The 276,142-nt window shown below is 48.8% G+C and overlaps 19 protein-coding genes and 1 long non-coding RNA gene across 53 annotated transcripts; 12 read left to right on the forward strand and 8 right to left on the reverse strand.

Annotated features, from left to right (window-relative positions):
• Positions 1-1,485: 1,485 nt before the first annotated feature.
• LOC114136928 (leucine-rich repeat-containing protein 30-like) lies at positions 1,486-6,248 on the reverse strand. 8 transcript variants are annotated; one of them, XM_028005343.1, is made up of 10 exons: positions 6,126-6,247; positions 4,826-5,182; positions 4,588-4,719; positions 4,401-4,514; positions 4,187-4,321; positions 3,981-4,114; positions 3,842-3,890; positions 2,837-2,984; positions 2,699-2,749; positions 2,187-2,494 (listed from the first exon to the last, which is right to left on the reverse strand). In XM_028005343.1, the coding sequence occupies exons 2-10, from the start codon at positions 4,973-4,975 to the stop codon at positions 2,442-2,444; spliced, it is 966 nt and encodes a 321-aa protein (XP_027861144.1). In that variant the 5' UTR covers positions 4,976-5,182; positions 6,126-6,247; the 3' UTR covers positions 2,187-2,441. The 8 variants fall into 8 exon arrangements, with proteins under 8 accessions (XP_027861145.1, XP_027861144.1, XP_027861143.1 ...); XM_028005344.1 differs by lacking the exons at positions 2,699-2,749; positions 2,837-2,984 and adding an exon at positions 1,486-2,141 and having other exon boundaries at positions 6,126-6,246; XM_028005342.1 differs by having other exon boundaries at positions 2,699-2,972; positions 6,126-6,248.
• A 16,198-nt stretch (positions 6,249-22,446) lies between these two features.
• Positions 22,447-35,268, reverse strand: gcm2 (glial cells missing transcription factor 2). The gene is made up of 8 exons (XM_028005339.1): positions 34,793-35,268; positions 26,906-26,969; positions 26,487-26,675; positions 26,268-26,380; positions 25,990-26,115; positions 25,368-25,621; positions 24,847-25,087; positions 22,447-24,002 (listed from the first exon to the last, which is right to left on the reverse strand). Exons 1-8 carry the CDS (start codon positions 34,883-34,885, stop codon positions 23,697-23,699), a joined length of 1,386 nt encoding a protein of 461 aa, XP_027861140.1. The 5' UTR covers positions 34,886-35,268; the 3' UTR covers positions 22,447-23,696.
• Positions 35,269-36,408: 1,140 nt separating this feature from the next.
• sycp2l (synaptonemal complex protein 2-like) lies at positions 36,409-48,620 on the forward strand. 5 transcript variants are annotated; one of them, XM_028005846.1, is made up of 24 exons: positions 36,409-36,597; positions 37,322-37,441; positions 38,142-38,255; positions 38,320-38,424; positions 42,972-42,996; positions 43,064-43,143; positions 43,222-43,304; positions 43,413-43,526; positions 43,622-43,781; positions 43,854-43,906; positions 44,003-44,048; positions 44,122-44,214; positions 45,070-45,142; positions 45,495-45,622; positions 45,737-45,845; positions 46,046-46,095; positions 46,200-46,511; positions 46,586-46,619; positions 46,754-46,846; positions 46,905-47,044; positions 47,133-47,227; positions 47,313-47,412; positions 47,491-47,549; positions 48,065-48,620. In XM_028005846.1, exons 1-24 carry the CDS (start codon positions 36,595-36,597, stop codon positions 48,117-48,119), a joined length of 2,244 nt encoding a protein of 747 aa, XP_027861647.1. In that variant the 5' UTR covers positions 36,409-36,594; the 3' UTR covers positions 48,120-48,620. The 5 variants fall into 5 exon arrangements, with proteins under 5 accessions (XP_027861647.1, XP_027861651.1, XP_027861646.1 ...); XM_028005845.1 differs by having other exon boundaries at positions 36,410-36,597; positions 43,622-43,778; positions 45,731-45,845; positions 48,065-48,619; XM_028005847.1 differs by having other exon boundaries at positions 36,510-36,597; positions 43,413-43,447; positions 43,639-43,781; positions 45,731-45,845; positions 48,065-48,616.
• Positions 48,621-48,627: 7 nt separating this feature from the next.
• On the forward strand, positions 48,628-53,925 carry LOC114137224 (guanine nucleotide-binding protein G(olf) subunit alpha-like). The gene is made up of 13 exons (XM_028005851.1): positions 48,628-48,950; positions 49,180-49,329; positions 49,512-49,584; positions 49,653-49,707; positions 49,857-49,976; positions 52,248-52,345; positions 52,453-52,507; positions 52,574-52,647; positions 52,716-52,774; positions 52,842-52,962; positions 53,048-53,178; positions 53,256-53,323; positions 53,425-53,925. The coding sequence occupies exons 2-13, from the start codon at positions 49,194-49,196 to the stop codon at positions 53,569-53,571; spliced, it is 1,137 nt and encodes a 378-aa protein (XP_027861652.1). The 5' UTR covers positions 48,628-48,950; positions 49,180-49,193; the 3' UTR covers positions 53,572-53,925.
• Positions 53,926-55,178: 1,253 nt separating this feature from the next.
• zbtb14 (zinc finger and BTB domain containing 14) lies at positions 55,179-61,533 on the forward strand. The gene is made up of 10 exons (XM_028004686.1): positions 55,179-55,962; positions 57,367-57,555; positions 57,626-57,796; positions 57,882-57,977; positions 58,047-58,190; positions 58,270-58,514; positions 58,595-58,680; positions 58,757-58,896; positions 59,711-59,806; positions 61,187-61,533. Exons 2-10 carry the CDS (start codon positions 57,367-57,369, stop codon positions 61,325-61,327), a joined length of 1,308 nt encoding a protein of 435 aa, XP_027860487.1. The 5' UTR covers positions 55,179-55,962; the 3' UTR covers positions 61,328-61,533.
• Positions 61,534-61,620: 87 nt separating this feature from the next.
• arhgap28 (Rho GTPase activating protein 28) lies at positions 61,621-68,854 on the reverse strand. 2 transcript variants are annotated; one of them, XM_028004673.1, is made up of 15 exons: positions 68,701-68,854; positions 66,023-66,201; positions 65,737-65,954; positions 65,539-65,650; positions 64,641-64,861; positions 64,392-64,554; positions 64,230-64,321; positions 63,983-64,060; positions 63,752-63,905; positions 63,599-63,681; positions 63,305-63,520; positions 63,104-63,229; positions 61,940-62,067; positions 61,832-61,869; positions 61,621-61,752 (listed from the first exon to the last, which is right to left on the reverse strand). In XM_028004673.1, the coding sequence occupies exons 1-15, from the start codon at positions 68,721-68,723 to the stop codon at positions 61,670-61,672; spliced, it is 1,914 nt and encodes a 637-aa protein (XP_027860474.1). In that variant the 5' UTR covers positions 68,724-68,854; the 3' UTR covers positions 61,621-61,669. The 2 variants fall into 2 exon arrangements, with proteins under 2 accessions (XP_027860474.1, XP_027860475.1); XM_028004674.1 differs by having other exon boundaries at positions 61,749-61,869.
• A 647-nt stretch (positions 68,855-69,501) lies between these two features.
• Positions 69,502-75,542, forward strand: l3mbtl4 (L3MBTL histone methyl-lysine binding protein 4). 2 transcript variants are annotated; one of them, XM_028004671.1, is made up of 18 exons: positions 69,502-69,597; positions 70,160-70,228; positions 70,307-70,392; positions 70,461-70,565; positions 70,635-70,770; positions 70,875-70,966; positions 71,046-71,188; positions 71,915-71,991; positions 72,148-72,233; positions 72,324-72,434; positions 72,506-72,620; positions 72,707-72,806; positions 72,873-72,989; positions 73,134-73,211; positions 73,526-73,599; positions 74,188-74,348; positions 74,414-74,476; positions 74,685-75,542. In XM_028004671.1, exons 1-18 carry the CDS (start codon positions 69,522-69,524, stop codon positions 74,913-74,915), a joined length of 1,920 nt encoding a protein of 639 aa, XP_027860472.1. In that variant the 5' UTR covers positions 69,502-69,521; the 3' UTR covers positions 74,916-75,542. The 2 variants fall into 2 exon arrangements, with proteins under 2 accessions (XP_027860472.1, XP_027860473.1); XM_028004672.1 differs by having other exon boundaries at positions 73,137-73,211.
• A 659-nt stretch (positions 75,543-76,201) lies between these two features.
• tmem200ca (transmembrane protein 200C, genome duplicate a) lies at positions 76,202-79,694 on the forward strand. Its single transcript, XM_028004689.1, has 5 exons — positions 76,202-76,365; positions 76,865-76,958; positions 77,031-77,250; positions 77,325-77,455; positions 77,642-79,694. The coding sequence occupies exons 3-5, from the start codon at positions 77,116-77,118 to the stop codon at positions 78,486-78,488; spliced, it is 1,113 nt and encodes a 370-aa protein (XP_027860490.1). The 5' UTR covers positions 76,202-76,365; positions 76,865-76,958; positions 77,031-77,115; the 3' UTR covers positions 78,489-79,694.
• A 2,057-nt stretch (positions 79,695-81,751) lies between these two features.
• On the forward strand, positions 81,752-95,903 carry LOC114136600 (protein 4.1-like). 7 transcript variants are annotated; one of them, XM_028004667.1, is made up of 24 exons: positions 81,753-82,610; positions 83,840-83,930; positions 84,000-84,164; positions 84,801-84,905; positions 85,079-85,121; positions 85,203-85,278; positions 85,354-85,475; positions 85,577-85,673; positions 85,754-85,841; positions 86,880-87,032; positions 87,491-87,588; positions 87,663-87,838; positions 88,237-88,320; positions 89,583-89,681; positions 89,869-89,987; positions 90,053-90,100; positions 90,186-90,215; positions 90,285-90,461; positions 91,665-91,760; positions 92,127-92,894; positions 93,503-93,601; positions 93,868-93,948; positions 94,267-94,388; positions 94,842-95,903. In XM_028004667.1, the coding sequence occupies exons 2-23, from the start codon at positions 83,850-83,852 to the stop codon at positions 94,375-94,377; spliced, it is 2,916 nt and encodes a 971-aa protein (XP_027860468.1). In that variant the 5' UTR covers positions 81,753-82,610; positions 83,840-83,849; the 3' UTR covers positions 94,378-94,388; positions 94,842-95,903. The 7 variants fall into 7 exon arrangements, with proteins under 7 accessions (XP_027860465.1, XP_027860468.1, XP_027860469.1 ...); XM_028004666.1 differs by having other exon boundaries at positions 81,754-82,610; positions 94,267-94,392; XM_028004668.1 differs by lacking the exon at positions 94,267-94,388.
• On the reverse strand, positions 88,344-115,784 carry lama1 (laminin, alpha 1). 6 transcript variants are annotated; one of them, XM_028004658.1, is made up of 64 exons: positions 115,272-115,784; positions 113,393-113,563; positions 113,181-113,293; positions 112,758-112,809; positions 112,490-112,680; positions 111,707-111,886; positions 111,546-111,635; positions 111,344-111,461; positions 110,958-111,136; positions 110,778-110,871; positions 110,530-110,687; positions 110,315-110,455; positions 110,090-110,248; positions 109,923-110,024; positions 109,644-109,858; positions 109,415-109,526; positions 109,228-109,338; positions 109,038-109,156; positions 108,889-108,975; positions 108,598-108,809; positions 108,397-108,503; positions 108,138-108,318; positions 107,928-108,064; positions 107,627-107,860; positions 107,408-107,551; positions 107,103-107,273; positions 106,787-106,972; positions 106,539-106,666; positions 106,350-106,467; positions 105,455-105,595; positions 105,251-105,369; positions 105,098-105,181; positions 104,834-105,027; positions 104,610-104,752; positions 104,403-104,501; positions 104,141-104,252; positions 103,792-103,945; positions 103,511-103,721; positions 103,312-103,428; positions 103,074-103,234; positions 102,869-103,007; positions 102,698-102,800; positions 102,375-102,557; positions 102,109-102,282; positions 101,878-102,032; positions 101,150-101,293; positions 100,936-101,069; positions 100,711-100,864; positions 100,518-100,642; positions 100,287-100,437; positions 100,066-100,210; positions 99,851-99,992; positions 99,660-99,774; positions 99,439-99,591; positions 99,216-99,367; positions 98,946-99,140; positions 98,701-98,878; positions 98,507-98,613; positions 98,228-98,414; positions 97,996-98,145; positions 97,702-97,855; positions 97,425-97,558; positions 97,135-97,348; positions 95,912-96,163 (listed from the first exon to the last, which is right to left on the reverse strand). In XM_028004658.1, the coding sequence occupies exons 1-64, from the start codon at positions 115,330-115,332 to the stop codon at positions 96,009-96,011; spliced, it is 9,249 nt and encodes a 3,082-aa protein (XP_027860459.1). In that variant the 5' UTR covers positions 115,333-115,784; the 3' UTR covers positions 95,912-96,008. The 6 variants fall into 6 exon arrangements, with proteins under 6 accessions (XP_027860463.1, XP_027860459.1, XP_027860460.1 ...); XM_028004659.1 differs by having other exon boundaries at positions 102,375-102,491; positions 103,074-103,237; XM_028004657.1 differs by having other exon boundaries at positions 103,074-103,237.
• A 996-nt stretch (positions 115,785-116,780) lies between these two features.
• Positions 116,781-121,963, reverse strand: eci2 (enoyl-CoA delta isomerase 2). The gene is made up of 11 exons (XM_028004688.1): positions 121,803-121,963; positions 121,353-121,411; positions 121,161-121,264; positions 120,033-120,131; positions 119,634-119,825; positions 119,475-119,544; positions 119,073-119,175; positions 118,404-118,524; positions 118,059-118,148; positions 117,846-117,989; positions 116,781-117,302 (listed from the first exon to the last, which is right to left on the reverse strand). Exons 1-11 carry the CDS (start codon positions 121,856-121,858, stop codon positions 117,147-117,149), a joined length of 1,194 nt encoding a protein of 397 aa, XP_027860489.1. The 5' UTR covers positions 121,859-121,963; the 3' UTR covers positions 116,781-117,146.
• Positions 121,964-123,712: 1,749 nt separating this feature from the next.
• On the forward strand, positions 123,713-126,805 carry crygn2 (crystallin, gamma N2). Its single transcript, XM_028004692.1, has 5 exons — positions 123,713-124,088; positions 124,695-124,786; positions 124,862-125,018; positions 125,109-125,254; positions 126,598-126,805. The coding sequence occupies exons 1-5, from the start codon at positions 124,068-124,070 to the stop codon at positions 126,731-126,733; spliced, it is 552 nt and encodes a 183-aa protein (XP_027860493.1). The 5' UTR covers positions 123,713-124,067; the 3' UTR covers positions 126,734-126,805.
• A 1,726-nt stretch (positions 126,806-128,531) lies between these two features.
• nub1 (negative regulator of ubiquitin-like proteins 1) lies at positions 128,532-135,620 on the reverse strand. 2 transcript variants are annotated; one of them, XM_028004675.1, is made up of 15 exons: positions 135,458-135,620; positions 133,147-133,273; positions 132,072-132,239; positions 131,830-131,894; positions 131,694-131,758; positions 131,027-131,185; positions 130,865-130,953; positions 130,327-130,433; positions 130,074-130,260; positions 129,897-130,004; positions 129,638-129,790; positions 129,412-129,558; positions 129,272-129,334; positions 129,000-129,195; positions 128,532-128,923 (listed from the first exon to the last, which is right to left on the reverse strand). In XM_028004675.1, exons 2-15 carry the CDS (start codon positions 133,261-133,263, stop codon positions 128,781-128,783), a joined length of 1,767 nt encoding a protein of 588 aa, XP_027860476.1. In that variant the 5' UTR covers positions 133,264-133,273; positions 135,458-135,620; the 3' UTR covers positions 128,532-128,780. The 2 variants fall into 2 exon arrangements, with proteins under 2 accessions (XP_027860476.1, XP_027860477.1); XM_028004676.1 differs by having other exon boundaries at positions 133,147-133,268; positions 135,458-135,587.
• xylb (xylulokinase homolog (H. influenzae)) lies at positions 135,574-143,830 on the forward strand. 3 transcript variants are annotated; one of them, XM_028004678.1, is made up of 19 exons: positions 137,544-137,659; positions 137,867-137,955; positions 140,226-140,308; positions 140,380-140,449; positions 140,525-140,605; positions 140,676-140,762; positions 140,854-140,982; positions 141,070-141,135; positions 141,222-141,294; positions 141,368-141,486; positions 141,560-141,641; positions 142,017-142,057; positions 142,120-142,235; positions 142,306-142,421; positions 142,494-142,718; positions 142,807-142,865; positions 142,946-143,033; positions 143,314-143,408; positions 143,595-143,830. In XM_028004678.1, exons 2-19 carry the CDS (start codon positions 137,896-137,898, stop codon positions 143,661-143,663), a joined length of 1,659 nt encoding a protein of 552 aa, XP_027860479.1. In that variant the 5' UTR covers positions 137,544-137,659; positions 137,867-137,895; the 3' UTR covers positions 143,664-143,830. The 3 variants fall into 3 exon arrangements, with proteins under 3 accessions (XP_027860481.1, XP_027860479.1, XP_027860480.1); XM_028004679.1 differs by lacking the exon at positions 137,544-137,659 and having other exon boundaries at positions 137,873-137,955; positions 142,494-142,567; positions 142,622-142,718; XM_028004680.1 differs by lacking the exons at positions 137,544-137,659; positions 137,867-137,955 and adding an exon at positions 135,574-135,697.
• Positions 135,704-137,745, reverse strand: LOC114136613 (uncharacterized protein C9orf152). 3 transcript variants are annotated; one of them, XM_028004695.1, is made up of 3 exons: positions 137,635-137,743; positions 136,763-136,952; positions 135,704-136,686 (listed from the first exon to the last, which is right to left on the reverse strand). In XM_028004695.1, the coding sequence occupies exons 1-3, from the start codon at positions 137,723-137,725 to the stop codon at positions 136,440-136,442; spliced, it is 528 nt and encodes a 175-aa protein (XP_027860496.1). In that variant the 5' UTR covers positions 137,726-137,743; the 3' UTR covers positions 135,704-136,439. The 3 variants fall into 3 exon arrangements, with proteins under 3 accessions (XP_027860496.1, XP_027860495.1, XP_027860494.1); XM_028004694.1 differs by having other exon boundaries at positions 135,704-136,952; positions 137,647-137,745; XM_028004693.1 differs by having other exon boundaries at positions 135,704-136,952.
• Positions 143,831-152,013: 8,183 nt separating the features above from the next.
• Positions 152,014-156,171, forward strand: LOC114136607 (activin receptor type-2B-like). The gene is made up of 8 exons (XM_028004685.1): positions 152,014-153,013; positions 153,121-153,264; positions 153,339-153,470; positions 153,538-153,686; positions 153,779-153,893; positions 153,974-154,112; positions 154,440-154,570; positions 154,934-156,171. Exons 1-8 carry the CDS (start codon positions 152,693-152,695, stop codon positions 155,111-155,113), a joined length of 1,311 nt encoding a protein of 436 aa, XP_027860486.1. The 5' UTR covers positions 152,014-152,692; the 3' UTR covers positions 155,114-156,171.
• A 923-nt stretch (positions 156,172-157,094) lies between these two features.
• On the forward strand, positions 157,095-188,140 carry sugct (succinyl-CoA:glutarate-CoA transferase). Of its 4 annotated transcripts, none has more exons than XM_028004681.1 (14): positions 157,095-157,272; positions 157,815-157,860; positions 157,928-158,001; positions 158,086-158,171; positions 159,179-159,229; positions 159,414-159,534; positions 159,817-159,908; positions 159,981-160,124; positions 161,721-161,816; positions 164,924-164,995; positions 165,257-165,354; positions 165,434-165,536; positions 185,237-185,300; positions 187,259-188,140. In XM_028004681.1, exons 1-14 carry the CDS (start codon positions 157,140-157,142, stop codon positions 187,420-187,422), a joined length of 1,344 nt encoding a protein of 447 aa, XP_027860482.1. In that variant the 5' UTR covers positions 157,095-157,139; the 3' UTR covers positions 187,423-188,140. The 4 variants fall into 4 exon arrangements, with proteins under 4 accessions (XP_027860482.1, XP_027860483.1, XP_027860484.1 ...); XM_028004684.1 differs by lacking the exon at positions 157,095-157,272 and adding an exon at positions 157,280-157,547; XM_028004682.1 differs by lacking the exon at positions 161,721-161,816.
• Positions 162,500-182,256, forward strand: LOC114136611 (uncharacterized). Of its 2 annotated transcripts, none has more exons than XM_028004691.1 (3): positions 162,500-162,549; positions 174,631-178,968; positions 179,128-182,256. In XM_028004691.1, exons 2-3 carry the CDS (start codon positions 178,727-178,729, stop codon positions 179,579-179,581), a joined length of 696 nt encoding a protein of 231 aa, XP_027860492.1. In that variant the 5' UTR covers positions 162,500-162,549; positions 174,631-178,726; the 3' UTR covers positions 179,582-182,256. The 2 variants fall into 2 exon arrangements, with proteins under 2 accessions (XP_027860492.1, XP_027860491.1); XM_028004690.1 differs by lacking the exon at positions 162,500-162,549 and having other exon boundaries at positions 174,520-178,330; positions 178,468-178,968.
• A 37,654-nt stretch (positions 188,141-225,794) lies between the features above and the next one.
• Positions 225,795-241,207, reverse strand: inhbaa (inhibin subunit beta Aa). Its single transcript, XM_028005560.1, has 3 exons — positions 238,421-241,207; positions 237,472-238,130; positions 225,795-228,710 (listed from the first exon to the last, which is right to left on the reverse strand). The coding sequence occupies exons 2-3, from the start codon at positions 237,968-237,970 to the stop codon at positions 227,923-227,925; spliced, it is 1,287 nt and encodes a 428-aa protein (XP_027861361.1). The 5' UTR covers positions 237,971-238,130; positions 238,421-241,207; the 3' UTR covers positions 225,795-227,922.
• A 6,600-nt stretch (positions 241,208-247,807) lies between these two features.
• LOC114136516 (uncharacterized) lies at positions 247,808-251,667 on the forward strand. Its single transcript, XR_003593827.1, has 2 exons — positions 247,808-251,079; positions 251,154-251,667. It is a non-coding gene; the product is annotated as an uncharacterized LOC114136516 (long non-coding RNA).
• Positions 251,668-276,142: the final 24,475 nt, after the last annotated feature.

Consider the following 276,142-nt stretch of genomic DNA (forward strand, 5'->3'; position numbering starts at 1 on the left):
TGGCTGCTGCTGATTGCGAGACTTGCTTTGTGTTTAATGGGAGGAGCTAAACAGGTGTATCCTATTGGAGGTGATGAACAAGCCCAGGCAAGTAGGCTACGGACTTTGTTCGGTAGCCTACTTGCTACTTGCTAATCAGTAGGTGGGGTCAAAACACTTTGTTTCTCTCTCGCGCTTTTTTGTAACGAGTAACTAAACCACACACTGAAAATGTATCGGAGTAAAAGTACGCAATTAAGTTCGGAAATATAGTGAAGTAAATGTGAAAGTCATCAAAAATTTTCATACTCCAGGAAAGTATGAAGTACTCCAAAATATACTTAAGTAAAGTAGTGAAGTATTTTTACTTCGTTACTATACAACACTGTCTATTTCTATACAAGAACAGAATTTCAAACTTTTCTATAGATCCTACTATACCCCTGTTCGTCTTCAGAGAATGTTCCCCAACCGTTCCAATCTGTGCTGCAAATGTTTGAGGCACAGAGGTACTTTTCTCCATCTATTCTGGTCATGTGATTTATTAAAGGACCTTTTGGAGGGACGTACATTTGGTGATTGAAAAGGTTTTGGGTGTTCGCTTTTCTTTGTCTCCTGTGTTCTATCTTTTAAATGTTTCCCCCAATCATTTGGATGCACATTCTAAATCCTTGTTTACAATTTTTCCATTTCTTGCCAAGAAATGTATTTTGTTACAACGAACTTCTCCTTCTGCCCCCACAGTAAATATGTGGCTCACACAGAAATCTGTTATCCTTCCTTTGGAAAAGCTGACCATGATCTCAATCACAAATCAGATACATTTTTGACACTTTGGGGTCCCCTTGAGTCTTTTCTGCTTGGTCCCTAGGATTTTATTTTATTTTTTATTATTATTATTTTGTTTTATAGCTCTATTTATTCTTGCCTGCTTTTGTTTCTCCGCTCTTGATGGCTGAGGGATGACGTGGACTGGAGGAGAGGATGGACACCCTATTTCTCGTGCATGTGGGGTATTTTGTTGTAGATTTTGTGTTTGTTTTTGTTTTTGTTTGTTTGTTTGTTTGTATGTGTGGCGGCACAGGTTTCTTCCTTGTTCTTTATATTGTAACGAATCTAAAATTAATAAAAATAATATAAAAAAAACAAACAGAAAATGGTAAATCATGTGAATACATTAACAATGATATGTTCATATTAAAATTTGCAGATGACTCAGTGGTGGGGCGTGCTGTGGTGGCGCAGGGGGTTAGCACATTTGGAGGCCTTAGACCCGCGGACGTCGCGGGTTCGACTCCCGACGACCTTTGCCGCATGTCCTCCTTCAAAAATGGCGCCGGCTCAGCTGGCTGCCTGCAGACGCAGCTCCGTCCTGTGTGTGTTAATCTGTGTATAAAAAATTCTTGCTGTAACTGCGAAATAATTTCCCTGCTGGGATGAATGAAGTAATTCTTCTTCTTCTGATAGTTAGCTTTCTACACGACAAACATGTGGCCCATGAGTTTGTTGACTGGTGGGATAAACTTTTCTTTTATTACATGTACAGAAAACAAAGAACATGTGCTCTGATCTTAGACAGAAGCTTCATAACTCAACTCAAACAGTAATTAAAGGTCAGACAGTAGAAAACTATAAATATCTTGGATAATAAGTTCAAATTTACCTGCCATTCAGAGAACCTGCAAAAAAAGAGCCAGCAAAGATTGTTCTAAGAAAACTGGCAAAGTTTCAGGTTGATGAGTCAAAGATGATCATATATTGATGTTTTCTCTCCTCTGTTGGTTTGGAAATCTTAGTATTCGGCACAGTAATAAATACTAGTAATAAGATCTTAGGAGTTGAACAATGCTCACTTACAGAACTGATTAAAAACACACCATCAGGGAAACTAAAGCCAAGCTTGTTGACATGCTGACTTAATTTCCTGCCTTCTGGCCTCCAGCTCAGACTCTCCGTATGGACAGTGACAGTGAAAGACACTAACAGTAAGGATAACAGTAACAGTGAGAACAACACTGACACTAACAGTAAGGATAACACTAACAGTAACAGCCCAGAGGTCAAGAGGTTCTGAGACGGTTCTGTTTACGTTGTGGTCGTTCCAAAGTGAAGAACATCAGCAAGAGAACCAACAAGATGGCTTCTGTTTCCGTCTCTCCATCCCATAATGAAATGTAATGCCTCTGAAGAAGCTCCGCCCACTTCACCTGTCCCTCAGGTGGGTGAAAACTCTGCCTGGAAGATTGAAGTAGGTCTGAAGTTCTGGTTCTTCAAAATTCTTCATCATGATTTCAGAAAGCTTCGCTGCCATCCTCAAGAGGGAACTGGCTCCGCCCCCAGGTTTCAGAGGCCCCACCCCCTATTCACCACCTGATCTCAGGTAATTGAAGAGCGCCGCCAGTCCTCCCTCCATCACCTCCTTCAGGGGCTTGATCAGCGGGTTGTGGACGATGTGGAGACCTTTATCCAGAGGATGGCAGGCCAGCTTCTGCAGGCGGGACAGATGGTGCATCTCCTGGACACACAGCCAACAATATTGTTATTGTTATTATTATGATCACGATTGATAATAAATGATGATAATCACTTATTTTTATATTTAGTAGTAGTATCGCTGTTATTATTATTATTTGTCATGTTGGTTCTAATCTTTTAACCCACATGCAGAAACACAAGCAGAGAACAGATATCAGAAAAATAAAGTTTATTGAAACAATATTGAAGTTTGCAGCTGTGTGGTTCTGGTCCTGCCGATGGGAGCCGGGGTCGTCTGCACTCCGAGGATGGTGAGGGAAAGACGGTGAGTTCGAGGTGTGTAGGACAAAAGAGTTCTCAGAGGTAAATGGAGTGATCTTACTGGAAGATGATGAGGTTCTGTCAGGTTCTGGTACCGCGGTCTCCCGGGCTACGGACTCTTTGCAGGGGTCTTTGAAGCGGTCCAGGGTCCAGGTTCCGGGGTGAGGTTCAGACGGAGAGTTTGTGGAAGGTAGAGGCTGCAGTGGAGGGAAGACAGGTATGTTTCAGATGAGGAGATCTCTGACTGCCAGCTGAAAATCCAGGAACTGTCTGTAACCAGTGGGTAACAGTTCACGGCGTCAAGAGGGGAAAATCCAAAAGGCCAGGATCTCAGGCTCCACAGTGGATAAATCCAAGGCATCATGAGGAAACACCTGAAGGAGAATCGACAGGAGAATATTGCAAGAGGTAACCTCAGGAAACTAGAAAGAAAACTCAGAGGGACGCAGAGTACCATAACTGGCAAACACTCAAAGTGCTGGTATCCCGCTCCTCACGTACTCCTACATGATGAGATGGTAGAACACCATCTCATCATGTTATTAATATTACCATACAGCAGGCAGCTCCAGGTAGTGCAGCCTCTAGGCGCCATCTAGTGGATGGAGAGGAAAACTGCAAGCAGCAGAGAATTATTATTATTATTATTATATTATTATTATTATTATTATTATTCATCCATTTTCTAACCCCTGGTCCCCAGTAGGTCAGGAGGAGCTGCTGAGGTGGGGTCACCTGGACAGGTCGCCAGTCTGTTGCCAGGCAACACAGAGACAGACGGACAAACAACCATGAACACACACACACACACACACACACACACGCATGCACACGCACGCACGCACGCACGCACGCACACACACCTAGGGAGAATTTAGAGAGACCAGTTAACCTGACAGTCTTCTGGACTGGGAGGAAACCAGAGAACCAGAGAGAACCCACCATGCACAGGGAGAACAAGCCGGGAATCGAACCCAGGACCTTCTTGGCAACAGTGTTACCAACTGCACCACTGTGCAGCCCCTATTACCACCATCATCCTCGTCAGTGCGGGTCGGTTGCTCACCTCAGGAAGGTCTCTGATGTGGTTAAAGTCCAGGTTGAGCAGCTCCAGCCTGAAGGAAATCAGGAGAGCGCCATCAGGTGGAGAAATAATTTCTCCACAGCTGAATGTCCTGTGGCACCAGGCGTTCAGGTGGAGTTACCTGATGAGGAAGCAGAGGCCTCTGGGCAGACACTGGAGCTGGTTTCCCTCCATGATGAGGATCTTGAGCTCCAGCAGAGCCTGGATGTTCTCAGCCACGTTCTCCAGACGGTTGCAGGACAGATCCAGGAAGACCTGCAGGAGGACAGGGGGACAGCGGGTCACCTGCAGGCTGCCTGGGCCGCTCTCTGGCTGGTGGACACCTACCAGGGCCTTCATGCTGTAGATGCAGCCTGGCAGGTGAGCCATGAGGTTGTGGCTGAGGTTGAGCTTCCTGAGTCTGGTCAGGTTGGAGAGAGAAGCCGGCAGCGAGGAGAGCTGGTTGTTGGCCAGACTCAGGACCTGAAGTGGAGACAGAGGCGATCAGAGGATGAGCTCCGGAGGGGGCGCCGCACAGCTGCGGACCTGAGACGAGGCGTACCTCCAGCTGCGTGCAGGCCCCCAGCTCCTCAGGAACCTCCGTCAGTCTGTTTCTGTAGACAAACAGAACCCGGAGTCTCCTCAGCTGGCCGATCTCTGCCGGCAGGCTGCTGAGCTGCAGACGGCACAGCGTCAGGTCCGGTTCTGACCAAAGCATGCTGCAGGAGGAGGGCTGTGATGGGGCTCACCTGGTTCCCCCACAGGTTGAGGACCAGCAGGTTGGACAGCAGGCCCAGCTGAGGGGGCAGCGCCTTCAGGTTGTTGAGGGACAGGTTCAGCTTCTCCAGCTCCTGCAGCTCCCACAGCTCCCCCGGAGCATCCTGAAGGAGCAGCAACATGCACCACTTTTATTTCAATAACACCTGCTCCACCTTCGCCTCAGGTAGCACCGCCGCTGCCTCCCTCCAGCAGGGGGCACTGCTGTACCTTGAGTCCACGGCGGGCCAGGCTCAGGACGTTGTGTCCAGACTGCTTGGAGAATCTTTGGATTTTGTCGGCAGACGACAGGCTGTCCTCTCTGCCCGGACTCCTCCTTTTCTCCTCCTTCACCTTCTCCCTGCACACTCTTCCTCCCATCTCCTCCTCTTCCTCTCTAGACAGATGTCTACAGCTGGAGCCGGGCTGATCTCACTCTTGCACCATCGGCGATGTCGTTTTGCTGCCAGCGTCCAGCTGGTTCTTCTGTGTAGAAGGACGGATGTTCCTCAGCTCCGTTTGGTGTTAAATACTGATCTGGTCGCGATCGTGGGAGACTCCACGTTGACCCCGATGACCCCTGTGACCCTGAAAATTTCATTGTATCAGACAGTGCTGTTAAATATTTATGGGTTGTGGTGGGAAGGCGGCACAGAGCAGCCGTTCATCCTGAGGTTTCTCAGATCGGTGATGGTGTCCGTAGAGTTTCTTCCTCTGTTAGACTTCAGATAATACCTGCAGCAGTTTGGCTCCAGACTGCAGCGAACTGCTTCAGATCAATAGAGGAGCCGACATGACGCTGCTGAAAAAGACTTTCGCTAAACTAGAAAGATTTTTCATCAATAGAGGAGAATAAGAATAATCCAGGGTTTATTCTTATGGGATTCTTTTAAAATAAAACTGATTCCATTAAAAATCTAATTCAGTTTACTTGTTTGTTCTTCAGATTTCTGATACTTTAGACTCTGTACCTAAACCTGTTTGGATGTAGTTGGTGTTCGAAGTTTCTTCCTGATGAAAGCAAAGAACCAACAGAACCAACAGAACCAACAGAAGGAAACGATGACAGTTGATCATTTTACAGTTATGAATCAAAGACGACACCAAGTGGGATTTTAGCCTTGATTTAAAGGAACTCGGTATTTCAGCACTTTTCTGGAAGTTTTTTTTCCCAGATTATTAGTTTACATGATTCTGTAATAACTTGTAGTTCTGCTAACCGCCTTTCAACACTTAGAAAACTTATAACCAGTTAAAATAATAACCAGAACCTGTGTGTGTTGTTTGATAACTGCTACTGGATCGGATTAATGTAATCTGTGTGGATCACAGCAGCAGGTGGACCTGTCATCATGAACAGAACCGGTTCTAACAGCCAGTGGGAGTTTGTCTCCCCCTGGTGGTGAACTGATGTTCTTCAGGCCTTCAGCTCTGAGACGAACCAGAAGAACTCAATCAGAACCTAAACCCGCCTGGTACCCAAAGGCTCTTCCTGGCGCTTTAAGACAAAACATTCATGAACGTTTCCTACCTGACGACCCGAAACGCCTCGATGGCACCAGGAGAAACCCAGCAATCGCTGAGAGCCGACCCTCAGGAGACCGGGCCGCCTGTGAGTGTTTACCAGGACAAGGAGTTCTATTTCAGGAGCACACACACACACACACACACACACACACACACACACACACACACACACACACACAGCTGCTGCTGTCTGTCAGCCAACTGCTTAGAGCCTCAGTTTCACTGACACCACACTGCATCCGTCCGTCCGGTTCGGCGGTACCAGGTCCGGTGGTGACCCGTTACAGGTCTGCTCATCTCTGTCCTGGTACCACATTTCAGCTCATTCTGTGTTTTCCAGGCCATCACCTCCCCAGAACCAGAAGCAGGTGGATCTGGACCTGGTTCTGGTTCTCTTCCTGATCAGAGGAACCAGCAGCACCACCTGGGTGCTCCAGGTTCTGGATGAAGCGGACCGAGCCGGAGCTCAGAATCTGTCTTCTGTCGCAGAACTTTCTGGAACGTTTCCCTTCATTTATGGGACAAACGGATCCAGTTAATCAGGTTCTGATGCAGCTCAATTGGGTCCATAGTCTGAGGGTCTGGTTCTGGTTTCTTTCAGCGCCTCTAGTGGCACCAGGAGGGTACTGCATGACCAACTCAAACATCAGCCTCAGTTTTCCAGAGAGATCTTTGAGGCCGGAACCAAACAGGAGAATGGATCAGAACCAGACAGAACTGGGGAAGGACTGCAGGAAACCCAGACGGTTCCTTCAGGGCGTCTGCCACTCCGACACATTCAGAACTTCTCTGTGTTCAAATAGAAATGGGTGGAGGAACCCCGCAATGGGAGCCAGGCAGAGGGCGGAGACTTCCTGTGACGGGTTGGTGACTTCCTGTGACGGGTTGGCGACTTCCTGTGACGGGTTGGCGACTTCCTGTGACGGGTTGGCGACTTCCTGTGACAGGTTGGTGACTTCCTGTGACAGATTGGCGACTTCCTGTGACGGGTTGGCGACTTCCTGTGACGGGTTGGTGACTTCCTGTGACGGGTTGGTCCACCAGCTTTTCCTGTGACGGGTTGGTGACTTCCTGTGACGGGTTGGTCCACCAGCTTTTCCTGTGACGGGTTGGTGACTTCCTGTGACGGGTTGGTGACTTCCTGTGACGGGTTGGTGACTTCCTGTGACAGGTTGGTGACTTCCTGTGACGGGTTGGTGACTTCCTGTGTCGGGTTGGTGACTTCCTGTGTCGGGTTGGTGACTTCCTGTGACGGGTTGGTGACTTCCTGTGACAGGTTGGCGACTTCCTGTGACGGGTTGGTGACTTCCTGTGACGGGTTGGTGACTTCTTGTGACAGGTTGGTGACTTCCTGTGACGGGTTGGTGACTTCCTGTGACAGGTTGGTGACTTCCTGTGACGGGTTGGTGACTTCCTGTGACGGGTTGGTGACTTCCTGTGACGGGTTGGTCCACCAGCTTTTCCTGTGACGGGTTGGTGACTTCCGGTGACGGGTTGGTGACTTCCTGTGACGGGTTGGTGACTTCCTGTGACGGGTTGGTCCACCAGCTTTTTCTGTGACGGGTTGGTGACTTCCTGTGACGGGTTGGTGACTTCCTGTGACGGGTTGGCGACTTCCTGTGACGGGTTGGTGACTTCCTGTGACGGGTTGGTGACTTCCTGTGACGGGTTGGTCCACCAGCTTTTCCTGTGACGGGTTGGTGACTTCCTGTGACGGGTTGGTGACTTCCTGTGACGGGTTGGTGACTTCCTGTGACAGGTTGGTGACTTCCTGTGACGGGTTGGTGACTTCCTGTGACAGGTTGGCGACTTCCTGTGACGGGTTGGTGACTTCCTGTGACAGGTTGGTGACTTCCTGTGTCGGGTTGGTGACTTCCTGTGACGGGTTGGTGACTTCCTGTGACAGGTTGGTGACTTCCTGTGACGGGTTGGTGACTTCCTGTGACAGGTTGGCGACTTCCTGTGACGGGTTGGTGACTTCCTGTGACGGGTTGGTGACTTCCTGTGACGGGTTGGCGACTTCCTGTGACGGGTTGGTGACTTCCTGTGACGGGTTGGTGACTTCCTGTGACAGATTGGTGACTTCCTGTGACGGGTTGGTCCACCAGCTTTTCCTGTGACGGGTTGGTGACTTCCTGTGATGGGTTGGTGACTTCCTGTGACGGGTTGGTGACTTCCTGTGACAGGTTGGTGACTTCCTGTGTCGGGTTGGTGACTTCCTGTGTCGGGTTGGTGACTTCCTGTGACGGGTTGGCGACTTCCTGTGACGGGTTGGTGACTTCCTGTGACAGGTTGGTGACTTCCTGTGACGGGTTGGTGACTTCCTGTGACGGGTTGGTGACTTCCTGTGACGGGTTGGTGACTTCCTGTGACGGGTTGGTGACTTCCTGTGACGGGTTGGTCCACCAGCTTTTCCTGTGACGGGTTGGTGACTTCCTGTGACGGGTTGGTGACTTCCTGTGACGGGTTGGTGACTTCCTGTGACAGGTTGGGGACTTCCTGTGACGGGTTGGTGACTTCCTGTGACAGGTTGGCGACTTCCTGTGACGGGTTGGTGACTTCCTGTGACGGGTTGGTGACTTCCTGTGACGGGTTGGCGACTTCCTGTGACGGGTTGGTGACTTCCTGTGACGGGTTGGTGACTTCCTGTGACAGATTGGTGACTTCCTGTGACGGGTTGGTCCACCAGCTTTTCCTGTGACGGGTTGGTGACTTCCTGTGATGGGTTGGTGACTTCCTGTGACGGGTTGGTGACTTCCTGTGACAGGTTGGCGACTTCCTGTGACGGGTTGGTGACTTCCTGTGACAGGTTGGCGACTTCCTGTGTCGGGTTGGTGACTTCCTGTGACGGGTTGGTGACTTCCTGTGACGGGTTGGTGACTTCCTGTGACGGGTTGGTGACTTCCTGTGACGGGTTGGTGACTTCCTGTGACGGGTTGGTCCACCAGCTTTTCCTGTGACGGGTTGGTGACTTCCTGTGACGGGTTGGTGACTTCCTGTGACAGGTTGGCAACTTCCTGTGACGGGTTGGTGACTTCCTGTGACGGGTTGGTGACTTCCTGTGACGGGTTGGTGACTTCCTGTGACGGGTTGGTGACTTCCTGTGACGGGTTGGTCCACCAGCTTTTCCTGTGACGGGTTGGTGACTTCCTGTGATGGGTTGGTGACTTCCTGTGACGGGTTGGTGACTTCCTGTGACAGGTTGGTGACTTCCTGTGTCGGGTTGGTGACTTCCTGTGTCGGGTTGGTGACTTCCTGTGACGGGTTGGCGACTTCCTGTGTCGGGTTGGTGACTTCCTGTGACGGGTTGGCGACTTCCTGTGACGGGTTGGTGACTTCCTGTGACGGGTTGGTGACTTCTTGTGACAGGTTGGTGACTTCCTGTGACGGGTTGGTGACTTCCTGTGACGGGTTGGTGACTTCCTGTGACGGGTTGGTGACTTCCTGTGACGGGTTGGTGACTTCCTGTGACGGGTTGGTGACTTCCTGTGACAGGTTGGCGACTTCCTGTGACGGGTTGGTGACTTCTTGTGACGGGTTGGTGACTTCCTGTGACGGGTTGGTGACTTCCTGTGATGGGTTGGTGACTTCCTGTGACGGGTTGGTCCACCAGCTTTTCCTGTGACGGGTTGGTGACTTCCTGTGATGGGTTGGTGACTTCCTGTGACGGGTTGGTGACTTCCTGTGACAGGTTGGTGACTTCCTGTGTCGGGTTGGTGACTTCCTGTGTCGGGTTGGTGACTTCCTGTGACGGGTTGGCGACTTCCTGTGACGGGTTGGTGACTTCCTGTGACAGGTTGGTGACTTCCTGTGACGGGTTGGTGACTTCCTGTGACGGGTTGGTGACTTCCTGTGACGGGTTGGTGACTTCCTGTGACGGGTTGGTGACTTCCTGTGACGGGTTGGTCCACCAGCTTTTCCTGTGACGGGTTGGTGACTTCCTGTGACGGGTTGGTGACTTCCTGTGACGGGTTGGTGACTTCCTGTGACAGGTTGGGGACTTCCTGTGACGGGTTGGTGACTTCCTGTGACAGGTTGGCGACTTCCTGTGACGGGTTGGTGACTTCCTGTGACGGGTTGGTGACTTCCTGTGACGGGTTGGCGACTTCCTGTGACGGGTTGGTGACTTCCTGTGACGGGTTGGTGACTTCCTGTGACAGATTGGTGACTTCCTGTGACGGGTTGGTCCACCAGCTTTTCCTGTGACGGGTTGGTGACTTCCTGTGATGGGTTGGTGACTTCCTGTGACGGGTTGGTGACTTCCTGTGACAGGTTGGCGACTTCCTGTGACGGGTTGGTGACTTCCTGTGACAGGTTGGCGACTTCCTGTGTCGGGTTGGTGACTTCCTGTGACGGGTTGGTGACTTCCTGTGACGGGTTGGTGACTTCCTGTGACGGGTTGGTGACTTCCTGTGACGGGTTGGTGACTTCCTGTGACGGGTTGGTCCACCAGCTTTTCCTGTGACGGGTTGGTGACTTCCTGTGACGGGTTGGTGACTTCCTGTGACAGGTTGGCAACTTCCTGTGACGGGTTGGTGACTTCCTGTGACGGGTTGGTGACTTCCTGTGACGGGTTGGTGACTTCCTGTGACGGGTTGGTGACTTCCTGTGACGGGTTGGTCCACCAGCTTTTCCTGTGACGGGTTGGTGACTTCCTGTGATGGGTTGGTGACTTCCTGTGACGGGTTGGTGACTTCCTGTGACAGGTTGGTGACTTCCTGTGTCGGGTTGGTGACTTCCTGTGTCGGGTTGGTGACTTCCTGTGACGGGTTGGCGACTTCCTGTGTCGGGTTGGTGACTTCCTGTGACGGGTTGGCGACTTCCTGTGACGGGTTGGTGACTTCCTGTGACGGGTTGGTGACTTCTTGTGACAGGTTGGTGACTTCCTGTGACGGGTTGGTGACTTCCTGTGACGGGTTGGTGACTTCCTGTGACGGGTTGGTGACTTCCTGTGACGGGTTGGTGACTTCCTGTGACGGGTTGGTGACTTCCTGTGACAGGTTGGCGACTTCCTGTGACGGGTTGGTGACTTCTTGTGACGGGTTGGTGACTTCCTGTGACAGGTTGGTGACTTCCTGTGACGGGTTGGTGACTTCCTGTGACAGGTTGGTGACTTCCTGTGACGGGTTGGTGACTTCCTGTGACGGGTTGGTGACTTCCTGTGACAGGTTGGCGACTTCCTGTGACGGGTTGGTGACTTCTTGTGACGGGTTGGTGACTTCCTGTGACAGGTTGGCGACTTCCTGTGACGGGTTGGTGACTTCCTGTGACGGGTTGGTCCACCAGCTTTTCCTGTGACGGGTTGGTGACTTCCTGTGATGGGTTGGTGACTTCCTGTGACGGGTTGGTGACTTCCTGTGACAGGTTGGTGACTTCCTGTGTCGGGTTGGTGACTTCCTGTGTCGGGTTGGTGACTTCCTGTGACGGGTTGGCGACTTCCTGTGACGGGTTGGTGACTTCCTGTGACAGGTTGGTGACTTCCTGTGACGGGTTGGTGACTTCCTGTGACGGGTTGGTGACTTCCTGTGACGGGTTGGTGACTTCCTGTGACGGGTTGGTGACTTCCTGTGACGGGTTGGTCCACCAGCTTTTCCTGTGACGGGTTGGTGACTTCCTGTGACGGGTTGGTGACTTCCTGTGACGGGTTGGTGACTTCCTGTGACAGGTTGGGGACTTCCTGTGACGGGTTGGTGACTTCCTGTGACAGGTTGGCGACTTCCTGTGACGGGTTGGTGACTTCCTGTGACGGGTTGGTGACTTCCTGTGACGGGTTGGCGACTTCCTGTGACGGGTTGGTGACTTCCTGTGACGGGTTGGTGACTTCCTGTGACAGATTGGTGACTTCCTGTGACGGGTTGGTCCACCAGCTTTTCCTGTGACGGGTTGGTGACTTCCTGTGATGGGTTGGTGACTTCCTGTGACGGGTTGGTGACTTCCTGTGACAGGTTGGCGACTTCCTGTGACGGGTTGGTGACTTCCTGTGACAGGTTGGCGACTTCCTGTGTCGGGTTGGTGACTTCCTGTGACGGGTTGGTGACTTCCTGTGACGGGTTGGTGACTTCCTGTGACGGGTTGGTGACTTCCTGTGACGGGTTGGTGACTTCCTGTGACGGGTTGGTCCACCAGCTTTTCCTGTGACGGGTTGGTGACTTCCTGTGACGGGTTGGTGACTTCCTGTGACAGGTTGGCAACTTCCTGTGACGGGTTGGTGACTTCCTGTGACGGGTTGGTGACTTCCTGTGACGGGTTGGTGACTTCCTGTGACGGGTTGGTGACTTCCTGTGACGGGTTGGTCCACCAGCTTTTCCTGTGACGGGTTGGTGACTTCCTGTGATGGGTTGGTGACTTCCTGTGACGGGTTGGTGACTTCCTGTGACAGGTTGGTGACTTCCTGTGTCGGGTTGGTGACTTCCTGTGTCGGGTTGGTGACTTCCTGTGACGGGTTGGCGACTTCCTGTGTCGGGTTGGTGACTTCCTGTGACGGGTTGGCGACTTCCTGTGACGGGTTGGTGACTTCCTGTGACGGGTTGGTGACTTCTTGTGACAGGTTGGTGACTTCCTGTGACGGGTTGGTGACTTCCTGTGATGGGTTGGTGACTTCCTGTGACGGGTTGGTGACTTCCTGTGACGGGTTGGTGACTTCCTGTGACGGGTTGGTGACTTCCTGTGACAGGTTGGCGACTTCCTGTGACGGGTTGGTGACTTCTTGTGACGGGTTGGTGACTTCCTGTGACAGGTTGGTGACTTCCTGTGACGGGTTGGTGACTTCCTGTGACAGGTTGGTGACTTCCTGTGACGGGTTGGTGACTTCCTGTGACGGGTTGGTGACTTCCTGTGACAGGTTGGCGACTTCCTGTGACGGGTTGGTGACTTCTTGTGACGGGTTGGTGACTTCCTGTGACAGGTTGGCGACTTCCTGTGACGGGTTGGTGACTTCCTGTGACGGATTGGTCCACCAGCTCTTCCTGTCACTGGCTGACGGAGTGAAGATAAATGGAAAGAGCTAAATTGCAGGTTGTTTCGATTGTTTCTGGTCTGTTGAAAATTGAAAATGTCTCTTTCCACTGGGTGTTTGCAGGGCTTGTCCAAGGTAACACTTGTTGAGACGCTTATCAAGGACGCACACACAGTTTGTTACACACATTGAATTCTTCACTTCCACAAGAAGGAAACAAACGCACCCAGTATAACACTTGCATTCAATTGACTGAGAGGTTGCGAGGCAACAGTACTTTTCTGTTCCAAGCATGAGCAGAAAATGTTTCTTAAGAGAGCAGAGAGACGAGTTTTGAGTATGAGGAGAAAGGTTTGAGAAAGCAGAGTGAATAGTTGAAGGGAGCAGAAGCCTGGAGTTCAAGTGAAGTCCTGCTTTCAGACTGGAACTGTGTGCTGTGGAATTATGGCAGTAAAATTCCTCCATAAGTCTGGGCCATTGTCTGTGCTGGACCAACAGTTCCTACACATCGCCACTGGGGGGCAGCAAACTCGCAGCAGATGGAAACTGCAGATCAGCAGAAACTAGATGCTGATGCCTCGTTTGACCTCCTTCATGTTTTCATTAATATTATCGAGTGGTAATCTGAGCTGCTGACATTCTGCTGGAAACAATTATGACAATAATAATTTTCTACTCACAAAGCAAAAGTACAGAAAACCTAAAACAGATTCAGAAATAAAATTACATTTAAAACAATCCAACATTATAAATAATCACAATTACAATAAAAACCCTGAAAGTTTTTAATTAAAACAGGAAAAACCCAAAATGTCCAAATTACAGCTGTGCAAAAGTTTTCATATCCCTTAAACTTTTCCACATTTTGCTACATTATAACCAAATACATATTTCAATGTGAAAGAACAAAAGTGTTTTATAACCAGGAAGCAAAAAATGAAACATGGTTCAAAACATTTTCACAGATAAAAAGTTCAGTTTATTTCTGATCTGGCCTGTTTGAGTCCAACATGGCTTCTGGCTACCGGCTAACCGCTAACTGCTAACCGCTAACCGGACGGTGACGTGTCCAATCAGCTTGCTGTAAACTCACTGAACTCCTCCATGATGCCGTTTAGATAATCTCTGAAGCTCTGAGGCGTCACAGAGCAGCTGGACCAACACTGAGATTAGATTAGATTAGATTAGATTAGATTAGATTAGATTAGATTAGATTAGATTAGATTAGATTAGATTACACACAGCTGGACTCTAATTAGCAACCATCAGGTGACTTCTGAAGGCATCTGGATGACCTCAGAGAAAATGGGGTTGAATACTTTTGCACACCGCACTTTTCAGTTTTTTATTCGTAAATGTTTGGATGATTTTCTCTACAACCAGTTCCTCCTTTCAGACAGCAGGGGGAGCTACAGACCTGTTATTATAGTGATCAATAACCAGCCAATCAGCTTCATGACGAGACAAATGTTGGAAATAAAAATGTTTCGTAAAAAAAGGCCTGAAGACGGAGAAACTCTGAGATCTGATGAAAAACAGGCGCTGATACAGCAACGCGTGTGTGTGTGCGTGTGTGTGTGTGTGCGTGTGTGTGTGTGTGCGTGTGTGTGCGTGTGTGTGTGTGTGTGTGTGTGTGTGTGTGTGTGTGAGGAGGATGAAGATGAAGAGGCGGAGTGTTCCTGAGTGTCTGAGTGATTTTTCTTGATGTTAAGTCAGGGAGCAGCTGCTGTTCTCCTCTCTGCTCCTCCATTATTGCCCCGCTTTCATCTCCACCCGGGGGGGGGGGGTTGGTTGGTATCAGACCCGGTTCTGGACCAAACGAGGAAAAATCAGGTTCTGAAGCCGAAGGCCGAGACTTAATGATGGAATGAAAACAGCAGGTGAGAGGAGGAAGAGGAGGATGAGGAGGATGAAGGTGATGAAAGGACCCCCCCTCCCCGCTTCGGGCCACCTGCTCTCCTCCTCCTTTTCCTCCTCCTCTTCCTCCTCTTCTTCCTCCTCTTCCTCTTCCCTACAAACTGAAGCTGAAAATAAAATATTCAGTTTTATTCTGAATTTAATTTTATCAGAACTTGTAAAAAATAAAACCAGAACCGGACCGCTCTGGTTGTATGGACCAGAACTCTGTCCTCCAGCTCAGGTCCAAACATGGCGGACAGCAGCTGTGTTTGTGTTGGTGCCCCAGAGCATGATGGGAAGAGGAGAAAGTGGCGCTCCGTGTGTTTACAGCCAACAGGTGAGGACAGGTGAGCCCCGCCCCCAGGCTACTGTTTGGACCGGACTCTGGTTCTGTTCAGCTTCTGATGCCTCATTAATTCCAGGAACGACCAGAACCAGGCCGAAACGGACCGACATCTGATGCTGGGCAGAACCAGAACCAGCAGTAGGCTCTGGCTAGTTAGTTTGGATCACAAACAGAAAATTAATATTTAATACAATTATTAAAATGTTCTGGTTCTGGTCCAAGTTCTGGTTCTGGTTCTGGTCCAAGTTCTGGTTCTGGTTCTGGTCCAGGTTCTGGTTCTGGTCCTGGTCCTGGTTCTGGTTCTGGTCCAGGTTCTGGTTCTGACTCTCTGACCCAGTTCTGAAGGTAAGTTCTGCTGGTCTTCATGGATCGTACTGAGCATGCTCAGAAGCCTGTCAGGTCCAGCCGTCTTCAATCAGTTCTGATCCGGTGTCAGAACTTCCCACTCCGGTTCTGATCATGTGACCCGGCATAGCTGACATTCCTGCTCCGGATCAGCGCCGGCCGGGAAACAGATCCATCATTCTGACGGGTCCAACACCTGGAGAGGAGCAGCTGGGCCGGAACCAGAACCACAACCTGCTCCAGCAGAACACAGAGACCCACAGACTGGTTCTGATGGGAACCATCCAGCCAGAGGCCGGGTAGGACTTTATTCTGACCCGTCAGGTTCTGACCCGGTTTCTGACTGTGACCCGGCTGTAACCCCGGCTCAGTGTGACTCAGGTTCTGGTCCAGTGACCCGGCTGGCAGATTATCTGTGTCGGGTCTGGACTTGTTCTGTCAGTCCGGTTCTGACGCTTCAAAGATAAAAGTCAACGTAAACCGACTTCATTCTTCAGCGCTCAACCAGAACCAGAACCAGAACCGCAGCGGAGGAGCTGCCGCCGGCCCGGCCCGGTTCCGAAACACAGGGACGGACCGGGCCGGGACACATGCGGGTTCTGGTTCTGGTCCTGTTTCCCTGCGGCTCTGCGGGTCGGCTGTAGTTTACGTTAGCGTCGGCAGCGTAGCGGCGCGGCTCCTCCATTTGGCCGGATTGTTTTGAAGACACTTCAAAGCTACCAGCAGCAGCGCCGCGGTTGCTGCGGCGCTGCGGTTGCTGCAGCTGGCGGGCGGCCAGGACGCGCTCAGCCTACGTGACGATCCTGCGAGTTCTGACAGTGTGACGATGTGAAGATAAGAGGAGATAAAAACAGACGCTGAGGATGGACGGATGAAGAGAAGAGATAGAGGCTGAACAAAGATCTGAAGGCGGCAGGTACGGCTGGTTTCAATAAACAGCAGAGGTCAGAGGTCAGGAGACGCTTCCCAGCATGCATTGTGTTTCCTCTGGAGGAACTGAAAATATCTGAGATGCAGCAGGTTCTTGATAAAACTTCAATATCTGACCTCATTCTGACTTCCCGTTTCTCGGCCCGTGTGTCGCGGCGCCTCCTGCAGGAATGTTGCTCAAATGACAACAACCCAAAATAGTTGCCTGCTGCGGTTGCCCTGGTCTGTGTTGATCCTCACGCATCGCTGGGATTAGAACCACAGAACGTTTTGTGTTGCTCTAAATGTGGATCCCACAGGATCCACCCTCAGGCCTCTAATATTTTGTTGCTGTACAGAAGCAACTCAGGTTGCTGTGAACAGCAGGTTGACTCGTCTACGCAATAATGGTTGAAAACCAGGAGGGTTCCATGGAAACAATGTTTTCAGTTCTGGTTTTCTAGCGAGTCTCCCAGTGAATGTCCAACACGTCGGGTTTGTGTCACTCAGTCAACCTTGTTGCTCCTCCAGTTGCCTTTGGTAACCTAAGCAAGGGCAACTACCCTGTTGTCTGTCACAATAAGAGCTCAAACATCAGAGCGGTGAGAGGTGAGTCAGATCCGCCCGGGCTTCAGATGAACCTTTACGGAGTTCCTCCTCGGTGACGCGTCGTCGTCTCCAGCTGCCGACTTCTTATCAGAGTTTGAGTCACAAAAAGATGCTGATTTTCCAGAGAGCTGCAAACTTCATCCGGCCCGATGCTATCGGCGCCGATAGCGATCAGAGAGGCTGTCATGCTTCTTTAAGAAGACAGTACATTTCTGCCAGTCGGCCTGCTGTGATAAGAACTTCTCACGATACCAAGAGGATCCCTGTTGGCAGCGCGAGGAACGAAGAGAGGAACGCCGTGAGGAACACCGCGAGGAACGAAGTGAGGAACGAAGTGAGGAACAAAATGAGGAACGCTGTGAGGAACGCCGTGAGGAACGCCGTGAGGAATGAAGTGAGGAACGCCGTGAGGAACGCCGCGAGGAACGAAGTGAGGAACGAAATGAGGAACGCCTTGAGGAACGCCGTGAGGAACGAAATGAGGAACGCCGCGAGGAACGAAGGGAGGAACGAAGTGAGGAACAAAATGAGGAACGCTGTGAGGAACGCCGTGAGGAACGCCGTGAGGAACGAAGTGAGGAACGCCGTGAGGAACGAAGGGAGGAACAAAGGGAGGAACGCCGCGAGGAACGAAGTGAGGAACGCCGTGAGGAACGAAATGAGGAACGCCGTGAGGAACGAAGTGAGGAACGCCGTGAGGAACGAAGTGAGGAACGCCGTGAGGAACGCCGTGAGGAACGCCGCGAGGAACGAAGTGAGGAACGCCGTGAGGAACGAAGTGAGGAACGCCGTGAGGAACGAAATGAGGAACGCCGTGAGGAACGAAGTGAGGAACGCCGTGAGGAACGCCGTGAGGAACGCCGCGAGGAACGAAGGGAGGAACAAAGGGAGGAACGCCGTGAGGAACGAAGTGAGGAACGCCGTGAGGAACGAAATGAGGAACGCCGTGAGGAACGAAGTGAGGAACGCCGTGAGGAACGAAATGAGGAACGCCGCGAGGAACGAAGGGAGGAACGAAGGGAGGAACGCCGTGAGGAACGAAATGAGGAACGCTGTGAGGAACGAAGTGAGGAACGCCGTGAGGAACGCCGTGAGGAACGCCGTGAGGAACGAAATGAGGAACGCCGTGAGGAACGCCATGAGGAACGAAGGGAGGAACGAAGTGAGGAACAAAATGAGGAACGCTGTGAGGAACGAAGGGAGGAACGAAGTGAGGAACAAAATGAGGAACGCTGTGAGGAACGCCGTGAGGAACGAAGTGAGGAACGAAATGAGGAACGCCGTGAGGAACGCCGTGAGGAACGCCGTGAGGAACGAAATGAGGAACGCCGTGAGGAACGCCTTGAGGAACGCCGTGAGGAACGCCATGAGGAACGAAATGAGGAACGAAGTGAGGAACGCCGTGAGGAACGCCGTGAGGAACGCCGTGAGGAACGAAATGAGGAACGAAGTGAGGAACGCCGTGAGGAACGAAGTGAGGAACGAAATGAGGAACGCCGTGAGGAACGCCGTGAGGAACGAAATGAGGAACGCCGTGAGGAACGCCGTGAGGAACGAAGGGAGGAACGAAGTGAGGAACAAAATGAGGAACGCTGTGAGGAACGAAGGGAGGAACGAAGTGAGGAACAAAATGAGGAACGCCGTGAGGAAAGAAATGAGGAACGCCGCGAGGAACGAAGGGAGGAACGAAGTGAGGAACAAAATGAGGAACGCTGTGAGGAACGCCGTGAGGAACGAAGTGAGGAACGAAATGAGGAACGCCGTGAGGAACGCCGTGAGGAACGCCGTGAGGAACGAAATGAGGAACGCCGTGAGGAACGCCTTGAGGAACGCCGTGAGGAACGCCATGAGGAACGAAATGAGGAACGAAGTGAGGAACGCCGTGAGGAACGCCGCGAGGAACGAAGGGAGGAACGAAATGAGGAACGAAGGGAGGAACGAAATGAGGAACGAAATGAGGAACGAAGTGAGGAACGAAGTGAGGAACGCCGCGAGGAACGAAGGGAGGAACGAAATGAGGAACGCCGTGAGGAACGCCTTGAGGAACGCCGTGAGGAACGCCATGAGGAACGAAATGAGGAACGAAGTGAGGAACGCCGTGAGGAACGCCGCGAGGAACGAAATGAGGAACGAAGGGAGGAACGAAATGAGGAACGAAATGAGGAACGAAGTGAGGAACGAAGTGAGGAACGCCGCGAGGAACGAAGGGAGGAACGAAATGAGGAACGAAGGGAGGAACGAAATGAGGAACGCCGCGAGGAACGAAATGAGGAACGAAATGAGGAACGAAATGAGGAACGAAGTGAGGAACGCCGTGAGGAACGAAATGAGGAACGAAATGAGGAACGCCTTGAGGAACGCCTTGAGGAACGAAATGAGGAACGAAATGAGGAACGCTGTGAGGAACGCCTTGAGGAACGCCGTGAGGAACGCCGTGAGGAACGCCGTGAGGAACGCCGTGAGGAACGAAATGAGGAACGAAGTGAGGAACGCCGTGAGGAACGAAGTGAGGAACGCTGTGAGGAACGGCAGATCATTGCCTTCTGGTTCCTGCTTATTGACGCACTTTGATGGATTCCATCAGCTGCTTTATCTGGTTTCCTTTCTTGCTTTGAAGTTGATATGATTCCACTTCTGTTAGCAGCAGCAGCTTGTTGATAGGGGCCAGCCTCCACCCTCCACCCTCCACCTGCTGCTTCACTCAGAGGGAATCCGTCCATCCAGGTACAAACCTGGATTCTCTGTTCAACAGCAGAAACACCCAGACTGCTGTTGCCATGCCAACCGGACCTCCAGCTGACCGAACTGTTTATGTCCCGGTTTGTTTCTCTTCAGTTCAGTTGCTGTAAACATGAAGATGTTTTCCTGAAACGTTTCAGATTCCATCATATCAAGATCTGACTTTCATCTCTGAGTCTCCAGCAGGAAGTGTTTGCTGCAGCACAACTTCCTGCTGCAGCAGCAACCTTTGTGCTGCAGCCGCGACCTTTGTGCTGCAGCAGTTGCCGTCAGCAGCTCTGAGGTCATAAATGGCGTTTTGTTTGCTTTATTCCTCCTGAAGTCGTTCAGAAACCTGCTCAGTCAGAACGCCGCGCCGTTGCTGCTGCTCTGCTTCCAGGACAACATGGGCCTGGTTCAACACGTGGGACCCAAACACAAACCCCCAAAAGCCCCAACGGCTCAAACCCCCGAGCCCCATCAACATCTCTGACCCCAAGCTAACATTAGCTTCCTGAGCCCATGCTGCTAACTGCCAGAGCTTCACCCTGCATCCGGTCACTCACCCTCCGATGGTGGAGAGCTACTGGACAGTGGCCACGGTGTTACTAAGTGGAGCGGGAATCAAACCAGCAACCTTCAGATTGAGGGACGAAGTTGCTTCAGGGCTGGCAGCTGAAGATGGAGAGACAGGAAGGATGAAGAAGCTTCCCAAAGCGACAGGAAGTGGGTAAATGTTCAGGGGAGCTACTAAAATGGCGGCTCACTGTTGTGCTGCAGATTTGTGCTGCATTTATATATTAATAAGAGAAACAGAAAAACTTGTTTGTGTTTATTGTGTTCAGTAGATGATGTATCATAAATCAGCTGAACTAAAGCTGAAGATCAACAGGAGAAAGACCACATGTAATAATAATATTATAATAATATCTAATATCATAATCATAATAATAATAATGAGAATAATTATTATAATAATATCCTAATAATAATGATGATATAATAATAACAATAGTAATAATAATAATAATAATAATAGTAATAATAATAATAATAATAATAATAATAATAATAATAATAATAATAATAGTAATAATAATAAAAGTAATAATAATAATAATAGTAATAATAATAATAATAATAGTAATAATAATAATAATAATAATAATAATAGTAATAATAAAAGTAATAATAATAATAATAGTAATAATAATAATAATAGTAATAATAAAGTAATAATACTAGTAATAATAAGTATAGTAATAATAATAAACGTAATAACTAATAATAATAGTAATCATAATAATCAATAATAATACTAGTAATAATAATAATAGTAATAGTAATAATAATCATAATAATCATAATAATAATAATTAATAGTCATAATAGTAATAAATTAATCGTAATAATAATAATAATAATAATAGTAATAATAATAATTAATACGGTAATACTAATAATAATTAATAATAGTAATAATAATAATAATAATAATAATAACAATATAGTAATCAATATAGCTATACTCCTAATACTAATAAGGTAATAATCGTAATCATACATACTAATAATAATAATAATAACAATAATAGTAATAAGTAATAATAATAATAATACTACTTAATAATAATAATAATAAAAATAACTAGTAATAATAGTATAATAATATATTAATAATAATAAAAATAATAGTAGTAATAATAGTAATAATAATAATAACTATAATAACCCCGTCCCGGCTGCTGAGGAAACACAGCAGCCAATCAGGTGACAGGATTCCCTCTGCAGTAGATCTGATTCCAGATCAGCCGGATCATCCGACATCCATCCGTCTTTATCACTAATAAAAACTAGAACTTTCCTGTGTTGGTTCTGTTATGACCCGGCTGATCCAGATCTCAACCTGGTTCTGGTTCTGGTCTGAGCCTGGTGATTTTTCTTCAGAACCTTTCTGATGTTTTCACTCATCTTAGTTTTTAGCAAAACTCCAAACTTCAGATTCTGCTGCTAAACCAGAAAGTGGGTCAGAACCAAAAGTAATAGCTTGGTTCTGAACGAATCCAGAAGGATCCAGGAGAACTAGACCTGAAGATGTTACAGAACCAGAACCAGAACTGTTCTGCTTTACCTGTGATAGAAACCCAAAGAACTGTTGGGTCCCTATCCGCTCCGGTTCCTGAACTTTGGGCCCAGCTGGTTCTGTAGAACCGCATGAGGTGAGCTGAGGAAGAGGAGGAGGAGGAAGAGCGGGCAGGTTTAGAGGTTCAGTCTGAGGACAGAGCCGGTTCTGTTCCCACACGTTTCTGTCAAAACAACATTTATTACTCACCCCGACCGGAACCGGCCCGTGTCCAAACACCACCGCTTTGATCACTGCTGCAGGCTGCTCAACCTGAGGCGCCGGGCCCAGACGGGTCCGGCAGAGCCGGCCGGGCCAACCAGAACAGAAAGCAGGAAACATTTCAGAACAGAACCCTTAATGTTCCTGTGAGGTTGGTAGAACCCGGCCGGTTCTGCTGAAGGAAAGTAAGTCCAACTCAGAAATGTCAGAACCTTTTTATTCTTCATCAGCTGAAATGTGGGACAGACCATCAGAACCAAAACCAGTCCTCATAAATTCAACTGGGTCACCTGGTTCTGGGTTGGTTTTATGCTCAGCAGAACAAAACTTCTGGATCTGTAGAACTCTGAGTCCAATTTCACCAACCAGAACCAAACCAGAACCTGGCCAGAACCAGGCAGGCCAACAGATGGTTCCCTGCTGGTTCTGTGGACCGGCAGCCCGACCAGAACATTTCCACAGTTTCACATCACACAATTTGAAGCTAAAAATCTGTTAGCAGACTAAATATTTAGAGTTAAAACTTATTAATAGTTTGGAGTTTAGCTAAAAACTAAATGTTTAGTTGCAAACTTGTAGCTTGAGGCTAACTATTTAGCTTGAGGCTAACTATTTAGCTTGAGGCTAACTATTTAGCTAGCATGTCTAACTCCAAACTACACATTTAGCCTGGAGCTAAATATTGATTTTACAAGTTACCTATTTGCTGTGAGGCTAAATATATGCAGTTTAGCTTAATGTTTGTTTAGCTAAGATGCAAATTTAGCTGAATATTAGATTTATGTTTAGCTTGGAGATAAAAGTTCAGTTGTCCAAAACTAAACATTTAGCTTCAATCTTTATAAATGGATGACAGGGTGAAAATGTGACTGGATGATGACGATCCGGTTGGCTGAATAAAACCGGTTCAGACATCTGACTGGGTAATGGCTGCAACACGCAGGCGGAACCAGAACCTTCCGGGTTCTTCCAGAACAACAAAACGTTCTCTGTCATTGTTCAGGAACCCCGCAGGCGTAGCAGCGCCACCCAGAGGACAGCAGCTGATGGGTGGAGCTGCCTCAGACCAAGGGGTCAGAATTCAGTCGGGGTCCGGTCAGAATCTGGTCAGGACCAGGTCAGAACCCGGTTCAGGTCCGTGTTAGACATCTTGTTTGGATCGGTGACAGAATCAGGACGGTAAGCAGATCATTCATAAAAAACAACAGTTACTGCACATTTAATAAGATCTGACACCTTCAGAACCGACCCGAGCAGAACTACAGAACCATCTAGAGGTCCTGTGGACGGATTGGGCCGGTCTGGACAGAACCTCCAGAACAAGATTCATCTGATGGCTCTGATTCGTCCTCTGAAGGTTTGGTGATTCGGGTCAGAACCTGAACCCTTCCTCCGTCTGGAAGTCTGGTTCATCAGTTTCAGTTGCCATGGCGGCAGAGTCGTTGCTGAGTCAGTAGTCGTCATAGCGATAGGCGTTGGGGTAGGCGTAGTGGTAGTCGTAGGGGTCCAGCCGCTCCGTCTTGGTCTGCAGAGGTTCTGGAGGAAACGACAGAGACTTGATGACTCCGCCGGACTCCTCGGTCACCTTGACCTCAGTAGAGTACGAAGACGGAGACGCGTCTTCCAGCAGGGACGAGCAGCCGGGCAGACCGGCGGCTTTGGCAGGCTGGTAGGACGGCAGGCCGACCGACGGTTTGGGACAGGACTGGTAGGGAGGCAGCGCCCCCGGAGGCTTGGGACAGGGCTGGTAGGACACCTGGAGAGGACAAGGAGAAAAGCACCCTCATCGTCACTGCCACCACAAACACCACGCTTTCTCTGTCACACACACTCAGTGTACACTGATAACAGACATCCATTTACTGCTAACACTGAGGCTGGGTTAGGACACGTCCAACCGGCTCCAGGGCACCCTGGGTTAGGACTTTAATGTGACCCTGAGAGAACTGAGCAAGCAAGCTTCAAAGAACCAGAACTATCTGAACCAAAGAAGTCCAGCGGCGGTTAGGAGACCCTGCTGGAAGGTCCTCTACCTGTAGGACGAGGTTTCAGCCATCCTTCATGGCACAGCTGGACTGACAGAGTCCTGAAGTCCTCGACTCCATGGTGGACCGAGCCACCACAGGAGCCACGTCAGAACCACTGCAGCCTTCTACCCTGAGGAGGACTTTGCATGAAAGTACCTCCAGTCTGTTGTGCGCTTACTGAGCCTGGTTTTGGTTCTGGTTCTCCTGGACTGTTTCCTTTCTCTGGAGGAAGGACTGCTCCAAAACCTAGGACCGGATCCAAACAGCAGGACCTGCTTACCTTAAAAAACTGATAAGCATCAAAGGAGATGATGCTGCATTTCAGGTCAGACTGGACCGGACCGTATCAAGGGTTACACCGGACTGGACCAGATCAGTCTGTTCAAACTGGATCGGACCGGACCGGACCATGTGCCATTGATCTGTGTGGTTTTGTCTTCTTGTCTGACTGGGTTTGTTCTGTATTTCTGTCTAACTGGGTCGGACCTGCTGAGTCTCTGGTGTTCTGAAAAGGACGGTGTAAACAAAATGGAGGACCGTTCTTTTTCTGACCCCCAACTGACCCCGGCTTACCTTGGTTGTCGTGGTGATAATGGTCTGCAGACCAGCGGGTGACCCTGGGGCGTTGCTAGAGTAACGGCAGGGGTACTCTGCGCTGTAGTAGTGGTGGTTATCAGCGTAGGGGGCAGAGCTCTTCAGGAGATCCTTCCAGGCCGGCGGCGCCTTCGTCTGCGGGTCGAAGGAGGATGAGGAGGATGAGAGCGGAGCCGAGGAAGATGGAGGCGCTGAAGAGGAGCCCAGGACGGGCGTTACCCTGGAAACAAACCCGGATCTGGGTCACACATACAAACCCAGCAAAGACCCTATCTCTCTGGTTCTGGTTCTGGTTCTGGTTCTGAACTAAACCTGTGAGTTACAGAGTTCTGGTCAAACCGGAGCGCATCAGAAGAACCCGATTCTGGTTCTGGATCTGAATTAAATCTCCAGTCTTCTGCTTGATCCTGTTTCCATGGTGAAACTCAGGAGTAAAGTGGTTCTGAGTGAAGTCTGAACCAGAAACAGAACTTGGTCTGGGCTGGATGTGTGAGCCTGACCTGGGGTCGCAGAGGTCAGAGGTCACAGGATACGAAGGTGAGGCCAGGTATCCCTGGAAGTCGTAGCCGGGTCGGCCCATGTACAGTCTTGGGTTGGCTGGTTTCTGGAGGGCGGGCGGGGCCTCTCCCAGTGCATTGTGGGGGTTGTAGTAAGGCTCACTGCTCTGGAATTGTGGGTAATGCTGCGGAAAGTTCGGCTCAATGAAGGAAATCCTTTCTGCTGGTTCCACACAGAGGAGGGCGGGGCCTAAAGCCTGAGAGGGTAAACAACAACAAACAGCCACCTTCATCATCATTATCATCATCGTCATCGTCATCATATTCATCATCATCATCATCACCATCATCATCCTCCTCATCATCATCCTCCTCCTCATCATCATCATCATCATCACCATCGCAATCGTCATCATCATCATCCTCATCATCATCATCCTCCTCATCATCATCATCACCATCATCACCATCATCATCATCGTCACCATCATCATCATCATCATCACCATCATCATCCTCCTCATCATCCTCCTCCTCCTCCTCCTCCTCCTCATCATCATCATCATCACCACCACCATCATCATCATCATCATCACCATTATCGTCATCATCATCATCATCAGACCTGGCTCTCCATCAGGCGTCTCTTCGGGGTAAACGGAGGGGAATTGACTCGTCTCTTCACTGAACTCCTTCTGGCTTCGGTCTCAGACTTGGACTCTGGTCTGGGATGGTCATGGACACCTTTAGCCTGAAGAACCAGAACCAGAACATCATCAGACAGAAAGCACAACATTTCCTCAAGAAACAAAGACTGGGCTGGAGGTCAGCATGTGATGGAAGGTAAGTGGATGGGTGGTTAGTTAATTGGTTGGTCAGAGAGCAAAGGTCAGAGGTGTTCACCTGGAAGAAGATGGCCTTGCCGTCGACTCTCCAGAAGTTGGTGACCGGGTATCCGCTGTGGCCGCGGCAGGGCAGCAGCTCCAGAGCAGCGCTGCAGTTTGGACACATCTTCTCTGAAACACAGAGTCTGATCAGCCGGGCGACGCCTCTGTACCCCAGTACCTCAGTACTCCGGTATCCCAGTACCCCAGTACTCTGGTCTTAGCGGGTTAGCCTTACTCTGCTGTTTCTGCCTGGCCTTGTCGCAGATGGCGGGGCGCAGCTGTAGGCGGGCGCCGTCTGGCAGGGCGCAGCCCCGGGAACACACCACCACCCCCAGGCACGACTTCTTCAGGATCTGGCAGTTGTGGTTGTTGGTGTTCCTCATGGCCCAGCCCGACAGGTGTCTCTGGGCGTTCTTATCGTCGCCTGCAACGAACCACAACACCGAGGACCAATCAGCCGCAAGTCTGCAGGGCCGCCTCCGTGATGCCATCAGGAGGGCAGAGCCCTAACCCTAACCCTAACCCCTCGCTCCTGTGGTCAGATCAACTCCACAAAGAAAAGCTCAACTCATCAAGGTTTGTTTTCTGTTGCCATGGTAACAGCCTCCTGTCTGTTGATTGGTCAAATAAGACAGAAGAACAAATGTTTCTCACCGCTGTAGATGTAGCGGACATAGCCGTCTGTCCACTCCTGGAATGGGTCCAACTGCTTCAGGTCCTTGTGACAGACAGGGGACACAGGGACAGACAATGTTAACAAGATGGCCGCTGGCTAGGAGGGAGTGTGCGGATCTGGCCTGCAATTAAGTGAAATCTATTGAATATCTGAAATACAACTCAACATCCAAGCAAATGTTGAAGTTCTGCACTTTGATATTCAACTAATGTTTGGACTTGTAGGACCATTTCTGCCATTTTTTCAATGTTAAGCACTTTTACTAAATGTGCTTGAACAGCCAGCAAAGGCCTCGTTAACTATCAAGATTCTCAGCAGTTGACAAGTAGCAAAATATCTTCAAGTTTAACAAAAGATACGAAAGAACTCAAGCTGTCATTGAATGTTATGTCAGAAGAACTGAGTCAGGTGGTGAAGCAACAAACATGTCTGATGCGTTTGATTGGAGAAATTCAACAACTGAAAGCAATTATCAAATAAAAGGATGAGAAGACAGAAGAGTTGGAAAAAGAGTGGAGGACCTGGAACAGTTTGGAGGATGTGGTGAAATCTGGACTCAAGACGACGCACCGCACAAACGCAGGACAACAGCAGAAGACAAGAAAGGGGAAGATGCACCACAAGATGAACTAGTTTCTCTTGAGCAGCAAGTTATCAAGTTCTTCAGCAGCAAAGAGATTCTGCTGGACAGTAAAACGTTTGCTGCTTGTTATACAATGCCACAAAAACCAAACACAAATCTGGATAAAAGGAAAAAAGACCAAATATCATCCTTCAATTTGTGAGTACAAAACACAAAACTGAACTGCTAAAAGTTGCAGAAAAACTAAAGGGAACAGATGTGAATGAAAACCTCACAAAGAAGGATGCAGAGATTGTTTACCAAACCAGGATATTGAAAAAAGAGAAGAAAATACAGGCAACATGGACCAGGAATTGTAAGACACTGATAAAACTTAATGGTTTTCCTGAGCAAACTGAGCTTCTAACCATGAGAAATGTTGCTGAGCTGGAGAAATATAGACGAACATTGACTAGATACTGCTGGAGTTACAGTTTCTATGCTTTGATTTTTTGCATTTCTGTTTTTTTGGTTCTGAACTAATGGAAGTGAAAATATATCATTTAGTCACGAGTCAAAGAATTGAAGTGTTTTGATCTTACAGATCATAAATTTTATGATATAGAAACTGATATAGACCCAGAGACCAATTCCAGTTATAATACTGAATATTATTCTGCAGACATTATTAATGTCAGGTCATTAATTCACTTTAATAGTAGGAGTATGCACAGCAGCTTTTCTCAGATAAAATATGATGATAAATGTAGAGTGGTAATAATCTGAGGGAAACGTTCTGGATACCAAATGTTCCGTCTTTATAAACCAAAGGAGAGGTGGTGATGATGATGATGATGATGATGATGATGATGATGATGATGTTTGGTCTGGATTGAGATTTATGATTGTTGCTAAAATGACATTTTCAGTTGATAACTTGATGGAATGTTTGTTAAAACTCAGGGAGCAAATATTCACTAGTCGTGTTTATCGAACTCCTGAACTTCCATAGACGAGTTTAGTAAGAAAATATTACAGATGTATGAAAGGCACAATGAAGAGTTTAATTTTATTTGTGGAGATTTTAATATTGATTTGTTGAAATATAATGAGCATACTAAAATGACAGAATTTATAAATACAATGTTTGTTTCAGGTTTCTATCCGTTAATCCTAAAACCTACATGAATAATTAAAGACAGTGAGTCATTAATCAATAATGTTTTTATAAATATGTTCAATGTGAAAACAAAAAGCGGATTGTTGGTCACTGATATAACTGATCATTTTCCATGTTTACTATGTTGGATATTAGTAATCAGTTAAACTTAAATATGATAAAGCAAATGACTAATTTAGTTAGAAAAAAATTACCTGCAAGAAATGAAAGTAGAATTATTAAATTATAATTAGCCAAATGTTTATGTTGATGATGTTAATAAGTCATATAATATGTTTTTGGAAATATTTCTAAGAATTTATAATCATTATTGTCCCCTTAAAGAATATAAACAAACATCCAAAAATAGATGAACTTCCTGAATGACAGAAAGTTTGGAGAAGGCATTTAAAAAGAAAAACAAGTTATGTAAGGATTTTATTAAGAAGAAACATATAAAATATATAAAAATAAGTCAAAGTTAGTGCTGAGAAAGGAAAGCAGGATTATTATGATAGGTTGCTGCAAAAATACTGCAATAATATTAAGGAAACTTGGAATATAATTAATAGTATTATTAAAAACAATAAAGATAGAAATTTCCCAATATGTATTAAACACAACACTATAATGGAAAAAAGAGGATATTGTTGAAGTTTTTAATAAATACTTTGTTAATATCGGTCCTAATTTAGTAAACAAATTGACAAAAGTTAGAGATGGAAAACATAATTATAAATGTAATAATATTAATACAACGTTCCTGGGAATAGAGAGTGACATATTCAAAAAATTAAAAAATAAGAAATCCAAAGATTGTAATGATATTGATAAGATATTGGTGTGAAACTGTGGAAAGAATTGAATGATTGGGGTTATGATGATGATGATGATGATGATGATTAGTTCTGTCCTTTCTTAGTGAACGTTAACAGAGCTTTAAAATGTAAAATGATCTGATCTCAGGCTGTTATATGATATTTATATGTATTGTGAAAATATGCTGGTAGTTTGTTGGACATAAAAACAGGAAAAACCTTCAGCCTGTTTCTGTTCGGTGAATTATGGCTTTATTTATTCTCCTTTTTCTTTCTTTTGTTGTTTCCTGTGTTTAATGTGGACAATTTACCAAAATAAAGTGATAAACTAAAACTAAACAATTATTATCTGTTCTGGTTTCCTCTCATGTCTTTGTCTCGTCCTAATTTATCATGTTTTCTATAGTCATAGATTATTAGGATTATTTCCATCTCCCCGTTTCTCCTCCCGTTTCTCCTCCTGTCTCTCCTCCTGTCTCTCCTCCTGTCTCTCCTCCCGTTTCTCCTCCCGTCTCTCCTCCTGTTTCTCCTCCTGTCTCTCCTCCTGTCTCTCCTCCCGTCTCTCCTCCCGTTTCTCCTCCTGTCTCTCCTCCTGTCTCTCCTCCCGTCTCTCCTCCTGTCTCTCCTCCTGTCTCTCCTCCTGTCTCTCCTCCTGTCTCTCCTCCCGTTTCTCCTCCTGTCTCTCCTCCTGTCTCTCCTCCCGTTTCTCCTCCTGTCTCTCCTCCTGTCTCTCCTCCTGTCTCTCCTCCCGTTTCTCCTCCTGTCTCTCCTCCCGTTTCTCCTCCTGTCTCTCCTCCTGTCTCTCCTCCCGTTTCTCCTCCTGTCTCTCCTCCTGTTTCTCCTCCTGTTTCTCCTCCCGTCTCTCCTCCCGTTTCTCCTCCTGTCTCTCCTCCCGTTTCTCCTCCTGTCTCTCCTCCTGTCTCTCCTCCTGTCTCTCCTCCTGTCTCTCCTCCCGTTTCTCCTCCTGTCTCTCCTCCTGTCTCTCCTCCTGTCTCTCCTCCTGTCTCTCCTCCTGTTTCTCCTCCTGTCTCTCCTCCCGTCTCTCCTCCCGTTTCTCCTCCTGTCTCTCCTCCCGTCTCTCCTCCCGTTTCTCCTCCTGTCTCTCCTCCCGTCTCTCCTCCCGTCTCTCCTCCCGTTTCTCCTCCCGTCTCTCCTCCCGTTTCTCCTCCTGTCTCTCCTCCCGTTTCTCCTCCCGTTTCTCCTCCCGTCTCTCCTCCCGTCTCTCCTCCTGTTTCTCCTCCCGTTTCTCCTCCCGTCTCTCCTCCCGTTTCTCCTCCCGTCTCTCCTCCTGTTTCTCCTCCCGTTTCTCCTCCTGTCTCTCCTCCTGTTTCTCCTCCTGTCTCTCCTCCCGTTTCTCCTCCCGTCTCTCCTCCCGTCTCTCCTCCCGTCTCTCCTCCCGTTTCTCCTCCCGTCTCTCCTCCCGTTTCTCCTCTCGTCTCTCCTCCCGTCTCTCCTCCCGTTTCTCCTCCTGTTTCTCCTCTCGTTTCTCCTCCCGTTTCTCCTCCCGTCTCTCCTCCTGTTTCTCCTCCCGTCTCTCCTCCCGTTTCTCCTCCCGTCTCTCCTCCTGTTTCTCCTCCCGTTTCTCCTCCTGTCTCTCCTCCCGTTTCTCCTCCCGTCTCTCCTCCTGTTTCTCCTCCCGTCTCTCCTCCCGTTTCTCCTCCCGTCTCTCCTCCTGTTTCTCCTCCCGTTTCTCCTCCTGTCTCTCCTCCCGTTTCTCCTACCGTTTCTCCTCCCGTTTCTCCTCCTGTCTCTCCTCCTGTTTCTCCTCCCGTTTCTCCTCCCGTCTCTCCTCCCGTTTCTCCTCCCGTCTCTCCTCCTGTCTCTCCTCCCGTTTCTCCTCCTGTCTCTCCTCCCGTTTCTCCTCCCGTTTCTCCTCCTGTCTCTCCTCCTGTTTCTCCTCCCGTTTCTCCTCCTGTCTCTCCTCCTGTTTCTCCTCCCGTTTCTCCTCCCGTCTCTCCTCCCGTCTCTCCTCTCGTTTCTCCTCCTGTCTCTCCTCCTGTTTCTCCTCCTGTTTCTCCTCTCGTTTCTCCTCCCGTTTCTCCTCCCGTCTCTCCTCCTGTTTCTCCTCCCGTCTCTCCTCCCGTTTCTCCTCCCGTCTCTCCTCCTGTTTCTCCTCCCGTTTCTCCTCCTGTCTCTCCTCCCGTTTCTCCTACCGTTTCTCCTCCCGTTTCTCCTCCTGTCTCTCCTCCTGTTTCTCCTCCCGTTTCTCCTCCCGTCTCTCCTCCCGTTTCTCCTCCTGTCTCTCCTCCCGTTTCTCCTCCTGTCTCTCCTCTCGTTTCTCCTCCCGTTTCTCCTCCCGTCTCTCCTCCTGTCTCTCCTCCCGTTTCTCCTCCTGTTTCTCCTCCCGTTTCTCCTCCCGTCTCTCCTCCCGTTTCTCCTCCCGTCTCTCCTCCTGTCTCTCCTCCCGTTTCTCCTCTGGTTCCTGGGTGTGAATTCTTTGTGCTGCTGCATTTTTACAGTCAGTCATGTTTATGGAAACTTTAACTGGGTCCAATTGGTTCTGCTCTGCCTTCAAACCTCCAACTGGTGCTGAACCTGGTTCTGGTTCTGGTTCTGCTGGAGGTTTCTTCCTGTTAAAGCAGAGATTTTCTCTCCACATGCTGGTCCAGTGAAGCAGCAGTTTTCATCTTGGACCTGATGTACTGGTTACTGCAGGGTGGGCAGTCCTGGTTCTGGAGGTCCGGTGTTCTGTGATTCTTGTCTCTCTGGTCCAACACACTTTAGTCCAACAGCCGAATCTCCTCCTAAGAAAACTCAGGTTCTGCAGGTTCTGCTAACGACCTCATTATTTCAGGTGTGTTGAAGCAGAGACACATCTAAAAGTTGCAGGAGACTTTTAGGCTCTCCAGGTCCTCCAGGTCCTCCAGGTCCTCCAGGTCCTCCAGGTCCTCCAGGCTCTCTAGGTCCTCCAGGCTCTCTAGGTCCTCCAGGTCCTCCAGGTCCTCCAGGTCCTCCAGGTCCTCCAGGTCCTCCAGGTCCTCCAGGCTCTCTAGGTCCTCCAGGTCCTCCAGGTCCTCCAGGTCCTCCAGGTCCTCCAGGTCCTCCAGGCTCTCTAGGTCCTCCAGGCTCTCTAGGTCCTCCAGGCTCTCTAGGTCCTCCAGGTCCTCCAGGTCCTCCAGGCTCTCCAGGTCCTCCAGGTCCTCCAGGTCCTCCAGGCCTGTAGTTACCCACCCCTGGGCTACTGGGATCCAACTGGGTTGAACAGAACCAAGTTGGTCTGACTGGATCCAATGTTCCAGAACTTCAGCTGCAGCTTTTGGACCTTCATAGCTGACATCTGAGCCGACCCAGAGAGCTGGTTCTGATGTCACCACTACAGCTAAGCTGCAGGAGACCAGAACCAGAACCAGAACCAGAGTTCAGGGACATGAGTTCAAGACAAAGTCACATTTAAACTAAAAAAGAACCGAGTTCTTAATAGAAATATAATAATAATAATAATATTTTTTTGTTTTGTCTTGGTTTTATTATTATTATTATTATTATTATTATTATTGTTATTATTATTATTATTATTATTCATCCATTTTCTAAGCCCTGGTCCCCAGTAGGTCAGGAGGAGCTGCTGAGGTGGGGTCACCTGGACAGGTCGCCAGTCTGTTGCCAGGCAACACAGAGACAGACGGACAAACAACCATGAACACACACACACACACCCACACACACACACACCCACACACACACACACACACACACACACACACACACACCTAGGGAGAATTTAGAGAGACCAGTTAACCTGACAGTCTTCTGGACTGGGAGGAAACCAGAGAACCAGAGAGAACCCACCATGCACAGGGAGAACAAGCCGGGAATCGAACCCAGGACCTTCTTGGCAACAGTGTTACCAACTGCACCACTGTGCAGTGATTATTATTATTATTATTATTATTATTATTTACAATTTTCCAAAAATCCGAAACCAGAAATAAACATTTTAATCTTTATTGTAATTTCGGTTTCTTGTGTTTTTCTGTCTTTTCTTTAAGCGATTGGTTCTGGTTCTGGTTCTGGTTCTAAGCATAAATCCGTATCTGCTCTCTTTCTGTTTAATTCTACTGTTAAACTTTTAATTTAAATATAAGTTTATTTACTATCATAATTATTATTTATTTATATTTTTTCGGTTCTTGTCGGATTTTTATCAGAGGTTCGGAACCGGAGCAGTATTTATTGGACCGGTTCTGGTTGTGAGTGGATGAGAACCAGTAGAATGTGTCCCGGAACCGCCGCGGACAGTAACTGGACCGAACCTCATTTTATCCGCATTCAGTGATTAAAGAAGAATTTATAAATAATTCAATAATTCAGGACTAAAGAAAAAATGAAATGAAACTAAATGAAAATGTTTTGCTGTTTTTATTTCTAGAACTGATCTCTGATCCGTTTGGAACCGAACCTTGCAGAGTTCGGTCTCTGGCCCAAACTGAACCCGATAAATAAAACATTTCATTCTCAGAATTTATTCTTCAATTTTGAAATAAATTCTGATTCATTTATATTTTTGTTTTAATAAAATCTTTTCCTCTGCGGTCCTTCGCGGTCGGTTCGGGTTCTGTTCAGGCGCTCTGAGCGGTTCTGGTTCTGACTCGTTTTGGTTTTAATTTTTATCCTGAATGTAGTTTCATTCTCTGTCGTCAGAACCGAACCCAACCGAACCAAAGCGGGTTTTAGCAGCAGAAAGGTTTTCAGTTCAATCCGAAGCGGTTCCGCTTTTGACTCGGTTCTGATTCGGACCCAAAACATTCCGTTCTTACGGTTTTATATCAGAACATTTGGATCCGATCAAGAATGAATCATTTTGGAGACACGTCACTATTTATGATGTTCATAATTCATTTCGTTCAGAGCGAAGAATCATTTATTATTATTATTATTATTATTATTATTATTACTAATAATAATAATAATAAATACAAAATAATGATTTAATAATAAAAAATTATCAAACATAAAATAACGTCTGTAAATTTCCATTTAAATTTCTTTCAATTTGTTAAAACAGTTAATTTATTTGATTGGGTTAATTAATTAATTATTATTATTATTATTATTATTATTATTATTATTATTATTATTATTATTATTATTATTATTATTATTATTATTATTTCTCAAGGCGTTTTACAAAATTATTTTCAGTTCCATCAAACATTCATTCATATTTATCCCACTTATTAATCAGTTCTGGGCCGGTCTTTGGGTCGGTTCCGCGCCGGTCTTTGGATCGGTTCCGCGCCGGTCTTTGGGTCGGTTCTGGGCCGGTCTTTGGGTCGGTTCTGGGCCGGTCTTTGGGTCGGTTCCGGGCCGGTCTTTGGGTCGGTACCTGCGGTAGTTTGGGGTCGTTGATGTCCCAGGTCAGCTTCATCCCGACCGAACACACGCAGTCCGCCTCGTCGCGCTGCTCCCCCCGGGACATGCTGCCGGTACCGGTACCGGCTCTGCTGCTGCCTCTGGGTTAAGTCCTCCTCCTGGTCCCGGTTCTGGTTCTGGTCCCGGCTCTAAGATAAGCCTCTCAGAACCGAACCGAAGAGAGATGAAGAAGAAAGAAGCGGCTGGTTCGGACGGCGGCGCAGGTAGAAGTGAGAACAGGTGAGACCCGCGAGCTGCACAGGGAGGAGGGGGCAGGGGGGAGGAGGCGGGTCAGAACCAGAACCTCACCTGATCAGGTGGCACAGCGACTGGGTCCGACCCGGTTCAGCCGGACTTCTACCTGCTGGCTCTGCAGGTGAGTGTGGAGGTTCAGGTGAGGGTTTGTTGTGTAAACTCGTGACTGTTTTTACCAAAACAAACAAACTCATTAGTCAACAATTACAGAACCAGAACCAGAGGAGCTGGTCCACCTGTGGGTCCCGCCTGGTTCCGAACTCATGGACTCGGTTCTGTCCGGAACTGACTGAAGGTTCCGTTCCTTCTGCTCTGGTTCTGGAATAGAACCGGTTCGGATGGCAGAACCGGTTCTAGAGCGCAGCACAAACTGGAGACCGAACCGGGTCAGGTCCGAACCGCAGCAACTATGAAATCTGTTCATTAATAAAGAATCAAATAATAATAATAATAATAATAATAATAATAATAATAATAGTTGTTGTTGTTGTTATTTTTATTATTGTTATTATTATTATTATATAAAAAATAATAATAATTTTTATTATTATTATTATTATTATTGTTGTTGTTGTTGTTGTTTAGCTCATCTGAACTTATTTTAAATGTTGTGACTCAAATTTGGATCAAATTTTTCTACAATAATAAAAATATTTCTGTTTTCGGTCATCATGTGAATATGAACCAATTTTCTCTGATATGAATTCATATCAATGAATGTTAATTGATATTTATTGATATTAATGATTAATTAATCAAAGTAACTAGTTACTTTTACTACAGTTTGAACTTTTGTTACTTTTTAAAATCAAATCAAAACTTTTGGTTTGGATGAAAGAATTTTAATTATTTACATTTGAAATAATATCTGATAAAAAAACAAACTGAGAACCGAAGGAGCAGCGAGGAAGACTCCTGAGGAAGACTCCTGAGGAAGACTCACATCTTCATCAAACAGAAAAAACTCAGTTCTGAAATATTCTGAAGAATATTTAACAGATTTGATTTGCCTGTTATTATAACGAGCACTGAGAGGAGGCGGACATGATGAAGAGGATGAAGAGGATGAAGAGGATGGAAGCTGCACAGAACCTGAAGGTTTCGCTTAAAATATGACAAATATTCATCCCACATGTTTTAACTTGTTTCTTTATTTAGTTTCATGTCAAATAAAATTAATGAGAAAATTTTTACTTTAATCAGAAAATCTGAAAGTCGGAACTTTATTAGAATTTAAATCAAACTGAGTCGAAATGATTCTATTTTTATTTCACTACATTATTTTTCCTAAATATGAAAGAATATTTATTAAACAGGTGGGGGAGGGGCACAGGTCATCATGTCCTGAAGCTGGTCTGATTGATTATCACTTATTGATCACAGAACTCTGGCCAATTTACTCAGCTGTCCAGATATTCCTCCGCTCTGCGCGGCCCCGAGGCTGATGAGCTCATTAGGCGCAGCTGTGTGCGCGCTCCCGACACCCTGAGTGCACGGAGAGGAGACGGCTGGACGCGCGCGATGGTGAGCCAGCAGTTTTCTTTTATTGATCTTTGCGCTCATTGATTATTGAAGATGAAGATGATGAGGGGAAAAGATCCGCAAACACAGAGCCGACGGTGCAAAGAACGTTCTCTGAAGCTTCATGAACGTTCCCAGAACATCCAGCATGAGACACGGAAGGATCCGGACAAATGTCTCGTGTCCAGGCGGCCTTCACTGTTCCGCCCCATTCATTCATTCATTCATTCATTCATTCATTCATTCATTCATTCATTCATGGATCAGCGGCCCGTTCTGACCTTCCTGGTCAGTTGTCGTTATCTCAGCTCTCTGCCGCCCCCTGCTGTCTCCAGCCCGTCATCACAGCTGAACTCCCCAGAGCTCTGGGGTTCCTCGGTTCGGCCACCAGGTTCCCCGGTTCGGTTCCTCAAAGTTTGCGTCTTTTATGGTATCAGAGAATCGGAACCTCGAAGGAACTAACATCCAGAATCTGATCAATAACTGACCAATAATTGGTGGATCAGAAAAGTCTGATCAACGGCAGATTTCAGTGAAACTGCAGACGGCGCCCCCTGCTGGTGGCGGTAGATCCGTGCTTTACATGTTAGTGATTTTCAGGCTTTGGGTTTTCTGTGTGTGAAATCAACTGAATGAGTTAATCTAGTCTGTTCAGGATTAAACCAGATTAAAATGAGTCTAAATGAGCGAATCTGGATTAAATCTGAATAATCTGTTTCTGTCCCAGTTTGAGCTTCAGGTGGACGACTGTCTGCTCCATGGAGACTCGTCTCTACTCGTTTCTCTGCTTCACTATGAAGGACTGACCAGCTCCACCCTCACCAGGCTGCACCTCCTGGTTACCAAGGTAACGGCAGGAGGAACTGCAGGGGGCCGTGATGGGGGCGGGGCCTGCGGCAGTGTTGTTGGGGCTTTTGTCAAGGCATCAACACAGAGTCCATCGTCTGTTTGTGCAGAACCTTTAGTCCGGTCCAGAGTTCTGTTCAGAGAACTCATCCATACCGGATCGTTCTGAAGCTCTGGGAGTTTCGTCCTATAATGACCTCCTCTTCATCTTCATCTTCCTCCTTCTCTTCTTCCTCCTCCTCCTCTTTCTCTTCATCTTCCTCCTCCTCATCACCACAGACCATCCCAGGACTGTGAGTTGGACTGAGGAACCGCTCCTGGTCTCCTAGCAGTGGGTTTGGGTCGACCTGCAGCAGTGACCCTGTAACGTCCTCAGGCCTCCTGCCCTGCATGTTTTAGGTGTTTCCTTTCTGCCACACCTGGACTGAATCTGTGGTGATGAACATCCTGCAGGTCCTGCAGTCATTTGGATCAGCTGTTCTAATAGAGGCTCGTCTAAAACATGCAGAGCAGAACCGAGGACTGGAAGTGAGAAGCTCTGGCCTGCAGTGAACCAGGTAGCGCTAAGTAGAGCTAGGTGCCACGAGGTGGCGCTCGGTGGCACCGTGGTTAGCTCCAGGGTCCAGCAGTGTGCTGCGTTGCTGCGTTGCTCCATTGCTGCGTTGCTCCGTTGCTGCTCAGCGATGCCGGTTGTGTTTCAGGAGCTGCGCAGCAGGGCGTTCTGCAGGGTTCTGGTCGTGTTGAAATCTGTATCGATTCTGTCGGAGAACAAGGAAGACCTGGAGACTCTGGTCAACCTCGGCCTGACTGCTAAGGTAATCAGCGATCTGATTGGTTGGTCGTCTTCTGTGCTGCTCTCACCTTTCTGTTGTTGCTCAGGTGATGCTATGGTTCGAAGCTGTTCACAACTTGCTGACCTCCGACCTCCAAGAAGGCTCCACCACCCTGATGGCCCTCACAGAGGAGTTCTTTGACTACTTCCTGGTGAGCAGCATGCTGGGAAGTGATGTTTGGAGTTGTTTGTCTGTCATGGTGGTCTCAGGTGAGCTCAGTGACCCAGCAGCCAATCAGCCGTCAGGTTTTGCTACGTAATCTGCTGGATCACCTGACAGACGGACCATCATCGGGTCTCTAACGGTTCTTAATGCCGTGACCGGTCAGCAGCCGTTGGTCCAGCTGCAAACTGGCCCTGTGATACAGAGAGGAAGATATTTGTGTCGGCTTCGGTAGCTGCCTCCCTCCTGAATCCCTCCTGAATCTCCCATGAGTTCCCCTGCGTGGCAGCAGGTCTCAGATGAACATCTGGACTGAGTTCCAGATGTTCTCCGATTCCAGAACTCCTCCCTGCATTCAGTGAGTCTCTGACCAGTGAGACCAGCGCTGAGGGAGAACCAGCGCTGGTCTCACTGGTCTGGAACCACCGCCGAGTTTTATCTCAGGAACATGCCTGGTCATCCAGAACTGGGAGGATTTAAAACCAGTTCTTCTTCATCATCATCATCAAACAGCCAAAACCTTTTTATGATGATAAATGATTTTATTTCCTGATTGTAGCAACAATCATTCAGTGGTTACATGATGATCAATAGCATGAGGATGGGGGTTCCGAATACTTCATGTGTTGATTTAATGTTTCCATTAGTTCACTCTGTCACCAACACACCAGGTAAAACCACGATCCCCCCAGACCCACTCTGGACCCTGCTAGACCCTGTCAGAGGCCATCAGCCTGATGGTCTCTGACAGGGTCATCTATCAGGGTCACTGATAGATGACCAACACCCGAGACCTACACCAGACATCCAGAGTCCGTCTGAGTCTTGTTAAAAGCAAATTGTTGGGCTTTGCCTACAGTAGCTGAAGTAACTCAGCAGATCCAGACCCAACACAGATTCCAGCGTGTAGCGGTTGGGTGAAAACAGCCTGGACTTGGTGCAGGAGAGCCATGGTTGAAGAGATGCTGTAGAAGGACAGAACTCCTGCTTCATGATCCAGATACACGCCTATCCTAGAACACGGAGGTCCTGGGAGGTCAAGGCTTCTACCATCGTGGATGTATTTATTATTGTGACAATATAAGGCCCACAACATCTTATTATCTCCAAATCCACTGGTTCCTCCTGCTCTGACGATGTGTTTGTATGCCACTGCCACAGAGACGATCCCGCTCCACTCCACCTCCCAGTAACAGCGTCCAGTCAGACCTTCTCTGCTCAGAACCTGAAACCGGTCTGTGAATCTCTCTGGATGATTCGGGTACGACTGCTTTTTCTTTCCTCGTGTCACTCTCATGTTCTGTCCAGACAGAACCAACATTTTATTAGCCGTGTTGGGATCCAAGTGGAGCCGACATCCATACGGTAAAAACTCTGTTCTCGTCTTGGGCTCTCCTGGTGTGTGATTCGGTGCTGCTGGTGGTAAAACCTTGAACTTATCTAGTGATGGGTAACCTAGCGGTGATGTAAATGTGTTCTCGCCCTCTGTCAGGTCTGATAACGGACCTTTAGATTGATCTGGTGTTGGGTACGTTGGTGAGGAAACCTTGGGGCCCTTCTGCAGGTGAGCTCCTGGTGTTGGATGTGTTGGGTATGTTGGTTTTAACATCTTGAACTCCATAGACAATGTGTGAAATTGTGCTGTTGCTATAATGTTGGAGTAAGCTGAAGGTATGAGGACCTTGTCATCAAATGATTTCAGGCGTCTTGGTGGCGTTGGTGCAGTCTTAGACTTGGTGAGGGGTGGAGGAGCTGCTGGTGCTGAATCCTTGGGCCTCTTTGGTTTTGGGTGAATTTTTGGTGGTAACTCCAAGGAACCGACTTTGGAGAGTATGGCTTGTGGTGATGGTGGGATCCCATAGTGAGCTGGTGTCTGTGGAAGGGCTGCTGTGGTCATGGCGATCCTGGTCCATTCCTGCCTCAGGGTGTCCTGCAGTTTCTGAATTAGCTCAGTGACGGCATACGTTATCTGATTAAAGTAGTTTGGAGACTGAATATTGATGGCTGAGTTTGTAGATGGGCCCAGTGATATCAGAGAGGGGTACCTTCGTAGGAACTGGACGTGGTCCTCGGTATGTGCCAGCTTCTCCAGCTCCTGGTCTCTCCTGGTCAGCTCAGAGATTTCCTGCTGGACTCTCTGCTGAAGCTCTTCAACCTGCCTCATTTCGGCTCCCTGCTGGGATCCGATCAGCTGTTGGATGTCGTAGCTTCTCTGGGCCAGGAGCTGCAGCAGCTGTTTGAACATAGCCTGGATGTTCTCCACCGTGTCGCTGGCAGAGCCGGTGATGATGTCGCCCTCCTTCTGAAGCAGCTTCAGGGCCTCCTCTCGGTCCTGGACTCTCTGCCAGATGTCCTGCCGTCTCGCTCCGAGCTCTTGCTGCCACTCGGTCCTCTCTGCTGCAGCGGAGACGGTGTCATGACCTTTGTGCTCGTCCATAGAGCACAGGAAGCAGATGGTGCGCTGGTCGCTGCGGCAGAAGATCTCCTTCATTTTATTGTGCAGGAGTCACAGCTCACATCTCCAGGTCCAACGTACTGATGAAGACAAGGAGCATCTCGGAGTGCGACCTTCTTTATTTCCTCCACCAGCTCTGCTAACATTTTTCCCACAACTGGCCTGGGTGTGAAGACTTCCCTGCACTGAGGGCAGCTGTAGATGGCCTTCTGGTCCTGCTGTTTCCAGTGGTTTTTGATGCACTCGGAGCAGTAGTTGTGTCCACAGGGAATGGTCACTGGATCCTTTAGTAGATCCAGACAGATAGAACACCTCAGCATGTCTTCGTCCAGTGAAATCCCCCGCTGAGCCATTCTTCCTGCTTCACAGCAGAACAGAACCTGAAGAAGTCTGAGCTGCTGCTGTCGACTCAACTGCGTCAGTGAACACGGAGCGGCAGGCGGAGCTAGCTGGTCCGCCTGCCACTGCATTCCATGTAGAGGACTGACCAGAGACCAGAGCTGGACTGGTCTCAGGTCTTCAATCCAGTTCAGTCAGGCAGCAATGAAGTAAACATTTGCTCTTCTTCTAAGCAGAAAACAAGGATGTGGAGCCAGAAACACGGAGAGTGGACCTCCGAACTCTAAGCAGCTGCACTGAAATGATTTGACTCTGAACAGGTTGAGCTTCATTCCAGGAGGATGACGGCTGTTGGTTCAGACTTCAGCAGCCTAAAATCACCTGAGAGCCGCAGGAACCAGATGGAACCAGATGGGTTGGGTCGGTCTCACTGCACGCCTTATTTCCATAAACCAATCCGAACCAGAACCAACGGGTTTTCTATCAGAACTGTTTCCTCTGGCAACCGAACCGCTGCAGCCCAGACTCTCCACCGGGCCGGCGCCACCTGTTGGTGTGGCCTCTGCAGCAGCGCTGTGGGTCTCCGGGTCCTGGTGGTGACCCCGTCTGATGATGGGTCCAGCAGGATGAGGACGTGACGGGACCTGGTGTCCAACTGATGAGTTCCCACTGATGTTCCCATAAACTGTTTCCTCTGGATGATCCATCTTCAAACACACCATCCACCTGCTAACAAATCAAAAAAATCTAATCAAATTTTATTTATACATCACCTTTCAGCAACAAGGCAGTTCAAAGGCTTTACATCATAAAAATACAAAGTCATGATTGAAACATTACATTTAGCCGTCGCTAAACATCACATTGTTTCATTAATTATGTCTCAAAAGCAACTAACCAGCTTGTTTTAGTGTAGATTTAAAGGCACTCAATGTTTCGGCTGTTTTGCAGTTTAGGGAAGTTTATTCCAGATTTGTAAAGCATAGAAGCTGAATGCTGCAGCAGCGTCTCGCCCTCTGACCTGAACTGCAGTGTCTCGTGTTCAGCAATTAGCCAGAGCCTGCAAGGACAATAACACGGTTTTAATCTGGCTGTTGGATGCAGCTAATGTTAGCTAAATGCTAACTAGCTGGTTATCATGTTTAGCTTAGAATACTAATGTTGTTGTTGCCTAGGTTACATTGTTTATTGGTTAATTAATGTGAGGGATAAATCTGATCCGCTTTCATTTCTCTGCATTAGTGGATTTTCCACAAATATTAACAGTAAATATTTAGATAATAATATATATAATAGAAATATTCATATTGTGTTCAGAAACTGGAGTGGATCTGCAGCAGGTCAGAAGGAAAACCTGCTGACCTGAAAGGAGGAGAATCATCATCATTATTGATTTATCTTCATTATTTTATTATTATTATTATTATTATTTTGTATTAACTTATAAATCTTCTTGGCTTTACCCTGTCTTCCATTTGGATCGTACCGATCTGGGTTCTGACCGAGTATTTGTGTCAGTTCAACCTGTTTCTCAGGTGAAACTGCAGATTTAGTGGTTGAGCTGCAGTTTCACCTGAAGCTGGTCGGAATGATCCGTGTTGGACTGCTGCCCCCTGCTGGGGAACCAGGACGGCGCTTTCTGCTCCTGTTGGCGCTAGCGGACTCTCGGATCTGATCCTGGAACTGGAAACCTTTTTCTTGGTGGGTTCTGATTATGACCTGTGGTCTGTTTTGTCTCTCAGCTCCTGGCCCAGGCGTCTCCTCCAGGTCCGGTTGGTTCTGGTTCGTATGTTGGTTCTGCTGCTCAGGTGTCTAACGCTGCTGCCTCCTCCAGCTGCCCAGCTGTCCGTGCTGCTGCTTCACCTGGCTCACCTGGCTCTGGAGGCCGGAGTTCACTTCCCTCTGCGACTGGAGGTAACCATGGTAACCACTAAACCGCTGCACACGCTGCTGCCCCCTGCTGGGAACCATGAAGCCCCTCTATGGTTTCAGGCCATCAGAACCTTCAACAGCATCCTGGAGTCCCTGAGCAGGCAGCAGAGGAGGCTGATCCAGAACGACCAGAACCAGAACCTGTGAGGCTTGTGTTGGGACGCTGTCACTGCAGTTCTCAACCTTAAAGTTCGGTCAGTGAATGGATGCTAAGCTCACCTGTTGGCTCACCTGTCTCTGTTTACCTGCAGGACTCAGCTGGCAGCTGCTGTTGTGACGGTTGGAGGTGAGCTTGATCCGTTAAATGTTCTGGACGGTTCTCAGGTAGAGATGAGGACCACTGACCCGTGGTCCTCCGAGTCTGGGTGTGTGATCAAGAACTTTCCTGCAGCTTTCTGGGTCCCTGGGGAACTTTGGATCAGGATTTAGAAATGTGTAGAAACAGTTTCCATGTTTGTAGCTTCCTTCTTGTTTCAGACTACGAGTTTCAGGTCAGCCTCTTGGAGGCGCTGTGTCGCCTTACGCCGCGCAGAGAGCGTGAGCAGAGAGCCAATCAGTGGTTCGACAGCAGTGACATCAGATCCACCTTCTGTGACATCAGAGATGCCGACTTTGAGGTGGTGAGTGACTCACCTGCTCTGTATGGACACCTGCTCTACCTGGTTCTGACCTACGCCCGTCTTCAACTGTAGGACTGCAGACGCTTCCTGAACTTCGTTAACTGTTGCCATGGAGACCAGAGGAGGTGACATCCCATAATGCAGTCTGAACCATCTAGAACTCTGAGTGAGTTCTAGATGGTTCAGACTAATTCCTGGCGATGTTTGGTTCTGTCCGTCAGAGTGTACAGCTTCCCCTGCCTGAGGGCCTTCCTCAGCTCCACGCAGGTACCAACGTCAACGGACCCAGAACCAGAACTTTGAGCCTGGCACACAGCACCTCATCATGCTGTCTCTGCAGTTGTTCCGACCCAAAGATGAAAAATTGGACAAGTTCTGGATCGATTTCAACGTGGGTTCGGGATGTGTGAGCTTTTTCATCGATGACTGTCAGGTTGGTTCCTGTTGACCTTCACAGGTTGGGTTCTGCTGCGGCAGAACCTGTGGAGGGTTCTAACGACCCTGTCCTGTGTGGACATGTCCCCACCAATGTCTCCTGCTCCTCTTTTCCTTTTTGTACCTGTACCTCTGTGTGGACAGTAGGTGGCAGCAGCTGCAGGCTGAAGTCACAGCAGTAACAACCAGTTGATGCTTTTTAAAATTCCTTTGTGAAACGTAAACAGGAAGTCGCTCAGTGACCCGGTGGACCGGACGTCACCTGACTGACCGGTGACTCAGCGCCACATGCGCTGTTGCTCTGCATTAAGTCAGGAACATGGATGGTGACTCTACTCACCAACTGGCCCAACCAGACCCAGAAAAGGTTTTGGGTCTTTAATATTTGCTACATTAAAGACGCATCATATCTCATCTGCTGTGTAAGTCAGCAGGACAAAGTTTAGCCAACCAAAAGCTAATATTAATCTGACAAGCCTGATCAGGACGTATGTCCTAATTTATTGAGTCAGACTGTCTGGAGTTCCCGTGGAAGTTTTGGCTTTATTCTTATCTCTAGAAAAGAAAAGAAATGAAAGGTCTTCCAGCTCTGGCTGCATCAGCTCCTCCTCATCCCACCAACTTGCAACACAAAGTTTCCTCCTTCTGTGGAACTAAAGAAAAGTCAGCCCAAATCTTACTGCAGCTGAAACCATCCAGAGGGATTTCTTTGGTTCTGGTTCTGTGCTGGCCCTACAGGAACCACGGTTCCTCTGAATGGGAACATTAATGAAACATGGAAGGTCTTTAGGGTTCTCCTTGGTGGTAGTTGGAACAATCTGATGTTCTGGTTCGGGTTCTGTTTGTTCTCCAGGGTTTTCTCTGGGGGTCCATCCACCTGCAGATGGAGGACGTGGATTATTACAGTCTGAAGTTCAAACAAAACGGTAAGAAGATGGAAGACCTCCAGAACATCTGGACAATGTGACCGAACCTCGGGTTCCTGAAGTTCTTTATAAAGCATTTAAGGTCGATAGGAGTAGCGACAGTGTTGTTGTAGCACAGAACGGCCTGGTGGGGGCAGTATTGTGTCTGCAGTAACACCGTGGAGGTGAAGTCAGCTTCCAGCTCCTGGTTTCCATCAGTGACATCAGCTCAGATGATGATGATGTTTCTGTGGCCTTCCTCACTCATTAAGATCCCAGAACTAGAACCGGTAGATCAGCCACCAGGTGTTTTACATCCGGTTGTTTTAATGACACTCAGTTTGTGATTTTTTCCCATCATGCTCCTGGGCAGAGACGGTCCTCTGTGTCAGGCTGACCAATCCCATCATGCACCTGAACACCAGAAGTTACGTGGTGGAGCTGACCTTTGACCCTGAACACCAGCAAGAGCTGGAGGAGGCCGCAGGGAGAGTCTTCAATGTACTGTTGCAGCACCTGCATGTTGGAACAGCACCTCCTGCTGGTCACTGCTGCCGGTGTCTGAGCAGTGAGGCGGAGCTTCATCTGAGTAACTGTTGGTGTTTTCAGAAACAGGCGAGTCCATCCGGCGCCGGAGGAGCGGTCCAGACCTCGCCCTCTGCAGACACGCACATGGCTCGGTCCTACAGCCGCAAGAAGCCGCCAAGCAAGAGTCAGCTGAAGAGTGAGTCGAGTTCGGCTCAGAACCTCCACCCTGATGACCGCCTGACCACCAGACTTCCACAACACCACCGTGTTTACTGCCGGTCCTGGACCTGAACCATCCACAGCTTTATGAACTCGTTGTTTAGATCAGGACGAACCGTCACATGACCTGGAATGAACCAATCAGAAGGATCCCAACAGCTCTGTCTCTCTCCTCAGTTCTACCGCTGTCGTCTCCAAGCAGCGAGGACGAGTCCACCTCACTGAAGGTAACCCCGGCACCGAGCCAACAACGGACCCAACAACCGACCAAGCTAACAACCAACTGAATGACTTGTTTATCTGGTTCCAACTCTGAGGTTTTGTTTTTCAGCCTATGGCTTCAAACCAAGCCGAAGTTCTGTTTGACCAGATCGTTCACTCCACTCCTAAGTTCAGCAGTCGGTCAGAGCAACCCGGCGCTGAGCGGGGCTGGTCTTCTGGTCCATCAGAGAGAATCTCTCCAGTTTCTGGTTCAGCTGCTTTCCAGCCACCGTTGGATCCGCCTGATGGAGCCGACGATTCAGAAGTTCACCTGTCGAACCTGGAAGAGCCCCCATCAGGTGACCTGCAGGGGGCGGAGCTTCAGACGACGCAGCACCTGACAGAGGGACTTGAAGAAGGAAGCAGCTCTCCCTCTAACAAGGTTCATTTCCTGTTTCTGACTGGAGTCAAATCTGATAAGTTTTTCATGTTTACCTGTTTTTTGTTCTTCTGCAGGAAAACCTGAGGAAAAGAGAAGCTGCAGATTCAGGTGTCACCTGTTCATTTACCTGGATGATTGCTGCACTAATAAAACATGTTACAATGAATGACGGTCTCTCTGTTAGATGCTAGGCTCCAGTTTGTCCTGGCTTTGTCCAGAATAACCAACACTCTGAACCGCAGGCTACCTGTCAGACCAGGCCGAGGGCGTCACCCCCTCCAAGAGGAAGGCGGAGCCTCTGCAGGACTGGGCGGAGTCTGAGTTGCCAATGAAAGGTAGTTTAATGCCAAGTTCAGTTTCTTGAATGTTTCTGATGCTCACCTGGCTGCCCAGCAGAGGGGGCGGAGCTAGCAGTGGAGGAGGATCTTCAGAGTGAGGGGGCGAAGCAGAAGGCGGAGCCAGAGTCACACCTGACATCTGACATCACTGCTGCGTTCAAGTCCTTCAAAGCCCAGCTGGAGCAGCGCTTCACCGTCTGTTGCCACACTTGCTCTCCTTCAGTGGCTCTGCTGCTCATCAATAATCAATAATTAACGAGGCTGATTGACTCCATGATCTCAGGGCTGCTGGCAGGAGGTCCAAGCTGAGGTTCTCAGGTCCCTGAGGGACTGTCAGCAGCACGTGTCCTCACTGCTCACGGCTGTCCACCAGCACAGGTAAGTCTGACGCCACACCTGCCTCCGCCCACCTCCACAAACCTGCCCATCATCCCGGGCGTGTTGTTGATGTGTGTGTGTTCAGGTTGTCGTTGCTGCAGCGGTTTGAAAGCAGTGTAACGGATCATCTGAAGCAGCTGGAGGAGAACTCCATCAGTCTGAACTCCATGGACTCTGAGATTCTGGTATGAGGCGGGTTGCAGGTTCTGAACTGGTGTGACTGGTTCCGTCCCACTGATGACCGCTTCCTGTTTGTCCTGCAGACGTTCTTCCAATCTGAGATGGAGCAGCTCAGTTCGTTCTGTCAAGAACATCTAAAGAAGTGAGTCTGATGGGTTCTGGTCCGGTTCTCCCTGCTGAAACTGGAATAGAACCGGGTCCAGATGATCTGCTGGGCCGAAGTAGAACCGGGGGAACAATAAACAACGGTTCAGTTGTGATGTTTGGAGTGGACCCCATGTCCTACAGTGCTGGCGCTACGGTGGAAACCAACAGAAATGAACCGGGTTCTAGATGCAAACCGGGTTCTGACTACATCTGTTTGGACGAAGAGGTTCCACAGCGGGTCCAGGAGGTCCGGAATCCTGCAGGTTTCAGTTCCTCCCTGCTGGAGGGAACTTCCTCCTCAGCAGGTCGCGGTTCTTCTAGTGAGCCGTCATTGGATCCAGGTGAGTAAAACATGCAGGATGCCGGGCCTCCAGAACTCGCTTTGGGCCCCACTGGGTTAGAGGTTCTCCCCAGTGGTCCAGAACACATTGGGTGGATATGAGCTGTGGGTTCTGGTGGGTCGAGGTTTCGGGTTACCTGTGTTCAGATCTTCAGTCTCTTTCTCCTCAGGTTGAAGAATCTCGACTCCGACCAGCTGAGGACGAAACATTCAACCAACCGCTGAAGAAGCCGCCATCGACGGGAGGAGGAGGAGGAGGAGGAGGAGGAGGAGGAGGAGGAGGAGGAGGAGGAGAACCTCCTGGATCTTTTTGTATCTGATAAATTTTCTCTTCTGATAAAAACGATTAAAGGCTGAAACTAAATACTGCGTGATGTTGATGCTGGTGCCAGTTTCCATGGTGATGTTGGTTGCTGGTGCTGATGCTGGTTGCCGTGGTGATGCGTGGCGTAGTGGCTACAGCCGACCACCAGAGGGAGAGCTGGTCTCTGCAGCGGAGGGGAGCCTCCATCAGGCCGTACCAACACCCTGACAGCAGGGGGCAGCAGCACTGCAGGCTGACCCGGCAGAACCAAACCGGACTGGTCTTCATCAGAACCCACAGGACACGCTGTGGACAGCGGGGATGTCCACAGCGTGTCCTGCAAGTCTCCGTGGCTCAGGAACCTGCTGGTGACCTGTGCAGGACACGAGGACGCAGCGGGACGCCCCGCCCCCTGCAGCCCCGCCCCCTGCAGCCCCGCCCCCTGTAGAAGGTCCAAAGCTGTTTGTGATTCTGTTGCTGGTTGTCAAGCAGCTCAGAGCCAAACAGAGAAATCCCTAAAGAGCAGCAGAAGAAGAAGACGACTAATGAGGCGCCGTCGGGGCGAGGCAGAGCTGCTCAGGTGTTTCACTCAGCAAACATCACACAACCTGCAGCAGCTCCTCTCTGAACCGGACCGGACCGCAGATCGGACCATGCTGCCACCACTTCTGTGATCCGTCTCTGTGGACTTGGATGGACGAGCAGAACCGGACTTGAAGGCTAGACGGGTCGCTGATTCCCAGGAGCTACAGGTCAGTCCACTGGGACCACAGCTGCCGCCATACTGGGTCCATTTAGATTCTGCTGCGACCCGTTTGTAGCTGGAAGGTTCTGATGTCCCAAACGGGCCAGAACCAGAGCATAGTCCAGATGGTTCTACTGGGTCTCTAACTGCTTTAATGTGCTGAACTGGTAGCCTGTTCTGGTCCTACTGGACTCCCATCCTGACCAGTCTCATCTCTGACCCGGTTCTGGTTCCAGTGGTTCCAGTAGAGATGGGTTGTTTAGGCGGGAAGACGGACGAAGAGCGACTTGACGAAAAGGCCAAAAGAGAAGCGAACAAGAAGATCGAGAAGCAGCTGCAGAAGGAGAGACAAGCGTACAAAGCAACACACCGCCTGCTGCTGCTGGGTGACACACCTGTCCACCTGTCTGTCTGTCTGTCTGTCTACCTGTCTCTGTCCACCTGTCCCTCTACCTGTTGGGATCTCGACGGTCCAGGCTTCATTTGTTCTCCTCTGTCCTCTCTGCCCCCTGTTGGTCCCCCTGTCTGTCCTCCTCTCTGTCCACCTGTCCTCTCTGTGGTTGTGCAGGTGCAGGAGAATCAGGTAAAAGCACCATCGTGAAGCAGATGAGGATTCTCCATGTGGACGGTTTCAACGCTGAGTGAGTCTGGGTTTGTGGAAACCGGGTCTAAACCAAACCCGTTGTCATGAACTCTGGTTTGTTCCCAGAGAGAAGCAGCAGAAGATCCAGGACATCAGGAAGAACGTGAAGGACGCCATCGTGGTAAGTCTGACTGGAGCACAGGGTCATGAAGGTCATCAGGGTCATGACTGTGTCCTGGCTTCACCGGGACCTGGTCCTCAAGGTGGACATGTCTCCGCCCTCGTCCTGACCATCGGCTCCATCGGCCAATCAGCTTCTCTTTGTTTCAGACCATCGTGTCGGCCATGAGCGCGCTGACTCCGCCCGTCCCTCTGGGTAACCCTGGCAACCAGTTCAGAGTGGACTACATAAAGAGCATCTCTCCGCTTTCAGACTTCGATTACACGGAGGTAAAACCACACCTACACAGGTGAGTCATGTGAGCTGTGATGTCACTCAGGTGTGTCTGCAGCAGAGGCGGCAGGTCGGAGGGTCTGAGTGGGTTATTGATCTCTGATCAGCGGAACCTCTACTTCCCCTCAGAACCAGGTCTAATCATTCTCCTCACTACTTGGTTTGGGTCAGATTGTTTGGTTCTGATGGTTTGGGTTCACGGTGTTTGAGTTGTTTCCTGCTCCAGTGGAAACGTTGAAAGTTTCCGTTAATATTTCCTGCAGCAACAAAGGAGACCTAAAAGGAAACACACACACAGGTGACACCCCGTCCTGAACAGGTAGACGGGTTGAAGTGCTTCAGGCTGCACCAGGAGACCTGCTTGTTTGTTGTAATGACAGTAATGACATGATGTAACCAGTTCACCGGAGACGCACACAGCTGAGAGTCGCCTGAGGCCTCATTATCTAAACAGCTCGTCTCTCAGGACCTCACACACCAAAGAAGTGTTCACTCTTCCTCTATGGTCTGCTGATTGGTTCATGAGACACTATGCTGCTCACACTGTTGTTGCTGCCATCCAATCAGGAGCCTTCACACAGACCCAGCCGTTATAGGAAAACACATTCACCTCTAGAACCTCTGGGCCGTTTATATCTACGTACACGTGGACTTGTCGTACCACTGACCTGTCGTACCGCTGACCCTTCGTACCCCTGACCCGTCGTACCGCTAACCCTTCGTACCCCTGACCCGTCGTACCCCTGACCCGTCGTACCGCTGACCCTTCGTACCCCTGACCCGTCGTACCGCTGACCCTTCGTACCCCTGACCCGTCGTACCGCTGACCCTTCGTACCCCTGACCCATCGTACCGCTAACCCGTCGTACCGCTGACCCTTCGTACCGCTAACCCATCGTACCGCTGACCCTTCGTACCCCTGACCCGTCGTACCTCTGACCCGTCGTACCTCTGACCCGTCGTACCTCTGACCCTTCATACCGCTGACCCGTCGTACCGCTAACCCGTCGTAACGTTAACCCGTCGTACCGCTGACCCGTCGTACCGCTAACCCGTCGTACCCCTGACCCGTCGTACCCCTGACCCGTCGTACCGCTGACCCGTCGTACCCCTGACCCGTCGTACCGCTGACCCGTCGTACCGCTGACCCGTCGTACCGCTGACCCTTCGTACCGCTGACCCTTCGTACCCCTGACCCATCGTACCGCTAACCCGTCGTACCGCTGACCCTTCGTACCGCTAACCCATCGTACCGCTGACCCTTCGTACCCCTGACCCGTCGTACCTCTGACCCGTCGTACCTCTGACCCGTCGTACCTCTGACCCTTCATACCGCTGACCCGTCGTACCGCTAACCCGTCGTAACGTTAACCCGTCGTACCGCTGACCCGTCGTACCGCTGACCCGTCGTACCGCTAACCCGTCGTACCCCTGACCCGTCGTACCCCTGACCCGTCGTACCGCTGACCCGTCGTACCCCTGACCCGTCGTACCGCTGACCCGTCGTACCGCTGACCCGTCGTACCGCTGACCCGTCGTACCCCTGACCCGTCGTACCGCTGACCCGTCGTACCGCTGACCCGTCGTACCGCTGACCCGTCGTACCGCTGACCCTTCGTACCCACGGACCTGGTGACACTTGTCATTTAGAGGCAGCCCAGTTTGACAAAGCTGGTCTTCAGGCTCTTCCAGACAGAGGCCTTCATTCTCTGTCTGTTTTCTTCGTTCTCTATCGATCTCTCCTGCGGTCGGGTCACAACTGTAAACAGGCCACTCCCATTGATGCTCCGTTTTCTTGTCACTGTTTCTTCTGACCAACATCTGGAGACGGGCCAGGCTGGGCTGAGAACCGTCCTTGTGGAGAATTGTCTGGCACTCAAGCATGAACCAGTGTGGTTGAGACAGAACGGACCAAGTTTAACTGGGATCTTTGGTACCAACAGAATAAAGACAGACTGGTCCTACTTGGTTCCACCAAAGGCAAGCCGGTTAGACCTAAGGTCCTGGTAGAAAATGAGATTCAAAGGTCCAATAAGGAAGGCTCTGGTTTGGAAGGTTGAAGGGATGAATGGATCAGAACTACAAGAAGTTTGTCGTTCCCAGAATGGAGTAAGCAGGCAGTCACCAGAGCATCTGATGGTCAGTAAGACCAGGGTGACTCATCAGGACCACCTCTGATGTGGTCCGATCCCCCTCTGAACCAGGTGCTGCTGTGTCCCTCTGCAGCATGCAGGGGGCGCTCACAGCTCTCTCTCGGGTTCTGGCAGGACTTCTTTGAGCACACCCAGAAGCTGTGGGAGGACGACGGCATCAAGGCATGCTTTGAACGCTCCAATGAATACCAGCTGATCGACTGCGCCAAGTAGTAAGGACCTTGAGCATTAAGCCCCTCCCACCTTTACTGTGATGTCACAGGTGTTTAGGAGACATCTTTAAAGCTTTTTACTGATCCTCATGTGTTCTGGGTTTCAGCTTCCTGGACCGGTTGGACTCTGTCAGAAAGACAGACTACACGCCTACTGACCAGGTCAGAGACCAGCCAATCAGGCTGTAGCTTCCACTGTGGCTCCGCCTCACTCTTCTTCTTCTGCAGGACTTGCTGCGCTGCAGGGTGCTGACATCTGGGATTTTTGAGACCAGGTTTCAGGTGGACAAAGTCAACTTCCAGTAAGTTCTGGATCTGAGGTCAGAACCACCGTGTTCTGAGCAGGAAATGAAATGTGTGTGTGTGTCAGTATGTTTGATGTAGGAGGTCAGAGGGATGAGCGCAGGAAGTGGATCCAGTGCTTCAACGGTAAGAGCAGCAGCATTAATCAGTGACCTGAGTGCCAGCAGAACTCAGCCCGGTTTGGTTCCCTCAGATGTGACGGCTATCATCTTCGTAGCGGCCAGCAGCAGCTACAACATGGTCATCAGGGAGGACAACTCCACCAACCGCCTCAGAGAGTCCCTGGACCTGTTCAGGTCCATCTGGACCAACAGGTGCTGGTGGTTCTGAACAGCTGCCTCAGCTATCTGACCTGTGGTTGGCCGGGTTAACCTTCATGTGCTCTGTGATTGGCTGCAGGTTCCTGAAGACCATCTCTGTGATTCTGTTCCTCAACAAGCAGGACGTCCTGGCTGACAAGATCCTGGCCGGGAAGTCCAAGCTGGAAGATTATTTCCCAGAATATACCAACTACCAGGTTCCTCCTGAGTGTAAGAGCGGACACACATGTGCTGATGGACATGTGAGGAACATGGAGCGCTTCCTAACGTCCATGTCTGTTTTCCAGCTGTTCCAGATGTCGGCGAAGACCCCACAGTGACCCGAGCAAAGTTCTTCATCAGAGACGAGTTCCTGGTAAAAAACCCTTCGATGGTGGTCAGGGAACTGACGAGTTCCCTCCAACGTGTTCCCTCTTAATGTGTTCACTCTAACGTGTTCCCTCCTATATGTTCCAGAGGATCAGCACGGCCAGCGCTGACGGGAAACATTACTGCTACCCTCACTTCACCTGCGCCATCGACACGGAGAACATCCGCCGCGTCTTCAACGACTGTCGTGACATCATCCAGCGCATGCACCTGCGTCAGTACGAGCTGCTGTGATTGGCTGCTGGTCCCTGCCATGACTCCGCCACTTCCTGTTAACCCTTCAATGCAGACTTCTTCATGTTTAGAGTAGAAAGGAGAAAATCAGAGAGTATGTAGTGGTTATGATTCAAAGGTTCAGGGTTATGCAGAGCATTATGGGTAGTGTAGTGTACAGGCTGACAGAGTACAACCATTTTATTAAAATATTTTTCCATGTTAAGATTTTGAGTTCAGTTATAGCCTGTTGCTGATTGGCTGTTTTCAGATGATGTCACTTTTTAACCAATCAGGTCTTAGAGCTCATTTATCCAAACAGGAAGTTGATCTGCTGAGTTTGTTTATTAGCATTAAAGAGGATTTATCAGTGCATTGATGTCTGTTCTTCCTCAGCATCTGAGGTCCGAAAAGACCCGGTTCTACTTGGACAGTACAAGACCAGACAGAGTACTCAAACTAGAAGTGTGATGATGAATATAATTTCTCTGCAGACAACAAGGGCCACCGTTCAGAACCAAACCGGACCGTTTGACAGGTTTAGCTTGAGAACGAAAGCTGCAGAACTCAGAACTTCAGCTCAGCTTTGGACCTGGTGCCACCTGCTACATCTGGAAGAACAGCACTCAGAACCAGGAGGTTCTTTCAAAATTAAAGCTCTTCTCTAAAATCAAAACAGTGCTTTATGGGTCCGACTGATGCAGAGGTTCTGGAGTCGATGTGAGCCACGGTTTCTCTGTGGTTCTGATCTAGAACCAAACAGAGTCAGAGGTTCCTCAGATTCTGAAGGTTCTGGTTCTGTCTGAGCGGGTCGGACCATCACTTGGTCTCCCACTTTATTTGAATGGATCGGTTCCAAAAATATCAGAGATGGAAGGAGATAAATGCTGGTGCTGCTCAGTTCACACGGATCAAAACAAATGGTAGCCTAAAAGCAGTAACTTTGGCTATTTAATCTGTCATAAGAGAAAAGAATGGGGGTTAATTCTTCAAAGTCATATTTTAAACATGTTATCCTGTCAGTTTCAAACTATTTAGTTAGCAAGCTAAACATTTAGCTTGCTAGCAACATATTTAGGTAAAAAGATAAATCCTTAGTTTGAAGATATGCCTTAGTAACTTAACATTTATCTCCAACCTCAATATTTAATTTGTAAGCTAAATATTGCAAGATATGCGGCACCTGATTACAAGGTTTTAATTCTTCACTGTTTCTATAGTTCCATTAGTAATCTGAGTAAAATATTAATGTAAGAGAACTGAAACGACAGGTGACTTTATAACTAGATACATGCAGTAGAGATGCATCTATACATCAGATCTAGATTCAAATGGAGAGAGGAACTGGGAAAATCCGTCGTTATAGATCTAGAAGATCTAGAATCGTCAGAGCAAAACTATAAATTTAACTGTAGGTGATGAAATCACTGATCATAACATGGTTTCAGGTTTTACTCCACTTTGTATTCATCTGAATATAACCGTGAGATCTCCAACATGTTCTAGGAAAAACTAGAAGAAAACTGACATGGAGGCATGAAGGTTCACACAGATAAAAATATATTAAAAACAAAATGAAGACTAATACACACAGTAAAGACAAGATAACATTTAATACTGCAGTTATCAAAAAGCACACTGAGCAGGATCATTTAAAACATTTTTAAAATATATATGTGTATTAGTAGTGCATTAAATGTTTGTGTATTTTGTTTTTCTGGGAAGATCTGAAGCTGATTTTATTTAAAACATATTTTATTAATCAGCTGAAGAGCCAGCAGAGAGAGGAGTAGAGCTGCAGCAGCAGCTGATGGTTCCTGTCTGGATGTCATGAACACCATGAGACTGTCATAGCAACAACCTTCAGTCAGAGGCCTCTGAAAGATGCTGGACGGACTGCTACTGGAGAACCCACAGCTCTGAGATTCTCTTTGGAATAAACAGAATTTTTTTCAAATGAACTGAATAATTTATGTCAGATTAAAAGTGATACAAAATCTGGAGATTAATTCCTAATAATCTGGTTCTGGTTCTGATTCTGCTGGAGGATTGTTGTGGAGCGAGTTTATGTTGGAGCGGCTCTTTAGTTGGACTATTTTGGTTTATTGAAATGATCAGTTCGGTATGTTCACCCTCTGGTTCTGACCCGGTTCTGAGGGTCTTCCAGAGCCGACCTAGACCGTCCAGCTCGGACTCGGAGCTGCAGCGCATGCGCCGTGTGGGTCAGGCTGTGGGCAGTTTGGCGCGCTGCCTGCGTGCCTCCGCAGAGTGTGCGTGCTGGCGCAAAGCGCGGCCTCCTGCGCTCGTCCTCAGCCGCCGCAACACAAACAACAACAATAAACAACAACAGGCGTCCTGCCGACCGGACGGCCCGGCACGCGGCCGCGGACACACCCACAGGACTCGGCCACGGTAAGAGCTCGCTCCGGCCGCCGCGCTCTCTCCCGCTTCAGGACCGGGCCGCCTGCGCGCTCTCGAGCCGCTCCCGGCCGCTGAAGCTCCGCTCCGAGGCCGCGGCCCCGCCGCTCGCGTGCCTGCGTGTCGGGGCCGCAGCTCGCGAGGCCCGGGGACCGGAGCGCGCGCCTCGGGCACGGAGCGGAGCGGCAGACGGAGCCGCCATCTTGTTTCAACGGCAGATACGCCACCGCTGAACCGAACCGAGCCGGAACCAGTGGCTGGGCCGGAGCCAGGCTTCAGGCCCGGATCAGAGTGGTTAGCATGTTAGCTACATAAAGCTAACCAGTTCGAGCTCCGAGCCCTGCTCTGGTTCCGAGACACAGTCCGCGCGTTCGGTTCCTCCTCAGACCTGTACTCTAGTCCTCATCGGGTCCGATCCAGTTCTGACAGTCCCGAACCCTGCCTTATTTCTGGTACCCAAGTGTGTCCGGTTCGGTTAATGTAAACACAGAAGGCCTCGGTGCTGGTTAGCGGACCAGGTCCACATCAGAACCCGGTTCCGAATGAGACACGGACTCAGCTGGTCCAATAAGTTCTGATGACCGTCTGCTGCCGCTGCAGGGGACGCGCACACGCTTCGAGCGCGTGCCCGTCCCAGTAGTAGTGCGCGAGAACAGCAGGAAGCAGACGACGCGCGAGCAGCACAGGACATGATCCTCACAGAGGTTCTGAACGGTTCTGACCCGGTTCTAACAGGAACTGACACTGTCTGTAGCAGTCAGAGATCCAACTGTCGGGTTGGACTGTCCTGGTGGGTCAGGGTGGTTCTGATGATGTTCCAGGCTAGGAAAAGAAGGTTCGAAAGAACCAACTTGGCAGGTTCTGCTTCATCAACTGAATAATTTTCGGTTCTACGTGACTCAGATCAACCTCTGGGATCCTGAACAGATTTCCCCTCCCTGTCACCATCCAGAAATGCTGGATCAGAACCGGAACATTCCTCTGGTTCTGATGAATGTTCCACCTGCAGGTGTTCAGTCAGAGACAATAACTGGGCCGCTCTGCAGAGATGGTTCCATCAGAACCTGATCGGCAGGTCTCCTCTTCCTCATCTTCATCATCAATGTCCGACAGAACCACGTCTGTCTTTAGAACCCGGTTCTATTCCTGGACCTGAGACGGTGATGAAGAAGCTGCGACATGGCTGGGTTGAGTCTGGACCTGGGAGATGTGGTTCTGGTCCAGGAAAAGAACCTGGTTCTCTTTGACTTTGGCAGATACATGAGAGTTAATTAAAGTCCACCTCTAGTGTCCCTGGTTCCCAAAGGTTCTGGTTCCGGTACTGACCACCTCTAGTGTCCCTGGTTCCCAAAGGTTCTGGTTCCGGTACTGACCACCTCTAGTGTCCCTGGTTGTCAGATGACGGAGACGGTGAAGTACGTGGACGATGAACACAAGAGCATCTTCCTGAAGCTGCTGAACGAGCAGCGGCTGGAGGGCGAGCACTGCGACATCGCCGTGGTGGTCGAAGACGTCAAGTTCCGCGCTCACCGCTGCGTCCTGGCCGCCTGCTCCAACTACTTCAAGAAGCTCTTCAAGAAGCACGAGGTAGCGCACTCCGACTGCGCCCGTCGGTGGGCCGGTAGGCTCCGGTTCTCACCTGACCCCGTGTCCTCAGGTGGACAACTCGTCCGTCATCGAGATCGACTTCATCCGCTCCGACATCTTTGAGGAGGTCCTGAACTACATGTACACGGCCAAGATCTCCGTCAAGAAGAAGGACGTCAACCTGATGATGTCATCGGGACAGATCCTCGGCATCCGCTTCCTGGACAAGCTCTGCTCCCAGGTAACGCCCGACCCACCAGGGGGAAACACTCAGGTGGTTCTGTCAGACATCAAAGAATGATGATGATGATGATGTGCTTCATCAGAAGCGTGACGTGTCGTCAGACGACAAGGAGAAGTTCCCGTATGACATCGTAAAGATGGCGCTGCCCCCTGAAGCCCAGCTGGCTGCAGACTCTGAGGTAAATCCATCAGCAGCCAATCAGCAGCCGGGAGCTGCCGTCCTCCGATCTGATTGGTCGCTTCCACAGGAGCTGGGCGAGCACGATGACGCGCCGGGCGCAGACGACCTGGTGGAGGCATCCACCAATCAGGAGCTGGACAAGTCTCCCAACGCTGCGCTGCACGTGCAGGAAGCCATCTTGAAGGAGCTGACCAATGAGGATGTTCACAAGGTGCCCCACCCCACCTGTTTCTGTCGGAACCCCTCCCTGTCAGAAACCGTCCATGGTAACCTGTGTCGTCTCCCTTCAGGTGTCCTGCTACGACCAGGACGTGGTGACGGAGATGGAGGCGGAGCCTAAGGAGCTTGGGGCGGAGCATCACGCCACCCAGACGCTGACCTTCACGGACAGCATAGGCGAGGTGAAGGACGAGGCGGCGCCCGGCTGGTCGGCCGCCGCCGCCGACATGAAGTTCGAGTACCTGCTGTACGGACACCGCGAGCAGCTGGCCTGCCAGGTGTGTGGGAAGACCTTCCTGGACGAGAGCAGACTCAGGTACGGTGGCACCTGGTCCACACGGTGCGGCCCGGTGAGCGCGGTGCGGACTCACCTGATCCCACGTGTTCTTTCCACAGGAAACACGAGAAGCTGCACTCGGCAGAGCGGCCGTTCGCCTGTGAGATCTGCTCCAAGGCCTTCACCACACACGCTCACCTGAAAGGTAACACCGGCACACCTGCTTCCTTGCCGCCGCTAACTGGCTGTCTGACTCCGCCCCCACCTGCTGTCTGCTCCAGAACACCTGAAGATCCACACGGGCTTCAAGCCCTACAGGTGTGACGTTTGTGGGAAGTCGTTCATTCGAGCTCCGGACCTGAAGAAACATGAGCGAGTCCACAGCAACGAGAGGCCCTTCGCCTGCCAGATGTGTGACAAGGTGAGCTCACCTGAGATTGATGATGATGATGGTGTCACCATCCAGAGGAGTTGAATCATGGGAAAGCTCTGGTTTGGTTTCGGCGTTCTGAAGCATGAAGTTGAACCGTCTGCAGACAGAAGTAGTAGATCCCAGATTGATTTATTTAGAGGAGAAACAGCAGGGACCCTAAACAGACCCTAAGGGACTCCTTGGGAGGAGAGGTGGGGTCCGTTAGGAACCAGTAGAGGGCAGTAGGGACCAGTAGGAACCAGTAAGGACCAGTAGAGCTCAGTAGGGACCAATAGAGGGTAGTAGGGACCAGTAGGAATCAGTAGGAACCAGTAGAGGGCAGTAGGAACCAGTAGAGGGCAGTAGGGACCAGTAGGAACCAGTAGAGGGCAGTAGGAACCAGTAGAGGGCAGTAGGGACCAGTAGAGGGCAGTAGGAACCAGTAGAGGGCAGTAGGGACCAGTAGGAACCAGTAGAGGGCAGTAGGAACCAGTAGGAACCAGTAGAGGGTAGTAGGAACCAGTAGAGGGTAGTAGGGACCAGTAGGAATCAGTAGGAACCAGTAGAGGGCAGTAGGAACCAGTAGAGGGCAGTAGGGACCAGTAGGAACCAGTAGAGGGTAGTAGGGACCAGTAGGAATCAGTAGGAACCAGTAGAGGGCAGTAGGAACCAGTAGAGGGCAGTAGGAACCAGTAGAGGGCAGTAGGGACCAGTAGGAACCAGTAGAGGGTAGTAGGGACCAGTAGGAATCAGTAGGAACCAGTAGAGGGCAGTAAATATTGAACCTGCAGCTCAGTCGTTTCTGACTCGTCTCTCTCTGCAGGCCTTTAAACACAAGTCTCACCTGAAGGACCACGAGAGGAGACACCGAGGAGAGAAACCTTTTGTCTGTCCGTCCTGCACCAAGGCCTTCGCCAAGGTACCAGACCCAGTAGAACACAGTGAAGGTTCTGGTTCTGGAGGTTAAAGCAGGTTGACCTCCATCAGGACCTTAATGATAGTTGGAGAGAAGGATGAACTTTGATCTCATTTTGAGCAGAACCAGCAGGATTCATGTGTTCATATTAGAATTTGACCCAGTGCTGATGGTTCTGGTTCCCTTCAAAGAACCTAGAACTCATTGATCATCCTCAGCTGACAGATCCAGAAATAATCCAGAAAACCACACTGGATTCATTTTTCATTCATTTTTAACCATTTTATTACAGAAAATCAGGATCTGGTCCAGTAGGAAACTAGAACCCAGAACCTTTGAAGTCCGACGGTTCCTGTGGTTCTGGTCCACTCCTCCATGCTGATCCGTGCCACACTGTTCAGGTTTCAGCTCTGTTGCTAGGCAACTGGACCTTCTGCCCCCCTCCAGAGCTCTCTGGACTTTGTACCAGAAGGTTCTGTTCTGGTCTTGCTGGACCTCCTCTGGGTCGTCCAGGAGCGCGGCCCTTCAGACAGGCCTGGTCCGGGCCTGGACCGGTACTGGCTGGCCCGGCATGACGGCAACATGACTGGCTGCTAAGGGATCAAATACTTATTTTCCGTCTGTTCTGCAGCGGCGGGTACCGCTAACTAAAAGTTAGCTGTGCTAACCCTAAAGCGCTAACCATGAATGTTAGCTCTGCTAACACCAAACCGCTAATTATACACAGTTCCATTACCTTAAGGAGCTAACCTTAAATATTAACTCTGCTAACGCTAAAGAGCTAATCAAAAATGTTAGCTCTGCTATATGAACACAGTATTTAGTAGGAGCTAAGCGCTAGCTTCTAATATGTTGATACCCACCGAGGGCCAATAACACATTAGCTACAACTTAGCATAGCGCCCCCAGCAGGGCTCTATCTGTCATTCCACGCCTTCCTGTACAGTTTGCGCCTCAGAAGGGATTTTGGGTCAAACGTTTCACTAGTTTCAGTTTTATAGTTGTTGACTTTCGCTAACTCTGTTGCTAATTTAGCCTAATTAACAACAGCAGTCATTTGCTGCGCTGCATTACAGGTGGAAACGGTGATGATGAGAGGAAGTGGATCTGGTAAACTTCAAAATAAGAGCATGAATAGAAACGTCTCAAAACCAGCTAATGATAAAAACTTCAACGATGTTGAATTTCAACTGACAGCTAACAAAACAGCCGAGTAAATTAGCACTGCAGCGTTTATCTACAGGTGAGGCCAGAAGTATTCATACGCCTGGCAGGGTTTCCATGGAGACCACCCGAGAGCCCCACCCAGTTTCTGCCGTTCACCGCTGTCGCTGTTCGGACCGGTTCTGAGCGGTTCTGACCCACGTCTCTCTGCTGTTCCAGGCGTCGGACCTGAAGCGCCATGAGAACAACATGCACAGCGAGAGGAAGCAGCTGAACCCGCTACAGAGCGACACGGAGACGCTGCAGGCCGCCGCCATGGCTGCCGAGGAGCAGCACCTGGAGAACATCAGCTGCTCCTAACACCTGGAGGACAGCTCCCACTCTGACCTGACCTCCCTGCCCTGAGGTGACCCCCGACCTCAGCCCACTGGAACTCTGACCCTGTGGATTTTATGAAGCGGTTCTGCTCAGTTTCATGAGCGGAGCTGCCATGTTGTGCAGAACTCGTGTGATGATGTCATCAGATAGACGATGGGATGAAATCATGAAATAAAATGTTTTTCTAACCCAGTGTGAACGTTTGCTGCCCTTGGCAGCGTCTGGCAGGCGCCGCAGCCTGCAGTACCGGCAGTGACCAGCAAGAGGAGACAGTGCCAGGTTCAGGCTTTTATTACAACATGAGCAGGTAACAGACAGGTGAGCTCAGGGCTTGATCAGCCAATCACAGCGGGGGTTGACCCTGTAGACGTCCAGCAGGCAGCAGTCCGGCTGCAGGCGGCGCTCATCTGACAGGGAGACGGAGACAGACAGGTGTCCAGGTGTTCCTCAGACAACTGAAGGTGATGATGTCATCAGGATACTTACAGATGTTTCCTCCGACCTCGTACAGGTGTTGGGTGGGGCTGGGGACAGACACACAGACGGTCAGGTGACCTGAGTGGGCAGTGCTCACCTGGACGGACTCGTCCTCACCTGGACTCGGACTGGAAGCGGGTTGTCACGTCTCTGGCGGTCGTCTGTTCGTCGAGTTGGATCGCCATGGAAACCTTGGTGTGCAGCGGCGCGTGAACCCGGATGACCCCTTCAGACAGCTCGCCGACCTGGAAGCAGAACCCACAGTCGGTCGGTTCTGGTTCTGGATGGAGCTCAGCTTCCTGTCAGGAAGGTTCTGACCCAAAAGAACCTCCAAGCATGAAGCGGTTCTGGACCATTGCTCCAGCCCAGAACACGGTTCTGCCGATGAATCGGGTTCTGCTCGTGAACAAATCCCGACCTGAACGGGGGCGCAGTGCCTGCGGCGTCCCCCAGGGGTCAGTGTTGGACCCTGAACTGTTCCTGGTGTTTCCGTCGGGTTAATCTAATCCAGAATAAACCAGCAGGAAGCAGTTTGTTTCCAGGCTGGAGGAACAGGAAACAGCAGATTATTGATGATGATGTTTTAATATTTTATCTATAAATCTAATTAGTTTATGAAGCACATTTAAATAAAGAGGTGCTTTGTCCTGCTCAGGTTTATCATCAGCTCTGCTGTGTTCCAGATCCATCCAAACCTCCATGTCTTCAAGGTAAGCTACAACGGTTGGATTACGAGGGGTTAAAGGTCAACCAGCAGTGGAAGGAGACCCTATGTTATTGAACATGGTTCTATAGGATCCAAACATCTGCTCCACCTCCAGCTGCTGTGGTTCTGAGTCAAACCAGCCTGTTCCCCTCCTGGCCTGTGGGGGCGCTGCACCAAGAACCACTGAAGGAAACGGCACAAGGCGTCAGAATGGGGGATTTCTCTTTAGTCTTTGGCTAAAGCAAAGACCAGGAGCCATTTCTCCTGCTAGTGTTAGGCTAGCATGTTAGCTTTGGTTGTATTTACCCTGTGCTGTAGTCCACTTCCTGTTTTAGAGCGGTCTCTGGTCCGTTTGGCGTTCACATTCAAACTGAACCCAGACCAAGGTTTGCAGGACCAGAGGTCGATTAGCGTTCACACCTGAGCAACTGAACCAGACTTTGACTAGACAGACAGACTAGGAACTGGACTGAAGCGGCCTGAACTGGGCTGGTGGGAATTCAGCCTAAAGCAGACACAGTACCTGCTCCCTGAGCTGGTTCTGGTTCTGGTTCTCGATCTGGGTCTGAACTCACCAGGTTCCTTTCGTTCTTGTCATTCTTCCTCCTCAGCAGTCGGGACGTTGTCCTGCTCAGGTTGAACTGTCTCTGACTGGACGCCTGGTTCATCTGTCTCACCTGGGCCAGGAGAAACCTCGGGAGCTGTTGGAGACGGCAGGAAGTGATGTCAGAGTGGGTGGGACGCTGACGTCACGGAGGACAGCGCGGGAGACTCACGGTCCACAGCAGGTCCTGGTGCCGGATCATGAGTCCGATCAGCCGTGCTCCGCCCATCGCCTCCTCCATCTCCTCCTTCTGCTTGGTGATGGAGCGCTTGTTTCTATGGTTATGGTGAGTGAACAAGTTGGGAGCCATCACCATGGAGATGTTCCACAGAGACATCCGGTTGTGGTCCTGATGAGAGACCACCTTCCGGAGGAAGAGCAGTAGGGCCTGTAACCATGGAAACACTGTTCAGCGTGCAGAAATTTAAGGTGGACAGAAGAAGATCCAGGATAAGGTGGAGTTTACCCTCAGCGTGTTTCTGTGAGCTTCAGGAAGGAGCAGGAGGAGGAGCTGCAGAGCCTGGACCTGGTGGGCCTCAGAGGACACGCCTGCAGGGACACGTCAGCTGAGAGGACCTGTCGGCCGCCACAGTGTGTGTGTGTGGGTGTGTGGACGAACCCAGGACAGAGCAGAAGGTGGACAGGTGTGTGTGTGTCAGCAACGGCGTCGGCAGCTCTCTGATGAAGAGCTTCAGCAGTCCGCCGGCGTCCACCGGCCGCATGTCGGTCCAGTCAAAGGTACTCCAGCACCGATCCAGCTCCCTTCTCAAGAACTGCAGAGGGACAGATGGACAGAGACAGACTGAAGTTCTGGTTTGAGACGAAGCGGAGACAAACCGACGGGTCGTACCTTCAGTCTGGCAGCTGATCCTGGAACTCGAAGGATTCCTTCAGTCTGCAGACCGCTCTGCTCCAAGACGCCCAACAACTAGAGAGGCAGAGAGACGGACAGCTGCTCTGAGGACACACTCCCCCTCGCTGCAAACCACAGACTGTCACAATGCATGCTGGGAATGTTCAGCTGTTGTACTGCAGGATCTGACCCTAAAATAACGCTGGAGTGTAAAGAAGGGAGCGTTAGACTGACGGTTCTTCACCTTCTGGAAGAAGACAGGCACTTTGACTCCAGGAAACCTCTTCCTGTCGTTGTCCAGCAGAGAGTTCAGCGAGACGCCGAACACGCCGCTGTCTGGTAGACAGAAGACCGAGTCACGTCTCCTGAAGACAGACATTCCTCAAACTGTCAAAAAGAAACACACCCCGAGTCCTGCGGTGCGGCGGCCGGCTGCGTTTGCTTTGGACTCCCAGAGCCAGCAGGAAGGTGGAGAGTTCGATGTGAGCGATGAAGCCTAGGCGTGTGAGGTCGCGTGACGACAGGTCGTCTGTACAGGTGAGACCGTGTGACGGAGAGGCGGGGGCAAACTGCACAGACGTACCAAGAGAGACCGGTCGGCAGCCTGCGGGTTCCTGAGCAGTCGGTCCTGATGCTGGGCGCCGTGCACACTCACCTGCAGATCACTGCTCTCATCTCCATGGAAACGGACGCAATCCCTGCATGTCTCTCCCCGTTTGTGCTCCGCCACGCCCTCTGAGTACGGAGTGTCGCGCAGCAGCCAATCGGCACATCTCAGTCGACTCACCGCCGAGGAGGGGGAGGGAGTGGGCGCGGGGGAGGACGGGTCTTCAGGGAGCTGGTCCTCAAAAACAAACACGGGAAGAGTGGACCGCCCTGGAGACAGCACAGTAACACCTGGATCAGTCTGGAACAGTCCAAAACCAGAACTGGCTCCACAACAGAGAAGAACCTGAAGGTCACCGTCAGCTAGTCAGAACAACCGCTTTAGGTCCAAATAACAGGTAGGATGTAACCAGGACTTAACCTCATACCGAGACAGAACCAGAACCAGCTGGGGCCATGGGGGAGGAGAGACCCTCATAGTCCTGGTTCAGACTTCAGTTGGTTGCAGCCAGATTGGACCGTCACCAACACGCCACTGGTCCAAATGAACTGGTAATGAGCTGACCAACATACAGTTAGCTTAGCATCAGCTGCTGGCAGGATGGGTGGAGGACTCTGCATGGTGGACACTAGTTTCTCACTAGGTAGCAGTAAATAAAGGTCCTGACACGACCAGCAGGTCAGTCACTGAAACCTCCCTACAGGTTCAGTAACAGCTCAGAAACTGAAACATCTGCAGAACCAGTGAGCCAATACAACCACTTCAGGAAACATCTGGATGCTAAAGGTCAAAGCTGGAGAAAGACTGAAACAACAAATAAAACTTCATGAGTCACCTGTTAAAGACTTTCATTTGTTGGTTTAATAAAATGTTGGAACTGACCACCATCTTCTTTGTGGCTCCTGAAGTAAGACCATAAGGACCTGGTCCGGTGGGCTGGCAGTACCTCTGTTTGTGCTGCGGCGGATGGTCTTGGTTGTGGTGTGGTACCGCCGTGGAGGCGGCTCTGGGTGCTGTTGGGTCGGGAACGGGCTGTGGTCTGTAGAGTCAGCCTCAGGCTGAAACAGAAAACTTGTTCAGGTTCTGATTGAACACCTGAACAAGGTGTTGATTGAACACCTGACTGATGTCCTTCTTGTCCCACCTCAGTGAAGACGTCACGCACGTCTCTGATTGGCTGCCGGTTCCTTTTCCTCAGCGTCTCATTGTAGTTGTCCAGCCTCTTCCTCACTGTAGCGGCTTGTTGCCGTGTCAATGTGGACAGCACTGCCTCCACCACAGGTGGCGTCTCTGTTGATGAAGAGCCCACGACCAGGGAGGAAAGCCCCGCCTCCGTCAGCCATGCCTCCTCCAGCTCCGCCTCTGCAGGAGGAAAAAACATGAAGGACACATGCAGACACAACGTCTCACTGTGGGTCAATGCCACTCACCATCCATGCTCTTCCTCTCCTCTTCTACCTCTTCCTCTTCTTCCCCCTCCTGCTCCTCTTCGATGCTCTGTACCTCTCTCCAGTAGGTCTCCATGGCAACATGTCTGGAGTCAGAGGTCACTGTGCTAGGGGAGCTTGAGGAGGTGGGGGGTGAGGTAGCAGAATGAGGTGACAACATCCTGTGGAGGAGGAAGAGAGTCTTCTCAATGAACATCTACGGGAAGGTCCTTCTGAGGAAGAACGGCTCCTCCTCTTCCTTCAGCATGTGCTCCGCCCACTGAGGCAGGCTCAACTCTGATTGGCTGAAGGTGTGAGGTCTGGAGTCCAGTTCTAGGACTAGAGGTCTGAACCTGGAGGTGTGAGGTCTGGAGTCCAGGCTGTGGCTGCAGATCTGTGTTCAGAGTTTGCGGTTTCTGCAGGCCCAGAGTTAAGCTTTGCTTAAATATTCATGAGGCATTTGACAGGAAGTCAGTTTCTTCCAGCCATCGATGAGTGTGTTCCATTGTGTGTGTGTGTGTGGCGAGAACCTCAGGCTAATGGTTTTGGTTCCCCAGGGAGGAGAGACTGAGAGTCTCAGCCTGTTGTGTCCATTAGGAGGAAATGGACGCTGTTGGTCAATCAGAGATAAGTGTTTTCACTCAGGTCCTCAGATAGTAAGCGAACCTGGTTATGGTACAGCAGACACACGTTAAATCAGCTGACAGTGTCTCCGGTAGGAACTTCCTCGGATCTGAACCGGTCCGGACCGGTCTGTGGGCCTGGTGCAGAACCAGAACGTCATGCTGATGTTGGAGTCCAGCAGTGTTTCAGTGACACAAGACCATTTTCAGAACCCAAAACCCATTTAGACTCATTTCTGCTTGGTACGATTCTCTAGAACTACATCAGTATCTCTAGAACCACCTGGAAGCTGTCTAGTACCAACACTAAGGGTTCCAAGAAATGATCTAGAAGATCTTGGAGCTCAGGTGTCCAGGCCTGTCCTGCCACCTTCACATACATCTCTGATGCCACACAGCTGGATCAGATAAGGAAGTCATTAGCAGGACTGGAGAACCTGACTGCACTGAGAAGATAATTCAATGATTCAGGCGTTTAGGAGAGTGGAACATCTACAGGTTGCAGGACAGTGGCCCCCGAGACATGGAGCTTGACATCCCGGTCTTAGAGGGTCTCCAGAACAACATTAAACTCTAGAACAATCTAAAAGCTTGCTGGAGTTCTTTCTCCAGATTTCCCTTTAGGTGTCTGGACAGTAAGAACTCCCAAAGACTCCTTAGAGATGCCGAAACAGCCGAAAGTGTTTCTAGAAGCACCTGAAAGCTCTCTAAGACCAACACAAAGACTACTGAGAAACCCTCAAGAACATCTTGGAGGGTATCCAGAACAACATCAAGATTTTCTAGAACTACTTAAAAGGATTTTCTGAACCTCATAAGACGGCCTTTCTACCACAAAATGTTAGCATAAAAGCTCACCAGATCCCTGAAAACGTTCTCTATAACAGTGGTCCCCAACCACCGGACTGCGGACTGGTACCGGTCCACGGACCAATTGGTACCGGGCCGCGCAAGAAATAATAAACTACTTCCGGATCTTTTATTTGAAAATCCTAAACCGGATTTTTACCAGAATGAGTAACAAAACAACATCGGAGTACTGCCTCTAGGAGTCCTTACAGATACTTAAACTGTCTGAAGAAGCACCAAAAAACCTCAAGAACCACTCAAAGCAATTCTAGAACCACCTGAAAGTTCTCAAGTATCAACAGAAAGGGTTCCCAGAAACCCTCTAGAACATGTTAGAGGGTCTCCAGAACAACATTTGGACTCTACAACCATCTAAAGTTCTCAGGGCACTTTCTCTAGAACTGGCCAAAGGATTGCTAAAACCACCGTACGAGTCAAAATGCTAAGAAGTCCAGAAGACTTTTGCCTAGAATGTCTGAAGAAGCATCAAGCGACCCGAGAACAACTCAGAGTTTCCATCTGATATCTCTAAGAAACTCTAGAACTTCCTGAAATACTTTCTCTAGAACCGCCCTAAAGAATCTCAAAATCACTTCTAGGATCACCACAAAAATTCTGCATGAACACACAAAGTGTCGGCAGAACAACCGTTGAGTCTCCGTAGAGTCGCTCAATCTGTCTGGAGAACAGCTCAAAGTGTTTCTAGAACTTTTCTGGAACCACGAAGAGCAGTGCCCAAACAGAACCAGCAGTTGTTGACCGGCCCACTCTGGACTTCCTAAGTGGTTCTGATAGTTCAGAAACTGGGAAGCCTTTGGTTGTTCTGCTGATTGGACCAGCTGTTTGGACCAGGTGGGTCAGAACCAGAAGTCCAATAGGTTCTCCTCCTCTTCAGACAGTTCAGAGATGTTCAGGAGGATCTCTGTTCCATCTCTGACGTATCCAGAACCATGAGAATCTGGACCGGACCGGTTGTGTGGGTTATATTTCTGCTGGGTCAAAGCTCAGGTCCAGTTAGAAGGATCGGAACCAGAACCAAAAACCACCAAGTCACACCTGAATACCGGGCTGGTTCTGGTCCTGATTTATGAGTCAGTCTTACTAAAACCAGGAGCAGGTCCAATCCTTCAGTCCATCAGAACCACAGAGAAACGATGCAGAACTGCTGGATCATCAGCAGGACACAGAAACAGGACGGGCAGAACTCACCTCCGCTCGGTCCGGCTGCTCATCGGGTCTGAGGAGGAAGAGGAGGAGGAGGAGGGAGAGGAAGAGCAGGAGGAGCTCCCAGCTCAGACTGGGCGGGTCCGACAGCTGGACCAGGGATCGGACCGGGCTGGACAGCTGGACCGGCTGAGGCACGGCTCAGCGTTTTAGAAATAGTTTGCTGATGAAGAACCGAACCGGGTCTAAATCCATCTGCTGCATCAGAACCATTCTGCTCTGCAGAACCAGTTTGGGTCAGAACAAAGTTCTAGAGTTCAGTTCCTACCAGGTCCTGAAGCTGCAGTCCAAACAGAACCACCCAACAGGTTCTGCACTGAGATGGGTTCTGCAGGGTTCCAGAGGAACTGGACTGGTTCCGGACAGGAAGACATCAGCGAAGCCAGAGATACTGCTGGTCCACAGGTCAGAGGTCAGCGGTTCTGGACCAATCCTGGTAGAGTTCTGCCAGAACCGAGTCCATGATTCTTCGGACCAGAACCCAGAAGAACCGCTGCAGCCAGAGTCCGGACCAACACCAAGTACTGGTGCCAGCAGAACATCAAGTCCTGCCCTGGTTCCGGTCCATTAGGACCTGAAGGGTTTTGGTTCTGAACCCCAGGTCATCAGAGACCAGAACTCCTCGGCTCGGTTCTGGTACCAGTGGGATCCACCAGAACCACATGCAGTTATTGGACTGGGTCAGAACCTGCTGCAGATGAATGTTCCTGTTAGGCTGACACAGAACCGCCTCGGTTCTGGTTCTGCTCTCTCTCTCTCTCTCTCTCTCTCTCTCCCTCTCTCCCCGCCCACTCTCCGTTCTGCGCATGCGTGCTGCCCTCCCAGCCTCCAGTTTCCGTGTTGTTCTGTGTGTCAGCGCAGTGACGCGGATCATCACAGTCGGTAAGTTTCGCTCCAGAACCCGGTTCCGGTACCGGTTCCTCTGAGCTCCGTGTGTCCGCCGCCGCGGCTCCTCGGGCCGGATGGAGCCGGCGGCCCGGCCCGGACCCAGAGGCCCCGCTGCCGGCCTCCGAGCCGCGGATCTCCACCTGATCCGTTTCCTCTGTCAAGGCGCCGCTCCGACGGACGCGACGCACTTCCGGTCTGCCTTCAGAATAAGAGCCGCTCGTGTCGGAGCTTCTTCTCAGACTGGTCCGGTTCTTAATAGTTGTCTGGGCTGGTCTCGTTCTGTGGCGGTTCTGAAAGCTTTCTGGAGTGTCGGAACCGGACTGGGCCCGTTTGGGTCTCTAGTTGGTTCTGGTGCATCAGACCTTTACTCTGAACGTGTGTGCTGACTTCCGGTCTGAGTGTTTCATTGCGTGACTTCCGGTTGAGGACAGACTGGAGCGGGTCGGATCAGTACTGGTTCGGTATCACCATGATAACAGGGACGGTCACACATACCTGTCAGGGGCAGATGTTTTTTGACCTTTGACCTGAAGCTGTGATGTCGTTCTGATGTCAGAGAGAAGAAGCGAGGGAACCACAGAGGAAGACGAGGAGGAGATGAAGAACAAAGTCAGCAGCACTCAAGGTACCGTCTTCGTCCTCCTGGTGCGGCGCTGTGATTGGCTCAGGTGAGTCCAGGTGTGACTCTCTCTCTGCTCCACAGTCAGCGTGAAGAGGCGCTCCTGGTCCTGGCAGCAGTACCTGAACGAGCAGAAGGCCGAGGCAGCTCCACCCTCTCTCTTCACCCAGGTGAGCCCCGCTCCACCCTGAGCCGGGTGAGCTTCACCTGTCCTGATGGACGCATGTCTGTCCCTCAGGACCAGTCCTGTCCCAGCAGGAGGACGGCCTTCAAGGTGGGCATGAAGCTGGAGGGCATCGACCCGCTGCATCCCTCCATGTTCTGTGTGCTGACCGTTGCCGAGGTAACCGCTCAGCCCCGCCCCCACCGCACCTGAGTGGGAGTGGCCACCTGAGCCTTGTGTCTCTCTCAGGTGATTGGCTGCCGGCTGCGTCTCCACATCGACGGATACTCTGAGTGCTATGACTTCTGGGTAAACGCCGACTCACCTGACATCAGACCCGCCGGATGGTGCAGAGAGCACCGCCACAAGCTCCACCCACCCAAAGGTGAGAACAACTCCACCCCCACAGGGTGAGAACATGCAGCCAGACAGCTGAGTCCTGCTCCACCTGTCCACCTGCTCCACCTGTCCACCTGTCTCTGTCTGCAGGTCACAGTGAGACGGAGTTCGATTGGCAGGACTACCTGCAATCCTCAGGGTCCCTCGCAGCTCCGCCCACCATGTTCACCTGTCGCTCCACCGTGAGTCCACACCTGTCTGTCTGTGTGTCTTCCTGTCTCTGCCGTCCCCTAACCGTCTGTCCACTTGTCTGTCTCTCAGCTGTGTGAGTTCCAGGTGGGGATGAAGCTGGAGGCAGTGGACAAGAAGAACCCGGGACTGGTGTGTGTGGCGTCTGTCGCTGATGTCATCAACGACCGCTTCCTGGTTCACTTCGACAACTGGGACGACACCTATGACTACTGGTGAGACTGGGGGCAGACTGGGGGTGGACTGGGGGCGGGCAGCCAGAGACTCTGGGTTCTGTAAAGTCCAGGTGAACGAAGCCGTTGTCCTTCTGATCTTCTGTGGCTGAAAGTTGCAGGAGGTCCAGTACGACCTTCCCCAGAACCGCGGCTGGTTCTTATGGTCGACATGGTAACCTAGGACTGCTGCACTCGTTGAGTTCAGTCCCTCGTGTTTGCATTGCAAACCAAACTGTGAATGACTTTGGTTCCAGTTAAACGAGCGCCAGGAATAGATCCTCAGAGTGAAGATAGATCTACGTTTCCAGATGCTGCCAGGTTAGGGGCTTCAACAGGAGGAAAACATCTAGACATCATTCCGGTAGCCATTTTAGCCTCATTAGGCCTTTATGCTACAGAAACCGGGCAGGAAGTGACAGAGAGTAGGGGAAGCAGGAATCGATCTCCGGTTGGTTATTAGCCTCTCTGACCACACCCAAAGCCACACCCCCATCCTGCTAGCCTTTGCTAGCTCGTAGCATCTCTTTGGTAAATTACTCTGAACATTTCAAACTACCTGACTAACTCAGCCGGTTCATCAGTTTGGTCACCGATTGGACTAGAAAACCAGTCGCAGCAAAGAATGGACCAGTGGACGAGGACAGGCGTCTCCTCAGGTGTTCAGTCTGTGGTAGTTCCAGTGCTGGCAGCAGGGGGCGCCGCTGACCTGTCCTCTCTGTCCTCCAGGTGTGACAGCAGCAGTCCCTACATCCATCCGGTGGGCTGGTGTGAGGTGCAGGGCCGACCGCTGACCGCGCCGCAGGGTATGTACCGGAACCAGAACCTGGATCTGGACCTGAACCAGCTACATGTAGAGAACAGCTTCTAGCCTCCAGTACTAGTACCACTGGTAGTAGTACTGCAGTAGTACTGGTAGTACTTCTGGTGCTGGTTGTACTGGTAACAGTGGTGTGCTCCAGGTCATCCCAGGCCAGAGGACTTTGTGTGGGACGACTACCTGCAGGAAACTGGTTCCACAGCTGCTCCCAGTTCAGCGTTCACACTGGTGAGAGGGGGCGGGGCCAGGCAGACCGGAAACCAATCAGAGAGCTCCATGCGTTGCCCGACAGCTCACTCTGTGCCTTTGTCCAATCAGAGAGCTCCGCACGGTTTCCAGGTGAACCACAGGCTGGAGGCGGTGGACAGGAGGAACCCCATGCTGATCCGCGTCGCCACGGTGACGGACACCGAGGACTACAGGGTGAAGGTACGGTGCGCTTCCTGTCACCTCTGTGATGTCATCAGAGGGGGACGATGACAGACAGCATGTCCCCGTAGGTCCACTACGACGGCTGGTCCACCCAGCTGGACGTCTGGATGGACAGCGACCACGCAGACCTCCACCCGACGGGGTGGAGCCAGCGCACCGGGCACCCGCTGGAGCCCCCCCCAGGTCAGGGGGCCGTGGGACAGAGACAGGTGGGACAGGGACGACTGTAGGTATTGGGTCCTGAAGCCTGTCTGTCTCCTGTTGGACAGGGTTGTCCCCACTGCCGTCCCCGTCTCAGGGAGTGTGTCCCACTGCCGGCTGCAGAGGCGTCGGACACATCAAAGGAGCCAAATATACGGGACACCACAGGTACCTGTCCCTCCGCCTGTCCCTCCACCTGTCCACAGTGTCTCAGGGTGTCTCCTCCGTCCCCAGTGCCTTCGGCTGTCCGTACTCAGACATCAACCTGAGGAAGGAGGTGGTTCTGCCCGACCGGCTGGGTGGGGAGAGGTCCATCACCTTGGTGCCCGTGTCCCTGTCTCACCTTCACAGGTAGCGCACAGTTCAGGCTCTTATTCTGAAAGGACAGCAGGATGATCCTTAATGCTGACAGCAGGGGGAGCTCTGCTCTGGACAGCAGGGACGCAGAAGAAGTTTATTCTCATCGTCCATCTTCCTGTCTGTCCTCCTGTCCAGCAGAGGCGTCCAGGTGAAGCAGGAGTCCAGTGATGTCCCTCTGCTGCCTCTGGGGAAGAGGAAAAGATTACCTGACAGGTGAGAGCAGCTGCTCTCTGATTGGCTCTTCTCACAGTGTTCTGTCCAATCACAAGCAGCAGAATTTAAGAATAAAAGTCAAGAAGTGGAGCAGTGAAACGATTGGTCTGTGAGGACCGTCTGGATGCTGCAGAACTTTAACAGAACCTCAGCAGAACCTCAAGTTCTACTAACATGATGGCTGAGATCATACTGATCAACCTCAGTATGATCTCAGCCCAGATCACCTATTTGGTTCCAAGCTGCCATCATTAATAAAACCACAGAAGAAGAATGTTTGACTTCACTGATGTCCTCTCTGGCTCCGCCCACAGACTGACCCAACCAACCAAATGCCTGCGTGTGAAACAGGAAGAGGAGGAGCTTCCCCTCAGAACCATCAGTCCAGGTAAATTTCCTCTGGTTCTGGTTCTGCATGGGTTCAGAACCGGGCCTGTGGTGTCATCCAGCAGGGGGTTCCGATCGCTCCACTTCTGCTCCATGGCTGCAGAGAAAGAGTCTGTTTCCATGGAGACCAGGGTGTGATGTCACAGAGGCGTCTGAAGGACCAGTAAGGAAACAAAGAAACTGCAGCGCCTGGTTCTGGTTCTGGTTCTAACTGTCTGCACAGCAGCACCAGAACCTCCATCAGAACCTGAGGTCCGGTTCAGTCCAAACCTGGCTCTCAGAACCGATCCTGTCCAGTTGAGGCCCGCCAGATTCTGGAAGGTTCTGGAGGCCCGACCCACCTGCTCCGGTCACTCTGGGTGTCAGAGCTTCCTCTCTGTTGTCATGGAAACAGTAAGATGGTTGGAGGAGAGCTGTGTTGCGTTGCCATGGAAACAGAGGTTGTTTCCATGGTTACAGCAGTGTTGGTGCCGCTGAGTATAATGAGACCCGAATCTGACTCAGCAGCACCAGGATGGTTCTGACCTGATCCGGTTCTGGTGGTTCTGGTACTGACCCCATCTCACTGGTACTGGTTCTGACCCGTCAGAGTCCAGTCTGCAGGCCGTCCTCCATCAGTCCGTCTTCCTGTCGGCCATGTCGGCCCAACCGGGTCGCGACCTCTCTCTCTGCTGGGAGCAGCACAGGAAGCTGTTGCCGGGCGTGGCCCGTCTCCACGCCGACGCCGTCCGCCGCTGGACCGTCCAGCAGGTGAGCACCGCCACCTGGTCTCCATAGTGACCCGGCTGACCCGCTGACCTGCGCTGTCTCCTCAGGTGTCGGACTTCGTGGAATCTCTTCCTGGATGTGAAGATCAGGCCCAGCTGTTCAGAGACGAGGTGAGACGGCCAATCACAGGCCTCGGCTTTAATGACATCACAGATTAGGACGTCCCACTCAACAAGCACAGGGCCACCATGGAGAGAAAACCTCCATCAGAACCACTCTGCTGCCCCTGCTTGACCCGATCGGGACATCAGTGTTACACAGAATCTAAACTTTGATTTATGTCCTGATTGGTTCTGATTGGTTCCTGTTTGTTTGTAGCAAATAGATGGGCGGGCCTTCCTGCTGCTCACCCAACGGGACATTGTCAGGATCATGTCCATCAAGCTCGGCCCCGCCCTCAAGATCTACAACTCCATCCTGATGTTCAAACACGCCGAGGACAAGAGCCAATCACAGGCCGAGGACAAGAGCCAATCACAGGCCGAGGACAAGAGCCAATCACAGGCCGAGGACAAGAGCCAATCAGATGTCCAGGATCCCAGCACCTGACTGCTGCACGTTGTGACTGACCAGGTTCAGTCGCCTGATGGTGGCCCCTCCCCCTCAGCCAGGTATTAACCAATCAGGTGCTGCTGTCACTTTATCTCCTTTAGGCTCCGCCTCTTTGGGATGGGTGGGGCTTCGCTGGATGAGTGCAGAAAGGGATTCTGGGATATGTTGTCTGTGACTGAAGTACAGCTGGGAGGAGGCGAGACCGGAAGTGGCTTCGTTTCCATGGTAACGCTGAGACAACTGGAAACATGCAGCTGATGAAGATGACGATGATGAAGATGAGGTCTCATCAGCATCCTGGTGTGATGTCATCACTTCCTGTCAGCAGGACTCTAACAGGAAGCAGGTGATGATGTCACACTGACGCCCTGCCTCCTCTCCTGATGATGTCATCCCGCGGTGGGCGGAGCTCCAGACTTTCTACTGTTCCTCCATAGAGTTCTATTTTCAGCTTTCTATTCTAGATTTATATTCTAAAGCTGACTCCGCCCCTCTGTGACGTCACATCGGGGGCGGGGCCAACAGCCAGCTTCTGCAGGTTTCCTCAGGTTCCTTGGCAACACTTCCTGCCTGCTGTCTGTGTCAGTGTTTGACGGATCAATAAAGTTTCTGACCTGAACGTGATCATTGATTGGTTCCTCAGGTGGCCGGGGGCGGGGCTTCAGCTGATCAATATGCTTCAGCCAGGGCTTCCCAAAGCCGGCGTATGGAGGGCCGAGAGGGACAAAATTAAATGTATGGATTAGAATAAAATACATTTGAAGTATTTTTTCCAATAAATTCACTTAAAAATAAAATGTGTATAATTATTTCTCTTTTTTATAATTAGAGGAAATACTTAAAAGTATTTTTTAGTCCTACAGTGAACACTGAGCTGCAGGGGTTGAATATTTATGTTTTATCTCATGATACACATTATTTAGGGAACAGCTGCATTAAATAGTTTTCCTGTTTTTCCCACAAAAATTAAATAATTTTGTTTCTAAAAAACAAAACGTCTAAAACAAAAAGTGGGAGGAGCTCCAGGTTGCCACGGAGACCCTGCTTCCTCTCCCACTGAGCTGCTGGTGATTAACTGGGAATACTGGGAGGGAGTTGAGCAGGGAGCACCCCCTGCTGGTCACACCACACACTGCCGCTCCGGTCGGTGAGGATTCACATGGAGACTCTGAGTGTGAAAGATGATGCTGCAGCCATGAGAGCGGAGGAGGAAGAGGAGGAGGAGCAGAGCTGAGGTTATTTTCACCGAGTCAGGAGAGGAGAGGAGAGATATTCAGCTGAGGATCAGTGGGAGGATCCAGCCTGTCCCTCTGCTGGAGGAGCAGAGGAGGAGGTGTGAGTCTCTGCAGCAGCAGCAGGAGGAGCAGACGGAGGAGGTGGAGGAGGTGGAGGCATTCCAGAGACGCAGCAGCAGGAGCAGAGCCATGCAGCAGCCGCAGCTCCAGCAGTAGGAACCAACGCTCCGTCTGTCTGCCATTGATCCGTATCGGCTCTGCAGCGATTGATTATCTGGGCTCACCAGAAACCAATCAGCTGGTTCCGATCCGTTCTGTGTGTGTGTGTGTATGTGTGTATGTGTGTGTGTGTGTCCTGATCAGTGAGAATTAGCTGGTACCGATCATCACAGACGGAATGGATCTCAACTTGTGATGGTTCTGATCCATCACTGATCTCCAGCAGTACCAGATAGTTCTGATCAGTTCTGATTGGTTCGATTTCCTCACAGATAATGAGCCTGCTGATACAATAAATGCATGCTGGGAGATGTAGTTCCCATCTATCAGAGTCCGGGGTCCATCACTGGTTCCAGTCCTGGGTTCAGTAAGGGTTCTCTGGGTACCTGGTACTGGCTCTCAGATGTGTCTCTGTTCCAGGTGAGGTGGCAGTGGGCGGGGCCTGACCCGCTCAGCCACCGTCTGATTGGTGGCCTGTGATGATTGCGACAGGCGGTCTGCTGAGGATCAACGCGCGGCGACAGGACTCTCTGAGGTCCAAACCACACAGATCCCACCCGCACAAGAAGAAGAGCAAGAACAAAAGGTAACACACACCCACACACACCGCCAGAGGGGGCAGTCCCGGCCTCATGACATTATGTCACTTCCTGTCCAGACGCAGCGAGGTGGTGGTGGTCAAGGGGAAGCTGAAGCTGTGCTCCATCTCGGGTCTGGTGGCCGTTCTGGGGATCCTGGTTCTGATGGTCGGGGTTCTGATGGCGGCTCTGGGCTACTGGCCTCGGGACGGACTGTTCTTCAGCTCCCAGCCACAGGAGGGCGCCACTATGGCCTTGATGTCCTTCAGTAGTCCAGCACCAGCACTTGTTGAAGACCAGGTGACAGTTTACCTGAGCAGGACCAGCAGAGTCCGTTATGTGTCCGTTCTGATGTGTCACTCTGCCGCATGCAGGAACCCGGGTGGGCGGAGTCAGACGGAGGAGACGGAACCAATGGCAGAGGAAATGGCTTCAACCAATCAGAGGCCGTCAACGGGACCTCTCAAGATGTTCCAAAAGGATTTCTGGAAGACTTCCTGGACAGGTGAGCCAACATCAGTTACCTCAATGTGACGACCGGCCAGCAGGGCAGCTGCAGGTCAGCTACTGGACCTGTGGGCTGACCCTCCATCCAGGGTCTGGACAGGCTGGGGGACGTCAGTGGGCTGGTAGTTCAGGTGGAACGGTCTTTGACCTGCTTCTGAAGTGTCCTGATTGGCTGTCTCTGCAGGTATCTGTACTCTGATAGGCTGAAGGTCTTCGGCCCGCTCATCATGGGGATTGGCATCTTCCTCTTCATCTGTGCCAACGCCGTCCTGCATGAGAACCGGGACAAGAAGACGAAGGTCATCAACCTGCGGGACATCTACTCCACCGTCATCGACCTCCACAGCGTCCGGAAGCCCCACCCTTCTTCCTCTGGCTCCGCCCACCAGCCGTTAGCCAATCCGCTCAATGGACTCATCAACTATGTCCAGGCCAAGAGTCTGGACTCAAAGTCCCAGATGTGTCCCGCCGCCCTGTTGTCAAGGCAACCAGCCAGTAGCAGGAGCTGCAGTGACGGAGGAGGAGGAGGAGTCTTCAGTGTCTGCCAGGAGCATCCGCCTGCACCTCCTCCCTCCTCCTCCAACAGACACTCCCTGCCCCTGACCTCTGACCCCTGCTGGACCTCCCACCACAAAGACACGCGGAGCTCCTTCACGTTGCCCCGGCCCCGCCAGCGCTCCCCCGGCGCCCGCAGGAGACACTCCTTCTGGGCCAGGAGCAGCGGCCAGGAGGAGGAGCAGAAGGAGGAGGAGATGCAGCCGCCACCTCTGTGTGCCTCCACTCCTCCGCCTCACCAATTCTCCGAGGCTCTGCTCCTCCTCTCCTCTTCCTCGCTCTCCTCCCTGTCCCACCTCCTCTCCTCCTCCTCCACTCCAGCCCCACCCTGCAGGAGGCGGAGCCTTCCGACCGCCGCCTTTAACGCGGCCTACTGCAAGCTGACGCAAGGAGAGGAAGAGTCCTTCGAGTGGTCTTCATCACACAAGGTGACCCCAGAGGAGGCGGCTCGGCCCTCACAACCAGAGACACCCTGAGGTCCCGCCGGCCCACATGGGGGGAGAAAGAGGAGGAGGAGGAGCCTGACTGATGAAGCCGGTGATGACAGCAGCAGCAATAAAGAGTCTCTGATCGGAGAGATGAGCCAACTTCCTGTTCATCAGTTATCTGGTGGGACCCAGTCTCACCCAGCCAACAGAACTGGACCCACTTGACCTAAACGGATCCATTCAGGAGACCACAGATTGTCTTCATGTCCCTCTTTACACTAACTAAACCAGATTAACCCAAACAGATCCAACTAATCCAAGATGACTCCATTAATTACCAGCCTGTCCCGTTTCCCTTCCAGACTGACCATAACTAACTAATCCAGCTAATCCCAAGTCTTCTAACTAATCCCATTGGATTTGGATGGACACCAGGCCCAGTCCAGCAGCAGGTCCTTCTTCTTCTTCTTCTTCTTCTTCTCTCTAAGTGGAAAGGGTCAGAGGTCAGAGGTTGGTCTTGCTCCACGCCTGCAGTGCATGCTCTTTAAGCAGCTTCAGTATTTTGCACTTTTTGATCTTCAATGCTTCATTCTTCTGGGACTACTTTCTTTGGCGGAGGTGTCCCTCCCTCCTGTGTTGGACCTGGAGAAACGGACGGGTTGGACAGCATGTCGTTGTTTTTACTGCATGTTCTAGAAGCCGGCCACATGATGAAGACATCAAACATCTTCACCCTTTGCTGCTCTGCAGGCTCCGCCCACCTGCTGAGGAACCGCCCCCTCCACGTTAAAGATGGCCGCCTCTGGAGGACTGAACTCGACCTGTCAGAATCCCAATCTGCTCTACCGGACCTTTAAACTCAAAACAATCGAACTGTGATTATGAAGCAGAGAAAACGGGTCAGAGTTCAGAGTTCACAGGTAGCTTCAACAGGAAGAACTCTAAAACCAGTCCTACTGGCTGACTGGGTGAACTGGTGATGGTCTGGAGAAACCCATCCAGAACCTGAGCTGGTTCTCCTATCATGATGTCTGAACTGATTCCTCACACACTGAACTGGTTCTGTTGAGTCTTTACCTGTCCCGTGTCTTCTAACTTGTTGGTACGGGACGTTTCAGCCCTGGTTCTGACCTTGGTTCTGTTGCAGCTGATTGGACCCAGATCAGCAGAACTTCAGAGCTACAGCGTCCTCCACTGAGCGAAGCTTCACTGAAGCACAAAGTGAAACAAATAAAGCACAAAATGTCCAGCTGACGTCTCTGACTCCTCCCTCTTCCGGGGCTCCGCCCACATTCACAGGTATTGGGTCGGCTCCAGGGTCACACCTTCACCTGGGGCTCAGGTCGGGTTTTCAGACTGTTCAGAACCATTGAGGTTCTGTTGTAAACACAGAACCGGGCCAACAGAGAGGAAGAAGTTGGGATCACTTCCTGTCTGTTCAGGCTGCTGACAGGAAGTGATGTCACTGCCTGTCCAGAGTTTCCTCAGAAATGTTGGTACTTCCTGTCATCACCAGGGTCCAACATGATGGCCGGGTCATGACCAGAACCACCTCAGAACAACACGGTTCTGGCAGCAGGACTGGTACCGAGGGTTCTGTTGGAGCTCCAGAACATTCCAGTCTGAGAGGCCATCCGACCCGGTTGGTTCCACTCTGGCTTGACCTGGCCTGGCCGCTCTGAACCAATCTGAACTGGACCTTTTAGACACCAGTCTCAACCCGGTTCTGATGTTCTGTTCATTGGAGAGTCACTGATGACATCACAGAAAGAGGAAGTAGCTGGTTCTGGTTCTGGTTCTGCATGATCTCAGGTCTTGAAGTCTGATGGAGGAGTTCAAGACCTGGGGACATGAGGACGTCCTCTGGACGAGGACAGTACCTCCTTCTGTCCCTCTGTCTGTCCTTTCATTGACAGCAGGAGGACAGACAGAGGGACAGACAGGAGGACAGAGAGACAGACAGACCAGAAAGACAGAGAGAGAGACAGACAGAAAGACAGACAGACAGACAGACAGACAGAGAGAGAGACAGACAGACAGACAGACAGACAGACAGACAGGAGGACACTCTGAACTCGTCCTCGTGTTTCTCAGACTTTCAGCCATCAGGGAATCTGATCTCGGATCAGTTTGGCTCCACCAATCAGAGCGCTGCAGGAGTCTGACAAGCCCCGCCCCCAGCCGCCTGGACCAATCAGAGTGCAGGGGTTTTCTGTCCTCCAGAACTAGAATGGACCTGAGGTTCTGAGAGGTTCTGATCCCTGCAGGACGACAGCATCAGCAGAACAAGAACCAGAAACACAACCGGGACCAGAACCGGGACCAGAACCAGGCTCACTGTCTCCATCAGTCTCCCCTCCGCTCCCCCCTCCTGCAGCTGGCAGTCTGGGAGGGGGGGGATAATCTGGGGGCGGAGCCTGAGCAGAAACCAATAATCCGTCAAACAGCTGCAGACAGACTGACTGGGAGAACCGGACCGCCTGAACCAGAACCAGAACCAGCACCAGCATCTTCTTCCTCACTGCTGCAGAACCTGCTCAGGTAATCCTCTTCCTCCTCGCCCTCCTCTTCCTCCCTGCTGCTCCCCAGCCGGGTTCTGCCGGTCTGGACCTGGACCAAGGCCTCCTGACCCGGTTGGACTCGGATGTTTTGGTTCGGGTCTTAAAGGAGCAGCAGGAAGTATTCACTGATTTATTATTATTATTATTATTATTATTATTATTATTATTATTATTATTATTATTTCTGTTAAATAAAACATGACATTAAGTTTATCCAGTCAGTGTTCGGTACTGGACGGGTTTCAGTCCAGCTGCTCATCTTCCTCCTGCTTTGACTAGGCCACATGGGTCCTCCATGTTTGTGTCTCCTTCCCCTGACTGATACTTTATCAAAAATCAGTTTTCATTTTAAATCCTGATCTGTTCGTTAAACATCCAGAGAACTTCTTGAAGCTTCAACCAGAACTCCCAGTACAGCTGCTGCTGGGCGCTGTGTGTGTGTGTGTGTGTGGGTGTGTGTGTGTGTGTGTGTGTGTGTGTGTGCGTGGGTGGGTGTGTGTGGGTGTGTGTGTGTGTGGGTGGGTGTGTGTGTGTGTGTTCAGGAGGTTCACAGAGGGTGATGATGGTGATGATGTCACCAACCCACTACAATAACAGCAGCAGAAGAAGAAGAGCTGTGATGTCATCATTTACTTCTTTCATCTCAGTTCTTTTTTCTTCTTTTGTTTGAACGGATCACTTCCTGTCTGCACCGGTGAGTAACACACACACACACACACACACACACACACACACACACACACACACTGGTCATCTGCTCATTAATAACCTGATTATTCAAATCATAATTGTAATCATAATGAAATATTAAAATAAAAGTATGCAGTTTGTTTTAATACACAGATTTTTACAGTCACATTCCTCATAGATCTATGCGCTTAGATCTGTCTGACTGAACCCAACCAGAGGAACAGGACGGGAGAGGGGGGGGGGGGATTATTTTACTGTATCTGTTAGCGCAGCAGTTAGCACAGCGGTTAGAATATCAGTTAGCACAGCAGTTAGCATATCGGTTAGCATATATGTTAGCATATCTGTTAGCACAACAGTTAGCATATCGTTTAGCATATCTGTTAGCATGGCTCCAGGTCCAGTTGGTAGGTAAACGAGCCTCTGAAGCTTCACTGCTGATGGTTTCGGCCATTTTGAGTGAAGTCAAAGTAAGAAGTGATGGATGATGAGTGAAAATGTTCAAACTGGGAAACATTGACTGGAAAATGAGACAGAAATCCAACCAGTTCAACGTTTCTGTCTGTAATGATTCAGTGAAACCAGGGAATAAAAATCAGCAGATGCTTTATGATATGATTTACAGGCTGTTAGCATCACATTTTAACTTGATCCTCCTGAATGTTCCTGAGGAGAACCGAACCGACCCGATTCTGTGGTTCTGGTTCCGCTGATCAAACTCACCAGCAAGAGAAAACAGATTTACTGCGACAGCAGAGAGGAACACTCAGCCTGGGGCCCCTGGACCCCGGGTCTCCTGAACCCCTCGGGCCCCTGTGTGCGTCATGACGTCACAGCGCGTCGTAGTAGGTGATGACGTAGAGAGCAGAGCGGCGTCGCTGACCGGCGGAAAGAGGGCGAGCGTCCTGCACGAGGACAGGTAAAGATGTGCTTTGATGTGAGAGCAGCTGGTCCGGTTCGGTTCGGTTCGGGTCGGTTCGGTCACTACACAGAACCTCCAGCTGCTGCCGCTCGGTTCCGGTCCCGCTGCAGCCCGATGCGCGTGACCGTGTCCTGCTGCAGGACCTCAGGCTCGCGCGCGCCCCGGGACACTCCCGACCCGCAGAGGAAGAGCTGCGGTCCGGTCCGGTCCGGTCGGTCTGGACCCGGTCTCATGCGTTCGGTTCGGGTTCGTGCTGCGGCTGATGAGTCAGCTGGTTCCGGTGATGAAGAGCATCCTCATCTTCATCAGGTGCACCTGAACAAAGCAGCGCGTGCTGCTGCTGAGGAAGATGAGGATGAGGATGATGGGAGGGTCCTGCTGCTTCAACCCGTCCGGGACCCGAACCGGTTCTGAGTCCTGGCTGCTTCCAGAACCTGACAGCTCCGGTTCTGCAGGTCCAGTTCTCCTGTACGAATAATTCTGACCCTGCGTGGAGAAAAACGTCATTAATACAAGCTGGAGAACAGAACCGGTCCAATTCATCAGAACCACAACAGAACCGGTCCAATTCACCAGATTCACCAGAACCGGTCCAATTCACCAGAACCACAACAGAACCGGTCCAATTCACCAGAACCAAGACAGGCTTCAAGATCAGAAACATCAGAACCAGAACCATCTTAACCAGAATCAACAAAACCAGAACCATCTGTACCAGAACCAACAGAATCAGAACCAACAGAACCAGAACCATCTGGACCTAACGTCACAGATCTTCAGGAGGTTCTTAAGGTTCTAAAATGGTTAATCCTTTAAAATGATGATTGGGTCATAAACTCTGGTTCTGGTTCTGTCCGCGCTCTGGACCGTCCAGGTCCAGTTTGTCAGAACCCAACCAGAACCAGCTGTTTTTCCGCTCTGGTTCCAGAACCTTCCTCTCAGAATCTCCTCATCATCCTCACCAAATCAGATTACATCAGATTGTCTCCGGCTGTAATTCGTCTGTCTGCCGTTGCCGTGGTAACCGTTCACCTGACAGCTGGACGGGGTCAGCGGCTGGTTACCATGGCAGTCAGCGTCCGGAGGTCCAGTTGGGTTCTGGGTGGCCCGGTGTCACATCAGCATTAATTAATGAACCAAACATCACTTCCTGAACAGTGTCCTGCTCTGACATCACTGGTCTCCGTGGTAACCATTGCAGTGAACTGTTACATCACTGTCTCCAGGTGAATCACCATGACAACAGAGCCCAGTGAAGCCCAGCCCCCAGAGGCGGAGCCTTTCCCTGAAGCCGCCGCCCACTCCACACCTAAACAGGTAACTGGCCTCAGACCCCGGATGACCTCTGACCTCAGGCCTGCTGTGAATCACTTCCTGTTTCCTCAGGGAGCAGAGGGCCCAGCTCAGAGCTCATTGGCCGAGGACTCCAGCAGTCTGCTGTCGTCGGGCGGACGCGTCGCTCGCTCTCCGGCCAGAACCGCGCTGGGCTTCAGAACCATGCAGACCCGGGTGGCGCTACTGGACGGGTCGCAGTTCACCTGCATCGTGGAGGTGAGACATGATGGACAAACTGGACAGGGACAGACTGATAATGAGACAGCAGAACCGTTACAGCTCACCTGGTCCAATGTTATCCAAGTTTAAATGTCATCAAATGTAACTTAGCAAACTGCTATCATGTAAGACCAGCGGGGGGCGCACTCCCGCTAATCCGCTAACAGTGGAGCTAACTGTAGCGTACTTAGCTTAAATTCTGAAGCGCTAGCTTGCTAAACTTTCACTTGAATAAACTTCAACGTCTGTGTTGAAGTTATCATCATTATTAAAGTAGCTGGATGTTTGTACTCAGGCTCTTATTTTGAAGACGTTTTTGTTCCATTTCTGGTAGTGGAAATGTCACCGGTGGTTCAACATGGTTGAGATCAGAGCTTTAGCATTTGTTTCCACTAAACCCCAGGACTGACCTGTGATCAGCTAGGCAGCTAGCTGTTTAGCTCCTCACCTTTAATTGATTTTATTCAGAAATAAAAAATACTTTATTTTAATCTGTTTCTCTTTCTGTCCTTACCTGCCTGACGTTTAGCCATTGTGCTAATTAACGTTGCTGTAAACCACAGCAATGTTGACTGATGTGGACTGTCCTAGTCAAATCATGAAGTAAACCGCCTGTTCTCTCTCTGGTTCCAGAAACGATCTCGAGGTTTGCAGCTGTTTGAGAAAGTTTGTGATCACCTCAACCTGCTGGAGAGAGATTACTTCAGCCTGTCCTTCAGAGACGCAGACAGCAACAAGGTACCTGTCTCACCTGTCTCTGTCTGTCTCTCTACCTGTCCAGTTAACCAGTAATGTTGACAGATTTCATGTCTGAATAGACGCTAGTGAAAGAACGAAGCAGTCAGGTTTCCTATCTAAAGGATGCTTCTGTCCACCTGTCTAACTGTCCACTGTCTGTCTGTCTGTTGCAGAACTGGTTGGATCCTGCGAAGGAGATCAAGAAGCAGGTCAGAGGTCAGTTTGGAGCTGATTGGTTGGTTGTAGCGTCTGCGCTGTACCTTTCCGTTAGCGCTGACTCTGCTCTTCTCTCCTCAGGCGTTCCCTGGAACTTCTCCTTTAACGTAAAGTTTTACCCTCCGAACCCGGCCCAGCTGTCCGAGGACATCACCAGGTACGGCGCCACCAGTTGACCAGCTCCCAGCTCGGCCTCGTCTTCGTGTCTCACCTGGTTTCTGTCTCTCGGCAGGTACTTCCTGTGTCTGCAGCTCAGACAGGATGTCGTTTCCGGACGTCTTCCATGTTCCTTTGCAACTCACGCCGTTCTTGGTTCCTACACGGTTCAGTCGGAGCTCGGAGACTACGACTCTGGTACAGAAAACACTTGAGAGACTGAACTCTGACCCTGACTGACCCCCAGGGGTCAGAGCAGGTCAGTGTTTCTGGTTGACCTTTGTCCGTCTGGTTTCCAGATGAATGTGCTCCAGACTACGTCAGTGAGTTGTGTTTCGCTCCAAACCAAACCAAAGAGATGGAGGCCAAGATCATGGATCTGCACCGGACCCTCAGGTCGGTGGGCCGCGGTGCCGGTCGGATGTTTCCGGGTTCAGGTGAGGTTCTGGAGTTCTGACCGGTCTCTCTGTGTTCAGAGGAATGAGTCCAGCGGAAGCCGAGATGCATTTCCTGGAGAATGTGAAGAAACTCTCCATGTACGGAGTGGACCTGCATCACGCCAAGGTGAGGCCGACCGGGTTCTGGTTCCTCCAGTCAGAGCCGACCGGGTTCTGGTTCCTCCAGTCAGAGCCGACCGGGTTCTGGGTCACCGTGTTGGTTTTTTTCTGAACCAGCAGTGAAGCAGTTTGAGCCGTGGTTCTGTTGGACCACGGCTCCGGCCCGTCCTCATTGGGTTCAGTCCGCTGCCGCTCTGCTTTCAGAGCGTCCAATAAATCAGCAGCGACACACTTCCTGTTCCATCGATAGCAGCGGCTGCTGCTGATGGGACAGAAACGATTTTTCCACCATCAGGTTCAGTTCATCAGAATCTCTGATCAGGACCGACGGCGAAACGGGTCCAACTGATCCCATCGTCAGCCAGAACACAAACCTGCATTCACCTCACCTGTACATCCTCCAGGCGACACCGCCCTGACCTCAGTGACCCTGACCTCAGCCTGACCCTCAGCTTGGCTGAACTTTCTGTTTCCTGTTAGACTCCAGATTTATTTTCTAACTGGCTTCTGATTGGTTCCTCTCTGAGCCAATCGGAGCTTCCCTTGGTGTCCAACGGAGTCCATTTGTCCTTCAGGAGGGACCCTGCTAGCAAACCTTCAGTTTAAAGATGTGAGTGTCTCTGTTGGACGGTCTACATGCAGACCAGTCCTTCTGTCTGAATGACTGTCTGTCCCTCTGTCTCTCTGTCTCTGTCTCCGTCTCTCTCTCTGTCTGTCTGTCTCTGTCTGTCTGCCTGCTTGGACTAGATGGCAGGAAGCCGTTTTGACTGCCTGTCTGCTCAATCAGAGATAAGACGGCGTCCTCATTGTGATCCTGATTGTCCTGAGGTCATCCAAATTGTGGACAGACGGCGGTTCTGTTGAGGAACCGCCTCTCATGGATCATACAATTAGATCAGAACCTGATACCTGGCCCAGTCTCACCTGTTGCTGCTGTCGCCGGTTGTTGAGCCCAGATGTTCCCCCGATGTCCCCCGATGTCCGTCCTCCTGCGGTTGTGCCTGAAGTGGCCGTGTTGCCTTCACTGACGTCTGTGTGCCTGCAGGACTCGGAGGGCGTGGCCATCATGCTGGGCGTGTGTAACAGCGGGCTGCTGGTGTACAGAGACCGGCTGAGAATCAACCGATTCTCCTGGCCGAAGATCCTGAAGATTTCCTACAAACGGAACAACTTTTACATCAAGATCCGACCTGGAGAGGTGAGACGAACCAAGACACCCACTGTCCTCTGACCCAGCAATGTTTTAATCAAGTTAGCTTACTGACAACCAGCTGTTAGCATGTTGAAGAGGTGGGCGCAGTTCTGCTAATCTGCTAAGGCGCTAATAACAGAGCTAATTGTTTTGTTTACCTCTTTAGCGCTTTGTTAACCTTTAGCACACTTAGCTACTACGTTAGTGTCACTGACACATGATTGTTTGAAGTTAGCCCTTTAGCATTAGCTTCTGCTAAATACTATGTTAGTATAGGACTTTAGCATTAGCATAACTAATGTTTATGATCAGCCCTTTACCAAAGAGCTAGTGTTTTAGCTCATTTGTTAGCTAGCAGTGCTCACCACTACCAAGTTCTTATGGAGTGCTAATGAGCTAACGTGTAGCTGCGTTGCTAGCAGCTGATGCCTGCTGCGTTTACTGCAAAGTCTGTTTGTCTCCAGTTTGACCAGTTTGAGTCCATCATTGGCTTCAAGCTGCTGAACCACAGAGCAGCCAAGCGGCTGTGGAAGGTGTGTGTGGAGCATCACTCCTTCTTCAGGTCGGCAGCTCTCTGGTGTCCACACGTCTCCGTCCATGTGTCCATGAGACGTCTCACGGCCGTCTGTCTCACAGGCTGCTGTCTCCTGAGGAACCGCCAAAGAAGTTTCTCTCTCTGGGGTCAAAGTTTCGCTACAGCGGTCGGACCCAGATTCAGAGCCGCAGAGCCAGCGCTCAGATATCCAGACCCGCTCCCAACTTCCCACGATGCATCAGCAAGAGGAACATGCTGAGCCGGAGCCTGGACGGAGGTACCAGTCACACCAGTTACCAGTAGGGTCATTGGTTTCTGTAGAGCTCTACGTGTTGGTTCTGTTGTTCTGGTCTCAGAAGGAGTACGGACCCCTGTAGTTAGTCCTGATTCTGGTGCAGGCATCTGTTCCCAGACCCGGTCCTCAGGGCCCGCTTCTCTGCTCCGGCACACCTCATTCAAATGATGGTGCTGCCCTCTGCAGAAACCAGCTGGGAGCCCATTCAGGTCTGAAACATGGAGGACGGGGCCCTGAGCACTGGGGCCTCTGGTAGGAGCTCCAAGCACCCTGACAGAGTCTCTAGGTCCACTTTCTATGGCTGGTTCCAGTGGGAGGGGAGTACTGATGGGTCACTAGAGTGTTTACATGTTCTTTACCCATTTCTGATTGGTCTTTAGCTTCCAGGACCACAGCAACGTCTTCTCTGATTGGCTCTCCTGCCATCACTGTGTCGCTCAAAGCCAACGGTCGAGCTTACTCAGGTAGTCCTGGACTCTGCAGCTCTGAGTTCTGTTGATTGGCTGGAATGCTGCTGCTCTCTGATTGGTTGGAGAGGTGCTGCTCTCTGATTGGTTCCAGCTCTTGCTTCTCTCAGCTTTTTTTGGGTTGTTGCATCCTGACTGGCTGCGCTTGTTTCAGACCCGCCATGATCATCTGTTTGCGTTGATGCAGTCACATGTCAGACATGTGCTGCCATCATCATGTGTGCAGGGGGCGCTGCGGGGCTCAGGGGTAGAGACAGTGCACCATACATGGAAACTGTTTGCTTCATTCTCAGCGGCCAACCACTGCTAAAGATCAACCTTTGCACACAGAACAGAAGGAACCGGACAGGATTACCTCTACAGACTGATTCTTGACAAGTCCTCTCAAAAACTCATGAACCAAACAGCCAAACTACTGGAGCCGTTATGCTCCACCAGGCGCTCTGCTCTTCCTGAGTCTGAGGCTTGATGATGTTTGGAGCCTCCAGTTTCTGGTTGACCCTGGAGAAAACCTTCATCAACCAGAGCAGTGTCCTCTTCTCTTTCTAACACATCTAATCCAGAACTTCTTTGTAGATTTCCTCTCTACCCAGAGTTCGGTTCATCAATGGTTTCTCTTGGTACCTCTGAACTCTGATACCAGCTCACTGCTGGCTGTTTGACCAAAGCAAGCAGTCGGATCCTAACGAGACAAAGCAGAGACCCTGTGGACGACCACTGAGACGTCCAACAGGGACCAGAGTAATCTCTGGAGTCTTCAGGTTCAGGTGTTCAAGGTGTGTTAGATCTACACTTTTCTTGTTGGTTCAGCTGTTTTGTTCCATGACCGACCGAAGGTCAGGCTTCATAAACCCTCACCGTCTGTCCGTGTCCTGCTGCGTCCTCCATCACCCAGACACCTGGAGCAGCAGGTTCTGACCCTAACCGGGTTCAAACCGGGTCCCACCTCCACCTGGAGGAGGGAACCTGGTCCCCGCTCCACCACCAGGTGGGGTCCCTGGTCTCTGACCTCGGTGTCGGCCATATTGTTCAGAAGAACCTCAGTCACCATGTGACACCAACGCTGTGCTCTGATTGGTCCGCCAGAGATGCCGTGCATGTGCCCTTAGCTCTGATTGGCTGATTGTGCTGTTGCCTTGGCAATGGCCTGTTAATGAACAGACTGGCTGAGCATCACAATGGTTGCTATGGCAACGGTGACTGTGCTGATGTAATGGTGATGACATCACAGCAGTGGGTGTGTGTGTGTGTGTGTGCAGACATGGGCTCAGGATTGTATGCAGCATCAAAAGCCATCGCTGTCAGCGACCACATCGCCACGGTAACCAGGACGCTGGACGACAGGAGGGAGGAGCCAGGTAAGAATCTGGCCAATCAGAGGAGCCGAAGAAGCAGCTGATCGATGGGTAATGATCGATCAGTTGGTACCGTTGGCTTAATAAACTCGGGGAGGACTTTCTCTGGAAGAACTGGACGGGTCACAATGTCTCATAAAGGGGACGAGGACACCTGTCCAACCCATGAAGGTTCTGGTTCTGGTTCCAGTTGAGGAGGTTCTGCTGCTGCTGGTGCAGGAGGAGCAGAAAGAGGAGCAGAAAGAGGAGAGGAAGACCGCAGAGGTTTCTCCAGAAAGTCCTCCGTCTCCACAGAAACACGACACCAAGGTAACCAAACCTGTCCCTCCTCTCCCTCCTGTCCATGTCCCTGTAATTAACTCTTTGTTTTCCAGACGGAGCTGACGGACACCGTCGTCGATGGCGACCTGACCGTGACCGAGGTACACACCTGTCCCTCCCGTACAGGTCACCCGTCCCCTGGGGACACGCTGTAACGTGTCTGTGTGTCCTCTGTCTGTCCAACAGTCTGATCAGGACGAAGACTTGAAGACTCAGGTAAACATGAGGCTCGTTCAATCACAGGCGGGGAATCGAACCGGCAACCCTCTGTCCCGTCCGCCACAGGAGACGCTGGGCAGCCCAGAGGACATCGTCCAGACGTCCATCAGCGCACTGCGGCGCTCCTTCCTGGAGGGAGAGCAGGGGGGCGGCGGCATGACGGAGTGGGACAAACGCCTGGCCGCGTCTCCGCTGCGCCGCGCCGACGACGCGCCCATGATCGAACCGCTGGAGCCGGAGGAGGTGAGTGGGTCGACCGGGGTCAACGTGGGGTCAACCGGGGGTCCAGGTGCGTCCAGACCTTCAGCAGAACTTTTAGGTCTGTAGAACCTCTGAGGAACCAGAACCGGACCCTTCAGTTCAGGTCACTTTAATATTCCATGTTTTACCAGATATTACAGATAATAACTACTTGAAGCTTATTTACCTTACTTGTGTCCTGTCACCTGATTGGCTGATGTCGCTCACCTGTCCCGTCCAGGAGGCGGGGGAGCAGGGTGGGGGGCTGTTCATGATGAGCCGAGCGGCTCAACAGCCAATCAGAGAGAGGCAGAGGCGGAGCTACGACACCACCACTGGCAGAGTCCTCTGGGTGCGGGCCAAGGACGATGTCACCATGGCAACGGACAGAACCGTCCTGGTGTCTCCCACTGATGATGTCATCAGTAGAGGACGGCCTGTCACCGTCCGGGAGCCGAAGACGCCGCCGACGCCAGCAGGGAGGAGGGAGGAGTCCTGATGATGTCAGAGCTAAGACCCGCCCCCACAGCCACAGTGGTATGCTGGTTGACAGGGAAACAAGCATGATGAGTGACATCACTGACCTGCTGTGGCGCTGAAGCAGGAAGTGAGGTGTGAAACTGAACGGCTGAGAGCGCTGGTTCTGATCCGGAACAGGTTCTTATGGCTTCCTGTCTCGTAAAGCGTCCGGCCGGGTCACTTCCTGTTCCTGCTGGCCAGCCCGCAGGCCCAGAACCAGAACCAGCCTGGAGGCCTCGGGTCCTTCATGTCCGGTTCTGGTGGTTTTTGTCCAGCAGGGGGCAGTGAGGAGCTCCAAGCTTCAGCTCCACTTCCTCCCAGAGGCCATTTTGTTCCTGTTCCTGACCAAGATGGAGCTCAGGAAGCTGCTGGCTTTTCTTCCTCTTCCGACCCGGGAAGGACATTTCCTGCTTCGCTCCCCCACTTTCACCTCCTTCAGCTGAAGCTTCTGCTTTTCAGGTTTGGTTCAGTTGTTGGGCTGCGATGGAGGTCAGGGTTCATCCAGAGGTCAGGGTTCAGGGCAGGGTTCAATGAGCCTCTCTGGTCGTTTGACTGTTGGGAAGTTTGAAACTGAAGATGACTGAAGTTTCAGTAGAACCCAGAACCCACTGGGCTCGGTTCTGGTCCAGAGCTGCCAGGTCCATGTCCATGTCCATGTCCTCACCTCAGTCTGTCTCTCCTGTCCAGCCCAAACCGTCCTTTGATGAAATATCTCCAGAACTGACGGCTCTGCTAAAGTCCACCAGAGAGCAAGAGACCTTCAGGAAACACAACCTGCTGAAGGTGCTGTCCCCATGTCCTCATGTCTACCTGTCCTCCTGTCTCCCTGTCCCCATGTCCTTCTGTCCCCATGTCCTCCGGTCCCCGTGTCCTCCTGTCCCCATGTCCTCATGTCTACCTGTCCTCCTGTCTCCCTGTCCCCATGTCCTTCTGTCCCCATGTCCTCATGTCTACCTGTCCCCATGTCCTCCGGTCCCCGTGTCCTCCGGTCCCCATGTCCTCATGTCTACCTGTCCTCCTGTCTCCCTGTCCCCATGTCCAGGTCCATCTCTGTCATGTCTTCATTGTCTCCAAAGGATTGTCCTTTAATTCAGAAGTTGAAGACGTTTTCATATCGTGTCTCCTGAATGTCTCTGTTTTCTGTTTCAGACGTCGGAGAAGGTGGAGACGGTCTTTGTCCTCCCAGAGTCCAGGGACCAGGATCAGGACCAGGACCGGGACCGGGACGTCGCAGATCGCTTTAAGGTAGCCCCGCCCCCCGCTCATCCCCTGTCCCCCCCTGACGATGATGTCACAGCCCAGCAGCCCGGCCGTGGCGACGGGGGCGGAGCTAGCGAAGGCAGCGGTAAACGTGAGGCTAGTGATGAAGATGAGGATGAGGATGGCAGTGATGAGGGTAGCAGTGATGATGATGTCATCAGCGTGCTCGCTCAGGCAGCCGTCGACGAATTGACGGAGGCTGCGGTCAGACAAGCCGGCGAGCGGGACGCCTGTGGTTACCATGACAACGGAGAGTCAGACGACTCCCAGGAGGAAGGAGAGCGGACCCCGCCTTCACCCCGCCCCGAGTCCCGGGGCTCCACCAGCCCCACCCAACAGTCCCCACATGAGGACGAGGAGGTAACCATGGAGACGCAGAGACCCGTCCCACTGAGACATGTCCCAGTCGGTCCTGTCCCACCAAGTCCCTTAGAGTCCCTCTGTCCCCAGCGGACCCCGTTACTCCGCGTGACCTTTTGGACCCGTCCTCCTGAAAGTCTCTGTCCCAGTGTTACCTGCCTGGTTCTGGTACCGGTAGAACATTTCCCGATGAATGTGGAGGACCGGTTGTCTCCGGTTGTCAACAGTCGGTGTGTTTCCTGTGTGTTTCAGGAAGTCCCGGTGATGAGGAAGACTCTGACCTACGAAGCTCCCGGGGTGAGGACGCCTTTCATTGGTCCATATTTGCATCTGTCCAGAGGTGATCGGGTCAGTCAGAGCGGTTCTGGTACTGATCCAAAGCTACCAGGCAGGTCTCCAGCTTAAAGGAACCGGCAGGTTTTGTTCCAGGTCTGAGGAGCAGAGAAGCTAAACGCTGCCTCATCTGGTTCTGGTTCTGGTTCTGGACACACAGAGTCAGCAGAACTCTGAAGACCAGAAACCCAAACTCCAACAGCAGAACCTACTCCTGTATTCTTTGATTTAAGACCTGGTTCTGATCCATTTCAGCTGGAAGTGACTTGTAAACATTCAGACCCGGCCCATTTCCTGGTACCGCCTCGCCCTGGTCCTGCTTGTACTGCCACGGGTCCCTGGGTGGAGCCAGGGGCCGGACCTCAGAGGAGGTTTAGGGTTGGTTTCAGAGGACAGTCCGACCCGGTCCGGCTCTGACCTTAAGCTCTGACTGACCGTCTCCACCTGCAGGGTTAGAGTCACGTTGAGTGTTCCTGTAGACATGACTGGTACCGATCCAGTCGGTACCAGTTGGACTCACAGCATCCCTTTGTGGCCCCTGATGGTTCTGGTTTTGTTCTGATGTGTTTCAGAGCCACGGCGGCGCTGATCCCCCCGCCGGCCTCCTGCTGAGCTCCCAGACCTTCACCGCAGAGACGTCCAACACCACCACCACCACCCACATCACCAAGGTATCACCATGACAACACCACCACCCACATCACCATGGCAACCCCATACAGTCGTGTTCACACGGCGACACATAAATGTACCTCAGCAGTTTGCAGGATCTCTGATCCTCTGATTCTTCTGTCCAGAACTTTTGACCTTAGGTAACATTTCATCCCGCCACAGCCTGCCTACTGAACAGGTCAAAGGTCACATTGGGTCAGCGGTCTCTGACCTTCAGGACGGTTCAAATGTTGAGTCTGGTTTCTTCTTCTGTTTTCATCCTTAGATGGTGAAAGGAGGAGTTTCAGAAACCAGAGTGGAGAAAAGAATCGTCATATCAGGAGACACCGAGGAAGACCATGAGCAGGTACCATCAGAACCCATCAGAACCTGCAGGACTCACCTTGTTGCACAACCTCTGAGCGGCTCTCTTCACCAACACGCCCGACCCAAAGGCCCGACCAGAACCTGCTGGTCCGAGTCCTACAGGTCCACCAGCTGGCAGAACCAGGGAAACTCCTGGAGATGCAGGGATCTGAGGACCGGGACCCGGGGCCGAGTCCAATCCAGTCCCGGTTTGATCCGGTCCTGAGATTGTTCCCGGTCCAGTCCCAGTCTGGTCTGGTTCTGGTCTTGGTCTTGGTCCCAGTTCCGGTCCGGTTCTGACCGTCCCGTCTCTCTAAAGGCCCTGGCGGCGGCGCTGTGCGAGGCGCGGCGGCAGCATCCTGAACTGTCCGTCACCAGAGTCGTCGTCCACAAAGAAACGGAGGTTCCTCCTGATCACATGATCAATTAGTGATGTCACAGGCAGGTGGGACTCCAGCTGAATGCTCATTGGTCGGTTGCATGGCCTCCGCCTGGCTGGCTCTGATTGGTTTAAACCGGAACAGGTTTAACCAATCAGGTAGCCTGTTAAATTCTGTGGCTCCTGAACTCGTTTAGTTTCTGAGTAGAAACTGAACTCAGATTCTACTGGTTCAGCTTCAGTATGGAGCGCTCTGATTGGCTCAGCCAGCTGAAAAGCCTGCAGGAGGCGCTGTACCTGCTGCTGTACCTGCTGCATGTCTGCATGATGGTCAGTGGTTCAGTCACCCCCCACTTCCTGCTGCAGTTCCCTTGATTAACACTAGATGTCCCTGCTGAGAAAGAGAGAGAGAGAGACTGAGGAACTAAACAGCAGAAGAAGAGAAACTAGGATGATTTAAGAAAACAATCTGTTGATCTGCTTGGTCTCTCTTTTCTCCTGTCTGTCTCTTTCAGGACTGAATGTTGATCCCCTGTTGCATTATGGGAGTTGTAGTCCCTAGCCAATCGCACCAAGCGGATTCTGACCCCGACTGGAGCGAAGAACTCACCACATGAATGCATGCACAAACACACACACACAAACACACACACACCCTGGCGCTGTACGCTGCAGGTGGACGTTGGTCTCCAGGTGAAGCTGTCATGTATTTAAGAAGCCCCGCCCCCTCACACACCTCAAGCCACGCCCCCTGGCTGCTTCAGGAAGCCTTCTGATTGGCCGACTGACTCAGGTGTGCTCCTGACTGACAGTTCGAGAACCTACCGAGAAGCTTTTATTATGAAAATCTGCTTCCTGCCTCCATCGCTTGCGCAGCCAAAGCTCAGCCAGTATTTACCCATGATGCAACAGGAAGTGCCATAGAGCTCGGAGGAAGCAGGTCTGATCCTGATGGTCAGCTCTGTTGGAGTGAACTTTGACCTCAGTCTGCTGTGGTAGACGCTCTACAGGAGAGCCCTTCAAAATAAAAGCCCTGGTCGGAGTAGGAAGCTGTTGGGATGGACTCTTATTTTGAAAGGAAGTCTTCAGTGGTAGACACTAGTTTCACCTGTTTGTTATATTTTCTTCCACTTCCCGTCACATTTTTGGACTGGGTCGGTTCTGCTTGGCAGGTTCAGAATCTCGGCGATCCATTTCGACCATCAGAACATCAGCCTGTCTCACCTGGGCCCGTCACCATGGCAACTGATCCTGATGCATGTTATCTGGATCTGCGGTAAGAGAGCCAGATTCTCACCTGGATCTGTTGCCATGGTAACTGGCAGTAACTGATGGTACCGGGTCAACTGAACAGGAAGTGGTTCCTGTTGGGTCAGTTGATTCAGGTGAACCCGCCTGCTGGAACCGATCCTTCCTGTTCTTTATTCTGGAAAAACTGTTTTTATTTAAGGAACTTTGTTGACCTTTGACCTCTGACCTCATTTCTGTATTTATGGCCTCAGACTGAACCAGCACGCCCCCTGGTGTCCGGTTTTATTTTCTCACCTTCATCACTGAACTTTATTAAAATGAAGAAACAAACAACTTTCTTCTTCTCTGGTTTATTTGTTTGTCTGATTACATCACGATGACATCAGCTTTAATAAAATCAACCTGAGATGACGTCACCACGGCAACGATCGCTACGAGGCAGGGCAGGAGTCCGGCGTGACACCCGACAGGAAGTGGGCAGAGCTGAGGTGGAGAGGGAGGTTCAGGTGAGAGCGGGCGAGCCGCAGGTTCCTCAGGCAACCTCTGAACCCGGAGCGGACGCTCAGGCAGTTCTGCTTCACGCCGGCTGGAGGAGGGAGACAAACGGGTCAGAACCAGTGATGGCATAGTTAATTTAAAAAAGTAACGTTAATCGGATTCCTGATTACTTCTTGGAAAAGTTACTTAGTTAGATTACTGATTACTTGATTTGGAAAGTAACTAAGTTGCATTAACAGTAACTTTTTTAGTTACTTTCAGCAGCTGCTAATAACAACACCTGTGAATATAACATTGATCTTTGCCAAAACTTAATTGTAAGTTATTTTATAAAGTAAACATTTTGTCTCCACTGATAAGGAAGAACTGAAGGGAAGATTGTTTACTGGTTACTGCAGTACAAAAAACTTTAGTAATGTTTGTTTTTGTGTTTCTATTATCTGGAAAACTATAAATAGGATTTTACGGTTTAGTTGCACAACTTTACGGACTGTTTTCACGTTTATTGCACTGTTCATATCAGTCTCCATGTATTATTAATACATGGAGACTGTATTAATATTAATATTTTCAACTTAACATTAATAAAGACTGTCTTTATTACCTGTTTAATTTAGTCTTTACCTGATTAATAAAGACACAGCGGGGCGGATCATCCGGGTCGGATCTCAGGGAGAGTCCGACTAAAACTACCTGGATGTCAGAGACGTTCTGGGGTTTATTATGTGTCTCTGCAGAACAACTTCATGTTCAGAAACGAGCCCAAAGCCGCTTATAATAATCAGACTTGGCCACAGAAACTCAAAATAGTTCCTGTTGATCCAGCAGCAAAATGCATCTCGTCTCCATTGTTTGTTTTTGTGGCATAGAAACGGCGCTGACCACCAGGAAAAACATTACCAAAGAAAATTGCAACACAGCTATTTGGATAAGTAACTTTAATCTGATTACTGGATTTGAAATAGCAACGCGTTAGATTACTCATAATACTGACATCACTGGTCAGAACCAGAACCAACAGAAACGGGTCAGAACCTGGTGCTCAGCAGCTGCTCTCACCTGGAACCCCGCCCAGATAGACGGGGTTGTTGGTCTCGGCAGAGGTGGATTGTGGGTAGGGGTTAGCGGCGCTGTACTGTGTTCCGTCCACGCGCAGCGTCAGGCCGTGCTTCGTCTTTCTGGCCACCAGGTGGTGCCAGAGTCCATCGCAGAGCACGGGGCCCGTGGAGCGCAGCGCCACGCGGCCCGCCCCGTTGTTCACATTGAACACCACCTGAGGAGAGAGAGGGCCTCGTCTGAGTGCCGTTACCATGGCTACACCTGTCTTTACCTTAGCCGCTCGGGCTCACCTGTCCGTCCACCATCTCCAGGCCGACGGCGTCCACCTTGGCGCTGCTGATGCCCAGGACGACGCCTTCTGATTGGCTGGTCCGGAACTCCAGAGACACCGCCATGTCAGCGCCGACCTTATACCCATCATGCACTGCAGGGACAAACAGAGGCTCACCTGGGTGTCTGCTCAGGACCGAACCCACCCCGCCACCCCTCACCAGCGTCCAACCAGAGACACCCTGGACTGTCCTCTACTGCTCAACCCAGCAGGAGAAGAAGAGCTGGAGGACTCACTGAGCTCAGCGTGTCCACTGCCGTTGAAATAACTTCCTGTCTGATCCTTGGTGAAGCAGGAAGTGACATCATGCTGTGAGAACGGCTTGGACAAATCCAATATGGTACCGTTGAGACTGACAGACCGAAGACAACCTTGGAGACTGCTGCTGACCTGAAGGACAGACATGGGGACAGCTTCAGTCAGGTCCAGCTCACTTGAACTCGGTAGACGTTTGCATGTCTCCGGGCAGATCTCCACTCTGCTGGCTCTTGATTGGTGTAAAATGTGTGTGATGTCATGAGGGGACGTACGCCGATCCTCCGGCCGTTCACACCAGCAGGTAGCCCTCCGAGGAACAGCATCCTGTCCACGTCCATGTGGTTCCCTTTGATTGAGGCGGTGGCGGGACGGGAGCCGTCCACCGTCAGGGACACAGACCTCCGGCTCACCTCGGCGCTCACCTGAGAGACGGACGAACAGGGCAGGGTTCAGATCCCGGTCCGGCTCTGGACCCTGAATTCGTCCTTCTGGAGATTGACTCACAGAGTGCCAGTGTCCATCGTTGACGGCGGTGGACAGGACGGAGGCGGGGCCTTTCCCCAGGTCGGCGGACAGCCTGACCCGTCCCCCTCTCAGACCGAGGACGACAAAGTCCATCTGCTTGGCGTCGGACAGGAGGAGCATGAGGCCGTCCAGAGCCCGGCTTCGAACCGACAACCTCACCGACACACTGACAACCAAGAGACACGACACAGCAGAGCGGCATCAGAGAATCTGGGGACGCAACTCAAACACCCCCACCCTGTCGTCATGGAGACCAACCTCTTCCTGAAGGCGCCGGGGTTGATGAGGAAGGTCATGTGACTGTGGCTGGACGAACCAAACTGCGCCGCCGACAGCAGGAAGGATGCTTCCTGCTCCGCTGCACACTTCAACACAAACCAATCACCAGCCTTAGATAACCGACCAATCAGCACGCAGCTCACATCTGCATCGCTAGGAAACACCGTGCTTACTGTTAGCGCTGCAGCTGTCAGGGCGCTCAGGTGTGTGGGGGGAGTTAAAGACAGGAGTGCAGGTGTCGACTCAACGTCCGGGTCATCAGGTAGCACAGCCCCCGCCGTGCTCCGCTCCAACAGGCAGCTGTTAAGCTCCGCCCCCTTGTACCTGACTGCAACCGATAGGTCCACAAGCCTGCAGACCACAACCATTAGCCAATCAGAGACAGCGGGCGGCGGCTCGGTGAGAGACAAGGACTTACGCTCCGCCCACCACCAGGTGATGGATGCAGCCTCTGAAGCTCTGGGATGAAACTCGCAATCTGATTGGCAGACGGGACTCCTTCTCTGGCGGGAGCCCACCAATGAAGAGAGAGGATGGGGTCAGCCGAGAAAAGCCTCCAAGCATCAGAGATGCCGATTTCAGGTGCTCGTCGTCCACCTGGAGGGACAGAGACCTGGCGACGGGGACAAGGCTTGTTCAGGTGCGACCGTCGGCAAGTGCAGGGGATTGTTTCCATGGCAACACATACTTCCTGTTGACAGTCATAATAACTGAGTGTTCGCTTCCATCACCGAATGATCCTCCACCAGACTTCAATACTTTAACCTTCAGAGTGGCTCCGCCCACATCCCCAAGCTCCGCCTCCACACCACCTGAGACCAGGTGAAGGGACAGGAAGTACTGTGGACAGAGAGGACAGCAGGTGACCACTCTGCATCATTGGTGCATCACATGACCTGAGTAGGTCTCACCTGTCTGACAGCTCGGTCGTCACTGAAGGCCGCCAACAACACTCCTGATTGGTTGTTGGAGGAGAAGGTAAAGAGAAGCTCCGCCTCCTGAGCGAATGATGGAGGAGCGATTTGGACGAAACCTCCAGACAACAGAGAGACGCTCCGCACCGCCTGGTGATAAACAACAGATCAAGTTATTGACTCCTGTAAGGAACCGAATCTAACTCCAGGTAACGGACCTTCAGAACGCAACCCTTCCGGACTCCGAATGCGTCCCTCAGCAGGTCAAAGTTCGAACGAGCAATCTCCACATTCTTTATACAGCCAACGTATGCCCGGGACACCACCTGTCGCCTAGCAACCACAGAGACGGTCAGGTGAGGACAGAATAGATGTCCACATCGTCTCATGTGATCTTCTGCTAACCCACCTGATCGCTCTGGATGAAGGAAACCCTCCGATGTAGATGGGGTCCAGGTCATAGCGGTTCAGGTCCGAAGCGGTTCCTGGAGACTCGGCCTCCAAAACCTCCTTCTCCGATGATTGGCCTGCCGCCATGACGGACAGGTAACCTGGACAGAGCCGGAGTCCCCAGTCAGCAGGACGTCCACCTGAAGCAGTCGGCCGCTGGGTTCCTGGATCTACCTTTGCGCTTGTTCCTCTGCAGGGTGACCTTGAACCAAACTCCAGTGTTGTACTTCCTGTTGGAGGTCTGGACCAGAGCCCCCGAGCCCAGGTCAAACGCCAGACGGACATGACCCTCAACCAGTTCTAGAGACAGGAAGTCCCTCTGAAGGAGACAGGAAGTGAAGTCTTTGTGTGTGTCCCTCCAGAGTAAAAGCCTTGGATGTTTGTGTGTGTGGTACCGAGTTGTTGGAGGCCAGGTAGAGCAGCAGTCCACCTGGAGACAGAGTCTTAAACAGCAGGACAACGGAGGTGGATGTGGCTTTCAGAGACTTCTGGACCACAGAGAACCCTGAGCCATCAAAGTAGAAAGATGTCTCCTCTGCTTGGGGACTGGGACACATGCACGTGGACGGAGACAGGTGAGAAGGAGCTCGGTGCCGTTAAGCGCGTTGTGTTGATCTGAAATTTACCTGCTGAAGCAGCCTCCACACCGGCCCTCCCGACTGACGTAGCTCCACAGGCCGATGTTCCGCTCGTTCAGCGAAGCTTCCCCCAGGCATCCCTGGAAGGAGGACGAGTGCAGCCCTGCAGGACGCTGCCGTAACACACGCAGTTATCACCTGACAGTCCTGACACACACCTGTCCACCTGACAGAGGGCTACCTGAGTGAGAGCTCCCATTCCTCCGATGTGAATCACCGTGTTTCTGTCAATGTCCAAAACTCGCGATGATCCTGGAGAAGAGGACGTCACTGCTGGCAGAGGAGCCGACCCAGAGTCCAGCTGTCGGACGGACAGAGCGGCGTGCGCCCCGAACCTGATGACATCACAGATGACATCAGTCAGACGGAAGGAGTCAGAATCCAGATCTGTTCAGAGGTTTCCTACCGCGTAGCGTTGATTTTGGTCCATCGGTTGTTGGCGATGTCTGTTTCAGGAAACTGCAGTCGGGTTGTTCCAGAACCCAGGTTCCACAGCAAGGAAACCTTCCCATGATGCATCTCTACTGCCAGGAAGTCCACCTGAACCAAGAACACAGCAGGCTTAGGTCGCAGAATGAATCCTGATGGGTGTGTGTGTGTGTGTGTGTGTGTGGCTGTACTGTGGTGTTGCTGCCCAGGTAGAACAGCAGGTTGGTTGGACGGGAAGTCTTCAGAACCAGACTCATAGTGTTGACGTTGCTGGACTGAACCGGCGGTTTGTAGGATCGGACGCAGTTTCTGTCTGCCTGGACCGCTACCTTTATCTGATGACATCACAAACACATCAACTTCCTCACAACAACGCAGCGACACCTAGTGGTGAAGTTGCAGATGAACATGTTCCTCTTGCATGATGAGGATGGTTAGCATTGAACCGGATGGATCAGGACCAAATGGAGAACCTCAAGGATCCATTTCAGGAACAACAAGGTTCAGAACTGAAACGTTTGTTCGTCTCTATGCTGATGAGACTGTTGTTTACTATTGTGATAAATCTGAACATATTCTATATTTAATGTTGTCAAATCCAACTGCTTTTTATTTGGACAAAACAGCAGGAAGTGGTTTTCTAACAGACAGGAAGTGCCATGAAGTTTACTGTCCTTTTAGCCAATCAGAGGTCAGTTTTAGTCATACAGAGTGTACCCTTCTTGATTTTTATAACTGATAGGAACAATTCTGGATTTTTTGTTTTGTTGCTGCCAGTTCAGACCAGCTCTCTGAACTGGTCTGAACTGGTCTGAACCTTAACCAGTCTACCAGGGTCTGGGTGTGAAGCTGTCTAAACCAGTTTAAACCACCATAACCCAGTATAGACCAGTATAGACCAGTATAGACCAGTCCGTACCGACGCCGCCTGTCTTCTGGCCTGATCGATCAGTTCTCTGATGTCCGACAGATTCCTGCTCAGGGTTTCTCCCAGCATGCTCAGCGGCTTCAGTCTCTCCAACAGCTGCTGTGTGCGATGCTCCGCCTCCTCCAGCCTGCGCTGCACCTCATTGGCTGAGCAAACAGGAAGCAGGAAGTGTTATCTCCCTGCTCAGTTTTGTCGTTTTGAACCGGGTCGGCGAAGTCTCACCTGTAGCCTGGGCCCGACCCATCAAGCCGTTGGTCTCCCTCACTGTGATGTGGGTCTTTCCCACCACAGAAGAAGAGTTCTGCAGCTGCAGCCGGAGTCCCTGCAGCCTCAGCAGCGCCCCCTGCAGCCCGGAGCGAGCCTGTTCAGCCTGGAGCTGAGCCAGCCTGGAGGAACCTGCAGCAGACGGTCGTTCTCCATGACGCCACCATCACCATCACCATCATCATCATCCAATCACCACGCAGAACCATCATCAGGTGACTCACCTGGAGGAAGCTGCTGCAGCTCTCTGATTGGCTGATGGAGCAGACGGCTGCAGTTCTCCACGCCGTCTCTGGCCAGTTGCAGTTTGGTGGTTGCCATGGAAACACTGGCCTGCGTCTCTGAGGACAGGAAGACATTTTGATGAGCTGCTGATGTTTTCTGGCTGTTTCTAGAAGGGATGGGTTCTGTTTGACCAATGACAAGAACCAGTCAGAACCAGAGAAGAACCCAGTCAGAACCCAGTCAGAACCAGGTGTACCATGTAGCTTCTGGTAGGGGCATCAGAACTTCTTGACCTCTGACCCAGGTCCAGTTCCCAACACACCTTCAGCCATGGCGTTGACCTGCCGACTCTCCTCTAGGACCCTGGAGGAAACCTTCAGCCTGACTCCGCCCTCCGCTGCCAGCGTCCGCTCCGATTGGCCGGTCTGAAACACAGAGCGGTCAGGTCAAGCGGCTCCTCCAAGGCCCGGAGCTCTGCTGCTGGGACCAGTACCAGGTGGAGGGCGAGCGAGGCAGCGATCAGGCCTGATCCAGCTTCCTTGTGGGCGGAGCCAACCCGATGGATGACGTCATCATCCAGGAGCGCCGAGGGAGCGAGGCTTTGGGACCCGTTGACCACTGACATCATGGAGCTGAAGGACGAAAGGTTTTAATAAAGAACCCCCCCACACACACACACACACACACACTCTCATCACCTATGCAGCGAGTGGGCGTGGCTCTGCAGCTGGTGGGCGTGGCCTTCGGCTCGGTGAACGCTTTCCAGAGCGCTGTTGGTTTTCAGGCCGATCAGCAAAACTTCCACGTGTTTCCTGAGCGCCGGACGCAGCTGGTCCAGCTGGCTGGCCAGCAGCTCCACCTGCTGGACAGGTAGAGGCAGCGCATCAGTCACCGCCGCCGCCGGCTGCAGGTCATCTGGTGGGCGGGGCGTCTCACCGCGCTGCGGTTGGTCAGTTGGGCGCTCAGACTGACGGCATCCTCCTGCAACGTCTGACCGTCCTCCATCAGCTTGTGAACCGACACCAGTGCAGAACTCAGGTTCTGCCGGGCCGCCTGGCTCACACAGAACCAGAACCGGATCACATGACTGCCGGACGAAGGTCACATGACCCACCTGTCTGCTGCTGGGCCTCACCTGAAGGTGGCGCTGCAGGGCGCCTGCAGCATCAAGGAGCTTCTCTGTCTCTGAGTTTCGCTCTGCCGCCTCGCCAAGAGGAACTCGCGCATGCTGCAGCGTTGTCATGGCAACGCCCAGGGAGTCGCTGAGTGGGCGGAGCCTGTCTTCACCTGCAGGCGACCTGGACAGAAAGTCCATCTGCAGCGAGCGGAGCAGAGCCTGGGAGAGGCTGCAGACACAGAGAAACTCACACAGCCTCTGATTGGTTTAAACCCGGGGGGCAGAGCCACGACACCCACCTGAGCTCCTGATTGGCTGCCGACCTGGCGGCTGTCAGGTTGATCCCTCTGAGACGCTGTAGTCTAGACTCCGCCTCCTCCAGACGGCCGGCGGCGTCCTCAGTCAGCTCATCGTCATTGGTCAGGTTCAGAAGCCCCGCCTCCTTCTGCAGCACTGAACCAATCAGATCACTGGTATTAGAGTGCTGAGGAGTGAATACTTCCTGACTCGGACCGCTGCACCCAGGTGAGGATGACGAGGTAAAGATTTCTAGTGATTATTATTATTACTAATAATAATAATAACTATTATTATTGTTATTTATTCATGTTTTTTATTATTATTCCTGGCCCTGCGGTCGTTCTTTACCCTGAATCTCGTCTTGCAGGCTGCTGACTCTCTGCAGCAGCAGCTCACTGAGGGACCAGCTGTTGTTGGTGGAGGTGAGAAAATCCCTGAGGCTCCCAGACAGACGTGTCACCTGACCAATCAGAACAGAGACCACCATCATCACCTGACCCCTGACCTTTCATGTCTAGAAGTTAACCTGATCTGCCTGACATGGAGCTTCCTCCTGCTGGTGGTCATAATGTTCTGGCTGGTTGTCTCCAGGGTGGTGAGGTGTGTCTACCTGCTGCTGCAAAGCGCTGAGGTCAAAGGTCAGGTGATGCAAGTCCTCATCCAGTCTGGACAGGTGAGACGCTCCAGTTCTGTTTGGAGAAATGCTCACCTGGACACAGCAGGACACGCTTCAGTCCAGCAGAGACTCGGGTCGACTCGGAACCACTGGGCTTCCTGGAACCCGAGTCTTAAACACTCGGACCCGGTCGCCGTTTACCTTGAAGTCTTTGGTCCGGTTCTCCAGCAGCACCAGCTGGCGGTACGGCGCCATGGCGACAGCGCTCAGGTTGACAGACAGGAAGTGGTCGTTAAGGCGGTCCAGGTCGTCAAGGAGAACGGCGCTGCAGCCATCTTCACACGCTGGTGAGAAGAGACGCAGCTGGTACCTCACGGCGCTGACACCTGTGTGTGAGGGTGTGTGTGTTGGGGGCAGTTACTCACACACACACTGCTCTTGCTGCAGGGCGTGGCGCTCCTCACACTGGTCACATGACCGACCTCTGACCCCAGGCTTGCACTGGCAGCGTCCTGTGAGGTCATCACACACCTGATGGAGGGAGCCCCACCCACTGCAGCCGCACGGCAGACAGAGCCCGCCTGGCGTGGTGGGGTTACCATGGTAACCAGGAGAGCACCTGCAGGAAGCAGAGCCCCATGACATCACAGCGGGTGAGTCATGTGACATCAGCAGGCGTAAAGACTCACCTCTCACAGCGTCTGCCTTCATATCCTGTCAGACAGGAAGTGCAGCGGAAACCTCCGGCGGCTGAAACGCAGGAGGAACTGAAACTGGAGAGGAGACTCGTTAGGACTTGAGGTAAAGGACTCGGGTAAGCGCCAGTGAATGGTGCAGTTTACCTGTTCTCCACCAGGGGGCAGGCACACGGAGAGCAGTCACTGATGGAGCCGCTGACGTTTCCATAGTAACCCGGGGAGCAGACGTCACATCGCCGCCCGCTGGTGTGATGCTGGCAGTCCTGAAAGTTTAAAGATTCATCACCAGGAGGCGCTCTTTCTGAAAGACTCGCGTTCACCCCAAGTCAACCTGAACTCGGACGTTACCTGACAGTCTCCTGTCTCCGGGTCACAAGTCACACTGTGGTTGTTGCAGCGACATGGAAGACATGGACGCACCGTCATGGTCTTCAGACTCTGAGCAGGAAGTTCTGACTGAGGCTGGCGGAAGAAACCCGCCGAACAGACCTGCAGAAAAACGAGTCAGAGAGACGGGTCAGGAAAAAGAACTGATCTGATCCAGATGAGTTCTCTCTGTTGGCTTCATCGAAACCTTCATGTTGGACTTTGGACCCACCAGGAACCAGATCCTTTAAAGAACCGTCTCCTTTAGTTTTTGACATAATGACTCTACTTGGCAAACGGACCAGGACCAACAGAGACGCCTTTCAAAATAAAACACTTCATATAAACTAGAATGCTGTCATATTGGATGTTCTGAAGATGGATCAGGATTACCATCAGGGATTTCTGGCACTAGGCTTGTTTCTCTTGATCCAGTTCTTTTTGGAAGTTCTGATGGTTCTTCATGATGTCATAACAGGAACCTCATTGAAAAGGTTTGATTTAACCAATCAGATTTCTGACATTATCGTCAAATGTTTGATGGTCTGGTGTATGTAAACTTCTGAGTTGTGATGAACCCAGGAACCAATCAGCCTCATTGACGGCAGGGAGGAAAAAGGTTCAGTCTTTATGTAAAGATCTGCCTGAACTGTTTGTGGTGATTCCTGCAGCTCAGTGTTGGATAAATCACTCTTTACGCTGATGACATCCTGCTGTTTTTATCCAAATTCAGTTGTTGTAAGCTTGATTTTTCTCTAGTTTTTGTCTGGAATCATTATTTCTGGTCTGAAAACATTTCCCTAGGGTATCCTTCTGAAGCTGTGACCGGACTTGGTCGGGTTCTGATGAAGTTCTGAGGGGTATCAATAATGATTACCTGACAGGACAGGCCGCTGTATCCTGGTGGACAGAGACACGACTCGATAAGTCTGGCCTTTTCCTGGGAAGAGTCTGACTCCGCCCTCACAGCCGTCTCCATGGTGACGTTAGAAATCCTTCATGAAAGAAGAGGAAAGTGATGTCACAGTGAGTGTGTGTGTGTGTGTGTGTGTGTGTGTTGGTTTACCTGCTCTGCTGGAGCTCAGTTCCATACGAGGCCTTTATGAGGACGTCCTGGACATTACTGAGGACGGACATAAAGTCCGCCCGGGTCACTGCCCTCTGAGATACCGAGTTGAAATATTTCCACGTATGCTGTGAAATAGAACCAATAAGAACCAGAACCAGTCAGAACCAGAACCGGTCAGAGCCGGAACCAGTCACCTCTTGAGTTGTTTTGAAACTGATATTACACAGGATGCCTTGCTGCCCTACCTCCGTCAGCCTGATGTTGTGCTGAGTGACGATGCCGTTGCTAGGGGCAACCACATCAGTGAATATGGTGTGTTTCCTCAGGGTCCCGCCCCTCATGAGCACCTGAGGCTCCTGATTGGACAGTCCTGAGCCGTCCTCAGCGTAGAAAGTGATGATGTAAGAGAGCAGGCCGCCGTACGACATCAACTGCACAGAAAAGGGCGGGTACTTCAGCCGGTACACATAACCGGGCGGGTACTTCAGTTGATACACATAACCGGGCGGGTACTTCAGTCGGTTCAAAGTAACCTGATCAGAAGCAAACAGGTTACTGTACCTGGTTGCCTTCAGTCTGGGGGGGAAGCCTCCAGTAGAGGGGGCCAGCGAACCCACTACTGTTTAACTGGCGCGTGTCGAGCAGCATGTCGCCGCCCTGCTGGTAGACTCCAGATACTACACTCTGCTGACTGGACAGGCTGACCAATGACAGAACAGGACCCAGACCGACCTGCAGGGAGGAGACATGGTGGTTGTAGTCCATCTGTGAACTGCAGAAATAAAAGCTAATAATAATATGTATTATTATTATAGCATTGGTGTTGTACTGATCCATTATTGGTCCGGTATTGGTGCAGTACTCACAGGGACTCGGGTCAGCCCTCCCTGCTCCTCACAGTCTTTGCTGAGTCCAGAACAGAAACAGTCAGAACATCCGTTGGGGTTCTGGTCGGACAGAGCGAACCAGCCAGAAACACACTCCTCACAGCGCCGACCCGACACGCCGGCCTGGACGGACATCAAACAGGAAGTAAAGGTCTGACTGGCTGCATCAATTGACCTGGAGCCGGTTCTGGTTCTTACCTTGCACACACACTCTCCAGACCTTCTGCACTCACACACGCTGAGCGTTTTATTGCAGAACGTCTCGTTGGTTCCTGCCAAGTCGCAGTCGCACGCTGAGCATGCTGGGTAACCATAGTAACCAGGTGCACAGCGGTCACATGATCTGCCAGAGAAACCGTCCCTGCAGCGACACTCTCCACTGAGCAGGTGGCACCGGGGGGCGGAGCTTCCTGCTGCGCTGCAGCTGCAAGGCTGCAGGGACACAGGGGGTTACGGCTGCTCACCTGTCACAGGTGTGTGTGTGTGTGTTTGAGTTTACCTTGCACCCTGTGCTGAGGTCGTGACCCCAGTAGCCTGTCTCACACCTGTGGCAGGTGTCTCCCTCTGTGTTAGGGGGGCAGGTGCACTCTCCGCTGTCGGGGTCACAGTTTCCCCCCGTGTGATCACAGATGCATGCTAGGAGATCAGAAAGCAACCAATGAGACAGCAGAATGGCAACCGCTCGCTGACACGCCTTCACACCTCTCACCTGTGCAGTTTCTGCCATGGTAACCGTAGTAACCATGACTGCAACGATCACACTTGTCTCCAGCTACGCCCTCGGTGCAGCGGCACCGCCCATCCTGGTCACATGACTCAGAGACAGATCCTGATTGGCTGCAGCCGCAGGGCAGACAGCCACGCCCACTCTGCAGTCCGAAGAACCCCGACTGAGAAAGGAGCATTTAGCTGAGTGAGGGTGTGGGTTGGGGTGTGTGTGTGTGTGTGTGTGTGTGTGTGTGTGTTACCTGGCAGCGGTCACAGGTGCGTCCCGTCACATTCTCTCGGCACACACACTGACCTGTTGTGATGTCACAAACACTGGAGGAAGAGCCGTTGACATCACAGCCGCAGTCTGCAAGAACAAGCCCCGCCCACTGTCAGTGATGTCACACATAGCCCCTCCCCCCTCCAGCCTGTCAGACAGAACTGAGGGAATAGGCACTCACCTTTGCAGTCCTTGGCGATGACTGCGTCGCCATAGTAACCAGGACGGCATGCCTCGCAGTGTTTTCCTGCTGTGTTGTCAAGGCAACGCAGACACTCCCCGGTCACAGCGTCGCAGTAACCAGCCTCGCTCACGTTAACGTTACCGTTACATTCACAGCTAACACAGGCCCCGCCCACCACCTGCGGGTTACCGTAGAAACCACTGGCACACCTGGACAGGAGCAAAAGGACAAACAGGAAGTCTTTCTGAGGGATCAGCGGCTGCACCTGGGAACACCTGAGACCCTCACCTCTCACAGTTTGACCCCGCGTAGCCGGGCTGGCACCGGTCACATGACACCTGACCCGACGACTCCACCACACAGGTAGGACTGAAACTGGAGAGCACAGGTGAGACCGGAGGAGACAGGTGAGACGGTCTGCTTCAGGTGGGACTCACCTGTTGGACGGCTCCGTTAGAGGACACGGACAGAGCCGGCAGTCACCGTTGGTCGGGTTGCCATAGAAACCAGGAAGGCAGAGTTCACAGTGGGGGCCGGTGGTGTTGTGGCTGCAGCCCTGAGGCGGACAGGTCAAAGGTCAGCTGGCTGCAGGTGAGGCTCGGCTGCTGCTGATTGGTCCAGACTCACCTGACAGACTCCAGTGATGTCACAGTGGGCGGAGCGGCCGCCGCACTCACACTGCATGCAATTCCCTCCGAACAGAACCGCCCCGACCCGGTAGAACCCAGGGAGGCACGACTGGAACACACAAGCCAGGTTAGTCCGGTCCGGACCGGTACCAGGACCAGAACCGGACGATCAGATACCTGCTGACCTCACAGGAGGTTCCGCTGTAACCGGCTGGACATTCACACGTCTCCACGGCGACCGCCCGAACTCCAGAACCTGAGCCAGAACTGGCAACATACAAAGAGACCGAACCGAGCCTGGAGAGCAGAACCAGACGAGACGGACAGCGTTTGTCCTGAGGGGTCCAGCAGAACCTCCTCCAGACCCGTCAGAACCATCAGAAAAAAATCAGAACCATCAGAACGTGTCCTCACCGTATCGGTCCTTCAGTGGAAGTGTTCAGATGGACCCGGACCGACAGGCGGGTCAGGTCTGTCAGAACCAGCAGCAGGTCGTGTCGTGTTACCGGGCCTCCGGTTCGGTCGTCTACGAACCGGTCCGGGTAAATCTCCATAGCGACGGGTTGCTCTGCCAGCGGCGAGAGGAAGAGGAGCAGAGGAGGCGAGAGACGAAGAGTCTGGCCGTTACCCTGGAAACAAGGCACCCAATCGTTACTGGTTAGTCTCCAGGTGCGGAGGCGGGCTCTAGCTCACCTGCATGATGACATCAGTGAGGACAGGTAGGGTCTGGTCCCGGTTGTCCGGGGCGACGTCGTAAACCACAGAGGAGACGAGCCGTCCCCCGAAGGACAGCAGCTGCAGACAGCAGAGATTCAGAGGACAAGACCACCAGAACCAGCGGCGGGTCAGACCTAGCTCACCTTGTTGCCAAGGAAACGGTGGGGCGCCGCCCATACCAGCCTGTGTTTGTGTGCGACGGTGGAGGACGCATTGCTGGGGACGCCAAGGTCGTTTCCATGGACATCCAGAGCAGCTTGGATGGGGTCAGAAGGTCGGAGGACAGCGTCTGAAAGAACCACCTGGACAGAGAAACCTCCATGTCAAGGTGAGACGGGTCAGATCCAGGCTCAGGTGAGGTGTGTTACCTGCGTGACGGACCAATCAGAACTCTGACAGACATCAGAAACACCAAAGCAGAAACAGTCGGTGCAGCCCAGAGGGTTCTGCTGCTGCAGGTTGTAAAAGCCCGGTTTGCACTGATCACAGTGAACCCCCATCACGTTCACCTGAGGAGCAACCGCAGGTCACAAGGTCACAAGGTTACCGGAGTCCTCGGACCACTGCTGGTGTCAGGGCTTACCTTGCAGGTGCAGGAGCTGCACGGGTCGCTGTTGGTGCTTCCTGCCAGGTTGCACTCACAGCGAGTGCAGGCGGGAAAATCCCTGAACCCGAACGCACAGCGGTCACAGCGCCGACCCGAGAACCCGTTCTTACACTGGCACTGACCCGCGGACACACCTGGACACACGGACCGCCGCCATCAGAGCCCCTGCAGGGCTCCGCTGCTGGAAGTCGGGTCAAGCATCAGGACCGGTTGGAGGAACCTACCTGGTTCTGTGTCGTCTCTGCGGCAAACCGATGATCTGGATCCTCTCAGGTCGCAGCTGCACTCCACACAGGGAAAGTCAGAGTACGGAGACGCCTGCACACATTATGACCAGCAAACCATTAACAGAACCATCGGAACCACTGGAAGCTCCGACCCAACGGCCTCAGCACCGCCGGTACCTCGGCCGGTCTGTAGTATCCGTCCCTGCAGTTCTCACAGTTGGTCCCAGTTGTGTTTTGCTGGCAGTCGACACAGACTCCGCCCCCCTGACGGACGCCATGACGGTTTAGGCTGAGGCCGAGGTCAGAGACGGTCTGGTTGTAGAAACAGTCGCTGGCTTTGTTGTGACAGTTACACTCTGAGAGGGACAGGTAGAGACAGGTAGAGACAGGTAGGGACAGTTAGAGACAGGTAGGGACAGGTAAGGACAGGTAGGGACAGGTAAGGACAGGTAGGGACATGTAAGGACAGGTAGGGACAGGTAGAGACAGGTAGGGACAAATGAAGACCAAGACTGTAATCGTCCTTAATGGGGAATCTTCTGCTGTCTTTTAAGGTGTCTCACTTTCACAGGTGTTTCCTTCAGAGAGGGTTCCTGGTTGCCATGGCAGCTGATGGTAACCACGGCAACACTCGTTACAGTTTTCCCCACAGGTGTTGTGCTCACACACACACTTCAGTTTCTGTGAAAAGACAGACAGAGGAGTTGAGCTCACCTGTCTGACAGTGTCCAGGTGCGATCTGAGCAGTTGTAGGTGTGCTGTTACCTTGGTAACCGGGTCCAGCGGGCAGCTCTGGGCATGTCCGTAGCAGATGCACATCCCGCCTACAGAGATGTCCTTGATGGAGTAAAAATACTGGGAAGAGAGCAGACAGGTGAGACCAGAGACGCTTCCTGTGCCGCCGGTCGGACCGCCGCCCGTCTTACCCTCCGGGTCACGATGGGGTCGACGTCCCGCGGGTCGTGGACGCTCAGCGTCATCAGATCGGCATTCAGCGTTCTGATTCTCTGAAGCCTCACTCTGATGTAACGAGCCGATGTAAAGTTCAAGAGGTCAGGGGTCAAATCATCTGCTCCAGGACGACCGTTGATCAGAGAGGTGTGGATCTGTGAGACAGGTAGAGACAGACGGTTACAGACAGACGGTTACAGACAGACGGTTACAGACAGACGGGTCACAGACAGACGGTTACAGACAGACGGGTTACAGACAGACGGGTCACAGACAGACGGTTACAAACAGACGGTTACAGACAGACGGGTTGCAGACAGACGGTTGCGGACAGACGGTTGCGGACAGACGGGTTACGGACAGACGGGTTACAGACAGACGGTTGCAGACAGATGGGTTACAGACAGACGGTTACAAACAGACGGTTACAGACAGACGGGTTACAGACAGACGGTTACAAACAGACGGTTACAGACAGACGGGTTGCAGACAGACGGTTGCGGACAGACGGTTGCGGACAGACGGGTTACAGACAGACGGTTGCAGACAGACGGGTTACAGACAGACGGGTTGCAGACAGACGGTTGCGGACAGACGGTTGCGGACAGACGGTTACGGACAGACGGTTGCGGACAGACGGTTGCGGACAGACGGTTGCGGACAGACGGTTACGGACAGACGGTTGCGGACAGACGGGTCACAGACAGACGGGTTACAAACAGACGGTTACAAACAGACGGGTAGACAGCCTGTCTCACCTCTCCGTGCTCCAGTGGGTTCAGTCTGGAGTAGTAGGACGTACAGATGACCTCGGTGTCGGTCTTGTAGGTCGGCGGTCCAAATCTTGGTGTGATGTTGTAGCGATGCAAACACTCCGAGTCACTGATAGCGTAGTACTGCCAGGGGTCAAAGGTCACACCATCCAGAGAGTGTTCAAGGATCCAGTTACCTGACAGGTGTTCAGAGATGAGCAGGTAAACGGACAGGAGGACAGACAGGTGAACAGTCGCCAGGTGCTGCTCTCACCTGGTCGTGGAGAATTGGCTGCTTTGATGATGATGTAAGCAACCTGAAATATCTGAACAGGTAAACAAAGTCACATGACCTGGAGGAATCAGGTTACCTTGGCACCAGAGCTCTGGAGCACTCAGCAGGCTAATATTTCAATGCTAAAGTTTTGATGCTAATCTATTAATGCTAACATGATAATATTTAAATGCTAACACCTTTCAGGCTTACTTTTTGATGCTAATATCAATGCTGATGTTTCGATGCTAACCTTTCAATAATTACATTTCCATGCTAAAGTCTCAATGCTAACATTTCCATGCTAAGCTCACGTAATCTCAGTGCATTTCAGAAAGCAGCATTAGAGGAAGGCTAACAGAGGCTCAGGTTACCATGGTGACTGGATACCTAGTGTGGAGGTTTTGTGGTTCTTGTTCTGACCTGGTTCAGGTCCAGGGTGATGGTGACCCAGTGAAACTGACGGCCGTTCTTGATGCTCGGACTCTGCCACCACTGATTGGTTCCATCAATAGCGTTGGTGATTGGATGACGCTCTGCAAACAGAGGAGGGGGTGTTACTTCCTGTCAGCTTAGGCCCCACCCACTGGGTCCAGCCCAGTAGAACCAGACCTAGAGGTTCTGGTGGTTCTTACCTTTAGTGAGGACAGAGTTGGCATCACATCTGGGGCAGTGTGGGTTCTTGATTCTACGACCCGGAACGTGTTCCACCAGCTTGCAGTAAACCTCTGGTTCTGGGTCCCCACAGGTGGCGTTGCTGCTGATCTCTGCGTTACTGGCCAGGTTGAAGATGGCCGGGAACAGGCCTGGACCACAGAACCAGAACTGTTAGGAGCTGTTAGGAGGGACGGACCTCAGAGGATCATGTGACCCCAGAGGACCATGTGACCCCAGGGGACCATGTGACCCCAGAGGAACATGTGACCCCAGGGGACCATGTGACCCCAGAGGACCATGTGACCCCAGAGGAACATGTGACCCCGGGGGACCATGTGACCCCAGAGGAACATGTGACCCCAGAGGACCATTTGACCCCAGAGGACCATGTGACCCCAGAGGAACATGTGACCCCAGAGGACCATTTGACCCCAGAGGACCATGTGACCCCAGGGGACCATTTGACCCCAGAGGACCATGTGACCCCAGGGGACCATTTGACTCTGTGTTGAATCAGCAGCTTCTTTTTTCTCTTTCCTTTTTAAAGTTTTCCTGGTTGAACTTTTTTAATGTGAAAGTGACCCGATGTTAGGATGTCCGTCAGACCCGGTATGCGAACCAGAACCAGAACCGCTTTGCAGTAAAGCCAGTTAGAACAGAGAGATTAGCAGCTGCAGAGGAACCTTGAGCAGAGAGCAGGTTCTGTTTGGACTGACTGAGAGCAGACTGTTGTGTCTGGTTCCTGAGGCTCACCTTGAACTAACCAACCAGAACCAGAACCAGAACAGAGCAGCAGCAAGGGGGAAGGGGGAACTATTCACACCCTGGGAGGCTGAAATGATTTTTCTGGCAGAGCTGAGGCTTGAGAACGGATTCAACTTTATTAATGAATCAAATTCAAAACTGCATTACGGATTCCAGAGGGAGACGAAATTCAGTCAAATCATATCAAATCATATCAACTCATATCGTATCATATCATATCATATCATGTCATATATCATATCATATCATATCAACTCATATCGTATCATATCATATCATATCATGTCATGTCATGTCATATCATATCATATCATATCATATCATGTCATATCATATCATATCATATCATATCATATCATGTCATATCATATCTTCTGTCTCCTGATGAAGTTTCACAGCAATATGTCCTGGAAGACTCAGCAGCTCTGCTGACCCTCCTCCTTTGCTTTTGCTCCATCTGGTCGTAAATGTTGAAAACATTTTATTTTCAGGTGTTTGAGGCTGGAAGCCTCTTGACCATCATCTTGTTGACCATCATCATCCTCCTGACCATCATCATCCTCCAGCCTGGAGTGAAACATCTGCAGGGTATGAATACTTCTGAGTTCTGCTGGACTTGTTAGCCGCCTTCAGCAGAACAGAACGAAGGTCACATGACTGGAAGGAGAACCAATCAGCAGCAAGCAAGGTCATCGACTCAGCTCCTGTCCACTCTTAGTTCTGATTGGACCTGGATGTGTTTGGTACCGATCCGGTTCGATTCGGACCTGCTGCCCCTAGCAGACAAAGCGGGTTCCAACCAATCAGAGAGGACCTCAGTCCACGTCCACCCTGACCTCTGACCCCCTCCCCCATAGAGGCCCACTCAAAGCTCTGTGGGGGAGGGGCGGGGTGAGCGGGGGAGGGCGGCCGATCGATCAGAGCTGATCACCAATCAAAGCTAAATTTAGCCATATTTGGTCCTACTTCCTGCTTCACCTCAAAAAGAAACACATAGTTCAGCAAGACCCAAGAATAAAACCCAACAGAACCAAATAAAATGCAGTAAAACCCGGCAGAACCCAGTAAAACTTCTGAAAGGAAAAGTCTGACCTCTGTGCTGAGCTGCAGCCCGCTCCATCAGAACCACCATCAGCAGCAGCAGAACCTTCATCTTCACCAGAACCCGGCGGTCCAGCAGCGAGAATGAAGCTCAACTGCAGCTGAACCAGAACCGAAACAGAACTGGACCAGAACTGGACTTTCAGAGACACAAGTGGAGCTGAACTGTTAACTGGGAGAGAGGAAGCAGCTCAGAGGAATGTGTTTCTGCAGAGACTGCCCCCAACACACACACTCACACACACACACCCCCACACACACACACACACACTGCCTGCCTCCATTCATTCAGCACCATGTGGGGCCGGGCTGTACCATCTGACCCGATGGAGGGGGGTTTGGTTCTGAGCCTCTGTCCTCCTGCAGGGGGCGCCGCCCAAGAGGTTCTGCAGAACCTAAACCAGGAGGTCAAAGTCCAGTCCTGGAGGCCCGGTGTTCTGAAACGCTTAGATGAGCCTCTGCTGCTTCACCTGAACAGAATAATGAGGTCATGAAGGTTCTGGAGAACCTTAAGGTTCTGCAGAACCTAAACCAGGAGGTCAAAGTCCAGTCCTGGAGGCCCGGTGTTCTGAAACGCTTAGATGAGCCTCTGCTGCTTCACCTGAACAGAATAATGAGGTCATGAAGGTTCTGGAGAACCTTAAGGTTCTGGAGAACCGATCCACACCAGGAGGAGGAAATGAAACCGTTTGATTCCAGGTTTGTACCTGAGGCTCATCTAAACAGCGACTGGATTTGACGGCTGCGATCCAAGCGGTCCGGTCCAGGTTTGACACAGAACCAGTGGCCTCTGCTCTTTATTGATCTCTGACTGGTTATCCAGATGGACTCATCAGAACCAACCAGTCCAAACGGATCAATGCAGAGGAACTGCCCAGGAAGACGGTCAGAACCGGGTCAGAGCTGGACCAGAACCAGAGGAACAGAATTCTACAGAGACAGGAAAGGGTTAAAGGTCATGAAAGCTGCTCTCACAACTGTCCTCTATTATCTCCTCTGGACCGGAACCGGCAGCTCAGAACCAGACCAGAACCTCTGACCTTGGCCACCAGGAGGAGCTGTGGGTCCAGCCAGGAGTCTGACCAAACTGAACCGGACTCAGGTTGTGGTCCAACAGCAGCAAGTCCGACCAGAACCGGGAAACAGAGTCGTTCCTCCTTTAGCTCTGACCTTTAGCTCTAGCCTTTAGCGCTGACCTTTAGCTCTAGCCTTTAGCGCTGACCTTTAGCGCTGGCCTTTAGCGCTGACCTTTAGCTCTAGCCTTTAGCGCTGATCTTTAGCTCTAGCCTTTAGCGCTGACCTTTAGCTCTAGCCTTTAGCGCTGATCTTTAGCTCTAGCCTTTAGCGCTGATCTTTAGCTCTAGCCTTTAGCGCTGACCTTTAGCTCTAGCCTTTAGCGCTGACCTTTAGCGCTGGCCTTTAGCGCTGACCTCCAGCAGGAATAGAAAGCGTCTGATTATTTAATCAGATTACTGAGGAATATCAAAACAGAGATGTGACTCATTTATTTATTAATCATTTATTGATCTGTTATCAGAGGTAAACTTGAGGTTAAACTCAGAGGTGATCAACTCTGAAAAAGTTTAAAATCATCAAAGTGTTTTAACTCCAGTCCAGACTTTAGATGTTTCCAGAACCGGTTAATTTCCATCCGACCCAACCTGTGGTTGGGTCGGATGGAAGCAGCAGCTGGAGCAGCAGCTGGTCTCTGAGTTCAGAGGAGAATCCAGAGGAACCAATCAGAGTCTCTGAGGTTAAATCCAAACTGTTAGTAAATGAAGTCAGAAGGAAAAATCTACAGGATGAAGATGAGTCATCATCAGCTCTTCCTCTTCCTCCCAGAACCGGCCGGGTTCTGCCGGTCCCTCACAGTTTGGCTTTGGCCTGGAAGAAGCTCATGACGGCGTTGAAGCATTCCTCTGAGGTCCAGCGCTCCGTCAGCCGCTCCACCTCAGCGTCGTTGACAGCGTAGAGACGTTCCTTGTCCACGGACCGGACCAGCTGTTTGGACAGCGCCAGGGACTGGTGGACACAGAGACGCTGCTGTTAGAACCCGGACATCCTCCAGAACCTCAGTTCAGCTGCTGGTGTGAGCAGAGCTCGTCCTTCCACTTAATTTTATCCACTTTGTGGAATGAAACCAAAAGTATGAAGCCCTCAGCATGATGCTGCCGCCGCCATGCCTGGCAGTTCTGGTAGCAGTGAGACCGGATCCAGTCAATGGTTCTGGAGAACCACCAGGTATCATCATTGTTATTATTAATATTATCATCATTGTTATTATTCATATTATTATTAATATGATCTGAAGCTGATCTAACTTCAGAGTTTGTTTTTAATGGGAACCAAAATTAAGAAGACATTTTTATCTTCCTGATTGTTGATGAATCTCTATCGGTACCAGAACCAAACGGATCCAACATTCATGGAACCTGATTAGCAGAACCAGCAGAATGTTCTGATCCAGATGCAGATGACCCGTAGTTCTCTGAAGAACCCGTTTCACCTGGCGCCCTCTGCTGGCCGTCCCAGGCAGGTCACCGGTCCCGGTCCGGCGGCGCTCACCTGGGGAGGCAGCCGGGCGTAGGCCTTGAGCCGGGTCTGGACCTCGGACTGGAAGCTGCTGTCGGGGAAGACCTCTGTGATCAGACCCAGTTCACAGGCCCGGCTGGCCGTCAGCTTCTTGTTGAACAGCAGCATCTCACTGGCCTGCAGAGACAGTCGGAGTCAGTCGGAACCCGGCAGCAGCTTCAGGTTCTGGTGGTACCACTCCGGTACCTTGGTGGGGCCCATTATCCTGGGGAAGGTGTAGGAGGAGCAGCCCTCGGCGCTCTGACCCAGCTGGGTGAAGGGCGTGTGGAAGGTGGCCTGAGAAACATCAACACGGTTCCCATGGAAACGGGTCAGAACCAGAAACTCAACTGGACTTCCTCTCCATCACGTCCTCATCTCTATTCCAGAAAATCTGGAGAACTAGGACTAACTTGACCAAAATAAAATGTCTGTACTGTCATTAGAGCACAGCGCCATCATCTGGTGACTAGAAGTAACTACAAAACTAACATATTATTCATACAGGATACCAGAACCAGACTTGACCCGACCCGAGGTGTGTTTCTGTACCCGCTCTGTGGCGTAGATCAGGTCAAAGAGTCCCAACACGGTGACAGAGATCCCTACGGCCGGGCCGTTCACCACGGCAACCAGAGGCTTGGGGAAGTCGATGTACGCCCTGACGTACCTCCTGAGGAAACACAAGCAGACGGCCTCAGGTGGAGCAGGAGAATCCGTAAAGTCGTCACTGAGCTGAGGATCGACCCGGAATGTCTGGGTACCGGACTGAACAGAACCCTCGGATTATTCTGGTTCTGCTCTGTTAGTGGTGAAAAACACGATGATGTAGATCAGTGAAGGTTCTTATTGGAAATAGATTATAGATTAAGAACATCGACTTGTGAGAAGGTAGAAAACAGGAGGCTGCTGCCCCCTGCTGGGCTGTTCTGTGATGCTGAGGGAAATAAAGAGTTTTATCGTTTCTGATACAAACCAAGCTGCAGAAACATTTTCTGATATATTACAGTAGAAAGTTTTCATTTAATGTCTAAACTGCAGATAAAATCCTCTTTGTCCTGATTCAGTTCCGCTGCATGAGAACTAAAAACAGTGAAACAGTCGACATTTAAAAGGTCGAACTGACAGAAATCAAGCGTCTGGTTGAGTGTCCGCCAGTGAAACCTAACGGAGCAGCAGGTTCTCCGCCTGCAGCTCAGAGGAACCTCAGGTGTTGCCCACCTGAGCAGCTCTGCTCCCTGCCTGGCCATCTCCTGGACGCCTCCCTCTGAGATCTTGGTGAAGTTGGACAGGTCGTTCCCGCTGCAGTAAAAGTCTCCAGCTCCTGCAGGGAGGAAACGACAAACTGTGAGAGGAACCCATCAGAACAACGTTCTCCTGTTCTGGTTGTTTTGTCAGGGAACCTGGAACCCAGTGAGATGTTTAATGGGAACCTCCTTTGTTCAAACTGGTTTGGGTCCTTTGACCTGCTAATGGTGAGGTCCACATGTTCATTTTACTGTTCATCCCAGCAGGATGGTCTTCCTCTGATTTGGTTCCTTCAGATGGTTTTGAGCTCTTGGATCAGGAACGTTTCGGTTCTGCAGGGAGAGCAGAACCCGGTCGGGTTCAGGTGGGTTTTACCTGTGAACACAGCGAACTTTGACTCGTCTTTAGCTGCCTGCTCCAGAGCCGCTATGATCTCGTTGTACATCTGAAAGAAGAAATCAGGGTAACAGGAAGTGAACCAGCAGGAAATGACGTCACATGACATCATAAGGGCTACCTGGTTTCACCTCTGACCTCAGGTGTGATGGCGTTCTTCTTGGCCGGTCGGTTCAGTTTGATGGTGGTGATGTCGTCCTCCGTAGAGACCAACAGTGTCTCGTATGTGGCTCCGCCCCCAGCCGGCGTTGCAGCGACCTGGGCAGAGCTTCCTCCCTCTGCCTCCACCAGGGAGCCAATCAGGTTGCAGTACTGCTCCCTGGCTTCATCCTGATAGGTAGAAACCTTAACACTGTCAGTCGCTGGAGGAAAGTTCTGATCCACCGGTTGTTTTTACAAACGGTCCAGAACCAAAGGGACATTCTGACCTTACAGAAAGGAAACAATCCTAACAAAACAGAAAGTTTATGATTTGAAGCTTCAGCAGCAGAACCATGGATCCGATCAGAACCAGAGGATATGATGGACAGTCAGTACCTGAGAGATGGAGCCCAGAGATTTCCACGCATCCCATTTGACCTTGTTCACAAAGTCCAGCATTCCTGGTTTAGGAGTGTTGCAGGGACCCTGAGTGGCCTGGAGGAGGAGGAAGAGCGGTTACCATGGTAACACACAGACGGTGAACTATCGACCTCTAAAAGTGTTTCTGTACAGATGTATGTACGGCGCCCCCTGCTGGTTCTGTCTGAACCAAACTCAAGTTTCCTTTCAGGCCTGGAGTGAAAAGGAACCATCAGAACGCTGAGGAACAGAACCAGAGAACGCTACGCTAGGCTAGGCTACACCAAGCTAGGCTTCGCTAGGCTAGGCTGCATTCCAGTTTTCCTCAGTTTCCCTGCGCCAGGGGGTTAGCACGCCCCACATTTGGAGGCCTTAGGCCTGCGGACGTCGCGGGTTCCACTCCCGGTCCCGACGACCTTTGCCGCATGTCCTCCTTCAAAAATGGCGCCGGCTCAGCTGGCTGCCTGCAGACGCAGCTCCTGTCATGTGTGTGTTAATCTGTGTATAAAAAATTCTTGCTGTAACTGCAAAATAATTTCCCTGCTGGGATGAATGAAGTAATTCTTCTTCTTCATCTAAACACCGTTTGGACCCTTCAACTTAAGACGACATTCAGGGGTCCAATTGTGGTCCAGAGACCAGAACCAGTCTGCAGTTCTTTGACCGGAACCAGAACCGACTTCCAGCATGCCTCAGTAACACATCCTGGAGCTTTCTGTCACCAGGCCGACGTCCTCCATCCTCCAAGCTGAGACATTGGGTCAGAACCACACAGCTGCAAAGATCCAGCCGGCTCCATGACTTGGATCCGGACCAAAGTAAGGTTCTTCCTGTGGCGCTGGTTCTGGTGCTGAACGCTGAAGGTCAAAGCTGGTTCTGACCCATCATTCGTCCAGCCAGAATAACGGACCCGGTTGGTTCTGGATCACTGATGACCGATTAGCGACCAGAACATCAGATGAACTGAAGATGCTGCTGACCTTTAAATGTTTAATGCTCTTTGGTTCTGAAAAGGTTCTGATACTGAGAGCCTTCAGGAACCTCCAGAACCTTCATGACCCGGGAACAGGCTGGAGAAGATCTTCACCTCCAGAACCTCCTCACCTGCTTGAACAGAGCGTAGATCTTCAGCTTGAGCTCGTTTCCCGGATCCTTCTTCAGCGCCGACAGTTTGCTCTTCGCCTGTTCGAACTGCTCCACCGTCGCACCTGAGGACAGGCAGCCAATCAGGGAACAGAGAACACCTTCCGCTCGTCACACCTGAGTGGAATCAACCTGGATCCGCTGCAGACTCACCCATCATAGGAGACGCCGTGGTCTGGAATGTCAGACTGGGAACACTGGACCTGAGCAAACTGGGGACACAGAGACATCCAGAGCTTTAAATTATGACACTATATATATATATATATACTTTCACGCCCTGCCCGTAATACCTCTGCGTTCTGCCTTAGGGCCGCGGCCCCCATGTTGAAGACCTGAATCCAGACTGTCAGGTTGTTTTGGTTAGGGTTTACTATCTGGGGCAAAGGTCACTGGTCTCCTGTAAGTTTCAGGTCATAAACTTTGACTGTAACTAATCTATGAGGACAAATCATTTTAATCCACCTTCAGCTCTCAGAGACCTGGTTCTGGTTCTGGTTCTGGTTAAATTAACTCTCTGACTCTTGGATCATTCCGGTTAAAGTTCAAACATCGCGATAACTGACTTGACGGACACAGACATGGTCATCATTTTAATGTTACCTGTTTAGTTTAGCAAAGCGCCACGCAGAGCAGCTCTTCAGGACGGCAGCGGCCATCTAAACCCGGTTCCGGTCCAAAGTTCGGGAGGACAGGCAGAGAAACAGAGCAGAGAGCTAGCCCAACAGAAGCTAGTAGCGGTTAATGAGAAGTCCCGCCCACTCCACCGCATTCTGCGCTGCTATTGGTTAAAGGGAAGCGTAGAAACTCCGGTTTGTCCAATGGTCAGAGGGCTTTCCCGCAGCACCAAACAGAACCCGGGATGCTGCTTAGAGCCCGCCCTCTTGGTTCCGACCGACCAATGGCTGCAGCAGTCTCATTAATTATCCAGAACTGGTCCAGAACAGACGGAACCAGTCCAGAGCCGATCCAAAATTTGTCCAGAACCTTCAGAACCTCCTGTGTGTCTCTGTCTGCAGGGAAGTCTTCGCTCACCATCCAGTTGCACATGGACAGGTATCAGAACCAGAACCCAAAGCAGAGGGTTCAGAACCTTCTGCTCGACTCGGAGCCAACAGCTTTCATCTGCTGTGGACTTTCTCAGAGTTCTGTCTGGGCCCAGTTCAGGTTCGGTTGTTTGCTGTGGTTCTGTCTGGGCCCAGTTCAGGTTCTGTTTTAAGGATACAGTCTGGAATAGAACCTGGAGGAAGTCCACCAGCAGGAGGAACATGACTCCAACGGTTTCTGTTTCTCAACTTTTGTTCTTCTAACAGAACCTTTTCTGGTTCTGGTTGTGGTTCTGCAGGGTCATCAGGTACAAGAAGTTCAAAGCTCTGGCCGAGTCGTGGAGCGCCGCCTTCCTGGAGGTTCTGCTGTCTGAGCAGAACCTTCATCTTTGTTCTGATCGATGTTCTGGTAATAAAGTTCGGTTCTGTTTGGATAAAACCAGAATCAGCTCAGATGTTGGGCTGGATTTGAGTTCAGTCAGCTGTGAATGTTGCTCCTCGTTTCAGCAGCGGAGCTACAAACATCATCAAGTCTCAGCATCAATATTTCCACAGAATAAGAGACGAAAATAAATCTGATGTTTGATGGAGGAAAATCCTCTGAGCTCCGAAACCGCGAGGTTCAAAACGTAACATTCAGTCCGTTACGATATTGGGTTTCAGGCTTGGTGGTTATTTAGTGATTATTAATGAGTGATTATTAATAATCACTGATTTAAACTCCTGCTCTGATGGTCAGTCGGTCTCTGAGTCGGTTTTTATGGAGCAGAACCAAAACGCTCAGGACTGAGGAACACCTTGTTGAAACTATAATTACTGAGATTATTAGTTTTGTTAGTTAGTTTTCATTAATTTGAACATGTTTTGTTGATTTTTTAATAAGGTTCTGGAGGATTTGGACCTTAGTGACCAGAGGACGGGCTGCTCTCGGCCTGTTGACTCCTGCTAGCAAAACATCAACAGTTCAGAAACTGCATGAATGAGAAAAAGTTTTTTATGAACTGATTAAGTTTTATACAGTTCTAGAAAAACTAATCAGTCATGGCTGATCAGCGGTACCAGGCCCGCCTGGATAAAACTGATCCTGGGTTTTTATTGTCCGACCTGGACGGGTCGTTTCCCCAAGAGAACCGAGCGGTTTTGGTTCTGGTGTTCAGCACCACAAGGGTCCAGTAATAAGGTTCTGACCTGGTTCTGGACCAGACTCAAAGTAGAGGATGGACTGGCCAGCAGGGGGCAGCAGCGACCCAGATGCTCTTCAGCCAGAACCTGCCAGTTCTGACCCAAACACAGGTTCTGATCGGGTCCACAGTAGAAACTATCCATCCAGAACCAGACAACCACTTGATGGACTGGAGACATAGTGGACACTGTCCCCCAACGGACACATGATGGATGGATGGATGGATGTTTTTGGTGAATAATAAACATATTTTGGATTTTCTGACCTCTGACCTCCAGCTCAGTGACATCATCAATCATCTGCTCTGTTGGTTCTTCAGACAGAACGTCTCTCTTCCTGATGTCTGTCTGTCTCGGTTCTGTGTCCCTGCTGTCCCCATCCAGTCTGTCTCTGGTGTCCCCCCTGGTCCCCTGCAGCCCATTGACCAGTAAAGCTTCCCAGTAAAGCTTCCCAGTAAAGCTGCCCCTCCCAGCAGTTTCCATTGAGTCGGTGAGCAGCAGAATCAGCAGCTCCTGAAGGGAACCGCTGACTCGGCAGAACCCTTTGGCGCCACGCCGAGCCCCGCCGTATAAATTGGGCCGTCCAACTTTTTCTCTGTTACACTGTGTGTGTGGTTGAGGGACAGGTTGGACCAGAAACATGTCGCAGTACTCTGGAAAGGTGAGTAACTGGTACCGGTACCGACTGATCCGGCCCTGGGTCGGTCGGAGGGATCAACAGCTCAGGAAAGTTCATGTAATACAAGCAAAATAGCTCATTGAGTCAGAACCAGAACCGTTTAGTGGATCAGAACCAGAACCATCCGGTCGGTTCCAGAACCATTTAATGGATCAGAACCAGAACCGCTCACTGGCTCCCTGCCAGCAGGCGGCGCTCTCCTCTTTAGCTCTGACTGATCCATGATGCTGAATCTATTCTTCATGTCTGAGGAAGAAGGGGCGGGGCCAGGCTGCACGTCCAATTAAAAGCTTCGGTTAGAGGTGGGCGGAGCTTGGTTCTCCCAGTTTTGGTGTTTTCCTGCCGGGTTCTGGAAAGTTCTGACCCATAATGTGTTCTGATGTGACGTCACAGTGAAGGGTGGGGTGACATCATGCGTGGGCGTGGCCATAGCTGGCGTTTGTCAGGCAGAAGCAACAGATGAAAGAGTTTTAACAGAACTGAATTCTGGTTCTGACCCGGTTTGCCTGGACAGAAGCACAGAGAGGTTTGGTGTTCGATAAAGTTTATTAAGAGAGGTTGGCTAACGGCTAACGTCTCCTCCTGCAGATCACCTTCTACGAGGGGCGGTGCTTCACCGGCAGGAAGCTGGAGGTCAGAGGTGACTGTGATAACTTCCAGGACCGCGGCTTCATGAACAGGTGATGAAGGTTCTACCGTCTACAGCTCATTTCTCTCCTGATTTTCACAATAAAAGCCTTCCTCCCTGTGCTCAGAGTGAACTCCATCCGGGTGGAGAGCGGAGCCTGGATCTGCTACGACCATCCAGACTTCAGGGGGCAGCAGTACATCCTGGAGCACGGAGAATACCCAGAATTCCAGAGGTGGAACTCCCACAACGACCACATGGGGTCCTGCAAGCCCATCCGCATGGTGAGCGGCCAGAGGAGCTCGGACCTGAAACCCCTCTGGGCAGAGGAGTTTCCTGAGGCGTGTAACTAACCCGTCTGCTCTGGTTCCCAGCATGGAGAGCACTACCGCATCGAGCTGTTCGAGGCCTGCAACTTCTCCGGTCAGTGCATGGACATCTGTGACGACTGTCCCTTCCTGCAGAGCCGCGGCTTCTCCAAGAGCTGCATCAACTCCGTCAGGGTTTACGGAGACGGAGCGTGAGTCCCGCACCACCCACACCGTCAGAACACAACCGGTACCGGCTCGGCTCGGCCCCTCAGGGTCTAGATCCGCTATGAGAGGCGACAGAGTTCTGGTTCCGGTCAGTCCCACTGATCCCAGTTATCAGCCGGGTCTCCTGGACAAGTACGTAGTGACAGTGGAGAGGAAAAACTCCAGTTTAACAGGAAGAAACCTCCAACAGAACCAGAACCTGGATCGGCTTGTTTCCACAGAACTCGTTCGGTTGCTTGTCTTTAAATGTCGGTGTTTTGTTGGGACCCAGCGCCGTTTCCCTTCATTTTGCTAGCCTAGCGTAGCCTAGCATGCAGCATCAACAAGATGCTAGGTTAGCAAAACAGAAGAAGAGCGTAGCAGCATGAAGCTTGTCCTTTCTTCACCTTCGGTCTGACGGACCCACGGGCCCGACTGGTACCGGATCTACCAGGTGAACCTTCTATGGAGCCTCTTCACTGGACCTTCTGGACCTTCATCAGGTCCAGTTGGTCCAGAACCTCCTCAGTCCATCATCCAGCAGCGGTTTGGATCAAGCTCCTTCTCTTCACCTTTCTGCACCGCCGTCCTCTCACCACCAGGGGGAGTAGCTCCTCCCACTAACAGAACCATGAACATTTCCAGTCACTTCTGGTTCCTGAGTGTAAAATCAGGTTCATCTTCTTACTGAGACGTTTTCTGTTTAATGTTGTGAAACGTCTTTGACTGTCATTAAGGAATATTTATTTTAATATTAATTTTAATTAAAAAGCAGCAAATAATGCAACATTGGGAGAAACATGTAGGAGAAACAGTTCGGTTGGTTTGTCCTCCAGTAGCAGTCGGGGTTCTAATCCTGGTCCAGAACCGGCTCGGTGGACTGGGAGGAGCTGATGAAGGATCTGCCTCCCAGTTTACTGCTGGAACCAGAAATAATGTATCCAGGTCGACCAGAACACCGAGGCCAAATCAACGTCGGTCGGATCAAACGGGTTTTTCAGAGGTTCTGGTCCAAAATCAGATTCTGTTTAAGCAGAAAATTTAGATTCATCCAGGTTTAAATCTACCAAACTGGATTAATCAGGGATTAGGAATATAACCCAGTATCATCAGCATCACTGTCCCTGCTGTCTGATTTTACCGACCCAAAGCAGAAGGAGAAGCGGGCCGAACCAGAACCCTGCATCAGTAATCCTGGAGTGTTTTACTCACATGATCAACTGGAACCTGAAGGGTCCATTTTGAAGTTCTGACCCAGAATCATCACAATGTTCTGATTTCTACTGGTTCCTGTGAAGGTCCGGTTGCGGTTCCGAGTGTCTAACCTCTGCTCCTCCCTCTGCCTCAGCTGGGTGATGTACGAGGAGCCCAACTTCCGGGGCCGGATGTACATCGTGGAGCGCGGGAACTACTGCAGCCCGACGGAGTGGCAGGCCCAGAACCCAAACATCCAGTCCATCCGCAGAATCGTCAACTACTTCTGAGCCTTCATCCTCCTCCTCCTCTTCCTCAGCAGGCAGATCAATAAACTGAGAGGAATCCAGTTTTTTATCAAACCGAGTCTCTGGGCTGATTCATCATCAATGTTCTGGTTCTGGTTCTGCTTCCTGTACAAACTAACCTCACTGTTACTGTTGTTCTTCTCTGGAGATCCATGAGGTTCTGGCAGCAGCAGAACCGGAAGCAGAACCGGAACCAGAACCGTCAAAGTTTACAGAAACAGATTCGATGTGTTGTTCATTTAAGTTACTGGATTCTGGTTCTGACCCAACGGTCCAACAGGAAGAACTTTACATTAAAAAATCATTAAAAAAATTTCTTTTAAAAACTAAATATTCAAAAAATGTAAACAAAATGTTTAAATAAAAACTGGACCTGCAGGCGGGTTTTACGGGCTCCAGGCTCGACCCAACAAGCGGCGCCGGCGGTTCTGTTCGATCAGAACAAACCGTTTCTTCAGATCCAATATTTTAATCTTTAAAAGTAAATCATGATTTCAAGGTTTTTCCACTAATATCCAAAATTCAAATGATAAAATCCATTATTGATCATAATTAATAAATAGTTTTATATGTGATTAAACTGAAAATGATTTTCTGCCATTTCAACCTGAAATGTGATTAAAACTCACATTTAATCCTCATAAACAGCATCTGGACATTTAAAGCTTTTTCAATAAAATCTAAACTATTTTCACCAAAATCAGAAAAATTCATCCATGAAGGACGAAAATATTCAGATGATCTCCAAAAATAAATGCATCTGGAAACCTGAACAACTTGGATATTAAAATGATGGGTTCGTCTGAGGCCGAGCGTTTGTCCTGAAATATCACAAAACTTCAGAATATTAACATATTAACTGCAGCCACAGATTAATATAAATTATCTAAACTAATCAGCAACAACAGAGACGAGAAAAGATCTGAGATATTTACAGAAAATCAGATGTTAAAAAGCTAAAACATGAATCCATAAACTACGAGGCATTTCATCATCATCATCATTATTATTATTATAATTATTGTGATTATTATCATAATAATAATTATTATTATTATTATTGTGATTATTAATGTTATTACTATTATTATTGTTATAATAATAATTATTGTGATTATTATTACTGTTATTATAATAATAATAATAATTATTATTATTATTATAATTATTAGCCCATGCAGTCTCGCTCATCCCGGCTGTAGAAAAGCTGTTTGCTGTTTTTTCTTTTTTAAATTTGTGTTTTTAAAAATCTAATAATTTTCCGTGATCAGATTAATTGGAGTAAAAACCAAACAGACGCTTTAAATCAGATCAAATCTGATCAATAATTCAGTTTGTTCTGCTTTGGAGAAAAAAAGAAGTTACTTTTTCATCATTTTAACAAAAACCATCTGGAACCAGAACCAGAACCAGAACCAAGACCCGACTCCAGCCCTTCAACTCGGATATTAATAATTATTTTTCAGTAAATTAAAAAAATCCAAAAATGGATTCTAAATTAAATGAATTACAAATTTTATTAAAATAAAATCTATAAAAGTATTTAGAATAAAAACGATCAAATGTAATAAATTAAAATGTTTCCTGTTTAAAGCTTCAGTCCAGAACCTTCTGACCCGTTTGTGTAGAAGCTGTGATACAGTCATCTGGAGGTCCAACAGAACCAGTCCAGAACCTCAGAGGTTCTCCCAGCTCAGGTTCTGATCCGGTTCCGGCCTACCTGGGTCTGTTACCATGGTAACTGATGAAGGCTCCTGTAATCCGACTCAGAACCGGCTTCTTACTTTCAGGCAGAACTTTTTATTACGGGTCCATCAGAACCAAACAAACAGGAACATCAAACAGAACGGATCCGACCTCCATCAGGACGACCTCCGTCAGGACGACCTCCAAACTGATTCATCAGAAAAACTAAACCATCGCCCTCAACCCGCCTGAAAAGAAACAAACTGAAACGTCTCTGATCCGATTTGGCTCCACAGCTGGATCCATCCGTGTCCTTCTGGCCCCGTTTGGGCCCCATGCGGTCTCAGACGGAGCGGGTTGGGCCCCGGTCCAGGTACGTCTTCAGGGTGGAGATCAGCTGGCTCTCCTCCTCCAGGGTCAGGTCCAGGTAGTCCTCCTCGTGGCGGGAAATGTCCTCCAAGACCTCGTTGACCAGCTGGCTGTCCTCTGGAGACACGGGACAGGAGGACAATCAGGACGGGTCCACGGCGCCGCCTGCCGGACCCTCAGAGCGCCGCCTTACCTGGGGAGGTGGACGAGGTGCCAGCCTCCTCAGAGGACGGCGAGGAAGACGAAGAGGACGTGGACGGCGGGGACAGCAGGTCTGGGGACAGGACTCCCTGGTTGTCCAACAGCAGCTGAGTTGCAGACTGGACGTCTCCTCCAGACAACCTGAGGGCCGTTTCAGCCGGGGCCCTCTGGAACCCCAGGTACAGCAGCTGGAGGACGGGGACAGACGGGTTAGGGGACAGACAGAGGACAGACGGGGACATCAGTTGGACAGAGAGACGGTACCTGCTCCACCTTCTCCGGACTGACTGCGTCCTGTGGGGATGTCTGGGACGAGTCCAGCAGGATCTGGGAACAGACAGAGAGCGGTCAGGCGTCCGACGGGTCCGGGTTCTGTCCCGAGGCCCGGCGGGTCGGGGACGGACCGCGGACGCCTTGTCCACGTCCCCCAGGGCGCGGTGCAGCGCTCTGGCCGCGTCCGTCCTGGAGAAGCCCAGCTCCACCAGCCGGGAGACGTCCTCCATCCTCGTCCTCCGCCGCTGGCGCTCCTTCTGCTGCTGGTCCTCGCGCTCCTGGACCACAGAGGACCGGGTCAGAACCGGGTCAGAACCACAGAGGACCCGTTCTCCCGGTACCGCATCGGAACCCTACCTGGTGCCGGTTGCTGATGAGGACGGCGGCAGCCTGCAGGTCTCCTCCACAGGCCCGCAGGCCCAACCGGGCCTCCTGCTCAGAGAAACCCAGAACCAGCAGCTGGGCCATCTTCTCTGAGTCCGGAACCAGACGGCCGTACAGGTCCTCCACCTGAGACGAGAGGTCGGGTCAGAACCAGCACAGGCACTGGAACCACAGAGAGCTGCAGAGGCCATCTGGACCTTTAGAGGAACCACTAGGACCCATCTGGACCCACCTTGGCCAGCAGAACTCGGGCCTGGCGGTCGTTTCCTTCCAGGAAGGACAGCAGGCTCTGCAGCAGGTACAGACGCAGGAACAGGACTTCCTCTCGTCCCGTGTTGCCCTGGAAACAGACACTCGTTCAGCGGCGGCTCCCCCCAGTGGCGGTGGCCGGTGCATGCGGCGGCCGGACCTTGATCATCAGCAGGCGCTGCTGCTGCTCGCCGTAGCAGCGCAGGAAGCAGTCCTCGGCGCGCTGCAGCCGGCTGCGCCCGTCCTCCAGGCAGGACAGCGCCTCCAGGGCCCGGTAGCACCACACGATGTCCAGCTGCAGGACGGCGTAGTTGTCGACGGAGCTCAGCATCGCCGAGCCGCACCGACTGCAGGACCGCGCGGCGTCAACAGAGCTTTTATTGTGAAAGGTGCAGGGGGGCGGGGCTTCCTACCTGAAGTGCTGGTCGGCCTGCAGCAGGTGGCAGAGGGCGGAGTCAAACTGCTTCCTCTTCATCAGAGAGCGGCCCTTCTCATGGAACCCCATGGCCAGGATCAGAGCCTGGAGACAGGGGCCGTTATGGACCGGGCCCAACACCAGATCCGGGCCGCTGCAGAACCTGACCAGGTAACAGGGCCAGGCAGGGACTCGGCCCTAACTTGGACTAGACCGTCTGATTCCAGAGAGCTGAACCAAAAAGGTGTTAGCTTAGCACAGCTAACATCTATGATTAGCGCTTTAGCATTAGCTTTCACTAGTACCATGTTGGTATTAGCAGGAGTAATGTTTATCATTAGTGCATTAGCATTAGTGCAGCTAGCTCTTCGGTTAGCGGAGAGACTCCCAGTGAAACCAGTACAGACCCAGATCTTCATCCTGCCGTGGTTCTGGTATCAAACCTCCAGCCAGAATGCAGAGAACCTGTGAACGGTTCTGACTGGTTCTGAGCGGTTCTGGTTCTGAGCGGTTCTGATGTCTGAATCGAGCCTCACCTTCTTCTCGTCTTGCGGGATCTTCAGCGGGTTTCCTTTCTGGTCGGCGATCTCCAGGAAGGGCGTGGTCTCTGGATCCTCGCTGCCGTCTGACACACAGAACATCCATGAAGGTCAGGAGCCGGCCGACCTTTGACCCGGCCCGGCCCGACCCGGACCCACCTCTCTCCGACAGGATCTGGAAGCCTTTCTGGGTTCGCTGCAGGCTCTGGCTCTGGTTCTTCTTCTCCTCCTCCTCCCTGCTGACCTGCTCGGCGTCGCTGACCTTCAGCACCATGACCTTGCTGTGGTTCTTCACGCCCTGCTCGTCCAGTCGCCGATCTGCGGCGCCGAGACAGAGGAGCCGGGTCAGAACCGGCCGCCGTGCCGACGGCTGGACACCATTTATTACAGACATTATTAATAATGACACATATTTTAATCAAAAGGAAATGAACTGGGAATGAACTGGGAATGAACTGGGTCAATCAGACTTGTAAGTCAGGAAGAACTTTGGATTTGGAAAGCTGTGGATGTGGATAATTCCTGGAAGCTCTCATATGAGATCAGCACCAACCAACCAACCAACAGACTGGACTGGTAGGGAAGTCTACAGACCGATCCCAGTATAGATGAACATGAACTGGTTTAAACTGCAGGTGCATTAAGAACCATCAACAGTCCACCTAAACAGAAACACATTCTGATCTGTTTCTGTTACTTTTCCCAACATAATTGGTGCCTGACGTTGCCATGGTAACCAATAATCTAATTCCGATCTGAAGCGTTATTCTCAGTAAATTAATAATTTGCAGGATGATTTCAGCATTCCACAGGCAGCGGTACCGACCGGGCCGCAGGGTTCTGCCGTTCAGGATCAGCTTGATGTGCTTCAGGCTGAAATCCTCCGCGATCCTGCAGGAGCACAAACAGCCTCAGAGCTGTGGGCGGGGCTATGACATCACCACCAGGTGAGGTGACCGTACCTGTCCACCAGCTGCTGCACTGGGACGTCCAGCCGGGTCTCCAGGTGGGACTTCGTCTTCAAGTCCTAGAAGCAGAAGCAGAACCTCAGTCCAAACCACCAGCTCAGCCCAGAGTCCACCCACAAACTCTGACTCCTCCCACCAGCCCTGATTCCTCCCACCAGCCCTGACTCCTCCCACCAGCCCTGACTCCTCCCACCAACTCTGACTCCTCCCACCAACTCTGACTCCACCCTCCTGACCTTCTTGGCCTCTCTGGGCAGCAGCAGCTCCAGCGTCGCCACGCTGGTCTCCCTGAAGGTCTGGTTGCCTTTCCCTCTGGCCACCGCCTGAGCCCGGATGGACTCCAGAGCGCCCCCTACCTCCTCCACAGACAGGCCGAGGAGCGGGGCGTAGCGCTGCGCCAGCTCCTGGAGGACAGAACATCAGAACGAGACGCTGCTGTAAGCCACCAGGAGCCGCATTTACTTCACCTGTTTCACTTCATCTACGGGAGACTTTCACTGCCACAACCTGGAAATAAACTGAGGAACAGAATCAGGTTTAAATGAGAAAACCTGTCAAAACAAGAGGAAACTTGTAAGATCGAAATAGAAAATCTCTCTAAAATGAGAAGATTTTTTTGTTAAACTGAGATATAAAATTCATTAACAAGAAGGTTTTCTGCTAAAATGAGACATAAAATGAGAATGTTTTCATAAAATGAGATAAAACTTGTTAAAATAAAACCGTTTTTTGTTAAGAAGAGATATAAAACTCAACCTTGAGGAAATTAACATTAAAGCAAGATATCCAATGATATCAACATTATAAGTTGAATTTTAAATTGTCACCTTAAAATCGTGGCCCAAGTCAAGTTTGAAAAAGAAAAATGACTTAGGCCGTCGATTTTATTTTATAAAACAAGAGTTTCTCATTATATTAAAACAAAAACTCATTAAAATGCGACTAATTTTAACGATCTTTGCTACTGAATGTATTTCCGATCTTTGGCAGTTTATTGTTTCTCCAGATAAACTGTTCTCTGATCTGCAGTTAATCCTCCTCATGCTGTAAACGTTTCAGCTGCTTCCTCAGGCTGACCCAGCTCCGTGTTTCCCTGCTCCAGACGCTCTGCCTGCAGGTTTCAGGTGTTTCCTGCTTCAGCCCAGATGATTTCAACCGGCAGCTGAATAATCAGGTGTCTTAAAGCAGGAGAACCTCTAAAACACGCAGGGCGGTGAGGACTGGAGGACCAGGGTTGGGAAACACTGACCTATAGACTCTGTGGAGGCGTCCTCCTTCGGCCAATCAGAGCGCAGTTTCACTCCGACCCACCTGCAGGTGCGTGGCGCCCGGCTGGTCGTCCTCCTGGGTGAACGGGGGATTCCACAGCTGGACCTTCTCCTGCTTCAGCAGGTTCTTCAGTTTGGCCTGCAGGTTCTGCTCCGCCATGTTGTCTGTACTGACCGAGGACAGGAAGTCAGCCACAAGACAGGAAGTCAACAACAAGACAGAAAGTCAGCCACAGGACAGGAAGTAGACCAGAGGACAGGAAGTCAACAGGACAGGAAGTCAGCCACAAGACAGGAAGTAGACCAGAGGACCGGAAGTCAACAGGACAGGAAGTCAGCCACAAGACAGGAAGTAGACCAGAGGACAGGAAGTCAACAGGACAGGAAGTCAGCCACAAGACAGGAAGTACACCAGAGGACCGGAAGTCAACAGGACAGGAAGTAGACCAGAGTACAGGAAGTCAACAGGACAGGAAGTCAGCCACAGGACAGGAAGTAGACCAGCGGACAGGAAGTCAACAGGACAGGAAGTCAACAACAAGACAGGAAGTCAGCCACAGGACAGGAAGTCAATAACAAGACAGGAAGTCAGCCACAGGACCGGATGTCAGCCACAGGACAGGAAGTCAACAACAAGACAGGAAGTCAGCCACAGGACAGAAAGTCAATAACAAGACAGGAAGTCAGCCACAGGACAGGATGTCAGCCACAGGACAGGAAGTCAATAACAAGACAGGAAGTCAGCCACAGGACCGGATGTCAGCCACAGGACAGGAAGTCAATAACAAGACAGGACAGGAAGTCAACAACAAGACAGAAAGTCAGCCACAGGACAGGAAGTAGACCAGAGGACCGGAAGTCAACAGGACAGGAAGTCAGCCACAAGACAGGAAGTAGACCAGAGTACAGGAAGTCAACAGGACAGGAAGTCAACAACAAGACAGGAAGTCAGCCACAGGACAGGAAGTAGACCAAAGGACAGGAAGTCAACAGGACAGGAAGTCAACAACAAGACAGGAAGTCAGCCACAGGACAGGAAGTAGACCAGAGGACAGGAAGTCAACAGGACAGGAAGTCAACAACAGGACAGGATGTCAGCCACAGGACAGGAAGTCAATAACAAGACAGGAAGTCAGCCACAGGACCGGATGTCAGCCACAGGACAGGAAGTCAATAACAATACAGGACAGGAAGTCAACCACAGGACAGGAAGTCAATAACAAGACAGGAAGTCAGCCACAGGACAGGAAGTCAATAACAAGACAGGAAGTCAGCCACAGGACAGGAAGTCAATAACAAGACAGGAAGTCAGCCACAGGACCGGATGTCAGCCACAGGACAGGAAGTCAATAACAAGACAGGACAGGAAGTCAATAACAAGACAGGAAGTCAGCCACAGGACAGGAAGTCAATAACAAGACAGGAAGTCAGCCACAGGACCGGAAGTCGACCAGCGGACAGGGATTCCCGTCTTGTCTGGAAACCAGTTCACTTTCAACAGGTCAGAGAAGTGAGAAGGTCCAGAATCATTCACAGTAAAAAGCAGACGTTTTCCCTGATGTCTGAGGGTCGTAATCATCAGGTCAGAGGTCAGAAAGGTGGGAATATTTTAGAATAAAAGCTGAAGGAAGTAAAAACTTAAAAGAAATAAAAAACTTACAATGAAAATTGAAGCTTTCTAACCAGCCTGATAGTAAACTAACCTTTAAATCTTGACAGTAATCATCAATAAAACTAATAAATGTTATCTAATATTTCTGATCTGAGACAGATGGTTCTATAAAATCATTATTTTTATGATTCAAAGCTGCTAAAAGGTATTTCATCACGTATTATCATAATTCATTATCAGATCTGATGTAATCTTAAATCATCTGAATAAAGTTTTATTCAAAAACCAACAAAGGTGATAAAAGAAAGCTTTTATTTTGAAAGCTACAGCTAGTATCGACAGTTTCCATTTGCATTGTGGGAAACGTAGTTCTCCACTTTCAGAATCGCCAAACCGTATCAGAACCCGAACCCAAGAACGAAAAGTTTTACTGAGTCTGACTTAAAGATTGAACTTTGACATTTTAACAGGAAATGACGTCATTTCCATCACGTGAACACAAACTTTACTCCGAGAGCTCTCGTGTTAATTTAGCAACACATTCTTCACTTTCAGCGTTAAACTTGAGGATTTACTTAAACTCATAGCAACGTGAGAGTTCTCTCCGAACCGGAACCGGATACAAGTGAAGATATTTCATAAAAACAGCCGAATATTTGTCTCCAGAGACGCTTCTACTCAGCAGCTAGCAGGTTGTTAATAATTTGTGGGTCAGGAGGCTGACCTCTGACCTCAGAGTTACCTCGCAGATAACGACGAGTCGCTGACTCCGAGCAAAGGGACCCGAAACAAATGGAAGATCCCCAAACCTGACGCTCCACGACGGAGATGTTTTCATGGAGCTGCTCCTGCAGAGAGGAACAAACTGCGAGAGGTCTCACTCTGAGCGGCTTTACATAACCCGCTGCTCAGAAAGGACCGGAGGAGCTGCGGCACAGAAAGACCAAGGCATCTCAATAAGCAGAGACGATCTCTGTATAAAGTGAGTAGTGGCCTACGAGGGTCAAAAAGCGCGATGAGTTTAAAAAAGCGGATTGAAAACGCAGCAAAGCTATTATTAAAAAAAATCAATCAATCAAAATAAAACAGTGAGAATAAATTTAGTGGGACAAAACCAAAATCTATAAATGTCAGCATATCAAAAAGCAACTTAAATCAATAAATAAATGGAAAAAAGACCCAGAATAAGAATTACACAAAAATAAAATAAATGGAAACCAAAATGAAACAAAATCCTGAAATATGATTGTAAAAACTAATAGGAACACGCAGAACCTCAGAGGGATGAGGAAATACTGAAATATGATTTTTAAAAGCAGTAAACATAAAAATAACAGAAAAAAGTGAAAAATGTTTTAAAAGCTTAAAATTCAGCAGCGATAAAAACCCTGAAAAATAAAATGAATGAATCCAAAGTTTAAAAAAGTAAATATCTGCATTTATGAATAAGCTACGAATGATTTTGACTAAAGGGTTCTGGAAACATTACATCATCAGAACCGGTCTGGTCCTGGAAATATTTCATTATGTCTCCAGAACCGGTCCAGTTCTGGTTCTGGAGACATTTCTTTACATCATGTTTGAAACAGAAACATGAGACCAATCAGCAGCTTTTATCTGGGCTCGGTTCTGTTCAGGTCCAGAGGAGAATGGACAGGAAACAGGAACTAGCAGGTTCTGTTAGCTCTGGTGGGTTCCAGTCGGGTTCTGGACCCGTCAGAACCTCAGGAGGACGGGTACAGGCCCAGCCTCCTGGCAGCCTCAGAGATCCTCAGGGTTCTACTGCTGGGGAATGGGTAGCAGTTCAGAAAGGCCCCGGATCCACCTCTTGGGTTCTGGTTCTGGTCCTGGTTCTGGTCCTGGTTCTGGTTCTGGTCCAGGCTGGCGCAGCGTCTGGTGAAGCGTCCTCTGGAAGGGGCGGAACCAGAACCAGCCGTGTGTGTGTCTGTGGGCGGGGCCTGTGAGGATGATCTGGGGATGAAGAGCAGAGGTCCAGATCAGAGGTGGATCGGGTCGGAACCAGAACCAGCTGGAGGCGGTTCTGGACCTGGAGCGGCTCCGCTCCGTCTCCATGGCGACTGCAGGGCAGCGCCGGTGCAGGTCCAGGTGGACGCGCCACGGGTCCGACGTCTTCGGGTCGGGAGGGAAGGGGCGGGCTGGTTGCCATGACGACGTCCAACCCTGAGCAACGGGTACGATGCTGACGACACCCAGGAGGTCAGAGGAGCCTGGAGACACTAGAACTCCAAGATTAGATAATCTGATCGATAATCTGCTGGTTCCTGGTCAGCTGCAGCGTATCCGTTAGTTTAGCTAGGGTTAGCTAGAGGTTCGCTCAGGGCACCAAACAAGCTAGGACCGCTAAGCTAGGCTAGGACCACTATGCTAGGCTAGACCGCTAAGCTAGGCTAGGACTGCTAAAATAGGCTAGGCTAGGACCGCTAAGCTAGGACCACTAAGCTAGGCTAGGACCGCTAAGCAAGGCTAGGACTGCTAAGATATGCTAGGCTAGGACCGCTAAGCTAGGACCACTAAGCTAGGCTAGGACCGCTAAGATAAGCTAGGCTAGGACCGCTAGGCTAGGCTAGGACCACTAAGCTAGGCTAGGACCGCTAGGCTAGGCTAGGACGGCTGGTAGAACCTTTTCTGTTTCCTGTTCAGATCCCAGATCAGACTGGCTGCAGTGGAGCTGCTGTGATCTTTGATAGTTTGATTTGTTATTTAGCCTGTTTTTATGTTTATGTGGATCTGCAGCCTGTTGGATAAATCATCAGAAACATTAAAGATTATAATCTGGACCAGAAGGACGATCAGCTGTTGGAACTTGTGGAAGAGACACAGAGAGGACAGAGGACACATGTCCATCAGCTGGAGACGTCACTGAACAGAAGCTATTAAAGAACCAAACCCAGAATTTACCTGTCCCCTCACCTGTCCTCAGCAGGTGAAACTCTGTCCTCTGCTTATCTCTGCACATCCTGTACTGCTGTCTCAGCGCAGACACATCCATCTTCCTCTTCCTCCTCCCGGTTCCGGCTCCCTGCAGGAACACCTGGCCCCGCCCCCTCAGACTCACCTCTCTCTCTCTCTCTCTCTCTCTCTCTCTCTTTCCCCCCGCCTGTCTCTTTAAATCTCTCCGCCCCGCCCATAGCGCTCAGTGCGCATGCGCCTGTCCTCAGCATGGCAGCAGCAGAATCGGACTCTCCTCTCTACCTGGGCCTGGACTTCAGCACCCAGCAGGTAAAAGCAGAACCTCACCGGATTCGGTCCACCTGCAGGTTCCGGGAGACTCGTGTGTTTAAGTAGGCGCGTGCAGGCGCGTGGACGGAAGCTTACTGCGCAGACGCAGAACTAAAATGCAGAGAGTCGGTGCCACAGATGTTTGTTTATGAAAAGCACGCGGAGGTTTGTTTATACCGGAAGTGATGAGATTCACTTTGAGTCTCGTGCAGAGAGTCCAGCTCAGATTGGAGAACCGGTATCGTGAAGAACGACTGGGTCTGACCCGAGTGGACATTAACTATACAGTATCTATTAACTAAAGAACAAGCAGAACCAGAACGTGTGGGAGGTCAAAGTTCACCCAGCAGAGTTCTGTCTGGTTTGATCAGGTTTACCCTTTGAACCTGCTACGGTTCTGACCGGGTCTGACCCAGCAGAACTCACTGACCCAAAGAGGACTCTGAACTTTGACCTGCAGCAGTCAGTGATCAGGGTCCAGTCGGGTCGGACCGCCCTGATGGGACACCAACACCAGACTCATAATCCAACATGGCGGCCGCAATCCAGTCACAATCAGACGTTTATTTTTGTAGCTGATAGAAAATTTTGAATCTGCTTTAAACCTTTTTACATTGTTACTCTATGATAAAACTGAGGCTTATTTTAGTCTGTTTATATTTATATTAGTAACCTGGGAGTAGAGATGACCTCTGACCTCCAGAGCCACATAAAGCCGGTTCCACAGTGGTTCTTCTCCCAGCTGCAGAACATTTCCAGAACCAGAGACTAAAGTCTCGGATCAGAGAAACTCATCCAGGCTTTAGTTTCTCTTTAGTGGCTTTGATTCCTGCAGCAGCGTCTTCACAGGTCTGATTGACAACCCAACGGTCCAGAACGCTGCTGCTGGAGTTCTGACTAGAACCAGGAGGATAGAGACACCACCCGGTTCTACACCACCCGGTTCTACACCAGCCGGTTCTACACCACCCGGTTCTACACCAGCCGGTTCTACACCAGCCGGTTCTAAAGTCCTTAAAGTGGCTCCCTGTGGCTCAGAGAATAGAAGACTATCGTTAGTTTATAAATCACTGAACGGTTTTTGCGCCACCATGTGTTAAAGATCTGCAGCTGCTGGACCGACCTGCTGGTTCTGCTTCTGCTCTGTATCAGAACCAGAACCAAACATGGAGAAGCACCACAGATCTGGAACAAACTCCCAGGAAACTGAACAACAGCTGAAACCCTGAGCTCCTCTAAATCCAGACTAAACCAGCTGTTAGAGCTGCTTTAGAAACCTAATCAATAATCAATAATCTGATGTGTGATGTTGTTCACCGTGTTTCTATGATTGTTTTTCTAATGTAACGCTTTTTGAAATGTCTTGTTGCTGCAATGTGCTGGAAGTTTTGAGTTTTTAGCTTCTGACATGTTGGAATGAAAATATTCTGTTTTTTCATTTGACCCTGATAATTATGAAAACCAAATCATGCAGAAATAATAAATCCTGAGACGTTTGTTTAGTTTGTATCTTCCAGCCCAGGTTAAACACCCAAAAAACAAACGTTTCCATGGAAACAGGTTGTTGATTAGTCAGCAGTTTTTGATTGATGATTGATTAATGTTTCTGTTTCTGGATCATTTTATTGCTGATGTAAAGCTAATTATTATGAATTTATTCATTGATCGCATTAGCTGAAGTCGGTTGCTAATTAGTCACTAGCCTGCTGTAACATTGCCAGGATGCTAATATCATGAAGAATCATTTCTGTTTTATTAAATGTTAGCATTGTTATGCTCTATGCTAATGTTTACATTATTAATTATAGCTCATGGCTCTGCTGACATTTATCTCAAATATACATGCAAACAATAAAGACCAAAGATTGTTGTTGTATTATGTTAGCATGCTAGCTCTGAAGTTGTGTCGTTATTAAATATTAGCAATGCTATGCCATTAATGTTAACGTTCTGAAAGCTAATTGTTGTGAATTCATTTGGCATTTGGATTTTAAAATTAGCATTAACTTGATTACATTCACTGCCTACATCAGGTTTAGTTAGCCATAGCATGCTAATTTTAGCTGTACTGTTAGCATACTAACTTTAACTGCTTTGGATATTAACTCTAAAGTCCGATGCAGTTCTTTACCCTCTGAACGAGTCAGCAGTTCATGAACTGTTTAAAGCTCTGGGTTAGTGGAGGGACGCAGCTGAAAGTCAGTCCTGTAAGCCCCGCCCCCAACGCCTCCTGGTGGGCTGGGCCAGTAACGGGTGTGTTGGTTGTGCAGCTGAAGGCGGTGGCCATCGATGGAGCCCTGGGCCCGGTCCATCAGGACAGCGTGCAGTTCGACTCTGAGCTACCTGAGTTCAGGTAACATCCAGCAGCTTTTATTCTGAAAGGGTGTGGGCCAGGCTTTTATTCTGAAAAGTGTCTTTGTTCAGGACTCAGGGAGGAGTTCACATCCATCCTGACAGACTGACGGTCACCTCACCTGTGCTCATGTGGGTCAAGGTGAGATGGTTCACCTGGAGCTGAGCTCAGCTGACCCGGATCATTCTGCCTCCTGATTGGCTGTCTGTCCCTCAGGCTCTGGACCTGCTGCTGGACAGGATGAAGGCGGCGGGATTCGGGTTCTCCCGGGTCCGGGCGCTGTCTGGTTCTGGCCAGGTGAGGCTCTGGGTTCTGTTGGGAGTGGGTTCTCCAGTACCGGCCCAAAACCCTTCCTCTTCCTCCTCAGCAACATGGCGCCGTGTTCTGGAGGACTGGAGCGGCTCGGACTCTGGCCCAGCTGGACCCGGGTCAGAACCTGCACCAGCAGCTGAAGGTGTGTGTGTGTGTGTGTCCTGACAGTGTATGTGTGTCCTGACAGTGTATGTGTGTCCTGACTGTGTGTGTGTGTGTGTGTGTGTCCTCAGGACAGCTTTTCGGTGCAGGACAGTCCGGTGTGGATGGACTCCAGCAGCGGGCCGCAGTGTGACGCCCTGCAGGAGGCAGCAGGGGGCGCCACGAGGCTGGCAGACATCACTGGATCCCGAGCCTACGAGGTTCACTTGTCCACCTGTCTGTCCACCTGTCTGTCTTTCTGCTTGTCCGTCTCTCTGTCTGAAGGACGTGTCCATGTCCTCCTGCAGCGCTTCACAGGAAACCAGATCTCCAAAGTGCGGCAGACCCGACCGGACCAGTTCCAGGACACTGAGGTCAGAGCTACAGCAGTAGGCTCTGCCCCTTTAGGCCCCGCCCCCAGGTGTTGTCTTCCTGTCTCAGGTACCTTTGTGTCTTTCAGAGGATCTCATTGGTCAGCAGCTTTGGGGCGTCTCTCTTCTTGGGTCGCTACGCTGCCATCGACTACAGCGATGGTACTATCTGACTCCTGACCTCTGACCTCTGGTCGCTCACATGACCAGGAAGCTTCTCTGATTGGTCCATCAGGTTCTGGGATGAATCTGTTGGACATCCGGGACAGGAAGTGGTCTCAGGTCTGCCTGGACGCCACGGCAACCAACCTGGAGCGCCTGCTGGGAGAGCCGTGTCTGTCCACCGCCGTCCTGGTAACTGGGTTAACTGGTTTACTGCTCTTTACTGGTTGCTTCCTGTCCCTACTGGTCCTTCTTGGCGTTGCAGGGCCCGGTCTCGTCCTTCCTGCAGCGTCGCTACGGTTTCTCTGGGAGCTGCAGCGTAGTGGCGTTCACTGGAGACAACCCAGGTGGGACAGAGCGGGACGGCCTGGACAGCAGGGGGCGGGGTCAGCAGGGTCAGCGGGGGGCGGGGTCAGCAGGGTCAGCGGGGGGCAGGGTCAGCGGGGGGCGGGGTCAGCGGGGTCAGCTGCACTAGTCTCCTTTAATGCAGAGAAATGATGAAATTTAATGATTTAATTTAAAATATTTTGATGGAAATTAAAAAATCTCAAATTAAATCTGAACAAAAATCATTGCAGATTAATTTAAAATATAAAAAGTAAACAGAACTAAACCTGAACAATGTTTGAGGGTTCTGGTTCTGCTGGAGACCCGGAGAACTCAGCAGAACCTCCAGATCTGAACCTCCTGCTGACGTCTTCGTCTCTCCTCCTCTTCCTCAGCGTCTCTGGCAGGAATGTGTCTCCATCAGGGGGACATCGCGGTGAGTCCAGGTTGTCCTCCGTGTCTCTGTCCTCCGTGTCTCTGAGTCCTCTCTCTCTCCAGGTCAGTCTGGGGACGAGCGACACGCTCTTCCTGTCCCTCGCTGAGCCGCGTCCGTCCCTGGAGGGACACGTCTTCTGCAGCCCGGTGGAGCCGGACGGCTTCATGGCTCTGCTCTGGTAGGACGGGTCCTCAGGCCGATGCTGCCGCCGCTGGCCCTTCACAATAAAAGCCTGTGTCTGTCCCCAGCTTTAAGAACGGTTCTCTGACCCGGGAACGAGTCCGGGACCGCTGCTGCTCCGGGTCTTGGGACGTTTTCTCCCAGGCGCTGGATGGGACGCCGCTGGGGAACCACGGCAACATCGGTGGACACGCCGCCCTCTGTCCTCCCCTGCTGTCCCCCTGCTGTCCTCTCTAATGTCTCTCTGTCCCTCCAGGCTTTTATTTTGACACCATGGAGATCACGCCTCCCGCCGTCGGTCTGCATCACTTCGATGCCAACGACCGCCAGGTCAGGCAGGAAGCCCCGCCCCCTGCTGTCCCTCACCTGTCCCCCTGTCGCCAGGTGTCCTCCTGGAGTCCAGAACTGGAGGTCCGGGCTCTGGTGGAGGGACAGTTTCTGTCCCGCCGGCTCCATGCTGAGAGACTCGGATACTCCATCGGTAGGACGAGTCTCTGTTTCTGTCTCGTGTCTCCTGATGTCCCGGCCCGATCAGAACCAGGACCGGTACTGTTCTGTCTGTGTTTCAGGGTCTGCCAGTCGGGTTCTGGCCACCGGCGGCGCTTCGGCCAACAGGCAGATCCTGCAGGTGGGTTCTCCAGGTTCTGCTAGAGGTTCTGGTGTCCAGATGGACCCGGTTCTGACCGCTGAGGTTCTGGTTCTGTTCAGGTTCTGTCCGACGTCTTCAACGCTCCGGTTTACACCATTGACCTGTCGGACTCCGCCTGCTTAGGCTCCGCCTACCGAGCCCTCCATGGTAACCATAGTAACGGCACTACAGCCGATCCAACTTCCTGATTGGTCAATAACATGACCCCTAACAGGAAATGATGTCATCGACCTGCAGCGGCCACCAGGCGCAGCAGGAGCTTCAGATTATTTAGAAAATAAATTCACAATTTAGAGAAAAAAGATTTTTGATCAAAAGTTTTTAACTTCACAGGATTTTATTTAATGGAAACTTTGATCATAAAATCGTGTTTTATTGTGACTCCAGTCATGTGACTGAAACTCTGCCGTCTGATTGGCTGTTCCAGGTTTAGTGGCCGATTCTGGAGTTTCCTTCCTGGACCTGCTGAGCAACGCTCCAGAACCTCAGCAGGTGTGCCGCCCGCACCGCACCGCTCCGCAGGTCAGCCGCCAGGCCACCGTGGAAAACCAGTAAACAGACCAGTTATCACCTGTCCTTCACCCCAGCTAGGAGCGCAGTGTGTTTTACCTGAAGCCCCGCCCCCTGAAGCTGTGGGGGCGGGGCTGATTGGCAGCTGATTGGCTCTGACCTCACAGGTAAACAGGAAGTGGCGTTCTTCTTCTCCAGGTTTACGACCCGATGTTGAGGCGCTACGCTGAGCTGGAGCAGAAGGTTCTGGACAAGAGCCGCACCTGAGACCGGCCGGCCAATCAGGAGGCTGCGTTTTACCTCCTGGTTACCATGGTGACTGGTTCTGCTCTCTGATTGGACGGATCCGATGGTTCTGGATCCTCTGGAGGGAAACGGGTCAAACTGATTTCTGTCATTTCTACTTTCTAATAATAAAATCAGATTGAAAACAACTCAGGTTCTGACCCGGTTCTGTTCATCTGACCCGGTTCTGTTGTTTATTATGGATTATAATCTATAATCATCATTCAGTTTTAAACCCAGAGACTGACCTGGACCCGGTTCAGGCCCGGTTCTGGTCCATTTGGAGCAAACAGGACCTTTGTCCTCGGCGGGTTTCTTCAGAACCAGCTGGTTCGGTCCATTCTGGTCCGGTTGGCGGGTTAAAGCAGCTCAGTGAGTGGTGGAGGTTCTGATGGCGACCCGGGTCACAGCAGGTCCAGATGAACAGAATCAGCTTCCTAGTCTGGTTCTGTTGGGTTCTGCTCAGGTTGGTCCATTCTGCCTTCCAGAACCAGAACCAGAACCAATCCCCTCACACAACTTCCAGCTGGGACTGTCAGAATAAAAGCCTACTGTTGAACAGAAGAACCGGGTCCAGTCCGGAGTCCGACCGGGTTTATTCAGAGACTGGGGGCTGCTCTACCTGAGGGGGCGGGTCTACCACTTGGCTCCTCCCCCTTTAGCATGACCCCAGGAGTCAGAGAGAGAAGAGAGAGGAGCGGACCGACCCGCCTGGGAGCTGCAGGGAGGCTTGGATCTGCTGCAGTCCGGGAGATCCGGGTCCAGTTGGGGGTCCGGTTGTTGGATGTTGGAGGAGGACCAAGGAGAGAGGAGCAGCAGGACCTCCTGCTGAGCCGGAGGCATGATGATGCTGCTGCTGGCGGCTCTGAGCTCAGGTAAGTCTGGAGGTTCTGGAGGTTCTGCTGCAGGGAACTGGACCCATTAAACTGTCACACACTCTTTAAACACACTCCTGATGCTCCACACACACAGATGGCAAACCCTCTCTGGTTCTGGTTTAAGGTGGACTGATGAGTTCCTGCTTTGTTCCAACCGGATCAGAACCTCTGCTGGTCAGCTGGCTGATAGAGGAGATGATTCTCCTCATGCAGTGAAAGTTCAGGAAAAACCAGTTTTGATTTTTAATAATCAGATTTTCTTCAATGTAGAAATAAAAGAATCGATCATAGAGTTTCAGTCTAGATGCTGAAAACAGAAGAAATATCTACATTTTTAAGTTTATATCTGTAGTGATATATAAACCACTTTGCTGCAGAAAGATTTGATGTCTTTTAAACATTAAATCCCTGATAAAGTTCAGTTCATATTTTTATTATCCTGAAGGACATTCAGATCATCAAGGATCGTCAAAGTGTTGTAGCAGTCAGTATCGCAGTGATCTGAGGAGGCCTCTGACTGAAGACCTGCTAATATATCCCATATTCCACAGTAACATGTCCCAACAGCAGCTAGCTTTGCTAACCCGCCGCCTTTGCTTTTGCTGCTCCTCTTGGTAAAAGATGTTGGAGTAGGGGATATGAGCCTGATGACGGCATATTAAAGCCGCTGCAGATCGGAGAAAAAGGAAGAGGAAGTTCAAATTAATCTGCTGGAAACTCAGAAATTTTCTTGTTGTAGAAAATTTGAGTTTCTGGCAGAATAAATTTTTTTCTGACGCTGCCGATCCAGCAGCCATGTTGCTGTGATCAGCTGGTCTGGTTTGAAGTTCATCCAGCTTGTTCTCCTGTTGATCTTGGTGATGGATGGAGGAGACGCTCCTCTGGGATGTGGGGTCAAAGGTCAGGGATTACTGTAGCTATTGAGATGCTAATCTGAAAATGCTTGCTGAGCAGCTGAAGCTCTGCTGATTTAGAGTCGTGACCTTCAGGGTCGATTCTCCTCTGCGGCTCAGAGATGGAGGAGCTGAGTGAATCGGGGGAATTGATCGGGTTGCTCTGCGGCAGCCGCAGGACCAGAACCGCTCTCCTGCACATTCAACATGTTTACTAATCGTTCCTGTAAATCTGAACCAGAAACCAGATCAGATCCCAAACGTTTTGACTCAGGAGTCGCTGCTCCGACTCCTCTGCTCTGCAGCCGGAGGGAGCAGCTTCTGGTTCTGCAGGCTGAAGGAAGGTTCTGGACGGCAGGAAGTAGAAAACAGGAAGTGGTCACCGGCAGTCTGGATCTGTGATGAGCTTCTAGAGAACGACCAGAGCTCCACTGGAGCCGGCCGGATCTCTGACAAAGTTTCCTTGTTTTCATCTGAAATTGGTGGAACAATCTGAAAGTTTTCACGCCTCAGAAGCTTCAGATGCTTTTGTTGCTGCAGAGGTCAGAGGTCACGTCTCAGTGGCCTCAGCTTTAGTGGGAGCCGTCGGGGAGGAGCGGACGCTGATGGACGTTCTGTTTGTTCACACGAAGCTGTTTAGTCCATCTGCTGGGGGGAGGGTGTGTGTGTGTGTGTGTGTGTGTGTGTGTGTGACAGAGCGGGACAGGACACCCAGTTAGGACATTGTTGTGGAAAAACCCTGTTCAGGTGAAATCACTCAGTCAGGTTTATTCATATATTGAGCAGAATACAGAGAAACACATGAGTTTTATACAAAGGGATCCTAAGCCTGGAAACAGACTGGTTCCCATGCAGGCTGGTTCCCATGCAGACTGGTTCCCATGCAGACTGGTTCTCATGCAGACTGGTTCTCATGCAGACTGGTTCCCATGCAGACTGGTTCTCATGCAGACTGGTTCTCATGCAGGCTGGTTCCCATGCAGACTGGTTCCCATGCAGACTGGTTCCCATGCAGACTGGTTCCCATGCAGACTGGTTCTCATGCAGGCTGGTTCCCATGCAGGCTGGTTCCCATGCAGACTGGTTCCCATGCAGACTGGTTCTCATGCAGGCTGGTTCCCATGCAGACTGGTTCCCATGCAGACTGGTTCCCATGCAGACTGGTTCTCATGCAGGCTGGTTCCCATGCAGACTGGTTCCCATGCAGACTGGTTCCCATGCAGACTGGTTCTCATGCAGACTGGTTCCCATGCAGACTGGTTCCCATGCAGACTGGTTCCCATGCAGGCTGGTTCTCATGCAGGCTGGTTCCCATGCAGGCTGGTTCCCATGCAGACTGGTTCTCATGCAGACTGGTTCCCATGCAGACTGGTTCCCATGCAGGCTGGTTCCCATGCAGGCTGGTTCCCATGCAGGCTGGTTCTCATGCAGACTGGTTCCCATGCAGACTGGTTCCCATGCAGACTGGTTCTCATGCAGACTGGTTCCCATGCAGGCTGGTTCCCATGCAGACTGGTTCCCATGCAATTCACAGAAATGTCTGTTTCACAAAAACAAATGCTTATCCTTTCTGCATGTTCAACATATGCATTTTATATTTAGATTTTATTTTTCATTTGATCTGGAAATGATTTTTATTTCCTTTTTAGTTTTTTTTTCTCTTTTTAAGTTTAGTTGGAGTAAAGTATGTCATGATTATGGATTGTTGTTGTGATGTGGTTTAGGTTGAGTTATGTGATTAGATATAAATTTTCTATTAAGCTTGTTTTTTTGTTTGTTTTTCTTTTTAAATGTTTTTTTATTGTTCATTTTTTTTCTCCTCCTTAATTAGCTTTTGTGTTACATTTTTATTTTCTTTTTTATTGTTTCTTGGTTTGTTCTGTCTTCCATCATTGGTCTGATGCCTCCACAGTTTTCCAGAACATAAACAGAACCGCCTCCCTGGCAGGGAGGGGCTGCAGGGTAACTTTCCTACCAACACAGTCATGTTATTATAGGGTTGAATAGGGAAATGCTGGTGGGTTTTTCATATCTTGCTATATGTTCCTTTTGTTACGTCTTCCAGGATGGTGTTGTGTTGTGTCTTGTCTTTTGAGTGAGTGAGGAGGGAAAATGTACGGAAGAGGATTAGGGCCACTGAAAAAAAAAAAATTATGGCCCAGAAAAAAAAAAAATCTCTGAATTCTCATGTAAAACAAACAAAAAAAAATTTCAGTGTCCCGAAAAAAAAAAAAAAATTTCAGTGTCCCAAAAAAAGAAAAAAAAAAATTCAGGGAGCTCCGTAACTTTCAGTGTGCATAAAGATAATTTAAAAAGTGTTGCTGTTTATCTCGATCATACGGAGCCATTTGATAGTTTTTGCAATGTCTGATAGGTGCCCTCTAAACAGGACTTCCTGCACTGCATTTAATTAGACATATTGTGTGCAAGCAAACATAACATTTTCGACATCATTCTGCCAGAACATGAAAGTTTATTGCTGTCATAATTTTATTGTAGAGTTCTGATTTGACCTGACATTAGTCTTCAAGCTGTTACTGTGCTGATAAAAGTAAAACATACAGTTTTGTTGACATGTTTTCATTTCCCAATCCATAGTTTGTTTTGCTTTCACACTGTCATTTGAAGAAACAACGCTGATGCAAAGTTAATTATTGTTCTATGATAATCAGTTATGTACCAAATATCAATCCTTTTAAATGGGTATGCATTATGATTAATGAAAAATATAATTTTTTTTCAAACACAATGCTGTTCTGTTAAACTAAAGATATTGACAATGTATGGTTGAGATGTGAACAAAATGGCAGTACAGCAAGAATTACGTCATAAATTGAACACATGAAAACCAGTTCTTTGTGAAATACAAATGAACTTCATTGTTTTGTTTACCAAGAGTTTGCATAGTAGAGTTGATACCAGATATTTATGAGCAGTTGATTAATGTAAAAAAATATATATAATGAAAAAATAAATAATAATAAAAAAAGTCATGTGCAATTTTTTTCTCACCGTCTGACGTTATAAGACAAAACTTTTCCTACTTTTTAAGGGTTTTTTTGCTCTTCCTTTGAGAGTGATCAGACAGGAAAGCCAGTAATGAAGCTACACAGCACAGGTCATCAGTCCGGGGCTTGAACCTGTGATGTCCACATTCAGGACTGAGGCCTCCATACATGGGTTGTGCTTTTCCACCGCACCACCCCAACGTTTCTTGTTCTAAGTTAGTTAGAATTAGCAAAATTGTATTTTCTAAATTCCAAAAAACATGAGAACATTTTTAGAGCGTTTTTGTGACTTCCTTCAAATGCAACAGTTTATATATTTTTAGTAATTATCAGGGATAACTGTATTTTAATGCATTTAGACTATAGCTTTTAGACCTGCTCAAATGGAAAATGAGCTTAATCAACATATTGAAAACCATACCAGGAAAGTATTGGGTAAAGTAGCATTTTATTAGCAAAAAGTCAGAATTGTGGTTTCTGAATTTTTTTTTTTTTTTTTTTCGGGACACTGAAAATTTTTTTTTTTTTTTTTTCGGGACTGAATTTTTTTTTTTTTTTTTTCGGGACACTGAATTTTTTTGTTTTTTTTTTTTACATGAAAATTTAGAGATTTTTTTTTTTTTTCTGGGCCATAATTTTTTTTTTTTCAGTGGCCCTAATCCTCTTCCGTAGAAAATGTGTGTTGATTAATATTAAATATTATCATATTTATTTATAATCAAAAGGGGGGAAATGTGATGGAAAAATTATAATAAGTTAACATCTGCTAGTCATGTTATATGAATGATTGTGAACTCTCACCAAAAGAACTATTTGGTTCCATGTAGAAGGTTGGAAGTTGTTTTCTGCAGCTGCATCAGAACCAGACTGTCTCCTCTTGTTTATTAGTTATTATCTTTGGTATAAAACTCATGTGTTTCTCTGCCTGGCAGCATCAGACCTGCTTCATCACTGATTGTCCTACAAGCTTCTCTGTATTGTGAACAATATATGAATAAACCTGACTGAGTGATTTTACCTGAACAGTGACTGGAAATAGTATTTTTTTCCACGACAACATGGACCAGGACCAAACCTTCAGGGAGATGTTAGAAACTTTCTGTCACACACAGATTAGGATTAGAAAGATCCTAAACACTACATTGCCCAGAAGGCTTTGCAGTCGCAGCTGTAACCAGGTTTAATTAATCTGGATGAACTGATGAGACTTAAAGCTTCAGCTGCTGCAGGTGGAGACGCGTTTCACCCAATCAGAATCTCAGGAGGATTTCAGCTTCTGGTTCAGATTTTCTGTTCTTAGAAATTAAACTTTATTTTATCATCTAGAAATCATAAACATCTAAAATCAGGAAATGAAACAAACTTCAGGATTAAAGTTGGAAAACATTAAAACGTGTTTAATTCTGAGATCTTTAATCTATTTTAATATTTCTGCTCTTCCAGGACATTATGGATTAAATCTTCTGATGTTTAAACTGTTTTTAAGTATTAAAACATTTTATTCTATATTTTACACCCTGAAACTTTGTCCTCTGAAGGTTTCATTCCTCCTGAAAAACGTTTATATTGATGACATCACTGTGACATCACTTCCTGCTGCTGCAGGTTAAAACCGATTTATCCTCAGAAACATGAAGACGTAACGCAGCAGGAGAAATCAGACCGGGGTGAAGCAGCGTGTGTGTGTGTGTTCCCAGGGTTTCCTCCTCCACAGGAACAATCGGCAGCAGATGCCTCTGACTCTGAGTGACCTCTGACCCCTGACTCACAGCCTCCTGATGATTGGTGATTAGCATCAGAAACACGGGGGTCAAAGGTCGCGCTCAGACATGCTAATGTGTCTGAGTTTAAAGCCGTTCTCACACTCTGCCGTCGGCCAGCAGCTGTCTCAGGTCGTCATGCCGACCCAACCGGGCCGACCAGGAGGTCCAACAGAACCTCCACATCTCAATCCTACATCAGCAGGCCTCCATCACCGAGCCACTGGTTCCTGTCCAGAACCTTTTTGGTTCTGAAGCTGGGAATGAAGCTTCTCCTCTTCCTCTGTTCAGTTGAGAAGAACCTGGCTGCAGCAAACAGGAAGGGCGGGACGGACCTCTGTCAGTCTCAGACCTTATTTGGAAATGGGACCATTGCACTCCAGAAGTAAAGCGGGCGCTATTTACTATATTATCAGTTTCTCCTGTTTTTATTTTCTTTTGAAATCTGTGATATATCTTCACCTTTAGGAAGGATTTTCACTCTCAGCATGTATTTGAACTTCTCTCTTTTATTTACTTCAGTGCAGCTCACAGTTTTTAACAGATTCTGTAGTTTTCTGTGAACTTCTAAATCTGCTCCTTTTCGGGCCTGATACTGCCTCTAGTGGCGTGGGGTGGTAACACAGCTAATATAATTACATTACTAAATCTGAATGCCACAAAGTCTTTATTATTTATTATTAATTCTGGCATTACTGGAACCATAAATCACTTGGTTCAGTTTGAGCCTCCAGGTCTTCCTCTGCTCTTACTTTGAGAAAATCCCGTTTCTGTCATCCTGCTGCCCCCTGTGGCCGCCTGTGGTACTGCAGCACCTGCTAACTGTCCAGAACAAACATTTACCAGGAAGCAGCTGATGCTTCCTCTTTATCAGAGGCAAACGGGCCGGTTATACTCTGACCCTTTGACCCCGTGCTGCAGGTTTGGGCCCCAGCAAGGGCCCCACCAGGGAGTGCCAGTACTACAACGTGAACTACGAGGCGGAGAAAACCAACCGGAGCGGCGTGGAGGTGTGTGAGGGCGAGGAGGACAAACGCTCACATTGCTACGCCTCCTGGAGGAACCAATCAGGATCCATGGAGCTACTGAAGAAAGGATGCTGGTTGGACGACTTCAACTGCTACGACCGGTACACACACTGTGACACACTAACACACACATTAACACACCCCAACACACACACTGACACACATTAACACACACACTCACTGTATCTCTGCAGTGACTTCCTGTCATTTCTGCAGCCTGACCTGTGTGTGATAAAAATAGCAGCAGGAATGTTGTTCCATATAACACAGTAGGAGTGCAACAGGTAAACCTTTATGGATGAAACTCCACTAAAAACCCACCTGTTTATTTGAAACGTAATCAATTACAAATTTATTGATGGAACCTGAATTAATGTCATGTTTTGATTATTGATTCCATGTTTCATTGTGTTTCTGTTGGTTATGATGTAAAGCTCTTTGAATGCCTGCTGCTGAAATGTGCTGTACTAATAAAATTTGATTGATTGATTGACCTTGGCCCAGGTGAAGGTCACCTGTTGCTGGGTAGATTTTAGCCAAATGCTGCTGGTCTGGAGGATTTGTTCAGATGAGACCCGACTTCTCTGGTTCTGATTGTTGGGTGAAACATCAGAACCGTTTTCATTCATTCCTCCTGTTTGCCTCCAGGCTGGACTGCGTGGCGACGGAGGAAACTCCCCAGGTTTTCTTCTGCTGCTGTGAAGGAAACTTCTGCAATCAGAACTTCACCCACCTGCCTGACCTCAGCAGCCCAGGTGAGTCCGTTTACTGGTGGTACCGCCGGTACCAGGACCTTAACCCCGTCATCACTGCCGGGGAAGACCTGGGGTCAAATTTGGGTCAAATCATTTTGCATCGGTCCCAACCGGGCCGGTCCAATGGGCCGAACTCAGCTGTTGGTTGGTCCATTGAAGAGGAGAGTCGTCTTCCAGATCTCAGAGGTTTGAAATAGGACATCTGACTGAGCGACCTCAGAAGATGTCGGCCATTTTGACAGACAGAGTTATAACATCCCATAATAATTTATTCTGACCTGTAAGTTTTTAAATCACAATAATGATGAAACATTCAGTAGCTTTTTATTTTCATTTGGTTTAAATAATATTCAACAAGCTGAACGGAGGATCCACAAGGTTTCATCAGCTCCACACTTTTAACTTCCTGCTTAACAGTTTGATGTTTATGTGGAGGATGAATCTGCTGACTGGGGCAACAAGCACCGGATAAAGTTTTTAAATCAGGGAGCATTTCTCTGGCTGAAGGTCAGGGGTCAGCAGGACTGAACGAGGGGATCAGCGGCGGGTTGCCAGTTTGATTCCCGCTCTGCCTGTCTTTGGGCAGCCCGGTCCCCCGTCTTAATACCTAAGACTGAACAGGAAGTGATGCATGAGGCGCTTTACCTGATCCTCACTGTGAGTGGCTGCTTCTTGATGAAATGAACTGAATGCTAGAAAAGTTCCTGGAAGTGCACAGTTGTTCCCCTGTTTACCTGTTCTCCTGTTTACCTGTGCCTCCTGTTTACCTGTTCCCCTGTTTACCTGTTCTCCTGTTTACCTGTGCCTCCTGTTTACCTGTTCCCCTGTTTACCTGTGCCTCCTGTTTACCTGTTCTCCTGTTTACCTGTGTCTCAGTGATGGAGGCTCCGCCCATCAAGGCGCTGGACGTCCTGATCTACTGCCTGGCGTCGGCCGCCATGCTGTCCGTGGTTCTGCTCCTCGCCGTCTGGACGTACCGACGCCGGAAGCCTCCGTATGGAAACGTGGAGGTCAGGGAGGAGCTGCGCGTCAGAGCTCCACCGAGTGGCGCTCTGCCGGTACTGCATCAGCCAGGTCCAGTTTGATCCACGGTGAATAAATCCTTCTGGTCCTCCAGGATTCCGGTCCTGTTCTCGCCTCCCCCCTGCTGGGGCTGAAGCCGCTGCAGCTGCTGGAGCTGAAAGCTAGGGGGCGCTTTGGCTGCGTGTGGAAGGGCCAGATCCTGAATGAATACGTGGCTGTGAAGATCTTCGCCAGCCAGGTGCCGAGCCGGAAGGATGGTCCGTGGATCCTGCTGGGCCGTCTCTGTCTAACTCCTCTTCCTCCTCTGAACAGAACCAGGAGTCGTGGCAGAGCGAGAGAGACGTGTTCCTGACGCCGGGGATGAGGAACCACAACATCCTGAGGTTCATCGCGGCCGAGAGACGAGGGAGCGAACTGTGGCTCATCAGCGAGTTCCACGAGAGGGTGAGGAAGGACGGCCTGCCCGCCCTGGGGGTCCAGTGAAACCAGTGAAACCAGAGTGTGTGTGCAGGGCTCCCTGTCGGACTTCCTGAAGGCAAACGCGGTCAGCTGGACCGAGCTGTGCCACATCGCCGAGTCCATGGCCCGCGGCCTGGCCTACCTCCATGAGGACATCCCCCACCTGAGAGGAGACCGCCACAAACCGGCCGTGGCTCACAGGTCCGGGACACAATCCAGGCAGAACCGGTTCTGGTACCGGACCTCAGAATGTACCTCAGGGTTCTGTTCTGACGGGTTCTGTTCCTTCTCAGGGACTTTAAGAGCAAGAACGTCCTCCTGCGCTCAGACCTCACCGCCGTCATCGCCGACTTTGGCCTGGCCGTCCTCTTCAGGCCGGGGCAGCCGCCTGGAGAGACGCACGGACAGGTGAGGCGGCGTGCGGAGCTGCAGCTGAGCCGCCGCAGGTGATCCGCCGCCGCCGCGCCTCATCTGGGCTCTCTGTGCAGGTGGGCACCAGGCGCTACATGGCTCCGGAGGTCCTGGAGGGAGCCATCAACTTCCAGAGAGACGCCTTCCTCCGGATCGACATGTACGCCGTGGGGCTGGTGCTGTGGGAGGCGGTGAGCCGCTGCAGCGCCGCCGACGGTAACGCATCAACACGCTGCTGCAGTTCACCACAGACACCACAGGAGGCGCCAGACTGCACTTATGCTAGGATGGTCTGAATGATCAGTTTAGTTATCATTAATATTTACATGAAAACAAACCTGAGTCTGTTAGTAATATGGAAATGAGGGCAAAAGTGGGCGTGGCTTAGACACCGAGTGAGCGTGGCCTATGCACAAAGTGGGCGTGGTTTAAGGGTCCACTGAGGCAGAACCTTTGGGTCCTGCTGCGGTCCAGACCCGTTTGGAACCCAGATTAGTTCTGATTGGTTCTGGCCGCTCAGCTGTGAGTTCTGGATGTGTTCAGGTCCGCTGGGTCAGTACCTGCTGCCGTTTGAGGAGGAAGTGGGTCAGCACCCGACCCTGGAGGACCTGCAGGACGTCGTGGTCCACAAGAAGACGAGGCCGGCCATCAAGGAGTTCTGGCTCAAGCACAGCGTGAGTGATCCAGAACCGCTTCCCTCCCAACCGGACCGGTACCACTGAGTTACCCTCAGGGTGGATAAAGTTCTGATCCAGATAGGAAAACATCCAGAACCATTTGATTACTGCTTAATACCAGACGGTTCTGCAGGAGAGACCCGGTTCCTCCGCAGATCTGGTTCTGGTTCTGATGTTTGGACCGTCTGGTTCTGGTTCTGGTCCTGATGTTTGGACTGTCTGGTTCTGGTTCTGATGTTTGGACCGTCTGGTTCCGGTTCTGATGTTTGGACCGTTTGGTTCTGGTTCTGATGTTTGGACCATCTTTTTCTGGTTCTGGTCTGGTCCTGATGTTTGGACCGTCTGGTTCTGGTTCTGCAGGGTCTGGCCCAGGTCTGTGCGACGGCAGAGGAATGCTGGGATCAGGACGCCGAGGCTCGTCTGTCTGCCGGCTGCGTTGAGGAGAGAATCTCCCAGATCCGCTGCCACGCCGCCGGCCTGGCTCCCCCCACCTCTGGCACCGTCCCCGCCGTTACCGTGGTAACCAACCATGCTGCCTGAACAGTCTGGTACCTGAGGAGAACCTGCGGTCCCTCAGCTCTGCTGCCCCCTGCTGGACGCCGGAAACGCAGAGACCTTCCCACCAGATGGAGGCGCTGTCGCTCGCTGCCACATGACCTCTTCCTGACCTTCGGATCTGACTAGTTGAATCCTGAAAATTCAGAAACAGGAAGTGAGGTCAGGAGAAAAGCAAAGATTGTGATTGGCTGACTGAGCTCAGCCAATCAGAGCGCAGAGATAAAACTCCTCAGGTAACCTGGACGACAGGTTACCTGGAAGGGGCGGGGCTTAAGTCAGCCATGGCAGGTGAAAAGCTTAAGTGGGCGGGGCTTAGAAACACGTGTGTGTGTGTGTGTGTGTGAGGACATTTTAGCTTCTCCACACAAGATAAAAACATAATTTTAGGGTCAGGGGTTACGGTTAGGTATGTACTGCAGATGGTTAGGGATAGTGCAAAGGTCAGGGGTCAGCCTATAGAAACTAATGAGGTATAGTGGTACAGCAATGTGTAACATCACATTTTATTCTGAACATGCTGATTGGCTCATTTATAATCTTTACCTTAGTGATATGCCTGTGACCTTTGACCTCCAGCAGCGCCACCCTGTGGTTGGTGGTTCCAGCAGAAATCAGCAGCAGTTTGAGGTAATTACCGAACCGACGCTCCAACATGAAGGAGTTATCCCGGTTCCTTTGACTAGGACAGAGGCTGCTGCTGTTTCAGGCTGCTAATCAGAGGCTGCAGCGCCACCTGCTGGTCTCCCTGTTTAACTGGGACCAAACCTGACCTGTGTCCCTTCTGGGACGCCGTCCAGGAAGCTCCAGGCTCCAGATTCCTTCCAGCTGCTGGACGCCATGTTTGGACCTTCCTGGTTCTTGCGGAGCTTGAAGCAAACGCAGCAGCCGGTTCAGGAGATCCTGGTTCTGTTCAGTTTCTGTGGATTCCTTCAGGTCCGGGATGGTTCTGCTCACAGAACCAGCAGCTGGTAGAAACAAGGAAAACATCCGTTCACATTACTCTGGTTTTGTATGGAAATAATAAATCATGTCTCATCATTTTCTACAGTCCGTTTTATTCTGATCACTTTTCATCCAATCGTTTCTAAAAGGAGGAAAGAAAATCCCTGATTTCTCCAGGACGAACTTTTTACTCTTTGTCGTGTAAACACACCCGTTGCCGTGGCAACCGCAAGCCCAGCAGAGACGAGGTTCAAAACGTAACATTCAGTCCGTTACGATATTGGGTTTCAGGCTTGGTGGTTATTTAGTGATTATTAATGAGTGATTATTAATAATCACTGATTTAAACTCCTGCTCTGATGGTCAGTCGGTCTCTGAGTCGGTTTTTATGGAGCAGAACCAAAACGCTCAGGACTGAGGAACACCTTGTTGAAACTATAATTACTGAGATTATTAGTTTTTAACAATAAATAATCTGAATTAAAAACTCACATTATGTTGGTATTTTTGACTAAAACTAATATTTTCTCTAGTTAAATAAAATTCTTTTAGATGCATTTAATCTGGAGAGGCCAGGTGAGCGTTATTCATGGTTTTGCGTGTTTTTTAAAATTTTTATTATCAAATATCCTTTTTTGTCTCAATGATCATAAACATCAGCAGGACAGAAATAAATTTTTATCGTTTACAAAATCATTTTGTCACATTTAGCTGGGGTTGTTCTTAGTCTACGTTCAGTGAGACGCAGAGGGAAATGTGACTCACAGATCAGATCAGATATATTTCTAATAACATGCAGGTTAAAATGCGGCTTCATCTAAAACTCAACAAGTGAGATGATTTTATTCTGTAAATGTAACTTTGAGTGTTAGGAAATGTTGAACTTTGATCATGAATCATTAAGCTTTATCCGTGAAATAGACTTTGAAGCGGTTCTGATAGAAGTTAAACTAAACTATTTATTAGTTAAAGATTCAAAACAATCCCACTTCATCTGATTTTACTTTGAAAGTCGGTTACCGGAAGTAATAGCGTGGTTTAAGGCTGATGCTAGCAGGTTTAGAAGATGTCTGAAAGCTTCAGGGCTTTACGCAGCGTCCTCAGGGCTCGGTACCGTTCGGGCTTCAGAGCGCTCCTCCAGCGGAACCAGGCTCCAAAGTATCCGGGCAGCAGGCGGTGGAGCTCGGACACAAACTCAGGTACTGCTCCGGAGCTGCTGCTAGCAGGCTAATGGTAGCATCTCTGGTCGGGGGTCAGTCAGCTCATCGAAATTTGGATCGGAACCTGCAGGAATCCGGACAGGATGAGGACCAGAACACGTTTATGACTTTATTAAATAAATGCGTCCCTTTAAACTGCTGCTGGTTAAAGATTGTGGCCTGTTCAAAGTTAGCTTTAATGCGACTGAAACAATACGTCAGCCCGGTCCGCCATGTTGTGAGAGGCAAGTTCTCCTGCTGTTAAGAGGATTATGGTAATTGATGACTTAATTTATAATGATTTATGATGAAATTAAGTTATAAACAATAAAATGTTAATTCTGTACTTTAAGGTCCTTCGGACAAAAAGTGCGGGGGATTTTATTTAACCGAGAAAATATAAATTTCAGTTAAAATAACAATATAACTTTAGTTTTTAAATCAGGTTAATTTTTGTTAATATTAATATTTAACTTTGAATGTAAAACTTTTTCTGTTTTTTTCTAAAGCAACAACTTGGTGGTGTTTTTAATGTGCTGTAGGAGCTGTTCGGCCACTAGAGGGTGTCAGAGTGCTGGATCTGACTAGGTGAGCTCCGCAGGCCGCTGCTGGTTCTGATCCACCCGGAGGCTGACATGTGTCTGGGTGTGTGCAGGGTTCTGGCCGGTCCGTTTGCCACCATGATCCTGGGAGACCTGGGAGCTGAGGTGATCAAGGTGGAGAGGCCAGGTGAGCGCCCAGGTGTGTTCTGGGTAGTGGCTGAAGGATTGTGGGAAACCTGACTGTTGTAGATGTGGTGGTTCTGTTGGACAGGTGGAGGAGACGACACCAGAACCTGGGGCCCGCCGTTTGTTGCCTCAGAGAGCGTCTACTTCCTGAGCGTCAACCGGAACAAGAAGGTGAAATCGCCCCGCGATAACACAACATATGATGCAACCTGAAATGAAAATATTAGCTTCTTAAATCACGTATTGTTGTTTTCTTTGTTCATCCTAGTGAAGAGTGGAGCCGTTTGGTCAGAGCATGAACACGTTTACTTGGGCACTTTGAGTTATTTACAGATTCTGAAAGAGTTTAAGTTTTCTAATGATGTCAAACACAGAAATAAAAAAAGAAGTTGTTCTTTACTACCAAGTGTTATGCATTAATAACATTTAGGGCTATTTGTGATTTAGAAGCACAATTAAAAAAAATAGACTAGAGTTGCTTTAGCAGAAGCAAAAAATATTATTCTGCACCATTAAATATAAAAAAATTAACAAATTTCTATAATTGTATTTAATAGTATTTAATTAATTTAATCATTTTTAATTAAATAAAAATTGATATAGCTGTTGACGTGAAAGCAGAGGATCATTCATTACCAAGCAAAGTCATAAAAACAAAGAGCCGTTCTGACTAACAGAGTCGATTCCTACCGCATGGAGCCGTTCAAAGGAATCGATTCGCTAGTGAACGACAGCAGCTTCAGCTTCTTCTGCTCAGATCTTATTCCTGGACTTTTTCTTCCCACCGGTATCTGCAGCTTTTTGTTGAGAACCCGGTTTTAAGCCGTCATTCTTTTTAATTCAACCCTTTGCTAAGCTAGCACTTAGCACTCTGAGCTGACGTCACGGCAAATAAACGGTCACTTACATGCAGTACCTCGCGGACCACCAGAGGGCGCCCGCGGATCACCAGTTTGAAAAAGACTGATCTAGTCTGACCTTTGACCTCCGACCAGTTCAGATCCATCTGAGTTCATTTATTTTGGTAAATTTAAAACAAAAACATAAAGAAAATGAAACGATTGTAATAAATAAATGAAAGCTGAGGATTTAGAGAACAGCAGGTTTCTGCTGTCCATGTTTCTATTTCATAACAACTGAAAGCCTGAATGGATCTGATCCACATTCCTCTGTTCCAGAGCATCGCAGTGGACCTGAAGCACCGGAGAGGAGCAGAGGTCATCCAGCAGGTACCGACCCGAGAGGTCACCGGGCAGGGAGGGGGTTCACGGTGTGTGTTCACGGTGTGTGTGTGTGTGTTCACGGTGTGTGTGTGTGTGTTCACGGTGTGTGTGTGTTCACGGTGTGTGTGTGTTCACGGTGTGTGTGTGTGTGTTCACGGTGTGTGTGTGTTCACGGTGTGTGTGTGCTCAGCTTGCAGGTGTGTGTGACGTCCTGATGGAGAACTTCCTGCCAGGGAATCTTCCTCCGTTGGGTTTAGGATACGCTGAGCTCAGCAGAATCAACCCGCGCCTCGTCTACTGCTCCGTATCAGGTACAGTACCCGACCTGGACTAGGATCTGGATCTGGACCAGGACTCTGTCTGTGTCTCAGTTCCAACGGTTCTGATGTTCCAGATCCATGGATCCGTCTCCAGGTCCTGATCCAGTTCCATGTATTTTCCAGAACTTTTTGTAACTTCCTGTTGGAGGCCGACCTTCATCAGCAGATTCCTGAAGCCTCTAACTGAATGGACCCAGCTGGGTTCTGGTTCTGATGTCTCTGTGGTTCTGAACGATTCTGACCCGGTCGGTGACCCGGTTCTCTGTGTCCCAGGTTACGGCCAGACGGGCCCTCAGGCCCGGAGTCCAGGCTACGACTCCATCGCCTCCGCCGTGTCGGGGATGATGCACATCACCGGGCCGGAGGTCAGAGCTCCTTCTGGATCAAACCGGGTCCAAACCGGCGCCAGCTGATCCCATGATGCTTTGCTCCGGCAGGACGGGGAGCCGGTGCGTCCCGGCGTCGCCATGACGGACCTGGCCACGGGGCTGTACGCGCACGGAGCCGTCATGGCCGCCCTGCTGCACAGACAGAAGACAGGAAGAGGAAGTCACATCGACTGCAACCTGCTGTCTGCTCAGGTATCACTCCCTGTCTGTGAGATCACTTCCTGTTTCCCAGGGAACATGAGACTGAGCTGGGGTTTTCCTCCTAAACTCCAGTGAGTGAAGCTGACAGGAAATATGAAGTAGGAAGTAGGAAGTCCAGTGAGTGAAGCAGGAAGTGGAAAGCAGGAAGTCCGGTGAGTGAAGCAGGAAGTGGAAAGCAGGAAGTCCGGTGAGTGAAGCAGGAAGCAGGAAGTGGAAAGCAGGAAGTCCGGTGAGTGAAGCAGGAAGCAGGAAGTGGAAAGCAGAAAGTCCAGTGAGTGAAGCAGGAAGTGGAAAGCAGGAAGTCCGGTGAGTGAAGCAGGAAGTGGAAAGCAGGAAGTCCGGTGAGTGAAGCAGGAAGCAGGAAGTGGAAAGCAGAAAGTCCAGTGAGTGAAGCAGGAAGTCAGGCCCCATGTATTGGCTGTGGATCTGTAGCCGCCTGCTGCAGATGTCTGCCTCTCATGTCTCCTGACTGCAGCTGTTTTTTTTCCCTAACGACGTCTCGGTTCCGGCCTCCACATGTGCAGCGGTGCTGCCGCCTCTCTGTGGCTTCCTGCAGTTTAAACAGAACCGGGTTCTGATGGACAGAACCACCCGGGAAGCTTCCTGCTGCGTCACGGCGCCGTAACCCAGCGCCTCTCATGGTTTCCTGCTAATCACCAGAAACCGCTGCAGAAATATGACAACAAGCCGACATGAAGCCATCAGAGTCTGATGGAGCCGGGTCATCGGCCCGGATGGACCGGTTCTGGTCCTGAGCCGGACCGGAGAGGATCCATTTCTGGGTTCTGATCAGCTTTCAAGGCTCAGACGTCGTTCTGCTGAACAAGCTGAACGTTTTGACCACCATGATGAAACGTGACTCAGTCTGACTCAAACTGAGGAGCGAAGATTCACCATCCAAATAAAATGAAATGAGGATTTTTACTGAATGAGCAGAAAAAACTCCAGACAGACAGAATGAACCTCACTGAAACACCAGCAACGTCCAAAAACCGAAAACTCAAAGCTGAGCGACTTTATGAACCAGGAGAACATTTCCTTACGTTTAGTCATCAGCTGGTCGAGGTAAGGAAGCCTGTGACGACCATTTTTAGTCTGAAACATGAAAGCAGCGAGCTAGCAGGACGGCTGGAACGTTTAAATCTACAGTTTAATGAGCAGCTGTTTACTGAATCAGATTATTTAATCTGATTAAAGAGTTTGGTTCATGTAGACCAAAGTTCAACAGAGACATCCGGGTCAGATGGATGATTATTAACTAGCAAAGATGGAGATTTTCCTTTTTTAAATGTTAGAAAAACATGAGATTCTTTGTTTTTACATTCTAGTTACTCAAAGATCAGCCGTGTAAATCATCAAGGTTCTGCTGAACCGCAGCGCTCTGGATTCATGAACCTTGAACAGGAAGTGCTGAGTTTCTCATGCAGCAGAAGAAAGTTTCTGTGTCGTCATGGTTACATGTAACCACAGCAACGCTCCCATCAACAAGTCGTATCAAAACTAAGAGGAAACCACGAACTGTAGCACTTGGACTCCAGATGCACATGCTGGTCTGCTGGGTCAGTTAACGTCTCCGTCTCTGTCCAGGTGTCCTGCCTCAGCCACATCGCTGCCAACTACCTGAACGCAGGGAAGGAGGCCAAGCGCTGGGGGACGGCCCACGAGAGCATCGTACCGTACCAGGTAACCTGGAGAACCTGGAGAACCTGGAAAACTTAATTTTCTGTTGCTGCCATGTTGATGCTAGCTGGTCATAAAGTCAGGCTGAGGCAGCACAGTAGAAGGAAGAAACACTGCCACCTGCAGGTGGGAGTTGGCATTGCCTAAGCTCGATGCTTTTCGCAATTTCTACAGAAAATTTGAGATAAACTCAATTATATATTAGTGGGAAAAAATTCTGGGATCGTTTTTATTTGCATACATCTTTGCAATTGTGGAATAACATAATGGAGGGACTCATCAGTGAAACCTTAAATCTGTTTCCCTCCTGATGGTCCGGTCGACCCGGTTCTACTGGAACCAGAACATCTGCTCCACCTCCAGCTGCTGTGGTTCTGACCCAAACCAACCTGTTCCCCTCCTGGCCTGTGGGGGCGCTGCACCAAGAACCACTGAAGGAAACGACACAAAAACCTCTGAAGACACTGAGAGCAACTTCCTTCTTCACCAGATGGAAACAAGATGGAGGCGTCAGATTTTTCTCTTTAGTCTTTGGCTGAAGACCAGGAGCCATTTTGCTGCTAGCGCTAGGCTAGCATGTTAGCTTTGGTTGTATTTACCCAGAATACTCTGTGCTGTAGTCCACTTCCTGCTTTTGGAGCGGAAGTGGACTACCTCTGGTCCACTTGGCGTTCACATTCAAACTGAACCAGAGTTCACTTAAACCGAACCCAGACCGAGGTTTGGAGGACCAGAGGTCGGAGCTGTTGTAGATTCTCCTGCAGTCCTGAATGAAGTGACTCTCTGGTCAGCAGGGCTCTGACGGATGAGAATCATGAAGTGAAACCAGGTTTCAGAACCGCAGGGTTGTGGGTCAGATTACCAGGTTCTGATCTGAAACTGGAAACAGCAGAGAGTCTTCCTCTGTGAGGAAGACGTTCCTCTCTGGTCTCCCAACAGATAAACTGTCAGTTCCTCCTCAGTTTCTCTCCCTGTGAACTCTCCTCAGCCTCCATTCTTGTGGTCTTCTTCTCCGTCCAGCTCCCCAATCTAAACCCGCTGTGAACCGCCTTTCCCATCATGCAGCTCTCCTCCCTTCCTGGCCCGGGGCTGAGCGGATGAAAGCGCCGCGGCGGCTTCGCACATCACAGCAGTCTAAACAACAGGATTAGTGGTTCTGTGGTTTCTACAGGAGGAGTCCAGACTTTCACATCTTGATCCTGCAGAACTGAGACACCAGAGTCTCTCAGCGCTCAGGGAGGGAAATCTGAAGATGTCCTGATGTTTGACCTTCGCTGGTGTTTGACCTTGGACATGATGGGACAACTGTTCAGGTCCCTGTCTGGATCTGATCCAGTGAAAAACGTTAAAAAACAGATTTTTTCTTTGAAAATAGTTCAATGAATGACTGAAAGATGTTGATTCTGCCAAACCACAGAACTCTGACAGGATCAGAACCCGTTTACTGAACGGGTCAGAACCGTTTACAGGTTCTGATCCTATCAGAGTAGAGACAGAAACTAGACCTGTTGTGTTACTGGTTCCTGAAGACATTTTCTCTAGTTTATTTCAGCAGTTCAGAGTCACTGATTGGACCAGAGGTCATTTCATTTGGTTTGGACCTTTAGTCCAGGTGTGAGGAGAACCTGATGCGGACCACGGTACCAGACCCAAACCCAGGCAGACCGGCCCCGACCTGAACGAGGCGGCGGTTGGACTGAACCTGAAGCGTTTCTGCTTCATGTTCGTCAACAAACCCGACATTTTCACATTTTATTTTTCATAAATGGTTAACAGTTTACTGTCTTAATGCACAAACACACGAACATTTAGTGCATTCAACAGAACGGACTCAGTGTGACGCTCTGCGCCTCCATGCTGCTGCACCTGGATTCTCCTGGATTCTCCTGGATCTTCCTGGATCCTCCTGGATCCTCCTGGATTCTCCTGGATTCTCCTGGATCCTCCTGGATTCTCCTGGATCCTCCTGGATTCTCCTGGATTCTCCTGGATCTTCCTCTGTGTGGGATATTTCTACTCCAACCAGATTTAACTGGTTTGATTTAAAAAGTCTCCACTCCTTACTTTGACTGGACCGTGTCTCTGCTCAGTTTGCTGCTGAACTCTGACCCAGACAGGAAGTGAAAGTTCTGAGAGGTCCATAAGTTCTGCAGAACCTCAGAGTGGGAGTTCAGCCAGCAGGGGGCGCTGGTCTCTCCACTGGGACCCGTCTGCGGCCCAACATGTCCTCCACGTCCCCATGTGGACCAAGTTACCCAGAATCCCCCAGGGCAGCAGATGAAAGCGGCGCCGCGGCGACCAGAGGCTGGCGGTCTGCAGACACCGAGGGGGAGGAGGAAGAGGAGGAGGATGAAGAGGCCTCTGTTCCTGCAGGTTCCTCTGGAGGTTCTGGTTTCATTAAATCTCGTCTTGGTAAATTCCAGCTCCGCCTGCAGGGATCCAACCTGATAAAGGAGCAAACAGCCAGAGCTTCTGACCTGGTTCTGACCCGGTTCTGACGCTAATGAAGCTCCTCAAAGGTCAGATGAAGATCGCTCAGAGGAAGCAGAGACGGTTCTGACGGGTCAGCAGGTCCGTTTAGCAGAACCAACGGCGGTTCTGAGTAACCTGAACAGCTGTCAGAACCTCTCTGGTTCTGTCAGGTTCTGTCAGGTTCTTCCTGTCCAGATCATCAGAATCATCAGAGGTTCTGGTTTCATGTCTGAATGTTTTTAGAGTTTTGTTTTCTGATCCTCCAGTTTCTGGTTCTGGTTCTGATCCAGATCTGAACTGCATTATAGTTCTGAAGCTCTCTGCTGGTTCTGTGAGAAGCAGTGCTGGGCACCACTAGCTAAAGTGTTAGCTCTGCTTCGCTGTGACTTCAAAATAAGAGCATGAATCAGAACAGGAAGTTGAATAAACTTAGAATTTATCCAGTTTAATTTAGCTAAGCTAAGTACGCTAAAGGTTTCCAGAGCTAACACTAAACTCTAAAATTAGCTTTAGCCGATTAGCAGAAGTTTCACTCCACTGGTGGAAAGTTTTCAGACAGACTGATGAGTAGAGTCCAAGTTCTGGTTCTGATCCGGGTCAGTCTGTGGTTCCTCTCAGTGTCTGCTTTGTGTCTGCAGGGCTTCAGAACCAGAGACGGACACCTGGTTCTGGCTGCAGCCAACGACAGGCAGTTTGTCACGGTGTGCCAGGTGGGTTCTGTTCAGCTTGGCTTGGTTCTGACCCGTTTCCTCAGATAGTTTTAACTCTCTTCTACTAGATCTAATGACCCTCGGTTCTGGTTCCAGACCGGTTCTGTTTGAGTCTTCAGGTTAAAATTTGTGGAACCAGTCCGGTTCTGGTTCTGGTTCCAGGCTGATTCTGGTTCCGGACCGGTTCTGGTCTGGGCCGCTGTGTTGAAACCCTCTGGTGTCTCACAGTTTAACTGAGACTCCGTCTGTTTGGACCTGCAGGTTCTGGAGCTGCAGGATCTCGCTGCCGACCCAAACTACAGAACCAACCAGCTGAGGGTCCAGAACCGGAAGCAGCTGCTGCAGATTCTGTCCCAGAGGTTTTGTTTGGGCCGTTGGTTGGACCCGGTCTGGGCCCGTGTGGCGGCCGGGTCACAGTCTGGTTCTGTTTGCCAACAGGTTCCTGCAGCAGAACTCTGCTGATTGGCTGAGGAGGTTCCAGGGCTCAGGTGTTCCGGTCGGACCAATCAACAGCATTCAGGAAGTGTTCTCAGAGCCGCAGGTCAGTGCTGGGACGGGCGTGTCCCGATGTTTCCTGTCCCGCATGGACATCTGGTTCTGATCGGGTTCTGATCAGGCTGGTAGGTTCTCTATGGAGATGAACTGGACCAAATTTTGCTCATAAAAAGTCTTTAAAACAGAAAAAAGTTCAGAACTGTTCTCACATTGAGGAGGCGGGGCCTCATATTTAAGGGGCGGGGCTTCAACGCCAAGGAGGGATGATGGGGGATGATGGGAAATTGTTTTCAAAATGCAGCAAAAATCATGTTTTTCTGCTCAGATTTGTGTGGTAGAGTATTGATGGTAACCCTCCCGACCCCATCAGGGACAAAGGATGAGCAGAAAATGGATGGATGGATGAATGGATGGATGGATGGATGGATGGATGGAGTACTGATGGTGCTTTAAAGATGTTTTCCTGGATGCAGGGTGAGCTGTCGGCCATGATGCCACTCCCTCTGTCATCTTCTTTGAAACTGCAAACAACCCAAAAAACTTGAAACTTGATAAAACTTGATATTTTGAAATTTTTTTTCAGTGTCATAATTATTTTTCCATTTAACTTTTTTTTTTAATGTGAATTTTTGGCACTGATTTAGCTCTGTATTTTCATTCCTGGTTGCGTCACTCGACCATTTTGGCCTGATTGTCTGAACATCTGTGGTTCTGCTGGTTCCGTCTGACATGATGATGATCTGTTGGCCAGTTGGACCACCATATCCAGTGAAACCAGTAAAACCAGTGGAACCAGGGAAATCAGTTGGCTAGTTTTAATCCGCAGCATTTCAAACTGGACTCTGGTTTCCTAACCAGCATCACTTCCGAGTCTTAATCCTGGATCGTTCACTTTAATCAACCAGAAGAGCTTTCTGGGTGAAAACATGTTGCCATGGCAACTGACAGGATGTGATCACATGACCAGTTGGTTGTCCTGTCACTGAAAGGTCAGAGGTCGTGCTGCACTGCGTTCACCTACAGTTATTTATCCATAAATCAGAAGATTTCTGTTAGCATGTTTTTCCGTATGGATGGATGGGTTCTGACTGGGTTCTGGCTGGGTTCTCATTGGGTTCTGACTGAGTTCTGACTGGGTTCTCTCTGGGTTCTGACTGAGTTCTGAGTGGGTTCTCTCTGGGTTCTGACTGAGTTCTGACTGAGTTCTCTCTGGGTTCTGACTGAGTTCTGACTGAGTTCTCTCTGGGTTCTGACTGAGTTCTGACTGGGTTCTCTCTGGGTTCTGACTGAGTTCTGACTGGGTTCTCTCTGGGTTCTGATTGTTGACTCCAGAAACTCTAAACTGTCCCTCCATGTCCCAGTCTGCATCCAGTTAAGTGAATCTCTGAGCCCGCCTCTTTCACAGTAACTCCTGCTCTGAGCCAATCAGAGGGCAGCATGAGTATGTAGTCCCTCCCCTTTGTTGTTCACCATCTGAACCTGGATCAGTTGCTCTTTTGGCCACAGGGAGGCGCTGCAGACCCTGCAGAGGTAGTGGAGGATGGGTCAGGCTGCAGGTGGTTCTCTGATGGTTCTGCTCGATCCTTCAGTCGGATCAGAACCGTCCACTTCCGGTCCCTCAGCTCATCTGAGTGCAGGAAAGCAGCTCCCAACACCACTTGCTGCTGCGGCACGTTAAACCGTGACTCAGAGTGTGTGTGTGTGTGTGTGTGTGTGTGTGTGTGTGTGTGTGTGTGTGGGGTGTGTGTCAGACCGGCCCATCTGCCTCTGAGCTCCAACTTGATTTCCACCAACTTTCTCTGTAACTCAACCCAGGCTGGTTCTGAGAGGTCCTGGATGTTTCATTAAGGCAGAGTGAGGCATGCTGGGAAATGAAGGCAGAGCCTGTCATCCTGAACCGGGTCTTTGTTCTGGAAGGGAGTTTCTGGTAGAAAGTCTGGGATCTCCCAGCAGCTGCTGCAGAGAATTACAGCCAGAGAAGAACTGATTCTTTTTACCTGCAGAGGAAATCCTCCTGCTGGAACCCAGCATGGAGACCCGCTGGTTCTGGATGGTGCAAGGTCCAGTTTCATTCATTTCAATTCATTCTGATTCAGTTCAGTTTGGTTCTTTCTGATTCAGTTCAGTTTGGTTCGTTCTGATTCAGTTCAGTGTGGTTCGTTCTGATTCAGTTCATTCTGATTCAGTTCGTTCTGATTCAGTTCAGTGTGGTTCGTTCTGATTCAGTTCAGTTTGGTTCGTTCTGATTCAGTTCGTTCTGATTCAGTTCGTTCTGATTCAGTTCATTCTGATTCATTTCTTTCTGATTCAGTTCATTCTGATTCAGTTCGTTCTGATTCAGTTCAGTTTGGTTCGTTCTGATTCAGTTCGTTCTGATTCAGTTCAGTTTGGTTCGTTCTGATTCAGTTCGTTCTGATTCAGTTTGGTTCGTTCTGATTCAGTTCATTCTGATTCAGTTCAGTTTGGTTCGTTCTGATTCAGTTCGTTCTGATTCAGTTCAGTGTGGTTCGTTCTGATTCAGTTCATTCTGATTCAGTTCGTTCTGGTTCAGTTCAGTTCCAGATCTTTCTGGCTTTATTTGATTTGTCCCAGCTGGCAGCAGAGGAGCGTTGGGTAAATCTACCTGGAGCATCTCGGCTGCACTTCCTGCCTTCGTCTGTAGCAACAGGAAGCTGGGAGTTCAACCCTGTAGTGACTCTGCTAGCGCCTTGCTGAAGGGAACTACGAAATCAGGATGCTGCTGGTCCTGGTTCTTCTGGATTTGAACCGGCCACCCGGTCCAGAGTTAAACTGGATCAGACCGGTTTGTAGAGCTGAAACTCCTGACTGGATGGGTTTTAGGGAAGGTTCTGGGAAAAAGTCCAAACGTTTAGATCCGTTCAGAAGGTTCTGCTGCTTCTCCTGAACTGAAACGACGTCAGTGTTTCAATGATTCGTTTGGATCCAAGAACCCAGAGAAACTCCAGGAAACCGGAACGCCGTCTGCTCTGACCTCGGATCAACGCTTCACCTCAACGCTGGCTGATTTCTCTAGTTTAACCTTTGACCCTCTGCTGGATGAGCCGGGTCTCTTCCTGTGGTGTTGGAGTTCCTCAGGTCGCGTTGGGACCTTCTGCTGCCGGTGGCTCTGTTTGCTCTCCGCTGTGGAAAAAGCTTTATTAGCGTCTGGATCGTGTCGCCTCCCAGCCGGCTGTCAGCCTCCTGGAGCCGGTTCCAGCTGGAGGTGAGAGGAGAGGCAGAGCGGCATCCATCATGAGCAGCAGACGGAGCGCCGTCCTCAGCCTGTCAGCAGGTGGACATAAAGGAGACGGAGGCGAGACGGAGAACTCCTTAATGTCCGATTAGCACCAGATTTATCAGGCGTGGCGGCATTCCTCTGCAGCTGGACTCATCCTTCACCGCGCTGAAGGCCGGATCTACCTGAACGCCCTGAGGAACGCCAGCAGAGCAGATGGTCATGTCGATGATTGCTGTTTCTGATAATGGACATTCTGCAGCTTCCTGGTCTTCTCTCTCCTGGCCAGCAGGGGGCAGCACTCCGCTGACACAGACTGAGCCGTGGTTCCCTTCCAGCTGATGGATCACCTTTCCTAACTGCTGGATGGCTGTGGCAGCGCTCTGCTGGTTGTTGTTGGAGCGCTGCATCAGGATTGGCTGGATTTAGAGTCCTGCTGACAGAAACCTGAAGCTGACCCGGATAAACCGCAGGATGACGACCCAACGCTCTGGGGAGACATGGCTCCGCTCCGGATGAGAGCCGGTCTGACGGAGACGGAGCTGGTCTGGGACAGGAGACCTCTGGTGGACATGACGGGCTTCAGACGTTAAATAAAACCATTAACATCTCAGACCTCCATGATGGAGACAGATGGAGGACAAAAGACGGACCCACTGAGGGACATGTGGACCTGCTGCACTCCCTCATTAGAAACCTGAACAGCAGGGGGCAGACTCATTTAGGACCTTCATAAATCAGCAGAAGAAGAAACGCTGACCCTGGTTCCACGAAGCGGTTCAGGAAGAATCTTCTGGATCGTCTCCTTCTGGATCTACTGCACCTCATTGAGGAAACGGGTCCATTCGGTCCGGTCTGGTGGTACCTGCAAACCTCCCTGTCTCCTCCTCACATCAGTGTCTTGGTTCTGGTTCTGGTTCAGGCCCAGTTCTGTGGTTTTCCTCTGGCGGTTTGGAAGGCGTTCAGCTTGTTCCTCTGCTGTGAATCTGAGCCTGAGCAGATAAATGGCGGCTGTGACATCACGGCGAGCGGCGCTAGCACTGAGCGAGCGGATCGTAACTCAGCAGCAGAGGGAGTAAAACCAACATGTGAGCGAGATGTTCCTCTGCTCGGCGGGAGATCCATCACTGCAGATAGCAATCCCAGATGATCCCGTCTGACGGCTCCACTGTGTGGGCCGGCCGCAGCAGATTTATGGGTCCGCTCAAAGGTCCGCCAGCCGCACGGATCTCCTACTGAGTCGTTTAGCAGAACCTGGAGGTTCTGAAGGCTGAGGACAACATGGAGCTAGTGGTGGTGCTGCAGCGACGCTTCAGCAAGGAGACGCAGCAACGACAACGAGCTGAAACCATGGAAACCAAAGAGACGCAGCAACAACGAGCTGAAACCATGGAAACCAAAGAGACGCAGCAACAACGAGCTGAAACCATGGAAACCAAAGAGACGCAACAACAACGAGCTGAAACCATGGAAACCAAAGAGACGCAGCAACAACGAGCTGAAACCATGGAAACCAAAGAGACGCAGCAACAACGAGCTGAAACCATGGAAACCAAAGAGACGCAGCAACAACGAGCTGAAACCAGTCCACTGGTCTCTGCTGGAACAATGTTATAATCATCATGATCCGAGATCCGAAGATCATCTGTTTCTTTGTTTGTGTTCATTTCAATCAGAGCGACCACTGAACTGTTTGAGTAAACAAATGAACAAACGAATGAACTGAGTGTGTTTCTCTTATTCTGATACAGACGGATGGATAAGGGTCATTATAAGGTCACCAGTAGGGCCATAACATCACCAGTTACATGGTTAGGGTTACTAATGGAGCATCATGGTCACTGTTGGGGCCGTAGAGTCGCTGACTGGGTCGCTGAGGTCAGCAATGTTGACGTTATTCACTGGTTGCTGGTCGCTGGTCCTACCTGGTACCGGCTCAGTGTTTGGGTCGCCTGATGAAACCTACATGTCCCAACGATGCCATGTGACACGTTTGGTCTCGACCTAAGCTGTGAGATGAAACCGGAGTCTCCTGACTCCTCTCTCAAACTGCTGATGTCCCGTCCTCAGTGTGGACCCGGCCATCTTCGGTACTGTCTTTGAGTCTGAACCGTTTAGGACTGAAGGACCCTTTTGGACGACAGAAGAAATGTCTTCCAGGAACAAGAGGTTGAGGATTTCAGATGCTGATGGTGACGGGGTTAGGGTTAGGGTTAGGGTTGACCCTGTGGGGTTAACGGGAGTTTCCCACTTGCTGCTGGTTTTCTCCAGAACCAGACAGTAGAAATCTGATATTTTCTGTTTTCTCTCACCATCAGATCTAAACAGATCTGTGTTTGATTGCTTCAGAGCTTCAGGATCGATTAGTTTCAGACTGAAACCCGACTGTGACTCCTAAGGTAACGGACACGCTCATGAACTTTGACCTTTTCACTTCCAGCTGCTACTAATCTTCACAGCCGGGACAGAAGTTCTGTTGAGGATCGTCTAAACTTTCAGATTTGTTGACCAAACATGACAGCCTCCATTCAGCAGCAGAGGTCTGTGCAGCATGTTGACACAGAGAAGAAGCTGCTTATTATTCCCTCTAGTTGCTCCTCCCGTGACCTCTGACCTCACATTACTCACATTACCTCTGTTTGGTCTGCGAGGAGCTTTAGTGTCGGTCCTGCAGACTCCAGATGTGACGTTCGCTGACGCTTTGAGGGAATCCGTAAATTAAAGGTGTCAGAAGCCTGTGGGCAGTTCGGAGATATATTCCTGCTGCGCTGCAGGTCTGGAAGGCCTGGAAGGCCTGGAAGGCCTTCTGCTGGAATCGGTCCGGTCCATGAAAGCTTCCCAGATGTTGTCCGCTCTGCCTGAGTGAGGCGGAGTGGCGAAGACGCTGCTGTCGCTCTGGAAGAAGAATCACCTCGGCTCTGACTCCGGTTCGGCTTCCTGGAAAAACCTGGAGCTCCCAGTCCATCTCCATGCTGCTTTCCAGGAACACCGAGGTTCCGGTTTGATTTACGGCTCCCAGAAACGAAATGATTCAGTTGTTTGGTTCCAGCGTGGATCTGGATCATCCGCCCTGTCCTCCCATCTCTTCATCACGCTGCGGTCCTCAGGAGGAAGCTCTGACGCGGAGCCGGATAATGGATGGAGCTGACATCGGCCGGGAGGGAACGCTCTCTGGTTACGCTGCGACCCACCTGGAGGTCAGAGGTCACTCTGGGACTGAAGCTGCTCGCCGCGTTTCCCTCCGGTTCACCTGCTGAAGCCGGTCGAGTGTCTGGGCAAACGATGTGGACGGTAACCATGCCAACGGGACGGAGAGGAAGGACAGGAAACAATCAGGAGGAAAACCTCAGCGATCCCTGGAATCTGCTGCACGACATCTGGGAACGAGAGAGAAGCTGCTGTGATGAAGTCCAGATACGCAGAGAGAACAGCGTCAGGACGCGCTAACCTGTCAGCTAACGAGAGATAAATATCAGAAATATGTCAGGTAGAGAAACAGCTCAGCCTGAAGGAACCCAGCGATTAATCAAGATGGCCGCCTGAAGGAACCCAGCGACTAACCAAGATGGCCGCCTGAAGGAACCCAGCGATTAACCAAGATGGCCGCCTGAAGGAACCCAGCGACTAACCAAGATGGCCGCTGCACAAGACTTCTGGACGAGGAGACCACAGCATGATGGAGGAAACTGAACGCCTCTGACCAAATGAAAAGCACGGTGGTGGAGGAGTGATGATTTAAAACAGAGGGACAGAATCTCCTCTGTTTACCAAAATATTCAGTTCATTTTCTGTCACCATTTCCACAACTTCTCTTCTCTTCACAGTAAAGAATCATTTCATCTCAATCACAGATGCCAGTCGATGAACTAAGATCAGTTTATTATTCAGGTTTCTAAGCAGAGCATCATGTCACTGACGTACAGCTTCACTCCTCCTGACCAGCAGGGGGCGACAGTGGAGAGGAACCAGAACTGGGCTTGGTACCAGTGGTCGTCTGCATCGATCAACTAACCAAACTGATCTAGGAGTAATTTCTATAGAGAAAAGCAAATGTTAATGATTAGGTAATGGCAGCCAATGCCCGCCTCCAGGAAGGAATCAGCCAATCAGAATGCCGGGCCAGGTGGAGCTTCTGGAGAGAAAAATAGGATTGTGGGAAATGAAGGATTTAGTGTGACTGACATGTCAGCAGCTGAAAACATCTGGGTGGAGGGAAAGAACCGGACTGGAACAGCTCAAGTGGCTAAAAGAGGAACTTTCTCATCACCAGTTTGGGACGATTTAGGATTTTCAAACCAAAAATCTAATTAATTATCAATATCAAGTGACATGGAGTGCTTTTGTTGTGGTGGTTGTTCCAGCAGTAAATGCACGCCGAGGCCACGCCCCCTCTGGCCCGAGCTAGCGTTAGCGTTTACCTGCTAGCTGGTCGGGACCAGCGCTCAGGCTGATGTCAGCAGCAGCTGCGGCGCCGCTCCTCCAGCAGCTGGCGGCTAAATCAGGCTGAGGTAACGGGCCGGGCGGCGCTGCCTGTCGGAGCGCAGGATGTGCAGCTCGCCGTTGGACCTGCTGTGTTTGTTGGAGCGGCTCCTCCAGGTTCCTGGCCCTGCAGATGTTTGTCCTCGTGCCCAAACGTCTCCGGATTCCCAGGGCTGCTGGGAGGTTGTGTGAGGACACAGACGGGATGATTCACTCCGATAGGAGCTGCCTCCTCCATGTGATTCCCTCTTTTATTTGTGCTCAGAGAGAGGGAGAGACTTCCTGTTTTCCTCCTCCTTTTCCTGCACTTTGCTCCCTTTCTTTTCCTTTTTTTTGCTTCACTCTCTTCTTTCTCTGTTTCTTTTGCTCCACTTTGGATTTTCTTCTTAAATCGGTTTTTGACACATTTCCACCTCCATGACTCACTTTGTCCCCAGTTTTCCCTTCGTCAAACGCAGATCGTTGTCTGTCTGAGCTGCTGAATTAAATCTGAGGAACAGTGTAATATATCAGAGGAACTTTTTAATACCATTCAATCTTTTTCTAATGTTCCAAAGACAAACTTGGTATTTTGTTGTTTTATGGAGCAGAGCAGCAAAAATGAAGCATTCTTATGAGATACAAACAAAACAAAATTGGTTTTATAGATTTCTTACTAAGCATGTACTGATATTGATTCTCCTGTTAGTGATATTTACTCCCTACACTTTCCACACCGCCTTCATTGTTTCTCTGCTTCAGCTAAACACCCAGAATCCTTTGCTCCATCACTGTCACATGATCTCAGATGTCACCTGACCAACTCCCGTCCCGTCGTTTAATAAAAAGAATAAAAAGATTGAATTTAAAACAGCATCCAAAGTTCTGAACATCCTCCAGAGTTCAGTCCATCCTCTGGACACAGAGCGAGACTAAAATCATTTAATGATTTAACTAAACAAAGATGTTTTTACAGTAAGAGATTGTGATGGAATAACAATGTTCTCACTCCTGATGGTCCGGTCGACCCGGTTCTACTGGAACCAGAACATCTGCTCCACCTCCAGCTGCTGTGGTTCTCTGAGTCAAACCAACCTGTTCCCCTCCTGGCCTGTGGGGGCGCTGCACCAAGAACCACTGAAGGAAACGACACAAAAACCTCTGAAGACACTGAGAGCAACTTCCTTCTTCACCAGATGGAAACAAGATGGAGGCGTCAGATTTTAGTGTTGGAGGATTTCTCTTTAGTCTTTGGCTGAAGACCAGGAGCCATTTCTGCTGCTAGCGCTAGGCTAGCACGTTAGCTTTGGTTGTATTTACCCAGAATGCCCTGCGCTGTAGTCCACTTCCTGCTTTTGGAGCGGTCTCCGGTCCATTTGGCGTTCACATTCAAACCGAACCAGAATTCATTTCCACCAAACCCAGACTGAGGTTTTTAGGACCAGAGGTCAAAGGTCGATTAGCGTTCACACCTCAGCAACCGGACCAGACTTTGACTAGACAGACGGACTGGAGTCGGGTTGAAGCGGACCGGACCTGGTTCTGTTTTTGGGAACTTGTGGTCAGATGTCTGCAGTAGAATGAAAAGCTAATAGGACAGATTTCTCTCCTTTCGCTTGTTGAGGTTTTCAACATGTTGATCTGCAGGTTTCCTGATTTCTTTCTGATTTCCTGTTTAAAGCTTCCTTGTCTTTAATTGGTCAAAGTGAGCGGCTCTTTCTGGATCTGTGGTCAGGTTTCCAGTCTCTGTTTTTATGTGACGTTGTGTGAAGCAGAAGCAGCATCTTGCTGGTCCAAAGCTGATGTCTGTTTGGTGTGGATCGATGCAGATCCTCCTGGCAGCCTCCAGGGGGCGTCTGCTGCGTTGCTTCCCGCGTTCAGAGCCTGGTTCTGATTGGTTCTTTGACTGGCTTGTTGTCTTGGGAAGCGTCTCTCCGAGTGAAGAACGACCCGTGCTGACCCGACCAGACCTGTAGCGCTGCTGCTGTGAGCGGACGCTTTGGGATCAGGATCTGGAATCGGACCCGGCTCCGCTCTCTGCTCGTTCCGCGGGTTTGCCGGAGCTGGAATGCAGCGAAGCATAGTTTGGTTTGTGAGCCATAATCAAATCAAAATGTGTCTGCATACTTTCCCATGGGGAGCGGAGGAGCGGAGGAGGGGGTCCAATTAAACGGTGACACTCGGAGAGAATGGCAGATAAACAGACGGATAATCATCAGGAATGGCTCAAACAAAGGCCGCAGGAGCGGGAGGAGGGCGGCCGCTGGTATTCCGGGTTATTTTTGGACGTTTTCAGAAGCAGAAACGTGTTTTTACGTAACTCTGCATCAGGCTGCAGCTAACGAGCTAACATACCAAAATGTTTCAGGACAGAGACGGAGAGTGGGAATAATGCGGAGTCACATCTGTGGCTCATTAGGCTGACGACACCTTTTAATTCCAGCTCTCATTACGGCCGGAACGACGGGACCGCGCTCCGAGCCGCTTCCCGGTCCAGCAGGAAGCTTTGGAGGAGCGGATAATTAGGAGAGATCTGCTTTAGCATCAGACTAATTGAAGGCTGAGCGTCGTGTTTACGGACTCACCAAAACAAGTTTAAACATCCTGCTGCTCATTTAAACCCCTCAGAGCTGTGATTGGTGGAACAGCAGCCAATCAGGGCCCAGAGCTGATCAGTTCCTCTCAGGTCTGCAGCCATGTTCAGCTCCTTCACCTTCAGGATCCGATTCACATCAAACCGAGTTCGGCTGCTGCTGCTAAGCGTTTCCATGGAGACGGGGGTCACAGGGCCGCTGCACACACAGTGACACACACACACACACACACACACTCTGACCCGGCGGTAATCTGTTTCCCAAAATGTTCCACACGCCAAAGTTTCCACTTCAGACAAACTTAAATACTCAGGCTGTGAAAGATAAACAGAACCAGAACCTCCTGCTGGATAACTGGACCTTAACAGGATTACAACCTGCTGCACAACGCGGCGCTGAGTCACCATGGAGGAGTCAGCCGGTCCAGACCTGCTGGACCCGACCAGAACCAGACCTGGACCAGGGCCAGGTCAGCTGTAGCTCTGACTGAACCTGTCCTGTCGGGAACCAGAACCTGCCGATCCAGACGGATCAGTGTTTCCATGGAGACGGGGGTCACAGGAACGGCGCTCTGGTCAGGAGGTCTCACTCCATCCGACTTTTAAAATGTCACAAAGCAGAAAATGTGAATTAGTCGTTTCCATCTGCTTTCCTGGAGAGAACAACTAGGTTGGACAGGAAGTGATGTCATCAGATGGTGGCACTACGCGTGGCTGTGATGAACAGGAAGTGGAAGCTGCTAACTAGCATGTAGCAAGTTGATGCGATGCTTCAAACTGAGCATAAAAAGTGATGGGAACATAAAACAGGGCCGAGTTTCACTTGATTTATTGTTGGTTTTGTCCCTGAACGTCTCTGAGGTGTTTATGTTCGGCTGAGCAGCCTGAGGATTAACGTGACTGAAGATCGCCTGTCAGAGTCTCCTCTGCATCGTCTCTGAAGGATAAAAGCTTTTTCTCCAGGAGGAAAATTAAACAAGAAGAGAAACACAAAACCCTGAGTTTGACAGAAATCTGCTCAGATCGTGGCCTAGTTAAAGTCCGGTCCAGACTCAATCTGAACCCTGTTGACAGATGAAGTTCCCATCCTGCAGCCTGTTGGCCCTTCCAGCAGAGACTCCCGCCGCACCAATCAGATTCAGCACCCGTCCATCAGAGTCTTTATCAGACATATTTATTAAACTGTGACTTTAACCCCTGCTGCACCAGGTGAGTCCTTCACGGCGACCTCACGTTGACCCCGGGCAGCAGACGAAGGGGACGTGTGGGATATGTAATCTGCGATGCTGCAACATAGATCTGATTTAAATAGACAGCAGCCGCCATGCAAATGTGCTGGATGAGCGTGAGATGCTCCCTGATCCGCTGGGAGATGAAGCTCCTCCAGCAGAGACATGATGCATGTTTACGACCTGCTGCAGGTTGGAAATGCATCGCTGCACCTGGAAGGCCCAACATGGAAGGTTCTTCCTCATCGTGAAGCCGGTCGGTTCGGTTCTGGAACCTCTTATTGTCTCTGACTGGTTCTGTCAGTCGGTTCTGGTTTTAGAGGAATCCTCAGAGGTTTGGGTTTGATTCAAAAACCAAACAAATGTTCAAAACTGAGAGCTCAGTGATGCTAACTCCCACCTGCAGGGGGCAGCGTTTCCACCGCTGCCTCAGCCTTATCGATGTGGCGAGTAACAAAATCCAGCTGTTTAAGTTCAAAGAATAAAAATGTTTCTTTTTAGATATTTTTGTATCTTTTATCCAAAGCAACACAAAGTCAGCGATTATGATCCAGAAGCTATCATGAGCTCCTGGAGGGCCGACCTCAGGTCCAGTGGTCCGTCCTCAGTGTGATGGTCCGGCCTGTTCTAACGGGGTCCAGACATAACCGGGTCGTCTCATGTCAGGAACTAAACTGGAATAAAATCAAGGAAGTTGGTAGTCTGTGTAGTTCACTGGGACCCGGAGGACAGACTCTCAGGTTTGGACTGGGAGGAAGCCAGAGTACCCAGAGAGAGTCCAGCCATCCACAGGGAGAGCGTTCTGACAGGGACGGCCTTGACCTTCGAACCCAGGAGCTCGTTGGTGCTCCGCATCGTCACCCTGAATAAAGATCATCAGTCACTTCAGGAACTACAGATTCTCCTTCTGTGTTCATCAGCCAGCTGAAGCCGTAGCTTCCTCGTCCTGATCTCCATCCGACCCCTGCTGCCGTTCCAGCTCCTCTTTCCGTCCCAGCAGGCCGCTGGAGAAACTTTCTGCCGTTCAGTTTATTATTTCCACTGACAAATTACATTTTGAGGGAAATCTAATGCAAATGTGGCCGTACCCTCTGTCCACAGAAACCATATCCGTGTCTCCGCTGGGCTTGTTTGAACACAGCAGATGTAAATTTAGACTCCGCTGCTCGCCATGCAAATCCACAGGTGGGTCCAGTTTAAAAGGAGCGTGTGGTGAGATGTTCGAGAAACGAAAAGCCCAAATTACAAACAGGAGAGCCTCTTAATGCAAAACCACCAGAGGATAGATGGTGTTTAGATGCAGCGGCGCAGTGGATGAGATCGAGGTGCGTAAAACCAAAAACACCGTTTATTTTTCAGTAAATTTAAAAGCTGATGTCTGTTTACAACAACTCTTAACACTTACCACATCATTAATCCTCCTGTTTGTTGATCAAAAACCTGAACTTTAATGTGCTTTCAGATTGCCTCGTTCCTCAGTGACGCATCTTCTGAGAATTTATCATTTACCAAACTGAGAACGGATGTAAACTGAAGGTTCGACACCAGGCAGAGCGTTAATTTGGGCGTGAGAAAGAATCATCAGACTGTTAGAACCGAACAGGTTACGTAAGACCATCTCCACGTTGGGATTCGATCCCAGTTTCTTCCTGAACGGCATCACGGCTCTGCTGGCCTCCAACGTGCTGCTGGGTCTGCCGGCCAACGGCTACGTGGCCTGGATGATAGCGAGTGAATCCGGCGTCTCGGAGCTCTTCGCCCTCAACCTGGCCGTCGCAGAGATCCTCTTCGGCTGCTCGTCTTTCTACGTCATGCTCCACTTCCTGCTCAGGATGTCCGAGGCGGTCGGGGTTCTGGTTCTGAAGCTGTTCCTGCAGCTCATGCTGATTTCTCGGCCGCTCTTTCAGACCTGCATCTGTCTGGAGCGTTACATGGCCGTGGTCCATCCCACCGTCTTCATCAGGTAAATTCAAGAGAGAACTGCAGAAGGACCAGAGTTATTAGACGTGTGTAACGGTAGAGTTCCTCCAGACCGGACCCAGATATCGGTACTGGTCTGGTTCTGGTGTCTCATGTGTTTCTGGTCTCATGTCGGTGTGTGTCTGATTCTTCCTGCTTGCAGGCTGAAACCTCTGCGGTACCGTTTGGGTGTCTGCCTGTTCGACTGGCTGCTGATCCTGCTGGACTTCATGTTTCCCTTCCTCAGCCCGTCTCTCACCGTCTCTGCTTGCTACCTCATAGCCAAGTCCCTGCTCTTCCTGTCCACCTTGTCTTACTGCGGCGTCCGAGTCCTGCTGGTCCTGCAGCAGCCGGGTCCGGGCGACGGCTCCCGCAGCGCTGTTAGCTGGAGCGCCATGAAGAGGAAGGCCTTCAAGGTGATCGTCATCACCCTGGGGTTCAACAGCGCCACCCAGCTGCTGCAGATCCTCATGCTGGGCCCAACCGTCCTCACCGCGTCTCTGCTGCTCATTCTGCAGCTCACGTTGTTCGCCCTCTCCATCAGCATCACCAGCAGCTTCATCACTCCTCTGCTGTTCCTGCACAGAGCCGGAAAGCTGCCCTGCATCAACTTCTAGCTGCTGCAGCCGCAGAGACCCAGTCAAGGTTCCTGCCGCAGCCCGAGCCGTGGAAAAACAACCTGTTCACAAACAAAACAATAAATTTCCCCAGAAACCTGATTCATTCTTCCCAATGATCCGTGACTGTTTTTTTGGGAAATGCTAATCATTCCCATATTTTCTGTTTTCAGGCCTCTTCACTTGGGAATTTGTGACGAGTGACTAGAGACTAACATTAGCTTTTATTGAGCCTCGAGGGCTCCCGTAGATTCATCCCTGAGCAGCTGAACGTTCCTGGTTCCTGTTGAAACGAGAAAATTCCTTCCTGTTATGACGGCTGTGATCCAGACCGATAAACGCATCACTTCCTGTTATGACGGCTGTGATTCGGACCAATCAGGTATCAGGGTTGGTACCTGGTGATGTTGGTCTCTGGACGCCGGCGTCTGAAGACGGGACTGAAGGACAGATGGAGGTCAGAGACGGAGATTCATGGTGGAAACTTTCCAAACAGATGAACTTTAACCCCTGACCCAGTGAACCCTAGTCCCACTGGTCCCAGTACTCCCAGTGTGGGATGTAGTGAAGGAACTGGTGGAACTGGGTCCAGTTCCTCTGGTTGAGTCTCTCAGACTTGGCATGTTGAAAGTCGTCTCCGTTCTCCAGAGAGATGTTTGTCTACGGACAAGAACAGCGCCCCCATCAGGTGTGTGTAGTCACTGCAGGCCACCGGAGCGCCCGGAGGCTCCATGTTGAGGTTCTGTTGTTCTCAGAGCCGGACTGGGTCGGACATCGGGACCGGGTTCAACTCCGGCTACCAGAACCTTCTGGACTTTTGGACGTCGGTTCCAGGAGCATTCAGAGCTAATCTGACTGGAGGAAACAGTAGAGTGAGGAAAACATTTCCTCCTCTTCCTCCTCCAGCTGATTTATGGGCCGATCTGTTGGTTCTGTTAAAAAGAGGCGTTCTGGACGGGTCAGAACCAGAACCACTCTTTGATGAATCGTCAGTCGCCTGAGCTGCAGCCAAGCTGCAGAGACAAACCGTGCAAACATTTAGAGAGACGGGAGCTAATGGGACGTGATTAACGCGAGTCCGGGTCCAACGGGCTCCATGTTGCTGTCAGAACAAACGGGTCGGGTCACAATTAATGAGGTCAGCCCGGCAGCTGAGTCTTCCTCCAGATGCTGCTGAGCTGAAACCGGTCCGGTCTCAGCAGGAACTCTGGCTGCAGAGCCGAGGCCCGGTCAGCGGCTCGGATCAGAACCAGGGCCTCCGTTGGTTCTTTCTGTTTGTCCCAGAACAGAAATTTTGGGTTCTGCTGACCCAAAGCATCTTTCCTGGACAAAAACAAATATTCAACAGGAATACTCCAGAAACCGTTCAGCTGAACCGGTTCCTGTCCGTGACCCGGTTCTGTGAAGCTTCACGAGTCCTGAACCGGCCTGGCTGGACCCAAACTACATGACCTCATTTTCTGTGGTTGTCATGGTGATTTTACCTCAGGTGAAATTAGCCTGACGGATAAAACAGGCAGAGGAAAATGAGGAAGAGGAGGGAAGGAGGAAGAGGAGGCGCGTGGCCCAGAACCACAGAGCGGTTCTGCTTTGATCAGTCCGCCCACAGACTGTCTCTGGTTCTGGTTAACTGGGCCTTGTTTCCAGCTTGTTTTTCCAGTTCCTTAACTGGAGTCCGACGTGTAACTCGGGACCGCAGCGTGGAGACGGACGCTGGACGGTTGGTCCAAACGTCCTGACAGCGTCTGAAGGTCCATCAGCTGCAGACCCACCAGGCCCGGGAACTAATCCTGATCCACAGCACAGCTGACCCAGTTACTGGCAGAATCAGAACCACTTTAACCTGAAGTGCAAATAAAAGTCCAGAACTAGGCTAATGAGCTAATGAGCTAACAGCCAAGCTAACCTGACTGCTAACTTTGAAAACACGTAGAGCTCTTAGCTTCTCCTACATTGTTTTTCATTTTTAATGATTCTTAAATTAATTGTTTTGTTGTTTTGTAAACTTTCAGTTAAAGTTCAACTTCTTTGTAGAAGCTAAATTACACTAAATGTTTGTGTAGCACTTTAGATTCCATTAATTAGCATGTTAGTATAGTGATTTAGCATTAGCCTCTGCTAAATATGACATTTATGTAGCCCCTTAGCATTAGCTTCCAGTAACCATGTTGGTGCTTTGCTTTAGCGTTAGCTTACGCTGAATAACAGAGTTAATGTAGCGTTTAAACATCAGAACAGAACCAGCGAAACACCTCTAAACGGGTCCAAACTGGGTTCAGCTTTACAAACCGGGCCAAATAAAATCTCTAACAGAACCGGGCCTGTTACCAGAACCAAACAGGTCTGAAACCAGTTCAGAAAACCTTCAGCTTCCAATAAATAAACCAGTTCAAATCTTTGTGATCAGAGTTTATCGAGTCAGGTCCAGAACCAGGACCAGCTCCAGAACCAGAGCCAAACGAGTCTAAAATCCACTTCTTGATGCTAATCAGAACCACCAACTGGTCCAACGGATCAGAATGGGAAGAATGATAACGATTATCAGTGTTTAAGAGACGGACCCGGTACTGATGGACCGACCCGGTAGGGGAACCAGAGCTAAGCTGCTTTGCTTCATTTCTCAGTTCATCAGATTAAAAACCCACTGAGTGGAAAATAAAACGATGTTTCTGACCGCTGGGTGTGTGTCAGTGTGTGTGTGTCTGTCTCTGTCTCTGTGTGTGTGTGTGTGTGTCAGTGTGTGTGTCAGTGTGTGTGTTTCTGTGTGTGTCTGTGTGTGTCAGTGTGTGTGTCAGTGTGTGTCTCTGTGTGTGTCAGTGTGTGTCAGTGTGTGTCTGTGTGTGTCAGTGTGCGTGTGTCTCTGTGTGTGTCTCTGTGTGTGTCAGTGTGTGTGAGCATATGGAGGTAATGATGTCCTGCGTCACAAACAGATAGAGTTACTCACACACACATGCTAGCAATCATATTGCTCCATGTATAAACAGACAGAAAGGATGTGAGGGCGGGGCCTGTTGCCATGGAGACTCAGTTCCATCATCATCATCAAACCATTTTCAGATTTATGAGGAGACCCTGAGCTGCAGGAGCGGTCAGTTCGGCGTCTCCATGGCGCCGGCTGTCGGCCACAGCTCCAAAACTTCGACATTTCCTATGTTTTAATATTTTCAGACAAAAAATCCTTAAAATACATTTTAATCAACTTTTTTTCTCCTCCAATCCTGTAAATATGTTAGTTAAAAAAATACTAAAATCAAAAACTGTATGGTCTGAATGTTTTTTAAATGATAGATTAGAGATTGTTGCTGATTGGCTGGTTGGTGTATTCCTTCCTGCGTTTTGATTGGTCCAGCACAGGAAGCCGTTTCAAACACAAAGGAAGTTGATTTCTTAATATTCTGGAATATTTTCTGATGTGTATTGTTGATTTAATTAACAGCTGACTCATTTTATTCAGTCTCTCCAGGTTTTAGATTCTGTGGTCATGGAAAGTCATACAAAATCTAAAGATTTGCATATTAGCATAACTGAGATTATGCAAATCTTCCTCAAAACTGATCAAAAATGTTTAAGTGATGTCACCAGCAGGTGGCAGTATGTGTGACTTCTACTGACGTAACGTAAAGTTATAGTCTGTGAACGATACGGCGACTTGAGATGAGATTGAGCTGTTAAAGTTCCTTAAAGATGTTCATGAGTTTGGCATAATGAGGGAAAAGTTTGATGCAGATATCTATAATGTAGAGCTACAGTGACTGGTCAGTGGTGAAGAAAACCAACAGCAAACGTCCTGCAGCTGTAGCGCCACCTATTGGTGATGAAGGTTAATGATGATCACCCGTATCTTTAAAGTTATTATGTAACATGTTTGTAAAATATGCAAAGGTCACTTCAGCATTCACTACTATTTCAGAATGCTGTTGCTGGATCAACATGCTGGTTATGGTTCTGCTCTGCATCCAGAACCAAACATGGGGAAGCAGCATTCTGGACTAAATGTTTGTTTCATAACTGATGACTGTTTGATATTTTTATGATGTAAAGCCTTTGATCTGCCTGGTTCTGAAATGTTCTGACAAATAAACTAAAGTAAATATAAACTGTTCTGTAGCAGGAGGCTGAACAGTCAAACATGTTTCAGAAATGTCCCTTTGGAGACACGTCCCTCTAATGTCCCTCTGGAGACACGTCCCTCTAATGTCCCTCTGGAGACACGTCCCTCTAATGTCCCTCTGGAGACACGGCCCTCTAATGTCCCTCTGGAGACACGTCCCTCTAATGTCCCTCTGGAGACACGGCCCTCTAATGTCCCTCTGGAGACACGTCCCTCTAATGTCCCTCTGGAGACACGGCCCCCTAATGTCCTTCTAGTGTCGCTGCCATGTTTGTCCGTTTGGCAGCTGTAGCTCTACGCTGCCCACCCTCCTGTTCAGTTTGATGCTTAAATTAAATCCATCGATCAGTTTGAGTTTTAATAAGGTTTCCCCTGGACAGGTGGAGGTGTGTCTCTGTGTGTCGGCGTGGGTGTGTGTGTGTGTGTGTGTGGTGTGTGTTTTATGCTCATTTGGAATCAGCCGTTTGTTCATCCACAGAGTCTGGATAGGAGCCATTACTTCCTGGAGGCGTGGCCTCTGCTTAACGTTAGCCAATCGCTAGCGATGACGCTATCAATGCTACAATGAAGCTAACCCGTCCTGCAGAGCTGCTGTCCTCTGAGACTCTGGAGCGTCTCCTGAGCAAACTGACTAGAGGCTTTCTGCAGGAACTGCTCCTGAGACAATGTGGGTCATGGTGGACGGAAGACGGTTCTGGATGGTAAACGGTTTTGTGGAGGTCTTCCTTCAGCCCGTTCCAGGTCATCCCATCATGTTCATGGGATCTGGACTTTGACCAGGCCTCTGACTTTCCCTTTATGCGGATGTAATGGGTCAGGTCCGGTTCTGCTGGCGCTTCCTTTCTACAGACTCAGTCAGGTTAAACCTGCTGTCTGAAAGGCTAGCTGTGCTAATGCTACAGCCCTAATTCGCTGAGCTAATTTTAGCGTTTTGCTAACTTTGAGAACATTTGGCGCTCTTAAACGTTGATAATGTGTCATGAGGTGGTGCGGTGAGGGGTGGTGAGGCAGACGCAGCAGACCCAGGTAAGATGAATTAAGATGATTTTAATGATAAATAAGTCCAGCAACAGGCAGCACGCACATTAGACGCATTGACAAGGACCCGACGAGGAACAAGGAACACAGGTGGAGTTAAATACTCAGCGGGTAATCACAGAACGAGACACACCTGGGAACAATCAAGGGGAGGACAGGACAACACGGAGACTGGGGACACAGAAAACTAATTAAATACACAGAAAACACAGAACATGACATAATGTGGATAAACTTTGACCTCCGTGATGTTTTGTTCCTTGACTGTTAAGAATTCTTATTTATATGCTTTTATTTTGAAGTCTGTTTCTGTTTCCTGTCCTCATGTTCTGTTGACTTCCTGTCAAGTTGACAGTCCTTCGTTAGGTTTTCAGAACCTCCAGATCAGTTCTGAAAACCTAAACAAGCAAACAGGAAGTGGTTCTGAGTTTAACTTCCTGCCACATCCAGACCCGATTATCCCGACCAGAACCAGAACCAAGACTAACTTGTCTGTATGTTTACAGGTGAAACACAACGGACTGATCCAGGAGATGGAGCATCCGACGGCGGGACGCATCGCTGTGCCGGGTCAGCACACACACACACACACACACACACACACACACACACACACACACACAGAGTGCAGCCTGAGGTGTTTGGGTCATGTGACCTCCGGTTCTGTTGATGTTCTGTCGTTACACCAGCTTACTGATCGTGGTTCTGGTTGTGGTTCTGGTCTTGGTTCTGGTGTGACTGGGTTCTGATCCAGATTCTCCTCTCTGTCTGGGACTCTAAATCACGGCGGGACATTTCTCCAGGAATTGTTGTCCTGATGTTGTTGGGCTCTCGGAACCAGATTCTCTATTGGGAACGCTGGGATCGCCCCCTCGACCCAACCCGACCCGACCGCAGAACCACAAACAAATATGTGTGAGTGGAACCGCAGCGTGCAGCTGAGGCGGTCCACTGGGATGCCGGTTTGATGGATCTCTGAGAGTTTCGACTCAGGAAGCTGTTTGTCCTCCGCTCACGATTTACGGTCCGATCCGTCTCTGGATCTGACCCGGTTCCGACCCGTCTCTGACCCCAGGCTCACCTTCATTCCTCAGGTTCCCTTCATTTGGACCAGTCCATCATTCCCTACAAATTTCAGGCTGTTCGGTAGCCGGACCTGGTTCTGATCCGGTTCTGACCCGTTCAGTTGTCGGCGTCAGAGGATAAAATGTTTCCTCACAGTTCAGAAATCGAAGCATCAATAGAACCAGCAAGGCCCAAACATGGCGCAGATGTTCATTTGTTCTGGTTCTGGTCGGTTTGGGTTTTCATCTAGCAGGAAGAACCGGACTGGTTTCACTTCACCGGACCTCTGAAGTCTGAGCTTTATCATCTGGAGCCGTTAGCTGTTCAGGTTAATCTATCTGTTATTGATCTATTATCAGTAATAATCTGCTAGTTTAATGTCTGATTAAACTTTTATAAACTGGTTTATAAAAGTTGAATAAAGTTCAACATCAAAGAAAACAAACACCGGCTGGTCCGGCGCTTTAGCATTAGCTTAGCTTACGCTATATAACAGGTTAGCGTTAGCGTTAGACTAAAAGTCTGGAGCCTTCGTCGCTCTTCATCAACTTTCCTTTTCTTCCTCCGTCCATCTTGGACCAGAACCAGAAAAAAGACAGAAATGTGATGAATAAAAGGATTATGTAACGTTATTCATTAATTATTCACCCTGACACCCTGAGACACACACACACACACACACACACACACACACACACACACACACATGCAGACCGTGTGATTTTCACGTTGAGGCTTGTTGAAGAGGATAATAAGTTAGTTATGTGGTGAAAACAACACACTCGGCACGTGAAGCCCCCCCCCCCACCACCACCACCACCACACACACACACACACACACACACACACCCGGCCTGCCGGCCTGTGAGATCTGGCCTCATTAGCGCTGATCTTTAAAAGCAGCTGATTGTCTGAGTGTCCAGAAATAAACAGCTTGTTCTCTGCTGCAGCTTCATGTGTTCATTACTGAACCAGTTCAGTTTGTAACGTTTCATCCAGACAGGAAAAGTTTAAAACACGACGCTGAGCGTTTTACACTGAACTGAATCTTTGCTTCGGTTTGATTCAAAATCAATTTTAGAGTCAAAAGGATCAGTTATTCCTGATGATTTCTGATTTAATCTGCAGGTGATCTGTGGAGGCAGGCAGGCGGCGCATTGGATTCAGTTTCTGCATCAATTCTAGGACATTTCATATCGATGCTGAATCACAGCCGTACCAAACAGTCCAACTAGCTGATTGTCTTTCAACAACTTTTATTACTTTGTAACATTTCTTGTAAAATGTGCAGCAGTCTGGCTAATATTTCATGTTAGCAGAAGAGATGAAAGTGCAGAACATTCAGCATTTACAGGAAACCTTCAGGATCCGTCCTGAATTTATTCTGCTGCCTGTTTTAAGGCTGAAACGTCTTTAAGAGTTTGCATTGATTAAAGGGTGTGTGTGTGTGTGTGTGTGTTCAGGTCCAGCTGTGCGGTTCAGCAGCTTCCCCCTGAGCGGGCCGACGCCGCCTCCTCTGATTGGTCAGCACACGGTCCAGGTGCTAAGGGACACCTTGTCCTACAGTGATGATGTCATCAAAGAGCTGCTGGAGTCCAGAGCAGTGGCTCAGAATGAAGTATCCTGATTGGCTGAAGAAAGAGAAGCTGCCAATCAGAGTTTTAGAACCAGAATGATGTAATCATGATGTCATAGACTGTTTAAAGTGTAACCAACCCAGCTAGATCTGAGCCCCGCCCCAAACAAGTGTTAAGAAGTCAGCAAAGTGGGCGGAGCCGATATGCACTGAGGGGCGTGGCCAGGTGTGTTAATGGGGGGGAGAGGAAGCTCTGCTAACTTATGAACTTTTTCACTACATTTATATACAATCCTGTTATTGGACTTTAATGGCGCCAGCGTTCTGCAGCTGCAGCTGTTCCTCATCATGAGGAAGCAACCAGAGCAGCGCTAAGCCCCGCCCACAACTCATTCAGTCACGCTAAGCCCCGCCCACAGTCCATTCAGTCACACTAAGCCCCGCCCACAACTCGTTGAGTTACACTTAGGGTTCTACCTGAGGGGGGCAGCACTGAGACAGTTTAGGTAAAATGAACAAATTTACAGAAAAATGTCAGAATCCAACAGAAACATAAAGATAAAACCCAAAATAACTTTTTGACAGGTTTATTTTATTGGTTAGTTGCACTTTAATAAATCTGCTCTGTTGGATCTGCTCCTTTACACTCCTTTAAAATGCTTTAAAACGTTGTGGAAGGAAAACCTCAGAAACTGACACTCCATGACTGTAAACCTGCTGCTGAATAAATTATTTTTATAAAGCATGAAAATAAATCAATTAGTCTCCAGGGTGATTTATGAGTCCGTCAGTGTCAGCTAGACTTTATTCTGGATATTTAAAATGTTTTCAGTGTTTATTAGAATTTAAATTTATTGATCTGTGACAATTAGTTTTTACATTATTATTAGAAACCTCCATCACAACTAGGAAGTGGCTGCTGGAGGGCAGTAGTCTTAACTTCAGGCACTAATGTCACTCCGTAGAACAGGAGACCTGAAGCAGGTAGACGATGTTCAGGCAGAAAGGTGACACCTAGTGGCATAAAGGAGGAACTGCATGAAACAATAACTGGTCTGGTTCCACATGTTGGAACATAAAATGGTTTTTAGTTCTAGTAAAGTATGATGTAGGGACAACATGGGACACTGGGGACATTATGGGGCAACATGGGACACTGGGGGACATTATGGGGCAACATGGGACACTGGGGGACATTATGGGGCAACATGGGACACTGGGGGACATTATGGGGCAACATGGGACACTGGGGGACTTTATGGGGCAACATGGGACACTGGGGACATTATGGGGAAACATGGGACACTGGGGACATTATGGGGCAACATGGGACACTGGGGGACTTTATGGGGCAACATGGGACACTGGGGACATTATGGGGAAACATGGGACACTGGGGACATTATGGGGCAACATGGGACACTGGGGGACTTTATGGGGCAACATGGGACACCGGGGGACATTATGGGGCAACATGGGACACTGGGGACATTATGGGGCAACATGGGACACTGGGGACATTATGGGGAAACATGGGACACTGGGGGACAGACAGGAAACTAATTGGACATTTCCTCACAGGAAGCAGGAAGTGGTTCTCCATCTCTGTTTCTCTCTGCAGTGGGTTGATCAGAACCTCCCCGGTTCCGTCCAGACGAGTCGGCGATTCCGGTTCTGTTGGGTCTCCTTTAGAAGCGGTTCTGGTTCTGCAGCTGCTCCTTTCTTGGCTGCCTCTGCGCTGAACTCGGGCTGTGAGAGAGAAATCCGGATGTACGTAACCCGCCGGCTCCGGTTCCAACATCTGGAAGCCCGGCGCTGATGTCCGACCCAGACCCGGTTATATGAGTCCAGAACTCCGTCTGGAGCTGAGCTCACCGCAGGAAATGAACCACCAAACCAGTTTACTTCAAGAGGAGAGAAACAGAAACTGCTGCTGGGTACTGAACCAGAACCAGAACCTGGATCTGGATCTGGATCTGGATCCTCTTTGTCGGCTGGAACCAGAATCGTTTCTTGTTCTGGTTGTGATGATAGACGATGTGACGTTCAGGGACAGCTGAGGAAAACCGAGCCGCTGGTTCTGATCACTACTGCCCCCCCCCCCACACACACACACACGCAGACACATGCAGAGGGATGAGAGCTTCACACACTTCAGTTCTTGTAGGCATGAACTTTGACCTTGAACCTGAACAGAACTAGGCAGCTCCAGAATCTGGTTCTGGTCCAGCTGGAGGTCCAGCTGCAGTGTGATGGAAACACACACACACACACACACGGTGCAGGCTTCCCCCCGTGTTTCCTCAGGGAGTGTGTGAGGAAACCTCTTCCTGCTGCGGTCCGGATGCCGGTTCTGCTGCAGCTGCGATCCTCATCAGCGCAGCAGAAGCTGCAGCAGCCAATCAGAACGCAGCTCTCTGTTTGGCAGGATGTGTACGGCTTGTTGCCATGGCAGCAGCTTCTCCTGTTGTGTCTGAGCAAACCAGACAAATATGGATCTAGCAGACTCTGTTCTGATTGGTCGGTCGGGCGGTGGAAGCGGTCCGGCTTGGTGAACAGAACCTCCTGGTTCTGAGGCCCAGGTTGTTCCTGTGGTGGCGCTCAGGTCTGTGACGGGTCCAGGGAGGAAAGCTTCCCGGTTCTGTGGCATCAGGACGGTCCGGTCCACAGGTCCATCAGGTTCTGGATCAGAACCAGAGAGGTCTGGGCTTCCTGACAAAACCAGTTCTGCAGAACTTCATGAGGCCGACTGCTGCGGGGAAGTTCTGTTTGGTCCTGTCCTGACCGGCTGAATGAAGAGATGAAACCGGGTCGCATGAGCAGAACTTGCAGTTTCCACCTGAGGAGAAAAAAACTAATCAGGAGACGATCCTCAGAACGCTTAGCTGTCCGCTAACAGCACAGCTAGCACTTTAGCGTTAGCTTCCAGTGAGTAACATGGTGGTGTAGCGCTTTAGCGTTAGCTTCCACTGAATAACATGGTGGTGTAGCGCTTTAGCGTTAGCTTCCACTGAATAACATGGTGGTGTAGCGCTTTAGCGTTAGCTTCCACTGAATAACATGGTGGTGTAGCGCTTTAGCGTTAGCTTCCACTGAATAACATGGTGGTGTAGCGCTTTAGCGTTAGCTTCCACTGAGTAACATGGTGGTGTAGCGCTTTAGCGTTAGCTTCCACTGAGTAACATGGTGGTGTAGCGCTTTAGCGTTAGCTTCCACTGAATAACATGGTGGTGTAGCGCTTTAGCGTTAGCTTCCACTGAATAACATGGTGGTGTAGCGCTTTAGCGTTAGCTTCCACTGAGTAACATGGTGGTGTAGCGCTTTAGCGTTAGCTTCCACCATGTTGATGAGGTGCTTTAGCAGAGCTAATGTTTATGATTAGCACTTTAGGGTTAGCGTAACTAGCGTGTTAGTTAGCGGTGGCCACCACTGCTGGACGGAAAACTATCTGAAGCAGCTGCTGACTAGTCTGGTCTAGTTCGGTCCGGTCCAATCCGGTCCTGTTCAGTCCAGTCTGGCGGTCATGAAGAGTAAAGATGTTTTCATAAACTGGTTCTGAGATCTTTGATTTGATTGGACAGAGGCCTCGTTCCTCTCTGATCCGGGTCACAGCGATCTGCTGGTTCTGGTTCTGGATCCGGTACCGGTCCGCTCCACTGCTGCTCTCAGCAGAACCGCCATATTGGTTCTTCTGATGTTTTCAGGGTCAGTTCACTCTCAGCCTCTTTGAGTCGGAGCAGCAGCCGTGACTCCCGCTCCAATTAGAATCCTGGGCTCTTTACATTCCGGACCCCCAGAACCCGTCCGAACCCCCCAGAACCCTCCTCCCGTCCCGCGCTGGCCCCTCAGACCCCCTGGCCCCGTTCTGAACTCTGACAGCCAGGATCCGGATCAGAAGCGGCGCTGTCGGGGAACAATGCAGAGCCTGTGACCGACCTCTGCGCTCCGGGCGGCGGAGTCCGAACCGCTTGGCCCGGTCACGTTTCAGCCCGTCCCCCTGGTTCCGATGGGACAAACGTCCTCTGGACTCACTGCTACCGGCTGAGGAACCAGAACCGCTGCTGGTCCATCAGTGAGACATGAGGACAGACGGAACCTTCAAACTGAATCATGTTTCACTTCCAGACTCGCTGATGGTGGATTTTAATAAAATGCTTTAGTTTCGGGTCAGAACTGAAAAATAAAAATATTTACAGAACCAATCAGAATTCAGCTTTAAATATTTAAAGTTTATTCAGTTTAACATTTATAAACATCAGTAAACTTTATCATCACGTCTTTAAGCAGATAAAACAGAAACAAAATACACTTTTAAAAACCGGAAGCTTTGACCATATAAGGAAGGTCACGTGACCTTTGCTCCCTGGAGGAATCGGACAGTAATGGCGGCTCTGAAAAAACTGTGAAACCTTAATAAAACAGGCTGAGCATGAAGCTAACAGCTAAGCTAACTGTGGTTGTTTGTGAGCTGAAAGCAACCAGGTAAGATTTATTTATTTAATCGCTGCAAAATATCTTATAATGATCAGTTATCGCCTAAAATCAATAATAACCAAAAATCTGCAAGTTTATCTTCAGCTGGACGTTTTTTATTTTTTACATTTTTAACTGAAGTCAAACGTCTGACTGAACAGAAACACGATTAATGGCAATAATTCATTAATATTGATTTTAAAGTTCTGGTTCCGCTGGCAGATTATTTCATCTTTAACATTTATAACAGATTATTTTATCTTTAACATTTATAACAGATTATTTTATCTTTAACATTTATAACAGATTATTTTATCTTTAACATTTATAACAGATTATTTCATCTATAACATTTATAACAGATTATTTCATCTATAACATTTATAACAGATTATTTCATCTTTAACAGATTTTTATCCTGCTAAAGATGCTGAAGCTACTTGTCAGCTGGTTCTGAAGATGCTGGTCCGAAATGGAGCGGATCTGAGCCCAGAACCGGGTAGGTAGATCTCAGTCTAGATTCATTTTTCTGATCCGGTTCAGATATTGATCTAATCCTTTCTCCCAGCAGCACCAGTTTATTCTCCCAGTTTGACCCGGTTTGTCACCAGAACCTCCAGCTGGTGCCTCGGGTTCTGACAGCCAGAGAACACGCTGTCCTCCAGAACCGGGCCGCTGACTGAGGGATGTCAGCGGGGGTCGTACCAGGTCACCCCCCCTCTGGACCAAACCGGGTCAGTAGGAACCAGAACTCTGATTAATACACATGACCCGTTCTGTTGTCTCACCAGCTTATCAGAACCGTCCAGAATCGCTTCACACCAAACGCTGATACAGAGAGCTGCTGCAGGCGGAACCAATGGACCAATCAGAATCTTCAGGTCCAAAAGGCCCGGCAGAACCTCTGAATCAGACGGTCGGGTCATTTAATGTGTGAGACCTGACTCACCTCCTGCAGGTTAACCTGACAGACCATCAGAACCTCTGATTCAGGTCCAACTGGGTCCGGTATAGTCCAGTCAGGTCAGAGGGAACAGGAACTGAGGAATTGGACCGGGCTGCGGAGCAGAAGGTCCATCAGAACCAGAACCACCAGAACCAGGTAATGGGTCACATCTTGCATAACTCTGATATGATCAGAACCGGTTACACACACCGAGCGTGTGTGTGTGTGTGTGTGTGTGTGTGTGTGTGTGTGTCGGCTGCACAGCTGGAGGCGACACACACCAATAAAACCAGTCAGCCAGCTGTGGGGTCAAAGGTCAGCGCTCCCTGGGTGCAAACTGTCTTTGTCCATTTCCACCTCTGATACTGATCAGTGTGTGTGTGTGTGTGTGTGTGTGTGTGTGCTAGTTGATCGTCATAAATGACCAGAGAGCTGGTTCTGGTTCTGGTTCTGGTTCTGGTTCAGACCCAGAAATGGACCCCAGTCCCTCCATGTTCTCGTCTCAGTAAATATTTAACCTTCAGTTATAAAAATGTTTCTAAATCAAATGTAACTTAAAGTTAATCAACTGGCTGCAGCTGATTGGTTTAGAACCGCGACACGTTAAAGATCAGATCTGGATCCACCTTCCAGAACCTCTCAGGTTTAAATCCAGACTAAACCAGCTGTTAAAGCTGCTTTAGACACATAATCAATGAAACGATAATCAATAATCTGATGTTTAATGTTGTTGGCTGATTCTATGGTTTTGTGTTTTTATGATGTAAAGCTCTTTGGAATGTCTTGCTGCTGAAATGTGATGTACAGATAAAATTTGATTGATTGATTGATTAAAATAAATTTTACTTTGTAATTTAACTTGAAATTGGGCCTCTGTCTCTTTAAGAGGCTCCTGCTCTTCCTTAGGCTCCGCCTCCAGGAAGTCGTCCCAACATGGCTCCTTTATGAACCCTTTAATGTTTCTACCAGCGTTGCTCTGAGCAGCAGCTCCTATAATGAGCTCAGCAGCTGTTTGCTAATTGCTGATGGCTAGTCTGAAGGAGCCGAGTGGGGGAGGAGCTAAGCCTTGAAGGCGGGGCTACGTCCACCCAGATGTTTTAACAGCTGAATGGTTGCCATGGAGATTATTTCTCAAACATAAAGGAATCAAAGCAATGCTCCATTATGGAAAGATGAGAAAAGTGATGATGGTACCGTCCCTTTAAGATCAGCAGAACCGATTTAACATGTTTAGAAAGATTTTACCTTTTTGCATTCAAAATAAATAGTTTGTGTAATAATTAGTTTTCTATGGATATTTTATCATTCAGAAACAATTAAAAAGACCAGAACCTCACAGAACGCATCACTTCCTGTCCAGGAGCAACCCGACCTGAGATCAGATCCAGGATCCAGTGGATCCTCAGCAGCTCCAGATGTTACCTGGAGGATCAGCTGATCCTCCAGGTAACATCTGGAGGAGAGTTTCTGATTACAAGTGAATGACAGGAGATCAGGCCGGGTGTGTGTGTGTTAGTCTGCGGGTGTGTGTGTTAGTCGGGGTGCGTGTGTGTTAGTCGGGGTGTGTGTGTGTTAGTCGGGGTGTGTGTGTGTTAGTCTGCGTGTGTGTTAGTGTGTGTGTGTGTGTGTGTGATGGTCTGGGTTTTATTTCTCTCTCGTTGGTTTTTCCTCTCTGACTCGGTTTCGTCCCGCTGCAGTGCCCTGGAGCAAGGGGCTGAGCCGCTGACCTTTGACCTCTTGGTGGGTTTGAGGGATTTGTGGAGGTTTTACAGCTCGACTACAGACGGTCGGTGGGTTTGGCTGCTCCTCCGGAGCATCAGAACCTCTGACAGATCCGTTTGTTCTGGACTCAGCAGAACCTGAAGCTGGGCTCATTTTTCCCTGAGTTTGGTCTGACAGGGTTACAGCTGCTGCAGATCAAACATCACAGCCTCCTTTGTCTCTCCGTCCTCCGAGGCCTCAGTCACATCAAGGTAAAGGTTCAGAACCAGAAAGGTCCGTGAAAAGTTCTGCTCAAGTATTTGGTTTGTCTGAGAAATCTGCATGAACCAGAAACCAGACAACAATAAGATCCAGGAGGCCCTGAAGGCAGCGTGTGCTGCTCCAACGCACTACCGCTGCCGACCCGGCATTGGCCCGATGGTACCACCGACCCGGACCCTCATCCACTGGTACCGCCAAGGCCCAGCTGGTAGAACCACACGGTTCTGTTTGAGGATCCGGTTTTGGTGTCAGTCCAGATCAGTTGAGTTCAGATCTGAGGCTCAAAGTTGAACTTTATGCTCACAAACAGCTGCAGTTGAAACCCAAATATTTCATTTTGTCTTATAGGAATGTATTGCTGGCCCAAACATAGTGACAAAGACCCAGACCGTAATTTTTACACTGTTGGTGCTGCAGCTCAGATCTCTGACCAGCTTCTCTGCTTTTCAGAGAAACGAGCTGCTAGCAGCAATGCTAACTCACGTCATTCTGTTACAAAACGAAACGATCGAGTTCCTGTCGCTTCCCGTGATTAAACTCATGATTATGATCCTCTGTACTGAGCAGCTCTGATAGCAGACAGTGTCTGTAAACAAGTTTAACTAAATATTGCATTATAACTGAAAAGAGAGATGTAACTTCTATCATGAATATAGATTAGCAACAATGAAATCCTGCTACTTCTGGTGGCGCCGGGAGTTAGACCCATAACCGCTTCCCCAGTAAAAATATAAGGGCGTGGCCAGACCTTCCATATAAGGGCGTGGCCAGACCTTCCATATAAGGGCGTGGCCAGACCTTCCATATAAGGGCGTGGCCAGACCTTCCATATAAGGGCGTGGTCAGACCTTCCATATAAGGGCGTGGCCAGACCTTCCATATAAGGGCGTGGTCAGACCTTCCATATAAGGGCGTGGCCAGACCTTCCATATAAGGGCGTGGTCAGACCTTCCATATAAGGGCGTGGTCAGACCTTCCATATAAAGGCGTGGCCAGACCTTCCATATAAGGGCGTGGTCAGACATTCCATATAAGGGCGTGGCCAGACCTTCCATATAAGGGCGTGGCCAGACCTTCCATATAAGGGCGTGGTCAGACCTTCCATATAAGGGCGTGGCCAGACCTTCCATATAAGGGCGTGGTCAGACCTTCCATATAAGGGCGTGGCCAGACCTTCCATATAAGGGCGTGGCCAGACCTTCCATATAAGGGCGTGGCCAGACCTTCCATATAAGGGCGTGGCCAGACCTTCCATATAAGGGCGTGGTCAGACCTTCCATATAAGGGCGTGGCCAGACCTTCCATATAAGGGCGTGGTCAGACCTTCCATATAAGGGCGTGGTCAGACCTTCCATATAAAGGCGTGGCCAGACCTTCCATATAAGGGCGTGGTCAGACATTCCATATAAGGGCGTGGCCAGACCTTCCATATAAGGGCGTGGTCAGACATTCCATATAAGGGCGTGGCCAGACCTTCCATATAAGGGCGTGGCCAGACCTTCCATATAAGGGCGTGGCCAGACCTTCCATATAAGGGCGTGGTGAGACATTCCATATAAGGGCGTGGTCAGACCTTCCATATAAGGGCGTGGTCAGACATTCCATATAAGGGCGTGGTCAGACATTCCATATAAGGGCGTGGCCAGACCTTCCATATAAGGGCGTGGCCAGACCTTCCATATAAGGGCGTGGTCAGACATTCCATATAAGGGCGTGGCCAGACCTTCCATATAAGGGCGTGGCCAGACCTTCCATATAAGGGCGTGGTCAGACATTCCATATAAGGGCGTGGTCAGACCTTCCATATAAGGGTGTGGCCAGACCTTCCATATAAGGGTGTGGCCAGACCTTCCATATAAGGTCGTCTCTTCCTGTTTCAGATGTCGTGTCGACTGGCTGTTTTATTGAAGCTTCAGACGGTTTTCAGTCTATAAAACATGATGAGGTGAAAACCTGACGTTCCTCAACAACATCAAAGCTTCCTCATCATCATCTTCATCCTGGTCCTCTGGAGGACGTTTGCATATAAAAGTGTCTAAAAACCTCCGTCCCTCCGTCCTCTCCGGGTTCTGGAGGATCCGATCCCAGCGGATGGTTCTGAACGCTCTATGGCCCATAAAACCATCTCAGCTGTGTGTGTGTGTGTGTGTGTGTGTGTGGATGGGCGTGTTCTGTTTACAATGCACCATGGGAAATCAGAGCAGTGATGCTATCGGAGCGAGCAGCTGCAGGCGGCAGGCCGGGAGCCCAATCTTTTCTTCTTCTTCTCTGTAAAAACAACCTGCCTGCTGGTCTGGATCTGGAAGCTGATTGGCTGTTTGTGATGACCTGGACGGCTCACCTGAGACACATGGTGAAAACAACGGCAGGCGGAGCGGCAGCCATGACCTCTGACCTCTGCAACAGTAAATTGTGACGGGAGCGGGGCGTTACAAACACAGAAGGAGAGAAACAGAAGAATCAAAGAAAGAAAGACAAGAGAAAACAGACCTGCCTGACCCAGTCGGTACCGCTGCCTCAAACCCACATAAACATTCATAAGATCATTTTGATGGCGATGAGTAAATCACGAATCGAACCAAAAGGAGAAACAAACCAGTCAAATGAGTCAGAGGTTCTGTTGGGTTCTGTTTGTTCTTAACAGAACCTCAGGTCCAGTCCGACCTCAGACAAGTCAGTCGGTTTGGTTCTGGAGGGAATCCCATAAACACCAGAACCAATCAGGAAGCGAACCAAACACCACATGCAGACAAGGTTCTGGTTCTCGAGGTCCACTAACCAAACATTTAAACCAACCTGTACCCCTCCTGGCCTGTGGGGGCGCTGCACCAAGAACCACTGAAGGAAACGACACACAAACCTCTGAAGACACTGAGAGCAACTTCCTGTTTCACCAGATGGAAACAAGATGGAGGCGTCAGATTTTAGTGTTGGAGGATTTCTCTTTAGTCTTTGGCTAAAGACCAGGAGCCATTTCTGCTGCTAGCGCTAGGCTAGCATGTTAGCTTTTTTTGTTTTTACCCAGAATGCCCTGCACTGTAGTGCACTTCCTGCTTTTGGAGCGGGCTCTGGTCCACTTGGCGTTCACTTCAACCGAACCCAGACTGAGGTTTGGAGGACCAGAGGTCAGAGGTCAGTTAGTGTTCACACCTCAGCAACCGGACTGGACTTTGACTAGGCAGATGGACTGGAGTTGGGATAAGGTGGACTGGATGTCGTGGTTAAGGTGGACTGGATGTTCTGGTTCTGGTCGGGTTCTGCAGATGGATTCCTGGAGGTGAGTGAGAGCTGAGCGGTTCTGTTGGGATGAGAATCCCATCAGAGCGATCCGGACCGGGTCTCCGCCTGCTCCGGCCGCCCGGCGGTTCCGATGTGTTTCCCAGACCCGGAGCGCTGAGCGGCGGGTCAGCCAGGGAAACTGGTGACTCAGCGCTCCCAGTGGACCCATTGATGGCTTTACTGGGATTGGTGGTCCGTCCAGTCCAGACCTTCAGGCCGTTAAAGGGACAGTCTGTGATTTCTGCTCTTCCTGCTGCTGACGGCCTCAGCCACGCTGACGGATTAAAGCAAAGCTCTGTTTGTCCTCTCTGGGCTCCCGTCCCATAAATACAAGCGGGTTCGTTTACATATCTGCAGGTTTCACTGCCGCTCTTCATCACTCTTTCTCTTCCTCGGCTCTATTTATGTTCTCGTCCTCAGCAGTAACTTTCCTTCTCCTCATTCTCCTGATTTACGACCAAAACACATTTTTACTGCCAAAGTTTCACAACCAGAAAAAACTCGCTCTGTTTTCTCTTGTCTTTCTTTCTTTGATTCTTCTGTTTCTCTCCTTCTGTGTTTGTAACGCCCCGCTCCCGTCACAATTTACTGTTGCAGAGGTCAGAGGTCATGGCTGCCGCTCCGCCTGCCGTTGTTTTCCTGTTTTGTTTCCTGTCTGGTCCAGACGGGCCGCGGGTTTCTCAGAACCGGTCCGGCCCGCTGGGACCAGAACGTCTCCGGGTTCCGGGTCTTCTAGATGCTCTGAACTAATCTATGAATTATTCTATAAATGTATCTTAATCTGTTTAGACTCTTATTTTGAAAGGCAGTTGCATTAACATGATTCTAGTTTAGTTTATATATTAGTAATAAAATATTAAATCTGTTAAGGGTTTGCCGTACAGACTGAAGCTAATTAAAGGTCTATAATATTCAAATTTATGAATCTGCTGTTTTTCTGCTGATTCGGCTTTAATGAAACGTTTTATTGTGAAATCGATGATTTGCTGCGTTTATTAAAACATGTTGAAATATTTATGAAAACCAGGTTTGTAGTTTTTCCTGCGTATTTCCAAACTCTTCTTGTCTGAAGCTGAAGCTTTGTTCATTCGTCTGTTGGAGATTATCTGCAGATTATTAATCCAGGAGCTGAAACGTTAAGATTAATATTCTCTGTATTAATCAGTGAATTAAAAAGCTGAGGAATCGTTCACTGAACTGTTCAGACTCACTGAACTGTTCAGACTCATTTCCCTTAAAGCTCCGCTTACTTCCTGCCTTCTGATTGGACGGCGTCAGGAAGCGGTGATTCTGGGCGTCACTGTTAGGTGGCGCTGTGGTTCTGCTCAGTGAAACGATTCATTTCCTCCCAGCTGAAGCTTCGTCCAGATAAATGATGAATCCTCAGACCAACGGGTCGTTTTCTCCGGATTCAGGTTTATGTAATAAATGTGACGCGGCTCCTTTAAGACGGATGTTGTGATTGGCTGCAGCCGTTTCTCCTTCAAACCGCAGGAATCCCCTCAAACAACAGAGCTGGAAACTTTGTGCCGCTGGACGCCGTCCCATCAGGAAGCAACAAACTGAGGCTCTGCAGAGATCATCACTGCGTGTGTGTGTGTGTGTGTGTGTGTGTGTGTGTGTGTGTGTGTGTGTGTGTGTGTGTGTGTGTGTGTGCTGTAGTTACATATTTACTGCAGATTCGGTGCAGCTGAAGGGCCAGTTGGGACGTTTCACCTCGCTTCACCCTGGAAGCAGCGTTTTGATTTTATTTAGTTTTTTATGAAAGGAAGCTGAAAGTGAGGCGGTCATGTGATGAGGCAGCAGCCGAGGTCACATGACCCCCTGGGGGTCATTGGGAGGATTTTCAACACCATTTGTCCAGGCTGATTTATGCTGATGGCTGTTTGGGCCTTAAAGGGGAAGTTTTTATTCAAAACGGCAGATCAGGAGGATTCAGACTTTAACGGCACAGAAAGGGAAACAAGTTTTCCATAAAAACAAGAAATGATCCAGAAAAACAAGAATTGATCCATAAAAACAAGAATTGATCCATAAAAACAAGAAATGATCCAGGAAATCAGAGTTTGGTGTGAAGACAAGCAGGAGAAGACTAAAACGTGAGGAGAGATAAGGAGGTGAGGAGGAGGTGACCCTGCAGAGGGAGGACCTCAGAGGCTCTGGAGTCTAGACACAGTTAATACCAGGATTAACACACACACACACACACACACACACACACACCCCGACACGCTGCAGGATGTTTTTAGAGACATGCAGGCCAAGTTATGTTTGGCCTTCTCCTCCTCTGATTGGCTGCGGCGCTCTGAGATAATGTGGCAACGCATCAGGAGATCTATGGCTTTAACACCTGTTCGCCGCCCTGCAGGTGACTCTGGGATCTGCAGCCGCTGCTCCACCCGCGTCCAGTCAGGACCTGGAGACCAAAAGCTTTCAGTCAGAAACACAGAATGGCTGCGGTCCATCTAAAGCACAGGAAATCTGAGCAGAATGAAGTAGAGATGTTGGACTGTAACTAGATTCTGTTGACCATAAAATTGATCAAATTGGAATTACGAGAATAAATGTGCAATTTTGAAAGAAAAAGAATCTAAATTTTGTTTGTATTTCACAAAACTTATTTTACGTCACAGCAGTTTGTATTTAGCAGCTTATTGGTAGGAACTGACCTCAGTAAAACTCTCTTCTGATTGGCTGTTGATGAGCTGAAATATGAATATATCTCAAGCAAAGGTTCATTCCCACCAGCCCAGTTCAGTCCACCTTAACCCGACTCCAGTCCATCTGCCTAGTCAAAGTCCAGTTCGGTTGCTGAGGTGTGAATGCTAACCGACCTCTGACCTCTGGGTTCGGTGGAGGTGAACGCCAAACGGACCAGAGAGCGCTGCAAAATCAGGAAGTGGACTACAGCGCAGGGCATTCTGGGTAAAAACAACCAAAGCTAACGTGCTAGTCTAGCACTAGCAGCAGAAATGGCTCCTGGTCTTCAGCCAAAGACTAAAGAGAAAAATCTGACGCCTCCATCTTGTTTCCATCTGGTGAAGAAGGAAGTTGCTCTCAGTGTCTTCACAGGTTTTTGTGTCGTTTCCTTCAGTGGTTCTTGGTGCAGCGCCCCCACAGGCCAGGAGGGGAACAGGTTGGTTTGGGTCAGAACCACAGCAGCTGGAGGTGGAGCAGATGTTCTGGTTCCAGTAGAACCGGGTCGACCGGACCATGTTTCATCAGGAGGGAAACAGCCTGACTGGACCAGAACCAGAACAACTGTTTACATGCTTATGATGTAAATGCCTTGCTGCTGAAATGTGCTTTGCAAATAAAATGTGACTGATTGATTGATTGATTGATTGATTGATTGATTGATTGATTGATTGATTGATTGATAGATTGATTGATTGATCAGTTGCTGCCTTGAGTTTTAATGATTTATTCACATGTGATTTTAGTTTCACTTCTTATTTAATGGCACCAACAAAGTTTTGTTCACATTTGCAACAGAAAGCTGCTGTGGGTTTGTAGTCACATGATCTCAGTTCAATGAAGTATTTATAAGTTAAGGTGAAGACTGCAACAAATGAACCTCAAACTCAGCAAACAGCTGAAGAAGGAGGGAATCAGGATGTTAAATGGCCTAGTTAAAGTCCAGATGTTAATCTGAGCTGCAGCTGCAGGAGGGTATTCTAAAATAACATCCTGTTTCTTCTCCTCTGGACAAACGCGGCTCAGATCTTTGCTTCAGATGAAACTGTTCGTGAAGGAATCCATCCGTCCCTCAGCGGCGCGGCGCTGCGACCGGGTTCTGGTTCTGGTCCACATGGATCCGTTTTGCAGACAAACAAAGGGCGGCTCAGTGTTTGCTCCGATGAGACAAAGAAATCCCGAGCAGCAAACCAGAGCAAGATGTGGACATTTTTGTGTTTTGTTGACTCTGACCAGAGATGAGTCACTGGGGGAATAACGGCCGCGGCACGCTAACGTCAGAACGCAGCGCCGCCCGCGCTGATAAAATATATTTACATATTTTAAACATTTCTCCGGCTTCCTCCCACAGTCCAGAAACACGACTGGCAGGTTAATTGGTCTCTAAATTCTCCCTAGGTGTGTGTGTGTGTCTGTGTTGCTCGGCAACAGACTGGCGACCTGTCCAGGTGACCCCGCCTCTCACCCGGAACGTGAGCTGGAGAGGCAGCAGCTCCTCCTGACCCACTTTTTCATTCATCCATACCGCTGCCTCCCTCCCTGCAATGGCACTGCGCTGCCTCTAGGGGGCGCGCCCCACACTTTGGGAACCTCTGGCTTAAGAATAGAATAGAATAGAATAGAATAGAATTCAACTTTATTGTCATTGCACTGTCACAAGTACAAGCAACGAGATGTAGTTTGCATCTATCCAGAAGTGCTCTACGAGATATAAATATTTATTTACAGATGTACAAGACTATGTATGTATGGACTATAAGGGGTTATAGCAAGAGATATAGATATTGTGTATAAATATAAATATGGGAGCTATATGCACAGATTATACAGATTATATAAGAATGTTAGGGAATGGATTATAGATAAATAATGGCAGATAAATTTACAGGTTGTATGTGTGTGTGAAGAAAACAGTCCGTGATGTGTGTGTGTGTGTGTGTGTGTGTGTGTGAGGATAGTCCATGTGTTATTGTTGTATGAGAGGATAGGGGAGTACAGTCCTTATAGTTTATGTTTTATGTCAGGAGGCGTTCAAAAGCGTGACAGCTGTGGGAAAGAAGCTGTTCCGGTGCCTGGTGGTTCTGGTCCGTAGGCTTCTGTAGCGCCTCCCAGAGGGCAGGAGGGAAAAGAGTGTGTGTGCTGGGTGAGTGGAGTCCTTTGTGATTTTCCCGGCCCTTTTCAAACACGGCTTCCTGTAGATGTCCTTGATGGCAGGGAGCGTTGCCCCGGCGATATACTGGGCAGTTTTTACCACCCTCTGCAGCGCCTGCCGGTCGGAGACAGAGCAGTTCCCGTACCAAGCTGTAATACAGTTGGTGAGGATGCTCTCAATGGTGCAGCGGTAGAAGTTCGTGAGGATCTCTGAGGACAGGTGGTTCTTCCTCAGGGTCCTCATGAAGAAGAGGTGCTGATGCGCCTTCTTAATGAGTTTGGAGCAGCTGGTCGTCCAAGTCAGGTCCTCGGAGATGTGGACTCCCAGGAACTTAAAGGTGTCCACACGCTCCACCACTGTCCCCTTAATGTGGATGGGTGGATGTAGGTCAGCGTTCCTCCTGAAGTCCACGATAAGCTCCTTGGTCTTCTCGGTGTTCAGCTGCAGGTTGTTTTTGTCGCACCACTCAGCCAGACGGTCTACCTCCTCCCTGTAAGAGCAGATTTATCACCAATGATGCTACATGAGTTCTGCTCTATGAAGTTTGGCTCTATGGGAATGAAGGCTGCACAAATTGCAACGTGAAAATCACAAAAAGCTAAACTCCCCAGTTAGCGCTGCTGCTAGCGCTCAGCTAAGAGCTACAGAGTCTGAAATTTAGTGTTTAGGTTTAGTGGATTTTAGACAGATTTCAGTCTGGCCTTCTGAAGAGTTTTATTTTAAAAATCTGTTACTATGGAGGGAAATCCAGATTAGAAGGAGAAAAAATGTAGAGATTAAAGGGAAGAACAATTATTATGAAAGTTTCCAAATAAAGTCAGAATGTGTTCATTCCTCAGTTACTCATTCTAATATGATTCATTGTTGTTCATTTCTGTTGTGATTCAGTCTTTAGTTCAATTTGGTGAAAACTGCAGAAAACTCGACTGCCGGTGATGATTGGTCAGGTGTGTGATGGTTGGTCAGGTGTGTGATGGTTGGTCAGGTGTGTGATGGTTGGTCAGGTGTGTGATGGTTGGTCAGGTGTGTGATGATTGGTCAGGTGTGTGATGGTTGGTCAGGTGTGTGATGATTGGTCAGGTGTGTAATGGTTGGTCAGGTGTGTGTTGATTGGTCAGGTGTGTGTTGATTGGTCAGGTGTGTAATGGTTGGTCAGGTGTGTGATGGTTGGTCAGGTGTGTGTTGGTTGGTCAGGTGTGTGTTGGTTGGTCAGGTGTGTGATGGTTGGTCAGGTGTGTAATGGTTGGTCAGGTGTGTGTTGATTGGTCAGGTGTGTGTTGATTGGTCAGGTGTGTGATGGTTGGTCAGGTGTGTGTTGGTTGGTCAGGTGTGTGATGGTTGGTCAGGTGTGTGTTGGTTGGTCAGGTGTGTGATGGTTGGTCAGGTGTGTGTTGGTTGGTCAGGTGTGTGATGGTTGGTCAGGTGTGTGTTGGTTGGTCAGGTGTGTGATGGTTGGTCAGGTGTGTGTTGGTTGGTCAGGTGTGTGATGGTTGGTCAGGTGTGTGTTGGTTGGTCAGGTGTGTGATGGTTGGTCAGGTGTGTGTTGGTTGGTCAGGTGTGTGATGGTTGGTCAGGTGTGTGTTGGTTGGTCAGGTGTGTGATGGTTGGTCAGGTGTGTGTTGGTTGGTCAGGTGTGTCTACCTGAGTGACATCACTGACCAGACCTTTTGGAGCGGCCAGCGATTTCTGAGTCTCATCAGTGACTGAAGCTAAAGCCACTTCCTGTCTGAGGAACTGGTTGCCGTGGCGACTGCCGCTGTAGAGGTCAGACAGAGGCAGGACGGGTTCTTGCGGCTCCTTTGATCAAAGACGGAGCGGCGGGAGATTAAACAGGGGAGAAATCCGGGCTGACACCTTCAGATGGAGGCGGTTAGCTAACAGGAAGGGTTAGCGCTGCCTTCATGCTAGCTGGAGCGGTGATGCGGAGCAGCAGGTCGCTAACAGGAAACATGTGGCGCCTCTCAGATGTCATGTTTCCTGTGAGCAGCTGCAGGTTCTGGTTCTAGTTCTGGTTAAACACGAACCGAGCCGCTCTGACATGAGTCAGCGCCACATAATCCGGGTTAATCTGACCTCCAGAGGCAACGCGGGTGGCTCAGCTGTTCAGAAACATCAGGATCCTTCACCTGCAGCAGGTAGAGGGGGCGTGGCCTGCACTGGGCCAACAGGCTGCAGCGCCCCCAGCAGACCGAGCAGCAGCATTACACCATCAGGATCAGTGACGTGCGGTGAGGTTCATAGATTATGACTCAATCATAATCAGATTTACAAATTTAGACCCCCTGCATGTTATTGTTTACATGAGGAGCTAGCTCCACGGTTAGCTCCACGGTTAGCTCTATGGCTAGCTCCACGGTTAGCTCCACGGCTAGCTCCATGGCTAGCTCCACGGTTAGCTCCACGGCTAGCTCCATGGCTAGCTCCGCGGTTAGCTCCACGGCTAGCTCCACGGCTAGTTCCATGGCTAGCTCCACGGCTAGCTCCACGGCTAGCTCCATGGCTAGCTCCACGGTTAGCTCCACGGCTAGCTCCATGGCTAGCATACATACCAAACATGACTTTAGAATAATCAAGCAGTGATAGTTTGTGGCTCATTTTAACGATAAAAGACGAAACAAAAAGAAAAGATGTTTGATAAAAGATGGCGGAGCAGCCGCTCTATTTGCTGCTCTATGATTTGGAGTTATGGTTTTTCATAGTTAACATTTTTAACTGAATAAACATAACCACATATATAAAAATGACCTTTACATATAGTAATAAACATTTCCACTTATCACCTCCGATGTCCACCGGACTCTCAGTTGCCATGACAACAGTTTGGGATTCCCCTCCGTTCTTACGTCACCGCGCTTTCTGATTGGCTACCTGTCACATTCAACAGGCTGCGATAATCGGGCCAAATAATAAACATTAAAATAAACTAATGGGAAATAAATAAACTAATAAATACTAAATAAATAAACTAATGGAGCCCTGAGCCCTCCCCGGACTGCAGGTCACTGGTCAGGATTCCCTCAGACACCAGAATGACTCTCTGCGTCGTCTGGAGGCGGAGCTCCATGGCGGTGCTGCGGCCATTTTTATCCTCCAGGTGAAATTCAGACTATGAAGGTCAGGAAACGTCTGGGAGGAAGGAGGGAAACAGTCCACCAATCAGATTCCACCTTCAGCTCAGACGGTTTCCATGGTGACCGTTTGGTTTATTAAATTACAACAGTTTTCTGTCCTGGATCTGCAGAATGTTCACTGCTGCCTCATCCACAGGGTCAGAGGTCAACCAGTCTCCTACTGCAGAAAGTGGAAAAACTTGATTTTCAAATACAAACTTATTTATTCCATTGTGACTTCTTTGTTTTATTAATTCGCGTTAGATCAAATAATCTCTTTAGTCTGAGTAAAAAGACGTGGTGGACTTTTTTTTTTTTTTTGATTTTTGGGTCGACTAGAGTTTAAGTTGCTCTTTCTCTGAAAAGGCCTGATGCAACTTTTCAGTTGCCTGATGGTTGACAAATTTCTACCATTTTCTACCATTCTTCTGGACTGCAGTCGGACACACAGGGAGGGCCGCAGGGGCCCCAGACCGCAGGGGCCCCAGACCGCACAGGGGCCCCGGACCACACAGGGGCCCCAGGCCGCACAGGGGCCCCGGACCACACAGGGGCCCCAGACCGGACTTTGACAACCTGTTTTAGGGTTTAAATAAGTTCAGCAGCGGCTCTCAGCGCAGACGACTCAGGAAAAACCTTCCTTTCTTTCTTTCTTTCTTTCTTTCTTTCTTTCTTTCTTTCTTTCTTTCTTTCTTTCTTTCCTCTCTGTGATTCAGACAGTTACTCATGACTCACATGTGTGTCGTGGGCGGGACGAGGCGAGGCTGGAGGACAGCCCGTCTGACGGGCTGCAGAGGAGCAGAACCTGCGGTCCGGGCGGGATGGCCCGGTCCGGTAATCTGGTTAATGATCTGACAGGAGGAACCATGTGAGCGTTTGATCCGGGCCCAACACGCCCCGAACCGTCTAGACGGACCATCTGATCCTGCACATGATTCCAACGCGCCACAACAAACACAGATGGCCAGACTGAGCAGCGGCTCCTGCAAACTCCCAGGAACGGCGGCGCTCCTGCTGCGGCGCTCCTGCTGCGGCGCTGGAGCAGGCGGCCGCCGCATTCCTGTCGTTCCTCCACCTGTAAGCGGATCCGCAGCCGAGTGTTCAGATGGTCTGGACTCATGATCAGCAACACCGGAAAGTTCAGTAAAAACACAACAAACTGTTTTCACTCCTCAGAGGCTTCAGGTGATCTGAGGATGAAATGTGTTTCTGTTGGTCTGAGTGGAAAAGGAAGAAGAAGAGAAAATGTTGGAAAAAGAAATGATTTTTAATGTTCACTGCAGCTAAGAAGAAAACGTTTTGTGTCAAGAGTCAACAGAAAATAAGACATGCAGGTGATTATGTTCAGACTGTAGCAGCAATAAGACCAGGATGATCTGGTAGATGTGGAACCTGGAGACAGAGATCCAGTGGATCAGAAACAGCAGAATAAACAGAAACCAACTGGATGAATGAATGAATCTGCAGGAGGCGTTGAGTTAGGACGTCTCACTGCTGCAGACTTCATGAAACATGAATGTAAAAACCAAACAGACATTCTAATAACTTCACTCCTGACTGTCCAGGAGAACTAAACTGAATCTGAGCTGGACTAAAAGTCTAAAAGTCATCTATAAACATGATTTTGTAATCTTTAACCCATGTATGGAGGCCTTGGTCCTTGACGAGGCCGTCACAGGTTCGATTCCCGGCCTGCCACATGTCTTTCTCCTTCTCTCATTACCCATTTTCCTGTCAATTCACTATAAAATAAGGGCCACTAGAGCCAATAAAACCTATAAAAATAGTGCGCCTAAATGTAATCTGAATTATCAACAATCTTATCCAAGTTTTACAGTGAATTTCGCTGTCAGTTTTTTTCTAGTTAGACAGCCAATCGTGTGTGGTTGCTAAGGTAAAATAATAAATATTTGGCCAATCAGCGACGCTGAATTTTATGTCTGAATTTCGCCTCTACCTGTAAGATACATTTAAACCAGTAGGTGGCGGTAACGCACACCAACCGCCAAAAGCATCAAAGGAGAAGAAGACGCGGGAAAGTTTCGGGCCGCAGATGAAGATGATAATGGCGCCGACAGAGGAAGGAAGGAGACGTTATCCTCCGTGAATGAGGGCGGAGGAGGTTCCGGTGAGTTTTATTAGCTTTAGCTTCCAAGCTGCTCTGCTGCCTCTTTTCCTCTTCTGTTCATCGGCTGCTAATGTTGGTCAGTTCAGAACTGGCTTACTGGATGCTGATGTAGGTCTGGCTAGCAGCATAATGCTAATGTTGGTCTGGTTAGCATAATGCTAATGCTGGTCTGGTTAGCATAATGCTAATGCTGGTCTGGTTAGCATAATGCTAATGCTGGTCTGGTTAGCATAATGCTGATGTAGGTCTGGCTAGCAGCATAATGCTGATGTTGGTCTGGTTAGCATAATGCTAATGCTGCTCTGGATAAATGCTGGTCAGATTTCTGTTTCATTGCTGCGGTTTTAATGTCTGGATGTGTTCTGGCTCCGGTTCCCCTGTTGTCCTGCAGGTGGCGCTGAATCCAGTTTATAACTCGGATCTTAACTGTCAGATGAATCCAGGTGTTAACCAGCAGAACCGGGTTCAGTCCGTCGTTGTTTCATCCAATGAATGTTTTCATGTTTTAGGTTTGAAGTCCTCTGGTCTTATTATCTGATTCTCTTCACTTTTAAGATCATTTTTTATCCTGTTGTTGTTTGTTCAGATGAACTTCCAGGTAATCATTCATTCGTTTGGTTTTTCACAGTTTTCACACTGATTTAATAACCACATTCTGTATATTTAATACATAATTGAACTTTTAGCTGATTTAACCCTTCATGTTATTTTGTATGAAGTATTTTTCCTTCATTTGAACCCTGACCCCTGACCCTCTGCAGGCCCATCAGCCTCACCAAGGAGTTTTTCACCAACCGCCTGAAAATCGATCAATAAAAAAAAACAGAAAAATGGACTTAATGAGAAATATGTTTAATATGCGCTGAAGGGTTGAAAATGTTTATTTGGTAAAGTTTCTGGTCCAAATGTGTTAATATGTGAAGAATATATTTATTGTATAAATGTTTTGAGCTTCATATTCTGGAATTCATTTCTAAATAATGTGAATCCGTAGAACCGGTCTGATGTCGTTATCACTTTAGTCAACTTTTATGAATCCATTTTTTGCTCTAGATTTCTTAAATACATGTTGAAGTAACGGAACGTCTGCTGGAGTACAAGGAGGAGTTCTGTCAGTCGGAAAGGGTTCCTCCCAGTCCAACAGGAGCCAGGCTGTCCTCCATGTCCCCTCCGTGTCCTCTGTGTGTCCTCCATGTCCCCTCCGTGTCCCCTCTGTGTCCCCTCCGTGTCCTGCATGTCCCCTCCGTATCCTCCATGTGTCCTCCGTGTCCCCTCCATGTCCCCTCTGTGTCCTCCGTGTCCTCCATGTCCTCCGTGTCCCCTCCATGTCCTCTGTGTCCTCCATGTCCCCTCCATGTCCTCCATGTCCCCTCCGTGTCCTCTGTGTCCTCCATGTCCTCCGTGTCCCCTCCATGTCCTCTGTGTCCTCCATGTCCCCTCTGTGTCCTCCGTGTCCCCTCCGTGTCCTCTGTGTCCTCCATGTCCTCCGTGTCCCCTCCATGTCCTCTGTGTCCTCCATGTCCCCTCCATGTCCTCCGTGTCCTCCATGTCCCCTCCATGTCCTCCATGTCCCCTCCGTGTCCTCCGTGTCCCCTCCATGTCCTCCGTGTCCTCCGTGTCCCCTCCATGTCCTCTGTGTCCTCCATGTCCCCTCCATGTCCTCCATGTCCCCTCCGTGTCCTCCGTGTCCCCTCCATGTCCTCCGTGTCCTCCGTGTCCCCTCCATGTCCTCTGTGTCCTCCATGTCCCCTCCATGTCCTCCATGTCCCCTCCGTGTCCTCCGTGTCCCCTCCATGTCCTCCGTGTCCTCCGTGTCCCCTCCATGTCCTCTGTGTCCTCCATGTCCCCTCCATGTCCTCCGTGTCCTCCATGTCCTCCATGTCCTCCATGTCCCCTCCGTGTCCTCCGTGTCCCCTCCATGTCCTCCATGTCCCCTCCGTGTCCTCCGTGTCCCCTCCATGTCCTCCATGTCCCCTCCGTGTCCTCCATGTCCCCTCCGTGTCCTCCGTGTCCCCTCCATGTCCTCCGTGTCCCCTCCATGTCCTCCATGTCCCCTCCGTGTCCTCCGTGTCCCCTCCATGTCCTCCATGTCCCCTCCGTGTCCTCTGTGTCCCCTCCATGTCCCCTCCGTGTCCTCCAGGCGTGCGGCGGCTGTCAGTGAACCGTGTTTCTATCTGTACTCTGGGAACTGCGATATGACCTTTGACCTTGTCCTGAGCAGATGCTGATGTGGTCTGTAGAAAATCCTCTGGTGCTTCATAACCTTGAAACGAACATTTTTATTCTCCCATTTCCCTCTTAAATAAAACGAGGTAATAAAAGTCTGAATCTGAGCGATAAAATAATGTTTCCCTCGACGTCTGCGAGTCGGATGAACTCTGGATCTTCGGTCAGATCGACTCCTGGACCGGAGTTCGTGTTCAGGAATTGGAGCTTGGTCAGGAGGATCCGTCCGTCGTGTCTTCATGCTGTCAGACGTTTTCTGCTCTGATTTGATGAGCAGATCATCCAGGCTGCTGGTTCTCTGGAGGTGCTGATAAAGGTCGACTCGGTCCGATGGAGCCACGTGTTCGCCACTGGAACAGAGTCGCTGCTGTCCAGCCGTGACTCAGTCTAGAGCTGTGCTGTGTAGATGCTGAGTCTTAAAACTGAAAGTGAAAACTGTGTTTTCATCCACTTGTTTTGAGCGAAGTTTTAAAATGTTGCCAGAAAGGAAACGTGAATTATCGTGTTTCCATCTGCTGGTTTGGACAGAATCAGCCAGCAAAGCGTGATGTCATCAGATGTAAACAGGAAGTAGAGGTTGCTAACTAGCATGACTCGGAGAGACGTTTCTGCTCCATGATGGAGGTTTGACTTTAGAGATGTTCCCCAGTTTGGTGCCTCTGGTAAGGCACAGACCACCAGAAATGTTTTTTGGAAAAGCCAAAAATCTTTTCAAATGAACGTTAATGATTTTGTGTGAAATTGAGAAAGTTATTTTGGATTTTGTGATTTCCATCAACCTTTTTAACATGATGCTTCAACGGGAAACGCGCTGATGGAAACATGGCCACTGACAGCGTGGCCTACTTTCTGACTCAGCGTGTCCCTGAATCCTCCAGCACAGCTTTGAGATTTACTTCCCAAAGGTCAGGCCGGTCAGAACAATCGACTTCGTATCAGAACAAAGGAACGGACCCGGTTCTGGTGCAGCAGGACACAGTGAACGCCTCACCTCTGATCCAATAGACGTCCATTACTCAGAACAGCAGCACGTAGAAATATGAATATAAATATGAATATGAGCTAACAGGACATTGCAGGGAATCTGCTTTGATAAACACGTTTATTTTTCTATAGATGGTTACCTAGGAAACGGTGAGACTTATTTCAGTTCATAAGCACCAAGTTGACAATAATTGATTTTTCTTTTAAATGTGATTTAGTTTTTTTTTCCCCTGATAAGTTTAGGGGAATTTTTGATCCTTTCAATAAATCTGAATGATAGAATCTGAATGATAGAAAGTACTTTTTGCTCTGTAAGTGTAGATCTGTGGAAAATTAGAGTTTCTCTAGATGAATTAGTTGAATTGATCGGTTATGAGGGAGATTAGTTATAAACACTAATAACCTTTAAAATGTCCAATAATCGATCAGCTTCAGAGCCAGTCTGTCCGCCGGACTCTTTAACTGTGTTCTGGTCCAGATGAATCCGGGCCCAGCATCCAGCTGCTCTGGCTCTGATGGTCGTGGACCTTTTTTCTCCCGAAGCCCCCGCCCTCAACGCTTCCTGTCTGTGTGGGACCGCCGGCAGCCACTCGGCCTCATGGGAAATCCAGGGTTTGCCCGCGACCCATCAGCCTGATGGTATCTGACATCTCGCTTGGGTGAACACTGTGTTCCTGCACAGGAATGTGTGTGTTGACAGCCGAGTCTTTGATGATGCTTGTGGACCTCCGTCAGAGTGTGAGCGACCGGCGGACATCTGATCCGGCAGCGCGCCGCGGCCGGACGGCGAGGAGGAGCCGGGGCTGATGGGAAACATCTCCAGCCATCTAAAGCGGTCCCAGACCGCCCGGGACAAAACTACAGCACAGATTAGTTGGTTTCTACTGACGCGTTTATTAAATCATGTTTGTGTCAGAACTCGGTCGTCTTAATTGGACGGTTGGCAGATTATTCCTGACAGCTTGGATTCCCTCCAGTCTAATGAAACCTTTCAGAACCGGATCGCCGGAGAATGGCAGGAAGATCAATGCTGCCTGTGTGTGTGTGTGTGTGTGTGTGTTAGCAGACAGGAAGTGCCATCAGACCGTCAGGCGTAGGGATGGATGCCGAGGTAACGAGGTGTCTCATTTGATCATCTCGTCTCCTGAAGAACTGAAGTTCAGTTTCCTGGTTTTTGATGCAGAACAAAAAGCTGAAGCTGATGGCCTAGTTAAAACCCTTCAGCTTCCTGTTGGTCCAAACAATGAAGGAGCGTTTGGTGTCCATGATGATGATGATGATGATGATGAAAGCAGCTGCTTGGTTCAGCTTACCGACAGAAATCAGACAGAACACGCTCTGGGCCTGATGATGGACCAGGGGAACTTTCTACTGGCCTCACAGCAGGAAACAAACGACAAGCTGTGGTTCTGCTAGTGGTTCTGGGCTTTAGCTGCTCCCAGCAGAGATTCAATCAGCTGAGAGGAAACAGAGAAGGAAACCAAACTTCTTCTCCATCCTGGTTAAACCAGCTGCTTGTTCTCCAGAAGGTTTGGACCCGGGACATCCAGAACATCCTGGAGGCAGGTTGAGGTTTTACATTTTAACTTCTGTTCGCTGATCCAAGTGAATGGGAGAAAACCCAGACTGACCTGGAGGGAGATGAGAAAATATTTCTCCATTTTGACTTGGCTGATATTTTCCTCCGTTTCCTCTGAACTCGATTCTGGGAGTAAAACCAGACTGAATGTTTTCATCTCCACTAGATGGAAACCCAGAAGGACCGGGAGTCTCGTGCTGTTAGCAGTAGATGCTAACAGAAGCTAATGGATTCAAACACTGAAGGAAAATATCAACATGCAAATTAACGTGTTGATTTCTGTAGAACCCGCTAACGCTCCGTAACCACCGGAGACCAGAACCGGTTGGTCTCACATCGGCGCCATGCTGGCCTCAGAACGCATCGTCTGTAAGGAACTGGGCCGACATGGTTCTGATTACGGCTTAGGTTCTCTTCCAGTTCTAGTTCAGGTTGTGTTCAGGTTCTATTCTGGTTCCAATTCTGTCCTGGTTCTGTTCGTCTGGACCATAGAGGTTCTGGTTCGGAGCCGTCTGACCGTCTGGAGGCTCAATTCATTCTGAGAACATTTCCCTGGTTTCTGGACCAACTTTTCAGTCGAGGCCTTCGCTTTAAATGTCGACGTAAGGAACCGTAAAACATCCACACACACACACACACACACACACACACACACACACACACACACACATTGCTAACACGCACACACACATTGCTAACACGCACACACACATTGCTAACACACACACACACACACACACACACATTGCTAACACACACACATTGCTAACACGCACACACACGTGCCGACAGACACACACACACACACATTGCTAACACACACACACACATTGCTAACACACACACACACACACACATTGCTAACACACACACACACACACACACACATTGCTAACACACACACACACATTGCTAACACACACACACATTGCTAACACGCACACACACATTGCTAACACACACACACATTGCTAACACACACACATTGCTAACACACACACATTGCTAACACGCACACACACATTGCTAACACACACACACACACACATTGCTAACACACACACATTGCTAACACGCACACACACATTGCTAACACGCACACACACATTGCTAACACACACACACACATTGCTAACACACACACACACATTGCTAACACACACACACATTGCTAACACACACACATCGCTAACACGCACACACACATTGCTAACACGCACACACACATTGCTAACACACACACACACACACATTGCTAACACGCACACACACATTGCTAACACGCACACACACATTGCTAACACACACACACACATTGCTAACACACACACACACACATTGCTAACACGCACACACACATTGCTAACACGCACACACACATTGCTAACACACACACACACACATTGCTAACACGCACACACACATTGCTAACACACACACACACACACACATTGCTAACACGCACACACACATTGCTAACACACACACACACACATTGCTAACACGCACACACACATTGCTAACACGCACACACACATTGCTAACACGCACACACACATTGCTAACACACACACATTGCTAACACGCACACACACGTGCCGACAGACACACACACACACACACACATTGCTAACACACACACACACATTGCTAACACGCACACACACATTGCTAACACACACACACACACATTGCTAACACACACACACACACACACATTGCTAACACGCACACACACATTGCTAACACACACACACACATTGCTAACACACACACACACACACACACATTGCTAACACACACACATTGCTAACACGCACACACACATTGCTAACACGCACACACACATTGCTAACACGCACACACACATTGCTAACACACACACACACACACACATTGCTAACACGCACACACACGTGCCGACAGACACACACACGCCTGCGCTGCGCTGAGCTCTGCTCCTCCTCGTGGCGTTTTTGAAGGTTTTCTCTCGGGTGAATCACCGTTTCGCTTTGAGGAAAACCCAGAAACATTTTTCTCTCTGCTGATGATTTGGATTCAAACTGCATCCTGAAAGACTAAATGACGTCTTCTGCTTCTTGCTAAATATCATGGGAATCCCAAACAGCTTTACTGTGAAACACTTCCTGTACATTGGATTCTTTAAAGGTTGAAGGAAGCCGGTGAGTTTTTTAGCCACCAGGAAGAATCGGAAAGTTTCTCCCAGTTATTCCCAGATCATCTTCAGCCTCATGGAGCCGCTTCAGCCGTCCTCAGAGCGAAACAGGAAGTTGGAGGACAGACGGACAGGAAGCAGCTCTGCTTCCATGTTTTATGTTGGTCGTTTCTCCAGATAAACAAGCAGCCAATCACAGCTGAGCGTCACATTAATAATCGTTAATGAAATGGTGAAATGAGCAGCAGCTGATCAATGAAAGAACCTGATCAAACATGGTGATGCTGAGCAGCGATTAGTTTAATTTCATCATCATGACCCAGTCAACCAGTCCAGTGAATCCAGTCCGGATCCAGTGATTGGTTTGTTCCGATCAGCTGATCTTTGGTTTGGTTTATTGGCTCTCAGCCAATCAGAGCCAAGCATACCTGGTCTACCTGAGAGATTCAGGAAGTAAAAACTCCCAGTTCAGATTTTTAACAGACATCTGGAGGTTTAGTTTGATTCTCACTCCTCACCAGCAGGAGGCAGCAATGATCCAGTACGGATTACCAGCCGCCATTAAACAGACGTAGAAGAAGAAGAAGGTCCAACCAGAGGCTGAGTGACGCTTGGTTCATTCAGCAGGACAAAGATCTACAGCAGAACTGAATGTAAAGACAAAAGACGTTTCAGAGTGGCCTAGTCAAAGGCCGCTCCTCCCGGAGAGTCCTGGTTATGGCAGCTGTTGGGTTCAGGGTTGGGAACTTTCTGGTTCTGACTGAACTTGGTCGGTTTGAAGGATGCCGAGGTCAATCTGAGCTTCCTCTGGCGTTTCATCAGGTTTTCCTCCGGCTCTGAGCGAAGGCGTGACAGCGCGTCGCTTCAGAGGAACGCGGCGTCACGCCTTCGTCCTGCAGCGGCTCCTTCATCTTCACGGCCGACTCGCTGAATGACTTCCTATTATTTGGTATTGAGGAACAGGAAGCCTGACGGGATCCAGATCACAGCCGTTAATAAAAACACGTCATTAATGAGCTGAAGACTCAGAGCAGCAGGAAATGAAACCAGTTCAGAGATGAAGGAGTGAAGAGATGAATGCATGAACCCTGTGACTCCAGCTCAACTCATCCGCCACCATAGAAGCTCATTAAACTCGTTTGACGTCAGTTTTCCTGCGTGTGTGTCGGAATCTGTGCACACACACCTTGTTATTTCAGGTCTCTGTCAAACAACGCCGCCTGACTTCCTGTCTCATCGCCGTGGTAATAACTGTGCCTCGCGCCGCTGTCCGGGCTCTGCAGCCATCATTACCGCCCGCAGCAGTAATGAAGGTGAGTCACCGGCGGCTCTGATTGGGCCAGAGACGCCTGCAGCTACCGAAGGTCACAGAGTTCATGCAGCTGAAGCTCTGCTGCCACTCAGACAAACGCTAGACCAACTTCACCTCACAGCTGGAATCAGCCTGGCAGCAGCTTTAATTAAAGCCACAAAGTCCAACCAGAACCGATGGGAAAACAACATTTTTAACTTTTATTTCTACATTTGGAATAACCTGACGCCACTAAATCTGTTTCCCTCCTGATGGTCCGGTCGACCCGGTTCTACTGGAACCAGAACTCCATCATCTGCTCCACCTCCAGCTGCTGTGGTTCTGACCCAAACCAACCTGTTCCCCTCCTGGCCTGTGGGGGCGCTGCACCAAGAACCACTGAAGGAAACGACACAAAAACCTCTGAAGACACTGAGAGCAACTTCCTTCTTCACCAGATGGAAACAAGATGGAGGCGTCAGATTTTTCTCTTTTGTCTTTGGCTGAAGACCAGGAGCCATTTCTGCTGCTAGCGCTAGGCTAGCATGTTAGCTTTGGTTGTTTTTACCCAGAATGCCCTGCGCTGTAGTCTACTTCCTGCTTTTGGAGCGGTCTCTGGTTCCCTTGGCGTTCACATTCACACTGAACCCAGACTGCGGTTTGGAGGACCAGAGGTCAGAGGTCAGTTAGTGTTCACACCTCAGCAACCGAACCAAACTACCTGGATTCGGGTTGAAACGTTTAAAATGTGAGTTCACATAGTTGTTTTTTTGTGTTTACAGAAAGTTGTTGCTGCTGTCGTCTGTTTTTTGTTCCGACCATTTGACCTTTGACCCTCTCATCCTAATGCTGCTCAGATGGAGAACCTGGGAGTTCAAGTCGTCTTAAATGTTCCTGCAGAGATAAAACTTTTAAAGTTTGCTGTTTGCCTCTCCCTGCGGTCAGGAAACGATTCTGTTCCCATCATTGATTATTTATCAGAAAGTCGTTTTTCCATCAGGACGAATGATCACCAATAATAGATCTGTTAAACTATAGATCTCACCTCCCAGTCATCCCAGTTCAACCAGAAGGCTGAATTATTGTTTGGACGTCTAACGCTACAAGCTAACTGGAAACCAGTTTAATGCATCCTCATCAGTGGAAGTTGGTCCAGGTGGAAAAGTTTCTCACCTGGACAGATTTGGGATGCAGCGACGGAGACATTCGTCCTGCTCTGGTCGTTTTCTCTGATCACATGGAGCCGATCGGCGTCAGGCTGAGCTGCTGGTCCCATCAGCACACATCCACGGTAACAGAACCTCTGGTCCAACATGGTTCTGGCCTAGTTAAAGTCCAGGACAGATCTCAGGTCACATCATGAACAAACTCCAGTTTACTGCAGTAGCTGTTCGGTCAGCTGCTGGTCCCTAGAGTACCGTGTCAGCGTTGGGTCCAGACCCTCTGGTTCTGGTTTGTTTCCCGCGGTGGAGTCAGACTCTTGATGTCGGTGACTGCTGACCTTTCAGAACCAGCGTTGAGGTTCTGGATGGTTCTGGACGGGCTATAAACCAGTCAGACAGGTGATGGTGCCAACCTCTGATGGGTTAAACCTGTGGACGGGTTCGACCCGATGGGACCGTCAGCAGAAATCATCCCAGGTATCAGGATTCTGGTTGAAGCAGAGACATGATGGGGAGGTCCAACCGCCGTCCCACTCAGACGGTTCTGATCCAAAATGCTTAGATTGAGCCAAAGCCCGGCAGTAGACGCTGCTGCAGCTGGTGAGTCGATATCCAGAGAGACGTTTCCTCTGACAACATGAGCTGAACGGCCAATCAGCAACGAGGAATCCGTCACTGAGGAAGAAACGGATTAAAGTTTGGAAACGGAGGAGCAACGAAATTCATTCCTGGAGACACAAATATAAAGGAACTGTGGCGGAGAGACACCAGGTGTTAGCTAAAGTCTGTTAGCTAAAGTCTGTTAGCCAAGGTGTGTTAGTTAAAGTCTGTTAGCTAAAGTCTGTTAGCCAAGGTGTGTTAGCTAAAGTCTATTAGCTAAAGTCTGTTAGCCAAGGTGTTAGCTAAAGTCTGTTAGCCAAGGTGTTAGCCAAGGTGTGTGTTAGCAGTGTGTGTGTGTTAGCTGCAGTATGTGTTAGCAGTGTGTGTGTGTTAGCTGCAGTGTGTGTTAGGGGTGTGTGTGTGTTAGCTGCAGTGTGTGTGTTTGTGTGTCGTCTGTTTAATTTCCTGGCCTGATATCGTTTTACGCCGCCAAGTCGTCACAATAGGATTAGAGAAGTTTAATAAAGCAGATTTTTAGTGTGAGGAAATGAGACCTGAGAGTTAAACACCAGCAGCTGATACACACACACTGCTAACACACACACTGCAGCTAACACACACACACACACACACACACACACACCAACCGCATGGAGACTTGTACCTCTGTGAGGACCGTTCCACATTGTCCAATCGTGGCTCTTTATCACCTCGGAGCATCTGAGGCTGTTTGAGTGTGAAAACTTGGATTTTTATTAGTGAAGGAGTCTGGAGGACGACTTCATCTGATCCAGCCTGAGAGCAGGAAGCAGAACGCTGCAGCAGGAAGTAGATAAACATGAGACGGATCAGAGCAGCGACCAAAACCTCTGGAGACACAAACTAAATCTGATCATTTCACTGAAACAGCATCAACACAAACACCAAAATCTAAAGAAGTTATGGATTTAAATATTACTATCTTTAATCCACCAAACACCAAATTAATTTAGAGATTAATAAATAAATTTTAAAAACAGATTTTTATCGGTTTCCACCCACTGTGTGTTGGTGATGCTGAGGAGAAATTACTCCATATGATCAGAAATAAACTCAGGAAAATTTATTAAACTTTAATGTTTTGATCTGGAGAAGGAAATCTTTGAGATTTCTGTGGTTCATTGGTCTCCAGGTGTGTGTGTGTGTGTGTGTGTGTTCCTGCATGTTCTTTATTAATATTCTATAATCAGATTGAACTGGAGTCAGATCTGATGTTCTGCTCTGCTGATCAGATTTTATTAAACGGGATTTCAAGCAGCTGGAGATTAATGATGAAACCTGATGAGGGAAATTTATTCAGTTTCATCTTAAAATCAGAATCTATGAAATAAAAGCTTTAATTTTTATATTTGAAGAACCTCCTTTATTTTGAAGAGTCGCATCAGAGATCAATGCAGGTTTAAACTGGACCTGATGCTGACCCGGTTCTGGTTTAGATGCAGAACAAAACATTCGCCTGATCGGTTCGGGTCGGACCAGAACCTGATTGGTCCGGTTAAACTTGGACGGTTCATATTGATGCTTAAATTTGTCGTCATGACAACAGAGGATTGGAGAAGCTGCCAATGTTTTTTTTTTTTTTTTTTACCCCTCCAGGGTCTTTTGTGGCTCTAGTGTCCCTTATATGACAGCAGACTGACAGGAAACGGGGAAGGAGAGGGGGGAAGACATGCGGCAAATATCGTCGGGTCCGGGAGTCGAACCCGCGACGGCCGCGTTGAGGACTCAAGGCCTCCAAATACGGGTCACGCTGACCGCTACGCCACCACGGCACGACCCGAATGTTTTTATCAGATAATCAGAATATTTTAATTTCACAGGTTGGCTGGAAAATCAATGAGAAACTTGGAAACTGAATCAGTTTATTTCTATTAAAACAGTTTTTAAGCCAGTGGTTCTTAACCTTGTTTGAGGTACCGGACCCACCAGTTTCTTATGCACATTCACCGAACCCTTCTGTAGTGAGAAATCAAATATGATTTTTTTCCAAATTCAAGACATAGGTATATGTTTATCAGATTCGCCATCTTTAACGCCGCTGGTTTTATGAGTGTTTCACCGATGGTGTGCGACTTGCCCTGCTTTGCGATCAGGTGAGCAACTTCGTCCGATGCGCTGAGGATCGGTTTGTTCATGGGTACAAATCCAAGAGCAGGCAGATTCATGGAATCTGGCTCTTCTCACCTTGAATTCAGCGAGCGTTGTGTTCTTGTGTTCCTCATCTCCACGCAGCTTCAAGAAGTGTTCCTTCAGTTTTGCCGGTGTGAGACTAGAGTTGCTCAACTTGGCATTGCTTGACATAGGACGCTGACTCCCATCATGTTCTGTGTTACATGTGAATCCATGTTGTACATATTCGTCCAACCACTTTCTTTTTTTGCTCGACATAGTATGGATTAAAATATTAAGAAAGAAACCATACAACATACGACTACGACAGTCACACGGTGACTACTGAGCACACTAAAGTCCCCGCAGCGCTGATTGGCCAATTAATGTAACGTGATCATCTGCATCAAGTGATGGCCAAGCGGGCGTGTCATCATGAATTTACATAATGAGTCGGATATGTCTTGACCTCCGTGGCGGAGGGTCCGCTGAACCCCTGAGACTGACTCACCGAACCCCTAGGGTTCGATCGAACCCAGGTTAAGAACCACTGGTCTAAGATGATGATCTGACCCATGTTTTGGGACAGAACCTGGAACCCAGAACCTGGTTGGTTGGGATTTGAACCCAGAACCTGGTTGGGATCTGAACCCAGAACCTGGTTGAGATCTGAACCCAGAACCTGGTTGAGATCTGAACCCAGAACCTGGTTGGTTGGGATCTGAACCCAGAACCTGGTTGGTTGGGATCTGAACCCAGAACCTGGTTGGGATCTGAACCCAGAACCTGGTTGGGATCTGAACCCAGAACCTGGTTGGTTGGGATCTGAACCCAGAACCTGGTTGGGATCTGAACCCAGAACCTGGTTGGTTGGGATCTGAACCCAGAACCTGGTTGGTCGGGATCTGAACCCAGAACCGTCCTGTTGTTAGGAAATTTTATGTCCGGCGTTTGAAACCGTTTCTGTCAGGTGATCTCTGGATGAGGATACCCTAACCCTCTGGATGATTCCATGAATTTACTGAAACCTTTAGTGACACAAAACAGATTTAAACTCTGCTGACCTGCTGTGGCGTTTTGGGCCAGACTTGGAAGAAATAATTATAAAGTCATCACATAATCAGATTAAAGATGCAGTAATGGCAGAAACGAGTCGTGATTACAGGAAAAGCTATCATCAGTTTGTTAGAAATGGAAACAATCGTTTCTACTGATGATAATTTGATCATAAAAATGTTATTTTATCTGTAAAACTGAAATGAAAGTAAAACTCCATCAGATGCTTTTTGTTCCTCAGTTCATAATTATCTTAATATTTTATTATCTTAATATTTCATTATGTTAATATTTTATTATCTTAATATTTCAGTATGTTAATATTTCATTATATCAGTAATTCCCTTTTCCAGCCTGGTGGTGGCGCTCTGTCATGCTAACCACAGATGAAACCTTTTCTGCGGTGAGTCTCAGCAGGCGGCGCCCCCTAGGGAGGATGTGCTGTCATGACGGGTCGGGTTCAACCCAGACCTTGTGTCACCGTCGGGTTGAAAGGTCAATGAATCCTTGTTTCCATGGTGACGAGGCTTAGCCCCTGACTGCAGATGCTCTGGTGGTTCCGGGTCCATTTATCCAGAACCAGAACCATCCGGACCCGTTCTCGACTGCCTCTGAGTGCAGAGCTGGCGTGCTGGTGGGCCTTACTGGTTTGGAACCAGTGTGTTAGCGCTGTGCCCTGGTGTTGCCTGCTGGTGAATGATTAGCGGCTGGATGGAGATGCGGCGCTGGTGGCGAACGCTTCCAGGGAAAACCAGCAGGCGGTTTGTGGTCCGGGTCCACTGATGTGGAAACCAGTCTGAGCCCAGCAGCAGATAAGAACTCCCAGCTGAGACCTCATTAATGCATCAGACGAGCGTTTAGACACGCAGAGCGTTGCAATGGCAGCCCCTAAACCAGCTGCATGCTGGGTAGCTTCACAGCCAAACCGCTGACCTCAAACCAGGCCTGCTGACCTGAGACGGCTTCTGCGGGCTGGAAGAAACGGGTCGGGCCTCATTTACATTTTATTCAGCGATTAAACTGCTGAGGAGAAGCGGGTCCTGCAGACATTCCTGCGCCGGCGGTGGAAATCGAGGCTTCCTGACTGCAGCGCCGCCGCTGCAGCACGCAGGACTGATTCTTCACTGGTTCTGATGGTGGGACTCAGTGGGAACACTGGGCTCAGCTTCATGTCTGCAGAGATCAGCGTCTGATGAAACATAACGGGTTCTGTTCCTGAACCGGAACAACAACCTGAATTTAAATACTGATGGTGTTTCTGTACGAACATCGATCACCTGATCAATACAGATCAATAAGACGTATTGCTCATGTTCAGTCCGCCATGTTTAATCCAGACTGCTCTGATTCTCCACACAGAAGAACTGGAATGAGTCACTGCAGGGAGTTTTTAGACTAAACAAACTTTGTGAACTAAACATTGGTGCTTATTCATTTCCTAGAAGGTTTTATAACTCGACATTTTCCTGCTACATTTGTGTTAATAATTTACATCAGAAGAGACGAAAAGGTCAAAACGTTTACAGGAAACCGACGGATCGCGTCAGCTTCGCCGTTTTTCCTGGTTTTTCTGCTGGAGGCTTCAGGTTTCATATTTAAACCAAACGTTGGTCATAAAGCTGAAGCTGCTTCATCATGTTTGAGTTCATAACGTCCCTGTGATTCGCACCAAGATACCAAGTTTATCACACTTCCTGGTTTCTTTTTCCGCTTCCTCAAACGTCTCCGTCTCGCCTGAGGAATCGACTCACCGGGCTGAACTACGCTCTGCTGCCACCTGGTGCCTGGAGGCTGCGCCAGCGCCTGCACTCCTCAGAGGTACTGGTCGAAGCTAAGACGGGTTGTTCAGAACTGGACCAGAATTGGACCAGAACCAGCCGGTTTCAGCCACTGAAGCTACTTTTATCCACCAGCCTGGTTCTGGTTAGAGGTTAAAGGTCAGAGGTCATTCCCTGTGCCCTCTGGGATGCTGCTCTGTCTGAAACGTTGTTGGGTTCAGAACCGATTCTGATGAAACTTTGACAGTTCAGACCTTTGTCTCGGACTGGAGCGGCACTGGGAACCAGTTGAGCCTAAAATGTTTGTCCAAACTTCCCGGGTCGGCGTTCCCACCTGCCAGACTTTCCCAGCAGCCTCTGATGCTGCAGGGGAAATGGCTGAGCCGTCACACCCTGCGTACTGTAAGCTAACCCTCACAGCAAAGCGCTGTCATTTGTGATAATTGGCCTCAGTGATTTTATTCCTGCGCAAATCGTCCATGTCTGTAATTTGTCAAGAAAAACATCCGTGTTAAATTACCCGAAGTGCTTTCATTAGCAGAGCCACATCGGATCGTCTCCACCCACTCCTCTCAGCGCCCCTCATGTTTGCAGTAGCTACCTCTACGGTTAATGAGCAGCAGGTTTTATAGGAGACAAAACGAGCTCGTTAACGACAGAAAACACTCTGACCTGCTGCTGGTTTAACTGGCCAGAGATTATCTCCTGCAGCTGAATGGCTTTAATTAAACATAATGGATGAGATGTTTGCTGTAAACCGGCTGCTGCGTCACGTGTCTGGAGGAGAAACTCAAAAACACTTTACAGCTGATTCTAGCCGCAGGAATCCTCTCTGTGAGTAAGAAGAGTTTTAAAGTTTAAAAGCTTCTGAAGACAAAAGTGGAGAACAAGAACCGTTTCTCCACCAGAAGGAGAACAAGCATCAGAAACGAGGGAACGGCGCCAACATGTGGCTGCTGATCATGTAGCAATCAGGCGCACACCGCTAGCTAAGAGCTAGCTATGCTAACGCAAAATAACAACTAAAAAATGTTAAAGTTTTCAAAGCTAGCAAACATGCTAAAGCGCTAAATGAGAAACATCTCAGCTACTAGCGGCTTAGCGAAAGCGTTCCCACCACTGCCAGCCATGATGGAGGCCAAAATGGCCGTCGTGACGGACGCCATGTTTCATCTTGACCTCACTGCTTTCCCACCTTGGACCTGCTCCTTGTTTCAGGTGAACCACCTGCCTCGACTCTTCAGAATAAAAGCCCATCGAGTAACCAGTGAAGGTGAAGGTTTTATGTTGGGAGCCTCCCAGCAGTCTGTAGGTCTGTCCTGGCTTGATGTGGTTTTGTTGGGGCAGGACGGTTTAATCCCAGTCATCCCAGTTCGGTCCCATCATTACGGCTACCGGCTGAACTCGCCTGCAAACCCAGGCTGAAGTTTAATCACCGACCTGATGAAGAGCTTGTTCCCACAACAGCAGCCCCCACTTTCCTTACCGTCATCAGAAAGAAAACAGTTTTATTCCCGTTTCCCCTCACAGATCATGACCTCATGCGGCAGCAGGCTGACGGCTCTGGCTGCCGTTCGCTGGGGTTTCCTGGGATCCAGCTGGAGCTTTCCAGGCTGGTTCCGCTGCAGCTCTGACTCATTCAGGGACGGCGTGGAAAACAGAAGTTTGAAATCTCATTACGATGTTTCCACTGAGGAACACAACAGAAAAGAGCCGGTCTGTTCAGACGCTCGTTTGGTTCTGAAACCAGCAGAACCGTCTCTCTGTCCACAATCCAGGTTCTGCTGCTGACCCGGTCCGGTCCGGCCTTCAGCGCATCCGACTCTAGAACCTTTAGATATGCAGAAGAGGTCAAAGGTCACCGAGTGACGGCGAAGCGTCCTCCATCCTGTCCAGAGGACGTCGTCCCAGAAGCCTTTGCTCTGCTGAGATTCCTCTGAGCTTCACGCTCTGATGTCTGGAGGAAGGTGAACTTCAGCTGGTTAGGAGATGACCTTTGACCCCTCCCAGGTTGATGGGCAGCAACAGTTTCAGCTCTGATGTCGTTGATGATTTCTGAGACTGTGAACGAAGATCTGATCTGACTGACTCAGACGGTTAGTCAGTCGGAGTGACTCTAGTGTGTTTAAAGTATGAGAGAAGATTGCTGCTGCAGCATAATGCTGCTGTGCTGCTGCAGCATAATGCTGCTGTGCTGCTGCAGCATAATGCCGCTGTGCTGCAGCGCGGCTCAGCCGTTCCTCTGAGAGCTCAGTTTTATCTCCTGCTGGATTCCAGAGTGTAAATCTTCCAGCTTGTATGTGATTATTTACGTTCTGACTTCCCTCAGTGCTGCCGAGCCTCCAGCAGCTCTGAAGTTAAGCAGAGCAGAGCGGAGGAGCTTCAGCCGACCTTTGACCTCTCTCTCAAACTATCAACTATCTTTAATGAAGCTGCTGAGGGAGCGAAGCCCCGGCTGGAGCCGCTCCAGAGATCCTGAACCGTCACAGCGTCACGTTTTGAAACGTGTGTGACAGAGAAACCTTCACTCTGCTGCAAACGCCGGGAAACCCAGCGATAAACATGGCAGGGACCTGGGTGTGTGTGTGTGTGTGTGTGTGTGTGTGTGTGTGTGTGTGTGTGTGTGTGTGTGAGGACAGAAAACAGCAGCCTGCTTCCTTTGTGTACATCCTTCAGACTTTAATAGTGAAGCCTAAACAAAAGAACAAAGAATACAATAAAATAAATAAGAATAAAAAATGCCACAAGCACATTTCATTTACAACAAAGCAAAGCAACATACTGAGTCTGGCTTCCATATATACAGAATAAAAAATATACTTTTTATTCTTTGTCCACTTTTGTTCAGTGTCAGTATTTATATTATTCTTATTTTTATATAAAAACAGCATCTAAACACATACAGCCATGTTCTATTAGCTTTTGCTTTTTTAGCACTGATATTTAATTTGAGTCCATAAACAAGGAGGAACTGAAACATGAAACCAGGGATTTATTTAAACCTTCAGCTCTGAGCTGCTCCTCAACGTGGAACCAGTGACGGTGAAGAGCATTGTGGGAAATGGAGTTTACGAACATGATCTGTCAAAACTTAATAGCTTCCAGAAACTAAATGAGTTTGAAATGAAAGACATGGATTAACATCAGTTCTGACCTTTTTCTCACGTCTGAACAGTTTTCTGATTTCTGAAGGTTTAAATTGATCTTAACGATGAATCCGAAGGTCAGACGGACTCTTTGGTGTTCGAACAGGAAGATTTCATCCGTTTTCTGCTCTGGGTTTAATTTACGACAGACCAAAACCATTTTCTGCTTTGGGTCTAAATGCTCACAGCTGCAGACAGGAAGTCTCTTCATTCAGAAAATTCATGAGAAACATGGAGCCATAAATAACCTGCATAATCATAAACATCTCAGACCTCCTCCTTCATGACTCAGACAAATACTTTAATAATTCCCATTAAATTATGATAATCAGGATTAGACTGAACCTTATGGATCTGATGATGATTCACTTTGGGTCTGATGAACTGAACTGATTTGGTTCTGGAACCAGAATCAGTTCAGTTTCTCATAAAGTGCCTTCAGATGATCAAACGTAACGTTTAAGTGAGCATCAATATGCAAACATGAATAAATATTATATTTTTAACATTCAGAGGAGACAAAGAACCAATCAGACGTCCTGTAGGGAACTTTCACCCTGTCAGGTTTGTTTTTATGGATCTGATCCGATACCGTTAAAGAACTCTGCAGAGAACCGACCCGGTTCGTCGTTCTGTAGGCTGGAGTCTCTAAAGTGAAACCAAACGGATGTTTTCTTCCCAGCAGGTCATTAAACCAGAGGGACCCATAAGAACCACAACCAGAAGGTTTCTCCCTCCGAGTTCAAACATTTAAACTCTAAGAACTAAAAATGTTTTATTAAAAACCAAACATGATTTATTTTGATCTCCAGGGGAATCGTTTGAATTAACGTCGCGTTTCACTGGTTCTGAGGTTAAAACTCCCAACGCAGCGGGGACCAATCAGAAGCCTTGAACCGTGACATGTGACCTGTTGACCTCTGACCTGAAGTCAAGTCGCTATAGTGCAAAAAATAACACAACGTTTGTAACGTTTCTTAAACATGAAAAACTGAAATAATAACACAAAATATTATTAACAAGAATAACATTAATATTATTAATATACTTACTAACAATAATATTAATAATAACATCAACATGGTTACCATGGTAACGTAAAGAAGTGTTTGGTTCCAGCAGCCGAGCCAACTTGTTTTGTTCAAGTATCTCTCAACACACACACACACACACACACACACATCCTCTCTGTCTCACTCACACACACACACACATCCTCTCTGTCTCACTCTCACACACACACACACACTCACACACGCTCCACTCGTACACTTGGACATGGTAACGGTGTCTCCGCAACTCCTGCAGGTAGAAACAGAAGCAGATGCAGGACAGGAAACAAGTTGCATAGTTTGAGATCTTTCAGTTTTTCAGGCCTCGTCTCTCTGAAGTCCCACTGCTGCAGCGGTTCCTGAACGCCACATAAATACGCCTCGCTCCCTCCGTTTGTAACAAAAATATATTAGATATTCATTTTTTGTCTTTTTTCCTGGTTTTTCAGAAAGTGCCATCGAGACTCTGGCTGAGTTTGACTCGGCGAGTCTGGAGACGAGTTTCCGTCCCAGAGAGCGACGGCGCTGCCGCCTCCTCCGTCCCCTCCGGTCCAGTTCGGTCCGTCCCGTTCGGGTCCGAGCGTTTACGAGCAGCCGCACTCCTCCACGATCATGTCCTTGATGTCCTTCTTGATGATCTTCTGCTCCTCGTTGTAGTAGAGCATGGACATGGCGCGTAGCCGGGTGGGCACGCAGCACGACCGCAGGTTCTGGAAGGGGGTGTAGCCCCGCATGCGGTAGTGGCTGATGACGGTGGAGTGGAAGGACAGCGTGGAGCCCGCGATGCTCGCCACGTGGGACGGGCACTCGCCCTCGCAGTAGTTGGCGTGGTAACCGGACGGCGCGATGATCCAGTCGCTCCAGCCGATGTCCTTGAAGTTGACGTAGAACTGCCTCTTGCAGCAGACCCTCACCTTCCCGTCGCACTCCAGGCCGCGCTTCCTGCGCCGCCGAGCGTCGCCTCCGTCGCCCTGCCGCACCACGGCCATGAGGAAGGGCCGGTGGGACTGCTCCCTCTGGTTGCCGCCGGAGACCAGGACGAGCGTGGCGCCGGAGTCGCCGCACAGCGGGCAGGAAACCCGCAGGCTCAGCGCACTGCTCCGCCGGCTCTCCAGCAGCGCCTGCACCACCGCGGACACCGGGAAGGTGTGCCAGCCGCTGCGCCGCGTGTCCACCGTCTTCTCGGCCAGCAGGACCTCGTCCTGCGGCGTGGCGGCGCGTCCGCGCTGCTGGAACAGGCGGATGGTGACTTTGGCTCGGCTGCGGTTGGTTTTGGCCAAGCGGAGGAAGAGCCAGACGTTGGCCTGCTCCACCAGGGACATGTCGCCTCCATCCTTGGACAGGACGAAGTCCACCACGCCCTGGGACTCACCTGGAGACACAGGAAGAGGACAGCGTTAGGTCACCTGCTCTGCTCTCTGATTGGCTGACAGGTCAGACCAGAGACTTCCTGATCAACAACCAGAGACTCATGGGAGATGAAGTTCTTTAAACCGTCATCACCTTGGAAAGAGGAGAAACGGTGAAGAGAAATCTGAGTTTTCATCCCAAACTACTGGTTGCCATGACAACAAACACACACAACGTCACCTCAGAGATCAGAGTGTGAGCCACACACACACACACACACACACACACACACACACACACACACACACACACACACACAGACTCAGCAGCGGCGGTTGGAGGTTTTTATAGCAGCTAATGGTTCCCACCAGAACCTGTGTGGTCTCATCCTGCTGCTGGTTCTGACGGTGAGACGGCTCCGGACCTCCAGAACCAACATGGTGGAAAACCTGCAGCGTGTCGCTTCGTCGGCGTGAAACCCTCCTGAGGACTTTAACTAGGACGAAAACACGAATTCCTCCTAGAAAGTTCTACGTTCAGGAATCGGTTCTGCGTTCTGCTGCTGTTCCTCCCTACAGTCACCTGGTACCTGCTTACAGCAGCAGAACCAGGCTTCCTGGACCTTTGCTCTCCAAACGCCCCCGGCTCTGGTCTGGGTCGATGAAGCTGCATGTGGTTTCCACTCTGTGGGTTTTATGGCGGTTCTTCCTCTGGTTGCTCACATGTGGAGCAGCTTTATGTTTCCTGGCAGCCTGCAGGCCGGCAGCGCGACTCCCAGCATGCTCTGCCTCGTGGGCAACGCAGAACCGAGTCACGACTTCAGAGTTTATGAATGTCAGCAGCAGCGATGCTCAGTTAGACGGTGTGAATGGGCGACGAGTGTGTGTGTGTATGTGTGTGTGTGTGTGTGTGTGTGTGTGAGGAGGCGGCTTCACTGAGTCCATTAGAGCATCTTAAGAGACGTTTGGAGGCGATTATCTCACTTAGATCATCATCACCTCCAGGAGACAGAAAGTAAAGAGTTCTGTTCATTCATCCTTTCTGAGGACCGGCTGGACTGGACCGGGCCGCAGAACCGGCCGTGTCTGGTTCCAAACACTGCCTCTTCTTCTACTTGGCTGCAGGTTTGGGTCACTTTACCGTCCTGCAGAAGAAGCTCAGTTTGGTCCGATCCATCTTTCAAAACCAGTGGAAGGAACAAGAACCGACACAGACGGGTCAGTTCAGGATACCAGAACCAGAGGGAGCGGTCCAACAGAACCGCTCATCAACCAGGGACAGGAGGAGTTGAAACCCAACAGGAATAATCTGAACCTTCGTTAAGCTCCGCCCACTTTAGAGCAAACTGGATCAATTTCATCGTATTTTAATCGAGAGAAAACCCAGAGATCAGGTTTCATGCAGATGTTCTGGTTCCGTCAGCTGCAGCTCATCTTACTGTACCAGAACCGGTTCTGAACTCCAGCTGGATTTTCTTCTGCTGGAAGAACCAAGAAGTTTGTCTCTGAAGTGAGAAGCAAATAAAAATCCATCTGACTGACTAATAGATGAAAACCCGGCGCAGCTTGGCAGAAGAGCCGATCTGAACATTTTTCATTTTTTCTCATGAACTTCTGCTCCGGCTTTAATGAAAACAATCTGCAGAATGCATCCCATAATTGTCCGTCACTGTGGGGAATTTTGAAGCCTCTCCAGATGCAGATTCTGTGGATGGTTCCTGTCGAGTCGTTAAAATGATCCGCGGCTCGTTGTGAGAACATTTACGACCAAAACAAACATAAAAATCTGAAGTTCTGACACAAAGTTGGACCCCAGGAGCCTGGAATAAACTCCAAAACCTAAACCCACCAAACCATCAAATAACTCAGATTTCTGATTGTTTTTAGAACACCAAACGCAACATTTTTATAATTTAACTGATTCAGTCAACATGAAACCAGTTAGCTTCAGCTAGCAGCTGGTGGAGCAACGCCTGATGACCCAATGCTAAGATGTTCTGGTTCCTTCATTAAACATTAAAGTCAATCACTATAAAGGTCAAAGGTCACCTCAGACCTCCATCAGCTGCTGATGTTTTTTATGAATTCGCTTCAGTCTTCACAGCATCTTCTGTCCAAAAGAGGATTTTATATCGACTTCAGTTCTTCATAGTAGCTGTACGAACTGTTACTATAGTTACTATACAGTTACTATAGTACTATTTACTATAATACTATTTACTATAGTAACTCTATAGTAACTGTATGAACTGGTACTATACAGTTACTATAGTAACTCTGTAGTACCTGTATTTGTGTCTAACCAATGTTTTCCCAAACCATCATTAGCATCATGCTAACTTGACTTTAACCAGAACTGATTCCCAGTTCATAACTTTGTTCCCATTTTACCAACAAAGTTTTTCCAGTTCAGTTAAATTAATTCTGTTTATTAAACTTTGACTCAGTAAAAACTAAAACTAGTTTAAAACCTTTTTATCAACTAATTCACAGAAAATCTGTTTAATTTGTGGAGCAGAACTGAGGATCAGAACATTAAATGGTGATGTCCAGATGTCCAGATTCAGCACGACCAGAACCAGAACCAGAGCGGTTCTGTCTCAGAATCCTGTCCAGATATGTTCTGCAGATCCACAAACCCAGACCAAAGTTCTGGTTCCTGACCAGGTCCACCTGGAGACACCAACATGATCCCCTCCAGAACATAAGAACCTGCTGGTTCTGCTGGGTGCCAGTTCGGCCCGGTTTGAAACCAGCGGGATCTGTTTTTACTGGCGGTTCTGGAATCGGTTCCATGTGCGGACTAGCGGGCCGCTGGGTGTGAACAGCGCCGGCTGTTAGCGGCAAATAAAACCGAGCCGTAAATCGGTTCCAGCAGCCGGATCCGGCTTCAGACGGCAGGGAGCCGATCCAAACTGCGCTTCCCCGTTCTGACACAACACTTTGGACCGGAGCGGTCTGAGCCGGGTCAGAACCTCTTCCAGCGCCAGCCCGGTTCCCACAGTCAGCCCGGGAAATAAAGAGTTCCAGTCGGACCTGCAGGAGGAACCGATTCAGAACAGAACCAGAGAACAGAACCTCCACATCTTCCACAGCAGGAAGGAAACACTTCCTGCCAACGGCTCCCCGTCTGCAGAACCAGAACCAGAACCTCCTGCAGAGGATAGAGAGGAACAGCTGAGGGTCGCTGAAAGTTCTGCAGAACCAGCTGATGGTTCTGTTGGAGCAGAAATAGAACCGGCAGGAAGTTCTGGACATTTTTATCAAGACAAAGTTCTTTTGGACTCCGTGTCTATTTTCCCGGGTTTTTGGTTCTGGTCCAAGACCTCGGGGCAAAGCGTTGCAGATTTCAGAACCAGGAAGACGAAGCGAAGAGGAAAAAATCGATTCCTGGTTGAGAAACTCCGGATCGTCTCCGGACCCTGATGGAACGTTTCTAAAGTCCACAGAGACGTGAAGGTTGGGTCTGTAACTGGACCCAAATCCTGGAGAACAGGAACCAGTTACTGACCAACCCAACCGGTTCTCTTCATCGCTTTGAACTCCTGAACTTTGGTTTTTATTTCAACATCCTGCAGACTGAAAAATATTCAATCTTACCAAGTTAAAAGCTTTAAGTTTTAACTCAATAATTCCTTAAAGTTGATATTTGGTTCTGCTGATTATTTCATTCTTAGCGAAACATTTTTCTGTAGTGGAAGGGAAATAATCTCCCAGTGGAACTAGAACTTTTTATCAATATTCAAAAATGATTGACTTAAAGCAGGTTCCTAAATCTAAAGTTAGTTTTGTCTTATTTTGAAGTGAACTGAGATATTTACACTAGAAACCAGACTGAAAATTGTACATAGATTTTGTTTTTCAGTGCAGGATCTACTTTCAGCAGTGGATGAATCGAGTCATGTTCCGTGTCAGCGGGTCTTCTCCCAATCTGCAGCTGTTTACTACGGAGTGACTCATCTGTCCACACAGAGCATCTCTGTCACACATCAAAGCCGAGCCAAATGAGGTGATGGACGGACGGCCCGACCCAAAACTCCAACCGCTGCGGCTCCGACTGCACGGAAACTACCGTAAACACGTCCTGAACGCACCACGGAAACTACCGTAAACACGTCCTGAACGCACCACGGAAACTACCGTAAACACGTCCTGAACGCACCACGGAAACTATCGTAAACACGTCCTGAACGCACCACGGAAACTACCGTAAACACGCCCTGAACGCACCACGGACACAACTGTAAACAGGCCCCTGAACGCACCGCGGACACAACTGTAAACAGGCCCCTGAACGCACCGCAGACACAACTGTAAACAGGCCCCTGAACGCACCGCGGAGAGGCCTGTAAACACGCCACGCAGAGCGGTGCCGCGGTGGGGAGGAGAACCAGAACTATGAGAGAAAACATGACAGAACACAGAATAAACAGAACCAGAACCAAACAAGGTTATAGCAGCAGAACCGCACCAGACAGATGTTCGTGTCGTCCAGTCGGCGGCGGCCTGCGGCTCCCCGTGGCCGTCAGAGGTCAGTGAAGTGACCCCGAGCTGGTGGCGGCGCTGCCAGAAGTACAAAGGCGGGTTTATTCTGCGGCCGGGCAGCGAGGGAAGGCCGGGGTGAGCGCGCGGAGCAGGCGGATGAAAGTGCTTCCAGGAATGTCGCTAATGATGTGTTCAATTAAGTTCAATTAGCCTAATTGTCCTCTGTGTGTGGTGAGGGACGGGGAGAAGATAAACAGGGACGGACTCTAAACAGAGGACAGGAAAAAACAGGGGACAGATGGACATTGTCCCCGAGCTGCTAAACAGAGGTTGACACTTGGTCTCCGCCAAGAACCCAGTCATCCCTGCGCTCCCGTTCCCGCCATCTCCACGGCCCAAAATAATTACTGCGCTCCCTGAATGCACCGCTTCTTTCCCAGGAGGCTGCAGGGCCTTAAGCATTTAATGGAGGCGCTCTGCAGGCTAGGAGAGTTTACTGGGCCGCTGGTTTCCATCAGAGATCTTCTACGGAGACAGATGCTCCTTCTCAACCCAGTGGTAAGGAAAGTGGGCGGGGCTAAAGGAACAGCTGCTGCTGCCAGGTAGCTAAGCTAGTGTTAGCTCACAAAGCTATCGCTCAATGCCGTGACACAAACACTGACACCTAGTGGCCAGTTTGGATTTACATGTTTATATTTAGAAGATGGGGCCTCATGCATAAAACCTGCGCATTAAATGTGCGGCGCGATATTTGACGCACAAGTCAACATGTATAAAAATTTACTTTGCGTCAAAGTTTGCGTAAAATATACGCAAACTTTTTCACTGGCGTGAAAATGTGCAGCAGTAACAAAAACTTTAACTATGAACAATAATAAACTATAAAGAGTCAAAACTCACAAAATCCTCTGAAATCTGATTCAGTTATTTAGACCAAAAAGCATCAAACCTGATGATTTTCATGATTTTAATATTTTAGTGTTTAAACGATGAACCTGAACCACATTTATCCTCAGACAATAAGCTAACACACACACACACACACACACAATAAAGAAAATAAAACTTCACTAGAATGTAAATAATAATTTTCCTCAGTTTGTGTCTCATAATGTAACGCTTCGTCTGAATGAATCTATGGGTCATTTATTCTCAGTAAAAATGAAACCTGGTTGGATCAGCAGATTAACTCCAGACAGTTTGATTATTGATCAGGTGATCAGGTGTGGAGACAATCCCAGGTATATCAGTAGCTGCATCCAGGTGAGCTGCTACCTGAGGAGCTTTGGCTCTGATGGAGAACATGGAGCCATTGATCAGAGATCAGATTGATCTGATGGTTTATTGGTGTTTAGATTCATCCAGACTGATCATCCTGGAGCTCTGAGCAGAACTTAAAGCAGGTACCGGTACTGGTCCAGCTGCAGCCGTCCTCCAGTGGAGCCAGAAATCATCTGGACTCTGTAAATTCATAATAAACGTCCATTTTCCTCTCAGTGACTCTGAGTCTTTAAATCTCTGCTGAACGCTTTGATGTTCTAACAGGCATTTACAGAATCTCTTTATTTTATAGTTTTTATTATTTGGATTTTTTTCCTTCTTTAAAATGTATTATTTTATTATTGTGAGGTTACATTATGTTCCCTGAAAGCACCTTTTAAAAATATATATCATTATTATTATTATAAATATTTATTCTGCTACAAACAATGACGTTGCCATGGTTACTGCTCCACCTGGCGGCAGACTTCCTGGTATTTATACTGATTTACATTAAGATGTTTATGGAGGCGACAGACAGGCGGAGCAGCAGCTGATCAGCTTCCTGTAAACCAGGATTAATAAAGGAAAGCTGCGCGGCCTCCTGCTGCACATGGATTTATGCATAACATTATTTTGTGCCGCACGTTTCTACATTTTTCCGTACGCCAAGTTTTATTGTGAAAGGTCGCTCTCTGTTATGCATGAGGCTCCTGGTGTTTTGTTATAAACTTTTTAATAGCATTTGTTCCTTTAACTTTTATAATCATCTAGTTTCTGCGGTTCTGTTTTTCATCTCTTCATAAAAATCAGAAAAATGACGTTTAATTCAACTTTTCTACATCCTCTAATATTTTCCTTTATTGTCTTCACCAGTGGTTCCGACCGACCGGACCGGACCGGTCCGTTCAGCTGATTCAACGATCCACTTTTTGACTCCTGTTCCAGTCAGAGCAGCTCAGAGGCGCCCCCTGCTGGTCGGTGTTATTTACCTGCTTCCTGCTTAATTAATGTTTAATCTGGGATTAGATCATCTCAGTCATAATTCATCTGGAGTTAGACTGAGTGAAGTGAAACGTTGTTCAACACGTGGCTGAAGCCTTCAGCTTTAAGCAGATCATTATTTTATGATTCGATTTTGTATTTTTATTTTGTGAGCATTTCTGAATCTTCTTGATGTGGCAGAAAACATTTTCCAGGTCAGAATGAAGAATCGTGAGTCAAAGCTTCAAAGAGTCTGAGCTGATGGCTCATTAGCTCCAACCCCTCCAGTCTAAACTGGGGCATTAAAAGGGAATCTGCTCCCAGAGAAACGCCGTTAAATGACGAGTCGGTTGCTGTAGTTTGTTTGGAAACCAGACCCAGAACCTTTCATGAGGGAAAAACGTTGAAGCTGCTTTGTGATCGAATCATTCTCAACTCGACACAAATGTAAATACTTCATCTGCAATGTGCCTCTTCTTACGTTGGATGGGAAAATTGCTTCAAGATGTTGACTGTAAAGCGCGCTCTGGCTAACCACAAGTGTTTTTAGCTGCGTCCCACAACTCTGCAGCTCTGCAGCGGCAGCAACATGAAACGTGTTAAATTCCTCCTCAAACGCTCAGCCAGGCGTTCACATGACAACCCCCAGATAAAAGCCCAATAAACCCGAGCCAGAGGACCGGGCCGGTACCGTCGCCCGGGTTCTGGTAGCACCAGAACCTCCCAGATTCTGCTGACAGAGAGGAACTTTCTGGGGCCGTTTAACGCCCCGATGATCTTCAGTTTACTGGCTGAGAAAAGAGCCGTAAACGGCGCCTGCAGCTCCAAACCGACCAGAGAACAAACCCACAGAATCCAATCAGAACCGAGCCAGACCGGGTCCAAAGCTGGACTGAACGACTGAAACCTTCAGACTGCTGGATCACAGCCTGACAGACAAGATGCAGGGTTTAGTTCTTCTTTGAAATAAGTTTCAACATAAAATATTAATTAGTTTATTTACATGTTAATTTAGATCAGTGATGTTTTCTTTGGCAAACGGATCCAGTTCATCTCCAGAACCATTTGATCCGGTCCGGTTCAGTCAACTGGGTCGGGTTTTGATGCAACGACTGGAGAAGAACAGACATTCAAGGAAGATCTGGATTTTGGTGCAGCAAGAACCCAGTGACAGTGGAGAGAAACAACTTCCTGCTAACAGGAAGGAAACGTCCAACAGAACCAGAACCAGAATGAGCGACCGGCTGGGAACCAGCAACGCTGCCTGTGAGACGAAACTCTGGGTTTAATCAGATCTGATGGGCTGCAGGAAGCGGCTCAGTGAAGTTCTGATTGGTTCTGATCCAGACGGAGTTTCAGGGAGGACGGCGAGGCGGCGTGAGATCAGAGCAGCTTCAGCCCGTTTCTGTCTCGGTGAAGCTGCTCCGATCCACTCCGACCCGACCCGCTCCATAAAACTCTTTTCCATCTGTTGCTCCAGACTCTCGCCTACAGAAACCCAAACTGCTGCAGCAGACCCAGAGTCCCGCCCACACGGCGCCGCCGCTGACAGGTGAGCCGCCGCAGCAGGTAAACTCGGCTCCGTCTGCTTAAACAACCCAACTGGACCTTCAGAATCGGGTCTCAACCCGGATCACCTTCAGGATCCCTCAGGAGTCCTGGTGCTGTGACCCGTCACTGACCCGGATTTAAAGGTGTTAAAATGGGCGAAGCGTGCCCTGCAGCTGGTCTGCAGGTTAAAGGTGACGAAGCCGTCTAACACCTGACCCCCCCACACCCCCCACCCCTACCCCCACTGCACCGTCTGTCAGGGAAAACAAACGGATCAGAACCCGGCGCCGCCGCCCAGAACCCCGCTGACTGTCAGCAGATAACGAGGTATTCTGTGAGAGCAGCAGGGGGCCGTTAGTGACGGATCAGCTGAGCGAGATCAGGTGGACCCGACGCCGCTGCAGTGTTTACTCACACACACACACACACACACACACACACACACACACACACACACACACACACACTCTCTCCCTCTGAGTGACGGCCGTCTGCCAGACTCACCAGCCTCGGCGAAGGTGATGATCTCCGTCGTCTCCGGCGCGTCGCCACCGTCTCCCGCCCGCGCTCCGGCCGCCGCCGCTGCTCCTCCCCCCTTGCCTCCTCTTCCTCGTACCTCCTCCTCTCCCTCGATCTGCACGCTGCCGTCCTCGGCCACTCGCCCCACGTGCAGCTTGCGCAGGGCGTTGAGGAGCGCGGCGCGCGGCACGGGCCGGGTGATGTTGGGCCGGGCCTGCAGGTGGAGCATGTTGAGGATGTGCCTCTTCACCGCCTCCACCACGTCCTGCTGCGCCGCCTTCTCCTCCGCGTACGCCGGCGATTCGCCGTCCGGCCCGTCGCCGCGCCTCATCCGGGCCAGGGCGCAGGACGGGCAGTGGGCGCCGGCGGCGTCCGGCGGCGACTGGAGCGTCAGGGACAGCGGCCCGGAGGGCAGGTCCGCTCCACCGCCCTGGACCAGAACCAGAACCAGAAGGACCCAGCCGAGGAACGGTAACACAGACATGTTGCCACCAACCGGAGGGACGGACAGAGTCCAAAAAGTCCAGAAGTCGAATAAAATTGAGTCCAGAGGAAAGAGTTCCTGGGTTCTTTGTCTCTTCGCTCAGAAGTTTGGAGCTGAAAGTTGAGCTCAGCTCTCGGTTCACCTGCCAACCAGGGAAAAACTGCAACGAAGGAGAGAGAAAACACAACGGCAAGGGAGAAAATGAGTAATCCTCCTTTTTGTCAGGGACAGATGGCTGCAAAATGTGGAGGCGTCAAGAAAGAAAGAAAGAAAGAAAGAGGAGAAGAAATAAGAAAACAAGAAGAGGAGAAACTCAGGAGATGAATGGATGAAGGACGGAGGCTGTTCCCGGGGTGAATCTCTGCAGAGTGTGTGTGTGTGTGTGTGTGTGTGTGTGTGTTAGAGAGGACTAAGTTATCCCAGATGAAGGGAGTTCCTCTCTCTCTTTACCTCTGCTCCCTCCCTCTCTCGCTCCGTCAGACTGGAGTGCGCTCTCTCGCTCACCAGTTGAATGATTTTAGCGGAGTGGGCCGGTCTCTGTCTGCTGCGGCTCTCGGCGCCTCCTGCCATAAGTACAGCTGCCTCCTCTCTCTCTCTCCTCCTCTCTCTCTCTCCTCCTCCCTCTCTCTCCTCCTCCCTCTCTCTCCTCCTCCCGCTCGCCGGTGACGCACCGCGCTCTTCGCCGCACGCGCCCGCCGAGTGAGCGAGGGTTAGAAACCGTGACTCTTCCCTCCATCTGCCGAGCGTCTATCAGGCAGTCGGTGTTTGGTCTGGTGGCTCTCGGCTCCGGTCGGCGCCGTCATCGTCTCGTCTCGGGGCGAGAAGGTAACGGATCGGCGAGCCGGTCCAGAACCCTCCTGGATGTGATGTCATCGCCGCTCAGACGGAGCCGTCGGGCTCTTGGGACGGTTTGTCCTCTGGGTGATGAAAACTTTGAACCATAAACCTCTGATGGTTCTGGATGACCAGGATCAGTCCTTCGTTCTCCGACCCAAACGACCGGAGCAGAACCGACCTGGCTGCTGCAGCCCATCGTGAGACGGTTGAACAAAAACATCGTCACAGGAAGGAGACGGCAGATCAACGAAGCAGGAAATCAAAAACTTTCCAAGTTGTTCTGGTTGAAACGTCTGAAGATTTTCTGCTGTAATAATAAAATAAAAATAATAAAACCTTCAGCTAATTTAGGAGTTTAACCTGAATGGACAGATCAAGTCCAGTTAAATGTCGGCTGTGTTTCACAGCTGGTGTGAAGGTCCGGATCATGAACCGGACCTTCACATGTGATGTCATCACATCAGCTGCTCTCATTTCCTCAGATCTTCATGAATCTTAGCGCCTCAAAGGATTTTAATGCACCATAAAACATTTTCCTCATTTCTGCTGTTGGATTCTGGTTTTCATGTGATTAAACTGAAACGTTTTATAAATCGATCAGAGATGAGACTCGGCGTTTGTCCGTGATGTTGGCGTTCCCGGGTTTCCTGTTGGCGTTCCCGGGTTTCCTGTTGCCGGGTTTCCTGGTTTCCTGTTGGCGTTGCCGGGTTTCCTGTTGGCGTTGCCGGGTTTCCTGTTGCCGGGTTTCCTGGTTTCCTGTTGGCGTTGCCGGGTTTCCTGTTGGCGTTGCCGGGTTTCCTGTTGCCGGGTTTCCTGGTTTCCTGTTGGCGTTGCCGGGTTTCCTGTTGGCGTTGCCGGGTTTCCTGTTGCCGGGTTTCCTGGTTTCCTGTTGGCGTTGCCGGGTTTCCTGTTGGTGTTGCCGGGTTTCCTGTTGCCGGGTTTCCTGGTTTCCTGTTGGCGTTGCCGGGTTTCCTGTTGGCGTTGCCGGGTTTCCTGTTGCCGGGTTTCCTGGTTTCCTGTTGGCGTTGCCGGGTTTCCTGTTGGCGTTGCCGGGTTTCCTGTTGCCGGGTTTCCTGTTGCCGGGTTTCCTGTTAGCGTTGCGGCGACTTCGCGGTTCTGGATGTCAGACAGATTTCAGCTCTGAGGTTTTCCAGGCGTAAGGCAGAAAACACGTGACAGGAAGGTGTGACCAGGATTAGCAACCTGAAGGCGAGACTCTGGGATCAGATTCCTTCAGCCGGTTCTGGTCCAAATGAGCCAAACAGAATCTCTAAAGGGTTTCCTGGTTTGGGTCAGAGGTCATAACGGAGCCTTTTCAGATGACTGTGAGTCTATTTAAAGATTCCTGATGAACGTATTCAGTTGAGATCATTTAACTCCTGGAAGTTTCCAGATCTCCACTGAATCGGGTTTGGTGACTCTGACAGGAAGAATCTCGGTTTCATCTGACAGACCGTCAGGGTGAAACATCGTCTCCATGAACACGCCGGGTTTGTTTGGGTTTTAATCACCCTGATCTCCAGTAATCCCAGTCATTACCTGCCTCCTGCTCCCACAGCTTCCTGCTGGACTCTGTGTCATCGTGTTTGTTTGGTTGAGAAACGATCCAGAAAAAACTTCCAGAGTTATTTTAGCAGATAGGAAGAGCTGACCGGGTCCAGGGGGAGTTCCTGCTCCAAACGGCTTCAGGAGAAACTTACAGCGAACTCATGGGACATGTTCTAAAGTATTTACACCCTAATGAGGGATTCATTCATTTAACGCGATAAATAAAATGTCTCTTGGTGAAGCAGATGGGATGTAGATCTGCGTCTATCAAACCTCCAGGAGGAACAGTTAAAGTTCGACCAGAACCAGATGGATCCAATCAGGGAACAACAAAAGCAGCTGAAGTTTGTCTGTAATTAAAAGTGATGTTAAAGCCCGGCCGGGTTCAGAGGAGCCGACTGGAGCTGGTGACATCAGGCGGAGCCGGGACGCGGGATCTGCCGAGCCCAGTCACATGTGAGTGTAGAGGAAGCGGAGACGCCGTGCTGCAGCTTCCGGCTGAGATCAGACGTCTGGGATTCTCCCTGCGCCGCTCTGACATCAGCAGCTGTGGGGAAAGTGTGTGAGCCGTGAGTGGGACGCTTGTTTTTCACCAAACCTGCCTGAGTGAGCTCATCGCCGCGCTCTTGCCTTATAAAGCCTCTGCAGGGTGGATTGTTGGTGTGAGCGTGTCTGGGCCGGTAGCCGCTTTAAATAACTAACCACCTTCCAGTCAGGGAGCTTTCATCCAGCCGGCGGCCGCTGAGCCGCTCTGGCTCAGGAATCGGCCTGCGGCCATGAAAAGGCTCACAGACCACAAACACTGAAACGTCTGCTGGAGACGTTTCAATGTTTCCAAAGACACCAAACATGTCAGGGAGGATTTGGAGGAGATGGATGTGAAATGATGCTGCAGTCATACAGAAGTTCCTCCGACATGCTGCAGCCGCCACAGCCGAACCGCCTGCTTAAATATTTCAGCACAGGGAGGCGGATCGTCTCCTTCCTCCGACTGCCTGCCTGCCTGATTGTTTGTTTTGTTGGCAGATCCTCAGCCCTGCTCTCCACTTCTCTGGGTGTCACCGTCTGTAAACCTCTTCATGCCGTGTCTCTGTGTGTCTCGGTAAATAAACTGGCCAGAGCGCTCGCCTGCTCCACCTGGTGGCCGGCAGCCGCCACAACCCCACCGAGGTCTGCGGGACGGCGTCGTCCTGACCGTAACCATGGCAACCACGTTTCCACCCCGGAGGTCCAACGAGACGAGGAAAATAAATATAATAAATAAATGTGTTCAGTTTTCCTGAGATTAAAGCCAGGAAGAACCCGGACGCCTCGCCGGGTTCCTGATGGTTCCAGCTGTTATCTTCTTCTATCTTTAATTGATTTAATCTGATTATATCTGATTATATCTGATTATATCTGATTATTGTCAGATTATTGTCTGATTATTGTCTGATTATTGTTTGATTTCAGAACAGAATCATGAAGAACCTCAGAGCTGCAGCCTTTTAATAAACCGATCACAGAAACATTACCTTCCAGAACTTTGGCAGCAGAACAACAAAATCATTTCTTCTCACTATGAATCATGAATCTGACCCACATCCAGGTTCTGAGCGGCCCGGTTCTGATCCGGTGACCCTGCTGTCGCTCTCAGCAGCTTTAACATCCATTAACAGACGGCGGCGGCCATCTTTACTGCCGTAACGGACCGGGAGGACAGCCGGTTCTTCTTCTGCGGGTCCATTTGGAGGTTCTGACCGCTCACACAGGAAGCTGACTGCGTCACATTTATCAGAGAAAATATCGGCTTTCAGCAAAAACTGGGCTTCGGAACATAAAGATCCCTGGAGAACCGGTCCAGCAGAACTTTCTGGGTCAGAAGAAGACAGTACCCAGGGAATTAAGGTTCTGTTGGATTTCCAGCAGGTCCAAGTCCCAACAGAACCACCAATGTGTCTGACGGCTTCATCTGATCCAAACTGGGAACCGAGAGGTTCTGACTGGTTCTGAACACTTTGGTGGATCTGGAAAGGATTTGATTTAAAATGTAAAACCATCAATTCTTAAGATTCATCAGTTTGAGGTGGAAAGTTGATGCAGGCGGTGTGTGTGTGTCACTGTGTGTGTTACTGTGTGTGTGTCACTGTGTGTGTCTGTGTGTGTGTCACTGTGTGTGTCTGTGTGTGTCACTGTGTGTGTTACTGTGTGTGTGTCACTGTGTGTGTTACTGTGTGTGTGTCACTGTGTGTGTCTGTGTGTGTGTCACTGTGTGTGTCTGTGTGTGTGTCACTGTGTGTGTTACTGTGTGTGTTACTGTGTGTGTTACTGTGTGTGTTACTGTGTGTGTGTCACTGTGTGTGTCTGTGTGTGTGTCACTGTGTGTGTCTGTGTGTGTTACTGTGTGTGTTACTGTGTGTGTTACTGTGTGTGTGTCACTGTGTGTGTCTGTGTGTGTGTCACTGTGTGTGTCTGTGTGTGTTACTGTGTGTGTTACTGTGTGTGTGTCACTGTGTGTGTTACTGTGTGTGTGTCACTGTGTGTGTCTGTGTGTGTCACTGTGTGTGTTACTGTGTGTGTGTCACTGTGTGTGTCTGTGTGTGTTACTGTGTCGGTGTGTGTGTGTTACTGTGTGTGTGTGTGTGTTACTGTGTGTGTTACTGTGTGTGTGTGTGTGTGTTACTGTGTCGGTGTGTGTGTGTGTGTTACTGTGTGTTACTGTGTGTGTTACTGTGTGTGCGTATCTGTGTGTGTGTGTTACTGTGTGTTACTGTGTGTGTTACTGTGTGTGTTACTGTGTGTGTGTGTGTGTTACTGTGTGTGTTACTGTGTGTGTGTGTGTGTGTGTTACTGTGTGTGTTACTGTGTGTGTTACTGTGTCGGTGTGTGTGTGTTACTGTGTGTGTGTGTGTGTTACTGTGTGTGTGTGTGTGTGTTACTGTGTGTGTGTGTGTGTGTGTTACTGTGTGTGTTACTGTGTGTGTTACTGTGTGTGTGTGTTACTGTGTGTGTTACTGTGTGTGTTACTGTGTCGGTGTGTATCAGTGTGTGTGTGTGTTACTCTGTGTGTGTTACTGTGTGTGTTACTGTGTGTGTGTTACTGTGTGTGTTACTGTGTGTGTGTGTTACTGTGTGTGTTACTGTGTGTGTGTGTTACTGTGTGTGTTACTGTGTCGGTGTGTATCAGTGTGTGTGTGTTACTGTGTGTGTTACTGTGTGTGTGTGTGTGTGTGTGTATCAGTGTGTATCAGTGTGTGTGTGTTTCATTGAAGTGGTTGTCCAAACCCCAGCCAGCCAATCAGAGGTCAGGAATCTGGTGAAGTTTCTGTGCTGTTTGAGTTCAAAGGTCGTCGGATCCTAAAAATAGAAGCGGTGAGGATGGCTGCTCTCTGATTGGCTGCCAGTTTAACCCTTTGATGTGGTTGGTTCTGGCAGGGAGGAAGTTTAGAAACATCAGCCTTCATTTACGGCTCATGTTGCCGTCTGAGTTTGATCCTGTCGGCTTCAGCGTTTTGGAGCAAAGTGACCCAAACAGAAACCTGCAGCTGCAGCAGCGTTCGCTCTTCAAAGCTCCGGTTCTGGTCCGGACTCACAGCTCTGAGGGGTCCAGGTGTTGGGCTGATTCAGGCTGTGCTGCTCACTCGGCCCGGATCAAAGGCTGCGTGTTCAACAAGCTGTGAATCAGAACCTCCAGCAGGGAGCCGCGCCGACTCAGCAGCTCTCAGTCCAACATGGAGGCTTTTCTCTGACTCTCTGTTTCCACCTTAAGTCTCCTCTGACTCTGTTTCCACCTTAAATCTCTTCTGACTCTCTGTTTCCACCTTAAATCTCCTCTGACTCTGTGTTTCCACCTTAAATCTCCTCTGACTCTCTGTTTCCACCTTAAATTTCGTCTGACTCCCTCTGTTTCCACCTTAAATCTCTTCTGACTCTCTGTTTCCACCTTAAATCTCCTCTGACTCTGTGTTTCCACCTTAAATTTCGTCTGACTCCCTCTGTTTCCACCTTAAATCTCTTCTGACTCTCTGTTTCCACCTTAAATCTCCTCTGACTCTCTGTTTCCACCTTAAATTTCGTCTGACTCCCTCTGTTTCCACCTTAAATCTCTTCTGACTCTCTGTTTCCACCTTAAATCTCCTCTGACTCTGTGTTTCCACCTTAAATCTCCTCTGACTCTCTGTTTCCACCTTAAATCTCTTCTGACTCTCTGTTTCCACCTTAAATCTCACCTGACTCTCTGTGTTTCCACCTTAAATCTCCTCTGACTCTCTGTGTTTCCACCTTAAATCTCTTCTGACTCTCTGTTTCCACCTTAAATCTCCTCTGACTCTCTGTGTTTCCACCTTAAATCTCTTCTGACTCTCTGTTTCCACCTTAAATCTCCCCTGACTTTCTGTTTCCACCTTAAATCTCTTCTGACTCTCCGTGTTTCCACCTTAAATCTCTTCTGACTCTCTGTTTCCACCTTAAATCTCCCCTGACTCTCTGTTTCCACCTTAAATCTCTTCTGACTCTCTGTTTCCACCTTAAATCTCCCCTGACTCTCTGTTTCCACCTTAAATCTCTCCTGACTCTCTGTTTCCACCTTAAATCTCCTCTGACTCTGTGTTTCCACCTTAAATCTCCCCTGACTCTGTGTTTCCACCTTAAATCTCCTCTGACTCTGTGTTTCCACCTTAAATCTTCGCTGACTCTCCATGTTTCCACCTTAAATCTCTTCTGACTCTCTCTGTTTCCACCTTAAATCTCCTCTGACTCTGTGTTTCCACCTTAAATCTCCTCTGACTCTGTGTTTCCACCTTAAATCTTCGCTGACTCTCCATGTTTCCACCTTAAATCTCCTCTGACTCTCTGTGTTTCCACCTTAAATCTCTTCTGACTCTGTGTTTCCACCTTAAATCTTCGCTGACTCTCTCTGTTTCCACCTTAAATCTCCTCTGACTCTCCGTGTTTCCACCTTAAATCTCCTCTGACTCTGTGTTTCCACCTTAATTCTCCTCTGACTCTCTGTGTTTCCACCTTAAATCTCTTCTGACTCTCTGTTTCCACCTTAAATCTCCCCTGACTCTCTGTTTCCACCTTAAATCTCTTCTGACTCTCCGTGTTTCCACCTTAAATCTCTTCTGACTCTCTGTTTCCACCTTAAATCTCCTCTGACTCTCCATGTTTCCACCTTAAATCTCCTCTGACTCTCTGTTTCCACCTTAAATCTCTTCTGACTCTCTGTTTCCACCTTAAATCTCCCCTGACTCTCTGTTTCCACCTTAAATCTCTTCTGACACTCTGTTTCCACCTTAAATCTCCCCTGACTCTCTGTTTCCACCTTAAATCTCCCCTGACTCTCTGTTTCCACCTTAAATCTCTTCTGACTCTGTGTTTCCACCTTAAATCTCCCCTGACTGTCCATGTTTCCACCTTAAATCTCTTCTGACTCTCTGTGTTTCCACCTTAAATCTCTTCTGACTCTCTGTTTCCACCTTAAATCTCCTCTGACTCTCCGTGTTTCCACCTTAAATCTCCTCTGACTCTGTGTTTCCACCTTAAATCTCTTCTGACTCTCTGTTTCCACCTTAAATCTCCTCTGACTCTCCGTGTTTCCACCTTAAATCTCCTCTGACTCTCCGTGTTTCCACCTTAAATCTCCTCTCCTGACGTAGCAGCTCAGACCGTCCAGCTGGTTTCGGCCCAACAGGACCGTGACTCAAGGTCGTAGCGGTTCTTCTCAGTCTGAGGCTGTGACCTTTGACCCGACTGTAAGCTGAGCCGATGTTTGTGTGGTGAAGCAGCTCCGACCCGACCCGCTCAGTGGAAACAGAACCGTTTGAAACAGATTTTCAGTGTTGGTTTGACCCCAGCGGGTTGCCGTTAAAACCATTAGCCTGGATGCTGGTGGACACCCAGAGCTCCCAGAGCTCCCAGTAGCACAGCAGCAGTTGGTCTTTACTCACCAGATCAGATTCAGCTGATCCTGCCTGAATAAATGATCCTCGCTGTTCTGGCTGAACGTTTAAAACCTCCTGAGTTCTGCTGATTCAGGCTCCTGTTTTCAATGATCAGGACTCTGAAGCACTTTGACCTCCTTCATCCTGGACGGACCGCTGAGGCTTCTGGGTAAACGTCTTCTCATTTAACGTCTCATTTTCCGATAATTACACCTAAAGATGAAGTTGGACATCCAGCCAAGTGAAACTGCAGCTTTAGCTTCAGCTAAACAAGAATCACTAATCAGTTTATAAAACTAATCACTTTATTACTGAATATATTTATGTCAGGATTCTGTTCTTACATGTTTAATGTGATTTCTGTTTACTGACATCACTGGAACATCAGGCTTGTAAGATGTAGCTTTAATCTTGATGCAGCAGCTAACGTAACGTAGCTCCAGCAGCTAACGTAACGTAAATCCAGCAGCTAACGTAACGTAGCTCCAGCAGCTAACGTAACGTAGCTCCAGCAGCTAACGTAACGTAACTCCAGCAGCTAACGTAACGTAGCTCCAGCAGCTAACGTAACGTAGCTCCTTCCCTGGAAATGTTTTTCCATGCTACCGGATTTAAGCCGCTATTTTTTCCCCAGGCTTTGAACCACGCGGCTAATATATGTACGTTTCCTATTTTCTCATTTTAGATATAAAGTTAAATGTTTCTCATGTGTTTTAATCATATTTGTTCTGTATCGTGCTGCACGGTTATATTTACAGCTGAGCTATATTTGCATATTTTCTAACTTTGAAAAGGCTTAGCACACTTAGCTTTTGCTAAGCTAATTTACCAGATAAATTCAAAATGCTGATGTACTTAAAGTTCAACATCTGTGTTGAAGAATTGCTCTTTTGTTTCCATTCATGCTCTTATTTTGAAGGGGGTGAAGGCTGTTTCAGCAGTAGTTCTGTTTCTTCTCCTCATGTTCTTCGCCTGTGACGTTTATTCACTACCCAGAATGCATTGCTGCATGCTTTCTGACAGAAGCTCTTCTGTTTTCAATCAGGAAAAATCAGCAGCAGAATTAGCAAAACTCAGCTATAGAATGAAACATGGTGGGAGTCAGCATGGTTAAATTTAGCACATTAGCATTAGCTTCTGCTAAATGTGGTGTTGGTATAGCACATTAGCATTAGCTTCTGCTAAATATGGTGTTGGTATAGCACATTAGCATTAGCTTCTGCTAAATATGGTGTTGGTATAGCACATTAGCATTAGCTTCTGCTAAATATGGTGTTGCTATAGCACATTAGCATTAGCTTCTGCTAAACATGGTGTTGCTATAGCACATTAGCATTAGCGTCTGCTAAATATGGTGTTGGTGTAGCACTTTAGCATTAGCTTCTGCTAAACATGGTGTTGGTATAGCACATTAGCATTAGCTTCTGCTAAATATGGTGTTGGTATAGCACATTAGCATTAGCTTCTGCTAAATATGGTGTTGCTATAGCACATTAGCATTAGCTTCTGCTAAACATGGTGTTGCTATAGCACATTAGCATTAGCGTCTGCTAAATATGGTGTTGGTGTAGCACTTTAGCATTAGCTTCTGCTAAACATGGTGTTGGTATAGCACATTAGCATTAGCTTCTGCTAAATATGGTGTTGGTATAGCACATTAATGTTTGGCACCAGTTCCTATAAGGATAAGCAGCTGAAGACGATGGATGGATTCTCTGGTGCTGACCGTCTGCTTGGACTGGACCAACAGAACCAAACAACCCGGTGGGTCCGATCCTCACAGGAGCATCAGGCTCGTTTTCCTCATAAATTAGCTGAACGAAGAAAACCTGAGCTTCATGTTGTGAGCATGTTGATCTGCTGTGAAACATTTCCAGTGGAGTTTAACGTTCAAGTTTTAAATCTCTGTAAGAATCATAACAGCCTCTGTGGCTGAGAGGCAGAAAACGATGAATGAGGCCAGGAAACCGCCGTCATGAAAGAACAGCTCCGAGCTTCCTGCTGCGTAAATAAAGACGAGCTGAAGTTATTTTCTATTCCAGTCATTTCTGGTCCTGAATAAACAGGGAGGACCTGCAGACACATCAGACTCGTGATTAATGCAGGTCAGACGAGAATCCATCGTCATTCCTGGACACCAAGCAGCCAGCAGCCTTTTAAGGTCACAAAGTGCTGAAAACCGCCACAGGATCTGGATAAATCTGACTGTTTATGTTGGGACCACCTCACTTCCTGTTAGGCTGCTGACGAACGGCTCGGCCTTCATGGGAGCAGGCCGGTCCTGTGGGGTCAGAGGTCACGTCACACAGACTCCTGCTGCGGCGCGGCTCAGTGTAAACATTAAAGTCCCAAACAGAAACGCTGAAATATGAATGAGACGCAGCATAAACAAACCAAAGAGAAGCTCCTTCCTCGCCTCAGACGGCAGCAGGACGAGCCGTGGCGTCACGCCAGCCTGACTCGCTCAGCCTGCCAGCCGAGCGTCGGGTTGCTGGTTGAATTCCTCAGATAAGAACCAAACCGTCTGGCGTTTTATCTGACCTTTATTGAATGGATAAGCTCTCAGCAGGCTGAGATCCAGGAACGCCGCCGCTGCAGACGACCTTCATGAACAATATTTATTTGATCAGAACCAGAAGCTCCATCAGGAAACAAAGATGGCGGCAGAGAGCCGGATTATCAGGAGGTTTTCCTTCTGCCACACGGCGGAGTTAAAACACGGCGTCGGTACAACTGCTGTTTCCAGAACCATGATAACTGACCTGCAGCGGGCTGGTGTCTTTTATTTTGATAGGTTTTATTGGCTCTAGTTTCCTTTATGTGACAGAGGTCAGACGTGTCAAAGGTCACCAGGCCGGGACTCGAACCCGCAACACTTTTCCCTGATTCTCAGGTAAAATGTTGCTGAGGTCGATAAGTCAGGATTGTTTTCTCTGCTTCACTGGTGCGGTTCTGGGGAACCAGAGAACCACAGAGTGAGTTTGGACCAAACCGGACCAGGAAACGCACCGGGAGAGGAAACCGGGAGCAGAACCGTGTGGTTTCACAGCCGGGTCGGGCCGAACGTCCAGCCGGGTCGGTCCTAAAGAGAGAGGACACAGAGCCGGGCCGGGCCGGTCCGGTCCGGTCCAAACGTCCAGCTGCACTCTGGTCCTGACAGAAAACTGCTTCAATACAAACAGCCACAAGGTTCTGGTTCCAGGTCCAGTTACAGTGTCGTCTGGTTCCGTTTCCTCTCAGTGGGTTTCAGTTTTCTGAGGAAGCCGGTTCTGATCCGGGTGGGTTCATTTTATCTGAAAAGGAGCAGCAGAGGAAGAGAGACGGTCGAGTTTTCCTCCATCAGACGGAGCAAAGACTGATGGAGGAAAACTGCACCTACCTGGGGCCTTCACCTGTCATCATCATCATCATCCTCATCATCATCCTCATCATCATCATCAGCTCTAACTCTCTCCTCTCTGCTTCCTGTTTCCTCCAGGTTACCTCTGTCTACCTGCTCTCTGTTTTCCCATCTCTTTCCCATCCTTGACTTCATCTCTCCTCTTTCTCCTCTCCTTCTCTCTCTCTTCTTCTCTCCCTCGTTAGCGGGTCTCATCCCTCACTCCTGTCGTTCTACGCAGGATGACGAAGGAAGCGGCGGACTGGATTCTTCTGATCTGCTCAGCTTTTTGAACTTCTGTCGTCTGTTTTCTCTCTTTAACTCTCTTTGTGCATCATCTCCCCCCAGAGTGTGTGTTTGTGTGTGAATGTGTCGCCTCTTCTGTCTCTGAAGAGCTCTGAGTGCTTTATGTAACACACACACACACACACACACACACACGGTGTGTTAAAGGGACCTGGAGCTGAACCTGAATCTCACCTGAGCCGCCAAGCGGAGTCAGAACTCTGAAAGTCCTCTGAAGGACTCGGCGTCCTCTCAAACTCGGCGTCCTCACAGAGAGGACGCCGGATCAAACACGCTTCATCTTCTTCTACTTCCTGTCTTGTTTCCAGGCTGAAGTCTCCAGATAATTTGGTAGATGAGGGTAAAACTGCTCAAGGACTCCTGAACGTGGCAGTGAAGTCTGTCGGATCCACGTTTCACCGCCGGAACAAAGGAGCAGAAACTAAAACTTTACTACTGAGAGATGAGGATTCTGAGGATCCAAAGGTTAAATCTTTACGTTTCTGATTCTGAATTAAACGTTTAATTTGAGGAAGTTTCTCCTGAGCTTTCTGTGTTTCAGGTTTTCTGTTCTGATGGATCTGCTGCAGTGAGACTGAAACCATCGGATCATCTCTGAAGTTCTGATACTTTCACCGACTGAACCAGAACATTGTTTCGTAGAGACTTTGTTTTATTTCATTCTGTCTTGTTTCAGTTTCCTGCCAACATAAAAAGATGATTTTTTTCATGATTAGTTTAAATTAAGTGAAACTGAAGCAGAATCTGATGGATTCAGAGAAAAACTTTTCTTACAGAGGAAAGTTTAATTTGATTTCTGATTATTGTTTCTGTAGACAAATGTTCCAGAACCAGAACCAGAACCAGCAGTTCTTCCTGAGGCGATCCAGCTGTGATCTTCCTCACCTCAGTGTTTTCATTTGAACTTTCTGTTTTAACACCATAAAAATAAATCAGGTGTTTCTTTTCAGACTCGGATGGATGAACCGTCCCGTCGGTACCGGGACGACGGCGGTCCGATCCGGCTGCATCGACGCAGGATAACGTCTGAGACGGTCCTGACCTGATCTGACTGCAGAACCGGGTCCAAAGATCTGCTGTCGGCTCCGTAATCCTCCAGCCATGCAGGCCGGCTCAGGGTGGGTCCACATACTTTCCTAAATGTTTTCACCTGGAGATCTGAGTCCTGTTTATCCCAAACCTTTATTTACAGCTCCCAGGTTCTGCTGCTCGGTGCTGTCAGCAGAACCTCTGCAAGCCGCTTCCAGCTGCAGGAAGTCAGTCTGGGTTTCTCCTGCAGCAGAGCGAGAGAGAGCAACAGGAAGCTGTGTGGTTTTCTGACTGAGCCGTGTGTTTGAGTGGGACAGCCTGATGACGAGACGTCCAGGTCGGGACGCCGTCCACTGAAGGACAACAACTCTCACTTTCTGGGAAATAAACCTGGAGAAGTTCAGCTTTGGGAAGCTGACTCTGCGTTAGTCAGAGTCTGAGAAACAGATCCTGTTAGAAAGTTTTAAAAAGTAAAATGATTTATGCTGAAACATTCATCTGACTCATGAGTTATCACAGCAGTTTGATGATCTCTGGGAAACTGGGAGGACTGGCTGAAACTGGAACAGAGGAACGTTTGAGTCAGTACAGAACCAGAACTGAATGGGACAGGAAGCTCTGTGGACCTCATCTAGTAATATTTCTGTTGGCGGAAATACAGATGGCCTTGAACTCTCCTGGAATTAAATGTTTGATTTTATCGCTCCGTCCTTCCAGGTTCAGGTCAAAGGGCGTTTGGGAGTCATGGCAACGGCCCAGACCTGTGATGATGTTCAGGATGTGACTGAAGGTGGTGAAGAGTTTCTCCTACTGTTGGTTCATCATTAACTAATATGACCCTTTGACCCCGTGACCTTTCAGAGGAAGCTCAGATTCTTTCTCTGAAAGCGTCTAGACCGTGGCTCGGATGAAAACAGAAATCTGTTGGACCAGCAGCAGAGTCCGGCTTGGTTCCGGCTCCGGCTCCGTCGTCACGGTAATCAGCAGAACACAGCAGGAGGAGGAGGAGGTGTCATGATGTGTGTAGGAGTGGACCCAATCGCAGCAGGTCCAATCGGACCTGCTGCGATTGGGACCTCCTGCTGTCACTACCTGCGATTGCGTCCAATCGCAGGTAGTGACTAGCAACATGGTGAGCAAGGTACCAAGACGGACTGGCGAGTTGTGACTGGGATAGAGGAGCTTAAGTACTGGGAGGCAGTAAATGGACCAATGGACCCAGCTAGAGGAGATGACTGCAGGTGTGAGCAGGTGGCACAGGAAGTAGCTGAGAGGCGCGGAGAAGCTACAGAGATCTACTGGGGAAAACATGGAGGAAACACCAAGGAGCTGGAAATACTTCTAATACTAAAGAAACATTAAGAAAAGAAAATCTGATAAACTACAAGAGAAAAAGACTTGAGGGAGAACATGAGCAAACCTAAACAGAAAGAAGGAAGATCTAACAATAATAAGAACTAAGGAACGTAGAGCTAGAGAAACTAGAAGATCTAAACAAAGAAATAACTAGAATTACTAAAGGAAGGTAAGAATAATTGAACCTACAGCGATGAAATAACTCAAAGGTAACATGACTAGAAACCTGCAGAGAGGCTGAAATAAGGAATAAAAATAAACTATAATGACTAAAAAAGCTCAGCATAAACTCACACATACAAGAACAAAACCTTAGGCAACTAAATAATAAACCGAACTAGAAACATTGATAAAGAAGCAATAAGACATTTCACTCTGAATACCTCAAATAACAAAATCAGAAGGACATGAAGAGCCAAGAGAACTAAGATACAAGATCAGAACCAAACCCAGAGTCCTGACGAGAGGCATGAACTGGACCAGAACCTGGAGGACTGGATCCAGTTCTGTCACATCTTTTCACTAAAGCAGGAGAAGTTATTCCGTCTCTGATTGTCTGATCGGGTCAGATCCTTACCTGCTTTCCTGGCCTCAGGTTCCTTTTTCCATCAGACCTCATGAAGCGCTCTCCTTCTGCCTGGGCTGAGGTGACCTTTAACCTTTGACCCTAACTGAGGCCTGTAGACTCTGCTTTGGGCTAAATCTGTTTGGACATCCAATCTTTTAAAGATCCAAAGATGTTTTCCTCTTGGAAAATGGTGGTTTGGAGATGACCTTTGACCTTCCGTGGAGCGACAACCAGCTGAGGTCACTGCTTTGCGTTGTTACGTCACACCTGGAGCAGGAAGCTGAAGATGATCAGCAGCTCCTGATTGAAGCAGGAAGGATCGACTCCAAGCACCGAAAGATGTTTTGTTTTCCTCCCATGATCTGATGTGAGGCTGGAGGAGGATCTGTCTGATCACAGATCATCAAAAATAAATAAGGTTACGTAAACATCTGGTATCACAGCGCAGGATGAAACATTCATCTGCTGAAAACACCGAGGAGGAGAAAATTCACTTTCTGTGTGTCAGTCTGGACCCGACATGTTTGCATTTGTAAAGTGCTGTGAGTATAAATAGGAGGATAAATTAAACAGAAGAAGCAAACACTGGTCAGAACCAGAAAAAGTGTTTGTGCAGAGCAGCAATTAGAGGCGACAGCAGAGAATCAGGTTCCAGAGAAACGCACAAACAAACGTCTGCTTTATGTAAGCCGTCTGGGCCGTCGCTGCGAAATGACCCGACCCGGTTGGTCCAGCGCCGGGACGGCCGAGAGGCAGGCTTTCATTATATGCTACATGTTCCCGCTAGATTCGCTTCAGAACCGCATATAATCACATGTTTACCACTGATGCACAAATATTTAAACCCAGAAAAATATAAATATTTTCCATTTCAAAACTTTAATACCTAAAATGTGACAAAGAGACGGAAACTTAAATCTGCCAGCAGGTTTAAAACACCGGGTTGGTTCTGACAAGATTCTGGCAATTAATCCAAACAGAACCAACATAAAACTGGTTCTGAAACGGTTCTGATCATTATTCCAACATGTCTTCATTCTGCTGAGTCAGCTTACGTCTCGTTTTAACACGTCAAACATCATCAGTTCACATTAATTATCAGGTTTAATTAATAGCACCGACACACACACACACACACACACACACACACACACACACACACACACACACACACACACACCGACACCTGGACTTACATCAGCCTGAACCAACAAGGCGTCTCTTTAGTCTCTTTCCTCTGTGACTCAGCAGATCAAACGTCGTTTCCTTTGACAGAATCTGACATCAGTTCAAGTTTTTATCTTTATGAGAAAAAGATAAAAACATCTTAATGTTGGTAACAAACACTGAACACAAACCTTTAAAGAATCCATTGGATTAGAACCGGACCACACACACACACACACACACACACACATAAAACAACCTCCAGTCAGTAACACGACGGCTCATCCTGGCATCTTCCAGATGAACATCAGGCCGGTACCGGACTCTGGGTTCTGGTTCTGTGACCCACAGAAAACTCTGTAAATTTTCTGTTCAGGATGAAAACCTGGCAGAATAAAAGATGAAATGATGATGTCATCATTCAGGAGAAAACACAAATGTGTGAGTTTTTTCCAACACCTGGAGAACACACACACACCACACTCACACACACACACACACACACCACAAACACACACACACACCACACACACACACACCACACTCACACACACACACACACACCACAAACACACACACACACCACACACACACACACCACACTCACACACACCACACTCACACACACACACACACACACACCACAAACACACACACACACCACACACACACACACCACACTCACACACACCACACTCACACACCACACACACCACACACACACACACACCACACTCACACACCACACACACACACACCACACTCACACACCACACACACCACACACACACACACACACCACACTCACACACACACCACACACACACACACACACACCACACACACACCACACACACACACACCACACACACACACACACACCACACACACACCACACACACACACACACCACACGCCTCCAACCCAGCTCTGATTAGTCAGCTGGAAAACCCAGTAAACTGATGTCATGTTCGTCTCTCCTGGTTCGTTGGATCTGTGAAGCTTCAGAGAGAAAGAGATAAAGAATCATGAAGAAGAAAAGACGGATAAAAGACGTTTATTATTCCCACAGGAAGAGAAACAAAATAACAGAATAAAAACAGTTTTTAGTCAGAGACACAAAATGTCCATAAAACAGAAATAAAGAACCAAAAGCAGAAACAGGATTTATTGTCACTTCAGAGATTCAGAGATCAAACAAACAAACTGCAGTTTAACTGAAGGTGTTTAATGTTAGCCGATGCTAACAGATTACAGGCTGCTGATGGTCTGTGCTACATAAGGAGCTACAATGATGACAAAAATCTCTAAAATGAAATTAATCAGAGTTTTCCCGGCGCCCCATGTGACCTTCAGGTTTTGGACTTGCAGTTTTCAGAGTTCCTGTATCACCTCGGTCCAAACCGTTTTGTGGCGTTCCACAGTTCAACCAAACACAATCTGAGGATGAGGATGAGGATGAGGAAGCTGCTCTGGCTGCTGCTTGGTGATACAAGTTTAGGGAAAAACATGATGTGTGGAGAAACATTCAAAGCTTCAGTTCCTGGAAATTTCTAATTATTTATGCAGCATCTTAAATGTGGAAGTTGATGGATTCAGCTGATCTGCAGCATTTTTTCCTTCTAACTGATTTCACTTCATTTCCTTTGAGAGCTGAAGCTTCAAACCTTCATCTGCAGCACCTTCCTGTCCGTCTCCTCGTCTCCTCGTCTCCTCCCCTCCACTGCGTTCGGTATGCAGGTCAAATGCAGAGTTGGATGTAAACGTCAGGTCGACCAAAAGAGACACGAAATGAAAACTACAGACACTTCAAAACGTTCCCACGGCAACCCGGTGGAGGCGGCGCGGGGAGGGGTCACCTACAGGTTCGCTCAGGTTCGCTGCAGCACTGCTGGACAGGGAGCAAACTGGGACCAGCAGGACTTTAACTGGGCAGAAGGAGTTCAGGAGGAACTTACTGGGATTAAACTGCAGCTCCATAAAACCTTTCAGCAAATAAAGACAAAGAAATTCAAACCAGAAGTTGAAACTGAAGCTCTGCAGGAAGTTCAGCCTGACGCTGTTTTAACCTTTGAGTGTCAGCGAAGCCTGAGCCTGATGAGCGAAACGACGAGAGACGATACGATGAATGATGCGATACGATGAATGATGCGATACGATGAATGATGCGATACGAGGAATGATGCGATACGATGAATGATGCGATACGATGAATGATGCGATATGATGAATGATGCGATACGATGAATGACTCGATACGATGAATGGCGCGATACGATGAATGATGCGATACGATGAATGACGCGATACGATGAATGATGCGATACGAGGAATGATGCGATACGATGAATGGCGCGATACGATGAATGATGCGATACGAGGAATGATGCGATACGATGAATGATGCGATACGATGAATGATGCGATACGATGAATGATGCGATACGATGAATGACGCGATACGATGAATGATGCGATACGATGAATGATGCGATACGATGAATGATGCGATACGAGGAATGATGCGATACGATGAATGATGCGATACGATGAATGATGCAATATGATGAATGATGCGATACGATGAATGATGCGATACGATGAATGATGCGATACGAGGAATGATGCGATACGATGAATGATGCGATACGATGAATGATGCAATATGATGAATGATGCGATACGATGAATGACGCGATACGATGAATGGCGCGATACGATGAATGATGCGATACGATGAATGACGCGATACGATGAATGATGCGATACGAGGAATGATGCGATACGATGAATGATGCGATATGATGAATGATGCGATACGATGAATGACGCGATACGATGAATGGCGCGATACGATGAATGATGCGATACGAGGAATGATGCGATATGATGAATGATGCGATACGAGGAATGATGCGATACCAGGAGCGACCAATCATCTGCAGGGAAACCAGTCAGACATGAACTTCCTGCTCCTCCATAAACACTGGAGCCAATTTATTTAACAGTTTTTCCCTGGTTGGTTTAGATTCAAATAAATAATGAAACAACCAAAAATATGGACAATAATAATAGATTGTATGTTGATATTTATATTTTATGTCTCTCAGTCAATGAAAGTTGAAGAATCGGTGCAGGAATTGACGTTTCTCTGGGATTCTGATGATTTATCTTTTAGTTTGGAGAGTTTCCTTCTGTCACCCTAATCTGGCCAAATTAAGAGATTAATCATCAACCTGCCAGGAACTCGGGTCGGGTTACAGGAAGGTGACGGGAACATTCTGGTCCATTTGATTATTTTAAGGGTTAAGATAAGAAACATTAACACAAAATGAAATACAAGATGTTACAAGAACTGTTTAAAGATCCAATGATCCGTTCAGAACGTGTTGAGTTTCGGGTTCACCTGCAGAACTGTGAATCAGAACCATGATTCAAATGGATCCATTACAAAATAACAACAGAATGTTTCTGAGGATTCGTGTTTAATTTGCTGCTGCAGCTGTTTGGACCACGGACCAGAACCAGTTAAATCTGGGAAAGTTTCTGAGCCAGAATCAACAGGAAGCAGCGGCAGCTCAGACTCTGATGCTCTCTGGCTCACAGGTCCAACTTTGATGCTGCGTCAGAACCGTACCGCAGCTCCATGACGTCACAGAACCACTTCAGAAGGAGCAGCTGCTGACGGAGAGCGCTGAGTCAGGCAGCTGGGGCTGCACCTGCAGGGAGACGAGCGTCTGACCTCTGACCTGCAGCAGCTCACCGTGAATCTCTGCTCCCTCCGTCTCTGACCTCCATGACCTCAGGTCCAGTTCTGGTCTGGTCGGCTGCTGATCATCTTTAGTTTCCTGTTTATGTTTTTATGAAGCAGAAACCATGAAGCTGCGGAGCGGGCCGGACCCGGTCATCACCGTGTTTTCATGTAATTATGTTCCAAATAAACAAACTAAACTGGACCTGAGCTGGACGGGGAAATCCCAGTCAGGCTGATCGTTTACAGATCAGATCAAAACTGGACCAGTAAATGAACGGCATTAAATCCTGAATCATTTAAACGAAGCATAAAGGAAGCAGAAACTCTGCAGGTCTCACTTTCCCACATGTTGGATTTTTACACGTGACGATGAAAAGGTTTCATAAAATGAGGCTGTGAAGCTGCATGAATATTAAAATCTCCCACACAAACCTGAACTCTTGTGTAAATGTGAGGCCAGCTGTGCGGCCCGCAGCATTATTACCTTCCACTTCAATCTGTCCCAGCTGACGGATTTACATCCCATCGCCGAGGCGAGGAGGCTCCGCTGAATCACAATGATGGAGGAGGAAGGGAGACGCGGCCGACGCTCTCAGAGCCGCTGCAGGGGAAGGAAACTGGACCTGGAGAGGAATAAAGCTTTCATCTGAACACGGCCGTGATGTCAGGATCTGCTGGCGGAGCAGAAAGGAGACGGGGATGAGAGAGAGTAATCTCTCCGGTTCTGTTTCTGCTGCTTTGTTACATCAACCTTTAACTCTTGATTCGGTTTGTTCCACTAAACCAGGAGAGGAAAACATGGAAACGTAGCAGAACAAACATCTTCTGTTGCTGTTGGCTCATCGCAGGCTGATGTCACACAAACCATTATCGGTGCCTTCAGGGAGCGTACGTCATCCGGATGATGCGTCTGACAGGCTGAAGATTTACAGCCGGAAACCTGAAGAGACACGACAGCAAAACCACAGGAGAGAAAAACGTTCAACTGAACTGAATGAGTGGAATTAAATTTACCTGAACTGAACTAAACTAAAACTAAACTAAACTAAACTGAACTGAACTAAACTAAACTGAACTGAACTAAACCGAACTAAACTGAACTAAACTAAACTAAACTGAACTGAACTAAACTAAACTAAACTGAACTAAACTAAACTAAACTGAACTAAACTAAACTAAACTGAACTGAACTAAACTAAACTAAACTAAACTGAACTGAACTGAACTAAACTAAACTAAACTAAACTAAACTGAACTAAACTAAACTGAACTAAACTAAAACTAAACTAAACTGAACTGAACTGAACTAAACTAAACTGAACTGAACTAAACCGAACTAAACTAAACTAAACTAAACTGAACTGAACTAAACTAAACTGAACTGAACTAAACCGAACTAAACTGAACTGAACTAAACTGAACTAAACTGAACTGAACTAAACTAAACTAAACCGAACTAAACTAAACTGAACTAAACTAAACTAAACTAAACTGAACTGAACTAAACTAAACTGAACTGAACTGAACTGAACTAAACTAAACTAAACTAAACTAAACTAAACTGAACTGAACTAAACTAAACTAAACCGAACTAAACTAAACTGAACTAAACTAAACTAAACTAAACTGAACTGAACTAAACTAAACTAAACTAAACTGAACTAAACTAAACTAAACTGAACTGAACTAAACTAAACTAAACTAAACTGAACTGAACTGAACTGAACTAAACTAAACTAAACTAAACTAAACTGAACTGAACTGAACTGAACTAAACTAAACTAAACTAAACTAAACTGAACTAAACTGAACTAAACTACACTAAACTGAACTGAACTGAACTAAACTGAACTAAACTAAACTAAACTGAACTGAACTAAACTGAACTAAACTGAACTGAACTGATCTAAACTAAACTAAACTAAACTGAACTGAACTAAACTAAACTAAACTGAACTGAACTGAACTGAACTAAACTGAACTAAACTGAACTAAACTACACTGAACTAAACTAAACTGAACTGAACTGATCTAAACTAAACTAAACTAAACTGAACTAAACTAAACTAAACTGAACTGAACTGAACTAAACTAAACTAAACTGAACTAAACTAAACTCAACTGAACTGAACTAAACTAAACTAAACTGAACTGAACTAAACTAAACTAAACTAAACTGAACTAAACTAAACTAAACTGAACTAAACTGAACTAAACTAAACTAAACTAAACTGAACTACACTGAACTAAACTAAACTGAACTAAACTAAACTAAACTGAACTGAACTAAACTAAACTAAACTGAACTGAACTGAACTAAACTAAACTAAACTAAACTAAACTGAACTGAACTGAACTGAACTAAACTAAACTAAACTAAACTAAACTAAACTGAACTAAACTAAACTAAACTGAACTGAACTGAACTGAACTAAACTAAACTAAACTAAACTGAACTAAACTAAACTAAACTGAACTGAACTGAACTAAACTGAACTAAACTGAACTAAACTAAACTGAACTGAACTAAACTACACTGAACTAAACTAAACTAAACTGAACTGAACTAAACTAAACTGAACTAAACTGAACTAAACTAAACTAAACTAAACTAAACTGAACTGAACTAAACTAAACTAAACTAAACTGAACTAAACTAAACTAAACTGAACTGAACTGAACTGAACTGAACTAAACTAAACTGAACTGAACTGAACTACACTGAACTAAACTAAACTAAACTGAACTAAACTAAACTAAACTAAACTGAACTGAACTAAACTAAACTAAACTAAACTGAACTAAACTAAACTGAACTGAACTAAACTAAACTAAACTAAACTAAACTAAACTGAACTAAACTAAACTAAACTAAACTGAACTAAACTAAACTAAACTGAACTGAACTAAACTAAACTGAACTGAACTGAACTGAACTGAACTACACTGAACTAAACTAAACTAAACTGAACTAAACTAAACTGAACTGAACTGAACTAAACTAAACTAAACTAAACTAAACTAAACTGAACTAAACTAAACTAAACTAAACTAAACTGAACTGAACTACACTGAACTAAACTAAACTGAACTAAACTAAACTAAACTGAACTGAACTAAACTGAACTGAACTACACTGAACTAAACTAAACTAAACTGAACTAAACTAAACTAAACTGAACTGAACTGAACTAAACTAAACTAAACTAAACTAAACTGAACTGAACTAAACTAAACTAAACTAAACTGAACTAAACTAAACTAAACTGAACTAAACTGAACTAAACTGAACTGAACTAAACTGAACTAAACTAAACTAAACTGAACTAAACTAAACTAAACTAAACTGAACTGAACTGAACTAAACTAAACTAAACTAAACTGAACTGAACTAAACTGAACTGAACTACACTGAACTAAACTAAACTAAACTGAACTAAACTAAACTAAACTAAACTGAACTAAACTAAACTGAACTAAACTAAACTGAACTGAACTAAACTAAACTAAACTAAACTAAACTGAACTGAACTAAACTAAACTAAACTAAACTAAACTAAACTGAACTAAACTAAACTAAACTGAACTAAACTAAACTAAACTAAACTGAACTACACTGAACTAAACTAAACTAAACTGAACTAAACTAAACTAAACTAAACTGAACTAAACTAAACTAAACTGAACTAAACTAAACTAAACTGAACTGAACTAAACTAAACTAAACTAAACTGAACTAAACTAAACTGAACTGAACTGAACTAAACTAAACTAAACTAAACTAAACTGAACTGAACTAAACTAAACTAAACTAAACTAAACTAAACTGAACTGAACTGAACTAAACTAAACTAAACTGAACTGAACTGAACTGAACTGAACTAAACTGAACTGAACTGAACTACACTGAACTAAACTGAACTAAACTAAACTAAACTAAACTAAACTGAACTAAACTAAACTAAACTGAACTAAACTGAACTAAACTAAACTAAACTAAACTGAACTGAACTAAACTAAACTAAACTAAACTAAACTAAACTGAACTAAACTAAACTAAACTAAACTAAACTGAACTGAACTAAACTAAACTAAACTAAACTAAACTAAACTAAACTAAACTGAACTGAACTAAACTAAACTAAACTAAACTGAACTGAACTGAACTGAACTGAACTGAACTACACTGAACTAAACTGAACTGAACTAAACTGAACTGAACTGAACTAAACTAAACTAAACTAAACTGAACTGAACTGAACTGAACTAAACTAAACTGAACTGAACTGAACTGAACTAAACTGAACTAAACTGAACTAAACTGAACTAAACTAAACTAAACTGAACTGAACTGAACTGAACTGAACTACACTGAACTAAACTGAACTGAACTAAACTGAACTGAACTGAACTACACTGAACTAAACTGAACTACACTGAACTAAACTGAACTGAACTAAACTGAACTGAACTGAACTAAACTAAACTAAACTAAACTGAACTGAACTGAACTGAACTGAACTAAACTGAACTGAACTGAACTACACTGAACTAAACTGAACTGAACTAAACTGAACTGAACTGAACTGAACTAAACTAAACTAAACTAAACTAAACTGAACTGAACTGAACTAAACTAAACTAAACTGAACTGAACTGAACTGAACTAAACTGAACTAAACTAAACTAAACTGAACTGAACTGAACTGAACTGAACTACACTGAACTAAACTGAACTGAACTAAACTGAACTGAACTGAACTACACTGAACTAAACTGAACTACACTACACTGAACCTTTTTGTTAATGTTTCTGATTTTTGAACCTTCTAGAATAATTTAGTTAATCTTTCTGCCTCCTGATGATTTCTCCAGATCAGTTTTTTGTTTTATTATTTTAATTAGTGCCAGACTTTCTGTTGGACGTTGGTCATTTCAGCTCTTCATCATTTTGCAGCAGCATTAAAAATGCTGCGTTTTGCTGCAGACCTCAGGTTTCTCCTGGAGGAAATGCTTCACGCCTCATTATAACATTTTACTTCTGTAAAAATCCTTCATTAAAACTCAATAGTTCACAAAAGAAATAAAAAATTGTTTGTCCCAAATTGAAACTGCTCCATCCTGTGGCAGGATTGAGAATTACAACCTAAAATGTTCGTTGTGTTTCATAGTTAATGGCCACCAGCTAAATGCTATAATTAGCTTTTTGTAGCTTTTAGCTAATTTTGGTTCTTCACACTGCAGGGACTATTTCTTATCTTTCTGCAAGTCTTCAGCTGTCGGCTTCAAACTCTTTTGTCATTTTCACCAAAAGTGTTCAGGATTCACACTTTCATATGAAATGCAAACTTTCTAGTTATTCTTCATCTTCCCATTTGATGAGGATCTGTGGGTAACTGGTAGGAGGTGGGGTCAGTCAGATATTTGGTTTCTCTGAGACGCCGTCCGTCCGTCTGTCTGTTTGTTCGTTCTTCTGTTTTTACCACCAAATGAAAATCGGGTTGAAGACGAGCAGGAGGAGGAGAAACCAGGCGCTGATGAAGAGCAGCAGGGAAGCTGAGCGATGTGAGGAAGGAAGCAGATGAGCTCACAGTAAACCTGTCTAAGGTTTCATCTCAGGACGTCTCCAGGCCACACACTGACTGACGGCACCGACCCGGCCCGGTCCGCCGGACTCCTCATTCTCAGAACCTGATCGCACTCTGACAGTAATTACCCCCAAACCGTCAGAAAACTTTCCTTCCTCCTGGTTTGTTTTACGTTTCTCCCACTGTGGGAAAAATCTGCTTTTCATTAAGACGTTTGCTGCTGATGGTTTAACCGTCGAACTGAAGCTGCAGGAAAATAAGCATTTCTGTGACTTTATAGCAACTTCAGTCATTTTAAACCTTCAGGGATTTTTACAGGTTTTACTTTTTAATAAAGTGCAAACAGACGAGCAGAAGAGAAAACAGGGAGCAGAGAAGAAAACAGGGAGCAGAGAAGAAAACAGGGAGCAGAGAAGAAAACAGGGAGCAGAGAAGAAAACAGGGAGCAGAGAAGAAAACAGGGAGCAGAGAAGAAAACAGGGAGCAGAGAAGAAAACAGGGAGCAGAGAAGAAAAGCAGCTAAATAAACACAAACAGTTTGAGTTTTATTGTTGGATTTATTGAGTCAATTCCAACTTTCGCTTGAACTCATCTTGTGAATTTTCTAAAATGTCTGATCCTGCTGTGAAAAATGATCCCAATTGATCTGTTTACAGTGAGTTTTAATTATGATCACACTGAAGGAAGAAACAGGCGGATCCAATAAACGGAGGACCAGAACCCGGCCCAGTGCCGCCTGGATGATTACTGACAGAACCAAACTGGGTTAATCCAACACCCAGATGGAAGAGCAGATGCGGCTCATATGGGGCCCATTTCTGCAGACACATCCTGATATCGTAAAAATAAAAATAACTGTTTGTTCATTATTAGTAGCTGATCTCAGGATTTTCCATTCTAGTTTCTCTGCTGCTGTTTCTTCCTCTAATGATTCTCCTGTTGCTCTGCTCGGCGTTTTGCTTCGTGTTTCCAACCTGGATCTTTCCTGATGGTCTCCTTTGGTTCCTGCTGTTATTTTATTGCTTTAGTTATTAATTTAGTTATTATTCCTCCTGTTTGTTCTCTAAACATGACAGAAACAAAGATAAGAAAGCAACATGAAGCAGCTGCAGTTTATCTGAAACTGATTCCATCTGTGCTGCATGGCAGACAACCAGCAGCAACGTTGGAGGTTAAAGGTCACGGTACCAACACGGCTCCTCTTCAGTCAGGAAGTCATTCAGAAGTTTATTAATCTCTTAAAGCTACAGTGTAAAAACTTCCTGACATTAAGGGTTTATTTACGTCTGCAGGAACGTTTTTCACCCACCTGGTTACAAATGTTTGGTTCCACTGATGACCTGATTTCTGGTGGACAAACTTTAAATTCAGTCATTTATTGACTGTAGACTAAATCTCCAATTCATTTCTGCTTCAGATCAGTTTGTCTAGTTTGGATCCTCAATGTTTCTCTGTTTCTCGGCTCTGAGACTTTCTGACAGTTTAGGACTGAAGTTTAGATTCGGATCCTTAAATATATTTAAAGACTTTTGTCCTTTTTCTGGTGAATCTGGTTATTTTTTATTGTTCATTTCTGTTTTTGTATTTGAAACGTCACTGATTCATTTCTGACTTTATTCTTGTTCTCTGTTCTTTCTCTTATCACTGAGACTTTATTTAAATCATATCTCTTCATATCATGTTTATCATCTTTCTGTCACCCTCTGAAGAAACAGCAGAGCTAACTGCGGCTCACTGCTGCCTCCTGCTGGATCGGATCACAGGTTACACCCAGAACATCTGATTTCCCAATGCAGCTGATTCTCATCTGTGCATCATGTGTATTATATGCTTACATATTACTATAACTATAAGTTACTATAACTTTCTGAACATGGAGGAATTTATTGTCTGATCCACATGTTGTTTATGAGTCAGTAAGATGTTTGGTTGGAGAGAAAAAGCTGCGTTTTATTTTTTTCTCCTTCACTGAAACTGGAAACATTTCTCACAGAGTGATTAGTTACCAAACTATTAATCACAAGTTAGAGGAGAAAACATGAAATATTCCTGACTTAAGAACCAAAACTCCAGCTTTTAAGGACAGAAGAGAGAAATAAATCAAATTTCTCTGCATCGTTTCAAACATCCAGAAGGTCAGTCTGAAAGTCAGTCTGAAGGTCAGTCTGAAGGTCAGTCTGAAGGTCAGTCTTCACTCAGTTCAGGCTCCATTTAGTTTCATCTGATCAATAAGAATCTGACTTGGTGAAGGTTTGACTGGACGTTAGTCTCATTTGGGTTTTGTCTCTGTGGGCCGAGAAGGGAACCAGAACCAGAACCGGTTTGTAGAACAGAACCACACAACTTTATAACTTCCTGCTGTCTGTCTTCACTTTGACCATTCAATGGTTTAATGGTTCCTGCTGAGCAGAAACTTGTTCTGTTCACATTCTGTAAATAACTTTAATTTTTACCATTTAAGTCTTTTAATCATTCTGAATATTTCTGTGTTTGATCTGTTGCAGTACTCGGGTTTATTGAAAAGAGAAACGTTTTCTCAGAAGAACTAATTGAACATGAGAACCGGTTCCTTCTGCTGAGATGATTGTCATTATAGATGTTAGAAAGTTCTGGACATTTACAGAAACGGCCCAGTTCCTCGTGTTGAAGCTGTTTTCTTATCGTCCTGCAGATCCGATGTTATCATGAAGCTCTAGGTTCAGACTGAGATCAGCTCAGAGGATGAATGTCAGCTGGATGCATCGATGTCTGTACCAGGAAAGCAGAACGAAGCAGGATCCTCTGAACACCTTTCAGACATTTAAAGCCTCATCAGATTCAGGTTTCCTGCTGAAATCAATTAGTTAAACTTTGTTCCTTACAGAACAGCTCAGCCTGCAGCTGACTGGTTCCTTCTCCAGACAGACTGCAGTGCAGCGTGAAGGATGATCAGGACAAAGCCGAGTCTCCGGGATCCAGATGTCTGATTCTGATGAGAGTCCGACCCAAAGACCAACCTGCTGCTTCTCACAGCGAACACGAACCTTCAGACAAAACCTATGAAATTTATGGCTTCTTATGAAGCATTTTACATTATAATAAACACTGGATTACATTATTGTTTTAGCACTAACTGCAGTTTGTTGGGATCTCTGGACAAAGTCTGCCCCCTGCTGGTCCACTGACTAAATTCACCTTTTAGAAAAAAACCTTTTAGTTTTATAGAAATTACAGGTTTTACATTTAGATACTTTAAACCAGAACCACTAAAATTCAATCATTACAGGTGATTTTAAAACGTCCCCATTTCTATAATTCTAATAAGAAATTATTTAGCCAGAAATAGAAATGAGACGTTTTAGTTTTCCTCCAACTTCTGGGATTCAGAGCAATTAATACATTTAAATATGTATTTCATTTTGGTCAGATGATCAGCGATTAAACAACTTGATGATGGAAACTGAACTAAACTAATATATTCAATAGAACTGACAGTAATTAGTAACTGAGAAATATTACATAAAAATTCAACCCAAGTAAAAGCAGATTATATTTCATCCAGAAAGGAAGTCAGATTTTTTTTAGTATTGTGGATGATTTCAAATAAAATGTTTCCATGAATCAGTTTTTAAATATTTTATTCAGTAGGTGATTCAGAAGTTTTAAGTTAATCAGTTTAACTACATTTATGGATACATCTTTACCAGTTTATCTTTCCTCAAACTGCCGGCTCCTCTGTTTAGAATATTAATTGATTAATACAACATCTCTTTAGTTTTCTCTGGTCTGTAATGGAGGCTGGAATTAAATGAGCCATTTCTACCAAAGGTTTGGTTTTCTGAACCAGACGCTCCAAAGCGTCCGGTACCGGACGTCCAGAACTCCTCAACACGCCGTCAGCTCCGGTCAGAAAGACGCATTTAGCTCAGAGTCCATGAGATGATATTCAGAAAGGATTTTTTATTGATTGATTTTTGTTGCCTCTGTGATGAACTGTTGTAAAATCTATAATTCACACATCTATAATTCACATGCGCAGTCAAGGCTGTGAATTAAACAGGAAATATTCTGTTATCGCGACCTCTGACCCTTACACTGTGTTTCAGAGGGCAGTGCCACATAAACATCAGCAGCTTCAGCATCTCTGAAGTCTATAGAATGACCTCTGACCTTTAAGAACCTGGATCATCTGAAACAAAGTGAGGCCATTTTCCTTCTCTGGACTGACCTGATGGAGTACAGTGATCCCTCGCTGTAACACGGTTCACCTTTTACGGCTTCGCGGATTTTTTTGTGCAGTTTTTTTTACAGTGCGTTGTGTTCTGCATCCTGATTGGCTAAACAGTCTCCGCGTCTCTTCTCTACCTGTGTGTCAATAACGTTACGGTATTTAAATATAGTAATACAGCTTGGCAGATTTTGGTTAATGTTTTTGCCCAGAAGAATAAAAGAGCAACAACAACTATTGATAATTATATTCTTCTGAAAAAACTCACCTGCAGGATGGATGGATGAACTCAGGCTTCAGGAGAAAAAGCCAGTAGAGGTTAGAGTCAGGCGGCGGCGTCACAGTCAGAGGATCAGAGAAACACGAGTCACAATTTGTCCTGCTGTTCTTCATATTGATGGTTAAATTATTATTTTAATGTAGTTGTTTGACCTGCTGGAAAGTGACCTTTGACCCCAGCCTCAGCCCCTCTGCAGGTTTTTAGCTCCATCCATGAGCAGCTTCCTGTCCCACAGCATGATGCTGCCACCGCCATGTTTCACCCAGAGGAGGGAGAGACGGGATCTCTGGATGTTTCCAAAAGCTGATTTAGGAAATGAGGAAACAGAAACATCAGGATATCAGGAACAGAAACGGTCAAATCAATCAAAACTCATTCAGAGAATCAAAACCTTTGAAGCTTCGAGTTTCTGAGTTTCTTCACTGATTCGTTTCCCCTGAACTTTGATTCAGAAACAGAATCAATCAATCAGATTGATCAGATTTCAGCAACGAGGCGTTTCATCGAGCTTCACAGGAAAAAGTTTGGATGTTTCTAGAAAGTGAATCAAACTGGATCCATCCATCCATCTTCTTCTGCTTATCAAACTGGATGCAGCAGAAAAAGTTTGGCTGGAAGAAAAGAAACTTTAGCAACAAAACCTTCAAATGAAACGACATGAAAATCCAGAAGAGGAGAATAAAAATAACATCCTGATAAAATAATACAGGAATGATTCTCTGGGAAAACACGACAAATATTATTAAAGTCAATTTTATAAGCAGTAAAAATTATGAAAATGATTTAAATGTAACTGGTCACTATCAGAGGAGAATAGAAACATTATTATCTAGTAAAAAGTAAAAATACTTTAACATATTTTTACTCCAGTAAAAGTAAAATTTATAAATAAATGACTAAAGATTAAAAACAAACTTGGTTAAAAAATGAAACAGAATTTAAAGAGGAAACTCCTGAGTTATTAATAACATTTCATTTATTATTAAATTGTTTTCATCAGACAAACAAAAATATTGAGTCTAAAATTGTGAAGTTATTTGCAGCTTCTGGCATTTAGAGTGAAAAACTAAAAATAAATGAATTTTTCTAAATCAAATGACCTCAAAACTAAACTGATTCAAACTAACAGGGAATGAAATAAATTCTTCCAGTGATCATATCTAATATTTACTGATTTATTGATCTCCAAATGGATCAGCAGATAGAAATATTAGAACAAAGCTGGTGTAGAGACAGGAGGTCTCACTCCAACATAAACTCTGGATCTATTTGTTCTTCATTTAGTCCGACGTTTAACTAGCTGAGGTTAGCTTAGCTTCACTCAGCTCATTTAACTAGCTGAGGTTAGCTTAGCTTCACTCAGCTCGTTTAACTAGCTGAGGTTAGCTTCACTCAGCTCATTTAACTAGCTGAGGTTAGCTTAGCTTCACTCAGCTCGTTTAACTAGCTGAGGTTAGCTTCACTCAGCTCATTTAACTAGCTGAGGTTAGCTTAGCTTCACTCAGCTCGTTTAACTAGCTGAGGTTAGCTTCACTCAGCTCATTTAACTAGCTGAGGTTAGCTTAGCTTCACTCAGCTCGTTTAACTAGCTGAGGTTAGCTTAGCTTCACTCAGCTCGTTTAACTAGCTGAGGTTAGCTTCACTCAGCTCATTTAACTAGCTGAGGTTAGCTTAGCTTCACTCAGCTCGTTTAACTAGCTGAGGTTAGCTTCACTCAGCTCATTTAACTAGCTGAGGTTAGCTTAGCTTCACTCAGCTCGTTTAATTAGCTGAGGTTAGCTTAGCTTCACTCAGCTCGTTTAACTAGCTGAGGTTAGCTTAGCTTCACTCAGCTCATTTAACTAGCTGAGGTTAGCTTCACTCAGCTCATTTAACTAGCTGAGGTTAGCTTAGCTTCACTCAGCTCATTTAACTAGCTGAGGTTAGCTTCACTCAGCTCGTTTAACTAGCTGAGGTTAGCTTAGCTTCACTCAGCTCGTTTAACTAGCTGAGGTTAGCTTCACTCAGCTCGTTTAACTAGCTGAGGTTAGCTTAGCTTCACTCAGCTCGTTTAACTAGCTGAGGTTAGCTTAGCTTCACTCAGCTCGTTTAACTAGCTGAGGTTAGCTTAGCTTCACTCAGCTCGTTTAACTAGCTGAGGTTAGCTTAGCTTCACTCAGCTCATTTAACTAGCTGAGGTTAGCTTAGCTTCACTCAGCTCGTTTAACTAGCTGAGGTTAGCTTAGCTTCACTCAGCTCGTTTAACTCAGGTAAGAAAAGCCAAATTTCATGATAATATTACTGGAGTAAAGGAAGAAATACAGTCTAGTAAAAGTAACTTTAGTAAAGTAACTAGTTACTCTGCTCCTCTCTTTCTCTCGGACCCGTTTGGACGGAAGAACCGCCTGAAGCTGCTGGTCAGCTCACGCACGCGCCTGGACGGGGCGCGGCCTCATGAACGCGCATGGCGGCGCGAGGAGGAGATCAAAGGAGCGCGCGCCCGGAGCTCCAGACATTTCCGGAGAAACAGCAGAAGAAGAATGAGGGAGATGGTTCCGGTCGGAACCAAGGTTTGGACCCGATTTAACATTCTGAGGTTTTATTTGAATTAATCACATAGTTTCATGATTCCAAGTTATTATTATGTTAATGAAATCAATAATTAATATCGTAGCTCTGATTGAGTCCACCTGGTTCTGATGGGTCCACCTGGTTCGGTTGGGTTCAGCTGGTTCTGATGGGTTCTCCTGGTTCGGATGGGTTCTCCTGGTTCTGATGGGTCCAGCTGGTTCTGATGGGTTCTCCTGGTTTGGATGGGTTCTCCTGGTTCTGATGGGTCCAGCTGTTCTCTGCTGAAACCCAGAACATTTGAAACTTTACCAACTCAAATTAACGTCAGACTAAAAAGACTTAAAATAAATAAAATAAAAATCTAAATGACTAAAATATATTTTCTGTCTTCAGTGCAAGAAGAAATTATAATATTATATAAATTGTTGATTAAAACTAACAGGATTTAAATGATGCAGCTGAAAATTTAAAGTTTTAAACATTAAGATCCAGATAAACATTAAAAAGAGGATTTAATTAAATTACAATAAAGTATTGAATCTTTCTAAGATAAAAGTGAAAATGAACTCAGTTTATTTAATTAAAGTTCATCTGTGGAGAGTTTAGACCTAAAACAACAATTTATTTATCTGTTAAACTAATGAAACATGAGAGACACGGAGGGAAAGAAAATGATTTATTGCAGTTATTAGAGGAAATAAAACTTTATTCCTGGCGGCCATCTTGGATTCTGACCTTGTTTGTTTGATCCAAAGTCCAGATTCTGGTTCTGAATTTATAAATCAGTTTCATCAGTGAGGATAATAATCATCCTCAGCTGCGACAGAAATCAAGTTTAATCTCAGCTAATTCATGATTTAATGAATATTTAATATTATATAATATTTAATATAAATAATATTTATGGAACAAAAGGATCAAAAATGAATCATTTTTCTGTCATAAATGATTTAATAACAAGATTCTGTCCATGAACAAAAACTGAAACTATCAAACCAAAACCTGAATTAAATCTAAATCTCATGATGATTTATGTTCAACCAGTTTTCCTTTAGTTCAGGTTCTGGTTCCGGTTCGGTCCAGGACTCATTAAACCTGGTGAACTTTGACCCCCATTTAAAGCAAAGCTCCTCTGATGCTTCCTGTTCTGATATTATATTTAATATAACAGTTAAACTATCAGGTTGTAGAAAACGACTGTAAACCTGATGAAGTTCAGTTCCGGTACCGGTTTAAATCCTGGTACCGGTTTAAATCCTGGTACCGGTTTAAATCATGGTACCGGTTTAAATCCCGGTACCGGTTTAAATCTCGGTACCGGTTTAAACCTCGGTACCGGTTTAAATCATGGTACCGGTTTAAATCCCGGTACTGGTTTAATTCTTGGTACCGGTTTAAATCCCGGTACCGGTTTAAATCTCGGTACTGGTTTAAACCTCGGTACAGGTTTAAATCTTGGTACCGGTTTAAATCCCGGTACCGGTTTAAATCTCGGTACCGGTTTAAATCTCGGTACCGGTTTAAATCCCGGTACTGGTTTAAACCTCGGTACCGGTTTAAATCTTGGTACCGGTTTAAATCTTGGTACCGGTTTAAATCTTGGTACCGGTTTAAATCCCGGTACCGGTTTAAATCTCGGTACCGGTTTAAACCTCGGTACCGGTTTAAACCTCGGTACCGGTTTAAATCTTGGTACCGGTTTAAATCTTGGTACCGGTTTAAATCTCGGTACCGGTTTAAATCTTGGTACCGGTTTAAATCTCGGTACCGGTTTAAATCTTGGTACCGGTTTAAATCTCGGTACTGGTTTAAATCCCGGTACCGGTTTAAATCTCGGTACCGGTTTAAATCTCGGTACCGGTTTAAATCTTGGTACCGGTTTAAATCTCGGTACCGGTTTAAATCTTGGTACCGGTTTAAATCTCGGTACTGGTTTAAATTTCGGTACCGGTTTAAATCTCGGTACCGGTTTAAATCTCAGTACCGGTTTAAATCTCGGTACCGATTTAAATCTCGGTACCGGTTTAAACCTCGGTACCGGTTTAAACCTCGGTACCGGTTTAAATCTTGGTACCGGTTTAAATCCCGGTACCGGTTTAAATCCCGGTACCGGTTTAAATCTCGGTACCGGTTTAAATCTCGGTACCGGTTTAAATCTTGGTACCGGTTTAAATCTCGGTACCGGTTTAAATCTCAGTACTGGTTTAAATCTCGGTACCGATTTAAATCTCGGTACCGGTTTAAACCTCGGTACCGGTTTAAACCTCGGTACCGGTTTAAATCTTGGTACCGGTTTAAATCCCGGTACCGGTTTAAATCTCGGTACCGGTTTAAACCTCGGTACCGGTTTAAATCTTGGTACCGGTTTAAATCTTGGTACCGGTTTAAATCTTGGTACCGGTTTAAATCCCGGTACCGGTTTAAATCTCGGTACTGGTTTAAACCTCGGTACTGGTTTAAACCTCGGTACAGGTTTAAATCTTGGTACCGGTTTAAATCTTGGTACCGGTTTAAATCTTGGTACTGGTTTAAATCTCGGTACTGGTTTAAACCTCGGTACCGGTTTAAACCTCGGTACCGGTTTAAATCCCGGTACCGGTTTAAACCTCGGTACCGGTTTAAATCCCGGTACTGGTTTAAACCTCGGTACAGGTTTAAATCCCGGTACCGGTTTAAATCTCGGTACTGGTTTAAACCTCGGTACCGGTTTAAATCCCGGTACCGGTTTAAATCTCGGTACCGGTTTAAACCTCGGTACCGGTTTAAATCCCGGTACCGGTTTAAACCTCGGTACCGGTTTAAATCCCGGTACTGGTTTAAACCTCGGTACAGGTTTAAATCTTGGTACCGGTTTAAATCTTGGTACCGGTTTAAATCCCGGTACCGGTTTAAATCTCGGTACAGGTTTAAACCTCGGTACTGGTTTAAATCTCGGTACCGGTTTAAATCCCGGTACTGGTTTAAACCTCGGTACCGGTTTAAACCTCAGTACCGGTTTAAATCTTGGTACCGGTTTAAACCTCGGTACCGGTTTAAATCCCGGTACCGGTTTAAACCTCGGTACAGGTTTAAATCTTGGTACCGGTTTAAATCTTGGTACCGGTTTAAATCCCGGTACCGGTTTAAATCTCGGTACCGGTTTAAATCTCGGTACCGGTTTAAATCTCGGTACCGGTTTAAATCTTGGTACCGGTTTAAATCTTGGTACCGGTTTAAATCCCGGTACCGGTTTAAACCTCGGTACCGGTTTAAATCTCGGTACTGGTTTAAATCTCAGTACTGGTTTAAATCTCGGTACCGATTTAAATCTCGGTACCGGTTTAAACCTCGGTACCGGTTTAAATCTTGGTACCGGTTTAAATCCCGGTACCGGTTTAAATCTCGGTACCGGTTTAAACCTCGGTACTGGTTTAAACCTCGGTACCGGTTTAAATCTTGGTACCGGTTTAAATCTTGGTACTGGTTTAAATCCCGGTACCGGTTTAAATCTCGGTACAGGTTTAAATCTCGGTACTGGTTTAAATCTTGGTACCGGTTTAAATCTCGGTACTGGTTTAAACCTCGGTACCGGTTTAAATCCCGGTACTGGTTTAAACCTCGGTACAGGTTTAAATCTTGGTACCGGTTTAAATCTTGGTACCGGTTTAAATCTTGGTACTGGTTTAAATCTCGGTACTGGTTTAAACCTCGGTACCGGTTTAAACCTCGGTACCGGTTTAAATCCCGGTACCGGTTTAAATCCCGGTACCGGTTTAAACCTCGGTACCGGTTTAAATCCCGGTACTGGTTTAAACCTCGGTACAGGTTTAAATCCCGGTACCGGTTTAAATCTCGGTACTGGTTTAAACCTCGGTACCGGTTTAAATCCCGGTACCGGTTTAAATCTCGGTACCGGTTTAAACCTCGGTACCGGTTTAAATCCCGGTACCGGTTTAAACCTCGGTACCGGTTTAAATCCCGGTACTGGTTTAAACCTCGGTACAGGTTTAAATCTTGGTACCGGTTTAAATCTTGGTACCGGTTTAAATCCCGGTACCGGTTTAAATCTCGGTACTGGTTTAAACCTCGGTACTGGTTTAAATCTCGGTACCGGTTTAAATCCCGGTACTGGTTTAAACCTCGGTACCGGTTTAAACCTCGGTACCGGTTTAAATCTTGGTACCGGTTTAAATCCCGGTACCGGTTTAAATCCCGGTACCGGTTTAAATCTCGGTACCGGTTTAAACCTCGGTACCGGTTTAAATCCCGGTACTGGTTTAAACCTCGGTACCGGTTTAAATCTTGGTACAGGTTTAAATCTTGGTACCGGTTTAAATCTTGGTACCGGTTTAAATCTCGGTACTGGTTTAAACCTTGGTACCGGTTTAAATCCCGGTACCGGTTTAAACCTCGGTACCGGTTTAAATCTTGGTACCGGTTTAAATCCCGGTACCGGTTTAAATCTCGGTACCGGTTTAAATCCCGGTACTGGTTTAAACCTCGGTACCGGTTTAAATCTTGGTACCGGTTTAAATCTTGGTACCGGTTTAAATCCCGGTACCGGTTTAAATCTCGGTACCGGTTTAAACCTCGGTACCGGTTTAAACCTCGGTACCGGTTTAAATCTTGGTACCGGTTTAAATCCCGGTACCGGTTTAAATCTCGGTACCGGTTTAAATCTCGGTACCGGTTTAAATCTTGGTACCGGTTTAAATCTCGGTACCGGTTTAAATCTCGGTACCGGTTTAAATCTCGGTACCGATTTAAATCTCGGTACCGGTTTAAACCTCGGTACCGGTTTAAATCTCGGTACCGGTTTAAATCCCGGTACCGGTTTAAATCTCGGTACCGGTTTAAATCCCGGTACCGGTTTAAATCCCGGTACCGGTTTAAATCTCGGTACTGGTTTAAATCTCGGTACCGGTTTAAATCTTGGTACCGGTTTAAATCTCGGTACTGGTTTAAATTTCGGTACCGGTTTAAATCTCGGTACTGGTTTAAATCTCAGTACTGGTTTAAATCTCGGTACCGATTTAAATCTCGGTACCGGTTTAAATCTTGGTACCGGTTTAAATCTCGGTACTGGTTTAAACCTCGGTACCGGTTTAAATCCCGGTACTGGTTTAAACCTCGGTACAGGTTTAAATCTTGGTACCGGTTTAAATCTTGGTACCGGTTTAAATCTTGGTACTGGTTTAAATCTCGGTACTGGTTTAAACCTCGGTACCGGTTTAAACCTCGGTACCGGTTTAAATCCCGGTACCGGTTTAAATCCCGGTACCGGTTTAAACCTCGGTACCGGTTTAAATCCCGGTACTGGTTTAAACCTCGGTACAGGTTTAAATCCCGGTACCGGTTTAAATCTCGGTACTGGTTTAAACCTCGGTACCGGTTTAAATCCCGGTACCGGTTTAAATCTCGGTACCGGTTTAAACCTCGGTACCGGTTTAAATCCCGGTACCGGTTTAAACCTCGGTACCGGTTTAAATCCCGGTACTGGTTTAAACCTCGGTACAGGTTTAAATCTTGGTACCGGTTTAAATCTTGGTACCGGTTTAAATCCCGGTACCGGTTTAAATCTCGGTACTGGTTTAAACCTCGGTACTGGTTTAAATCTCGGTACCCGTTTAAATCCCGGTACTGGTTTAAACCTCGGTACCGGTTTAAACCTCGGTACCGGTTTAAATCTTGGTACCGGTTTAA

The sequence above is a fragment of the Xiphophorus couchianus genome, chromosome 21 (assembly GCF_001444195.1).
Source record: "Xiphophorus couchianus chromosome 21, X_couchianus-1.0, whole genome shotgun sequence".
NCBI classification, from domain to species: Eukaryota; Metazoa; Chordata; class Actinopteri; order Cyprinodontiformes; family Poeciliidae; genus Xiphophorus; species Xiphophorus couchianus.

Bases quoted from the DNA above. Each gene is read 5' to 3' on its own strand.
- LOC114136613 (XM_028004693.1), bottom strand. From the start codon at position 137,725: ATGGATGTGTCTGCGCTGAGACAGCAGTACAGGATGTGCAGAGATAAG. The intron at 136,953-137,634 runs GTAAATTCTGGG...TTGGAGTTCTAG, and splicing joins GAGGACAGGTGAGGGGACAG to TGTCTCCAGGCTCCTCTGAC.
- LOC114136928 (XM_028005340.1), bottom strand. From the start codon at position 4,975: ATGGGAGGAAGAGTGTGCAGGGAGAAGGTGAAGGAGGAGAAAAGGAGG. The intron at 4,720-4,825 runs GTACAGCAGTGC...CTGCTCCTTCAG, and splicing joins TGGCCCGCCGTGGACTCAAG to GATGCTCCGGGGGAGCTGTG. The intron at 2,985-3,841 runs GTGAGCAACCGA...ATACCTGTCTTC, and splicing joins ACATCAGAGACCTTCCTGAG to CCTCCACTGCAGCCTCTACC.
- LOC114137224 (XM_028005851.1), top strand. From the start codon at position 49,194: ATGGGTTGTTTAGGCGGGAAGACGGACGAAGAGCGACTTGACGAAAAG. The intron at 49,708-49,856 runs GTAAGTCTGACT...TCTTTGTTTCAG, and splicing joins ACGTGAAGGACGCCATCGTG to ACCATCGTGTCGGCCATGAG. The intron at 53,179-53,255 runs GTAAGAGCGGAC...TCTGTTTTCCAG, and splicing joins CTACCAGGTTCCTCCTGAGT to CTGTTCCAGATGTCGGCGAA.
- lama1 (XM_028004657.1), bottom strand. From the start codon at position 115,332: ATGAAGGTTCTGCTGCTGCTGATGGTGGTTCTGATGGAGCGGGCTGCA. The intron at 113,564-115,271 runs GTCAGACTTTTC...TCTGTGGTCCAG, and splicing joins GGCTGCAGCTCAGCACAGAG to GCCTGTTCCCGGCCATCTTC. The intron at 103,008-103,073 runs GTGATGAGAGTG...TTCGTCCTTCAG, and splicing joins CACGCCCACTCGCTGCATAG to CTCCATGATGTCAGTGGTCA.
- sugct (XM_028004681.1), top strand. From the start codon at position 157,140: ATGTCTGAAAGCTTCAGGGCTTTACGCAGCGTCCTCAGGGCTCGGTAC. The intron at 165,537-185,236 runs GTCAGTGCTGGG...GTATGTTTACAG, and splicing joins AAGTGTTCTCAGAGCCGCAG to GTGAAACACAACGGACTGAT. The intron at 185,301-187,258 runs GTCAGCACACAC...GTGTGTGTTCAG, and splicing joins GGGACGCATCGCTGTGCCGG to GTCCAGCTGTGCGGTTCAGC.
- LOC114136611 (XM_028004691.1), top strand. From the start codon at position 178,727: ATGATAGCGAGTGAATCCGGCGTCTCGGAGCTCTTCGCCCTCAACCTG. The intron at 178,969-179,127 runs GTAAATTCAAGA...TCCTGCTTGCAG, and splicing joins CATCCCACCGTCTTCATCAG to GCTGAAACCTCTGCGGTACC.
- nub1 (XM_028004675.1), bottom strand. From the start codon at position 133,263: ATGGCGGAGCAGAACCTGCAGGCCAAACTGAAGAACCTGCTGAAGCAG. The intron at 129,791-129,896 runs GTGGGTCCAGAT...CTCTCGTCTCAG, and splicing joins CCCGAGTTCTGCTGGCCAAG to GTGGAGGACCTGTACGGCCG. The intron at 129,559-129,637 runs GTAGGGTTCCGA...TCTGTGGTCCAG, and splicing joins TCATCAGCAACCGGCACCAG to GAGCGCGAGGACCAGCAGCA.
- crygn2 (XM_028004692.1), top strand. From the start codon at position 124,068: ATGTCGCAGTACTCTGGAAAG. The intron at 124,787-124,861 runs GTGATGAAGGTT...CCCTGTGCTCAG, and splicing joins GACCGCGGCTTCATGAACAG to AGTGAACTCCATCCGGGTGG. The intron at 125,255-126,597 runs GTGAGTCCCGCA...CCTCTGCCTCAG, and splicing joins AGGGTTTACGGAGACGGAGC to CTGGGTGATGTACGAGGAGC.
- l3mbtl4 (XM_028004671.1), top strand. From the start codon at position 69,522: ATGCGTGCTGCCCTCCCAGCCTCCAGTTTCCGTGTTGTTCTGTGTGTC. The intron at 72,435-72,505 runs GTACGGTGCGCT...ATGTCCCCGTAG, and splicing joins CCGAGGACTACAGGGTGAAG to GTCCACTACGACGGCTGGTC. The intron at 72,807-72,872 runs GTACCTGTCCCT...CTCCGTCCCCAG, and splicing joins AAATATACGGGACACCACAG to TGCCTTCGGCTGTCCGTACT.
- xylb (XM_028004678.1), top strand. From the start codon at position 137,896: ATGGCAGCAGCAGAATCGGACTCTCCTCTCTACCTGGGCCTGGACTTC. The intron at 140,983-141,069 runs GTTCACTTGTCC...GTCCTCCTGCAG, and splicing joins CTGGATCCCGAGCCTACGAG to CGCTTCACAGGAAACCAGAT. The intron at 141,136-141,221 runs GTCAGAGCTACA...TGTGTCTTTCAG, and splicing joins ACCAGTTCCAGGACACTGAG to AGGATCTCATTGGTCAGCAG.
- eci2 (XM_028004688.1), bottom strand. From the start codon at position 121,858: ATGGCCGCTGCCGTCCTGAAGAGCTGCTCTGCGTGGCGCTTTGCTAAA. The intron at 119,826-120,032 runs GTACTGACTGTC...TCTACCTATCAG, and splicing joins CTCTGGGCTCCATCTCTCAG to GATGAAGCCAGGGAGCAGTA. The intron at 119,545-119,633 runs GTCAGAGGTGAA...TTCTTCTTTCAG, and splicing joins AGAACGCCATCACACCTGAG to ATGTACAACGAGATCATAGC.
- LOC114136607 (XM_028004685.1), top strand. From the start codon at position 152,693: ATGCTAGAAAAGTTCCTGGAAGTGCACAGTTGTTCCCCTGTTTACCTG. The intron at 153,894-153,973 runs GTGAGGCGGCGT...CTCTCTGTGCAG, and splicing joins CTGGAGAGACGCACGGACAG to GTGGGCACCAGGCGCTACAT. The intron at 154,571-154,933 runs GTGAGTGATCCA...CTGGTTCTGCAG, and splicing joins AGTTCTGGCTCAAGCACAGC to GGTCTGGCCCAGGTCTGTGC.
- tmem200ca (XM_028004689.1), top strand. From the start codon at position 77,116: ATGGTCGGGGTTCTGATGGCGGCTCTGGGCTACTGGCCTCGGGACGGA. The intron at 77,251-77,324 runs GTGACAGTTTAC...TGCCGCATGCAG, and splicing joins CAGCACTTGTTGAAGACCAG to GAACCCGGGTGGGCGGAGTC. The intron at 77,456-77,641 runs GTGAGCCAACAT...CTGTCTCTGCAG, and splicing joins CTGGAAGACTTCCTGGACAG to GTATCTGTACTCTGATAGGC.
- sycp2l (XM_028005845.1), top strand. The intron at 42,997-43,063 runs GTCCGGTTGGTT...TGCCTCCTCCAG, and splicing joins GGCCCAGGCGTCTCCTCCAG to CTGCCCAGCTGTCCGTGCTG. The intron at 44,215-45,069 runs GTTGGTTCCTGT...TTTGTTCTCCAG, and splicing joins TTTTCATCGATGACTGTCAG to GGTTTTCTCTGGGGGTCCAT.
- inhbaa (XM_028005560.1), bottom strand. From the start codon at position 237,970: ATGTCTGTGTTACCGTTCCTCGGCTGGGTCCTTCTGGTTCTGGTTCTG. The intron at 228,711-237,471 runs GTGAGTCTGGCA...CTGTGTCTCCAG, and splicing joins CATCACCTTCGCCGAGGCTG to GTGAGTCCCAGGGCGTGGTG.
- gcm2 (XM_028005339.1), bottom strand. From the start codon at position 34,885: ATGTCCCGGGGGGAGCAGCGCGACGAGGCGGACTGCGTGTGTTCGGTC. The intron at 26,970-34,792 runs GTACCGACCCAA...GTCTGTCACAAG, and splicing joins ACGACCCCAAACTACCGCAG to GACCTGAAGCAGTTGGACCC. The intron at 25,088-25,367 runs GTCAGGCTCACA...GTTTGTTTCCAG, and splicing joins TCTGACCTCTGCGACCCCAG to GGTAACGCCCGTCCTGGGCT.
- LOC114136600 (XM_028004664.1), top strand. From the start codon at position 83,850: ATGACAACAGAGCCCAGTGAAGCCCAGCCCCCAGAGGCGGAGCCTTTC. The intron at 85,476-85,576 runs GTACAGAAAACA...TCTGGTTTCCAG, and splicing joins GCTCGGAGACTACGACTCTG to ATGAATGTGCTCCAGACTAC. The intron at 89,988-90,052 runs GTAACCAAACCT...TTTGTTTTCCAG, and splicing joins CACAGAAACACGACACCAAG to ACGGAGCTGACGGACACCGT.
- arhgap28 (XM_028004673.1), bottom strand. From the start codon at position 68,723: ATGAGCAGCCGGACCGAGCGGAG. The intron at 63,682-63,751 runs GTTCGTCCACAC...GTGTCCCTGCAG, and splicing joins CACCTTCTGCTCTGTCCTGG to GCGTGTCCTCTGAGGCCCAC. The intron at 61,753-61,831 runs GTAAGTATCCTG...TCTCCCTGTCAG, and splicing joins CGAGGTCGGAGGAAACATCT to ATGAGCGCCGCCTGCAGCCG.
- zbtb14 (XM_028004686.1), top strand. From the start codon at position 57,367: ATGACGGAGACGGTGAAGTACGTGGACGATGAACACAAGAGCATCTTC. The intron at 58,515-58,594 runs GTACGGTGGCAC...TTCTTTCCACAG, and splicing joins CTGGACGAGAGCAGACTCAG to GAAACACGAGAAGCTGCACT. The intron at 58,897-59,710 runs GTGAGCTCACCT...CTCTCTCTGCAG, and splicing joins CCTGCCAGATGTGTGACAAG to GCCTTTAAACACAAGTCTCA.